Genomic DNA, 288358 nt, shown 5'->3' with positions numbered 1-288358 from the left:
GCTTACCCCCTCTCCAGCTGGTGGTGACTGGCTTCCGCACTTCCGATCTACGGTTGGCCTCATAGGCATCGGCAATCTGCGCTGCTTTCGTCACATCGTTGGGTTCTCTGTCCATCACGAACTGTCGCACTTCAGTTGGGCAAAGACGGAAGAACTGGTCTTTGATCATCAGGTCTCGCAGCTGTGTAAAGGTGGTCACTGACAGTCCTTGGGTCCACTGGTCAAAGTGGGTCCCCAGTCTATGCACCACATCACTGTAACTGTCGTGTGGGCCACGTAGGAGGGTCCGAAACTTTTTACGGTACACCTCGGGTGTAAGCTGGTACTTAGCTATGAGAGCCTGCTTGATGGCCTCATAGTCACCATCTTGTTCTTGAGGGAGGACAGCAAACGCCTCCAGAGCTTTTCCTCTCAGCCCTGGTGTCAGGTACCGTGCCCATTCTTGTGTAGGCAGCTGGTACTGTCTGCAGGCCTTCTCAAAGGCCCGCAGAAAAGTGTCCAAGTCCCCATCCTTTTCCATAACAGGAAAGTGGTCGGGCCGGGGCTTTGGTGTCTGAGCGCTGCTGGGCTCACGACTGGACTGGGACGACCCCTGCATTTGCAGTCGGGCCATCTGCAGCTGGTACTCCCGCTGCGCTTGGGCCTCTCGCTCGGCTCGCTGGGCCTCTCGCTCGGCTCTCTCTGCCTCTCGCTGGGCCTCTCGCTCAGCTCGGGCCTCAGCCTCCTGCCGGTATTGCTGAATCAGCTGCCGACGTCCCTCATGGTCATCAGTGGGGAATTCTTTCAAGGCCGCCTGCAGGTGGGGGTCCAATTCGCCCGGATTGCTAACAGGGCCAGCATTCAGTGGTTGGACCTCTGCTGCAGCACCATGTTCGCGGGTGCTGACATCTGCGGCTTCTGGGCCCTGTGAGTGGTCTAGAGCAGCTTCCCATTGCATCAGGGCTGCGACCAGTTCGCTTTTGTTTTTGCTTGCATAGTCAATGTGCTGTGACTTGCATAAGGCAACAAGGGTGTCTCTGGTCTGCTGTTCATAAAAGGCTTCTCCCAGCCCAACCATGGTTGCCAAATAAAAGATAGGATAGAAAAACGAAGAAAAAGGGAGGGGATAATTACCAGTACACAATTGTCTCACAACTAATAAACACTGAGTTCGTTCTCCAAACTTATTTGCGCAGAGTTCTCGCAAGAACTTTCTGCAAGTTTTTAGTGAAAGGAATGATTGCTCAAACCAAATCACTAATGCTCTAATATCCCACCGCCTTGCCACCAATATGTCACGATTCACACCGTGACTGTCAAGATCCCTTAGCCGCTGCCTACAATATGTCACGGATTGGGGTGACCTTAGACCAGCAGACGGCTATCACATGTGCAGGGGGGCTTATCCTAGTTATCCCTCCACTGCCACAATGTGATGAAAAAAAAACACACACGAGGCTATTGACCTCTTAGTTTACAGCAGGGGCTTATTTTAGGTATCCCACTGCTCTTCAGTATACCATGAACTGCAGGGATTTGTGTCTATCCCGCTTACAGTTCCACTTAACACTTGCAGCTCTCTGGCGCCCCCCTTACTCTCAGGTCAGATTAGGTACTGCACCTGGGGTAATTAGTCGCCAGAAAGGCTGCCTGCTATGTACTGGCTATTGGGCGCACTGCAGCAACGCGATAACTACTCCCACTCAGGCAGGAACAATAATTATCAAGCCGCAGTCGCTACAGGGACCCCCAAAAGCTGGCACACGGTCGCTGCCACCAGCTCCAATTGAACGGGTCTGGAGCAAACCCCCAAAAAAAACAGTAGCGTAATTCCCTTCAGAGACAGGGTACGGTTTAGGGCAGGAAGAACGAACTAGTATTAAATAATATACCCCATAAATGATTTTTAGGCAGTGTTTATAAAAATATTTTACAAAGATGTTACAAATGAGACAATTGCAAATATGTACAAGGTAATTATAAAAATAAAAGGATTAAATGAAGAAAAGGTAACACTCACATATTCTCAGATCATTGCATTGCAGGCTAGGCTAGGAGAGCTTTCCATCTATCCCAGTGCATTGGCACTCGCAGTCTGGTCGCTTCAGGTAAAAACTCACAACTCTGCTCTCTTGGATGCCTGCCAGCACTTAAAACCTACAGTCTGTGACCTCACAGAAAGAGCCTGGTTTTCCAACTCCTCCTACCTCTTCGGTTTCACTAACTGGGCATTAAATATATCTGATGCCCGTAACTTCGCTACAGAACATAAAATAATCGCACCATACCCATCGTTCATCTCATAGTATCGTGGGCATTCCGATGAGATCAAATATGTCCTATTTGTCACGCACACTGACAGAGAAATCCCTACCTCTGTACCAGATGGAGCTACAAGCCTGTGATTAGAGTGATGCGTAGATCCTCCGAGTGTGATTATGACGATATATTTAGGTGTTCGTAACTTAAACGGTTTGCATAATATCTTCCAAAAACAGAACAAAGACCTTCCATGCGTTCTAGAAGTTTCTCTAACAGTTCCTGCTAACACAAATTTCTCTTGCAGCTATGCTAGTCGTAAATACCTTTCGTCAATAAAACTCCCCCACAAGGCAAGCTCTTCTACACAGACAGATAGAAACACAGGGAAGGAAAGAGAACCAGAGAGAGGGGGGGGTTTTAGCCCCCGCATGCTAGCAAGAAAACTAACTTATGATATTTCATACCATATCGTGACACCTGGACTGTAGGTAGGAGAGCAGTGATGTCATTACCTGGACTGTATGTAGGAGAGCAGTGATGTCATTACCTGGACTGTAGGTAGGAGAGCAGTGATGTCTTTACATGGACTGTATGCAGGAGAGCAGTGATGTCATTACATGGATTGTATGTAGAAGAGCAGTGATGTCATTACATGGACTGTAGGTAGGAGAGCAGTGATATCATTACATGGACTGTATGTAGGAGAGCGGTGATGTCATTACCTGACTATGTAGGAGAGCAGTGATGTCATTACCTGGACTGTATGTAGGAGAGCAGTGATGTCATTACCTGACTGTATGTAGGAGAGCAGTGATGTCATTACCTGGACTGTATGTAGGAGAGCAGTGATGTCATTACATGGACTGTATGTAGGAGAGCGGTGATGTCATTACCTGGACTGTATGTAGGAGAGCAGTGATATCATTACATGGACTGTATGTAGGAGAGCGGTGATGTCATTACCTGACTATGTAGGAGAGCAGTGATGTCATTACCTGGACTGTATGTAGGAGAGCGGTGATGTCATTACATGGACTGTATGTAGGAGAGCAGTGATGTCATTACATGGACTGTAGGTAGGAGAGCAGTGATGTCATTACATGGACAGTAGGTAGGAGAGCAGTGATGTCAATACATGGACAGTAGGTAGGAGAGCAGTGATGTCATTACCTGGACTGTATGTAGGAGAGCGGTGATGTCATTACCTGGACTGTATATAGGAGAGCGGTGATGTCATTACCTGACTGTATGTAGGAGAGCAGTGATGTCATTACATGGACTGTAGGTAGGAGAGCAGTGATGTCATTACCTGGACTGTAGGTAGGAGATCAGTGATTTCATTACCTGGACTGTAGGTAGGAGAGCAGTGATGTCATTACCTGGACTGTAGGTAGGAGAGCAGTGATGTCATTACCTGGAATGCAGGTAGGAGAGCAGTGATGTCATTACCTGGACTGTATGTAGGAGAGCAGTGATGTCATTACATGGACTGTATGTAGGAGAGCAGTGATGTCATTACCTTACTGTATGTAGGAGAGCAGTGATGTCATTACCTGGACTGTATTTAGGAGAGCAGTGATGTCATTACCTGGACTGTAGGTAGGAGAGCAGTGATGTCATTACCTGGACTGTATGTAGGAGAGCAGTGATGTCATTACCTTACTGTAGGTAGGAGAGCAGTGATGTCATTACATGGACTGTATGTAGGAGAGCAGTAATGTCATTACCTGACTCTATGTAGGAGAGCAGTGATGTCATTACATGGACTGTATGTAGGAGAGCAGTGATGTCATTACCTGACTGTATGTAGGAGAGCAGTGATGTCATTACCTGGACTGTATGTAGGATAGCAGTGATCTCATTACCTGGACTGTAGGTAGGAGAGCAGTGATGTCATTACCTGGACTGTATGTAGGAGAGCAGTGATGTCATTACCTGGACTGTAGGTAGGAGAGCAGTGATGTCATTACATGGACTGTATGCAGGAGAGCAGTGATGTCATTACATGGATTGTATGTAGAAGAGCAGTGATGTCATTACATGGACTGTAGGTAGGAGAGCAGTGATATCATTACATGGACTGTATGTAGGAGAGCAGTGATGTCATTACCTGACTGTATGTAGGAGAGCAGTGATGTCATTACCTGGACTGTATGTAGGATAGCAGTGATCTCATTACCTGGACTGTAGGTAGGAGAGCAGTGATGTCATTACCTGGACTGTATGTAGGAGAGCAGTGATGTCATTACCTGGACTGTAGGTAGGAGAGCAGTGATGTCATTACATGGACTGTATGCAGGAGAGCAGTGATGTCATTACATGGATTGTATGTAGAAGAGCAGTGATGTCATTACATGGACTGTAGGTAGGAGAGCAGTGATATCATTACATGGACTGTATGTAGGAGAGCGGTGATGTCATTACCTGACTATGTAGGAGAGCAGTGATGTCATTACCTGGACTGTATGTAGGAGAGCAGTGATGTCATTACCTGACTGTATGTAGGAGAGCAGTGATGTCATTACCTGGACTGTATGTAGGAGAGCAGTGATGTCATTACATGGACTGTAAGTAGGAGAGCGGTGATGTCATTACCTGGACTGTATGTAGGAGAGCAGTGATATCATTACATGGATTGTATGTAGGAGAGCGGTGATGTCATTACCTGACTATGTAGGAGAGCAGTGATGTCATTACCTGGACTGTATGTAGGAGAGCGGTGATGTCATTACATGGACTGTATGTAGGAGAGCAGTGATATCATTACATGGACTGTATGTAGGAGAGCAGTGATGTCATTACATGGACTGTAGGTAGGAGAGCAGTGATGTCATTACATGGACAGTAGGTAGGAGAGCAGTGATGTCATTACATGGACAGTAGGTAGGAGAGCAGTGATGTCATTACATGGACTGTAGGTAGGAGAGCAGTGATGTCATTATCTGGACTGTAGGTAGGAGATCAGTGATTTCATTACCTGGACTGTAGGTAGGAGAGCAGTGATGTCATTACCTGGACTGTATGTAGGAGAGCGGTGATGTCATTACCTGGACTGTATATAGGAGAGCGGTGATGTCATTACCTGACTGTATGTAGTAGAGCAGTGATGTCATTACTTGGACTGTATGTAGGAGAGCAGTGATGTCATTACCTGGACTGTATGTAGGAGAGCAGTGATGTCATTACCTGGACTGTAGGTAGGAGATCAGTGATTTCATTACCTGGACTGTATGTAGGAGAGCAGTGATGTCATTACCTGGACTGTAGGTAGGAGAGCAGTGATGTCATTACCTGGAATGTAGGTAGGAGAGCAGTGATGTCATTACCTGGACTGTATGTAGGAGAGCAGTGATGTCATTACATGGACTGTATGTAGGAGAGCAGTGATGTCATTACCTTACTGTATGTAGGAGAGCAGTGATGTCATTACCTGGACTGTATTTAGGAGAGCAGTGATGTCATCACCTGGACTGTAGGTAGGAGAGCAGTGATGTCATTACCTGGACTGTAGGTAGGAGAGCAGTGATGTCATTACATGGACTGTATGTAGGAGAGCAGTAATGTCATTACCTGACTCTATGTAGGAGAGCAGTGATGTCATTACATGGACTGTATGTAGGAGAGCAGTGATGTAATTACCTGACTGTATGTAGGAGAGCAGTGATGTCATTACCTGGACTGTATGTAGGATAGCAGTGATCTCATTACCTGGACTGTAGGTAGGAGAGCAGTGATGTCATTACCTGGACTGTATGTAGGAGAGCAGTGATGTCATTACCTGGACTGTAGGTAGGAGAGCAGTGATGTCTTTACATGGACTGTATGCAGGAGAGCAGTGATGTCATTACATGGATTGTATGTAGAAGAGCAGTGATGTCATTACATGGACTGTAGGTAGGAGAGCAGTGATATCATTACATGGACTGTATGTAGGAGAGCGGTGATGTCATTACCTGACTATGTAGGAGAGCAGTGATGTCATTACCTGGACTGTATGTAGGAGAGCAGTGATGTCATTACCTGACTGTATGTAGGAGAGCAGTGATGTCATTACCTGGACTGTATGTAGGAGAGCAGTGATGTCATTACCTGGACTGTAGGTAGGAGAGCAGTGATGTCATTACCTGGAATGTAGGTAGGAGAGCAGTGATGTCATTACCTGGACTGTATGTAGGAGAGCAGTGATGTCATTACATGGACTGTATGTAGGAGAGCAGTGATGTCATTACCTTACTGTATGTAGGACAGCAGTGATGTCATTACCTGGACTGTATTTAGGAGAGCAGTGATGTCATCACCTGGACTGTAGGTAGGAGAGCAGTGATGTCATTACCTGGACTGTATGTAGGAGAGCAGTGATGTCATTACCTGACTGTAGGTAGGAGAGCAGTGATGTCATTACATGGACTGTATGTAGGAGAGCAGTAATGTCATTACCTGACTCTATGTAGGAGAGCAGTGATGTCATTACATGGACTGTATGTAGGAGAGCAGTGATGTAATTACCTGACTGTATGTAGGAGAGCAGTGATGTCATTACCTGGACTGTATGTAGGATAGCAGTGATCTCATTACCTGGACTGTAGGTAGGAGAGCAGTGATGTCATTACCTGGACTGTATGTAGGAGAGCAGTGATGTCATTACCTGGACTGTAGGTAGGAGAGCAGTGATGTCTTTACATGGACTGTATGCAGGAGAGCAGTGATGTCATTACATGGATTGTATGTAGAAGAGCAGTGATGTCATTACATGGACTGTAGGTAGGAGAGCAGTGATATCATTACATGGACTGTATGTAGGAGAGCGGTGATGTCATTACCTGGACTGTATGTAGGAGAGCAGTGATGTCATTACCTGACTGTATGTAGGAGAGCAGTGATATCATTACATGGACTGTATGTAGGAGAGCGGTGATGTCATTACCTGACTATGTAGGAGAGCAGTGATGTCATTACCTGGACTGTATGTAGGAAAGCGGTGATGTCATTACATGGACTGTATGTAGGAGAGCAGTGATGTCATTACATGGACTGTAGGTAGGAGAGCAGTGATGTCATTACATGGACAGTAGGTAGGAGAGCAGTGATGTCAATACATGGACAGTAGGTAGGAGAGCAGTGATGTCATTACCTGGACTGTATGTAGGAGAGCGGTGATGTCATTACCTGGACTGTATATAGGAGAGCGGTGATGTCATTACCTGACTGTATGTAGGAGAGCAGTGATGTCATTACATGGACTGTAGGTAGGAGAGCAGTGATGTCATTACCTGGACTGTAGGTAGGAGATCAGTGATTTCATTACCTGGACTGTAGGTAGGAGAGCAGTGATGTCATTACCTGGACTGTAGGTAGGAGAGCAGTGATGTCATTACCTGGAATGTAGGTAGGAGAGCAGTGATGTCATTAACTGGACTGTATGTAGGAGAGCAGTGATGTCATTACATGGACTGTATGTAGGAGAGCAGTGATGTCATTACCTTACTGTATGTAGGAGAGCAGTGATGTCATTACCTGGACTGTATTTAGGAGAGCAGTGATGTCATTACCTGGACTGTAGGTAGGAGAGCAGTGATGTCATTACCTGGACTGTATGTAGGAGAGCAGTGATGTCATTACCTGACTGTAGGTAGGAGAGCAGTGATGTCATTACATGGACTGTATGTAGGAGAGCAGTGATGTCATTACCTGACTGTATGTAGGAGAGCAGTGATGTCATTACCTGGACTGTATGTAGGATAGCAGTGATCTCATTACCTGGACTGTAGGTAGGAGAGCAGTGATGTCATTACCTGGACTGTATGTAGGAGAGCAGTGATGTCATTACCTGGACTGTAGGTAGGAGAGCAGTGATGTCATTACATGGACTGTATGCAGGAGAGCAGTGATGTCATTACATGGATTGTATGTAGAAGAGCAGTGATGTCATTACATGGACTGTCGGTAGGAGAGCAGTGATATCATTACATGGACTGTATGTAGGAGAGCAGTGATGTCATTACCTGACTGTATGTAGGAGAGCAGTGATGTCATTACCTGGACTGTATGTAGGATAGCAGTGATCTCATTACCTGGTCTGTAGGTAGGAGAGCAGTGATGTCATTACCTGGACTGTATGTAGGAGAGCAGTGATGTCATTACCTGACTATGTAGGAGAGCAGTGATGTCATTACCTGGACTGTATGTATTAGAGCAGTGATGTCATTACCTGACTGTATGTAGGAGAGCAGTGATGTCATTACCTGGACTGTATGTAGGAGAGCAGTGATGTCATTACATGGACTGTATGTAGGAGAGCGGTGATGTCATTACCTGGACTGTATGTAGGAGAGCAGTGATATCATTACATGGATTGTATGTAGGAGAGCGGTGATGTCATTACCTGACTATGTAGGAGAGCAGTGATGTCATTACCTGGACTGTATGTAGGAGAGCGGTGATGTCATTACATGGACTGTATGTAGGAGAGCAGTGATATCATTACATGGACTGTATGTAGGAGAGCAGTGATGTCATTACATGGACTGTAGGTAGGAGAGCAGTGATGTCATTACATGGACAGTAGGTAGGAGAGCAGTGATGTCATTACATGGACAGTAGGTAGGAGAGCAGTGATGTCATTACCTGGACTGTATGTAGGAGAGCGGTGATGTCATTACCTGGACTGTATATAGGAGAGCGGTGATGTCATTACCTGACTGTATGTAGGAGAGCAGTGATGTCATTACATGGACTGTAGGTAGGAGAGCAGTGATGTCATTATCTGGACTGTAGGTAGGAGATCAGTGATTTCATTACCTGGACTGTAGGTAGGAGAGCAGTGATGTCATTACCTGGACTGTAGGTAGGAGAGCAGTGATGTCATTACCTGGAATGTAGGTAGGAGAGCAGTGATGTCATTACCTGGACTGTATGTAGGAGAGCAGTGATGTCATTACATGGACTGTATGTAGGAGAGCAGTGATGTCATTACCTTACTGTATGTAGGAGAGCAGTGATGTCATTACCTGGACTGTATGTAGGAGAGCAGTGATGTCATTACATGGACTGTATGTAGGAGAGCAATGATGTCATTACCTGGACTGTATGTAGGAGAGCAGTGATGTCATTACATGGACTGTATGTAGGAGAGCAGTGATGTCATTACATGGACTGTATGTAGGAGAGCAGTGATGTCATTACCTGGACTGTATTTAGGAGAGCAGTGATGTCATTACCTGGACTGTAGGTAGGAGAGCAGTGATGTCATTACCTGGACTGTATGTAGGAGAGCAGTGATGTCATTACCTGACTGTAGGTAGGAGAGCAGTGATGTCATTACATGGACTGTATGTAGGAGAGCAGTAATGTCATTACCTGACTCTATGTAGGAGAGCAGTGATGTCATTACATGGACTGTATGTAGGAGAGCAGTGATGTCATTACCTGACTGTATGTAGGACAGCAGTGATGTCATTACCTGGACTGTATGTAGGATAGCAGTGATCTCATTACCTGGACTGTAGGTAGGAGAGCAGTGATGTCATTACCTGGACTGTATGTAGGAGAGCAGTGATGTCATTACCTGGACTGTAGGTAGGAGAGCAGTGATGTCATTACCTGGCCTGTATGTAGGAGAGCAGTGATGTAATTACCTGACTGTAGGTAGGAGAGCAGTGATGTCATTACATGGACTGTATGTAGGAGAGCGGTGATGTCATTACATGGACTGTATGTAGGAGAGCAGTGATGTCATTACATGGACTGTAGGTAGGAGAGCAGTAATGTCATTACATGGACTGTAGGTAGGAGAGCAGTGATGTCATTACATGGACTGTATGCAGGAGAGCAGTGATGTCATTACATGGACTGTATGTAGAAGAGCAGTGATGTCATTACATGGACTGTAGGTAGGAGAGCCGTGATGTCATTACCTGACTGTAGGTAGGAGAGCAGTGATGTCATTACCTGGACTGTATGTAGGAGAGCGGTGATGTCATTACATGGACTGTATGTAGGAGAGCAGTGATGTCATTACATAGACTGTAGGTAGGAGAGCAGTGATGTCATTACATGGACAGTAGGTAGGAGAGCAGTGATGTCATTACATGGACAGTAGGTAGGAGAGCAGTGATGTCATTACCTGGACTGTATGTAGGAGAGCGGTGATGTCATTACCTGGACTGTATATAGGAGAGCGGTGATGTCATTACCTGACTGTATGTAGGAGAGCAGTGATGTCATTACATGGACTGTATGTAGGAGAGCAGTGATGTCATTACCTGGACTGTATGTAGGAGAGCGGTGATGTCATTACCTGGACTGTATATAGGAGAGCGGTGATGTCATTACCTGACTGTATGTAGGAGAGCAGTGATGTCATTACATGGACTGTATGTAGGAGAGCAGTGATGTCATTACCTGGAATGTATGTAGGAGAGCAGTGATGTCATTACCTGGACTGTAGGTAGGAGATCAGTGATTTCATTACCTGGACTGTATGTAGGAGAGCAGTGATGTCATTACCTGGACTGTAGGTAGGAGAGCAGTGATGTCATTACCTGGAATGTAGGTAGGAGAGCAGTGATGTCATTACCTGGACTGTATGTAGGAGAGCAGTGATGTCATTACATGGACTGTATGTAGGAGAGCAGTGATGTCATTACCTTACTGTATGTAGGAGAGCAGTGATGTCATTACCTGGACTGTATTTAGGAGAGCAGTAATGTCATCACCTGGACTGTAGGTAGGAGAGCAGTGATGTCATTACCTGGACTGTATGTAGAAGAGCAGTGATGTCATTACCTGACTGTAGGTAGGAGAGCAGTGATGTCATTACATGGACTGTATGTAGGAGAGCAGTAATGTCATTACCTGACTCTATGTAGGAGAGCAGTGATGTCATTACATGGACTGTATGTAGGAGAGCAGTGATGTCATTACCTGACTGTATGTAGGAGAGCAGTGATGTCATTACCTGGACTGTATGTAGGATAGCAGTGATCTCATTACCTGGACTGTAGGTAGGAGAGCAGTGATGTCATTACCTGGACTGTAGGTAGGAGAGCAGTGATGTCATTACCTGGACTGTAGGTAGGAGAGCAGTGATGTCATTACATGGACTGTATGCAGGAGAGCAGTGATGTCATTACATGGATTGTATGTAGAAGAGCAGTGATGTCATTACATGGACTGTAGGTAGGAGAGCAGTGATATCATTACAAGGACTGTATGTAGGAGAGCGGTGATGTCATTACCTGACTATGTAGGAGAGCAGTGATGTCATTACCTGGACTGTATGTAGGAGAGCAGTGATGTCATTACCTGACTGTATGTAGGAGAGCAGTGATGTCATTACCTGGACTGTATGTAGGAGAGCAGTGATGTCATTACATGGACTGTATGTAGGAGAGCGGTGATGTCATTACCTGGACTGTAAGTAGGAGAGCAGTAATGTCATTACCTGACTCTATGTAGGAGAGCAGTGATGTCATTACCTGACTGTATGTAGGACAGCAGTGATGTCATTACCTGGACTGTATGTAGGATAGCAGTGATCTCATTACCTGGACTGTAGGTAGGAGAGCAGTGATGTCATTACCTGGACTGTATGTAGGAGAGCAGTGATGTCATTACCTGGACTGTAGGTAGGAGAGCAGTGATGTCATTACCTGGCCTGTATGTAGGAGAGCAGTGATGTAATTACCTGACTGTAGGTAGGAGAGCAGTGATGTCATTACATGGACTGTATGTAGGAGAGCGGTGATGTCATTACATGGACTGTATGTAGGAGAGCAGTGATGTCATTACATGGACTGTAGGTAGGAGAGCAGTAATGTCATTACATGGACTGTAGGTAGGAGAGCAGTGATGTCATTACATGGACTGTATGCAGGAGAGCAGTGATGTCATTACATGGACTGTATGTAGAAGAGCAGTGATGTCATTACATGGACTGTAGGTAGGAGAGCCGTGATGTCATTACCTGACTGTAGGTAGGAGAGCAGTGATGTCATTACCTGGACTGTATGTAGGAGAGCGGTGATGTCATTACATGGACTGTATGTAGGAGAGCAGTGATGTCATTACATAGACTGTAGGTAGGAGAGCAGTGATGTCATTACATGGACAGTAGGTAGGAGAGCAGTGATGTCATTACATGGACAGTAGGTAGGAGAGCAGTGATGTCATTACCTGGACTGTATGTAGGAGAGCGGTGATGTCATTACCTGGACTGTATATAGGAGAGCGGTGATGTCATTACCTGACTGTATGTAGGAGAGCAGTGATGTCATTACATGGACTGTATGTAGGAGAGCAGTGATGTCATTACCTGGACTGTATGTAGGAGAGCGGTGATGTCATTACCTGGACTGTATATAGGAGAGCGGTGATGTCATTACCTGACTGTATGTAGGAGAGCAGTGATGTCATTACATGGACTGTATGTAGGAGAGCAGTGATGTCATTACCTGGACTGTATGTAGGAGAGCAGTGATGTCATTACCTGGACTGTAGGTAGGAGATCAGTGATTTCATTACCTGGACTGTATGTAGGAGAGCAGTGATGTCATTACCTGGACTGTAGGTAGGAGAGCAGTGATGTCATTACCTGGAATGTAGGTAGGAGAGCAGTGATGTCATTACCTGGACTGTATGTAGGAGAGCAGTGATGTCATTACATGGACTGTATGTAGGAGAGCAGTGATGTCATTACCTTACTGTATGTAGGAGAGCAGTGATGTCATTACCTGGACTGTATTTAGGAGAGCAGTAATGTCATCACCTGGACTGTAGGTAGGAGAGCAGTGATGTCATTACCTGGACTGTATGTAGGAGAGCAGTGATGTCATTACCTGACTGTAGGTAGGAGAGCAGTGATGTCATTACATGGACTGTATGTAGGAGAGCAGTAATGTCATTACCTGACTCTATGTAGGAGAGCAGTGATGTCATTACATGGACTGTATGTAGGAGAGCAGTGATGTCATTACCTGACTGTATGTAGGAGAGCAGTGATGTCATTACCTGGACTGTATGTAGGATAGCAGTGATCTCATTACCTGGACTGTAGGTAGGAGAGCAGTGATGTCATTACCTGGACTGTATGTAGGAGAGCAGTGATGTCATTACCTGGACTGTAGGTAGGAGAGCAGTGATGTCATTACATGGACTGTATGCAGGAGAGCAGTGATGTCATTACATGGATTGTATGTAGAAGAGCAGTGATGTCATTACATGGACTGTAGGTAGGAGAGCAGTGATATCATTACAAGGACTGTATGTAGGAGAGCGGTGATGTCATTACCTGACTATGTAGGAGAGCAGTGATGTCATTACCTGGACTGTATGTAGGAGAGCAGTGATGTCATTACCTGACTGTATGTAGGAGAGCAGTGATGTCATTACCTGGACTGTATGTAGGAGAGCAGTGATGTCATTACATGGACTGTATGTAGGAGAGCGGTGATGTCATTACCTGGACTGTATGTAGGAGAGCAGTGATATCATTACATGGACTGTATGTAGGAGAGCAGTGATGTCATTACCTGACTATGTAGGAGAGCAGTGATGTCATTACCTGGACTGTATGTAGGAGAGCGGTGATGTCATTACATGGACTGTATGTAGGAGAGCAGTGATGTCATTACATGGACTGTAGGTAGGAGAGCAGTGATGTCATTACATGGACAGTAGGTAGGAGAGCAGTGATGTCATTACATGGACAGTAGGTAGGAGAGCAGTGATGTCATTACCTGGACTGTATGTAGGAGAGCGGTGATGTCATTACCTGGACTGTATATAGGAGAGCGGTGATGTCATTACCTGACTGTATGTAGGAGAGCAGTGATGTCATAACATGGACTGTAGGTAGGAGAGCAGTGATGTCATTACCTGGACTGTAGGTAGGAGATCAGTGATTTCATTACCTGGACTGTAGGTAGGAGAGCAGTGATGTCATTACCTGGACTGTAGGTAGGAGAGCAGTGATGTCATTACCTGGAATGTAGGTAGGAGAGCAGTGATGTCATTACCTGGACTGTATGTAGGAGAGCAGTGATGTCATTACATGGACTGTATGTAGGAGAGCAGTGATGTCATTACCTTACTGTATGTAGGAGAGCAGTGATGTCATTACCTGGACTGTATTTAGGAGAGCAGTGATGTCATTACCTGGACTGTAGGTAGGAGAGCAGTGATGTCATTACCTGGACTGTATGTAGGAGAGCAGTGATGTCATTACCTGACTGTAGGTAGGAGAGCAGTGATGTCATTACATGGACTGTATGTAGGAGAGTAGTAATGTCATTACCTGACTCTATGTAGGAGAGCAGTGATGTCATTACATGGACTGTATGTAGGAGAGCAGTGATGTCATTACCTGACTGTATGTAGGAGAGCAGTGATGTCATTACCTGGACTGTATGTAGGATAGCAGTGATCTCATTACCTGGACTGTAGGTAGGAGAGCAGTGATGTCATTACCTGGACTGTATGTAGGAGAGCAGTGATGTCATTACCTGGACTGTAGGTAGGAGAGCAGTGATGTCATTACATGGACTGTATGCAGGAGAGCAGTGATGTCATTACATGGATTGTATGTAGAAGAGCAGTGATGTCATTACATGGACTGTAGGTAGGAGAGCAGTGATATCATTACATGGACTGTATGTAGGAGAGCGGTGATGTCATTACCTGACTATGTAGGAGAGCAGTGATGTCATTACCTGGACTGTATGTAGGAGAGCAGTGATGTCATTACCTGACTGTATGTAGGAGAGCAGTGATGTCATTACCTGGACTGTATGTAGGAGAGCAGTGATGTCATTACATGGACTGTATGTAGGAGAGCGGTGATGTCATTACCTGGACTGTATGTAGGAGAGCAGTGATATCATTACATGGATTGTATGTAGGAGAGCGGTGATGTCATTACCTGACTATGTAGGAGAGCAGTGATGTCATTACCTGGACTGTATGTAGGAGAGCGGTGATGTCATTACATGGACTGTATGTAGGAGAGCAGTGATGTCATTACATGGACTGTAGGTAGGAGAGCAGTGATGTCATTACATGGACAGTAGGTAGGAGAGCAGTGATGTCATTACATGGACAGCAGGTAGGAGAGCAGTGATGTCATTACCTGGACTGTATGTAGGAGAGTGGTGATGTCATTACCTGGACTGTATATAGGAGAGCGGTGATGTCATTACCTGACTGTATGTAGGAGAGCAGTGATGTCATTACATGGACTGTAGGTAGGAGAGCAGTGATGTCATTATCTGGACTGTAGGTAGGAGATCAGTGATTTCATTACCTGGACTGTAGGTAGGAGAGCAGTGATGTCATTACCTGGACTGTAGGTAGGAGAGCAGTGATGTCATTACCTGGAATGTAGGTAGGAGAGCAGTGATGTCATTACCTGGACTGTATGTAGGAGAGCAGTGATGTCATTACATGGACTGTATGTAGGAGACCAGTGATGTCATTACCTTACTGTATTTAGGAGAGCAGTGATGTCATTACCTGGACTGTATGTAGGAGAGCAGTGATGTCATTACATGGACTGTATGTAGGAGAGCAATGATGTCATTACCTGGACTGTATGTAGGAGAGCAGTGATGTCATTACATGGACTGTATGTAGGAGAGCAGTGATGTCATTACATGGACTGTATGTAGGAGAGCAGTGATGTCATTACCTGGACTGTATTTAGGAGAGCAGTGATGTCATTACCTGGACTGTAGGTAGGAGAGCAGTGATGTCATTACCTGGACTGTATGTAGGAGAGCAGTGATGTCATTACCTGACTGTAGGTAGGAGAGCAGTGATGTCATTACATGGACTGTATGTAGTAGAGCAGTAATGTCATTACCTGACTCTATGTAGGAGAGCAGTGATGTCATTACATGGACTGTATGTAGGAGAGCAGTGATGTCATTACCTGACTGTATGTAGGAGAGCAGTGATGTCATTACCTGGACTGTATGTAGGATAGCAGTGATCTCATTACCTGGACTGTAGGTAGGAGAGCAGTGATGTCATTACCTGGACTGTATGTAGGAGAGCAGTGATGTCATTACATGGACTGTATGTAGGAGAGCGGTGATGTCATTACCTGGACTGTATGTAGGAGAGCAGTGATATCATTACATGGATTGTATGTAGGAGAGCGGTGATGTCATTACCTGACTATGTAGGAGAGCAGTGATGTCATTACCTGGACTGTATGTAGGAGAGCGGTGATGTCATTACATGGACTGTATGTAGGAGAGCAGTGATGTCATTACATGGACTGTAGGTAGGAGAGCAGTGATGTCATTACATGGACAGTAGGTAGGAGAGCAGTGATGTCATTACATGGACAGCAGGTAGGAGAGCAGTGATGTCATTACCTGGACTGTATGTAGGAGAGTGGTGATGTCATTACCTGGACTGTATATAGGAGAGCGGTGATGTCATTACCTGACTGTATGTAGGAGAGCAGTGATGTCATTACATGGACTGTAGGTAGGAGAGCAGTGATGTCATTATCTGGACTGTAGGTAGGAGATCAGTGATTTCATTACCTGGACTGTAGGTAGGAGAGCAGTGATGTCATTACCTGGACTGTAGGTAGGAGAGCAGTGATGTCATTACCTGGAATGTAGGTAGGAGAGCAGTGATGTCATTACCTGGACTGTATGTAGGAGAGCAGTGATGTCATTACATGGACTGTATGTAGGAGACCAGTGATGTCATTACCTTACTGTATGTAGGAGAGCAGTGATGTCATTACCTGGACTGTATGTAGGAGAGCAGTGATGTCATTACATGGACTGTATGTAGGAGAGCAATGATGTCATTACCTGGACTGTATGTAGGAGAGCAGTGATGTCATTACATGGACTGTATGTAGGAGAGCAGTGATGTCATTACATGGACTGTATGTAGGAGAGCAGTGATGTCATTACCTGGACTGTATTTAGGAGAGCAGTGATGTCATTACCTGGACTGTAGGTAGGAGAGCAGTGATGTCATTACCTGGACTGTATGTAGGAGAGCAGTGATGTCATTACCTGACTGTAGGTAGGAGAGCAGTGATGTCATTACATGGACTGTATGTAGGAGAGCAGTAATGTCATTACCTGACTCTATGTAGGAGAGCAGTGATGTCATTACATGGACTGTATGTAGGAGAGCAGTGATGTCATTACCTGACTGTATGTAGGAGAGCAGTGATGTCATTACCTGGACTGTATGTAGGATAGCAGTGATCTCATTACCTGGACTGTAGGTAGGAGAGCAGTGATGTCATTACCTGGACTGTATGTAGGAGAGCAGTGATGTCATTACCTGGACTGTAGGTAGGAGAGCAGTGATGTCATTACCTGGCCTGTATGTAGGAGAGCAGTGATGTCATTACCTGACTGTAGGTAGGAGAGCAGTCATGTCATTACATGGACTGTATGTAGGAGAGCGGTGATGTCATTACATGGACTGTATGTAGGAGAGCAGTGATGTCATTACATGGACTGTAGGTAGGAGAGCAGTGTCACGATTCACACCGTGACTGTCACCAATTGTCAAGATCCCTTAGCCGCTGCCCACCATATGTCACGGATTGGGGTGACTTTAGACCAGCAGACGGCTATCACATGTGCAGGGGGGCTTATCCTAGTTATCCCTCCACTGCCACAATGTGATGAAAAAAAAACACACACGAGGCTATTGACCTCTTAGTTTACAGCAGGAGCTTATTTTAGGTATCCCACTGCTCTTCAGTATACCATGAACTGCAGGGATTTGTGTCTATCCCGCTTACAGTTCCACTTAACACTTGCAGCTCTCTGGCGCCCCCCTTACTCTCAGGTCAGATTAGGTACTGCACCTGGGGTAATTAGTCGCCAGAAAGGCTGCCTGCTATGTACTGGCTATTGGGCGCACTGCAACAACGCGATAACTACTCCCACTCAGGCAGGAACAATAATTATCAAGCCGCAGTCGCTACAGTGACCCCCCCAAAAAGCCGGCACACGGTAAGCTGCCACCAGCTCCGATCAAACAGGTCCGGAGCTAACCCCCAAAATAGTAGCGTAATTCCCTTCAGAGACAGGGTACGGTTTAGGGCAGGAAGAACGAACTAGTATTAAATATTATACTCCATAATTGATTTTTAGGCAGTGTTTATAAAATATTTTACAAAGATGATACAAATGAGACAATTGCAAATATGTACAAGGTAATTATGAAAATAAAAGGATTAAAGGAAGAAAAGGTAACACTCACATATTCTCAGATCATTGCATTGCAGGCTAGGCTAGGAGAGCTTTCCATCTATCCCAGTGCATTGGCACTCGCAGTCTGGTCGCTTCAGGTAAAAACTCACAACTCCCCCCCTGGAAGCCTGCCAGCAACTTTATAACCTACAGCCTGTGACCTCACAGAAAGGGCTGGCTTTTCCAGATCCTCCTACCTTTCAGTCTGAGTACTTTGAATACAAATTGGTCTAATGCTTATAACTCCGTTCCAGTACATATCAGAATCATATCACACCCAGCATTCAGCTTGTATTAACATGAGCTTTCTTATGAGATCAAATATGTCCTATTATTTACAGAGCAATCCCTACTTCTTCCCCCGATGGAGTTAGACGACTGTGTTTAGAGTGATGGGTAGATGCTTCGATGGAGATCAAGAATATGTATTTATCATTCTACTATCCTAAATAGTTTGTCTAATATCTCACAATAACAGAACAAAGGACCGCATGGTTCTAGAAGTTTCTCTAACAGTTCCTGCTAGTACAAATTTCCCTTGCAGCTATGCCAGTCGTAAATACCTTTCATCAATAAAACTCCCCCACAAGGCAAGCTCTTCTACACAGACAGATCGAAACACAGGGAAGGAAAGAGAAAAAGAGAGAGGGGGGTTTTAGCCCCCGCATGCTAGCAAGAAACTAACTTATGATATTTCATACCATATCGTGACACCTCCCCCTTTTGGCGTGCGCTACGGCGGCAGAACCTCTCGGTATGCCTCCATGCGCACCTCCGTGGGTTCACCCTGGCGGGAGAGTCCATCTGCATTCCCATGCTCTCTGCCCGCTTTGTGTTTAATGGTGAAGTCAAATTGCTGAAGGGCAAGGCTCCAGCGCAGCAACCTGCCATTGGTTCCACACATGGTGCTTAGCCAGCGCAGAGGGTTGTGGTCGGTCACCACGGTGAAGGTGCGACCGTACAAGTAGGGCTGCAAGCGCTGCAGGGCCCAGACTATGGCCAGGCACTCCTTCTCAATGGTGGAGTAGGCCACTTCCCTCGGCAAAAGTTTCCGGCTCAGGTACAACACGGGGTGCTCTTGGTCCTCCGAGTCAACCTGGCTGAGCACAGCACCAAGGCCAAACTCGCTGGCGTCGGTCTGTACCAAGAACGGTCGACTGCTGTCGACTGCTTTCAACACAGGGGCGTTGCACAGTGCTGTTTTCAACGCCTGGAAGGCCCCCTCACAGCCATCTGTCCAGTTGATGATGTGGGGTAGCTTCTTCCTGGTGAGGTCCGTCAAAGGTTTTGCCAGGCTACTATAGTGCTGCACGAAGCGCCTATAGTACCCTGCAGTGCCCAGGAAGGACATCACATGTTTCTTGGTCCTGGGAGTGGGCCAGTTCACGATCACGCCCACTTTGTCAGGCTCTGGTTTTAGGGTGTTTCCGCCTACCCGGTGCCCCAGATAGTGAACCTCCCTCATGCCCATCTGGCACTTTCCCGGCTTGATAGTCAGTCCTGCTCGGTGAATTCGCCCGAGCACCTCCTCGAGATGCTGCAGGTGTTCATCCCAGGAGGGACTGAAGATGGCAATGTCATCTAAGTACGCCACGGCGTACTTCTCCAGTCCCTGAAGCAGGAGATTGACCATCCGCTGGAAAGTGGCAGGGGCATTCTTCATGCCGAAGGGCATGACCGTGGACTCGTACAGTCCAAAGGGCGTGATAAAGGCGGACTTCTCCTGCGCCTCGGGGCTCAGGGGAATCTGCCAGTATCCGCGACTCAGATCCATTATTGTCAGGTATTTTGCGCCCGCTAGCTTCTCAAGCAGCTCTTCGATGCGTGGCATTGGGTGCGCGTCAGAGGCTGTAATGGCGTTGAGCCCCCTGTAGTCCACGCAGAACCGGGTGGTCCGGTCCTTCTTTGGCACGAGAACTACAGGTGAGGCCCACGCGCTCTTTGACCGTCGAATCACCCCCAGCTGTAACATCTCATCGATCTCCTGGCGCATAATCTGCTGCACCTGGTCAGAGATTCGATAGGGTGTTCGCCGTAGTGGACGGCTAACTCAGTCCTTCCAGGCCGGTTGGAGAACACGACCCGGAAGGGTTCCAGCATGGTTTGCAACTGCAACCGCTGTGGTTCATCTAGCGAGGCGCTTACCTCCACGTCCTCAATGGACCCATGGGCCTTGGCTTGGGCCAGCATGTCCAGGAGGGTGTCTTCCTCCCCTTCTTCAGGTGCGCTGCAGACCGGTAGGACGAAAGGTTCACGTTCGTGATGAGCTTTCATCATGTTGACGTGAAAGGCCTTTCGCCTACCCCGAGTGTGGTCAAGCGTGACCACATAGGTGACCGGGTTGAGCTGTTGGTGGACGACGTACGGGCCCTCCCAGGCTGCCTGAAGCTTATCCGTTGGTACAGGAACCAGCACCCACACCGTTTGACCCACGTGGTAGGTCCGCTCCCGGGCGTTCTGGTCGTACCAGTGCTTCTGATCAGCCTGAGCCTGCGTCATGTTGTCATGCACCAACTGCGTCAAGGTCTGCATCTTGTCACGGAAGCGCATGACATACTCCACTATGGACACTTCAGAAGGGTTCGGCTCCTCTTCCTAGGATTCTCTTACCAACCCAAGGGGTCCCCGGACTCGCCTGCTGTACAGGAGCTCGAAGGGGGAGAACCCCGTCGAGGCCTGCGGAACCTCTCTGTAAGCGAATAGCAGGTGTGGGAGGTACCGCTCCCATTCGCGCCGTTGTGTCTCAACCAGCATGCGTAGCATCTGTTTGAGGGTACCATTGAAACGTTCACACAAGCCATTGGTCTGTGGGTGATACGCACTCGATACCAGGTGCTTCACCTGCATTTTCTTACAGAGAGCCTCCATTAGGTGAGACATAAATTGGGTCCCTCGATCAGTAAGCATTTCCCTGGGAAATCCTACCCGTGAAAAGATGGCCAACAGGGCATCCGCCACCTTATCTGCCCTAGTTGACGACAGAGCTACTGCCTCTGGGTACCGGGTAGCGTAGTCTACCGCAGTAAGAATAAATCGATTTCCAGAGCTGCTGGAGACGGCCAGCGGGCCCACAATGTCCACCGCAATCCTCTGGAAAGGCTCCTCTATCACTGGCAAAGGGATCAGGGGAGCCTTAAGAGCAGGCCCCGCCTTCCCCACTCTTTGACAGGTGACACAGGAGCGGCAGTAGTTTGACACATCTGTCCCCATCTTAGGCCAATAGAAGTGTTGAGACAGCCGGGCCTTAGTTTTGCTGATCCCCAAGTGTCCAGCTAGCGGGATCTCATGGGCAATCCGCAACAACTCACCCCGGAATTGCTGTGGGACGACCAGCTGTCTTTCCCTCAACCACTCCTTTTGTGATTCTCCGGGTACTGTCTCCCGGTACAACCTTCCTTCTTCCCAGAACACCTTCTCCTTATCAGTTTCAGAGAATGACGTCCCGGCGAGTTGTCTCAAACTCTCTAGGCTCGCATCTGTGTGCAGAGCGGCCTTAAACTCCTGGCTAGGGGAAGCCAGAAGTGACGTTAGGGTCCCTTCCCCACGGGAGCCCTCTGGGACCTGTTCTGGGTCCACCTCTGGTTCAATCATACTGATGACTGAGGAGGGTCCGGGAGGCAGACAGTTATCTGCGTTCCGGGCACTCTGACTGCGGGTGACAGCAGCTACGTAGGCTGTCTCCCCGGGGATTTCTACAGACCCAACAGCCGACGCTGCTATGGGCTCTACCTCCCCATCCACCCCCATTACCTCAGGAGCATTGCTACTTATGGGCCAGTTACCTTCCTCGGTGGCACTGGTCAATTGCATGGCATCACCTTCCTCACGGTTCCCATGTATTTCCCCGTTTCCGGTAGCACCGACACTTGCCCCTGCTAGGGGTTCCTCAGCCGTCTCACTCCGCAGAGCGACGTGGCTGAGCACTCCTGTACCTACGGACACATCAACTTTCATAGAAACAGCGTTATCAGGTACAGTTGGCACAGGTACAACATTTTCACCATCAATCCTAGGGAAAAAATGGTTAACAGATGCATCATTACAAGATAAAGCATGGTCAGGTAACACATGCGATTTCCCATCATCATCATCATCATCAGGGTTAACGTTACCCTTATTAGCAGATTGGGGAGGGGTGTCAGGGACGTAGTATGCAAACAACCTCCCCAAATCAGTCCCCAACAAAACATCAGTGGGCAAATTATCAGACAGCCCCACTTCTTTCACCCCGCTCCCGGCACCCCAATCAATAAAAACCCGGGCCATCGGTAAGGGACAGCTGATGCCCCCAATCCCAGTGACAGTTAGGGTTTTCCCCGGAATGATTTCTTCAGGGGCCGCCAGTTCGGGTCGGATGAGGGTTCGTTCAGCCCCGGTGTCCTTGAGGCCGGTAGCAACACGACCTCCCACAGTGACGGGCTGTACGTTGTCACACACCCTCCCAACCACACCACCCATCAAAAGAACAGCTGCATTAGGCCCTGGGGCCTGGGATGAGGGGTTCTTCTGCTTGGCTGGACATTGGTGACTGAGGTGTCCAGTCTGCCTGCAGTGGTAACACTGGCGAAGTTCGGTGGTAGGTCTGGTGCTGTTGGCCACGGGGACAGGACCTCTGGTGTGTTGGCTGGCAGGGGTACTGGCGTTGGATGCAGGCTTACCCCCTCTCCAGCTGGAGGTGACTGGCTTCCGCACTTCCGATCTACGGTTGGCCTCATAGGCATCGGCAATCTGCGCTGCTTTCGTCACGTCTTTGGGTTCTCTGTCCATCACGAACTGTCGCACCTCAGTTGGGCAAAGACGGAAGAACTGGTCTTTGATCATCAGGTCTCGCAGCTGTGCAAAGGTGGTCACTGACAGTCCTTGGGTCCACTGGTCAAAGTGGGTCCCCAGTCCATGCACCACATCACTGTAACTGTCGTGTGGGCCACGTTGGAGGGTCCGAAACTTTTTACGGTACACCTCAGGTGTAAGCTGGTACTTCGCTATCAGAGCCTGCTTGATGGCCTCATAGTCACCATCTTGTTCTTGAGGGAGTGCAGCAAACGCTTCCAGAGCTTTTCCTCTCAGCCCTGGTGTCAGATACCGTGCCCATTCTTGTGTAGGCAGCTGGTACTGCCTGCAGGCTTTCTCAAAGGCCCGCAGAAAAGTGTCCAAGTCCCCATCCTTTTCCATAACCGGAAAGTGGTCGGGCCGGGGCTTTGGTGTCTGAGCGCTGCTGGACTCACGGCTCTGAGGCGACCCCTGCATTTGCAGTTGGGCCATCTGCAGCTGGTACTCCCGCTGCGCTTGGGCCTCTCGCTCGGCTCGCTGGGCCTCTCGCTCTGCTCGGGCCTCTCGCTCGGCTCGCTGGGCCTCTCGCTCTGCTCGGGCCTCTCGCTCGGCTCGCTCTTGGTATTGCTGGATCAGCTGCAGACGTCTCTCTAGGTCATCTGCGGGGCATTGTTGCAGAGCCAGCTGCAGGAGGAGGTCTGCGCCCCCTTGGTTGCCAGTAGGGCCCGTATTCTGTGGTTGGACCTCTGCGGCAGCACCATGTTCGCTTGTGCCGGCTTCTGCGGCCTCTGGGCTCTGTGAGTGGTCTAGAGCGGCTTCCCATTGCATCAGGGCTGCGACCAGTTCGCTTTTGCTTTTGCTTGCATAGTCAATGTGCTGTGACTTGCATAAGGCAACAAGGGTGTCTCTGGTCTGCTGTTCATAGAAGGCTTCTCCTAGCCCAACCATGGTTGCCAAATAAAAGAGAGAATAGAAAAACAAAGAGAAAGGGAGGGGATAATTACCAGTACACAATTGTCTCGCAACTAATAAACACTGAGTTCGTTCTCCAAACTTATTTGCGCAGAGTTCTCGCAAGAACTTTCTGCAAGTTTTTAGTGAGAGGAATGATTGCTCAAACCAAATCACTAATGCTCTAATATCCCACCGCGCTGCCACCAATATGTCACGATTCACACCGTGACTGTCACCAATTGTCAAGATCCCTTAGCCGCTGCCCACCATATGTCACGGATTGGGGTGACTTTAGACCAGCAGACGGCTATCACATGTGCAGGGGGGCTTATCCTAGTTATCCCTCCACTGCCACAATGTGATGAAAAAAAACACACACGAGGCTATTGACCTCTTAGTTTACAGCAGGGGCTTATTTTAGGTATCCCACTGCTCTTCAGTATACCATGAACTGCAGGGATTTGTGTCTATCCCGCTTACAGTTCCACTTAACACTTGCAGCTCTCTGGCGCCCCCCTTACTCTCAGGTCAGATTAGGTACTGCACCTGGGGTAATTAGTCGCCAGAAAGGCTGCCTGCTATGTACTGGCTATTGGGCGCACTGCAGCAACGCGATAACTACTCCCACTCAGGCAGGAACAATAATTATCAAGCCGCAGTCGCTACAGTGACCCCCCCAAAAAGCCGGCACACGGTAAGCTGCCACCAGCTCCGATCAAACAGGTCCGGAGCTAACCCCCAAAATAGTAGCGTAATTCCCTTCAGAGACAGGGTACGGTTTAGGGCAGGAAGAACGAACTAGTATTAAATATTATACTCCATAAATGATTTTTAGGCAGTGTTTATAAAATATTTTACAAAGATGTTACAAATGAGACAATTGCAAATATGTACAAGGTAATTATGAAAATAAAAGGATTAAAGGAAGAAAAGGTAACACTCACATATTCTCAGATCATTGCATTGCAGGCTAGGCTAGGAGAGCTTTCCATCTATCCCAGTGCATTGGCACTCGCAGTCTGGTCGCTTCAGGTAAAAACTCACAACTCCCCCCCTGGAAGCCTGCCAGCAACTTTATAACCTACAGCCTGTGACCTCACAGAAAGGGCTGGCTTTTCCAGATCCTCCTACCTTTCAGTCTGAGTACTTTGAATACAAATTGGTCTAATGCTTATAACTCCGTTCCAGTACATATCAGAATCATATCACACCCAGCATTCAGCTTGTATTAACATGAGCTTTCTTATGAGATCAAATATGTCCTATTATTTACAGAGCAATCCCTACTTCTTCCCCCGATGGAGTTAGACGACTGTGTTTAGAGTGATGGGTAGATGCTTCGATGGAGATCAAGAATATGTATTTATCATTCTACTATCCTAAATAGTTTGTCTAATATCTCACAATAACAGAACAAAGGACCGCATGGTTCTAGAAGTTTCTCTAACAGTTCCTGCTAGTACAAATTTCCCTTGCAGCTATGCCAGTCGTAAATACCTTTCGTCAATAAAACTCCCCCACAAGGCAAGCTCTTCTACACAGACAGATCGAAACACAGGGAAGGAAAGAGAAAAAGAGAGAGGGGGGTTTTAGCCCCCGCATGCTAGCAAGAAACTAACTTATGATATTTCATACCATATCGTGACAAGCAGTAATGTCATTACATGGACTGTAGGTAGGAGAGCAGTGATGTCATTACATGGACTGTATGCAGGAGAGCAGTGATGTCATTACATGGACTGTATGTAGAAGAGCAGTGATGTCATTACATGGACTGTAGGTAGGAGAGCCGTGATGTCATTACCTGACTGTAGGTAGGAGAGCAGTGATGTCATTACATGGACTGTATGTAGGAGAGCGGTGATGTCATTACATGGACTGTATGTAGGAGAGCAGTGATGTCATTACATGGACTGTAGGTAGGAGAGCAGTAATGTCATTACATGGACTGTAGGTAGGAGAGCAGTGATGTCATTACATGGACTGTATGCAGGAGAGCAGTGATGTCATTACATGGACTGTATGTAGAAGAGCAGTGATGTCATTACATGGACTGTATGTAGGAGAGCGGTGATGTCATTACATGGACTGTATGTAGGAGAGCAGTGATGTCATTACATGGACTGTAGGTAGGAGAGCAGTAATGTCATTACATGGACTGTAGGTAGGAGAGCAGTGATGTCATTACATGGACTGTATGCAGGAGAGCAGTGATGTCATTACATGGACTGTATGTAGAAGAGCAGTGATGTCATTACATGGACTGTAGGTAGGAGAGCCATGATATCATTACATGTACTGTGTGTAGGAGAGCGGTGATGTCATTACCTGACTATGTAGGAGAGCAGTGATGTCATTACCTGGACTGTATGTAGGAGAGCAGTGATGTCATTACCTGACTGTATGTAGGAGAGCAGTGATGTCATTACCTGGACTGTATGTATGAGAGCAGTGATGTCATTACATGGACTGTATGTAGGAGAGCGGTGATGTCATTACATGGACTGTATGTAGGAGAGCAGTGATGTCATTACATGGACTGTAGGTAGGAGAGCAGTAATGTCATTACATGGACTGTAGGTAGGAGAGCAGTGATGTCATTACATGGACTGTATGTAGAAGAGCAGTGATGTCATTACATGGACTGTAGGTAGGAGTGCAGTGATATCATTACATGGACTGTATGTAGGAGAGCGGTGATGTCATTACCTGACTATGTAGGAGAGCAGTGATGTCATTACCTGGACTGTATGTAGGAGAGCGGTGATGTCATTACATGGACTGTATGTAGGAGAGCAGTGATGTCATTACATGGACTGTAGGTAGGAGAGCAGTGATGTCATTACATGGACAGTAGGTAGGAGAGCAGTGATGTCATTACATGGACTGTAGGTAGGAGAGCAGTGATGTCCTTACATGGACTGTAGGTAGGAGAGCGGTGATGTCATTACCTGACTATGTAGGAGAGCAGTGATGTCATTTCCCGGACTGTATGTAGGAGAGCGGTGATGTCATTACATGGACTGTAGGTAGGAGAGCAGTGTTGTGCTTACATGGACTGTATGTAGGAGAGCAGTGATGTCATTACCTGACTGTATGTAGGAGAGCAGTGATGTCATTACGTGGACTGTATATAGGAAAGCGGTGATGTCATTACATGGACTGTATATTGGAGAGCGGTGATGTCATTACCTGACTGTGTGTAGGAGAGCAGTGATGTCATTACATGGACTGTATGTAGGAGAGCAGTGATGTCATTACATGGACTGTATGCAGGAGAGCAGTGATGTCATTACCTGACTGTGTGTAGGAGAGCAGTGATGTCACTACCTGGACTGTATGTAGGAGAGCAGTGATGTCATTACCTGACTGTGTGTAGGAGAGCAGTGATGTCATTACCTGGACTGTATGTAGGAGAGCAGTGATGTCATTACCTGACTGTGTGTAGGAGAGCAGTGATGTCATTACCTGGACTGTGTGTAGGAGAGCGATGATGTCATTACCTGACTGTATGTAGAAGAGCGGTGATGTCCTTACCTGATTGTATGTAGGAGAGCGGTGATGTCATTACCTGACTATGTAGGAGAGCAGTGATGTCATTACCTGACTGTATGTAGGAGAGCAGTGATGTCATTACCTGGACTGTATGTAGGAGAGCGGTGATGTCATTACATGGACTGGAGGTAGGAGAGCGGTGATGTCCTTACATGGACTGTAGGTAGGAGAGCAGTGATGTCATTACCTGACTGTAGGTAGGAGAGCAGTGATGTCATTACATGGACTGTATGTAGGAGAGCGATGATGTCATTACTTGACTGTATGTAGAAGAGCGGTGATGTCATTACCTGATTGTATGTAGGAGAGCGGTCATGTCATTACCTGGACTGTATGTAGGAGAGCAGTGATGTCATTACCTGGACTGTATGTTGGAGATCTGTGATGTCATTACATGGAATGTAGGTAGGAGAGCAGTGATGCCATTACATGGACTGTATGTAGGAGAGCAGTGATGTCATTACATGGACTGTAGGTAGGAGAGCAGTGATGTCATTACATGGACTGTATGTAGGAGAGCAGTGATGTCATTACCTGGACTGTAGGTAGGAGAGCAGTGATGTAATTACATTGACTGTAGGTAGGAGAGCAGTGATGTCATTACATGGACTGTATGTAGGAGAGCAATGATGTCCTTATATGGACTGTAGGTAGGAGAGCAGTGATGTCATTACATGGACTGTAGGAAGTAGAGCAGTGATGTCATTACCTGGACTGTAGGTAGGAGAGCAGTGATGTCATTACCTGACTGTATGTAGGAGAGCAGTGATGTCATTACATGGACTGTATGTAGGAGAGCAGTGATGTCATTACATGGACTGTAGGTAGGAGAGCAGTAATGTCATTACATGGACTGTAGGTAGGAGCGCAGTGATGTCATTACCTCGACTGTAGGAAGGAGAGCAGTGATGTCATTACCTGGACTGTAGGCAGGAGAGCAGTGATGTCATTACATTGACTGTAGGTAGGAGAGCAGTGATGTCATTACCTGGACTGTATGTAGGAGAGCAGTGATGTCATTACCTGGACTGTAGGTAGGAGAGCTGTGATGTCATTACATTGACTGTAGGTAGGAGAGCAGTGATGTCATTACATCGACTGTAGGTAGGAGAGCAGTTATGTTATTACATGGACTGTATGTAGAACAGCAGTGATGTCATTACCTGGACTGTATGTAGGAGAGCAGTGATGTCATTACATTGACTGTATGTAGGACAGCAGTGATTTCATTACATTGACTGTATGTAAGAGAGCAGTGATGTTATTACTTGGACTGTATGTAGGAGAGCAGTTATGTTTCAGGCCACCAGGACTTTCGATCTTCCTCTAGTGTCCTTAACATCTGGATAAGTGTTCGATTGAACTGTTCACATGCTCCATTTCCCTGAGGGTGGTAAGGCATTGTTTGAGATTTTTCGATCCGGTGCAGGCGATGTAGTTCTTCCATCACTTGCCCTAGGAAACAGGCACCTTGATCGGAGTGGATTCTCTTTAGGCAGCCGTACACTTGAATGAAATTCCTGCAGATGGCATGTGCTGCGGATTCGGCAGTTTGGTCACATGTCGGAGTCACAACGACGAACTTAGTGAAGTGGTCCGTCATTACTAGACAATTCTCAAATCCCCGGTGGGCCGGACCTATCGTCAGAAAATCTATCATCAATACTTGGAGAGGTGCAGAAGTCACAATGGTCTGAGTAAGAGCTCATTGCTCCAGAGGCTTAGCTAATTTGCAGCTTCTACATTGCCATCAGGCCTCTTCCACCACGGCTTTCAGGCGAGGATGGTAAACTAGCTTTTGCAGCCACTGAAAGGTCTTCTCTTGACCGAAGTGTGCTCCTCTTTCGTGTGCTTCTGTAGCTATCTTGGGCAGCAGCACCTCGGGGATCACCATCTGCCAGGTGACACCCAGTTCCCGTTGTAACTGAATCTTCTGGTACAATAGCCCATTCTTTAGTTGGAGTCTCTCCCACTGCCGAAGGATCTGCAGAGTCTCTGGGGACAGGGCGTCTCTCTCTCTTTGGCTGGGTAGTTGTTTCAGAGTTACTGACTGTCTCATTTGAGCAAGATCCCCATCTTCTTGTTGTAACTGGACCCACTCATCACGGTATTGTCCCAGTATGCATTCCTGAGTCACTGCATGTACCTGGTCCTGCTTAGCTGCCAATATCCTGGCAGAATCTCGGAACTCAGGGACCTCTTCAGCCTCCAGCTCTTTGTCACTGTTGGGCTCAGGTCTTTCATGCGTCACTCTGGATAAAGCATCAGCGTATTTTCAGCTCCCCTCTTGTAGGTGATCTTATATCGAAACTTCACCATCCGAGCCACCCAACGCTGCTCCAGGGCCCCACGTTTTGCATTTTCCAGGTGGGCCAAAGAGTTATTATCTGTGCGTACCAGGACTTCAGAGCCAGGCAAATATTCTGCAAACTTCTCAGTCATGGCCCACACTAAGGTCATCAGCTCCAGTTTGAATGGACTGTAATTATCTGTATTTCGTTCGGAGTCGTGTAAGGACCGGCTTGCGTAGGCGATCACCCGCTCTTTTCCGTCTTGGATCTGAGACAGCACAGCTCCGAGTCCATGCAGGCTTCCATCAGTGTGGAGAATAAATTGCTGGGAGACGTCTGCATAGGCTAACACTTCAGTCAAAGCCACCTTCAGGGCTCAAAACGCTTTCTCCTGGCATTCACCCCATAGGATAGGCCTGTTCTTTGCACCAGATGGCACCCCTTTCAGCAGTTCTAGTAGCGGGTTCACAATGTGAGTAAAGTTCTTTACGTATCACCGATAATACCCAGTGAGCCCCAGGAAGGCTCGTACATCTTTCACAGTCTTCGGGGTGGGCCAATCTTGTACTGCGGCAATTTTCTCACGTGACGGTCTCACCCCTTCTGCAGAGACCACATGTCCCAAGTACTCAATCTGGGTGGGAAATAAATGACACTTTTGGGGCTTCACTTTCAAACCGTGTCTCTGAAGACGGCTCAGCACTTGTTCCAGTCTTTGCAGATGTTCCTCGAACGTGGTGGCATACATGATAATATCATCTAGATAGATGAGAGTAGCCTCAAAGTTCAAGTTGCCTAGACACCTCTCCATAAGTCGTTGGAACGTACCAGGAGCTTTAGCCAGACCAAACAACATCCGGTTGAATTTGTACAGGCCCAAGGACAATATAAAGGCCGTCTTTGCTCGGTCGTGCTCAGACATAGGTACTTGCCAATAGCCACTGGCTAGATCCAACGATGAGAAATATTTCGTCCTCCCCAATGCAGACAATGATTCCTCAATCCTGGGTATGGGATATGAATCTCGCACAGTGCAGGCATTAAGTTTGCGATAGTCCACACAGAAACGTAAAGTTCCATGTTTCTTTGCACCAGCACGATGGGAGCAGCCCACGGGCTCTGACTCTCTTGAATAACACCATTCTGCAGCATCTGTGTCAGCATTCTCTCCTGGTACATTTGTGGTGGGATTTGTCGGTAATGTTCTCTTATGGGGGTGGCATTTCCAGTCTGTGTCTCACGGGTGATTGCTGTAGTACAGCTGAAGTCATCCTCAAGATGTGCAAACACATCTTGGTATCGCCCTAATAGAGCTTCCACCTGTAGGACCTGCTGTAGCGTGAATTCTGTTAATTCAGCCCTCATTTTTTCAAGAATACGGCATCCCTCTCGCAGGTGCTAAGGTTCTGGTGCCAAAGACATGTCTACGGTCATGGTCCAAGTATCTCCCTGTTTCACTGTCAACTGTACGGCTTGAGGTGATATCAGCTCCTCTGGCATGCCCAGAATTTGTGGAACTTCACTCCGGGATTGGAGCGTGAGATTATCTTCTCCCAGATTAACACATCGCACTGGGACCATCCCGTCATGCATAGTAGATAACGTCCATGCAACAAGGAGCCCTGGAGGTAATTGCTCCAAACATGCGGTATAATGACTCCTTCCAGAGGGGTACACGCTCGGGCGGGCAGAGTGATCACGGTCTGCTCTGGCAGTAGAACCAGGTTGGCTGTGGCTGGAACGATCACTTTCCCCAACATCTTCCCATCACTAGAGGTTTCTTGAGCTTGAGCCGTATGGATTAGCTGTTGGAACACCCTCCTTTGTGGGGTGTGAGGGCTCCACTGTTTTAGGAACACATCTGGGGACTCACTGATTAGAAGACTTCCGAATTCCTTCAATATGTTCATCCCTAGAATGACAGCATGTCCGTTACCTGCGTTTCCGGTGGTCAGCACGACTCCCTTTCGGCCCAGGACTTTGCCACAGACAGAGATTTGCATTCAGACAACTCCTGCATCCGGGATGGGCAAGTGACTGACAGCCATCAACTTTATCACCGGGCCCCATTCAGGCTGCATAGCTTCAGGGAAATGTCTTCTATAGTATATTTCAGGCATCATGGTCACCTGTGAGCCGGTGTCAACCAAACATCAAGCGGCCTGACCATCCTTTTCGTCCCAAACGAGAGGGTACATGGAAACTAGACTAGTGGGCCTCTGATTCTCCTTCTTGACTGTTCAGGCTCCGGGCGGCGTCGCCCAGCCTCGGAGTCTACTAGTCTAACGGACGGCACTGTAGGGGGTGGCCTTGTGATATACAACCCTGATCCAAATGTCCAAGCTCACCACAGTTGTAGCAAGTAGGGAGCTCTTCTCTACGGGACGTTCTTACTTCACAATGAGGCTCAGGACCAGTTCTGCCCCCGGGCGAGTTTGATGGGGCTGCTTTCTTTTTGGATTCATTCAATTCTTCTCATATTCCCTGGATTTCTTTCCGCAACTCTTCCACCCAACTCGGTTCGGTGGCCATTGTCACGGATAACTCTCCACTCCGGACCTTCCTCACCGGGACTGTTCCTGCTCCATGTGTTTCTTCTAGTATCTGTAGTACCTTATTAAAAGAGTCCCTTTTTTTCAGGGGAACGCAGCATAACAGAATCCCTTGCCTCGCCATCTAAAGCCATCATGGCAACCTCCGCCTCTAATGCAGGAGTCATGGGTTGCATCTTCATCATCCCCAGATCTGCTCAGTCCAGCTCCATAATATAGTGTTATTCCCAGTAAACTTTGGGAGGTTACATAACATTGCACCTAGGGATATACTGGACCTTGGGCCCTCCCCCCACTGTTTGGTCTGCCACCTCCATGCTGTTGGACTGCATCCTGCCGACTACGCCAAGTCTGAGCATGTTGCAGGATGCTGTAATGGAAAGGAGGCAGAGCAAGGGTTAAAGTTAAACTTTTACTTGAACAGTGAATACTCCACGCAGGGATTGGGAAAGGAGAGGCAGTGGTATGGCAAGTGGTATGGGCACAAAAGGTATGCTGATGGAGAAAACGTGGGCAATGGTATAACAACTGTTCATTAAGACCAACTTATCAGTCTGACGGCTTCCTGACTTCAAAGTCTTAGGTTCGCACGGTGGTTACATAGTAACATAGTAACATAGTTAGTAAGGCCGAAAAAAGATATTTGTCCATCCAGTTCAGCCTATATTCCATCATAATAAATCCCCAGATCTACGTCCTTCTACAGAACCTAATAATTGTATGATACAATATTGTTCTGCTCCAGGAAGACATCCAGGCCTCTCTTGAACCCCTTGACTGAGTTCGCCATCACCACCTCCTCAGGCAAGCAATTCCAGATTCTCACTGCCCTAACAGTAAAGAATCCTCTTCTATGTTGGTTTAAAAACCTTCTCTCCTCCAGACGCAAAGAATGCCCCCTTGTGCCCGTCACCTTCCTTGGTATAAACAGATCCTCAGCGAGATATTTGTATTGTCCCCTTATATACTTATACATGGTTATTAGATCACCCCTCAGTCGTCTTTTTTCTAGACTAAATAATCCTAATTTTGCTAATCTATCTGGGTATTGTAGTTCTCCCATCCCCTTTATTAATTTTGTTGCCCTCCTTTGTACTCTCTCTAGTTCCATTATATCCTTCCTGAGCACCGGTGCCCAAAACTGGACACAGTACTCCATGTGCGGTCTAACTAGGGATTTGTACAGAGGCAGTATAATGCTCTCATCATGTGTATCCAGACCTCTTTTAATGCACCCCATGATCCTGTTTGCCTTGGCAGCTGCTGCCTGGCACTGGCTGCTCCAGGTAAGTTTATCATTAACTAGGATCCCCAAGTCCTTCTCCCTGTCAGATTTACCCAGTGGTTTCCCATTCAGTGTGTAATGGTGATATTGATTCCTTCTTCCCATGTGTATAACCTTACATTTATCATTGTTAAACCTCATCTGCCACCTTTCAGCCCAAGTTTCCAACTTATCCAGATCCATCTGTAGCAGAATACTATCTTCTCTTGTATTAACTGCTTTACATAGTTTTGTATCATCTGCAAATATCAATATTTTACTGTGTAAACCTTCTACCAGATCATTATTGAATATGTTGAAGAGAACAGGTCCCAATACCGACCCCTGCGGTCCCCACTGGTCACAGCGACCCAGTTAGAGACTATACCATTTATAACCACCCTCTGCTTTCTATCACTAAGCCAGTTACTAACCCATTTACACACATTTTCCCCCAGACCAAGCATTCTCATTTTGTGTACCAACCTCTTGTGCGGCACGGTATCAAACGCTTTGGAAAAATCGAGATATACCACGTCCAATGACTCACCGTGGTCCAGCCTATAGCTTACCTCTTCATAAAAACTGATTAGATTGGTTTGACAGGAGCGATTTCTCATAAACCCATGCTGATATGGAGTTAAACAGTTATTCTCATTGAGATAATCCAGAATAACATCCTTCAGAAACCCTTCACATATTCTACCAACAGTAGAGGTTAGACTTACTGGCCTATAATTTCCAGGTTCACTTTTAGAGCCCTTTTTGAATATTGGCACCACATTTGCTATGCGCCAGTCCTGCGGAACAGACCCCGTCGCTATAGAGTCCCTAAAAATAAGAAATAATGGTTTATCTATTACATTACTTAGTTCTCTTAGTACTCGTGGGTGTATGCCATCCGGACCCGGAGATTTATCTATTTTAATCTTATTTAGCCGGTTTCGCACCTCTTCTTGGGTTAGATTGGTGACCCTTAATATAGGGTTTTCATTGTTTCTTGGGATTTCACCTAGCATTTCATTTTCCACCGTGAATACCGTGGAGAAGAAGGTGTTTAATATGTTAGCCTTTTCCTCGTCATCTACAACCATTCTTTCCTCACTATTTTTTAAGGGGCCTACATTTTCAGTTTTTATTCTTTTACTATTGATATAGTTGAAGAACAGTTTGGGATTAGTTTTACTCTCCTTAGCAATGTGCTTCTCTGTTTCCTTTTTGGCAGCTTTAATTAGTTTTTTAGATAAAGTATTTTTCTCCCTATAGTTTTTTAGAGCTTCAATGGCGCCATCCTGCTTTAGTAGTGACAATGCTTTCTTTTTACTGTTAATTGCCTGTCTTACTTCTTTCTTTAGCCACATTGGGTTTTTCCTATTTCTAGTCCTTTTATTCCCACAAGGTATAAACCGCTTACAGTGCCTATTTAGGATGTTCTTAAACATTTTCCATTTATTATCTGTATTCTTATTTCTGAGGATATTGTCCCAGTCTACCAGATTTAGGGCATCTCTAAGCTGGTCAAACTTTGCCTTCCTAAAGTTCAGTGTTTTTGTGTCTCCTGTTATGACCCCAATGGCGAGGGTCTCAGAGGAACAAGTAAGTCTGCGAAGTACAAAAATCCAGCTCATAGGGCAGTGGTAACTGGGTTGACCATATATCTACTCCTAACGCCAACACTAGAAGTAGCCGGGGAACATGCCTACGTTGGTCGCTAGATGTCTCGCGCCAGCCGGAGGACTAACTACCCCTAGAAGAGGAAAACAAAGACCTCTCTTGCCTCCAGAGAATAGACCCCAAAAGTTGGATACAAGCCCCCCACAAATAATAACGGTGAGGTAAGAGGAAATGACAAACACAGAGATGAACTAGGTTTAGCAAAGAGAGGCCCACTTACTAATAGCAGAATGTAGTAAGATAACTTATATGGTCAACAAAAACCCTATCAAAAATCCACACTGGAAATTCAAGAACCCCCGAACCGTCTAACGGCCCGGGGGGAGAACTCCAGCCTCCCTAGAGCTTCCAGCAAGGTTAGGATACAGATTATGTACAAGCTGGACAAAAATGCAAACAAAAACAAATAGCAAAAAGCAAGAAAGCAGACTTAGCTTAATCTAGCAGGAACCAGGATCAGTAGACAAGAGCACAACAGATTAGCTCTGATTACAACGTTGCCAGGCATTGAACTGAAGGTCCAGGGAGCTTATATAGCAACACCCCTGACCTAACGACCCAGGTGAGCATACAAGGGATGGCAGACATTCCCAGAGTCAAATCACTAGTAACCACTAGAGGGAGCCAAAAAGGTAAATTCACAACAGTACCCCCCCCTTAGTGAGGGGTCACCGAACCCTCACCAAGACCACCAGGGCGATCAGAATGAGCGGTGTGAAAGGCACGAACCAAATCGGCCGCATGCACATCAGAGGCGACCACCCAGGAATTATCCTCCTGACCATAGCCCTTCCACTTGACCAGGTACTGAAGCCTCCGCCTGGAGAGACGAGAATCTAAGATCTTCTCCACCACGTACTCCAACTCGCCCTCAACCAACACCGGAGCAGGAGGCTCAGCAGAAGGGACCACAGGCACAACGTACCGCCGCAACAAGGACCTATGAAATACGTTGTGAATGGCAAACGACACCGGAAGATCCAGGCGAAAGGATACAGGATTAAGGATTTCCAATATCTTGTAAGGACCAATGAAGCGAGGCTTAAATTTGGGAGAGGAGACCTTCATAGGAACAAATCGAGAAGACAGCCATACCAAATCCCCAACGCGAAGTTGGGGACCCACACCGCGGCGGCGGTTGGCAAAACGCTGAGCCTTCTCCTGTGACAACTTCAAGTTGTCCACCACATGACTCCAGATCCGCTGCAACCTATCCACCACAGAATCCACCCCAGGACAGTCAGAAGGCTCCACATGTCCCGAGGAAAAACGAGGATGGAAACCAGAGTTGCAGAAAAATGGCGAAACCAAGGTGGCGGAACTAGCCCGATTATTAAGGGCAAATTCAGCCAACGGCAAGAAGGTCACCCAATCATCCTGATCAAAAGAGACAAAACACCTCAAATAAGCCTCCAGAGTCTGATTAGTTCGCTCCGTTTGTCCGTTAGTCTGGGGATGAAAAGCGGACGAAAACGACAAATCAATGCCCATCCTACCACAAAAGGATCGCCAGAACCTGGAAACAAACTGGGATCCTCTGTCCGACACAATATTCTCAGGAATGCCGTGCAAACGAACCACGTTGTGGAAGAACACAGGAACCAGATCAGAAGAGGAGGGCAGCTTAGGCAAAGGAACCAAATGGACCATCTTGGAGAAACGATCACATATCACCCAGATGACAGACATGCCCTGAGACACCGGAAGATCAGAAATGAAATCCATAGAGATGTGTGTCCAAGGTCTCTTCGGGACAGGCAAGGGCAAGAGCAACCCGCTGGCACGAGAACAGCAAGGCTTAGCTCGAGCACAAGTTCCACAGGACTGCACAAATGACCGCACATCCCTTGACAAGGAAGGCCACCAAAAGGACCTGGCCACCAGATCTCTGGTGCCAAAAATTCCCGGGTGCCCTGCCAACACTGAGGAATGAACCTCGGAAATGACCCTGCTGGTCCATTTAGCAGGCACAAACAATCTGTCAGATGGACAAGAGTCAGGCCTACCAGCCTGAAATCTCTGCAACACACGTCGCAGATCCGGAGAAATAGCTGACAAGATAACTCCTTCCTTAAGAATACCCACAGGTTCAGCGACTCCAGGAGCATCAGGCACAAAGCTCCTAGACAGAGCATCGGCCTTCACATTCTTAGAACCTGGTAAATACGAGACCACAAAGTCAAAACGGGAGAAAAACAATGACCAGCGGGCCTGTCTAGGATTCAGGCGTTTAGCAGACTCGAGATACATCAGATTTTTGTGATCAGTCAAGACCACCACACGATGCATAGCACCCTCGAGCCAATGACGCCACTCCTCAAATGCCCACTTCATGGCCAACAACTCCCGATTGCCCACATCATAATTTCGCTCTGCCGGCGAAAACTTCCTGGAGAAAAAGGCACAAGGTCTCATAGTAGAGCAACCAGGGCCTCTCTGCGACAAAACGGCCCCTGCCCCAATCTCCGAAGCATCCACCTCCACCTGAAAGGGAAGTGAGGTGTCAGGTTGGCACAAAACAGGCGCCGAAGTAAACCGGCGTTTCAACTCCTGGAAAGCCTCCACGGCAGCAGGAGCCCAGTTAGCTACATCAGAGCCTTTCTTGGTCATATCCGTCAATGGTTTAACAACGCTAGAAAAATTTGCGATAAAACGACGGTAGAAGTTAGCAAAACCCAAGAACTTCTGAAGACTCTTAACTGACGAGGGTTGAGTCCAATCATGAATAGCTCGGACCTTGACTGGGTCCATCTCCACAGCAGAAGGGGAAAAAATGAACCCCAAAAAGGGAACCCTCTGTACACCAAAGAGACACTTTGAGCCTTTAACAAACAAAGAATTTTCACGCAAAATCTTAAAAACCATCCTGACCTGCTCCACATGCGAGTCCCAATCATCAGAAAAAACCAGAATATCATCCAGATAAACAATCAAAAATTTATCCAGATACTTCCGGAAAATGTCATGCATGAAGGACTGAAAAACTGAAGGTGCATTAGAGAGCCCAAATGGCATCACCAAGTACTCAAAATGACCTTCGGGCGTATTGAATGCGGTTTTCCATTCATCGCCTTGCTTAATGCGCACAAGGTTGTACGCACCACGAAGGTCTATCTTGGTGAACCACTTGGCACCTTTAATCCGGGCAAACAAGTCTGACAACAGCGGCAAAGGATACTGAAATTTGACAGTGATCTTGTTTAAAAGCCGATAGTCAATACAAGGCCTCAAAGATCCGTCCTTTTTGGCCACAAAAAAGAATCCCGCACCAAGAGGGGAAGAAGAAGGACGGATATGCCCCTTCTCAAGAGACTCCTTGATATATGAACGCATCGCGGTATGTTCAGGTACCGACAAATTAAACAGTCTCCCCTTAGGAAACTTACTGCCAGGAATCAAATCTATTGCACAGTCACATTCCCTATGAGGAGGCAGTGCACTGGACTTAGACTCGCTGAAGACATCCTGATAATCAGACAAATACGCCGGAACTTCCGAAGGCATAGAAGAAGCAATAGACAAGGGCAGGGAATCTCCATGAATTCCATGGCAGCCCCAACTTGACACCGACATTGCCTTCCAGTCCAAGACTGGATTATGGGTCTGTAACCATGGCAAACCCAAAACAACCAAATCATGCATCTTATGCAGAACAAGAAAACGTATCACCTCCCGATGTTCGGGAGTCATGCACATGGTAACCTGTGTCCAAAACTGCGGTTTATTTTTTGCCAAAGGCGTAGCATCAATACCCCTAAGAGGGATAGGATTTTCCAATGGCTCCAGAACAAAACCGCAGCGCTTGGCAAATGACAGATCCATCAGACTCAGGGCAGCACCTGAGTCTACAAACGCCATGACAGGATACGATGACAGTGAACAAATCAAAGTTACAGATAGAATAAATTTAGGTTGCAAATTACCAATGGCGACAGGACTAACAACCCTAGTAAGACGTTTAGAGCATGCTGAGATAACATGTGTAGAATCACCACAGTAGTAACACAAGCCATTCTGGCGTCTATGAATTTTCCGCTCATTTCTAGTCAGGATTCTATCACATTGCATTAAATCAGGTGCCCGTTCAGACAACACCATGAGGGAATTTGCGGTTTTGCGCTCCCGCAACCGCCGGTCGATTTGAATTGCCAGGGCCATGGAATCATTCAGACCTGTGGGAATGGGAAAACCCACCATCACATTCTTAATGGCTTCAGAAAGGCCATTTCTGAAATTTGCAGCCAATGCACACTCGTTCCACTGGGTCAGCACGGACCATTTCCGAAATTTTTGGCAATACACTTCAGCCTCGTCCTGGCCCTGAGACATAGCCAGCAAGGCTTTTTCTGCCTGAATCTCAAGATTGGGTTCCTCATAAAGCAAACCGAGCGCCAGAAAAAACGCATCAATATCAGCCAATGCCGGATCTCCTGGCGCCAGCGAGAAGGCCCAATCCTGAGGGTCGCCCCGTAAAAAAGAAATAACAATTTTCACTTGCTGAGCGGAGTCTCCAGATGAACAGGGTCTCAGGGACAAAAACAATTTACAATTATTCCTGAAATTTCTAAATTTAAATCGGTCTCCGGAAAACAGTTCAGGAATCGGTATCTTAGGTTCTGACATAGGATTTCTGATAACATAATCTTGTATGCCCTGCACACGAGCAGTAAGCTGGTCCACACCTGTAATCAAGGTCTGGACATTCATGTCTGCAGCAAACACAAGCCACTCAAAGGTAAAGGGGAAAAGAAAAAAAAATGAGAAAGAGAAAAAAAAACTCAGAATTTTCTTTCTTATAATCCCGCTTCTGCAATGCATTTAACATTTAATACCGGCCTGGCAAACTGTTATGACCCCAATGGCGAGGGTCTCAGAGGAACAAGTAAGTCTGCGAAGTACAAAAATCCAGCTCATAGGGCAGTGGTAACTGGGTTGACCATATATCTACTCCTAACGCCAACACTAGAAGTAGCCGGGGAACATGCCTACGTTGGTCGCTAGATGTCTTGCGCCAGCCGGAGGACTAACTACCCCTAGAAGAGGAAAACAAAGACCTCTCTTGCCTCCAGAGAATAGACCCCAAAAGTTGGATACAAGCCCCCCACAAATAATAACGGTGAGGTAAGAGGAAATGACAAACACAGAGATGAACTAGGTTTAGCAAAGAGAGGCCCACTTACTAATAGCAGAATGTAGTAAGATAACTTATATGGTCAACAAAAACCCTATCAAAAATCCACACTGGAAATTCAAGAACCCCCGAACCGTCTAACGGCCCGGGGGGAGAACTCCAGCCTCCCTAGAGCTTCCAGCAAGGTTAGGATACAGATTATGTACAAGCTGGACAAAAATGCAAACAAAAACAAATAGCAAAAAGCAAGAAAGCAGACTTAGCTTAATCTAGCAGGAACCAGGATCAGTAGACAAGAGCACAACAGATTAGCTCTGATTACAACGTTGCCAGGCATTGAACTGAAGGTCCAGGGAGCTTATATAGCAACACCCCTGACCTAACGACCCAGGTGAGCATACAAGGGATGGCAGACATTCCCAGAGTCAAATCACTAGTAACCACTAGAGGGAGCCAAAAAGGTAAATTCACAACAGTCTCCCTGACAATTCCCCCTAGTGAAAGACAGGTGAAACTGTACAATATTGTGGTCGCTATTTCCTAGATGCCCGACCACCTGCAGATTTGTTATTCTGTCAGATCTATTAGATAGTATTAGGTCTAAAAGTGCTGCTCCTCTGGTTGGATTCTGCACCAATTGTGAAAGATAATTTTTCTTGGTTATTAGCAGAAACCTGTTGCCTTTATGGGTTTCACAGGTTTCTGTTTCCTAGTTAATATCCGGATAGTTAAAGTCCCCGATAACCAGGACCTCATTATGGGTTGCAGCTTCATCTATCTGCTTTAGAAGTAGACTTTCCATGATTTCTATTATATTTGGGGGTTTGTAACAGACCCCAATGAGAATTTTGTTACCATTTTTTCCTCCATGAATTTCGACCCATATGGACTCGACATCCTCATTCCCTTCACTAATATCCTCCCTTAAAATGGACTTTAGACAAGACTTTACATAGAGACAAACCCCTCCTCCTCTCCGATTTTTACAATCCTTTCTAAACAGACTGTAACCCTGTAAGGTAACTGCCCAGTCATAGCTTTCATCTAACCATGTCTCGGTTATTCCCATTATGTCAAAGTTACCTGTAGATATTTCTGCTTCTAGTTCCATCTTGTTTGTCAGGCTTCTGGCGTTTGCGAGCATGCAGTTTAGAGGATTTTGTTTCAATCTCCTCGCTGTGGATTGTTTTAGAAATGTTCTTACCTCCCTTCTGAGTATGTTTTCCTGGGTCTTCTTTGTTCGAGTCTAATGTTTTTCTTCCCGTCCCCTCTTCTTCTAGTTTAACGCCCTCCTGATGAGTGTAGCGAGTCTTCTGGCGAATGTGTGTTTCCCAGGTTTGTTGAGGTGTAGTCCGTCTCTGGCGAGGAGTCCATCGTACAAGTAATTCACACCGTGGTCCAGGAATCCGAATCCTTGTTGTCTGCACCATCGTCTTAGCCAGTTGTTCGCATCAAGGATCCTGTTCCATCTCCTGGTGCCATGCCCGTCTACTGGAAGGATAGAAGAAAAAACTACCTGTGCATCCAGTTCCTTTACTTTCTTCCCCAACTCTTCAAAGTCCTTGCAGATTGTCGGTAGGTCCTTCCTTGCCGTGTCATTGGTGCCAACATGTATCAGAAGAAATGGGTGGACGTCCTTGGAGCTGAAGAGCTTTGGTATCCTATCGGTCGTATCCTTGATCATCGCACCTGGAAGGCAGCATACTTCTCTTGTGGTTATGTCCGGTCTGCAGATGGCTGCTTCTGTGCCTCTCAGTAGTGAGTCTCCCACCACCACCACCACTCTTCGTTGCTTCTTGGCTGTACTTTTTGCTGTCACTTGTTGCTGTGTACCCTTTTCTTTTTTGCTTGCTGGTAGTGCTTCATCCTTAGGTGTGCCATCTTCATCCTCTGCAAAGATTTGATATCGGTTCTTCAGTTGTGTGGTTGGTGATTTCTCCATGGTCTTCTTGCTTCTTTTGGTCACATGCATCCACTCATCTGCTTTTGGAGGTTCTCTGACACTTTTTTCACCTTCTGTGACCAGTAGAGATGCTTCTGTTCTGTCTAGGAAGTCTTCAGTCTCTTTGATGAGTTTCAAAGTTGCTATTCTTTCTTCCAGACCCCGCACCTTTTCTTCTAAAAGGGCCACTAGTCTACACTTCTGACAGGTGAAATTGGATTCTTCGTCTGGTCGATCTGTGAACATGTAGCACATGCTGCAGCTCACCATGTAGGTTGTCACATCTGCCATGTTGCTCCTAGATCCTGCTGACTTGCTGTGTGTTTTCCTTCTTGCAATAATGTCCTACAGGCTAAATATGAATATACCTGGAATATGCAAATTATCCTCCTCAAGCTTGACTCCCTGGTTTCGTGATGCTTTCCAAGCAGCTGGTCCTGGCTGTACCCAACGATCTTCTTGCTGAGGGAGACTCTTCGCTTTTCCCAGAAGGCACCTGGAATATGCAAATTATCCTCCTCAAGCTTGAATCCCTGGTTTGGTGATACTTTCCAAGCAGCTGGTCCCGGCTGTACCCAACGATCTTCTTGCTGAGGGAAACTCTTCGCTTTTCCCAGAAGGCACCTGGACTATGCAAATTATCCTCCTCAAGCTTGAATCCCTGGTTTGGTGATGCTTTCCAAGCAGCTGGTCCCGGCTGTACCCAACGATCTTCTTGCTGAGGGAGACTCTTCGCTTTTCCCAGAAGGCACCTGGAATATGCAAATTATCCTCCTCAAGCTTGAATCCCTGGTTTGGTGATGCTTTCCAAGCAGCTGGTCCCGGCTGTACCCAACGATCTTCTTGCTGAGGGAGACTCTTCGCTTTTCCCAGAAGGCACCTGGAATATGCAAATCATCCTCCTCAAGCTTGAATCCCTGGTTTGGTGATGCTTTCCAAGCAGCTGGTCCCGGCTGTACCCAACGATCTTCTTGCTGAGGGAGACTCTTCGCTTTTCCCAGAAGGCACCTGGAATATGCAAATCATCCTCCTCAAGCTTGAATCCCTGGTTTGGTGACGCTTTCCAAGCAGCTGGTCCCGGCTGTACCCAACGATCTTCTTGCTGAGGGAGACTCTTCACTTTTCCCAGAAGGCACCTGGAATATGCAAATTATCCTCCTCAAGCTTGAATCCCTGGTTTGGTGATGCTTTCCAAGCAGCTGGTCCCGGCTGTACCCAACGATCTTCTTGCTGAGGGAGACTCTTCGCTTTTCCCAGAAGGCACCTGGAATATGCAAATTATCCTCCTCAAGCTTGAATCCCTGGTTTGGTGATGCTTTCCAAGCAGCTGGTCCCGGCTGTACCCAATGATCTTCTTGCTGAGGGAGACTCTTCGTTAGCATGTGTTGAATCCGGTGTTGTCCTGCAGGGGTTGATGATCCGGTTCCTGGTGGTGACGTAGAGTCCTCGTTGTCTTGCGCAGGGTCCTGGGTCCGGGATTCGGGTTGAAGAGGGAAGAGCAGGCTCCAATCATAGGATGTTAGAGTTGGAAGGGACCTCCTGGGTCATCTGGTCCAACCCCCTGCTCAAAGAAGGATTTATCAAATCATCCCATCAATACTGCCTGTGCTTAACGAAGCTCAGCTGACGTATGCGGGTGAGAAATGGTAGTGTTCTCGGTGAGTCACCCGATCCTTCTTAGGCAGCACGCGTGTGGTATTTACTGTCCAGTTGCGCTGGGTATCTTCAGCAGCAGGAGCCAATGGACAAAAGATAGTCCTCCGGTCACAGTCTCTATAAGTGGTAGCAGGGATACTATAGCGCGGGCCTGCGCTGTCACAGTGCTCAGAGGACGGAGCCCCAAACTTCCCCTGCTGCACGCTGCGTGCTGCTGCCAAGTCTGTCTGCTTTTCCATGCACTCTGCCCTTTTTAGCCTAGCTACACCCCCTGCTGTCAAGTGCAAAGGTCGGTTCGGGTTTTAAAGCTTTCCCTCAGACAACACAGGTGACAGTCCCAACTGTTCCGGATCCTGCACAAGAAAGGTACGGCCGGTCCGGTCCCTCTACTTACACTTGAACTTTCGATAACAGTTTGTCTGCTATCACCAGTCCCCCTCAATGGCAGTAATCCACCCTCCCCTGGCACCCGCCTGTGTGGCGACGGTCTAGAACAGTGATGGCGAACCTATGACACGCGTGTCAGTGCTGACACGCGTAGTCATTTTCAGTGACACGCCGGCCGCCGGCCGCGGCCCCATAGAAATTGCTTCTTTCCCAGGGTCTGAAGGAGAGGAAACTCTCCTTCAGGCCCTGGGAACCATATTAATGTGTAAAATAAAGAATTAAAATAAAAAATATAGCTATACTCACCTCTCCGACGCAGCCTTGACCTCACCGAGGGAACCGGCAGCGTTGTTTGCTTAAAAATCGCACTTTTCCTTCCTTACGTGAAGTCCCGGCTTGTGATTGGTCGCGTGCCGCCCATGTGGCCGCGACGCGACCAATCACAGCAAGCCGTAACGTAATTTTAGGTCCTTCAGGATTTTAAAATCACGTTTTGGCTTGTGATTGGTCGCGTCACGGTCACATGGGCGACGCGACCAATCACAAGCCGGGACTTCACGTAAGGAAGGAAAAGCGCGATTTTTAAGCAAACAACGCTGCCGGTTCCCTCGATGAGGTCCAGGCTGCGTCGGAGAGGTGAGTATAGCTATATTTTTTATTTTAATTCTTTATTTTACACATTAATGTTGTTTCGATACCGATACCCGATACCACAAAAGTATCGGATCTCGGTATCGGAATTCCGATACCCGCAAGTATCGGCCGATACCCGATACCACAAAAGTATCGGATCTCGGTATCGGAATTCCGATACAGCAAATATCGGCCAATACCCGATACTTGCGGTATCGGAATGCTAAACAATGGCATCCGATCCGATTTTTTATCGGATCGGATGCCATGCAGGAGGTTTGTGGGTCCAAACAACAGAGCTCCGGTGCAGAGCGTCTAGGCCTGGGACTTCCGGTAGGCCAGGCGCAGCTCCTGGAAGTCCCAGGCCTCTGCGTCGGATCTGTGTTGTTTGGGCGACATTGCGCTGCTCCCTGCTGCGCCGACCAGAAGTCCCAGGCTGCACTTCTGAGGCCTGAGGAGATAGCTGCCTGGAGGCCCTGTGATTGCTGTCTGCAGGCAGCAACCATCATCCAGTGAACTGTGGGGTGTCATTGGCCAATTAACTAAGATAAGTGAGGGGGAGGCTGGAAGAGGCCTGTGCTATGGGTGCCGTTTGCCGCCATTAGGAACGCTATCTTGCAGTACAGACTCAATTTCACCACCATTACTGTTTGTGGTGCATCCTTATTAACCCCTATTTCTGCTAATTGCAGGGCTAACTATAAATCTTCTCTCATGGAGAAGCCACAAAATAAGAAACCAAAGTTAAGTAAAGGGAGTGGTAGTAGCAGTAGCCGACCCTTTCAAGAGACATGGACTGAGATGTATGGCATTATAGAAAAAAATGGCAGATCATTTTGCGTTCTATGTAGTGAAACGGTAGTAAGCAGAACGTGGAATGTAAATAGACATTTTGAAACTAATCATTCCCAGCTCTTGAAAAAAAGTGAGGATGAAAGGAAGGAATACATTTCCAGGCAGCTACACCTTCATAAGAGCCAATCTAATTCCATCCTTAAATTTGTAAAAAGCTCTACAAATTTAACATCTGCAAGTCTGAGCATTGCTCACTCCATAGCTCAGCATGGAAAAGCACTCAGTGAGGGAGAATTTATTAAAGATACTCTCTTAAGATGTGCACCAGTTCTGTTTCATGATATGCAGAATAAAGATGCAATTATTAAGAGAATATCTGAGTTACCACTGAGTAGAAATATCATAAAAGACCGAATAATGAGACTGAACACAAACGTACAACATCAATTAAAGAGAGACATAAGTAATTGTAAATATTTTTCGATCTCTCTTGATGAAACTACTGATGTCACATCACATGCTCAGTTGGCCATTATTGGTCGATATTCTGATGGTCTCACAATGAGAGAAGAGTTGATACAGTTAGTATCAGTGCCAACAAGTACATCAGGAAGTGAAATATGTAAGGTTGTTATGCAAACATTCTGTGACCTAAGCACTGATATCTCTAAAGTTGTGTCAGTGACGACAGATGGGGCACCAAACATGGTGGGGAAAAAAGTCGGATTTGTTAAATTGTTTACGGAAGGTATTGGACATCCGATTGTGCCTTTTCATTGCATTATCCATCAGGAGGCTTTATGTGCCAAAGCAGGATTCACTGACTTAAACGACTTAATGTCAGTTGTTACAAAAATAGTTAATTTAATAGCTGCTCGCCCCCTTCGCAAGCGAGAATTTTCTGCACTTTTACTGGAGGTTGATTCCACCTACAGTGGACTGCTGATGTACAATAATGTAAGATGGCTGAGCCGAGGCAAAGTTCTTGAGCGCTTTGTGGAGTGTTTTGAAGAAATGAAGGTATTTCTTGAGGATAAGGATCTGGGAAACTTTCCTCAGCTCTATGATTCTACGTGGGTCAACAACCTGATGTTTTTTACAGATCTCTCTGTTCATATTAATGAACTGAACTTAAAGCTACAAGGTTTTGGCAAAAGTATTGACGTTATGTTTGGATACATAAAAGCTTTTGAAAGTAAACTTAAAATTTTCAAGCGAGATGTAGAAACTAAAACTTATAAGTATTTTCCTCGAGTAACAAAGTATTTTGAGAAGGCCAGTGCAGCTGTACAAAATGAAATGGAACCCTTGCATATCAAGTACCAGCATGTTTTAGACTTGTTACTTGACCAGTTCAGTGATAGATTTCATCCATTTAGAAGCCTAGAACAGACCATGAAAATAATTAAGTATCCTGATGTAGTAGTCTACAGTAGTTTGGAATTAAATGGTTTCCAGTGGATACAAATTGATGATTTGGAGATGCAACTTGCAGAATTTCAGGACAGCATCTGGGCTCAGGTGTTTGTTGACTTGAGGTCAAAGCTTGAGAATCTAGAAAGGTGCCGCTTGGAGAATCAAGAGGAGTGCCACTATGAACAGGAAATTTGGAGTGCCTGGAATAGGTTACCAGACACTTCTAGCACCCTGAAAAATATAGCAATGGCTTTACTCACTATTTTTCCCTCTACCTACTTTTGTGAGACCTTATTCTCAGCATTAAATAATATCAAAACCAACAAAAGAAACAGATTGACAGATGAACTTACTAGCGCTTGCTTGGGCTTGAAGTGTACAAAATACCAACCTTCAATTGAACATTTAGCTAGTGAAATTCAGCAACAAAAAAGTCACTAAATCAGTGATGGCGAACCTGTGGCAGTCCAGCTGTTGCAAAACTACAATTCCCATCATGCCTGGCCATTCCAAGCAAAAGCTTTGGCTGTGAAGACATGATGGGAATTGTAGTTTTGCAACAGCTGGAATGCCACAGATTCGCCATCGCAAGAATTCCCCCTCCCCCTCACTTATCTTAGTTCACGGCACCCCACACAAGTTAAATAATAGCAAGAGCAAGACCAACAAAAGAAAACAACTGACAGATGAACAAAGAAGTCACTAAGCAGGTAAGTTAAATAATTATAATTATACATATTTGTTATTTAAACTATACATGTCGCAAAATTATGTTTTTTTATCAAGGTGACACACCACCCAAGTTATGCTCGTTTTTTTGGCGAATTTTGACACACCAAGCTCAAAAGGTTGCCCATCACTGGTCTAGAACATAGAGACAATGTAATTCCTTCTGCATCCTCCTCTGCTTTCTCCTCTTCTTTTGGGACCACCATCTCCTCCCGCAGGCTATTCAAAGTCTGCTCCAGCATATAGATGACTGGAATAGTGATGCCGATGACAGCGGCGTCAGCGCTAACCATCTTAGTAGCTATTTTGAAACTGTGCAGAAGGGTGCCGAGGTCTTTAATCTGTGCCAACTCTGTAAACGTCAGGATTAGGCTACTTTCACACTAGCGTTAACTGTAAACCGTCTCAAAACGTCTTTTTTGCCGAAAAAACGGATGCGTCAAAAAAGTGAAAAACGGTGACAAACGTATGCCACGCATCCAGCATTTCGACGGATATGTCGCAAATCCGCTAAACGTTTCCGTCGAAAATACTGGATGCGTTGCATACGTTGCATCCGTTTTTACCATCCGTTGCATCCGTTTTTCCGACGGATCCGTTTTTAAAATGGGAGGCTCCCAAATTTGATTGGCTACTGGAAAATATGGAAAACTATATAGTGACTGTTTTTACAGCCCATACAAGTCCAAAAATGAGTTAAACCGCACCCTATATCCCTATGGCTTTCATAAGCCTAAAGGCGCAAGTCACTGCCAGGGGGTCAACCCAGCTTCAAAATCCAGTCCATAATGAAAAAGAGGACAGCGCCAAACCGGTCAGTGATGAAAAAACTTACAGCTTTAATCTGCCAACTGCGGCGACGTTTCGGTACAATGACCTTTATCAAGCACCACTTTTACAGCCCATCTTTGAGGGTTTTAGTTTTGTGGCAGCGATGGAAGGTGTTCTTGTGAGGATTGCTAGTTTGGTTACCGACGTTATCTTTGAGACGAATCGCCTGGATATCATAGTGCGGGAGAAGGAGGCGGCAGCGGAAAGGCGTAGGATGCTTCTGCAGCAACGGAGACGGAGACGACTGTGGATTCATCCGATTAATGAACTACGGATGACCCGGGGTGTCCAGTCCACTCTGTACCTGGAGTTGCGGCACAATCCACACAAATTCTACAACTACGTGCGGATGAGGATGGAAAATTTTGACTTTTTGCTTGCAAAAATGGAGGATGTCATCCGAAGACAGGACACAAGGATGAGGCTTGCCATCACACCGGCGGAGCGGCTGATGGTGACCCTGCGGTAAGCCTCTTTTTTTATTTCATTGCTGATATTGAATGTTATATTACATGCTGCAGACAATACTGCGCTGACATATTGCGCACTATTTTCTGCAGCATGTAATTTTGGTTTTCTTGGCGGCCATTCCACTGCTATTTTTTTTTTATTTAACAGTGCCATATTGAAACTTGTTGGTCTGTGCAATTTTTTCTAAATTTTTTTTTTTTTTTTTAAGTTTCCTAGCTACGGGTGAATCTATGACTTCGCTCCATTACCAATTCAGGCTGGGCATTTCCACTATTTCAGGAATAGTGAAGGACACATGTCGGGCTATTTGGACCACTTTGCAACCAGAGTATATCCCCCAACCATCCATGGAAATCTGGTTGAGAAGTGCCGAACAGTTTCAGCAATTTTGCAATTTCCCAAATTGTGTGGGTGCAGTTGACGGGAAACATATAAGGATTGCGAAACCGGCAGGAACAGGATCGGAGTACTATAATTATAAGAAGTATTTCTCCATCGTTCTTATGGCTACTGCAGACGCCAACTGCAAGTTCCTTGCCGTGGACATAGGAGCGTATGGATGGTCCAACGATTCGCAAGTTTTTAAAAACTCACCAATGGGTCGTTGCCTTTATGGAGAGAGCTACGATTTCCCGTCAGCCAGACCACTGCCAGGAACAAATGACCCGGCCATGGAATATGTCTGTGTAGGTGATGAAGCCTTTCAACTGTCGCCGCACCTACTGAAACCGTATAGTAGCCGGAACTTAACCCGTACCAAGCGGATCTTTAATTACCGGCTTACTAGGGCACGAAGAGTAGTGGAGTGTTCTTTTGGCATATTGACGGCGAAGTGGCGAGTTCTGCTGACGGCTATCAAACTGAAAAACACAACTATAGACGAGGTAGTTAAAGCCTGTGTGGTGCTCCACAACTTTGTCCTTTCAAAGGAGCCCGTTTCCTTGGATGACGAAGAGTTGGAGACCACCTTGTGGGACTACCGCAGCAGCTCTGCTCGCTCTACAGGTTCTGTTACAAGGACGAGGGACCAGTTTGCCGATTATTTTGTGTCACCGGTCGTGCGGATCCCATGGCAAGACATGATTGTGTAACCTGTTTTCCATGTGTTTGTTTATGTGAAAAATGTGTTTCTTCAGAAAAAAAAAAAAAGGAAAAAAAAAAACAACGTGGTTTTCTTGCTAGTAAAACCAATATTTTATACCTTTCACACGTCTGGTGTTTATTTTTATTTTACCTTTGTTATTAGTTACCATATGACCTTAATAAATCCACACACACACAGAGTAGAATTTTAATCAAACTGAATTTTATTTGAACTCTTTTTTCAAAAATTTTTTTTTTTTACCAAAAAACAGATATTTTTTATGTTCAAATTTTTTTTGAAAACATTTTCAAAGTTTTGGATTAAAAATAACTTTTTTTACATAGATTTACAAATCTTGAAAGTGGGGGGTGGAGATACGAGGGGAGGAGGGGCTGGAAGGTTGGACCACGTCGATAGGTGGGGAAACCCTACTTGTTTGGGGTGCAGTGGAAGGGGGGGTAAAACCAGGAGGCTGACCAGAGGGGGGTGGTGTTGGGGTAGGGGGAATACTTACTGGGGAAGGGAAGCTGGGCAAGGAAGAAAACAGTGGGGAAGGAATTTGGTTTTGGGGCCGGGATGGGTATGGGGACTGGGTTGGGTGTTGGGACTGGGTTGGGTATTGTGACTGGGTTGGGTAGTGGGACTGGGTTGGGTAATGGGGCTGGCGTGGGGTTTGTGGCTGGGTTTGGTAATGGTGCTGGTGTGGGGATTGGGGCTGGGTTTGGTAATGGGGCTGGTGTGGGGATTGGGGCTGGGTTTGGTAATGGGGCTGGTGTGGGTATTGGGGCTGGGTTTGGTAATGGGGGGTATGGTGTGGAAATGGGGCCTGGGGTTGGGCATGGTGTGGAAATGTAGTGGATGTGTGGGGAGGTGTGTGGGTCGATTGGGGCTCGTTAATGGCCTGCAGTAGAGCATTATGGCAGGTATTCATTACCCGCATCTGTTGCTCAAAAGAAAGCTTCTCCATGCTCCTGAGCATGGATTGAAAAAAAAGATTGGCCGGATCTGGACTTACAGCTGAATGCAGCCTATCCAAGCGACTGCTGGTTTCCTGGCTTGTTTCACTGATGCGTGATTGCACCATGTTGAAACCAGCAGTCACTTGCTCTCCCAAAATTTTGAAAGAGCTTTGGAAGGCTGCATTCAGGTGTAAGAACTCAGGAGCATAGCTCCTTTCCTGACCCCTCTGTCGCTGCCACCAAGAACCTAATGGTGGTCTAGAGGTGGCAGGATCAGAGGGGTGGGGTAAAGGAAACGCTAACTGTTCAGCATCAGATGCGAGCAATGAAGCCTGCAATAATGCTCCAGTGCTTGGGGCGGATGAAGTGGAGGGGACAGAGGGGTCAGAGGAGGGGACAGAGGGGTCAGAGGAGGGGACAGAGGTGTGGGGCCTACCGACGTGGCCCTCAGTGGCAGACTCAGGAGGGATCGCTCCAGAGGGCGCAGAGGAAAATGCAGGCGCACGGTGGCTGGAGAAGGTGCTGTGAAAGAAAAAACAAAAGAAATTAATACATTGATATGAAAAAGCCCTGACTGAAAGCAAACTAAGTAGACAGGTTAACATGGTTATTAGTGGACTGTAGAATACTTACACTCTGCTCAGCATGGTTCGCCTCAGGAAGGAGAGGGCCGGGCCGTGTTTATATTTGCTCCTCTTCCTTCCTGCAGAGCCACTCGGGGCCTGCATCTCCTCGTTAAATTCCCTCTTAAAGCGATCCCTCAGTGACCGCCACCGCTTCCTAACCTTTCCACCTGTGAAGACAAGAATCAAAAGAAAAAAAAAATAAATGGTAAATGCAATACATTACAGTCAGCTCAAAACATCACTGGAAAGTGAATACTTACCTAGTTTGCTCAGCTGCTGAGGATGAAGGCTCTCCCACCTTGGAAATAGGTTGTGACACACTTCGTCCCAGCGCCGGCGGGTGACACTAGTATCGGAATGCTTGCGGTCAGCCATGTTCCACAGCGGCTCCCGCTCGCAAACCTCCTCGATGAGATTATCAATGTCAATGTCATCATCATCATCCTCTTCTGCGGGAGCACGCTGTGAAGCCTGTGCCAAAAAAAAAGAAGAAAAACAAACAAATTAGTACACTGAAACACTAAAGTACCAATAGAATCCCCCTCCCAACAAAAAAAACTCACTGATGGCCGACCGCGGCGACGATTCCGCCGACTCTGGGAGCGTCTGGGAGAACCTTCAGCAGCAGCAGCAGGAGACTGAAATAAAGGAAACAAATTCTCAGTAGTGTAGGCATATATTTTCTGTGTTTAGTTATGTATGAAAATCTGTTTTGTGTATGGTGCAGTGTGATGTGCGAAGCAACCGTTTCACCACTACTTACACTTGGTTCCTCCTCCACTTGCATCTCTCCACCCGTCTCGCCCCCTTCTGACAGCTCCTCATCTGATTCAGCTTCCTGTTGAAACATAATTTATGCATGTAGTGATCCACAAAAATGTAAATTTAAAAAAACAAAAACTTTTTTTGTGTTAAGTTACCGATACACGCTGTTGCTGTGGAGGAGGGCTGTCAGAAGAGGACATTGTTGTTGTGTCTTGCTGTGGTCTTGGTCCTGGTGGGCAAGGCAGGCAGCGGCTGTGGTCTTGGTCCTGGTGGGCAAGGCAGGCAGCGGCTGTGGTCCTGGTGGGCTGTAAGTTAAAAAGACACTTGCAATCTGCTCTACACATTGAAGTAGCAGATTGGGGGTCTTCAAAACTTACTTTTAACAATTGTTGGTCCTGGTCCTGGTGGGCAAGGCAGGCAGCGGCTGTGGTCCTGGTGGGCAAGGCAGGCAGCGGCTGTGGTCCTGGTGGGCTGTAAGTTAAAAAGACACTTGCAATCTGCTCTACACATTGAAGTTGCAGATTGGGGGTCTTCAAAACTTACTTTTCAAGATTTGTGGCTGTGGTCCTGGTGGGATTACCTGGTGGGCTGGTCCTGGTATTGGAACACAGGCGGGTGCTATGGACCTGGTCCCTGGTGTATCTATAAGGCCGGCGTCATACTTGGCGTAAGACAATACGCCACGTATTATACGTCCGTACTACGGCCGTAATACGGAGAAATGTTCCCAAAATATTGATCCGTAGTTAGGGTGTGTCAGCGTATTTTGCGCATGGCATCCTCCGTATGTAATCCGTATGGCATCCGTACTGCGAGATTTTCGCGCAGGCTTGCAAAACCGACATCTAATGGATTTATGTGCTCAAATGTTCGGTAAAACATATATACAGTATATATATATATATATATATATATATATATATATATATATATATATGTCATTGAGACACATATATATATATTCTGTATTTAGATTTCATTCAGCGCGATATCTGTGAACAGCCGGTAATTCAATTGCCGGCTTTTCATTTCTCCTTCTCAAACCCGACATGATATGAGACATGATTACATACAGTAAACCATCTCATATCCCCTTTTTTTTGCATATTCCACACTACTAATGTTAGTAGTGTGTATGTGCAAAATTTCAGCGCTGTAGCTGCTAAAATAAAGGGTTAAATGGCGGAAAAAATTGGCGTGGGCTCCCGCGCAATTTTCTCCGCCAGAGTGGTAAAGCCAGTGACTGAGGGCAGATATTAATAGCCAGGAGAGGGTTCATGGTTATTGGCCCCCCCTGGCTACAAACATCTGCCCCCAGCCACCCCAGAAAAGGCACATCTGGAAGATGCGCCTATTCTGGCACTTGGCCACTCTCTTCCCACTCCCTGTAGCGGTGGGATATGGGGTAATGAAGGGTTAATGCCACCTTGCTAAGCCAGATTAATAATGGAGAGGCGTCAATTATGACACCTATCCATTATTAATCCAATTGTATGAAAGGGTTAAAAAACACACACACACATGATTCAAAATTATTTTAATGAAATAAACACAGCGGTTGTTTTAATAATTTATTGCTCTCTCAATCCATTTCCAGGCCCTCGCTTGGCAAAATAATAAACGCACAAGATACATACCTTCTGATGTCCTATCACGTCCAACGAGGTAATCCATCTGAAGGGGTTAACTAATATTACAGGCACGAGCTGCGATAAACCACTCGCTCGTGCCTGTAATCCCCGGGTGCTGAAAGGAAAGCTGGATCTGTACTTACATTGAGTCGCGGTGACGCGCCCCTAATGGATGTTCTCATGAACTGCAGCCTGGGAACTTTTTCCCACGCTCCAGGTCATATGAGGACATCCACCAGGGGGCGCATCACCGCAACTGAAGGAAATGTAAGTCAATGACCTACATTTCATTCATTCGCCGGGGAATTACAAGCACGAGCACACCGCTGCATTAGCAGGGCTCCTGCCTGTAAAATAATCAACCCCTTCAGATGGATTACTTCGTGGGACGTGACGGTTCAGCTGAGGATATGTATCTTGTGCGTTTATTATTTTGCCAAGCGAGGGCCTGCAAATGGATTGAGAGAGCAATAAATTATGACAACAACCGCTGTGTTTATTTCATTAAAATACTTTTAAATCATGTGTGTGTGTGTTTTTTAACCCTTTCGTACTATTGGATTAATAATGGATAGGTGACATAATTGACGCCTCTCCATTATTAATCTGGCTTAATGTCACCTTCCAATAGCAAGGTGGCATTAACCCTTCATTACCCCATATCCCACCGCTACAGGGAGTGGGAAGAGAGTGGCCAAGTGCCAGAATAGGCGCATCTTCCAGATGTGCCTTTTCTGGGGTGGCTGGGGGCAGATGTTTTTAGCCACGGGGGGGCCAATAACCATGGACCCTCTCCTGGCTATTAATATCTGCCCTCAGTCACTGGCTTTACCACTCTGGCGGAGAAAATTGCGCGGGAGCCCACGCCAATTTTTTCCGCCATTTAACCCTTTATTTTAGCAGCTACAGCGCTGAAATTTTGCACATACACACTCCTAACATTAGTAGTGTGGAATGTGCAAAAAAAAAGGGGATATGAGATGGTTTACTCTATGTAATCATGTCTCATATCCTGTCGGGTTTGTGCAGGAGAAATGAAAAGCCGGCAATTGAATTACCGACTTTTCACTAACACCGCTGCGTATTTCTCGCAAGTCACACTGCTGGTCCGTGTGGAATCCGTATTTTTCTCGCCCCCATAGACTTTCATTGGCGATTTTTTTGCGCAATACGCTGACAAACGCAGCATGCTGCCATTTTGTACGGCCGTAGAAAGCCGTATAATACTGAACCGTAATATACGGCTAATAGGAGCAGCCCCATTGAGAATAATTGTGCCGTATGTAATGCGAGTTTTACGGACGTAGTTTCTGCGCTCTTACATCCGTAAAACTCGCCAGTGTGACGCCGGCCTAATAAGTATAATGGATTTATAGTTAGACCACCCCCTAAACTAGGTAAACACCCTGCTAATGATGTGAGAAAAGTTCATTAAATGTGAAGACCAAAACCCAAAAACAGGTGCACGCAGGGGTGGGATTCAAATTTTTAACAACAGGTCCTCTAAGTCGCGGCGGCCGGAATTTTGGCCACGCCCATTTTCAATAACCCCGCCCATACTAATAAGCCACGCCCAGTGGCACGATTCATATTTTTGGAAGCAGTTTGTCTCCCTTAATGACAAGAATACGTTGTGACATACGGTATTAAAGTCATTCAAAGAAACAAACGACTAAAGCAAATGTACTGCACAGGACAATTGTCCGTGTACAAGGTGCTTTAGCTGATCAGTCCACAACATCCTTAGTTAAATTACTAAAGTAGAAGTATGAAACAGTAAACTATGTAGTACTCACTTGAAAGCAAAAACAGTATTCAAGGATTCTAACCAAAGAAAAGTTTAATACTGTAATATAATATAAAAAAGTTTAATTTTCTTTTATAAAAGTATTTAAAAGTTTTATAATAAACAGTATACAATATAAACCTTACAACAAGGTAAATCGAACTTTACAGCCCACGGATCGCAATATTAACAATATTAGCAAAAACAATGCCCTCTAAAGGGAACCTGCCACTCACTATAAGTCCTCTAATCTAGGTTATAGTACTCAATGGAGAATCCAGGGAGGTATCCCTTTGACTCAACTGAAGTGCTATCAGAATTATAGCAATGACCATATAGCTGTTGAATGATCATCATGCTGAATTTTGGGGGCTTTTCGCACTCTCTGGTCTGTGGCAGTATGGTGTTTCTTCCGTGACCAGGATTTGACATATTTAAGCGGCTCCCAATCCGTCACAGGTTTCCCAAGGATCTTCACAGTCATCAGATGCGATATATTAGATACAGTGAGTGCGCTTCTCTCATGTGTAGCTATATTGTTCATAATACTGAACCCTCTTTCTGCCTCTGCACTACTAACAGCGATGACTCGAACTATTTTTTTGGCCTGCTGAATGGAAGGCGGCATAGAGCGATTTGAAAGATATCGGTTATCAACAAAGTCACGGAAATCGTTTATTGGAATCTGATATTTGACTAGCTGACTTAATTGTTCCAATTTGTGTTCCCCTTCTCGCCACGGTGACAATGTAACATCAGCTGTCCACGATTCAGGCTCAAGCAAAGAGAATAGGGACAGTAAATGTTTGTAGTGGTCCGCATTGTGTTCACGTGTGTCACTGTCCATTAGTCGACTATTTGCAGTGGAAAACAAGCGGCTTTGCATATTGTCTATGACACACTGAATTAAGAGCGCTCTTGGAAGGGCAGTATTTTCTCACTGGATTCAAAAGGAATACTTTTAAATGGCTCGGTTTGGATAATAGTACCAGCCTGTACCTCATACTTTCCGGGACAATCTTTTAAGTTTTGAAGTGCCCTAATGCACCTGCAGAGAAGTCGGTCAGCTTTCACTACAGATACCTCCCTTTCTTGTAAAGCAAGTGATAAAAGTGCTAGTTCATCTAGAATATCAATCATTAAAGCTAGATCTTTTAAAAAAGAAATGTTAGCCATCTTTTTTGCCATTCCGATGAGAGACTTAGAGCTGGAAAAATGCTGGTACAAAGCTGGATATGCTCTCCACACTGCTTTGGCAGCACGGACACTACATGCCACCCACCGAGGTCCTAGAATTCGACCTATCTTAATAATCTCCAATTCTAAATCTGCTGCAATATTGTGGAGCTGAGAATATTGTTTGTTAGAAACATGGTAGATGCTGTAGATTTTTTCCAGAAACATTTTAAAGTGATTAACTTGAGAAACTGTTTTAACAGCATCATCAAGTGCAAGCTGTATTCTGTGGCTTAAGCAGTGCCATATGACTACATTTGGGAATGCTTTTTGAATTTTGGAAGCCACACCAGACTTACTCCCCAACATGGCACTAGCCCCATCAGAGCAAAATCCAATTAAATTTTCTTGCATATACTGCTGGTCAAAGCCATTCTCCTTCAAGCAGGCAAACAGGGCATTGGTTATTGAGTCAGCACTAGTACATTCAAGCTCCTTTAAATCTACAAAGATGTTAACAGGCTCTGGAGCATCGGGAAGCTCACAACGGATGTAGATCACAAGCACACTTTTCTGTGACACAGTTGACGATTCATCAGTTACAATGGAAAATTTAGACCTGAAACTAATTATTTTCGAAAACAAAGACTTCCTCATTTCGGAGGATATATGCTGGATTATTGTTATAGCAGTCTTCCTAGAATGAAGGCCTACTCCAAGGTCCACACCAATGGTTTGCAACAGTTCAACGTGCCCTTGTATGTCAGACATAGGCCGATTATGCAGCGCTAGGCTATAAACAACATGAAAAACATTTACAGTGGAAGCCAATGCCTTCTCATGGACCCGGTCAAGTGCCTTTACTAGTGCATCATTTTTAGCGGCATTAGCAATTTCCTCTGCTTTATTATGAGCTTTGGACATTGCATGTTCTCTAATTTTTTTGCGAAAAGAGGATTGCTGGGTTTTTTTCAGGGTTCCACATGGCTTCACTGAAAAAGTCTTCCACTCCTCAGAAAGATGACATGATTTGGCCCTTTCAGCTCCTAATGAGCTTCCAACTTTACTGCACACAGTACACCCCAGTTTTCCATCCTTTAGTTTGACCCATGGATGCAAGTTTGTGAAGTAGTCAATTTGTTTTTGTGACCAACATGGAACACTAAGCGGCTGGATCTCTAATGAAGCATCAGAAACTGAACTCTGACCATCCACGATGCTGCTATCATGTATAGCTGAAGCAGTGTCATCATCAGAATGATCACATAGAACGTCAGCAACACCATGTACATCACTGCTAATCTCACTTATGACATCCGATTCAGCTACTACATTTCCCATGTTCCTTCTAACATTATCATCTTGTACATCACTGTCCAGTTCATGTAAAGCGTTGGCACCACATGAATCAGTGTTCTGGCCAATGTTAACATTGGTACCATGAACAATATTGCCACAAGTTTCAGATGCTTTATTGGCATTTGAAGTACTAGCACCAATGTTCACTTCCTCAATTCTTCCCTTCTTGTTTCCAGTGTGGAAAAAAGACAAAAGTGTAGATTGTCTCTTCATTTTGTGTGTAAATGATTCAAAAGGTTTGGTCAAACCTTGAGGCGTCTTCTATAAAGTCAATGTGGCGTCCACTGTGTTTGGAGCCAGTAGCTTTACAGTTGGTCACTAAAAATAAACAACATTCTGGGATGTATCAAGACAACTATTGAATCTAGATCAGGGGAGGTGATTATCCCGCTATGCTTTGCCCTGGTCAGACCTCACCTGTATACTGTGTACAGTTCTGGGAGCCTCAATTTAAGAAATACATCAATATACTGGAGCAAGTCCAGAGAAGAGCAACCAAGATGGTAGAAGGTCTGCAAACCACGTCCTATGAGGAGCGGCTACAAGAACTAGGAATGTTTAGTTTGTAAAAGAGAATGAGAGGAGACTTAATAGCGGTCTACAGATATCTGACAGGTAGTCACAGTGCAGAGGGATCAGTCCTATTCTCATTAGCACAAGGAAGTACAAGAAGCAATAGGATGACACTAACAGGAAGGAGATACAGATTAGACATTAGGAGACACTTTCTGACAGTGGGGGTAGTTAGAGAGTGGAACAGGCTGCCATGAGAGGTGGTGAGCTCTCCATCAATGGGAGTCGTCAAGCGGAAGCTGGATAAACATATAGTTGGGATGATTTAGGGCAGGCGCTCACGGACGATTTTGCTGCGATTATACGGTGCGTATAATCGCAGCAAAGCAGCTGTCAAACCTGCCCTGCGAGCGGGTCTGAGAGTACTGGAGCGCATACCTGCGCTCCTGTTACAGAGCCCGCCCCGACCGCAGGTGTCCTAAACGGGACTCAGAGAGGCAGCGCGATGCTGCCTCTTTGAGTCCCGTTCAGGACACTTGCGGTCGACTCCGGGCTTTGAACAGGAGCGCAGGTATGCGCTCCCTCCAGCACTCTCAGACCCGCTCGCAGGGCAGGTTTGACAGCCGCTTTGCTGCGATTATACGCACCGTATAATCGCAGCAAAATCGTCCGTGTGCGCCTGCCCTTAGGTAAACCTGCATTCGCAGGGGGTTGGACCCGATGGCCCTTGAGGTCCCTTCCAACTCTACAATTTTATAATTCTAAGAATGCTAGCACCAAAGAACAGGGCGCTGATACTGTATATGGGAGAGGGGTGTTATACGGGTTGTGTACTACAGCTCTGCATTTCTCTATACATTATTCAAGGACCAAACAAACCTTGAGGAGTCTTCCATGATGTCAACGTGGCATCCACTGTGTTTCTAGCCAGCAGCTTCAGCTGGTAGCTAAAAATAAGAGAGAAAGTGTTAGGGGCACTGTAATGTCTATATGAACACGATCGTGTCATATACACATCAGCTTCTCCCTCCTATATAGTCCATGACTGGCTGCCACATCCAACAGGGCCCAGGGAAGGCTAGAGGGCTGCAGGGCAAAGGAGGAGGCTAGTGGGGACTGGGTGCTGCAGGGCCCAGGAGGGAGGCTACAGAGTCCAGCGGGAGGCTAGTGGGACTGGGGGCTGCAGGGCCCAGGGGGGAGGCTACAGAGTCCAGCGGGAGGCTAGTGGGACTGGGGGCTGCAGGGCCCAGGGGGAGGCTAGAGGGCTGCAGGGCCCAGGGGGAGGCTGGTGGGGACTTGGGGCTGCAGGGCCCAGGGGGAGGCTACAGGGCTGCAGGGCCCAGGGGGAGGCTAGTGGGGACTTGGGGCTGCAGGGCCCAGGGGGAGGCTAGAGGGCTGCAGGGCCCAGGGGGAGGCTGGTGGGGCCTTGGGGCTGCAGGGCCCAGGGGGGGGGCTGCAGGGCCCAGGGGGAGGCTAGTGGGGACTTGGGGCTGCAGGGCCCAGGGGGAGGCTAGAGGGCTGCAGGGCCCAGGGGGAGGCTGGTGGGGACTTGGGGCTGCAGGGCCCAGGGGGAGGCTACAGGGCGCCCCCCCCCTCTATAATACTATCTACAAGGCACAAATACCGCCACACCATGACCAGATGACATATTACCACCACAGTGATCGAATAATATCAAATACAAGGAACAAATACCAAAACATCATGACCAGACCACATATTACCACCACATAGTGACTGAATACTATAGTACTGATCAATAATAAAAAAAAACCCACAATACTATCACCATAAGTGCCATTATACACAGGAGATCTGTACTTAGTATGCAGTGTCTGTGTACAGGTAATCCAGTGATCACCAGTGACATTATACACAGGAGCTCTGTATATAGTGTATGGGTAATACAGTGATCACCAGTGACATAATACACAGGACCTCTGTATATAGTATACAGTGTATAGTGTCAGTGTATAGGTAACACACTGACTCACCAGTGACGTCTCTAGGTGAAGTCCTTCATCTTTCATCCCGCACAGACCGCCATCACTTCATCCAGCTAGGACTCGTCTCTGCAGGAAATAACACAGTTATCTCGAGTTCCACTTGCAGAACACATTACTTAATTTTCCCAACTTTTACATTACACCACACGAAGAAGGCGACATAGTGTCACTCTACACAGTAATAGGACCGCCCCTCCATTTAAAACAGTGTACTCAAAAAATAAAATAAATACATCACTGCAGTAATAATATCCCTTAATTAGCCCCCTATGGTAATAATATTCGCCATCCTAGCCCCTGTGTGTCTCATTCCTGGCGTCAGCCATATGTTCTCCCATCCTGACCTAATGAGTATCCATCCTGCCCCATATGACCTTCCCATCCTGCCCCATCTGTCTCCATCGTATCCATCCTGCCCCATGATCCTGCCCCATCTGTCTCCAATCCTGCCTCCAGTGTCTCCACTCATGCCCCGTTTCTCCATTCTGCCCCTGTGTCCAGCAATCTGCCCGTGTCCAGCTTTCTACCCCCGTGTCCAGCTTTCTGCCCCCCTGTGTCCAGCTTTCTGCCCCCCTGTGTCCAGCTTTCTGCCCCCCAGTGTCCAGCTTTCTGCCCCCCAGTGTCCAGCTTTCTGCCCCCCAGTGTCCAGCTTTCTGCCCCCCAGTGTCCAGCTTTCTGCCCCCCAGTGTCCAGCTTTCTGCCCCCCAGTGTCCAGCTTTCTGCCCCCCAGTGTCCAGCTTTCTGCCCCAGTGTCCAGCTTTCTGCCCCCGTGTCCAGCTTTCAGCCCCAGCGTCCAGCGTTCTGCCCCAGCGTCCATCGTTCTGCCCCAGCGTCCAGCTTTCTGACCCCCTGTGTCCAGCTTTCTGACCCTGTTTCCAGCTTTCTGACCCCCTGTGTCCAGCTTTCTGCCCGTGTCCAGCTTTCTGCCCCCGTGTCCAGCTTTCTGCCCCAGCGTCCAGCTTTCAGCCCCAGCGTCCAGCGTTCTGCCCCAGCGTCCATCGTTCTGCCCCAGCGTCCAGCTTTCTGACCCCAGTGTCCAGCTTTCTGCCCCTGTGTCCAGCTTTCTGCCCCCGTGTCCAGCTTTCTGCCCCATTGTCCAGCTTTCTGCCCCCGTGTCCAGCTTTCTGCCCCAGCGTCCAGCTTTCAGCCCCAGCGTCCAGCGTTCTGCCCCAGCGTCCATCGTTCTGCCCCAGCGTCCAGCTTTCTGACCCCCTGTGTCCAGCTTTCTGACCCCCTGTTTCCAGCTTTCTGACCCCGTTTCCAGCTTTCTGCCCCCGTGTCCAGCTTTCTGCCCCAGTGTCCAGCTTTCTGCCCCAGCGTCCAGCTTTCTGACCCCAGTGTCCAGCTTTATGCCCCCCTGTGTCCAGCTTTCTGCCCCAGTGTCCAGCTTTCTGCCCCCGTGTCCAGCTTTCTGCCCCAAAGTCCAGCTTTCAGCCCCAGCGTCCAGCGTTCTGCCCCAGCGTCCATCGTTCTGCCCCAGCGTCCAGCTTTCTGACCCCGTGTCCAGCTTTCTGACCCCCTGTTTCCAGCTTTCTGCCCCCCTGTGTCCAGCTTTCTGCCCTGGGCCCCCCCGATCGCCGCTCTCAATAAAAAAAAAAAAAAAAAAAAGTTCTGCTTACCTGACCGCAATCCTGCTCTCTCTGGTTATCGGTGGGGGCGGCCATCTTCCTGAGGCCGCGCGTGCGCAGGTGGAGTGCTCTGCTGACCGGGGCTTCAGGAAAATGGCCGCGGGATGCCGCGCATGTGCAGATGGAGATCGCGGCGGCCATTTTTCTGAAGCCGAGATGCGAACAGGTAAATTCTGCGCCGCCGGCGACCCGCCCCCCGCATTGTGCCGCCCGGGGCGGCCCGCCCCCCCCTTCCTACGCCACTGCCAGTGGTAACCAGGGCCGGACTGGCCATAGGGCACTTCTGGCAAATGCCAGAAGGGCCGGTGCCAGTGGTGGGCCGCTCAATCCGCCGCCCCCGCCGTCGCATTCAACTATACCGGCGTATAGACGCCGGTACAGTTGAATGCAATGATGGAGGAGAGAGCGTCTACAGACGCTCCTCTCCCATCATTCCCCGCTCTGCCTCTGACACTGCGGGTGCGCGATGACGTCATATCATCGCGCACCTGCTGTGTCCCGGGCAGACTGCAGCTGCTGAGACAGGAGCAGGAACCAGGAAGCAACGCTGGGCACGAGGAGAGGTGAGGAGAGTTTTTTTTTTTTCTGGACTGTGGGGCCATTCTCGGAGGAGGTGAGGGGAGGAAGAGAAGAGATGTGGGCTGTATATAGTTCTCTGTGGGCTGTGCTCTGTGCTGTATACTGCTGTGGGCTGTATATAGCTCTCTGTGGGCTGTGCTCTGTGCTGTATACTGCTGTGGGCTGTATATAGTTCTCTGTGGGCTGTGCTCTGTGCTGTATACTACTGTGGGCTGTATATAGTTCTCTGGGCTGTGCTCTGTGCTGTATACTGCTGTGGGCTGTATATAGTTCTCTGTGGGCTGTGCTCTGTGCTGTATACTGCTGTGGGCTGTATATAGTTCTCTGTGGGCTGTGCTCTGTGCTGTATACTGCTGTGGGCTGTATATAGTTCTCTGTGGGCTGTGCTCTGTGCTGTATATAGTTCTCTGTGGGCTGTGCTCTGTGCTGTATACTACTGTTGGCTGTATATAGTTCTCTGTGGGCTGTGCTCTGTGCTGTATACTGCTGTGGGCTGTATATAGTACTCTGTGGGCTGTGCTCTGTGCTGTATACTGCTGTGGGCTGTATATAGTTCTCTGTGGGCTGTGCTCTGTGCTGTATATAGTTCTCTGTGGGCTGTGCTCTGTGCTGTATACTACTGTGGGCTGTATATAGTTCTCTGTGGGCTGTGCTCTGTGCTGTATACTGCTGTGGGCTGTATATAGTTCTCTGTGGGCTGTGCTCTGTGCTGTATGCTACTGTGGGCTGTATATAGCTCTCTGTGGGCTGTGCTCTGTGCTGTATACTGCTGTGTGCTCTGTGCTATATATAGTACTCTGTGGGCTGTGCTCTGTGCTGTATACTACTGTGGGCTGTATATAGTTCTCTGTGGGCTGTGCTCTGTGCTGTATACTACTGTGTGCTATATATAGTTCTCTGGGCTGTGCTCTGTGCTGTATACTACTGTGTGCTCTGTGCTATATATAGTACTCTGTGGGCTGTGCTCTGTGCTGTATACTACTGTGTGCTGTATATAGTTCTCTGGGCTGTGCTCTGTGCTGTATACTACTGTGGGCTGTATATAGTTCTCTGGGCTGTGCTCTGTGCTGTATACTACTGTGGGCTGTATATAGTTCTCTGGGCTGTGCTCTGTGCTGTATACTACTGTGTGCTGTATATAGTACTCTGTGGGCTGTGCTCTGTGCTGTATACTACTGTGGGCTGTATATAGTACTCTGGGCTGTGCTCTGTGCTGTATACTACTGTGGGCTGTATATAGTTCTCTGTGGGCTGTGCTCTGTGCTGTATACTACTGTGGGCTGTATATAGTACTCTGTGGGCTGTGCTCTGTGCTGTATACTACTGTGGGCTGTATATAGCTCTCTGTGGGCTGTGCTCTGTGCTGTATACTACTTTGTGCTCTGTGCTATATATAGTACTCTGTGGGCTGTGCTCTGTGCTGTATACTACTGTGTGCTGTATATAGTTCTCTGTGGGCTGTGCTCTGTGCTGTATACTGCTGTGGGCTGTATATAGTTCTCTGGGCTGTGCTCTGTGCTGTATACTGCTGTGGGCTGTATATAGTACTCTGGGCTGTGCTCTGTGCTGTATACTGCTGTGGGCTGTATATAGTACTCTGTGGGCTGTGCTCTGTGCTGTATACTACTGTGGGCTGTATATAGTACTCTGTGGGCTGTGCTCTGTGCTGTATACTACTGTGGGCTGTATATAGTACTCTGTGGGCTGTGCTCTGTGCTGTATACTACTGTGGGCTGTATATAGTTATCTGTGGGCTGTGCTCTGTGCTGTATACTACTGTGGGCTGTATATAGTACTCTGGGCTGTGCTCTGTGCTGTATACTACTGTGGGCTGTATATAGTTCTCTGTGGGCTGTGCTCTGTGCTGTATACTACTGTGGGCTGTATATAGTACTCTGTGGGCTGTGCTCTGTGCTGTATACTACTGTGGGCTGTATATAGCTCTCTGTGGGCTGTGCTCTGTGCTGTATACTACTGTGGGCTGTATATAGCTCTCTGTGGGCTGTGCTCTGTGCTGTATACTACTTTGTGCTCTGTGCTATATATAGTACTCTGTGGGCTGTGCTCTGTGCTGTATACTACTGTGTGCTATATATAGTTCTCTGGGCTGTGCTCTGTGCTGTATACTACTGTGGGCTGTATATAGTACTCTGTGGGCTGTGCTCTGTGCTGTATACTACTGTGGGCTGTATATAGTACTCTGTGGGCTGTGCTCTGTGCTGTATACTACTGTGGGCTGTATATAGTTATCTGTGGGCTGTGCTCTGTGCTGTATACTACTGTGGGCTGTATATAGTACTCTGGGCTGTGCTCTGTGCTGTATACTACTGTGGGCTGTATATAGTTCTCTGTGGGCTGTGCTCTGTGCTGTATACTACTGTGGGCTGTATATAGTACTCTGTGGGCTGTGCTCTGTGCTGTATACTACTGTGGGCTGTATATAGCTCTCTGTGGGCTGTGCTCTGTGCTGTATACTACTGTGGGCTGTATATAGCTCTCTGTGGGCTGTGCTCTGTGCTGTATACTACTTTGTGCTCTGTGCTATATATAGTACTCTGTGGGCTGTGCTCTGTGCTGTATACTACTGTGTGCTATATATAGTTCTCTGGGCTGTGCTCTGTGCTGTATACTACTGTGGGCTGTATATAGTACTCTGTGGGCTGTGCTCTGTGCTGTATACTACTGTGGGCTGTATATAGTTATCTGTGGGCTGTGGTCTGTGCTGTATGCTACTGTGGGCTGTATATAGTTCTCTGTGGGCTGTGCTCTGTGCTGTATATAGTTCTCTGTGGGCTGTGCTCTGTGCTGTATACTACTGTGGGCTGTATATAGTTCTCTGTGGGCTGTGCTCTGTGCTGTATACTACTGTGGGCTGTATATAGTACTCTGTGGGCTGTGCTCTGTGCTGTATACTGCTGTGGGCTGTATATAGTACTCTGTGGGCTGTGCTCTGTGCTGTATACTACTGTGGGCTGTATATAGTACTCTGTGGGCTGTGCTCTGTGCTGTATATAGTTCTCTGTGGGCTGTGCTCTGTGCTGTATACTACTGTGGGCTGTATATAGTTATCTGTGGGCTGTGCTCTGTGCTGTATACTACTGTGGGCTGTATATAGTACTCTGGGCTGTGCTCTGTGCTGTATACTACTGTGGGCTGTATATAGTTCTCTGTGGGCTGTGCTCTGTGCTGTATACTACTGTGGGCTGTATATAGTACTCTGTGGGCTGTGCTCTGTGCTGTATACTACTGTGGGCTGTAAATAGCTCTCTGTGGGCTGTGCTCTGTGCTGTATACTACTGTGGGCTGTATATAGCTCTCTGTGGGCTGTGCTCTGTGCTGTATACTACTTTGTGCTCTGTGCTATATATAGTACTCTGTGGGCTGTGCTCTGTGCTGTATACTACTGTGTGCTATATATAGTTCTCTGGGCTGTGCTCTGTGCTGTATACTACTGTGGGCTGTATATAGTACTCTGTGGGCTGTGCTCTGTGCTGTATACTACTGTGGGCTGTATATAGTTATCTGTGGGCTGTGCTCTGTGCTGTATACTACTGTGGGCTGTATATAGTTCTCTGTGGGCTGTGCTCTGTGCTGTATACTACTGTGGGCTGTATATAGCTCTCTGTGGGCTGTGCTCTGTGCTGTATACTACTGTGGGCTGTATATAGCTCTCTGTGGGCTGTGCTCTGTGCTGTATACTACTTTGTGCTTTGTGCTATATATAGTACTCTGTGGGCTGTGCTCTGTGCTGTATACTACTGTGTGCTATATATAGTTCTCTGGGCTGTGCTCTGTGCTGTATACTACTGTGGGCTGTATATAGTACTCTGTGGGCTGTGCTCTGTGCTGTATACTGCTGTGGGCTGTATATAGTACTCTGTGGGCTGTGCTCTGTGCTGTATACTACTGTGGGCTGTATATAGTACTCTGTGGGCTGTGCTCTGTGCTGTATATAGTTCTCTGTGGGCTGTATATAGTTCTCTGTGGGCTGTGCTCTGTGCTGTATATAGTTCTCTGTGGGCTGTGCTCTGTGCTGTATACTACTGTGGGCTGTATATAGTACTCTGTGGGCTGTGCTCTGTGCTGTATACTGCTGTGGGCTGTATATAGTACTCTGTGGGCTGTGCTCTGTGCTGTATATAGTTCTCTGTGGGCTGTGCTCTGTGCTGTATACTACTGTGGGCTGTATATAGCTCTCTGTGGGCTGTGCTCTGTGCTGTATACTACTGTGGGCTGTATATAGCTCTCTGTGGGCTGTGCTCTGTGCTGTATACTACTGTGGGCTGTATATAGCTCTCTGTGGGCTGTGCTCTGTGCTGTATACTGCTGTGGGCTGTATATAGTACTCTGTGGGCTGTGCTCTGTGCTGTATACTACTGTGTGCTATATATAGTTCTCTGTGGGCTGTGCTCTGTGCTGTATACTACTGTGGGCTGTATATAGTACTCTGTGGGCTGTGCTCTGTGCTGTATACTGCTGTGGGCTGTATATAGTTCTCTGGGCTGTGCTCTGTGCTGTATACTACTGTGGGCTGTATATAGTACTCTGTGGGCTGTGCTCTGTGCTGTATACTACTGTGGGCTGTATATAGTTCTCTGTGGGCTGTGCTCTGTGCTGTATACTACTGTGGGCTGTATATAGTTCTCTGTGGGCTGTGCTCTGTGCTGTATATAGTTCTCTGTGGGCTGTGCTCTGTGCTGTATACTACTGTGGGCTGTATATAGTACTCTGTGGGCTGTGCTCTGTGCTGTATATAGTTCTCTGTGGGCTGTATATAGTTCTCTGTGGGCTGTGCTCTGTGCTGTATACTGCTCTGTGCTGTATATAGTTCTCTGTGGGCTGTGCTCTGTGCTGTATACTACTGTGGGCTGTATATAGTACTCTGTGGGCTGTGCTCTGTGCTGTATACTGCTGTGGGCTGTATATAGTACTCTGTGGGCTGTGCTCTGTGCTGTATATAGTTCTCTGTGGGCTGTGCTCTGTGCTGTATACTACTGTGGGCTGTATATAGCTCTCTGTGGGCTGTGCTCTGTGCTGTATACTACTGTGGGCTGTATATAGCTCTCTGTGGGCTGTGCTCTGTGCTGTATACTACTGTGGGCTGTATATAGCTCTCTGTGGGCTGTGCTCTGTGCTGTATACTGCTGTGGGCTGTATATAGTACTCTGTGGGCTGTGCTCTGTGCTGTATACTACTGTGTGCTATATATAGTTCTCTGTGGGCTGTGCTCTGTGCTGTATACTACTGTGGGCTGTATATAGTACTCTGTGGGCTGTGCTCTGTGCTGTATACTGCTGTGGGCTGTATATAGTTCTCTGGGCTGTGCTCTGTGCTGTATACTACTGTGGGCTGTATATAGTACTCTGTGGGCTGTGCTCTGTGCTGTATACTACTGTGGGCTGTATATAGTTCTCTGTGGGCTGTGCTCTGTGCTGTATACTACTGTGGGCTGTATATAGTACTCTGTGGGCTGTGCTCTGTGCTGTATACTACTGTGTGCTCTGTGCTATATATAGTACTCTGTGGGCTGTGCTCTGTGCTGTATACTACTGTGGGCTGTATATAGTACTCTGTGGGCTGTGCTCTGTGCTGTATACTACTGTGGGCTGTATATAGCTCTCTGTGGGCTGTGCTCTGTGCTGTATACTACTGTGGGCTGTATATAGTACTCTGTGGGCTGTGCTCTGTGCTGTATACTACTGTGGGCTGTATATAGTTCTCTGTGGGCTGTGCTCTGTGCTGTATATAGTTCTCTGTGGGCTGTGCTCTGTGCTGTATACTGCTGTGGGCTGTATATAGTTCTCTGTGGGCTGTGCTCTGTGCTGTATACTACTGTGGGCTGTATATAGTTATCTGTGGGCTGTGCTCTGTGCTGTATACTGCTCTGTGCTGTATATAGTTCTCTGTGGGCTGTGCTCTGTGCTGTATACTACTGTGGGCTGTATATAGTTCTCTGGGCTGTGCTCTGTGCTGTATACTACTGTGGGCTGTATATAGTTCTCTGTGGGCTGTGCTCTGTATTGCATGTGTAACCATTGGTACATACACCAGTTTTAAATTTACCTTTATGAAATGATACTACAGACAATTTAAAAAAAAAGATTTTATTACTTTTTTTTCTTTATTTTTTTTTTTTTTCTTATCACAATTAGGAGCTGAAATGCTCTTTATTTTAAATACAAGCACGGTACATCAACTGTGAATGGTTTCAACAGTAATAATAAAATCAACACTTTGAAATAGAAAAAAAAAAAAACGCACACACGTTCAAACCACAAGCTGCAGACCACTAGACTTTGCAAAAATACATCCGATTACAAAAAAAAAAAAACACATTTAAACCACAGGCTGCACAGACCACTATACTTAGTAAACACATCAGGATAAGGCAATTAACCAATTAAGGCATGGACAAATGCACATGCAATCAACAAGATGCGCACTAACATGCTTGGTATGTGTCCACGGTCAGGATTGCATCAGGATTTGGTCCGGATTTTCCAGCAGTTTTTGTAATCCAAAACCAGAAGTGTAACAATAAGGAAAAGTATAATAAAAAAAACCATGCACCACTTCGGCATTTTACACCCACTCCTGGTTTTGGCTTACAAATACTGATGACAAATCCGGACCAAATGGTGATGAAATCCTGAACGTGGACACATACCCTCCTACATGAACAGGCATAAGATTGGCAAAGGCATAATAAGGTGCAGGCACATGAAGACATACTTACAAAAGCACACAGCCGTACAAAAAAAAAAAAAAAACACACACGCACATAAGCTTTATGCAAATACACATACAGATCCTTCTCAAAAAATTAGCATATAGTGTTAAATTTCATTATTTACCATAATGTAATGATTACAATTAAACTTTCATATACTATAGATTCATTATCCACCAACTGAAATTTGTCAGGTCTTTTATTGTTTTAATACTGATGATTTTGGCATACAACTCCTGATAACCCAAAAAACCTGTCTCAATAAATTAGCATATCAAGAAAAGGTTCTCTAAACGACCTATTACCCTAATCTTCTGAATCAACTAATTAACTCTAAACACATGCAAAAGATACCTGAGGCTTTTAAAAACTCCCTGCCTGGTTCATTACTCAAAACCCCCATCATGGGTAAGACTAGCGACCTGACAGATGTCAAGAAGGCCATCATTGACACCCTCAAGCAAGAGGGTAAGACCCAGAAAGAAATTTCTCAACAAATAGGCTGTTCCCAGAGTGCTGTATCAAGGCACCTCAATGGTAAGTCTGTTGGAAGGAAACAATGTGGCAGAAAACGCTGTACAACGAGAAGAGGTGACCGGACCCTGAGGAAGATTGTGGAGAAGGACCGATTCCAGACCTTGGGGAACCTGAGGAAGCAGTGGACTGAGTCTGGTGTGGAAACATCCAGAGCCACCGTGCACAGGCGTGTGCAGGAAATGGGCTACAGGTGCCGCATTCCCCAGGTAAACAGCGGCAGAAGCGCCTGACCTAGGCTACAGAGAAGCAGCACTGGACTGTTGCTAAGTGGTCCCAAGTACTTTTTTCTGATGAAAGCAAATTTTGCATGTCATTCGGAAATCAAGGTGCCAGAGTCTGGAGGAAGACTGGGGAGAAGGAAATGCCAAAATGCCTGAAGTCCAGTGTCAAGTACCCACAGTCAGTGATGGTGTGGGGTGCCATGTCAGCTGCTGGTGTTGGTCCACTGTGTTTCATCAAGGGCAGGGTCAATGCAGCTAGCTATCAGGAGATTTTGGAGCACTTCATGCTTCCCTCAGCTGAAATGCTTTATGGAGATGAAGATTTCATTTTTCAGCACGACCTGGCACCTGCTCACAGTGCCAAAACCACTGGTAAATGGTTTACTGACCATGGTATTACTGTGCTCAATTGGCCTGCCCACTCTCCTGACCTGAACCCCATAGAGAATCTGTGGGATATTGTGAAGAGAAAGTTGAGAGACGCAAGACCCAACACTCTGGATGAGCTTAAGGCCGCTATTGAAGCATCCTGGGCCTCCATAACATCTCAGCAGTGTCACAGGCTGATTGCCTCCATGCCACGCCGCATTGAAGCAGTCATTTCTGCCAAAGGATTCCCGACCAAGTATTGAGTGCATAACTGAACATTATTATTTGATGGGTTTTTTGTTTGGTATTAAAAAACACTTTTATTTGATTGGTCGGGTGAAATATGCTAATTTATTGAGACAGGTTTTTTGGGTTATCAGGAGTTGTATGCCAAAATCATCAGTATTAAAACAATAAAAGACCTGACAAATTTCAGTTGGTGGATAATGAATCTATAATATATGAAAGTTTAATTGTAATCATTACATTATGGTAAATAATGAAATTTAACACTATATGCTAATTTTTTGAGAAGGACCTGTATGTACAACAAAGGCAGAAAGGTGAACCCAATCAGAAGACGCATACACACACACACATTACACACACACATACAAAAGGCTGACAATCCTTTGGCTGGAGCTGCAGGTCTTCACAGTGGCTGGCATCAGGGTGGATCTGGACTCTACCATGGCACTGGCTGGTGCAGGACGATGGCAGGCCTCAGGTTCTCTTCAGGTTTTAAGCTCTTGCTGTAGTCAGTAGTACCTCATACACACAGAAATGCACAGGCACACAGATGCACACAAAAATTGCAATACTCACACTGGCTCTATGGTGGCTGGAGTCTTGTGGCTGGAGTCCTGTGGCTGGCTCCTGTGGCTGACTCCTGTGGCTGACTCCTGTGGCAGGCTGGGGTCTTGTGGCTGGGGTCCTGTGGCTGGCTGGGGTCTTGTGGCTGGCTGGGGTCTTGCTGGCAGTCTTCTCCTCTCTGGGTCTTGCAGGCATATGTGGGGTTAAAGGCCCAGGCCAGGTTTATATAGATTTGGGGGTGTCTGGCCAATTGGCAACAAAATCCTTTTTCTGAGCATGCTCAGTTTAAAAAAAAACGTATTGCAGCGCTGTATTGCGTCGTACGACATGTCCCGACGCATCCGTCACTCATAGGCTTCCATTGCAGCCAACGACGTATGCCGCTGGATGCGTCGCGACACGTTTTTTAGGCGGAGACAAAAAACACGTTACAATCAACGTTTTTTGCCGACGACGTGTCGCCAAATTTCGACGCATACGTCGTAAGACGGACACGACGTATGCCAATACGTCGCAATACGTCGCCAATACAAGTCTATGGGGAAAAAACGCATCCAGCAAAAACTTTTGCTGGATGCGTTTTTTATGAAAAAAGACGTTTTGAGACGTAATGCAGTTAACGCTAGTGTGAAAGTAGCCTTAAACTGTAGGAGAGATCAGCACAATAGGGTCTTATCGAATGGACACAAATTTCATTCAATTCAAATTCCACTAACCTGATAGATCTATTGGTAAGGCATATAGATCTCAATGAGGATTCCAGCTGCAGCAGATCCATGGGTCTGCAAGAGACTGTATCTATCAGGGATCCTATTTCACGATCCCACCTTCAGTTCCTGTTTTGGAACTTGCAGCTCTCTGGTGCTCCCCTTACGCTCAGGTCAGTCAGGGAACTACACCTAGGATAAGTAGTCACCAGAAGGGCTGCCTTGCTGTGTATTGGTTATTGCGCACTCTGCAGGGAGGGCTGCATGTATGTCTCCAGTCTCAGGTGGGTAATACACACATAATAACCTCCATCCGTCACTGCCAGAGTCTTCCCAAATACCCCAGGACACACTTTGCTGCCACCAGCTCCTAGTTCTGATATTAAAATCAATATTGGGTAAGAAGCCAACCCAACAGTAGCGTAGTTTTAGCATGGAGGACGTGGCAATGAGATTATAGAGCAAGGAAAACAGAACTATTAAAGTTTTATAGTTTTATTCCAGAAAAGATAGGCAATGTTTACAAAAATATAAAAAGATGTTACAAATGAGACAATTACAGTATATACAGGTAATTACAAAATAATAGGGATTAAAACATAAAACTTACAGTTATCAGTCAATGGCCATGTGGAGGTTGGGGGAGGGGAACCATCCCCAAATCATCAGGTCAAAATTTCCTAATTGGGCTTCATTGTCTTATACCCTCTGTACCATGAACTCACTGAGTGGGTGGAGCTATGGCATGCACACCTCTTTTGAAAGTTATGAAAAAGCTTAAGAGAGCCATAACTCGAGCTGTGAGGTTTGAAGGGTGACAGCAGGACTGTCATTTTTTTAATTACGCAATTAGCTTTCATTTAAGTCTAAGCATGGTATGCCTAGGTATTACGGTGAGGCATATACCCTTTACTCAGTTCCTGGTGAACCAGGAGGTCGCAAAGTGCTGTGGTGAATAGCTTAAGGGATGTAGTTTCCAAATATATAAGTTTCCTGCCCTAAGCCAAATTGGCGTTACTATATTAGACCTGAAATACACAAAGGAATAGACAAAGCCATGTGCTCCTAACCTTTTACTTTCGGTTTCAAGTTACACAAGCTGTATAGCAGGAGGGAGGGGTGAGGGGCATCACACACAGGCACATGCAGGCAGAGGAAACTGCAGCCGAGAGCTCTGTATGTATAATTTGAACACTAATACATCATTTTTCTGACACCTCCCCTTTTGGATTGCGCTACGGAGGCAGTACCTCTCGGTACTCCTCCATGCACGTCCAGCAGGCTCGCCCTGCCAGGACAACCCATCTGCATTACCATGCTCGCTGCCCTTTTGTGTTTAACGGTAAAGTCATACTGCTGGAGGGCAAGGCTCGAGCGTAGCAACCTTCAGTTGGTACCAAACACAGTGTGCAGCCAGCTCAGGGGGTTGTGGTCGGTCACCACAGTGAAGGTGCATCTGTACAGGTAGGGCTGCAAACGTTGCAGGGCCCAAACCATGGTCAGGCACTCCTCTGTTGTGGAATAGGCCACTTCCCTAGGCAGAAGCTTCCGGCTCAGGTACAACACAGGGTGTTCTTGGTTCCCGGAGTCGACCTGGCTAAGCACAGCACCGAGGCTAAACTCGCTGGCATTGGTCTGTACTAAGAATGGCTGACTGCTGTCCATTGCCTTTAGCACAGGAGAGCTGCTCAGGGCTGTTTTCAAAACCCTAAAAGCCACCTCACAGCCATATGTCCAGTCAACTGTTTGGGGGTAGCTTTTTCCTAGTGAGGTCCATCAAGGGCTTTGCAAGGCTGCTATAGTTTTGTACAAAGCGCCTATAGTACCCTGCAATGCCCAAGAACCCCCCGCCTACCCGGCGCCCCAGATAGTGGACCTCTCATGCCCATCTGCCACTTTCCCAGCTTGATGGTCAGGCCTGCTTGGTGGATGCGCCCGAGCACCTCCTGGAGATGATGAAGAGGTTCCTCCCAGGTGAGACTAAAGATGGCAATGTCATCCAGGTGTTCCACCGCGTACCTCTCCAGTCCCTGAAGCAGGTGGTTGACCATCCGCTGAAATGTGGCAGGGGCATTTTTCATGCCGAAAGGCATGACCATGGACTCATATCCTGAAGGGAGTGATAAAGGCGGACTTCTCCTGCGCCTCGGGGCTCAGTGGAATTTGCCAATATCTCCGATTCAGATCCATAATGGATAGGTAGTGCATGCCAGCTAACTGCTCAACTACCTCTTCGATGCGTGGCATTGGGTGTGCATCGGAGGCTGTTATGGCATTGAGCCCCCTGTACACAGAACCAGATGGTCGGATCCTTCCATGGCACAAGGACTACAGGTGAGGCCCACGTGCTCTTGGACCTTTGAATCACCCCCAGATGCAACATCTCATCAATCTCCTGGCGCATGACATGCTGCACCTCGTCAGATATCCGATAGGATGTCCGCCGTATTGGGGCATGATTCCGCTATCTCAGTCCTTCCAGGTCTGTTGGTAAACACGGCGCGGAAGGCTACCAGCGTGGTCCGCAACTGCGACCGCTGATGAAGATAGCTCGGCACTTACCTCCACCTCGTCTATGGTCCTGCCAGCCTTAGCTTGGGCCAACATGTCCAAGAGGGGGTCTTACTCCCTGTCCTCGGGCAAGTTGCAGACTGGTAGGATGCAGGCTCCACGTTCTTGATGAGCCTTCATCATATTGACGTGGAAGGTCTTGTGCCTACCCCTAGCATGGTCAAGAGTGATCACGTAGGTGACTTGGTTGAGTTGTTGGTGTACGACATACAGGCCTTCCCAAGCCGCCTGAAGCTTATCCTTTGGTACGGGGACCAGCACCCACACCTTCTGACCCACCTGGTAGGTTTGCTCCCGGACGTTCTGGTCATACCAGTGCTTCTGGTCAGCCTGAGCCTGCGACATGTTGTCATGCACCAACTGTGTCAAGGTCTCCATCTTTTCACAGAAGCGCATGACATACTCCACGATGGACAATTCTGAAGGGTTCAGCTCTTCTTCCCAGGATTCACTTACCAACTCAAGGGTTCCCCAGACTCACCTGCCATACAGGAGCTCGAAGGGGGAAAACCCCGTAGAGGCCTGCGGAACCTCTCAGTAAGCAAATAGCAGATGTTGGAGGTACCGTTCCCAGTTGCATCCCTGGGTCTCAACCAGCATTCTTGGCATCTGAGTGTATCGTTAGAGCGCTTACACAAACCATTGGTTTGGGGGAGGAACACGCTCGATACCAGATGCTTCACCTGCATTTTCTTACAGAAAGCCTCCATTAGGTGATACATAAATTGAGTCTCCTGGTCGGCCAGCATCTCCCTGGGAAATCCTACTGGTGAAAAGATGGCCAACAGGGCATCTGCCACCTTACATGCTGCTAGGGATGGCCAGTGGTCCCACAATGTCCACAACGATCCTCTGGAAAGACTCTATCACTGGCAAAGAGATCAGGGGAGCCTTGGGAACAGGCCCTGACTTCCCCACTCTGACAGATGATACACGAGTGACAGTAGTTGGCTACATCTGTCCCCATCTTGGGTCAATAGAAGTGTTGAGACAGCCGGGCCTTAGTTTTGCTGATCCCCAAGTGTCCAACGAGTGGGATATCATGGGCATTCCGCAACAACTCACCCCTAAATTGGTACGGGATGACCAGATGTCTTTCCCTCAACCACTCCTTTTGGGACTTACCGGGAACTGTCTCCCGGTACAACTTCCCTCGTTCCCAGAACACCCTCTCCTTATCCGTCTCGGAGGTGGGTGTCTTAGTGAGGTGTCTCAAGGTCCCCAGGCTCGTATCTCTGTGCAGAGCAGCCTGAAACTCCTGGCTGGAGGCAGCCAGAAGTGACATCAGGATCCCTTCCTCACGGAAACCCTCTGGGACCTGCTCGGGGTCCGTCTCTGGTTCGGTCATCCCTCTGACCAATGAGAGTACAGAATGCAGGGTGTTACCTACATTCTGGGCACTCTAACTGTGGGTGACAGCAGCTACGTAGGCTGTTGTGAATTAGACTTTTTGGCTCCCTCTTGTGGTTACTAGTGATATGACTCTGGGATTGTCTTTCCTCAGTTTGGCACCCACCTGGGTCGTTAGTCCAGGGGTGTTGCTATATAAACTTCCTGGATCCTTAGTCCAGTGCCTGGCATCGTTGTAATCAGATCCTTTCTGTTTGCTCCTGTCTGCTGGTCCTGGTTCGTGCAAAATTAAGCTAAGTCCTGCTTCTTTGTTTTTTGGTTATTTGCTTTGCTCTTATTTTTGTCCAGCTTGTACTAAATGTGATTCCTGACTTTGCTGGAAGCTCTAGGGGGCTGGTGTTCTCCCCCCGGGCCGTTAGACGGTTCGGGGGTTCTTGAATATCCAGCGTGGATATTTTGATAGGGTTTTTGCTGACCATATAAGTCATCTTACTATATTCTGCTATTAGCTAGTGGGCCTCTCTTTGCTAAATACCTAGCTCATTCTTACGTTTGTCTTTTCCTCTCACCTCACCGTTATTATTTGTTGGGGGCTTGTATCCAACTTTTGGGGTCTTTTCTCTGGAGGCAAGAAAGGTCTTTCTTTTCCCTTCTAGGGTTAGTTAGTTCTCCGGCTGGCGCGAGACGTCTAGAACCAACGTAGGCACGTTCCCCGGCTGCTGCTATTTGTGGTGCTAGGAAAAGATATATGGTCAGCTCAGTTACCACTGCCCTATGAGCTGTTTTTTTGTGTTTGCAGACTTAGTAATTATTTCTGAGACCCTCTGCCATTGGGGTCATAACAGTATGCCAGGCCAACATTGAATGTTTAATGCATTGCAGAAGTGGGATAATAAGAAAGGAAATTCTGAGTTTTTTTTTTTTTTTTCCTCTCTTCCTCCCCTTTACCTCTGAGTGGCTTGTGCTTGCTGCAGACATGAATGTCCAGACCTTGATTACAAGTGTAGACCAGCTTGCTGCTCATGTGCAGGGCATACAAGATTTTGTTACCAGTAGTCCAATGTCTGAACCTAAAATACCTATTCCTGAACTGTTTTCTGGAGACCGATTTAAGTTTAGGAATTTCAGGAATAATTGTAAATTGTTTCTATCTCTGAGACCCCGTTCATCTGGAGATTCAGCTCAGCAAGTTAAAATTGTTATCTCTTTTTTACGGGGCGACCCTCAGGATTGGGCTTTCTCGCTAGCGCCAGGAGATCCGGCATTGGCAAATATTGATGCGTTTTTTCTGGTGCTCGGATTGCTTTACGAGGAACCCAATCTTGAAGTTCAGGCAGAAAAAGCCTTGCTGGCTATTTCTCAGGGCCAGGATGAAGCTGAAGTGTATTGCCAAAAATTTTGGAAATGGTCCGTGCTTACTCAGTGGAATGAGTGTGCTCTGGCCGCAAATTTCAGAAATGGCCTTTCTGAAGCCATTAAGAATGTGATGGTGGGTTTCCCCATTCCTACAAGTCTGAATGATTCCATGGCGCTGGCTATTCAAATTGACCGGCGTTTGCGGGAGCGCAAAACCGCTAATCCTCTGGTGGTGTTGTCTGAACAAACACCTGATTTAATGCAATGTGATAGAATTCAGACTAGAAATGAGCGGAAAAATCATAGACGTCAGAATGGGTTGTGTTTTTACTGTGGTGATTCTACACATGTTATATCAGCATGCTCTAAACGCCTAACAAGGGTTGTTAGTCCTGTCGCCATTGGTAATTTGCAACCTAAATTTATTTTGTCTGTGACTTTAATTTGCTCATTGTCTTCTTACCCTGTTATGGCGTTTGTGGATTCAGGTGCTGCCCTGAGTCTTATGGATCTGTCATTTGCCAAGCGCTGTGGTTTTGTTCTTGAACCGTTGGTAAATCCTATTCCTCTTAGAGGTATTGATGCTACGCCATTGGCGGAAAATAAACCGCAGTTTTGGACACAGGTAACCATGTGCATGACTCCTGAACATCGGGAGGTGATTCGTTTTCTTGTTCTGCATAAAATGCATGATTTGGTCGTTTTGGGTCTGCCATGGTTACAGACCCACAATCCAGTCTTGGATTGGAAGGCAATGTCTGTGTCAAGTTGGGGCTGTCAGGGAATTCATGCTGATTCCCCGCCGGTGTCTATTGCTTCCTCTACTCCTTCGGAAGTTCCTGAGTATTTGTCTGATTATCAGGATGTATTCAGCGAGTCCAGGTCCAGTGCTCTGCCTCCTCATAGGGACTGTGACTGCGCCATAGATTTGATTCCAGGTAGTAAATTTCCTAAGGGAAGACTATTTAATCTGTCTGTACCTGAGCATGCCGCAATGCGTTCGTATATCAAGGAGTCTCTGGAGAAGGGGCATATCCGTCCATCCTCTTCCCCTCTTGGTGCGGGATTCTTTTTTGTGGCCAAGAAGGACGGATCTTTGAGACCTTGTATTGACTATCGGCTTCTGAATAAAATCACTGTTAAATTTCAGTATCCTTTGCCTCTGTTGTCGGACTTGTTTGCCCGGATTAAAGGTGCCAAGTGGTTCACCAAGATAGATCTTCGTGGTGCGTACAACCTTGTGCGCATTAAGCAAGGAGATGAATGGAAGACAGCATTTAATACGCCCGAAGGTCATTTTGAGTACTTGGTGATGCCTTTTGGGCTCTCTAATGCTCCCTCAGTGTTTCAGTCCTTTATGCATGATATTTTCCGGAAGTATCTGGATAAATTTATGATTGTTTATCTGGATGATATTCTGGTTTTCTCTGAAGATCGGGACTCACATGTGGAGCAGGTCAGGATGGTGTTTCAGATTTTGCGTGAGAATGCTTTGTTTGTTAAGGGCTCAAAGTGTCTCTTTGGAGTACAGAAGGTTCCCTTTTTGGGGTTTATTTTTTCCCCTTCTGCTGTGGAGATGGACCCAGTCAAGGTCCGAGCTATTCATGATTGGACTCAACCCACGTCAGTTAAGAGTCTTCAGAAGTTCTTGGGTTTTGCTAACTTCTACCGTCGTTTTATCGCTAATTTTTCTAGCGTTGTTAAACCTTTGACGGATATGACCAAGAAAGGTTCTGATGTTGCTAACTGGGCTCCTGCAGCCGTGGAGGCGTTCCAAGAGTTGAAGCGCCGGTTTACTTCGGCGCCTGTTTTGTGCCAGCCTGATGTCTCACTTCCCTTTCAGGTCGAAGTGGATGCTTCTGAGATTGGGGCAGGGGCCGTTTTGTCGCAGAGAGGCCCTGGTTGCTCGGTAATGAGACCATGTGCTTTCTTCTCTAGGAAGTTTTCGCCTGCTGAGCGGAATTATGATGTTGGCAATCGGGAGTTGCTGGCCATGAAGTGGGCATTTGAGGAGTGGCGTCATTGGCTCGAGGGTGCTAAGCATCGTGTGGTGGTCTTGACTGATCACAAAAATTTGATGTATCTCGAGTCTGCTAAATGCCTGAATCCTAGACAGGCCCGCTGGTCATTGTTTTTCTCCCGTTTTGACTTTGTGGTCTCGTATTTACCAGGTTCAAAGAATGTGAAGGCTGATGCTCTTTCAAGGAGCTTTGTGCCTGACTCTCCTGGAGTCGCAGAACCAGTTGGTATTCTTAAAGAGGGAGTTATCTTGTCGGCCATTTCTCCTGATTTGCGACGTGTGTTGCAGAGATTTCAGGCTGGTAGACCTGATTCTTGTCCACCTGACAGACTGTTTGTTCCTGATAAGTGGACCAGCAGAGTCATTTCCGAGGTTCATTCCTCGGTGTTGGCAGGGCATCCGGGAATTTTTGGCACCAGAGATCTGGTGGCTAGGTCCTTTTGGTGGCCTTCCTTGTCACGGGATGTGCGGTCATTTGTGCAGTCCTGTGGGACTTGTGCTCTTGCTAAGCCTTGCTGTTCTCGTGCCAGCGGGTTGCTCTTGCCCTTGCCTGTCCCGAAGAGGCCTTGGACACACATTTCCATGGATTTCATTTCAGATCTCCCGGTGTCTCAGGGCATGTCTGTCATCTGGGTGGTATGTGATCGCTTTTCTAAAATGGTCCATTTGGTGCCTTTGCCTAAGCTGCCTTCCTCTTCCGATCTGGTTCCTGTGTTCTTTCAGAATGTGGTTCGTTTACACGGCATTCCTGAGAATATTGTGTCTGACAGAGGATCCCAGTTTGTTTCCAGGTTCTGGCGATCCTTTTGTGCTAGGATGGGCATTGATTTGTCGTTTTCGTCTGCCTTTCATCCTCAGACTAATGGACAAACGGAGCGAACTAATCAGACTCTGGAGGCTTATTTGAGGTGTTTTGTTTCGGCAGATCAGGATGATTGGGTGACCTTCTTGCCGTTGGCTGAGTTTGCCCTTAATAATCGGGCTAGTTCCGCTACTTTGGTTTCGCCATTTTTCTGCAACTCTGGTTTCCATCCTCGTTTTTCCTCGGGACATGTGGATCCTTCTGACTGTCCTGGGGTAGATTCTGTGGTGGATAGGTTGCAGCAGATCTGGAATCATGTGGTGGACAACTTAAAGTTGTCACAGGACAAGGCTCAGCGTTTTGCCAACCGCCGCCGCGGTGTGGGTCCCCGACTTCGTGTTGGGGATTTGGTATGGCTGTCTTCTCGATTTGTTCCTATGAAGGTCTCCTCTCCTAAATTTAAGCCTCGCTTCATCGGTCCTTACAAGATATTGGAAATCCTTAATCCTGTGTCCTTTCGCTTGGATCTTCCGGTGTCGTTTGCCATTCACAACGTGTTCCATAGGTCTTTGTTGCGGCGGTACGTTGTACCTGTGGTTCCTTCTGTTGAGCCTCCCGCTCCGGTGTTGGTTGAGGGCGAGTTGGAGTACGTGGTGGAGAAGATCTTGGATTCTCATCTCTCCAGACGGAGGCTTCAGTATCTGGTCAAGTGGAAGGGCTATGGTCAGGAGGATAATTCCTGGGTGGTTGCTTCTGATGTGCATGCGGCCGATTTAGTTCGTGCCTTTCACGCTGCTCATCCTGATCGCCCTGGTGGTCTTGGTGAGGGTTCGGTGACCCCTCCTTAAAGGGGGGGTACTGTTGTGAATTAGACTTTTTGGCTCCCTCTTGTGGTTACTAGTGATATGACTCTGGGATTGTCTTTCCTCAGTTTGGCACCCACCTGGGTCGTTAGTCCAGGGGTGTTGCTATATAAACTTCCTGGATCCTTAGTCCAGTGCTTGGCATCGTTGTAATCAAATCCTTTCTGTTTGCGCCTGTCTGCTGGTCCTGGTTCGTGCAAAATTAAGCTAAGTCCTGCTTCTTTGTTTTTTGGTTATTTGCTTTGCTCTTATTTTTGTCCAGCTTGTACTAAATGTGATTCCTGACTTTGCTGGAAGCTCTAGGGGGCTGGTGTTCTCCCCCCGGGCTGTTAGACGGTTCGGGGGTTCTTGAATATCCAGCGTGGATATTTTGATAGGGTTTTTGCTGACCATATAAGTCATCTTACTATATTCTGCTATTAGCTAGTGGGCCTCTCTTTGCTAAATACCTAGCTCATTCTTACGTTTGTCTTTTCCTCTTACCTCACCGTTATTATTTGTTGGGGGCTTGTATCCAACTTTTGGGGTCTTTTCTCTGGAGGCAAGAAAGGTCTTTATTTTCCCTTCTAGGGTTAGTTAGTTCTCCGGCTGGCGCGAGGCGTCTAGAACCAACGTAGGCACGTTCCCCGGCTGCTGCTATTTGTGGTGCTAGGATTAGATATATGGTCAGCTCAGTTACCACTGCCCTATGAGCTGTTTTTTTGTGTTTGCAGACTTAGTAATTATTTCTGAGACCCTCTGCCATTGGGGTCATAACAGTAGGCTGTCTCCCTGGGGATTTCCACAGACCCATCAGCCGGCGCTGCTATAGGTACTACCTCTCCATCCACCCCCATTACCTCAGGAGCAGTGCTATATATGGGGCAGTTACCTTCCTCTGTGGCACTGATCAGTTAGAAGACATCACCTTCATCATGGTTCCCGTGTCTCTCCCCATTTCCCTTAGCACTGTCGCTTGCTCCTGTTAGGTGTTGTGTCTGACAGGATATAAGTACTCTTCAGACCTACAGATAACTACCTATTCCTGCTAATACATGTGGGGACAAATGACACCAAAATAAAAAAGGGGAGAAGCCAGCGCTGCTTATGGTCAGGGCTGCTGTACACATATACAGCAGCCCTGCCCTGCCCTAGGCTCTGGTTGATTGTGCACCTGTGTCTGGGCCTGTCTCACCCTTCATCTGTGATGCTGGTTAGGCAGTGTGGAGGTTGCACCTGAAATGTCTATGTCCGGACCTGGTCCGCCTTTATCTGCGCCTATTCTTTCTGGCGCCATGGGAGTGATTCAGAAACGCTTCAGGTACAATTTGCATTTAATGCGGTCTTGCTTTTAATACATTTAGGAGGCCGTAATGGCACAGCGAATATAAAAAAACGTAGAGTAGGACTGCCCTATTTGAGAATCCCTTGACGTGGCGGGGTGGCTCAAAGAATTGATCAATTGTTTGCTAAATGTCTCATTTTGAAATACAGTTAGAAATCAATATGTGCATATGCACTTTATGTATTGCGTTCTGACCATAAGCAGCACTGGCTTCTCCCCTTTTTATTTTGACAAATGACACCGCAAGAGATGACCTGGAAATCATCTGCAGTGAATTTGAAAAAAAAGTGAAAGAACTGGGCGTAGGTAGTCTTCTCTTCCATCTTTCCAGTGGATGGCCATGGAACATGGAGGTGGAATAAGATTCTGCAGGTGAACAACAGGCTACATTGATGGTGCCGTCAGCAAGGATTTGGATTTCTGGATCACGGAGTGAATTACCTATACAATGGACTACTTGCTAGAGATGGGTGCACCTTACGAAGACTTGAAAACATGTATTTGGAAGTCGTCTTGCTACACTCATCAGGAGAGCTTTAAACTAGAACAATGTGGGAAGGGAAGCAAAAGGTCAGAAAAGCCATACACCTGACAAATACTATTGAGAACTCTGCTATTAGTAGTGGAAGGGAAGAACAAAGACAAAATAAGCTAAATAATAAAAATATTGGAGAAAGAGAAACCAATCACAAACTAAAATGTTTCTTTACGGATGCACAAAACATGAGCAACAAACAAGGAGAATTAGAACTACTAATGCAGGAAAAGAAATATGATGTCATTGGAATCACTGAAACTTGGTGAGACGATACACATGATTGGAATACAAGGCTAGAAGAATACAACTTATTTGCAAGAAACAAACTTGATAAACGAGGAGGAGGTGTCATACTGTATGCTAGAAAAGTGTATATCTGCACAGAGATTGAAGCTTCAGAGGCTGTGAGTTCAGTGGAAACTGTTTGGGTAAGAATACAAAGAGAGAACAACAGAAAGGACACCATTGTAGGTATTTACTACAGGCCACCTGTGCAAGCTGAAGATATGGATGATCTCTTTATGCATCAAATGGCCAAGTTCTCCACAAAATATGACATAGTGGTCATGGAAGATTTCAACTATCCAGATATTTGTTGGGAATCTCTCTCAGGCAAAATTAACAGGTCAAGCAAATTCTTATCCTCTGCTGACAATTTTATCTTCCAAAAGGTAGGAGCGAAAACAAGGGGATCTGCTACCTTGGATCTAATCCTTATAAACAGGGAGGAAATAATCGAGGAGGTAAGAGTGGCTGGGACCCTAGGAGGTAGCGACCATGCTAATTTAAAATTTTGGATAACTAGAGGAGGAAGACCTATGAAGACTCAGATATCAAGGTTAGAGTTCAGAAAGGCAGATTTTAAGGGAATCGGAAAGAGAATCGGAGGGATCCAATGGCTGGATATCCTTAAGGACAAAAATGTCTAGGAAGGATGGGAAATCTTGAAAAATGAGATTCTCAAAGTACAATAGTTAAGAATTCTGAAAAGAGGGAAGAATATGAAGCATTTAAGGAAACCAGGATGGATGAACACAGAACTTAAACACATGCTAAAAAGGGAGAAATGTTTATCAAATGGAAAGAGGGAAGAAGAATATAATACCGTCTGCAGAACCTACAGTTCAGGAATCAGATTATCTAAAGCTGACAATTAACCCCTTAGTGACAGAGCCAATTTGGTACTTAATGACCGAGCCAATTTTTACAATTCTGACCAGTGTCACTTTATGAGGTTATAACTCTGGAACGCTTTATCGGATCCCGCTGATTCTGAGATTGTTTTTTCGTGACATATTGTACTTCAAGTTAGTGGTAACATTTCTTCGATATTACTTGCGATTATTTATGAAAAAAATGGAAATATGGCGAAAATTTTTAAAATTTTGCAATTTTCAAACTTTGTATTTTTATGCCCTTAAATCAGAGAGATATGTCACAAAAAATAGTTAATAAATAACATTTCTCACATGTCTACTTTACATCAGCACAATTTTGGAAACAATTTTTTTTTTTGTTAGGGAGTTATAAGGGTTAAAAGTTGACCAGCAATTTCTCATTTTTACAACACCATGTTTTTTTTAGGGACCACATCACCTTTGAAGTGATTTTGAGGGGTCTATATGATAGAAAATAACCAAGTGTGACACCATTCTAAAAACTGCACCCCTCAAGCTGCTCAAAACCACATTCAAGAAGTTTATTAACCCTTTACGTACTTCACAGGAACTAAAACAATGTGGAAGAAAAAAATTAACATTTTACTTTTTTTTGCAAACATTTTACTTCAGAACCATTTTTTTTAATTTTCACAAGTGTAAAAACAGAAATTTAACCACAAATTTTGTTGTGCAATTTTTCCTGAGTACGCCGATACCCCATATGTGGAGGTAAACCACTGTTTGGGCGCACCGCAGAGCTTGGAAGTGAAGGAGCACCGTTTGACTGTTTCAATGCAGAATTGGCTGGAATTGAGATCGGACGCCATGTCGCGTTTGGAGAGCCCCTAATGTGCCTAAACAGTGGAAACCCCCCACAAGTGACACCATTTTGGAAACTAGACCCCCCAAGGAACTTATCTAGATGTGTGGTGAGCACTTTGAACCCCCAAGTGCTTCACAGAAGTTTATAACGTAGAGCCGTGAAAATAAAAAATCGCATTTGTTTTCACAAAAATGATTTTTTCGCCCACAAATTCTTATTTTCACAAGGGTAACAGGAGAAATTAGACCACAAAAGTTGTTGTGCAATTTCTCCTGAGTACGTCGATACCCCATATGTGGAGGTAAACCACTGTTTGGGCGCACCGCAGAGCTTGGAAGTGAAGGAGCACCGTTTGACTTTTTCAATGCAGAATTGGCTGGAATTGAGATCGGATGCCATGTCGCGTTTGGAGAGTCCCTGATGTGCCTAAACAGTGGAAACCCCCCACAAGTGATACCATTTTGGAAACTAGACCCCCCAAGGAACTTATCTAGATGTGTGGTGAGCACTTTGAACCCCCAAGTGCTTCACAGAAGTTTATAACGTAGAGCCGTGAAAATAAAAAATCTCATTTTTTCTACAAAAATGATCTTTTTGCCCCAAAATTTTTATTTTCACAAGGGTAACAGGAGAAATTAGACCACAAAAGTTGTTGTGCAATTTCTCCTGAGTACGTCGATACCCCATATGTGGAGGTAAACCACTGTTTGGGCGCACCGCAGAGCTTGGAAGTGAAGGAGCACCGTTTGACTTTTTCAATGCAGAATTGGCTGGAATTGAGATCGGATGCCATGTCGCGTTTGGAGAGTCCCTGATGTGCCTAAACAGTGGAAACCCCCCACAAGTGATACCATTTTGGAAACTAGACCCCCCAAGGAACTTATCTAGATGTGTGGTGAGCACTTTGAACCCCCAAGTGCTTCACAGAAGTTTATAACGTAGAGCCGTGAAAATAAAAAATCTCATTTTTTCTACAAAAATGATCTTTTTGCCCCAAAATTTTTATTTTCACAAGGGTAACAGGAGAAATTAGACCACAAAAGTTGTTGTGCAATTTCTCCTGAGTACGTCGATACCCCATATGTGGAGGTAAACCACTGTTTGGGCGCACCGCAGAGCTTGGAAGTGAAGGAGCACCATTTGACTTTTTCAATGCAGAATTGGCTGGAATTGAGATCGGATGCCATGTCGCGTTTGGAGAGTCCCTGATGTGCCTAAACAGTGGAAACCCCCCACAAGTGATACCATTTTGGAAACTAGACCCCCCAAGGAACTTATCTAGATGTGTGGTGAGCACTTTGAACCCCCAAGTGCTTCACAGAAGTTTATAACGTAGAGCCGTGAAAATAAAAAATCTCATTTTTTCTACAAAAATGATCTTTTTGCCCCCAAATTTTTATTTTCACAAGGGTAACAGGAGAAATTAGACCACAAAAGTTGTTGTGCAATTTCTCCTGAGTACGTCGATACCCCATATATGGGGGTAAACCACTGTTTGGGCGCACCGCAGAGCTTGGAAGAGAAGGAGTGTCGTTTTACTTTTTCAATGTAGAATTGGCTGGAATTGAGATCGGACGCCATGTCACGTTTGGAGAGCCGCTGATGTGCCTAAACAGTAGAGACCCCCCACATATGACACCATTTTGGAAACTAGACCCCTTAAGGAACTTATCTAGATGTGTGGTGAGCACTTTAAACCCCCAGGTGCTTCACAGAAGTTTATAACGTAGAGCCGTGAAAATAAAAAAATCGCATTTTTTCTACAAAAATGATCTTTTTGCCTCCAAATTTTTATTTTACCAAGGGTAACAGGAGAAAATGGACCCCAGAAGCTGTTGTACAATTTGTCTTGAGTACGCCGACACCCCATATGTGGGGGTAAACCACTGTTTGGGCGCATGGCTGAGCTCGGAAGCAAAGGAGCGCCATTTGACTTTTCAATGCAAAATTGACTGGAATTGAGATCGGACGCCATGTCGCGTTTGGAGAGCCCCTGATGTGCCTAAACAGCAGAAACCCCCCAAAAGTGACCCCATTTTGGAAACTAGACCCCCCATGGAACTTATCTAGATGTGTAGTGAGAACTTTGAATGCCCAAGTGCATCACAGAAGTTTATAATGCAGAGTCGTGAAAATAAAAAATATATATTTTTTAACAATAAAGATTTTTTAGCCCCCAAGTTTTTATTTTCACAAGGGTAACAAGAGAAATTGGACCCCAAAAGTTGTTGTCCAATTTGTCCTGAGTATGCTGGTACCCCATATGTGGGGGTAAACCACTGTTTGGGCGCATGGCAGAGCTCGGAAGGGAAGGAGTGCCATTTTGGAATGCAGACTTTGATAGAATTGTCTGCGGGCGTTATGTTGCCTTTGCAGACCCCTAATGTACCTAAACAGTAGAAACCCCCAACAAGTGACCCCATTTTGGAAAATAGACCCCCCAAGGAACTTATCTAGATATGTGGTGAGAACTTTGAATGCCCAAGTGCTTCACAGAAGTTTATAATGCAGAGTAGTGAAAATAAAAAATATTTTTTTTCCCACAAAAAAGATTTTTTTAGCCCCCAAATTTTTATTTTCACAAGGGTAACAAGAGAAATTGGACCCCAAAAGTTGTTGTCCAATTTGTCCTGAGTATGCTGGTACCCCATATGTGGGGGTAAACCACTGTTTGGGCGCACGGCAGAGCTCGGAAGGGAAGGAGCGCCATTTTGCAATGCAGACTTTGATAGAATTGTCTGCGGGCGTTATGTTGCGTTTGCAGACCCCTAATGTACCTAAACAGTAGAAACCCCCACAAGTGACCAAATTTTGGAAACTAGACCCCCTAAGGAACTTATCTAGATATGTGGTGAGAACTTTGAAAGCTCAAGTGCTTCACAGAAATTTATAATGCAGAGTAGTGAAAATAAAAAAATATATTTTTTTCCAACAAAAAAGATTTTTAGCCCCCAAGTTTTTATTTTCACAAGGGTAACAGGAGAAATTGGACCCCAAAAGTTGTTGTCCAATTTATCCCGAGTACGCTGATGCCCCATATGTGGGGGTAAACCACTGTTTGGGCGCACGGCAGAGCTCAGAAGGGAGGGAGTACCATTTGACTTTTTTAGCGCAAAATTGGCTGTCGTGTTTGGAGACCCCCTGATGTACCTAAACAGTGGAAACCCCCCAATTCTAACTCCAACCCTAACCCCAACACAGCCCTAACCCTAATCTCAACCCGATCCATAATCCTAATCACAACCCTAACGATAATCACAACCCTAACCCCAAAACAGCCCTAATCTCAACCCTAACCATAACCCTAATCAAAACCCTAAATCCAACACACCCCTAACCCTAATCCCAACCCTAACCCTAATCCCAACCCTAATCCCAAACGTAACACTAATCCCAACCCTAATCCAAACCCTAACCCTAATCCCAACTCTAACCCTAACTTTAGCCCCAACCCTAACTTTAGCCCCAACCCTAACCATAACTTTAGCCCCCGTCGTCACAAAAAAAGTTCAATGTAACCTTTTTTTTGTACGTCGCGTCCGCCATTTCCGCGGATGCGTGGCCGTAACTCTGCCCCCTCCTCCCCAGGACATAGACTGGGCAGCGGATGCGTTGAAAAACTGCATCCGCTGCCCACGTTGTGCACAATTTTCACAACGTGCGTCGGTACATCGGGCCGACGCATTGCGACCGCCCCGTACCGACGCAAGTGTGAAAGAAGCCTTAGGCTACTTTCAGACATAGCGCATTTTTGAGCGCTATTTTGCGGGCGCTTTTCAAAAATGCGCAATGTCATTTTCGTCTGCCGGCAAAGTGAATGAGGAATTCACTTTGCCGTTCAGACACACCGCAAAAAAACGCGGCGCTTTTGTCTGCAAACACGCCGGCGTAAAAAGAATTGACATGTCAATTCTTTACGCAGCGGCGTGTCTGCGTATCCCCCTAGGGCCCCATATTACCTTCCACACACAGCGCCTTTGTCCTGGGTGTCGGCGTCTTTGTACGGAGGGGTTGACACCCAGGACCGGACGTGACGTCGGACAGGAAGAGGGAAGCCCCCGCCCCCCAGTGAAGCAGCATGGAGTCCTTCTGTGTGTGTGTGTGTGTGCGTGTGTGTGTGTGTGTGTGTGCGTGTGTGTGTGCGTGTGTGTGTCCCCATGCGACGCTAGTGCCACCATTGTGCTAAGTCGCCGTATGGGACTACTACTCCCATCCGGTATTAGGATGGGAGAGTTGTCCCTGTGTCCGGCGACTTAGCACAATTGTAAAGTTACACAAAACACCTACACACAATACACATACATGACACACAGTACATACAACATATAACACAGAGTATATACTCACCAACAGCACACTTGTAGGCGAAGCCCTCGATCCTCCAGGAAAAAATCCAAAAATAATAAACCAAATTCATACTCCCTGTCCGCAGAATCCATAAAACGAGTGTCCCACGCCGATCGGCTGCTCTCCGGCGATACACTGCCAGGAGCGAAGCTCCTAGCAGTGTATCGCGTACTGTTCCGGAGTTCAATGACTCCGGCGTCTCGGTTAACAGCAGTACAGCTGCGTTGAACTTTCCCACGCAGCACTGCCGTTAAGCGAGAGTGCCGGGGTCAATGACCGCCGGTAAACTCGCTCGCGCATGCGCAGTGACACACCGACAGGAACTATGGCTCCTGTCAGTGTGTTGCTGCAGCCGTGGAGAGCAGACATATCTCTGGATGTGTCTGTTCTCCATGGAAAATCTTGATACGTGGCACTTAAATATGTGGCAATTAAATACGTGACACGTGGCACTTATACGTGATACGTGTCACTTAAATACGTGGCACTGAAATACGTGATACGTGGCACTTTGATACGTGGCACGTGTCACTTAAATACGTGGCACGTGGCACTGAAAGATGTGGCACGTGGCACTTTGATACGTGGCACGTGGCACTTTGATACGTGGCACTGAAATATGTGGCACGTGGCACTTTGATACGTGGCACGTGGCACTTTGATACGTGGCACGTGGCACTTTGATACGTGGCACGTGGCACTTTGATACGTGGCACGTGGCACTTTGATACGTGGCACTGAAATATGTGGCACTTTGATACGTGGCACGTGTCACTTAAATACGTGGCACGTGGCACTGAAATATGTGGCACGTGGCACTTTGATACGTGGCACGTGTCTCTTAAATACGTGGCACGTGGCACTGAAAGATGTGGCACGTGGCACTTTGATACGTGGCACTTTGATACGTGGCACGTGGCACTGAAATATGTGGCACGTGGCACTTTGATACGTGGCACGTGGCACTTTGATACGTGGCACGTGGCACTTTGATACGTGGCACGTGGCACTTTGATACGTGGCACTGAAATATGTGGCACGTGGCACTTTGATACGTGGCACGTGTCACTTAAATACGTGGCACGTGGCACTGAAATATGTGGGACACGTCGCACAAAAAAGTTACATGTAGTTTTTTTTGTGTCGACGGTCCGCCGAAGCACGACGCATCCGTCGCACGACGGATGCGACATGTGGCAATCCGTCGCAATGCGTCGCTAATGCAAGCCAATGGAGAAAAAACGCATCCTGCAAGCACTTTTGCAGGATGCGTTTTTTCTCCAACGACGCATTGCGACGGAAGCCAAAAAACGCTAGTGTGAAAGTAGCCTAACCCTAACCCTAGCCCTAACCCTAAATTTAGCCCCAACCCTAACCCTAACCCTAACCCTAACTCTAACCCTAACCCTAATTTTAGCCCCAACTTGTCTTCTCCTGCCGGCCGGCAGATGGCAGCAGATGGCGGGCGCACTGCGCATGCGCCCGCCATGATGAAAAAGCCGGCTGGCAGGAGAAGACAGAAGAGGACCCAGGGACCCCGGGTGAGTATGATAGGGTCCCCGAATCCCCCTATTTCTCTGTCCTCTGATGTGCGATCACATCAGAGGACAGAGAAATAACTGATCGCTTTTTTTTTTTTTTTTTTTTGCGGTCGCCGGTAAACTGTTAATTACCGGCGATCGCAAAGCAGGGGTCGGTGCAAATCGACCCCGATCATGTTCTTTGGGGTCTCGGCTACCCCCGGCAGCCGAGACCCCAAAGAACATCCGGGTGCCGGGCGGCGGGCGCACTGCGCGTGCGCCCGCCATTTTTTCCCGGAAAAAAGATGGCGGCGCCCATGGGGAGACACGAGGAGCACCGGGGGAGGTAGGTAAGTATTGGGGGGCTATTGGGGGCCATCGGGGACCACATTTCTCTGTCCTCCGATGTGCGATCACATCGGAGGACAGAGAAATTAAACGGCAAATCGCGTTTTTTTTTTTTTTGTTGCGACCGCCGGTAAACGGTTAATTACCGGCGATCGCAACTCGGGGGTCGGTAAAAAACCCCCGAATCATGTTCTCTGGGGTCTCGGCTACCCTCGGCAACCGAGACCCCAGAGAAAATCCGACTCTGGGGGGCGCTATTCACTTTTTCCACAGCGCCGTTAATTAACGGCGCTGTGGTTTAAGTACCCTTAGCGGCCGCCGTTAAAAGGCGTATCGGCGGTCGTTAAGGGGTTAAGGCTTGCAAGAGACGTCAAAAGCAATAAAAAAAGGATTTTTGGGATATGTCAAAAATAAAAGAAAAGTCAAAGATGCTATAGGATTTTTACAGGATGAAAATGATGAAATGGTAAGAAAGGATGTTGAGAAGGCCAAACTTTTAAAGTCCTATTTTGCATCTGTTTTTTCTCAGAAAGGAAATGTAACATCAACTGATTTTCACTGTCCTATTAAAGGAATAGAAGAATCCAGGATATCTATAAACAGAAAGATAGTGAGGAAACACTCAGCTAACATAAATGAATTCAAGTCTCCAGGTCCAGATGAATTACACCCCAGAGTACCGAAAAAGATAGCAGAAGAAATTTTGGAACCACTCTCCATAATCTTGGAAAATTCTTGGAGAACAGGAGAAGTCCCAGAAGACTGGAGAAGAGCAAATGTTTTTCCTATCTTCAAAAAGGCAAAGAAGGTGGACCCAGTGAACTATAGGCCGGTGAGTCTGACATCTATACAAAGAAAGATCTTTGAACAAATTATTGAACAACATGTATGTAAATACCTGGATAAGAATGAAGTGATTAAACAGAGTCAGCATGGGTTTGTAACTAATAAGTAATGTCAGACTAACTTAATTTCCTTCTATGACAGAATCACTGACTGGGTGGATCAGGGAAATGCTGTAGATATAGTATATTTTGACTTCAGCAAAGCATTTTACAAAGTATCTCACACAACCCTTATTGAAAAAAATGACTAAGTATGGAATGGACAAGACAACTGTTAGGTGGATTCATAACTGTCTTAGTGATCGGACCCAAAGAGTGGTCATAAATGGCTGCACATCCAGTTGGAAGAATGTCTCAAGTGGGGTACCACAGGGCTCTGTCTGGGGCCCAATATTGTTCAACATCTTTATCAATGATTTAAATGAAGGAATTGAGGGTAAACTGATTAAACTTGCTGATGATACACAGCTAGAAGTGATAGCTAATACTAGAGAAGAGAGAGAGAGAGAGGATTCAAAAAGATATAAATAAACTGGAGCAGTGGGCAACAACTAACAGAATGGTTTTTAACAGGGAAAAATGCTACATCTGGGCAATAAAAATGAAAAAAGCATATACAGAATGGGAGGAATAGAGCTTAGCAACAGCAAATGTGAAAAAGACTTTGGTATACTAATAGATCACAGACTGAACATGAGTCAACAGCGTGATGCAGCAGCAAAAAAGGCAAATACAATTCTGGGATGTATTAATAGAAGCATAAGTCTAGATCACATGAAGTCATTATTGCCCTCTACTCCTCTTTGGTCAGACCTCATCTGGAATACTGTGTCCAGTTTTGGGCACCACATTTTAAAAAAGACATCAACAAACTGGAGCAAGTTCAGAGAAGAGCGACCAGAATGGTGACTGGTCTGCAAACCACGTTCTATGAGTAACGTTTACAGGATTTGGGAATGTTTAGCTTGCAAAAAAGAAGACTGAAAGGAGACTTAAAGGGAACCTGTCACCTCCAAAATCAAAGATGAGCTAAGCCCACCGGCATCAGGGGCTTATCTACAGCATTCTGTAATGCTGTAGATAAGCCCCCGATGTATCTTGAAAGATGAGAAAAAGATGTTAGATTATACTCACCTGGGTGGGCGGTCCAATCCGATGGGCGTCGCAGCCATCACCTGCAGTATTCATCAGCTAGGTGAGAGTTCTCTACCATAGCCATCACCCACAGAATTCATCAGCCAGGAGAGAGTTCTCTACCATAGCCATCACCCACAGTATTCATCAGACAGGTGAGAGTTCTCTACCATAGCCATCACCCGCAGTATTCATCAGCCAGGTGAGTGTCCGCTACCATAGCCATCACCTGCAGTATTCATCAGCCAGGTGAGAGTTCTCTACCATAGCCATCACCCGCAGTATTCATCAGCCAGGTGAGAGTTCTCTACCATAGCCATCACCCGCAGTATTCATCAGCCAGGTGAGAGTTCTCTACCATAGCCATCACCCGCAGTATTCATCAGCCAGGTGAGAGTTCTCTACCATAGCCGTCACCCGCAGTATTCATCAGCCAGGTGAGAGTTCTCTACCATAGCCGTCACCCGCAGTATTCATCAGCCAGGTGAGAGTTCTCTACCATAGCCGTCACCCGCAGTATTCATCAGCCAGGTGAGAGTTCTCTACCATAGCCGTCACCCGCAGTATTCATCAGCCAGGTGAGAGTTCTCCACCATAGCCGTCACCCGCAGTATTCATCAGCCAGGTGAGAGTTCTCTACCATAGCCGTCACCTGCAGTATTCATCAGCCAGGTGAGTGTCCGCTACCATAGCCGTCACCCACAGTATTCATCAGCCAGGTGAGAGTTCTCTACCATAGCCATCACCCACAGTATTCATCAGCGAGAAGAGAGTTCTCTACCATAGCCGTCACCTGCAGTATTCATCAGCCAGGTGAGAGTTCTCTACCATAGCCATCACCTGCAGTATTCATCAGCCAGGTGAGTGTCCGCTACCATAGCCATCACCTGCAGTATTCATCAGCCAGGTGAGAGTTCCCTACCATAGCCGTCACCCGCAGTATTCATCAGCCAGGTGAGAGTTCTTTACCATAGCCGTCACCCGCAGTATTGATCAGCCAGGTGAGATTTCCCTACCATAGCCATCACCTGCAGTATTCATCAGCCAGGTGAGAGTTCTCTACCATAGCCGTCACCTGCAGTATTCATCAGCCAGGTGAGAGTTCTTTACCATAGCCATCACCTGCAGTATTCATCAGCAAGGTGAGAGTTCTCTACCATAGCCGTCACCTGCAGTATTCATCAGCCAGGTGAGAGTTCTTTACCATAGCCGTCACCCGCAGTATTGATCAGCCAGGTGAGATTTCCCTACCATAGCCATCACCTGCAGTATTCATCAGCCAGGTGAGAGTTCTCTACCATAGCCGTCACCCGCAGTATTCATCAGCCAGGTGAGAGTTCTCTACCATAGCCATCACCTGCAGTATTCATCAGCCAGGTGAGAGTTCTCTACCATAGCCGTCACCTGCAGTATTCATCAGCCAGGTGAGAGTTCTTTACCATAGCCATCACCTGCAGTATTCATCAGCCAGGTGAGAGTTCTCTACCATAGCCATCACCTGCAGTATTCATCAGCCAGGTGAGAGTTCTCTACCATAGCCGTCACCTGCAGTATTCATCAGCCAGGTGAGAGTTCTCTACCATAGCCATCACCCGCAGTATTCATCAGCCAGGTGAGAGTTCTCTACCATAGCCATCACCTGCAGTATTCATCAGCCAGGTGAGAGTTCCCTACCATAGCCATCACCCGCAGTATTCATCAGCCAGGTGAGCGTTCCCTACCATAGCCATCACCCGCAGTATTCATCAGCCAGGAGAGAGTTCCCTACCATAGCCATCACCCGCAGTATTCATCATCCAGGTGAGAGTTCTCTACCATAGCCATCACCCGCAGTATTCATCAGCCAGGTGAGATTTCCCTACCATAGCCATCACCCGCAGTATTCATCAGCCAGGTGAGAGTTCTCTACCATAGCCGTCACCCGCAGTATTCATCAGCCAGGTGAGATTTCCCTACCATAGCCGTCACCCACAGTATTCATCAGCCAGGTGAGAGGTCTCTACCATAGCCGTCACCCGCAGTATTCATCAGCCAGGTGAGAGTTCCCTACCATAGACATCACCCGCAGTATTCATCAGCCAGGTGAGAGTTCTCTACCATAGCCATCACCCACAGAATTCATCAGCCAGGAGAGAGTTCTCTACCATAGCCATCACCCACAGTATTCATCAGCCAGGTGAGAGTTCTCTACCATAGCCATCACCCGCAGTATTCATCAGCCATGTGAGAGTTCTCTACCATAGCCATCACTCGCAGTATTCATCAGCCAGGTGAGAGTTCTCTACCATAGCCGTCACCCGCAGTATTCATCAGCCAGGTGAGAGTTCTCTACCATAGCCATCACCTGCAGTATTCATCAGCCAGGTGAGAGTTCTCTACCATAGCCATCACCTGCAGTATTCATCAGCCAGGTGAGTGTCCGCTACCATAGCCATCACCTGCAGTATTCATCAGCCAGGTGAGAGTTCTCTACCATAGCCATCACCCGCAGTATTCATCAGCCAGGTGAGAGTTCTCTACCATAGCCATCACCCGCAGTATTCATCAGCCAGGTGAGAGTTCCCTACCATAGCCATCACCCGCAGTATTCATCAGCCAGGTGAGAGTTCTCTACCATAGCCATCACCCGCAGTATTCATCAGCCAGGTGAGAGTTCTCTACCATAGCCATCACCTGCAGTATTCATCAGCCAGGTGAGAGTTCTCTACCATAGCCGTCACCCGCAGTATTCATCATCCAGGTGAGAGTTCTCTATCATAGCCATCACCCGCAGTATTCATCATCCAGGTGAGATTTCCCTACCATAGCCGTCACCCGCAGTACTCATCAGCCAGGTGAGAGTTCTCTACCATAGCCATGACCCGCAGTATTCATCATCCAGATGAGAGTTCTCTACCATAGCCGTCACCCGCAGTATTCATCAGCCACGTGAGAGTTCCCTACCATAGCCATCACCCGCAGTATTCATCAGCCAGGTGAGAGTTCTCTACCATAGCCATCACCCGCAGTAATCATCAGCCAGGTGAGAGTTCTCTACCATAGCCATCACCTGCAGTATTCATCAGCCAGGTGAGAGTTCTCTACCATAGCCGTTAACTGCAGTATTCATCAGCCAGGTGAGAGTTCTCTACCATAGCCATCACCCGCAGTATTCATCAGCCAGGTGAGAGTTCTCTACCATAGCCGTCACCCGCAGTATTCATCAGCCAGGTGAGAGTTCTCTACCATAGCCATCACCTGCAGTAATCATCAGCCAGGTGAGAGTTCTCTACCATAGCCGTTAACTGCAGTATTCATCATCCAGGTGAGATTTCCCTACCATAGCCGTCACCCGCAGTACTCATCAGCCAGGTGAGAGTTCTCTACCATAGCCATCACCCGCAGTATTCATCATCCAGGTGAGAGTTCTCTACCATAGCCGTTAACTGCAGTATTCATCATCCAGGTGAGAGTTCCCTACCATAGCCGTCACCCGCAGTATTCATCAGCCAGGTGAGAGTTCTCTACCATAGCCATCACCCGCAGTATTCATCATCCAGGTGAGAGTTCTCTACCATAGCCGTCACCCGCAGTATTCATCAGCCAGGTGAGAGTTCTCTACCATAGCCATCACCCGCAGTATTCATCAGCCAGGTGAGAGTTCTCTACCATAGCCATCACCCGCAGTAATCATCAGCCAGGTGAGAGTTCTCTACCATAGACATCACCCGCAGTATTCCTCAGCCAGGTGAGAGTTCTCTACCATAGCCATCACCCGCAGTAATCATCAGCCAGGTGAGAGTTCTCTACCATAGACATCACCCGCAGTATTCATCAGCCAGGTGAGAGTTCTCTACCATAGCCGTTAACTGCAGTATTCATCAGCCAGGTGAGTGTTCTCTACCATAGCCATCACCCGCAGTATTCATCAGCCAGGTGAAAGTTCCCTACCATAGACATCACCCGCAGTATTCATCAGCCAGGTGAGAGTTCCCTACCATAGCCGTCACCCGCAGTATTCATCATCCAGGTGAGAGTTCCCTACCATAGCCGTCACCTGCAGTATTCAGCCACGTGAGAGTTCCCTACCATAGCCGTCACCCGCAGTATTCATCAGCCAGGTGAGAGTTCTCTACCATAGCCGTCACCTGCAGTATTCATCATCCAGGTGAGAGTTCCCTACCATAGCCATCACCCGCAGTATTCATCAGCCAGGTGAGAGTTCTCTACCATAGCCATCACCCGCAGTATTCATCAGCCAGGTGAGAGTTCTCTACCATAGCCGTCACCCGCAGTAATCATCAGCGAGGTGAGAGTTCTCTACCATAGCCATCACCCGCAGTATTCATCAGCCAGGTGAGATTTACCTACCATAGCCGTCACCCGCAGTATTCATCAGCCAGGTGAGAGTTCCCTACCATAGCCATCACCCGCAGTATTCATCAGCCAGGTGAGAGTTCTCTACCATAGCCGTCACCTGCAGTATTCATCATTCAGGTGAGAGTTCTCTACCATAGCCGTCACCCGCAGTATTCATCAGCGAGGTGAGAGTTCTCTACCATAGCCATCACCCGCAGTATTCATCAGCCAGGTGAGATTTACCTACCATAGCCGTCACCCGCAGTATTCATCAGCCAGGTGAGAGTTCCCTACCATAGCCATCACCCGCAGTATTCATCAGCCAGGTGAGAGTTCCCTACCATAGCCATCACCCACAGTATTCATCAGCCAGGTGAGATTTACCTACCATAGCCGTCACCCGCAGTATTCATCAGCCAGGTGAGAGTTCCCTACCATAGCCATCACCCGCAGTATTCATCAGCCAGGTGAGAGTTCTCTACCATAGCCATCACCTGCAGTATTCATCAGCCAGGTGAGAGTTCTCTACCATAGCCATCACCCGCAGTATTCATCAGCCAGGTGAGAGTTCTCTACCATAGCCGTCACCTGCAGTATTCATCAGCCAGGTGAGAGTTCTCTACCATAGCCGTCACCCGCAGTATTCATCAGCCAGGTGAGAGTTCTCTACCATAGCCGTCACCCGCAGTATTCATCAGCCAGGTGAGAGTTCCCTACCATAGCCATCACCTGCAGTATTCATCAGCCAGGTGAGAGTTCCCTACCATAGCCATCACCTGCAGTATTCCTCAGCCAGGTGAGAGTTCTCTACCATAGCCATCACCTGCAGTATTCATCAGCCAGGTGAGAGTTCTCTACCATAGCCATCACCTGCAGTATTCATCATTCAGGTGAGAGTTCTCTACCATAGCCATCACCCGCAGTATTCATCATCCAGGTGAGAGTTCTCTACCATAGCCATCACCCGCAGTATTCATCATCCAGGTGAGAGTTCCCTACCATAGCCATCACCCGCAGTATTCATCAGCCAGGTGAGAGTTCCCTACCATAGCCATCACCCGCAGTATTCATCAGCCAGGTGAGAGTTCTCTACCATAGCCATCACCCGCAGTATTCATCAGCCAGGTGAGTGTTCTCTACCATAGCCATCACCCGCAGTATTCATCAGCCAGGTGAGAGTTCTCTACCATAGCCATCACCCGCAGTATTCATCAGCCAGGTGAGAGTTCTCTACCATAGCCATCACCCGCAGTATTCATCAGCCAGGTGAGAGTTCTCTACCATAGCCATCACCCGCAGTATTCATCAGCCAGGTGAGAGTTCTCTACCATAGCCATCACCCGCAGTATTCATCAGCCAGGTGAGAGTTCTCTACCATAGCCATCACCCGCAGTATTCATCAGCCAGGTGAATGTTCTCTACCATAGCCATCACCCGCAGTATTCATCAGCCAGGAGAGAGTTCCCTACCATAGCCATCACCCGCAGTATTCATCAGCCAGGTGAGAGTTCTCTACCATAGCCATCACCCGCAGTATTCATCAGCCAGGTGAGAGTTCTCTACCATAGCCGTCACCCGCAGTATTCAGCCACGTGAGAGTTCCCTACCATAGCCGTCACCCGCAGTATTCATCAGCCAGGTGAGAGTTCTCTACCATAGCCGTCACCCGCAGTATTCATCAGCCAGGTGAATGTTCTCTACCATAGCCATCACCCGCAGTATTCATCAGCCAGGAGAGAGTTCCCTACCATAGCCATCACCCGCAGTATTCATCAGCCAGGTGAGAGTTCTCTACCATAGCCATCACCCGCAGTATTCATCAGCCAGGTGAGAGTTCTCTACCATAGCCATCACCCGCAGTATTCATCAGCCAGGTGAATGTTCTCTACCATAGCCATCACCCGCAGTATTCATCAGCCAGGAGAGAGTTCCCTACCATAGCCATCACCCGCAGTATTCATCAGCCAGGTGAGAGTTCTCTACCATAGCCATCACCCGCAGTATTCATCAGCCAGGTGAGAGTTCTCTACCATAGCCGTCACCCGCAGTATTCAGCCACGTGAGAGTTCCCTACCATAGCCGTCACCCGCAGTATTCATCAGCCAGGTGAGAGTTCTCTACCATAGCCGTCACCCGCAGTATTCATCAGCCAGGTGAATGTTCTCTACCATAGCCATCACCTGCAGTATTCATCAGCCAGGAGAGAGTTCCCTACCATAGCCATCACCCGCAGTATTCATCAGCCAGGAGAGAGTTCCCTACCATAGCCATCACCCGCAGTATTCATCAGCCAGGTGAGAGTTCCCTACCATAGCCATCACCTGCAGTATTCATCAGCCAGGTGAGAGTTCCCTACCATAGCCGTCACCCGCAGTATTCATCAGCCAGGAGAGAGTTCCCTACCATAGCCATCACCCGCAGTATTCATCAGCCAGGAGAGAGTTCCCTACCATAGCCATCACCCGCAGTATTCATCAGCCAGGTGAGAGTTCTCTACCATAGCCATCACCCGCAGTATTCATCAGCCAGGTGAATGTTCTCTACCATAGCCATCACCCGCAGTATTCATCAGCCAGGAGAGAGTTCCCTACCATAGCCATCACCCGCAGTATTCATCAGCCAGGTGAGAGTTCCCTACCATAGCCATCACCTGCAGTATTCATCAGCCAGGTGAGTGTCCGCTACCATAGCCATCACCTGCAGTATTCATCAGCAAGGTGAGAGTTCTCTACCATAGCCGTCACCCGCAGTATTGATCAGCCAGGTGAGAGTTCTCTACCATAGCCGTCACCCGCAGTATTCATCAGCGAGGTGAGAGTTCTCTACCATAGCCATCACCCGCAGTATTCATCAGCCAGGTGAGAGTTCTCTACCATAGCCGTCACCCGCAGTATTCATCATCCAGGTGAGAGTTCCCTACCATAGCCATCACCTGCAGTATTCATCAGCGAGGTGAGAGTTCTCTACCATAGCCATCACCCGCAGTATTCATCATCCAGGTGAGAGTTCCCTACCATAGCCATCACCTGCAGTATTCATCAGCCAGGTGAGAGTTCTCTACCATAGCCATCACCTGCAGTATTCATCAGCCAGGTGAGAGTTCTCTACCATAGCCATCACCCACAGTATTCATCATCCAGGTGAGAGTTCCCTACCATAGCCGTCACCCGCAGTATTCATCAGCCAGGTGAGAGTTCCCTACCATAGCCATCACCTGCAGTATTCCTCAGCCAGGTGAGAGTTCTCTACCATAGCCATCACACGCAGTATTCATCAGCCAGGTGAGTGTTCTCTACCATAGCCATCACCCGCAGTATTCATCAGCCAGGTGAGAGTTCTCTACCATAGCCATCACCCGCAGTATTCATCAGCCAGGTGAGAGTTCTCTACCATAGCCGTCACCCGCAGTATTCATCATCCAGGTGAGAGTTCTCTACCATAGCCGTCACCCGCAGTATTCATCAGCCAGGTGAGAGTTCCCTACCATAGCCATCACCTGCAGTATTCATCAGCCAGGTGAGAGTTCTCTACCATAGCCATCACCTGCAGTATTCATCAGCCAGGTGAGAGTTCTCTACCATAGCCATCACCCGCAGTATTCATCAGCCAGGAGAGAGTTCCCTATCATAGCCGTCACCCGCAGTATTCATCAGCCAGGTGAGAGTTCCCTACCATAGCCATCACCCGCAGTATTCATCATCCAGGTGAGAGTTCTCTACCATAGCCATCACCCGCAGTATTCATCAGCCAGGTGAGAGTTCTCTACCATAGCCATCACCCGCAGTATTCATCAGCCAGGTGAGAGTTCTCTACCATAGCCATCACCCGCAGTATTCATCATCCAGGTGAGAGTTCCCTACCATAGCCATCACCCGCAGTATTCATCATCCAGGTGAGAGTTCCCTACCATAGCCATCACCCGCAGTATTCATCAGCCAGGTGAGAGTTCTCTACCATAGCCATCACCCGCAGTATTCATCAGCCAGGTGAGAGTTCTCTACCATAGCCATCACCCGCAGTATTCATCAGCCAGGTGAGAGTTCCCTACCATAGCCATCACCCGCAGTATTCATCATCCAGGTGAGAGTTCTCTACCATAGCCATCACCTGCAGTATTCATCAGCCAGGTGAGAGTTCCCTACCATAGCCATCACCCGCAGTATTCATCATCCAGGTGAGAGTTCTCTACCATAGCCATCACCCGCAGTATTCATCAGCCAGGTGAGAGTTCTCTACCATAGCCATCACCCGCAGTATTCATCAGCCAGGTGAGAGTTCTCTACCATAGCCATCACCCGCAGTATTCATCAGCCAGGTGAGAGTTCTCTACCATAGCCATCACCTGCAGTATTCATCAGCCAGGTGAGAGTTCCCTACCATAGCCATCACCCGCAGTATTCATCATCCAGGTGAGAGTTCTCTACCATAGCCATCACCCACAGTATTCATCAGCCAGGTGAGAGTTCTCTACCATAGCCATCACCCGCAGTATTCATCAGCCAGGTGAGAGTTCTCTACCATAGCCGTCACCCGCAGTATTCATCATCCAGGTGAGAGTTCTCTACCATAGCCGTCACCCGCAGTATTCATCAGCCAGGTGAGAGTTCCCTACCATAGCCATCACCCGCAGTATTCATCAGCCAGGTGAGAGTTCCCTACCATAGCCATCACCCGCAGTATTCATCATCCAGGTGAGAGTTCTCTACCATAGCCATCACCTGCAGTATTCATCAGCCAGGTGAGAGTTCCCTACCATAGCCATCACCCGCAGTATTCATCATCCAGGTGAGAGTTCTCTACCATAGCCATCACCCGCAGTATTCATCAGCCAGGTGAGAGTTCCCTACCATAGACATCACCCGCAGTATTCATCAGCCAGGTGAGAGTTCTCTACCATAGCCATCACCCGCAGTATTCATCAGCCAAGTGAGAGTTCTCTACCATAGCCGTCACCTGCAGTATTCATCAGCCAGGTGAGAGTTCCCTACCATAGCCATCACCCGCAGTATTCATCAGCCAGGTGAGAGTTCTCTACCATAGCCATCACCTGCAGTATTCATCAGCCAGGTGAGAGTTCCCTACCATAGCCATCACCCGCAGTATTCATCAGCCAGGTGAGAGTTCTCTACCATAGCCATCACCCGCAGTATTCATCAGCCAGGTGAGAGTTCTCTACCATAGCCATCACCCGCAGTATTCATCAGCCAGGTGAGAGTTCCCTACCATAGCCATCACCCGCAGTATTCATCAGCCAGGTGAGAGTTCTCTACCATAGCCATCACCTGCAGTATTCATCAGCCAGGTGAGAGTTCCCTACCATAGCCATCACCCGCAGTATTCATCAGCCAGGTGAGAGTTCTCTACCATAGCCATCACCCGCAGTATTCATCAGCCAGGTGAGAGTTCTCTACCATAGCCATCACCCGCAGTATTCATCAGCCAGGTGAGAGTTCCCTACCATAGCCATCACCCGCAGTATTCATCAGCCAGGTGAGAGTTCCCTACCATAGCCATCACCCGCAGTAATCATCAGCCAGGTGAGAGTTCTCTACCATAGCCATCACCCGCAGTATTCATCAGCCAGGTGAGAGTTCCCTACCATAGCCATCACCCGCAGTATTCATCAGCCAGGTGAGAGTTCCCTACCATAGCCGTCACCTGCAGTATTCATCAGCCAGGTGAGAGTTCTCTACCATAGCCATCACCCGCAGTATTCATCAGCCAGGTGAGAGTTCTCTACCATAGCCATCACCTGCAGTATTCATCAGCCAGGTGAGAGTTCTCTACCATAGCCATCACCCGCAGTATTCATCAGCCAGGTGAGAGTTCCCTACCATAGCCATCACCCGCAGTATTCATCAGCCAGGTGAGAGTTCCCTACCATAGCCATCACCCGCAGTATTCATCATCCAGGTGAGAGTTCTCTACCATAGCCGTCACCTGCAGTATTCATCATCCAGGTGAGAGTTCCCTACCATAGCCGTCACCCGCAGTATTCATCAGCCAGGTGAGAGTTCCCTACCATAGCCATCACCCGCAGTATTCATCATCCAGGTGAGAGTTCCCTACCATAGCCATCACCCGCAGTATTCATCAGCCAGGTGAGAGTTCTCTACCATAGCCATCACCCGCAGTATTCATCAGCCAGGTGAGAGTTCTCTACCATAGCCGTCACCTGCAGTATTCATCAGCCAGGTGAGAGTTCTCTACCATAGCCATCACCTGCAGTATTCATCAGCCAGATGAGAGTTCTCTACCATAGCCATCACCCGCAGTATTCATCATCCAGGTGAGAGTTCCCTACCATAGCCGTCACCCGCAGTATTCATCAGCCAGGTGAGAGTTCCCTACCATAGCCATCACCCGCAGTATTCATCAGCCAGGTGAGAGTTCCCTACCATAGCTGTCACCCCCAGTATTCATCAGCCAGGTGAGAGTTCCCTACCATAGCCATCACCCGCAGTATTCATCATCCAGGTGAGAGTTCTCTACCATAGCCATCACCTGCAGTATTCATCAGCCAGGTGAGAGTTCCCTACCATAGCCATCACCCGCAGTATTCATCATCCAGGTGAGAGTTCTCTACCATAGCCATCACCCGCAGTATTCATCAGCCAGGTGAGAGTTCCCTACCATAGACATCACCCGCAGTATTCATCAGCCAGGTGAGAGTTCTCTACCATAGCCATCACCCGCAGTATTCATCAGCCAAGTGAGAGTTCTCTACCATAGCCGTCACCTGCAGTATTCATCAGCCAGGTGAGAGTTCCCTACCATAGCCATCACCCGCAGTATTCATCAGCCAGGTGAGAGTTCTCTACCATAGCCATCACCTGCAGTATTCATCAGCCAGGTGAGAGTTCCCTACCATAGCCATCACCCGCAGTATTCATCAGCCAGGTGAGAGTTCTCTACCATAGCCATCACCCGCAGTATTCATCAGCCAGGTGAGAGTTCTCTACCATAGCCATCACCCGCAGTATTCATCAGCCAGGTGAGAGTTCCCTACCATAGCCATCACCCGCAGTATTCATCAGCCAGGTGAGAGTTCTCTACCATAGCCATCACCCGCAGTATTCATCAGCCAGGTGAGAGTTCTCTACCATAGCCATCACCCGCAGTATTCATCAGCCAGGTGAGAGTTCCCTACCATAGCCATCACTCGCAGTATTCATCAGCCAGGTGAGAGTTCCCTACCATAGCCATCACCCGCAGTATTCATCAGCCAGGTGAGAGTTCCCTACCATAGCCATCACCCGCAGTAATCATCAGCCAGGTGAGAGTTCTCTACCATAGCCATCACCCGCAGTATTCATCAGCCAGGTGAGAGTTCCCTACCATAGCCATCACCCGCAGTATTCATCAGCCAGGTGAGAGTTCCCTACCATAGCCATCACCCGCAGTAATCATCAGCCAGGTGAGAGTTCTCTACCATAGCCATCACCCGCAGTAATCATCAGCCAGGTGAGAGTTCCCTACCATAGCCATCACCCACAGTATTCATCAGCCAGGTGAGAGTTCTCTACCATAGCCGTCACCTGCAGTATTCATCAGCCAGGTGAGAGTTCTCTACCATAGCCGTCACCCGCAGTATTCATCAGCCAGGTGAGAGTTCTTTACCATAGCCGTCACCCGCAGTATTCATCAGCCAGGTGAGAGTTCTCTACCATAGCCATCACCTGCAGTATTCATCAGCCAGGTGAGAGTTCCCTACCATAGCCATCACCCGCAGTATTCATCATCCAGGTGAGTGTTCTCTACCATAGCCGTCACCCGCAGTATTCATCAGCCAGGTGAGAGTTCCCTACCATAGCCATCACCCGCAGTATTCATCAGCCAGGTGAGAGTTCCCTACCATAGCCATCACCCGCAGTATTCATCATCCAGGTGAGTGTTCTCTACCATAGCCGTCACCCGCAGTATTCATCAGCCAGGTGAGAGTTCCCTACCATAGCCATCACCCGCAGTATTCATCAGCCAGGTGAGAGTTCCCTACCATAGCCATCACCCACAGTATTCATCAGCCAGGTGAGAGTTCTCTACCATAGCCATCACCCGCAGTATTCATCAGCCAGGTGAGTGTTCTCTACCATAGCCATCACCCGCAGTATTCATCAGCCAGGTGAGAGTTCTCTACCATAGCCATCACCCGCAGTATTCATCAGCCAGGTGAGAGTTCCCTACCATAGCCATCACCTGCAGTATTCATCAGCCAGGTGAGAGTTCTCTACCATAGCCATCACCCGCAGTATTCATCAGCCAGGTGAGTGTTCTCTACCATAGCCATCACCCGCAGTATTCATCAGCCAGGTGAGAGTTCTCTACCATAGCCATCACCCGCAGTATTCATCAGCCAGGTGAGAGTTCCCTACCATAGCCATCACCTGCAGTATTCATCAGCCAGGTGAGAGTTCTCTACCATAGCCGTCACCCGCAGTATTCATCAGCCAGGTGAGAGTTCTCTACCATAGCCATCACCTGCAGTATTCATCAGCCAGGTGAGAGTTCTCTACCATAGCCATCACCCACAGTATTCATCAGCCAGGTGAGAGTTCCCTACCATAGCCATCACCCGCAGTATTCATCAGCCAGGTGAGTGTTCTCTACCATAGCCATCACCCGCAGTATTCATCAGCCAGGTGAGAGTTCCCTACCATAGCCATCACCCACAGTATTCATCAGCCAGGTGAGAGTTCTTTACCATAGCCGTCACCCGCAGTATTCATCAGCCAGGTGAGAGTTCTCTACCATAGCCATCACCCGCAGTATTCATCAGCGGTACACGATCTTCGCGCCAAAGTCACGTTTCCTATGACGCTTAAAATTTCTCAGCCATTGAAGGTGCACGCAGAGTGTGGGTAGCGTGATGACATAGGTCCTGGTCCCCACCATCTTAGAGAAGGGCATGGCAGTGATTGGCTTGCTTTCTGCGGCATCACAGGGGCTATAAAGGGGCGTTCCCGCCGATCGCCATCTTACTGCTGCTGATCTGAGCATAGGGAGAGGTTGCTGCCACTTCGTCAGAAGCAGGGAGAGCGTTAGGCAGGGTACATTAACCCCCAGACCGCTTGTGCTGTAGCGATTTCCACTGTCCAACACCACCTTTTCTTTTTGGGACAGTGGAGGCTCGATTTCTGTGCAACAGCTCGGTAGGTTATAAGGCTCCCTGATAGCTGCGTTGCTGTGTGTACGCCGCTGTGCAAACCAACTGCTTTTTTCAAAGCACAAATCCTGTTGCTCCTTCCTTTCTGCACGGCTATCTTGTTTGTTTGTCCACACTTTTGACTTTTGTGTGCAGCAGTCCTTTTTATTGCTGCCTGACATACTTTTCTGAGATAACTGTAGGGAGATAGTAATTGTAGTACAGTCCCTTTTTTTTTTTTTTTTTTGTTATATCTCTTCAAGCCACTTTTTGCCACAGAAAATATACTCTAATACAGTGGCCCCGATTTCTTAACAATTCTCCCAGAAAAAAAAATAAAAGTGGGAGATTAAGATTGGCAAATCTGAATTAGTGCCAGTCCTGTGTGTGGCATCTTTTTTTTTTTATTATTATTTTGCCAAGCGAGGGTCTTCAAATGGATTGAGAGAGCAATAAAATATTAAAACAACCGCTGTGTTTATTTCATTAAAATACTTTTTAATCATGTGTGTGTGTGTGTTTTTTAACCCTTTCCTACAATTGGATTAATAATGGATAGGTGTCATAATTGACGCCTCTCCATTATTAACCTGCCTTAATGTCACCTTCCAATAGCAAGGTGGCATTAACCCTTCATTACCCCATAGCCCACCGCTACAGGGAGTGGGAAGAGAGTGGCCAAGTGCCAGAATAGGCGCATCTTCCAGATGTGCCTTTTCTGGGGGGGCTGGGGGCAGATGTTTGTAGCCAGGGGGGGCCAATAACCATGGACCCTCTCCTGGCTATTAATATCTGCCCTCAGTCACTGGCTTTACCACTCTGGCGGAGAAAATTGCGCGGCAGCCTACGCCAATTTTTTCCGCCATTTAACCCTTTATTTTAGCAGCTACAGCGGCCAAATTTTGCACATACACACTACTAACATTAGTAGTGTGGAATATGCAAAAAAAAAGGGGGATATGACATGGTATACTGTATGTAATCATGTCTCATATCCTGTCGGGTTTGTGCAGGAGAAATGAAAAGCCGGCAATTGAATTACCGGCTGTTCACAGATATCGCGCTGAATTAAATATAAATACAGAATATATATATGTGTCTCAATGACATATATATATATATATATACACTCACCGGCCACTTTATTAGGTACACCATGCTAGTAACGGGTTGGACCCCCTTTTGCCTTCAGAACTGCCTCAATTCTTCGTGGCATAGATTCAACAAGGTGCTGGAAGCATTCCTCAGAGATTTTGGTCCATATTGACATGATGGCATCACACAGTTGCCGCAGATTTGTCGGCTGCACATCCCAAAGATGCTCCATACAAGGCAGGATGGATCCATGCTTTCATGTTGTTTACGCCAAATTCTGACCCTACCATCCGAATGTCGCAGCAGAAATCGAGACTCATCAGACCAAGCAACGTTTTTCCAATCTTCTACTGTCCAATTTCGATGAGCTTGTACAAATTGTAGCCTCAGTTTCCTGTTCTTAGCTGAAAGGAGTGGTACCCGGTGTGGTCTTCTGCTGCTGTAGCCCATCTGCCTCAAAGTTCGACGCACTGTGCGTTCAGAGATGCTCTTAGGCCTACCTTGGTTGTAACGGGTGGCGATTTGAGTCACTGTTGCCTTTCTATCAGCTCGAACCAGTCTGCCCATTCTCCTCTGACCTCTGGCATCAACAAGGCATTTCCGCCCACAGAACTGCCGCTCACTGGATTTTTTTTCTTTTTCGGACCATTCTCTGTAAACCCTAGAGATGGTTGTGCGTGAAAATCCCAGTAGATCAGCAGTTTCTGAAATACTCAGACCAGCCCTTCTGGCACCAACAACCATGCCACGTTCAAAGGCACTCAAATCACCTTTCTTCCCCATACTGATGCTCGGTTTGAACTGCAGGAGATTGTCTTGACCATGTCTACATGCCTAAATGCACTGAGTTGCCGCCATGTGATTGGCTGATTAGAAATTAAGGGTTAACAAGAAGTTGGACAGGTGTACCTAATAAAGTGGCCGGTGAGTGTATATATATATATACTGTATATATGTTTTACCGAACATTTGAGCACATAAATCCATTAGATGTCGGTTTTGCAAGCCTGCGAGAAAATCTCGCAGTACGGATGCCATACGGATTACATACGGAGGATACCATGCGCAAAATACGCTGACACACCCTGACTACGCATGACATACGGACCACTATTTTGGGAACATTTCTCCGTATTACGGCCGTAAAAAACGGACCGTATTGTCTTACGCTGAATGTGACTCCAGCCTAATACAATGGGCCTGATTTTTCCCTGCATTCTCCCATCCAAAAAAAGGGACATTTCTATTGCCAGTGTGTTTATCTGCGTCACTCCTGTTAGTGCCATATCTGCCAGCCTCTTTCTGCTAATCAAACAGTGTAGTGTAATACAGTGGGCCTGATTTTTCCCTGCAGTCTCCCCCACATAAAGAGGGACATTTCTATTGCCAGTGTGTTTATCTGCGTCAGTCCGGTTAGTGCCATATCTGCCAGGCTCTTTCTGCCAATCAAACTGTCTACTGTAATATAGTGGGCCTGATTTTTCACTGCATTCTCCCACACATAAAGAGGGACATTTCTATTGCCAGTGTTTTTAGCTGCGTCACTCCTGTTAGTGCCATATCTGCCAGCCTCTTTCTGCCAAACAGTGTAGTGTAATACAGTGGGCCTGATTTTTCCCTGCATTCTCCCACACATAAAGAGGGACATTTCTATTGCCAGTGTTTTTATCTGCGTCACTCCTGTTAGTGCCATATCTGCCAGCCTCTTTCTGCCAATCAAACAGTGTATTGTAATACAATGGGCCTGATTTTTCCCTGCATTCTCCCACACATAAAGAGGGACATTTCTCTTGCCAGTGTTTTTATCTGCGTCACTCCTGTTAGTGCCATATCTGCCAGCCTCTTTCTGCCAATCAAACAGTGTAGTGTAATACAGTGGGCCTGATTTTTCCCTGCATTCTCCCACACATAAAGAGGGACATTTCTATTGCCAGTGTTTTTATCTGCGTCACTCCTGTTAGTGCCATATCTGCCAGCCTCTTTCTGCTAATCAAACTGTTGTGTAATACAGTGGGCCTGATTTTTCACTGCATTCTCCCACACATAAAGAGGGACATTTCTATTGCCAGTGTTTTTATCTGCGTCACTCCTGTTAGTGCCATATCTGCCAGCCTCTTTCTGCCAATCAAACAGTGTAGTGTAATACAGTGGGCCTGATTTTTCCCTGCATTCTCCCACACATAAAGAGGGACATTTCTATTGCCAGTGTTTTTATCTGCGTCACTCCTGTTAGTGCCATATCTGCCAGCCTCTTTCTGCCAATCAAACAGTGTAGTGTAATACAGTGGGCCTGATTTTTCCCTGCATTCTCCCACACATAAAGAGGGACATTTCTATTGCCAGTGTTTTTATCTGCGTCACTCCTGTTAGTGCCATATCTGCCAGCCTCTTTCTGCCAATCAAACAGTGTAGTGTAATACAGTGGGCCTGATTTTTCCCTGCATTCTCCCACACATAAAGAGGTACATTTCTATTGCCAGTGTTTTTATCTGCGTCAGTCCTGTCAGTGTCATATCTGCCAGCCTCTTTCTGCCAATCAAACTGTCTAGTGTAATACAGTGGGCCTGATTTTTCCCTGCATTCTCCCCCACATAAAGAGGGACATTTCTATTGCCAGTGTGTGCATCTGTGTCAGTCCTGTTAGTGCCATATCTGCCAGCCTCTTTCTGCCAATCAAACAGTGTAGTGTAATACAGTGGGCCTGATTTTTCCCTGCATTCTCCCACACATAAAGAGGTACATTTCTATTGCCAGTGTTTTTATCTGCGTCACTCCTGTTAGTGCCATATCTGCCAGCCTCTTTCTGCCAATCAAACTGTGTAGTGTAATACAGTGGGCCTGATTTTTTCCTGCATTCTCCCACATATAAAAAAGGGAGATTTACATTCACAACAAGTTCATGTACACCTTGTACCTGGTTTTACAGGACCACATAACGGTTGTTAGTTTGGTAACATTTTTCCAAGAATGAGGAAGTCTGGTGGAAGAGGTCGTGGCCATGGCCGGTCATTGCCAGCTGGTAATGATGGTAGTGGTGGTGGTCGTGGAGCATCAGGTGGTCGTGGGAAAAGCAATATAGCCCCTAAGTCTCGAGTTGTTGAGCCAGCGTCATCGTCTGGCTACACAAGGCCTCGAAGGCTCCCTTTTCTGGGAGTAGGAAAACCGCTTTTGAAGCCGGAGCAGGAGGAACAAGTATTGGCTTTCATTGCTGACTCTGCCTCTAGCTCTTTCGCCTCCTCCTCGGAAAGTGCCAAATGTCAGAGCAGTGCATCGTCAGTGGATGCTCCCGGTCAGGAACAAGTCGCTTCCTTGTGTCCTTCACCCAGAACAACAGTAAAGGATGCGTCAGGCGACACAACAGGTTACTCCATGGAGCTCTTTACACATACCGTGCCTGGGTTAGAAAGGGAAATTGTTAACAGGCCATGCCCATTACAAGATGAATCGGACATGGAGTGCACAGATGCACAGCCACAGCCAGATTATTATGCTGTTCCTTCGACTCAGATCAGAACATTGCCCTCGCAGTGTACTGATCCAGAATCTGACCCCGATGAGACTATGGAGCCCCGTCACGAACGCTATAGCACCGGCTTACACAGTGACCCAGAGGAAGGTGCACAGGACATAGAAGAGGAGGTCATAGATGACCCAGTTGTTGACCCCGATTGGCAGCCATTGGGGGAACAGGGTGCAGGCGGCAGTAGCTCTGAAGCGGAGGAGGAGGAGCCACAGCAGTCATCAACATCGCAACAGGTTCCATCTGGCAGGCCCGTATCTGGCCAAAAACGTGTAGCAAAACCAAAACCAGTTGTAGGACAGCGTGGCCGTCCGGTTAAAGTAGCTCAGTGTGCAATGCCTGAAAAGGTATCCGATAGTAGGAAGAGTGCAGTCTGGAAATTTTTTAACCAAGATCCGAATGATCAGTGCAAAGTCATCTGTAAGAAATGCTCAAGGACCTTCAGCAGAGGTCAGAATGTTAAAAATCTAAATACAAGTTGCATGCGTAGACATTTAACCACCATGCACTTGCAAGCCTGGACAAACTACCAAACGTCCCTTAACGTTGTAGCACCCTCTCACAATGAAGCTAGTCAGCAACGCGACATCCCTTCCCTCACTGTAAGCCCACCGTTTACCACACCACCTGCAGGTAATGTGGCGGTTTCGTCGCAAGGCCAAAGCAGTCATGGAATCACCAGGTTCGTGGTAGCAAAAACTGTATGTAGGGCAACAGCAAGAATACCATCACCAACCCTCTCTCAGTCACCCATGTCCACCGGCACCCCTGCTAGTTCCACCCTATGCAGCTCTCCAGTCCAGCTCACCCTACATGAGACTCTCGTTAGGAAAAGGAAGTACTCATCCTCGCATCCGCGTACACAGGGTTTGAACGCCCACATTGCTAGACTAATCTCATTACAGATGATGCCCTACCGGTTAGTTGAAAGCGAAGCTTTCAAAGCCCTGATGGACTACGCTGTACCACGCTATGAGCTACCCAGTCGACACTTTTTTTTCCAGAAAAGCCATCCCAGCCCTCCACCAGCATGTATAAGACCGCATTGTCCATGCGCTCAGGCAATCTGTCAGTAGAAAGGTGCACCTGACAACAGATGTATGGACCAGTAGGCATGGCCAGGGGCATTACGTCTCCATCACGGCACACTGGGTTAATGTGGTGGATGCAGGGTCCACAGGGGATAGTAATATTGGGACAGTTCTGCCTAGCCCACGGTCTAGGAAACAGTTGGCTGTAGGCGTTCGTCACCCCTCCTCCTCCTCGTCCTCCAGCAGAAGCGAGAGCTCGTCCACAGACCGCAGTCGCACGACCACTCCATCCGCAGTTGCCACTGTAGCACACGAGGTGTCGAATTATGGAACAGCTAGTGGCAAGCGTCAGCAGGCTGTATTGGCAATGTAGTGTTTGGGCGACAACAGACACACCGCGGAAGTTCTGTCCGAGTTCTTGCAGCAAGAAACTCAGTCATGGCTGGGCACTGTACATCTTGAGGCAGGCAAGGTAGTGAGTGATAACGGAAGGAATTTTATGGCTGCCATAGCCCTTTCACAACTGAAACACATTCCTTGCCTGGCTCACACCTTAAACCTGGTGGTGCAGTGCTTCCTGAAAAGTTATCCGGGGTTACCCGACCTGCTGCTGAAAGTGCGCAGACTTTGCTCTCACATCCGCCTTCTGCCCGTACACTCCAGCCGTATGCAGAACCATCAGCGGTCTTTGAACCTTCCCCAGCATCGCCTAATCATCGATGTTGCAACAAGGTGGAACTCCACACTGCACATGCTTCAGAGACTGTGCGAACAGAGGCGTGCTGTTATGTATTTGTGGGAGGATACACATACACGGGCAGGCAGTTGGATGGCAGACATGGAGTTGTCAGCTGTGCAGTGGTCGAAGCTCCAAGACCTGTGTCAAGTCCTTCAGTGTTTTGAGGAATGCACACGGCTGGTTAGTGCAGACAACGCTGTAATAAGCATGAGCATCCCCCTAATGCGTCTGCTGATGCAAAGTTTGACGCACATAAAGGAACAGGCGTCTGCAGCCGAGGACGAGGGAAGCCTTGATGACAGTCAGCCATTGTCTGCTCAGGAAAGTCTACAGGACGAGGTGGCGGGCAAAGAGGAGGAGGACGAGGAGGATGATGGGGATGAGTATTTTCGGGATGAAGAAGCTTCTCAGGGGGCAATAGAAACTGCTGGCGGTGCAAGGCCGGGTTCAGGGTTTTTGAGGGAGACAAGTGACATTGATTTGCCAGAAAGTGCTCCTCAACCCAGCATATGCACTGAGTTGACAACTGGAACATTGGCCCTGTAGCGCCCCCACTGCCGCAGGGCCGAGGGGTACCCGGTACCGGGCCTCTGAGTCTCTGCTCTGGGGTTGTCACGGTGGCTAGACCCGGTTCGTGACCCTGCTGAGGGGCGCACAATAATAGATGTGGATGGTGGTGGAGGTGCGGTGCAGTAAATAACAAAGACACCAAGTTGCAGTCTCTTTACCTCTTTACTGAAGGCTTCTGAGTCCTCAATCCGGAATACGGTTAACAGGGCTGCGCAAGTCCGGCCGGTCCGATGGCACCTCCAGAGTTCTCTTTGCAGGTGGAAATCTGTGCCTACCTTCCTGCGCTTGTGTTGTGGTCCTCCCCTGCTGTGCTTACGGGATAGTACCCCACAACTGTTGTGTCTGTTTCTCGTGTTCCCTCACAACTCGATTCTGATGTTCTCCCTCTACGTCCCCCTGATCTTACGGTTAGGACTCACCCATATGACGGGAGGCTCGGAGCTCTTCCGGGACTCTTGCGTCGCCCCACTCCTGTTGTTACCCCCCTGTGTCTTCCTGGGTCTGGGTGAGACAGCCCGCCTGTAACTGACTGTCCTGCCGTAGGTTTGAAGTTTGGTTTGGAGCTCTATACTTCCTCGGCGTTCCGGCCACCGGTTATGTGCCTCAATAGGATGTTGCCTCGTCTTACAGCACGACTCCTACTGGTATTCTCCTTGTTGTGTTGATCTCGTTTCTCACTCAGCACAATAAATCTTGCTTCTTATCCTTTCTTGGGGTACCGCCGCTATATCGTGCAGGCGCGGTCCCGTAACGTTCTCTCTGTTCGCTAGGCCTCTGTCAGGATCCCACCCCTGACAGGGACCCCTCTGAATCTTCCCCAACAACACCCTCTGCCACAAGGTGTTGCCTGGTTCCAACCCAGCCAGCTTTCTGTCTAACTTCCTGCCTAACCCCCAGTTTTACCAGACTGTGAGGAGTGGCCTAATAAATAGAACCCTTAGCTCCCCCTGGAGGCCAGACTGTGAAATGTATTGGTGTCTGTGATACCTGGTCAGATGAACTCCTTCAGTGCCATCAGACGTACCATAGCCCCCCTTAGTGGCGGAGCCACAGTACTGCAACGACCAGGACTCCGGGGCGCTGCAGCCCACATGGCGGATTATGCCTTGCGTATCCTCAAAAGGGACCCACGCATTATAAAAATGATGACCGATGACGATTACTGGTTGGCCTGCCTCCTTGATGCTCGCTATAAAGGCAAATTGCAAAATATGCCACATGAGAACCTCGAACAGATATTGGCAACCAAACAAGCTACTCTTGTAGACCGTTTGATTCAGGCATTCCCAGCACACAGCGCCAGTGATGGTTCTCACACTGAGCTGCAGGGGGCTACATGGCAGAGGTGTTAGAGGTGCACAAATCAGAAGTGGCGTTGGACAGAGGGGTTTTCTGACCAGGTTGTGGAGTGATTTTGCAATGACCGCAGACACGACAGGTACAGCAGCATCCATTCAAAGTGACAGGAGACAACATTTGTCCAGTATGGTTACTAACTATTTTTCCTCCATTACTGATGTTCTCCCTCAACCATCATTCCCCTTTGATTACTGGGCATCCAAAATAGACACCTGGCCTGAATTGGCCGAATATGCATTGCAGGAGCTTGCTTGCCCAGCAGCTAGTGTGCTATCAGAAAGAGTATTCAGTGCTGCTGGTTCAATCCTGACCGGAAAAAGGACTCGTCTGGCTACCCAAAATGTTGATGATCTAACCTTCATTAAAATGAACCACTCATGGATTTCAAATTATTTTGCCCCACCTTTCCTGGCTGACACCTAGCTTATCTGTAAAAAGGTCTTGCTTTGGGACTGGTGTTACTGAGTGTTCCAATCTCTTAATTTGCAGCAGCTGTTTGTCCAGCATACGACATGTTTACACCTCCCTAAATGGCCTAACTCCCCCCACGAGGCTGTGGTCTCGCCACTTGTCGCAAGCACCCGTCAGAGTGCCGTTTGTCTGAAGAGGTGGGTGTGCCCACTTTTGGTCGACGGCACTGGCACTGGGTCCCTCATAGTACAATGAAGTGTCTCTGGCGGTGGTGGCGCGCACCCAACGTCAGACACACCGTTGTAACATGAGGGGCCCTGGGCTTGTACCGCCAGCCAGGAGAGATTGTCCCTCCCCCAAGGTCAAACAGTGCTCTACCACTGGCAAAATTATCTGTCACTGCTCCACCACTGTTTAGTCTATGCGCTGAAATCCTTCAATCCCTGGCACTGACAATAACAATTTGTTGACATATATGATGCTAGTTAAAATAGTCAGGGGCCCTGTCCTACATTTACACCAGTAAATACTTTGAGCCCAATTACAATGTCTGAAAGTCAGCATAGAAGCACACCCCTGTACCTAAGTATGCCACCCTTTTTTTTTTGTTTTTGTTTTTTTGGGGATACATTAACATCAATTTAGGTTTTGGGACTCGGAGTACTTACTGTGTCAGACACTCCTTCCAATTGTCCTCCGCTGACCACACCAATGCTGCCTGAGTACCCCTGCCACCTAATGGAAGCTGCATAGAGCCTATTTTATTATTTTAGGCCTAGGAAGTCTGTCTGCGGTCCCTCCTTCCAATTGTCCTCCGCTGACCACACCAATGCTGCCTGTGTACCCCTGCCACCTAATGGAAGCTGCATAGAGCCTATTTTATTATTTTAGGCCTAGGAAGTCTGTCTGCGGTCCCTCCTTCCAATTGTCCTCCGCTGACCACACCAATGCTGCCTGTGTACTTCTGCCACCTAATGGAAGCTGCATAGAGCCTATTTTATTATTTTAGGCCTAGGAAGTCTGTCTGCGGTCCCTCCTTCCAATTGTCCTCCGCTGACCACACCAATGCTGCCTGTGTACCCCTGCCACCTAATGGAAGCTGCATAGAGCCTATTTTATTATTTTAGGCCTAGGAAGTCTGTCTGCAGTCCCTCCTTCCAATTGTCCTCCGCTGACCACACCAATGCTGCCTGTGTACCCCTGCCACCTAATGGAAGCTGCATAGAGCCTATTTTATTATTTTAGGCCTAGGAAGTCTGTCTGCGGTCCCTCCTTCCAATTGTCCTCCGCTGACCACACCAATGCTGCCTGTGTACTTCTGCCACCTAATGGAAGCTGCATAGAGCCTATTTTATTATTTTAGGCCTAGGAAGTCTGTCTGCGGTCCCTCCTTCCAATTGTCCTCCGCTGACCACACCAATGCTGCCTGTGTACCCCTGCCACCTAATGGAAGCTGCATAGAGCCTATTTTATTATTTTAGGCCTAGGAAGTCTGTCTGCGGTCCCTCCTTCCAATTGTCCTCCGCTGACCACGCCAATGCTGCCTGTGTACCCCTGCCACCTAATGGAAGCTGCATAGAGCCTATTTTATTATTTTAGGCCTAGGAAGTCTGTCTGCGGTCCCTCCTTCCAATTGTCCTCCGCTGACCACACCAATGCTGCCTGTGTACTTCTGCCACCTAATGGAAGCTGCATAGAGCCTATTTTATTATTTTAGGCCTAGGAAGTCTGTCTGCGGTCCCTCCTTCCAATTGTCCTCCGCTGACCACACCAATGCTGCCTGTGTACCCCTGCCACCTAATGGAAGCTGCATAGAGCCTATTTTATTATTTTAGGCCTAGGAAGTCTGTCTGCAGTCCCTCCTTCCAATTGTCCTCCGCTGACCACACCAATGCTGCCTGTGTACCCCTGCCACCTAATGGAAGCTGCATAGAGCCTATTTTATTATTTTAGGCCTAGGAAGTCTGTCTGCGGTCCCTCCTTCCAATTGTCCTCCGCTGACCACACCAATGCTGCCTGTGTACTTCTGCCACCTAATGGAAGCTGCATAGAGCCTATTTTATTATTTTAGGCCTAGGAAGTCTGTCTGCGGTCCCTCCTTCCAATTGTCCTCCGCTGACCACACCAATGCTGCCTGTGTACCCCTGCCACCTAATGGAAGCTGCATAGAGCCTATTTTATTATTTTAGGCCTAGGAAGTCTGTCTGCGGTCCCTCCTTCCAATTGTCCTCCGCTGACCACGCCAATGCTGCCTGTGTACCCCTGCCACCTAATGGAAGCTGCATAGAGCCTATTTTATTATTTTAGGCCTAGGAAGTCTGTCTGCGGTCCCTCCTTCCAATTGTCCTCCACTGACCACACCAATGCTGCCTGTGTACCCCTGCCACCTAATGGAAGCTGCATAGAGCCTATTTTATTATTTTAGGCCTAGGAAGTCTGTCTGCGGTCCCTCCTTCCAATTGTCCTCCACTGACCACACCAATGCTGCCTGTGTACCCCTGCCACCTAATGGAAGCTGCATAGAGCCTATTTTATTAATTTAGGCCTAGGAAGTCTGTCTGCGGTCCCTCCTTCCAATTGTCCTCCACGGACCACACCAATGCTGCCTGTGTACCCCTGCCACCTAATGGAAGCTGCATAGAGCCTATTTTATTATTTTAGGCCTAGGAAGTCTGTCTGCGGTCCCTCCTTCCAATTGTCCTCCGCTGACCACGCCAATGCTGCCTGTGTACCCCTGCCACCTAATGGAAGCTGCATAGAGCCTATTTTATTATTTTAGGCCTAGGAAGTCTGTCTGCGGTCCCTCCTTCCAATTGTCCTCCACTGACCACACCAATGCTGCCTGTGTACCCCTGCCACCTAATGGAAGCTGCATAGAGCCTATTTTATTATTTTAGGCCTAGGAAGTCTGTCTGCGGTCCCTCCTTCCAATTGTCCTCCACTGACCACACCAATGCTGCCTGTGTACCCCTGCCACCTAATGGAAGCTGCATAGAGCCTATTTTATTGATTTAGGCCTAGGAAGTCTGTCTGCGGTCCCTCCTTCCAATTGTCCTCCACGGACCACACCAATGCTGCCTGTGTACCCCTGCCACCTAATGGAAGCTGCATAGAGCCTATTTTATTATTTTAGGCCTAGGAAGTCTGTCTGCGGTCCCTCCTTCCAATTGTCCTCCGCTGACCACACCAATGCTGCCTGAGTACCCCTGCCACCTAATGGAAGCTGCATAGAGCCTATTTTATTATTTTAGGCCTAGGAAGTCTGTCTGCGGTCCCTCCTTCAAATTGTCCTCCACTGACCACACCAATGCTGCCTGTGTACCCCTGCCACCTAATGGAAGCTGCATAGAGCCTATTTTATTATTTTAGGCCTAGGAAGTCTGTCTGCGGTCCCTCCTTCAAATTGTCCTCCACTGACCACACCAATGCTGCCTGTGTACCCCTGTAACTAATTTAAAAATGCATAGAGCCAACTTTTTTAGTTAAGACATACTACCTTTGTCTGTCTGCGGCGCCACTCAATCACGCTGTCCTCCACTGAAAAAGCTGAACTTCAACCTTCAGGCTCTCATTAAGTAGTTGTTTATATAAGACAGCAGTTGCCCTACTACTTTGGTTGGGGCCTAGTAACGGTGTCTGCCACTCCTTGGTGTTCTCCTCCAGGTTTCCTTGTCTGAGCTTCAACCTTCAGGCTCTCATTAAGTATTTTTAAATGTCACACTGCAGTTGGCCTACTACTTTGGTTGGGGCATAGTAACGGTGTCTGCCGCTCCTTCGTGTTCTCCTCCAGGTTTCCTTGTCTGAGCTTCAACCTTCAGGCTGTCATTAAGTATTTTTTAATGTAACACTGCAGTTGCCCTACTACTTTGGTTGGGGCCTAGTAACGGTGTCTGCCGCTCCTTCGTGTTCTCCTCCAGGTTTCCTTGTCTGAGCTTCAACCTTCAGGCTGTCATTAAGTATTTTTTAATGTAACACTGCAGTTGCCCTACTACTTTGGTTGGGGCCTAGTAACGGTGTCTGCCGCTCCTTGGTGTTCTCCTCCAGGTTTCCTTGTCTGAGCTTCAACCTTCAGGCTCTCATTAAGTATTTTTAAATGTCACACTGCAGTTGGCCTACTACTTTGGTTGGGGCATAGTAACGGTGTCTGCCGCTCCTTCGTGTTCTCCTCCAGGTTTCCTTGTCTGAGCTTCAACCTTCAGGCTGTCATTAAGTATTTTTTAATGTAACACTGCAGTTGCCCTACTACTTTGGTTGGGGCCTAGTAACGGTGTCTGCCGCTCCTTCGTGTTCTCCTCCAGGTTTCCTTGTCTGAGCTTCAACCTTCAGGCTGTCATTAAGTATTTTTTAATGTAACACTGCAGTTGCCCTACTACTTTGGTTGGGGCCTAGTAACGGTGTCTGCCGCTCCTTGGTGTTCTCCTCCAGGTTTCCTTGTCTGAGCTTCAACCTTCAGGCTCTCATTAAGTATTTTTAAATGTCACACTGCAGTTGGCCTACTACTTTGGTTGGGGCATAGTAACGGTGTCTGCCGCTCCTTCGTGTTCTCCTCCAGGTTTCCTTGTCTGAGCTTCAACCTTCAGGCTGTCATTAAGTATTTTTTAATGTAACACTGCAGTTGCCCTACTACTTTGGTTGGGGCCTAGTAACGGTGTCTGCCGCTCCTTCGTGTTCTCCTCCAGGTTTCCTTGTCTGAGCTTCAACCTTCAGGCTGTCATTAAGTATTTTTTAATGTAACACTGCAGTTGCCCTACTACTTTGGTTGGGGCCTAGTAACGGTGTCTGCCGCTCCTTGGTGTTCTCCTCCAGGTTTCCTTGTCTGAGCTTCAACCTTCAGGCTCTCATTAAGTATTTTTTAATGTCACACTGCAGTTGCCCTATTACTTTGGTTGGGGTCTAGTAACGGTGTCTGCTGCTCCTTGGTGTTCTCCTCCTCCTTGGTGTTCTCCTCCAGGTTTCCTTGTCTGAGCTTTAACCTTCAGGCTCTCATTAAGTATTTTTTAATGTCACACTGCAGTTGCCCTATTACTTTGGTTGGGGCCTAGTAACGGTGTCTGTTATGATCCCTAGTGGCTGAGGATCACAAATAGATCAGCAAGTGATTAAACTAAGGACGAGCTCTAGGGAGATGGTAACTGGACTGATCGCAAATCTGAACCTATCCAAAACAACTAGAGGTAGCCGGTGAACGTGCCTAAAAAATTCCTAGACGTCTCGAGCCAGCCTGAGGAACTAGCTACCCCTAAAGAGAAAGAAAGACCTCGCTTGCCTCCAGAGAAATAATCCCCAAAGATACAGAAGCCCCCAACAAATATTAACGGTGAAGTAAGAAGAAGGCACATACACAGAGATGAAATCAGATTCAGCAAAAGAGGCCCACTAGTACTAGAAAGCAGAAAATAGAGCAGGGGTCCATGCGATCAATAAAAAACCCTTACAAAATATCCATCCTGAGATTTCAAGAACCCACACACCAACTAACGGTGTGTGGGGAGAAACTCAGCCCACTAGAGCAACCAGCAAGCGAGGGAATTACATTTTAGCAAGCTGGATCAGAAAACATGATAAACACTGCTGATCAAAAAATGAGCAAACAAAACTTAGCTTATCCTGGATGGACTGGGAGCAAGGTAGTCAGAAGGAATCTGAGTAGCACTGATTACATCGACAGCCGGCGACAAGTGGAAGTGAAGCCGAGCTAAATAAGAGCCTCCCTGGTGGATAACGAGGCAGCTGATCCAGCCAGACCCGCAGGATAACAAACCAAACCACCAGGGGGAGCCCAAAAACCAAAGTCACATAATACCATCTGTGACCACAAGAGGGAGCCTGAAAACGGAGTTCACAACAGGTGTCTGCCACTCCTTGGTGTTCTCCTCCAGGTTTCCTTGTCTGAGCTTCAACCTTCAGGCTCTCATTAAGTATTTTTTAATGTCACACTGCAGTTGCCCTACTACTTTGGTTGGGGCCTAATAACGGTGTCTGCCGCTCCTTGGTGTTCTCCTCCAGGTTTCCTTGTCTGAGCTTCAACCTTCAGGCTCTCATTAAGTATTTTTGAATGTCACACTGCAGTTAGCCTACTACTTTGGTTGGGGCCTAGTAACGGTGTCTGCCGCTCCTTGGTGTTCTCCTCCTCCTTGGTGTTCTCCTCCAGGTTTCCTTGTCTGAGCTTCAACCTTCAGGCTCTCATTAAGTATTTTTGAATGTCACACTGCAGTTGCCCTACTACTTTGGTTGGGGCCTAGTAACGGTGTCTGCCGCTCCTTGGTGTTCTCCACCACTGAACAAAGCAGTGCCGCCTGTTTACTCCTGTTACCAATTTTGAACTTCATTTGGCCCACTTTATTACTTGGGCCTACTAACTGTGTCAGCCTCTCATTACAGTTGTCCTCCACTGAACAAAGCAATACCGCCTGGTTAGTCCTGTTACCAATTTTGAACTGCATTTAGCCTACTTTATTCTTTGGCCCTATATCTGTGTTTCCTCCTCATCCTGCCCATTGCCCAGCCACTGCTAGATGAGTCTGCTGGTACATTGACCCAGACCACTACATTCCCCTTGCACTCTACACAGCCAGAATCTGACCCTGCTGAAAGTAAGGTTTCCCTTCCCGCATGCTATACCACCTTACACAGGGACAAAGAGGAAGGTGCAGATGAAAGTGCAGGTTCCTTCATCAGGTGGGGGGGGCATACTCATTGGCGACGTCACTGGCACAGGGCCCCTCAGAGTACGCAAAAGTGTTGCTGCCGGTGGGAGGCGCCCCTGCCGTGCAAACACACCGCTGTACTTTGAGGGGCCCTGTGCCAGTGCCAATGCCAACGAGTGGGCCCCCCTGCTTGCTCAGGATCACAGCACTTGCAAACTTGACATACTTACCTCTCACTGCTCCACCACCGTGACATAGTCCACGTTTCCTGGGCCCACTAAAAACTTGAACCAGCCCTACCCCCCACAACTTTAGCCAAATGACCCCCAATTTCCAATGCCTATCTATTATTATAAAGTAAATTAAGATTGACAAGCTTCAGTAACAAGAATGGATGTTTTTGCCATTAAAATGGGCACTGTAGGTGTTTTCCTGGCCTCCACTCACTGCCGACTATGCTTCCCCATTGACTTGCATTAGGTTTCATGTTTCGGTCGATCCCCGACTTTTCGCGATAATCGGCCGACTTCACTCGACTCGACTTTTGACAAAGTCGGGTTTCGCAGAACCCGACTCGACCCCAAAAAAGTAAAAGTCGCTCAACCCTAATGATGATCCCTCAACACTGTGACAGCCATTCAGATATTTGTAGACCGCTATTAGGTCTCCTCTTTTTCTTCTTTACAAGCTAAACATTCCCAGATCCTGTAACCGCTCCCCGTAGGACATGCTTTACAGTCCGCTCACCATCCTGGAAGCTCTTCTCCGAACTTTCTCCAGTTTGTTGATGTCTTTTTTAAAATGTGGTGCCCAGAACTGGACACAGTATCCAGATGAGGTCTGACCAAGGAGGAGTAGAGGGCAATAATGACTTTGCGTGATCTAGACTGTGTGCTTCTCTTTGTACATCCCAGAATTGTATTTGCCTTTTTTGCTGCTGTATCACACTGTTGACTCTGTGATCTATTAGTATACCCAAGTTTTTTTCACACGCTGTTGCTTAGTTCTATTCCTCCCATTCTATAGATGTAATTTTCGGTTTTCTTACCCAGATGTAGAATCTTGCATTTCTCCCTGTTAAATACCATGCTATTAGTCACTGTCCATTGTTCAAGCTTCTCTAGATCCTTCTGAATCCTTTCTCTGTCTTCTCTAGTGTTAGCTATCCCTCCTAGCTTTGCATCGTCTGCAAATGTGATCAGTTTACTTTCAGTTCCGTAATCTAGATCATTTTAAAGAAGATTAAACAATACTGGGGCCAGAACAGAGCCCTGTGAAACCCCACTTGAAACACTCTTCCAATTGGATGTGCAACTGTGGCGCCCCTGAGGGTCCAGTGGCCACAAAGTACTGCACCTCATCCAGAGGTGTATTATTCCGCTCTCAGATAAGGAGGGGGCACGGCACAGATCCCTACACCTGCATCCAACATTAGACAATTTAGTCAGGGCACCTGGATGTACCCTAAGGGAGGAAGGCCTCATCTCAGGCTGGATAGGAAAGGGTGTTGGAGGAGTGGGTGGGATAGGCAGAGTAGGGGAGGAGCTTAGTAAGCAAGAGTCAGGAAACATCTAGAAAGTTAGAGAGTGAGTGAGAGGAGTGGATCTGAGCAGACATAAGGGTCTGCAGCTCCTGACAGACAGAAGAGAGAAGTGAGGGAGAAGAAGAAAGAAGTTCCCAGAAGGACAAAAGGGGTCCTAAGGGCACGGGTAGTGAGAGATCCATCCGTGGGGCCCATATCCACCAGCATGGTCAGTGGAGGGACCAGATCGCAGTTAGGGAACCGGCCCCATTCTAGTGGAGAAACTAAGGACTCAGATAGCTAACCTGAGGCTGTAGTATCTGTATGTGCCACATCCACATCTGTACACATTCGCTAAAAAGGCAGCCATATAGGATCCAGGGGGATTCGGCGCACACCACCCAACAAGATCCATAGCTGCTGACTTTGGACACTGTGTGGCAGGTGCAGGGCAGGGGAGGTGAAGCCAGCGCAGAGAGACGACCAGGATAGGACATGAAAGAGGGTTCTGGAAAGTGCATCAAAATTACTTGAGAGGTGGCTGGACCACAAACCTGGAGGACACAGCACCCCAGCTGGGGCAACTAAGAACTGTGAGTAAAGCATTGGAAACTGCACCACGCTGTGTCCTCACATTTATTTATTGCACCATGCACCCTGCACCACATGCACCATCAGCATCACCATCTTTTACAACCAAAGTGCCCTGGGACTAAAGCTCTGCCTGTGGAGAGCTGTATCAGGTCTCCTGCATCACCATCAGCCCCAGCGGTCTCTTCAAGCAGCATTGGCAAATATCTCACATTTGCCGAATACTACAGATGGCGTCAAGAACATTTAATCCCATAAACTTAGTCCTTTATTCCCCTTTATTAGATGCCCATTGCCATGGACCGGGTCTCTGCTGCCGTGACCACATCCCTTTTAAGAACTGTCCGACCCGGCCCGAGCACACCACGGCCATAGCGGGCGCTCCACAACCATTTATCACCACTCTATGAGTGGTAATGTAGAGATTGTGGTAGATTTTAGGAGGTGGAGAGTGATAGGAGGGAAAATAGTGGGTTGTATAAGCTGTGGAAGTCCAAGAATCAGAGATATCACCAGCAGTGATGGGAATCAGCGAGAGCACAAGCAAGTGAAAAAAGGAGAATGTCCTTGTGTTTAGGAGAGTAATAATTAGGGGAGGAAAAACAAAAAAAGGATCGATGTAAGGCTGGTGAGAGAGTAGTTTGATATCTCCAAACTAATCTCCGGATATCTTCCAGCACCTAATCTAACATCTTTCCACGACCTTTCTCTCCTCCGCACCCATATGTTCCTCACTGAATCACATTCAAAACTTTTCCCTACCATCCTCTGGAATTCTGTGCCCCAACACGTCCAATTATCCACCACATTCAGAATTTTCAGATCAAACATGAAAACCCATATCTTCAAGAAATCTACAACCTGCACTGACCCCGCTGCCCCCTCAACACAGCCTGCACTGCCCCCTGAACACAGCCTGCACTGACCCCGCTGTCCCCTCACAGCCTGCAATGACCCCGCTGCCCCCTCACAGCCTGCAATGACCCCGCTGCCCCCTCACCACAGCCGGCAATGACCCCGCTGCCCCCTCACCACAGCCTGCAATGACCCCGCTGCCCCCTCTCCACAGCCTGCAATGACCCTGCTGCCCCCTCTCCACAGCCTGCAATGACCCCACTGCTCCCTCACCACAGCCTGCAATGACCCCGCTGCCCCCTCACCACAGCCTGCAATGACCCCGCTGCCCGCTCTCCACAGCCTGCAATGACTCTGCTGCCCCCTCTCCACAGCCTGCAATGACCCCGCTGCCCCCTCACCACAGCCTGCACTGACCCCGCTGCCCCCTCACCACAGCCTGCACTGACCCCGCTGCCCCCTCACCACAGCCTGCAATGACCCCGCTGCCCTATCACCACAGCCTGCAAGGACCCCGCTGCCCCCTCACCACAGCCTGCAGTGACCCCGCTGCCCCCTCACCACAGCCGGCAATGACCCCGCTGCCCCCTCACCACAGCCGGCAATGACCCCGCTGCCCCCTCACCACAGCCTGCAATGACCCCGCTGCCCCCTCACCACAGCCTGCAATGACTCCGCTGCCCCCTCACCACAGCCGGAAATGACCCCCCTGCCCCCTCACCACAGCCTGCACTGACTCCACTGCCCCCTCACCACAGCCTGCAATGACCCCGCTGCCCCCTCACCACAGCCTGCAATGACCCCGCTGCCCCCTCACCACAGCCTGCACTAACCCCGCTGCCCCCTCACCACAGCCTGCACTGACCCCGCTGCCCCCTCACCACAGCCGGCAATGACCCCACTGCCCCCTCACCACAGCCTGCAGTGACCCCGCTGCCCCCTCACCACAGCCGGCAATGACCCCGCTGCCCCCTCACCACAGCCGGCAATGACCCCGCTGCCCCCTCACCACAGCCTGCAATGACCCCGCTGCCCCCTCACCACAGCCTGCAATGACTCCGCTGCCCCCTCACCACAGCCGGAAATGACCCCCCTGCCCCCTCACCACAGCCTGCACTGACTCCACTGCCCCCTCACCACAGCCTGCAATGACCCCGCTGCCCCCTCACCACAGCCGGCAATGACCCCGCTGCCCCCTCACCACAGCTTGCAATGACCCCGCTGCCCCCTCACCACAGCCTGCAATGACCCCGCTGCCCCCTCACCACAGCCGGCAATGACCCCGCTGCCCCCTCACCACAGCCTGCAATGACCCCGCTGCCCCCTCACCACAGCCTGCAATGACTCCGCTGCCCTCTCACCACAGCCGGAAATGACCCCCCTGCCCCCTCACCACAGCCTGCACTGACTCCACTGCCCCCTCACCACAGCCTGCAATGACCCCGCTGCCCCCTCACCACAGCCGGCAATGACCCCGCTGCCCCCTCACCACAGCTTGCAATGACCCCGCTGCCCCCTCACCACAGCCTGCAATGACCCCGCTGCCCCCTCACCACAGCCGGCAATGACTCCACTGCCCCCTCACCACAGCCGGAAATGACCCCGCTGCCCCCTCACCACAGCCTGCAATGACCCCGCTGCCCCCTCACCACAGCCGGAAATGACCCCGCTGCCCCCTCACCACAGCCTGCAATGACCCCGCTGCCCCCTCACCACAGCCTGCAATGACTCCGCTGCCCCCTCACCACAGCCGGAAATGACCCCCCTGCCCCCTCACCACAGCCTGCAATGACCCCGCTGCCCCCTCACCACAGCCGGCAATGACCCCGCTGCCCCCTCACCACAGCCGGAAATGACCCCGCTGCCCCCTCACCACAGCCGGCAATGACCCCGCTGCCCCCTCACCACAGCCGGAAATGACCCCGCTGCCCCCTCACCACAGCCTGCAATGACCCCGCTGCCCCCTCACCACAGCCTGCAATGACTCCGCTGCCCCCTCACCACAGCCGGAAATGACCCCCCTGCCCCCTCACCACAGCCTGCACTGACTCCACTGCCCCCTCACCACAGCCTGCAATGACCCCGCTGCCCCCTCACCACAGCCTGCAATGACCCCGCTGCCCCCTCACCACAGCCGGCAATGACTCCACTGCCCCCTCACCAGAACAGGAGATGCTACAACCCCCAATCTACAGTCTTCTTCCCCATTATCCTGTAGAATGTGAGCCCGCGAGGGCCGGCCCCTCTCTCCTCTGTATCTGGCTGTCATTGTAATTTACGTTTGTATTTTGTTCACATATGCAGCACCCGGGAATCAATGGTGAAATAAAGAGAAATAATAAGAATGTCCATCATGTTTTTCAGTTCTCCGGATCGTGCACCAGAGGCTTCCAGGTCACCTCTGGTCCTTGGATTCTTGGAGACATCTTCATTCGCGAATATTTTGTGGCATTTGACCGCAGCAGGAACAGAGTTGGATTTGCCCAAGCTGTGAGATCATAAGTGAAATACCGCCAGACAGGGTGGCATCCTACAGATGTTGTCAGGTTGTCAGACTGGGTGGCGTCATACAGATTGTTGTCAGACTAGGTACTGCCGTACAGATGGGTGTATATGGAGCTCTGCAATAAATATCATATATCATGTCTGCTGATTGCTCTCCTGTCCTTGGCTCAATATCACTGGTGGCTGAGATTGTCCTAAATCTGGGACCTCACAGGACCAGAGAACAGACTTGCAATGTTTTTTATGGATTTAGTTGATGAAGACCCTGTGCCTCCTCTCAGGCCCCCTTTCAGTTCTTCACCATCTGTTTCTCCCTCCTTCTCTTTGGCTTCTATGAAATGTCAGGGTGTTTCTGGACCTCGGCCTGGATCCAGCCTGTGCTGCTTGTGACCTGGAGGACATTCCAATGTTATATCTGATCCATATGTGACGGATTGTGAGAATTCCCCAGGAGCCGGTGTGGAAACACTATTAATGTCTGCCACATGTCTGCTCAGATAGACAGATGGCTTACAGAAAAGAACAACGGCATAATACAGCCAGGGGGCGATATAGGGCGCCCACATAATACAGCCAGGGGGCGCCATACTGTGCCCACATCATACAGCCAGGGGGCACCACACAGTGCCCGAATCATACAGCCAGGGGGCACCATACAGTGCCCGAATCATACAGCCAGGGGGCGCCATACAGTGCCCGAATCATACAGCCAGGGGGCGCCACACAGTGCCCGAATCATACAGCCAGGGGGCGCCATACTGTGCCCACATCATACAGCCAGGGGGCGCCACACAGTGCCCGAATCATACAGCCAGGGGGCGCCATACAGTGCCCGAATCATACAGCCAGGGGGCGCCATACAGTGCCCGAATCATACAGCCAGGGGGCGCCATACAGTGCCCGAATCATACAGCCAGGGGGCGCCACACAGTGCCCGAATCATACAGCCAGGGGGCGCCATACAGTGCCCGAATCATACAGCCAGGGGGCGCCATTCAGTGTCCACATAATACAGCCAGGGGGCACCATACAGTGCCCACATCATACAGCCAGGGGGCGCCATACAGTGCCCACATCATACAGCCAGGGGGCGATATAGGGCGCCCACATAATACAGCCAGGGGGCGCCATACTGTGCCCACATCATACAGCCAGGGGGCACCACACAGTGCCCGAATCATACAGCCAGGGGGCGCCATACAGTGCCCGAATCATACAGCCAGGGGGCGCCATTCAGTGTCCACATAATACAGCCAGGGGGCACCATACAGTGCCCACATCATACAGCCAGGGGGCGCCATACAGTGCCCACATCATACAGCCAGGGGGCGATATAGGGCGCCCACATAATACAGCCAGGGGGCGCCATACTGTGCCCACATCATACAGCCAGGGGGCGCCACACAGTGCCCGAATCATACAGCCAGGGGGCGCCATACAGTGCCCGAATCATACAGCCAGGGGGCGCCATTCAGTGTCCACATAATACAGCCAGGGGGCACCATACAGTGCCCACATCATACAGCCAGGGGGCGCCATACTGTGCCCACATCATACAGCCAGGGGGCGATATAGGGCGCCCACATAATACAGCCAGGGGGCGCCATACTGTGCCCACATCATACAGCCAGGGGGCACCACACAGTGCCCGAATCATACAGCCAGGGGGCGCCATACAGTGCCCGAATCATACAGCCAGGGGGCGCCATACTGTGCCCACATCATACAGCCAGGGGGCGCCATACTGTGCCCACATAATACAGCCAGGGGGCGCCATACTGTGCCCACATCATACAGCCAGGGGGCGCCACACAGTGCCCGAATCATACAGCCAGGGGGCGCCATACAGTGCCTGAATCATACAGCCAGGGGGCGCCATACAGTGCCCGAATCATACAGCCAGGGGGCGCCATACAGTGCCCGAATCATACAGCCAGGGGGCGCCACACACTGCCCGAATCATACAGCCAGGGGGCGCCATACAGTGCCCGAATCATACAGCCAGGGGGCGCCATTCAGTGTCCACATAATACAGCCAGGGGGCACCATACAGTGCCCACATCATACAGCCAGGGGGCGCCATACTGTGCTAACATCATACAGCCAGGGGGCGCCACACAGTGCCCGAATCATACAGCCAGGGGGCGCCATACAGTGCCCGAATCATACAGCCAGGGGGCGCCATACAGTGCCCGAATCATACAGCCAGGGGGCGCCATACAGTGCCCGAATCATACAGCCAGGGGGCACCACACAGTGCCCGAATCATACAGCCAGGGGGCGCCATACAGTGCCCGAATCATACAGCCAGGGGGCGCCATACAGTGCCCGAATCATACAGCCAGGGGGCGCCATTCAGTGTCCACATAATACAGCCAGGGGGCGCCATACAGTGCCCACATCATACAGCCAGGGGGCGCCATACTGTGCCCACATCATACAGCCAGGGGGCGCCACACAGTGCCCGAATCATACAGCCAGGGGGCGCCATACAGTGCCCGAATCATACAGCCAGGGGGCGCCATACTGTGCCCACATCATACAGCCAGGGGGCGCCATACAGTGCCCACATCATACAGCCAGGGGGCGCCATCCTGTGCCCACATCATACAGCCAGGGGGCGCCACACAGTGCCCGAATCATACAGCCAGGGGGCGCCATACAGTGCCCGAATCATACAGCCAGGGGGCGCCATACTGTGCCCACATAATACAGCCAGGGGGCGCCATACTGTGCCCACATCATACAGCCAGGGGGCGCCACACAGTGCCCGAATCATACAGCCAGGGGGCGCCATACAGTGCCCGAATCATACAGCCAGGGGGCGCCATACAGTGCCCGAATCATACAGCCAGGGGGCGCCACACACTGCCCGAATCATACAGCCAGGGGGCGCCATACAGTGCCCGAATCATACAGCCAGGGGGCGCCATTCAGTGTCCACATAATACAGCCAGGGGGCACCATACAGTGCCCACATCATACAGCCAGGGGGCGCCATACTGTGCTAACATCATACAGCCAGGGGGCGCCATACTGTGCCCGAATCATACAGCCAGGGGGCGCCACACAGTGCCCGAATCATACAGCCAGGGGGCGCCATACAGTGCCCGAATCATACAGCCAGGGGGCGCCATACAGTGCCCGAATCATACAGCCAGGGGGCGCCATACAGTGCCCGAATCATACAGCCAGGGGGCGCCACACAGTGCCCGAATCATACAGCCAGGGGGCGCCATACAGTGCCCGAATCATACAGCCAGGGGGCGCCATACAGTGCCCGAATCATACAGCCAGGGGGCGCCATTCAGTGTCCACATAATACAGCCAGGGGGCGCCATACAGTGCCCACATCATACAGCCAGGGGGCGCCATACTGTGCCCACATCATACAGCCAGGGGGCGCCACACAGTGCCCGAATCATACAGCCAGGGGGCGCCATACAGTGCCCGAATCATACAGCCAGGGGGCGCCATACTGTGCCCACATCATACAGCCAGGGGGCGCCATACAGTGCCCGAATCATACAGTCAGGGGGCGCCATACAGTGCCTGAATCATACAGCCAGGGGGCGCCATACTGTGCCCACATCATACAGCCAGGGGGCGCCACACAGTGCCCGAATCATACAGCCAGGGGGCGCCATACAGTGCCCGAATCATACAGCCAGGGGGCGCCAAACAGTGCCCGAATCATACAGCCAGGGGGCGCCATTCAGTGTCCACATAATACAGCCAGGGGGCGCCATACAGTGCCCACATCATACAGCCAGGGGGCGCCATACAGTGCCCGAATCATACAGCCAGGGGGCGCCATACAGTGCCCGAATCATACAGCCAGGGGGCGCCACACAGTGCCCGAATCATACAGCCAGGGGGCGCCATACAGTGCCCGAATCATACAGCCAGGGGGCGCCATACAGTGCCCGAATCATACAGCCAGGGGGCGCCATACAGTGCCCGAATCATACAGCCAGGGGGCGCCATACAGTGCCCGAATCATACAGCCAGGGGGCGCCATTCAGTGTCCACATAATACAGCCAGGGGGCGCCATACAGTGCCCACATCATACAGCCAGGGGGCGCCATAAAGTGCCCACATAATACAGCCAGGGGGCGCCATACTGTGCCCACATCATACAGCCAGGGGGCGCCATACAGTGCCCGAATCATACAGCCAGAGGGCGCCATAGAGTGCCCACATAATAAAGCCAGGGGGCGCCATACTGTGCCCAAATAATACAGCCAGGGGGCGCCATACTGTGCCCACATCATACAGCCAGTGGGCGCCATACTGTGCCCACATCATACAGGCAGGGGGCGCCATACAGTGCCCACATCATACAGCCAGGGGGCGCCATACAGTGCCCGAATCATACAGCCAGGGGGCGCCATACAGTGCCCACATAATACAGCCAGGGGGCGCCATACAGTGCCCATATCATACAGCCAGGGGGCGCCATACAGTGCCCACATCATACAGGCAGGGGGCGCCATACAGTGCCCACATAATACAGCCAGGGGGCGCCATACAGTGCCCACATAATACAGCCAGGGGGCGCCATACTGTGCCCACATAATTTAGCCAGGGGGCGCCATACTGTGCCCAAATACAGCCAGGGGGCGCCATACTGTGCCCACATCATACAGCCAGGGGGCGCCATACAGTGCCAGAATCATACAGGCAGGGGGCGCCATACAGTGCCCACATCATACAGCCAGGGGGCGCCATACAGTGCCCACATAATACAGCCAGGGGGCGCCATACAGTGCCAGCATCATACAGCCAGGGGGCACCATACTGTGCCCACATAATACAGCCAGGGGGCGCCATACAGTGCCTGCATCATACAGCCAGGGGGTGCCATACTGTGCCCACATAATACAGCCAGGGGGCGCCATACAGTGCCCACATCATACAGCCAGGGGGCGCCATACAGTGCCCACATCATACAGCCAGGGGGCGCCATACAGTGCCAGCATCATACAGCCAGGGGGCACCATACTGTGCCCACATAATACAGCCAGGGGGCGCCATACAGTGCCTGCATCATACAGCCAGGGGGTGCCATACTGTGCCCACATAATACATCCAGGGGGCGCCATACAGTGCCCACATAATACAGCCAGGGGGCGCCATACAGTGCCCGAATCATACAGCCAGGGGGCGCCATACAGTGCCCACATAATACAGCCAGGGGGCGCCATACAGTGCCCACATAATACAGCCAGGGGGCGCCATACAGTGCCCACATAATACAGCCAGGGGGCGCCATATTGTGCCCACATAATACAGCCAGGGGGCGCCATACAGTGCCCACATCATACAGCCAGGGGGCGCCATACAGTGCCCACATCATACAGCCAGGGGGCGCCATACAGTGCCAGCATCATACAGCCAGGGGGCGCCATACTGTGCCCACATAATACAGCCAGGGGGCGCCATACAGTGCCTGCGTCATACAGCCAGGGGGTGCCATACTGTGCCCACATAATACAGCCAGGGGGCGCCATACAGTGCCCACATAATACAGCCAGGGGGCGCCATACAGTGCCCGAATCATACAGCCAGGGGGCGCCATACAGTGCCCACATAATACAGCCAGGGGGCGCCATACAGTGCCCACATAATACAGCCAGGGGGCGCCATACAGTGCCCACATAATACAGCCAGGGGGCGCCATATTGTGCCCACATAATACAGCCAGGGGGCGCCATACTATGCTTACATAATACAGCCAGGGGGCGCCATACAGTGCCCACATAATACAGCCAGGGGGCGATATAGGTTGCCCACATAATACAGCCAGGGGGCGATACACAGTGCCCACATAACACAGCCAGGGGGCGCCATACAGTGCCCACATAATACAGCCAGGAGGGCATCATAAAATGCCCACATAACACAGCCAGTTGGCGCCATATAGTGCACACATAATACAGTGAGGGGGCGCCATACAGTGCCCACATAACACAGTCAGGGGGTGTCATACAGTGCACACATAAAACAGTCAGGGGGCGCCATATAGTGCCCACATAATTCAGCCAGGGGGCGTCAAACAGTGCCCACATAATACAGCCAGGGGGCGCCATACAATGCCAACATAATACAGCCAGGGGGTGTCATACAGTACCCACATAATACAGCCAGGGGACGATATAGGGTGCTCACATAATACAGCTAGGCGGCACCATACAGTGCCTACATAATACAGCCAGGGGGAGCCATACTGTGCCCACATAATACAGCCAGGGGGCGCCATACAGTGCCCACATGATACAGTCACTGGGCGATATACAGTGCCCTCATAATACAGCCAGGGGGCACCATACAGTGCCCACATAATAAAGCCAGGGAGTGCCATACAGTGCCCACATCATACAGCCAGGGAGTGCCATACAGTGCCCACATCATACAGCCAGGGAGCGCCATACGGTGTCCACATAATAAAGCCAGGGGGCATCATACAGTGCCCACACAGTACAGTACAGGCAGGGGGCTCCATACAGTGCCCACATAATACAGCCAGGGGGCATCATACAGTGCCCACATGATAGTCAGGGGTGATATACAGTGCCCTCATAATACAGCCAGGGGGCGCCATAGAGCGCCCACATAATACAGCCAGGGGCACCATACAGTGCCCACATCATACAGCCAGTGGGCTCCATACAGTGCCCATATAATACAGCCGGGGGGCATCATGCAGTGCCCACATAATACAGCCAGGGGGCGCCATACAGTGCCCACATAATACAGCCAGGAGGTGCCATACAGTGCCCACATAATACAGCCAGGGGGCACCATACAGTGCCCACATAATAAAGCCAGGGAGCGCCATACAGTGTCCACATAATAAAGCCAGGGGGTATCATACAGTGCCCATACAGTACAGTACAGCCAGGGGGCTCCATACAGTGTCCACATGATACAGTCAGGGGTGATATACAGTGCCCTCATAATACAGGCAGGGGGCGCCATACAGTGCCCACATAATACAGCCAGGGGCGCCATACAGTGCCCACATCATACAGCCAGTGGGCTCCATACAGTGCCCATATAATACAGCCGGGGGGCATCATGCAGTGCCCACATAATACAGCCAGGGGGCGTCATATAGTGCCCACATAATACAGCAAGGGAGCAGCACACTGTGCCCACATAATATAGTAAGGGAGCATCACACAGTGCCCACATAATGCAGCCAGGGGGCATCATACAGTGTCCACATAATACAGCCGGGGGTTCCATACAGTGCCCACATAATACAACCAGGGGGTCATCACACAGTGCCCACATAATATAGCCAGGGGGCATCACACATTGCCCTCATAATACAGCCTGGGGACTTCATACAGTGCCCACATAATACAGCCGAGGGCTCCATACAGTGTCCACGTAATACAACCAGGAGACATCACACAGTGCCCACATAATACAGGTAGGGGCCATCACACAGCGCCCGCATAATACAACCAGGAGTCATCACACAGTGCCCACATAATATAGCCAAGTGGCCTCATGATACTGCAAAAGAGTGCCTCAGCGCACCATAAAATGTGCACGTATTACAGCTATGAAGTGCCAAGTGCCCCTTTGTTTGTTCTGTTCCCACATGAGGCGAAAGGAGGTGTGGTTGATATATAGGGGTTGTGAGAGATTCGTACCTTCAGTTTCCTCCATGCAGACAGGCCCAATGCTGTTCAGCGTCCAGAGAGATGATGCACACCAGGGATTGTGCAATCCAAACTTGTTTATTTGTAAATCTGGACATACAGCGTACGATGGTTATACAGTAACTTCTCCAGAGTTGAGCCAAGTACAGCAAGTGTATTTGTGACAGCGAGTAAGCAGCAAGAGGTCAAAAGACTGATGCCTTCCTAAGCCCGGTTCAAGCGTGTCCTCTCACAACAGCAAGCAGACTAAAAATGAAATGGCTGCCAAAGAAAGAAGAAGACGTGACCCCTGGACTGGAAGTGAAAGGTGTGCCCATAAAATTATTGAATTACAGGGTGTTATACAGAGAAGGCCACCAGGTGGCAGCAGAGCAGAATGCAAAAACAGATACCATACACAACATGGAAATGATACAATACATAGAATCTGAAGAGCATAACTTACACGGAACAGCACACTCCCCATCTGAAATTCCGTAAGGGATTTCACTAGTGATGGGCGAGCACTAAAATGCTCGGGTGCTCGTTGCTCGGGTTGAGCAAATTGGAATAGTCTGGTACTCGGCCACAACAACAAGCCCAAAGTAAGTCTATGGGAGACCCGAGTATTTTTACAGCGATCCCCCCCGGGAGTCCTTTTAAGGTCTAAAAACGTCTAAAAATGATGGAAACACTGCTCAAATGACAAAGGGACATCATGGGGATCGCCCATGGAAGCATTCTTGACTCCTAGTTCACAGCCTTAATCATTTTTTTCCAAGATTCATGCCATTTTTCCATACTACGTATAAGGATTAAATAAATATAGTGATTTCGTATATATGAAGATTAACTACATACAGTATAGTTAGATCATCACCAAGAGGCTTTTAAACATCATCCGTCTGGAATATCAGATAAGCAACACCAAGACAGAGAACACCTGGGAGATTACCTACACTGCATGGGTGTCCCCAATTATGCAGGTATCAGCACACTGTACATGTACAGATGTACAGGTACCCCAGTTTTGGCATCTGTCTTAGTCATGTTTCTCTGGTTTTATATAGTGATTTACACTATGTAGTAACTCTAGTTTCACCCACACCTTCAAGTGGCCACTTTTCAAGGTTGGATGAAACTGAGATATCATGGACTCATCAGACGAGGGGCCATAAACCCCTAGAAAATGAAAGCCACAAGGATTTAGATCAAACCACCACTGGCATAGTTTCAGTAAACCTTAATGTTTTACAATGACAATCAGCGAACATATAGAGGCTTAGAACTGTTTGTGAAGTGAATAAACAAACATTTATCAAGATTCTGTCACTATGAGCATTGTCTGTCACATCTGTAAATGTTTTACAAGAAATGCAGCTATGTGATTGTCTGAATGCATTCTGTATACAGTATTTCAATCTGGGTTACAAATCGCCATTTGTATATTTAACATTTGTACATTAAAGGCAGCCAAAGTTATGGCTCTCAAGGAGAGAAACTAATGTAGTCGACAAAGAAATATTTGTAATGAACAGAGCAAAACTAACAGCATTGCTTTATCAAATTTATATGAAGTGTATTGTGTCCAATGTGAGCAACCAGGCAACACAAAAAGGAGCTTTTTAAGTGAGCTCTTTAAAGTACACAAATGTTATGAAGTCTTTGCCAACAAGGATGTGGTTTCAACAATGTGGGGTACCTTTTTTAAAAATATACTAGTGCCATCACAGGCCTCTTGCCCAAAATTTACTGGCCTATAACAGTACAGAACACGTTCACCCTGATGATCTAGGACAGATCTAGGCAGTTAAAGGACAGATTGCAGGAGACAGAATGAAGAAGTAGGCCCAATGTAATGTCATGCCCAATTCCCCAATGTGGGATCCTTTTTTAAAAAAATAAAAGAGTGCAATCACAGCCCCCTTGCCCAAAATACAGAGCACGTTAACCCTGGTCATCTAGTGGCAGGTAAAGAACACATTGCAGGAGACAGAGTTAAGAAGTAGGCCCAATGTTGGGGTGTGGGTCTCTTAGACTCGTAATGGAGTGCCTGGCCTGACAAGCATTTGCTCATAGGTGTTTAATTTGTAAAAAATTGTTCATGTGGATCCTAGACACCATTTCCCAAAAATTGACTTTCTGTAGCAGCAGGGAACACGTGAACCATGGTGGTCTAGTGGTGGAATATGAGGAGACTTTGCTGAAGGCCTCATTAAAGCCTAGGCCCAATGTAAAGGATTGTGTCTCCTACACTTGTCATGCCCATACACTAAGTGCATGGGCTAACAAACATTTCCCCATGGGGGTGACAATTTTTAAAAAAAATTTGTATATGGCCATCATAAACACCTTGCAAAACTGTAAAGTGGTTTCGTACACAGTTGCGGCTGGGAAGGTGCAAGTTTGTAGTAAAAATATGGCTGCCGAATCGTTGGATGAAGTGATCAGGAAAAGGGCCATGGTGATGACAGGAATGGGAACGTACATGATTAATAACAGTGGTGGCTATGGGAGGTATGAGATCCAGGATACAGCCTACAATGATTAGTCGTTTAGCCACCACCAATTACCAGAATGTGTTTCATGCCCATCAGAAGATCGATGTAACAGATGCGAGTGTTTGACTCGGCCTAAAAAATGCCTGGCAAAAATATGTTGCCAAACAAAAGACTCACCTGTCTGTCTAAAGGGCAAAGTGCAACATGTTCGTGAGATGCTGAATTATAGAAAGCAGATCAGTGTTGGAGGAAAACCAAACAAACTGATGGATGCTTGTGAAAAACTAAGTTTAAAGATTAGTGCACGAAGAAGGGGACAAGGTGGGTCATTTCCATTCTAGAATACTGGTGGCACAGAGACTCTACACATATAGTTGCTTTGAAGTTAAAGGATGGGTCAGAGCTAGTGTTGAGCGATACCTTCCGATATGCATTGGTATCGGTATCGGATAGTATCGGCCGATACCGGCAAAATATCGGATCTCGCCGATACCTATACCCGATACCAATGCATTTCAATGGGACGCATAGTATCGGAATGGTTCCCAGGGTCTGAAGGAGAGGAAACTCTCCTTCAGGCCCTGGGATCCATATTCATGTGTAAAATAAAGAATTAAAATAAAAAATATGGATATACTCACCTCTCCGGCGGCCCCTGGATCTTACCGCTGTAACCGGGAGCCTCCGTTCCTAAGAATGAGCACGTGAAGGGCCTTCGATGACGTCGTGGCTTCTGATTGGTCGTGTGACCGCTCATGTGACCGCTCACGCGACCAATCACAAGCCGCGACGTCATCGCAGGTCCTTCACGGGCTCATTCTTAGGAACGGAGGCTCCCGGTTACAGCGGTAAGGTCCAGGGGCCGCCGGAGAGGTGAGTATATGGATATATATGGATATACTAGACTTTGTACGGTTGATCAAGGACTTCTTGAAGAACCATTTAATTTGGAGTAGCTTGATGCTGCACTGGCCTCTATGCCTAATTCTAAAGCCCCAGGGGTGGATAGTATCCCAGGGGAGGTGTAAATAAAATATAAAGAGTAGGTATTGTTTCACGTTTTGTTGGAGGTGTATGCTGCTGGTGTGGTGGAGGGTGAGTTGTCACGGTCCATGCCTGAGGCAATAATTGAAGTGTTGTCAAAACAGGGTAAGGATGGATCCAGCTTCTTCTCGCCCAATCTCATTATTAACCATAGATATAAAAATCTTGGCCAAAATGTTGGCTAATCGTCTTAACAAGGTGATAACGACACTAATAAACTGGGAACAGTCCGGTTTTCTGCCCAATATTTCTACAGCATGTAATCTTAGACGATCGTTTCTCAATATGCAGGTAAAGTTAGACGCTGTTAAGGCTTTTGATAGTGTGGAATGGCGTTATTTGTGGGCAGTTATGAAGGCTATGGGTTTTGGTGAGAGATTTATAATTTGGGTGCAATTGTTATATGCCTCTCCAAGAGCCAGGATACAGGTAAATGGGCTCTTGTTGGGGGATTTCCCTTTGTATAGGGTAACGCGGCAGGGGTGCCCCCTGTCTCCTCTCTTGTTTGCAATTGCTGTTGAGCCCTTGGTGGCGGTGATACGGAGGTATAGGGACATAAAGGGATTTAGATATAGAAACTGTGAAGAAAAGATTGCCCTGTACGAGGACAACGTGTTACTGTTCTTGGAAGATGCGCAGGAGTCTTTGGGTGCTGTTATGAACAGCATTAAAAAATTTGGGGCTCTTTCTGGATTATCTATTAATTGGGATAAGTCTGTGTTGTTGCCCATGGACGTGGCGGCTCCTCTGACACCCCTTAAGGGTGGTACATGAGTTTCAATATCTGGGCATCGTGGTTTAGGGCAAAATAGAGGACTATGTGCTCAACCTGACTCCTATGCGCGTCTCAACCTGAGTCCTATGCTTGTGAAGTTCCAGCTGAAGATTGGGGCCTGGAAGAAGCTATTTCTGTCGGTTGCAGGAAGAGTAAATTTGATCAAAATGATACTTATGCCTCAGCTCCTATACATATTGCATAATGCTCCAGTGTGGCTGCCTCAGAGCAAATTTAATTGGATGAATACTGTATGTAGGGACTTAATTTGGAAGGGTGGTCTGGTGTGCATCAAATTGGAACATCTGCTAAGGGCAAAGGATGAGGGTGGTCTGGCGGTCTCCAATCCATGGATTTACTATATAGCATCTCAATGCCAGCATATGGTAGGTTGGGGAGAACCAGAACAGAGCGTTTAAGCGGGGATAATCATTGAATACGCAGTAGGGAAAGGCCCATTGTTAGCCAGTCTGGAAGCAGGCAGATTCAGAATTAACCCCAAACAATTTCCAACAATAGCTATGATGGGGAAAGTCTGGCAGAAAATTAAGTATTGGAGGGGAGTAACGGAATTTACGAGACATACGCCGATTTGGTTTGATCCTAGGTTGGCAGAGCTCAGGAGATTGCGGGGTTTGGTAAGTGGAGGTGCATTGGCATTTGGTTCGTGTCTCAGTTGCTTGATGGGGATGTTATTAAAACATTCGAGACACTTAGGACTGAGTTTCCTTTGTCCCAGAAGATGTTCTTTTAATATTTGCAGTTGTGACACGCTCTAAATTGTCAAAAGGAGGTGTCGCGCGTGATTCTGCAGTCCGATAGCTTGTTGAATCTTATTGGGTCTCGGAGGAGTACGTGGGGGTTCATTACCTTGATGTACAGGGGTCTGATGGATACTTTTTTATTGAAACATCCGTTAAGGCTGAATGAAACGTGGACGTGGGTCCTTTGTCGGAGTCCCAGTGGCGTCCTTGAGTGTGGCTAAGATGGTGTCGGAGTTATACCTGGTGTATAGGGTGTACAGGACCACGGCATGGATGAGGAAGGCAGGACTGAGAGGTGACTCAAAATGCCCAAGGTGCGTTGAGGATGATGCAGATGTCATACGTATGATGTGGTCGTGCGCTCGCCTCCAGCCCTTTTGGGTAAAGGTGCTTAACTTGATTCAAGAGGTGACAGGGGTAAATGTGGTGCGTAACCCGCTGACTTGCCTTCTGGGTTGTATGGATGATATTGCTACGGATGAATGTGGAAGGCTGATTATTGCGAAATTGTTGTATGCTGCGAGAAAGCTTATTGCGATTTACTGGTTGGCTGAAAAACCGCCAGGGAAAAAGGAATTTATTACTAACATTAATTTTATTTTCCTTATGGAAAGAAATATCTACATCAAGAGAGGTCAGAATACAAAATTTGAAAATGTGTGGGGTGGATGGATGGATTACCCAGGCGTGGCATCTACTGAGTTATTGTAGAGTAGAATGGGGGTCGTTTAGTTGCTGCTGGAGGGACTTTTACATGTACTGTTGGACAATTTTCAAGAGGTGTTGTTGTCAGTAGGGTTGAGCGAAACGGATCGGTCATTTTCATAAGTCACCGACTTTTGGCAAAGTCGGGTTTCATGAAACCCGACCCGATCCCTGTGTGGGGTCGGCCATGCGGTACGCGACTTTCGCGACAAAGTCGCGTTTCACTGACGCTAAAAGCGCCATTTTTCAGCCAATGAAGGTGGACGCAGAGTGTGGGCAGCGTGATGACATAGATCTCAGTCCCCACCATCTTAGAGAAGGGCATTGCAGTGATTGGCTTGCTTTCTGCGGCGTCACAGGGGCTATAAAGGGGCGTTCCCGCCGACTGCCATCTTACTGCTGCTGATCTGAGCGTAGGGAGAGGTTGCTGCCGCTTCGTCAGAAGCAGGGATAGCGTTAGGCAGGGTACATTCACCCCCAAACCGCTTGTGCTGTAGCGATTTCCACTGTCCAACACCACCTTTTGTTTGCAGGGACAGTGGAAGCTACATTTTTTTTCCTCAGCGCTGTAGCTCATTGGGCTGCCCTAGAAGGCTCCCTGATAGCTGCGTTGTTGTGTGTGTATACGCCGCTGTGCAAACCAACTGCTTTTTTCAAAGCACAAGTCCTGCTGCTCCTTCCTTTCTGCACAGCTATCTTGTTTGTTTGTCCACACTTTTGTGTGCAGCAGTCCTTTTTATAGCTGCCTGCCATACTTTTCTGGGATTACTGCAGGGAGATAAAGATTGGCAAGTCTGCCTCTGTGCCAGTGCTGTGTGTAGCATCTGTCTCTCATTGTGTGCCACAGAAAACCTAGTGTGTAATACTGGGCCATTTTTTTTTTTTTTTTTTTTTTTAAATTCTCCCTGAAAAAAAAAAAAATTGTGGGAGATTAAGATTGGCATTTCTGCTAGAGTGCCGGTCCTGTGTGTGCCATCTGTCTCAAATTATTGGTGCACAGAAAACCTAGTGTGTCATACTGTTGATTTTTTAGTTTTTTTTTTAATTCTCCCTGAAAACAAAAAATAGTGGGAGATTAAGATTGGCATTTCTGCTTGAGTGCCGGTCCTGTGTGTGCCATCTGTCTCAAATTATTGGGGCACAGAAAACCTAGTGTGTAACATTGGGCGTGATTTTCCTTTCAGTGTCAGGCACCTATAAAGGTATATATAAATCCTACAGAAGTTTGAGTTCACCTTATAAGTTGTTTTACAGTAACAAATACCGTTACTTTGATTACGTTTTGCAAACAATGAGGAAGTCTAGTGGAAGAGGTCGTGGCCGTGGGCGGTCATTGTCAGCTGGTAATGATGGTAGTGGTGGTCGAGCATCAGGTGGTCGTGGTAAAAGCAGTACTGCACCTAAGTCTCGAGTTGTTGAGCCAGGTTCGTCGTCTGGCTACACAAGGCCTCAAACGCTCCCTTTTCTGGGAGTAGGAAAACCGCTTTTAAAGCCGGAGCAGCAAGAACAAGTTTTGGCTTTCCTTGCTGACTCAGCCTCTAGCTCTTTTGCCTCCTCTTCTGAAAGTGCTAAATGTAAAAGCAGCGTGTCGTTAGTGGATGTTCACGGTCAGGAACAAGTCGCTTCCTTGTCTTCTTCACCCAGAACAAGAGAGAAGGATGCGTCAGGCGACACAAAGGGTTACTCCATGGAGCTCTTTACACATACCGTTCCTGGGTTAGACAGTGAAACAGTTAACAGGCCATGCCCATTAGAAGTTGAATCGGACATGGAGTGCACAGATGCACAGCCACAGCCAGATTACTATGCTGTTCCTTTGACTCAGACCAGAACATTGCCCTCACAGTGTACTGAGCCAGAATCAAACCCAGCGGAGACTATGGTGCCCCGTCACGAACGCTATACCACTGGCTTACACGGTGACACAGACGAAGTTGCACACGACATAGAAGAGGAGGTCATAGATGACCCAGTTGTTGACCCCGATTGGCAGCCATTGGGGGAACAGGGTGCAGGTGGCAGTAGTTCTGAAGTGGAGGAGGAGAAGCCGCAGCAGGCATCAACATCACAACAGGTTCCATCTGCCGGGCCCGTATCTGGCCAAAAACGCTTGGCAAAACCAAAACCAGTTGGAGGACAGCGTGGCCATCCGGTTAAAGAAGCTCAGTCTGCAATGCCTGAAAATGTATCCGATAGTAGAAAGAGTGCAGTCTGGCATTTTTTTAAACAACATCCAAATGATCAGCGCAAAGTCAAAAATGTTCAACTACCTTAAGCAGAGGTCAGAATCTTAAAAGTCTAAATACAAGTTGCATGCATAGACAGTTAACCACCATGCATTTGCAAGCCTGGATTAACTACCACACGTCCCTAAAGGTTGCAGCACCCTCGGCCAATGAAGCTAGTCAGCAACGCTACATCCCTTCCCTCCCTGTAAGCCCACCATTTCCCGCACCACCTGCAGTATCTGTGCAGCTTTTGTCGCCAGGCCAAAGCAGTCAGGGTATCACCAGGTTAGTAGTAGGAAACACTGCATGTAGGGCACCGGCAAGAATACCATCTCCAACCCTCTCTCAGTCACCCATGTCCACCGGCACCACCGCTAGTTCCACCGTATGCAGCTCTCCAGTCCAGCTCACCCTTCATGAGACTCTCGTTAGGAAAAGGAAGTGCAGCGCCCCAGAGTCCTGGTCGTTGAAGTACTGTTGCTCCGCCACTAAGGGGAGCTATGGTACGTCTGATGGCACTGAAGGAGTTCATCTGACCAGGTATCACAGACACCAATACACTTCACAGTCTGGCCTCCAGGGGGAGCTAAGGGTACTATGTATTAGGCCACTCCTCACAATCTGGTAAAACTGGGGGTTAGGCAGGAAGTTAGATCAGAAAGCTGACTGGGTTGGAACCAGGCAACACCTTGTGGCAGAGGGTGTTGTAGGGGGAAGATTCAGAGGGGTCCCTGTCAGGGGTGGGATCCTGACAGAGGCCTAGCAACCAGAGAGAACGTTACGGGACCGCGCCTGCACGATATAGCGGCGGTACCCCAAGAAAGGACAAGAAGCGAGGTTTATTGTGCTGAGTGAGAAACGAGATCAACGCAACAAGGAGAATACCAGTAGGAGTCGTGCTGTAAGACGAGGCAACATCCTACTGAGGCGCGTAACCGGTGGCCGGAACGCCGAGGAAGTATAGAGCTCCAGGCCAAACTTCAAACCTACGGCAGGACAGTCAGTTATAGGCAGGCTGTCTCACCCAATTGACCTAGGAAGACACGGGGGGGTAACAACAGGAGTGGGGCGACGCTAGAGTCCCGGAAGAGCTCCGAGCCTCCCCGTCATACGGGTGCGTCCTATCCATAAGATCTGGGGGACGTGGAAGAACATCAGAATCGAGTTGTGAGGGAACACGAGAAACAGACACAACAGTTGTGGGGACTATCCCGTAAGCACGGCAGGGGAGGACCACAACACACAAGCGCTAGAAGGTAGGCACAGATTTCCACCTGCCAAGGGAGCTCTGGATGTGCCATCGGACCGGCCAGTCTTGCGCAGCCCGGTTAACCGTATTCCGGATTGGGGATCCTGAAGTCTTCAGTAAAGAGGTAAAGAGACTGCAACCTGGTGTCCTCGTTATTTACCGCGACCGGCACTTCACCGCACCATAACAACATCCCATACCTCCACCTTCATTGTACGCCCCTCAGCAGGGTCACGGACCGGGTCTAACCACCGTGACAACCCCAGAACAGAGGCTCAGAGGCCTGGTACCGGGTACCCCTCGGCCCTGCGGCAGTGGGGGCGCTACAGAAGTACTCATCCTCGCATCCGCGTACACAGGGTTTGAACGCCCACATTGCTAGACTAATCTCATTAGAGATGATGCCCTACCGGTTAGTTGAATGCGAAGCTTTCAAAGCGCTGATGGACTACGCTGTACCACGCTACGAGCTACTCAGTCGACACTTCTTTTCGAGAAAAGCCATCCCAGCCCTCTACCACCATGTTAAAGAGCGCATTGTCTATGCACTCAGGCAATCTGTGACTACAAAGGTGCACCTGACAACAGATGCATGGACCAGTAGGCATGGCCAGGGACGTTACGTGTCCATCACGGCACACTGGGTGAATGTGGTGGATGCAGGGTCCACAGGGGACAGCAATATTGGGACAGTTCTGCCTAGCCCACGGTCTAGGAAACAGTTGGCTGTAGGTGTTCGCCCCCCCTCCTCCTCCTCCTCGTCCTCCTGCAGAAGCGAGAGCTCGTCCACAGACCGCAGTTGCACATCCACTCCATCCGCAGCTGCCACTGTTGCACACCAGGTGTGCCATTATGGGACAGCTAGTGGCAAGCGTCAGCAGGCTGTATTGGCAATGAAGTGTTTGGGCGACAACAGACACACCGCGGAAGTTCTGTCTGAGTTCTTGCAGAAAGAAACTCAGTCATGGCTGGGCACTGTACATCTTGAGGCAGGCAAGGTAGTGAGTGATAACGGAAGGAATTTCATGGCTGCCATAGCCCTTTCCCAACTGAAACACATTCCTTGCCTGGCTCACACCTTAAACCTGGTGGTGCAGTGCTTCCTGAAAAGTTATCCGAGGTTACCCGACCTGCTCCTCAAAGTGCGCAGACTTTGCTCTCATATCCGCCATTCGCCTGTACACTCCAGCCGTATGCAGAACTATCAGCGGTCTTTGAACCTTCCCCAGCATCGCTTAATCATCGATGTTGCAACAAGGTGGAACTCAACACTGCACATGCTTCAGAGACTGTGTGAACAGAGGCGTGCTGTTATGTATTTGTGGGAGGATACACATACACGGGCAGGCAGTTGGATGGCAGACATGGAGTTGTCTGCTGTGCAGTGGTCAAAGCTCCAAGACCTCTGTCAAGTCCTTCAGTGTTTTGAGGAATGCACACGGCTGGTTAGTGCAGACAATGCCATAATAAGCATGAGCATCCCCCTAATGCGTCTGCTGATGCAAAGTTTGACGCACATAAAGGAGCAGGCGTCTGCAGCCGAGGAAGAGGAAAGCCTTGATGACAGTCAGCCATTGTCTGGTCAGGGCAGTCTACAGGATGAGGTAGCAGGCGAAGAGGAGGAGGACGAGGAGGATGATGGGGATGAGTATTTTTTAAATGAGGAAGCTTCTCCGGGTCCAATGGAAATTGCTGGTGTGGCAAGGCCGGGTTCAGGTTTTTTGAGGGAGACAAGTGACGTAGATTTGCCTGTAACTGCCCCTCAAACCAGCACAACCGCAGATTTGACTACTGGAACTTTGGCCCACATGGCGGATTATGCCTTACGTATCCTCAAAAGGGACCCACGCATTCTTAAAATGATGACCAATGATGATTACTGGTTGGCCTGCCTCCTTGATCCTCGCTATAAAGGCAAATTGCAAAATATTATGCCACATGAGAACCTCGAACAAATATTAGCAACCAAACAAGCAACTCTTGTAGACCGTTTGATTCAGGCATTCCCAGCACACATCGCCGGTGATGGTTCTCACACGAGCTGCAGGGGGCTACAGGGCAGAGGTGTTAGAGGTGCACAGATCAGAAGTGGCGTTGGACAGAGGGGTTTTCTGACCAGGTTGTGGAGTGATTTCGCAATGACCGCAGACAGGACAGGTACTGCAGCATCTATTCAAAGTGACAGGAGACAACATTTGTCCAGTATGGTTACTAACTATTTTTCAGGCCTTATCGATGTTCTCCCTCAAACGTCATTCCCATTTGATTACTGGGCATCCAAATTAGACACCTGGCCTGAATTGGCAGAATATGCATTGCAGGAGCTTGCTTGCCCAGCAGCTAGTGTGCTATCAGAAAGAGTATTCAGTGCTGCTGGTTCAATATTAACCGAAAAAAGGACTCGTCTGGCTACCCAAAATGTTGATGATCTAACCTTCATTAAAATGAACCACTCCTGGATTTCAAATTATTTTGCCCCACCTTTCCCGGCTGACTCCTAGCTTTCCTATAAAAAGGTCTTGCTTGTGGACTGGTCTTACTGAGTGTTCCAATCTCTTAATTTGCAGCAGCTGTTTGTCCAGCATACGACATGTTTACACGTCCCTAAATGGGAAAACTCCCCCCACGGGGCCGTGGTCTCGCCAGTTGGCGCAAGCACCCGTTAGAGTGCCGTTTGTCTGAAGAGGTGGGTGTGCCCGCTTTTGGTCGACGGCACTGCCACTGGGTCCCTCATAGTACAATAAAGTGTCTCTAGCGGTGGTGGCGCGCAACCAACGTCAGACACACTGTTGTAACATGAGGGGCCCTGGGCCTGTACCGCCGGCCACAAGAGAGTTCCCCCCTCCAGCTCAAACTGTGCTCTACCACGTGCAAAATTATCTCTCACAGCTCCACCAATGTTTAGTCTATGCGCTGACATCCTTCACTGCCTGGCACTGACAATACCAATTTGTTGACATGTATGATGCTAGTTAAAATAGTCAGGGTCAGTGTCCTATATTGACACCAGTAAATACGTATTGCCAAATTACTATGTCTGAAACTCAGTAGAGGCGCCCACCCCTGTACCTAAGTATGCCACACTTTTTTGTTTTGTTTTGTTGTTTTGCGAGACATTAACATCTATTTATTTTTTGGGAGTACTAACAGTGTCAGACACTCCTTGCAATCGTCCTCCGCTGACCACACCAATGCTGCCTGTGTACCCCTGCGAGATAACTCTAAGTGCCTTGAGCCTATTTTTATTTATTTTAGGCCTAGTAAGCCTGTCTGCGGTCCCTCCTTGCAATCCTCCTCCACTGACCACACCAATGCTGCCTGTGTACGAATGTAACCTATTTAAAACTGCATAGAGCCTATTTTTATTTATTTTAGGCCTAGTAAGCCTGTCTGCGGTCCCTCCTTGCAATCGTCCTTCGCTGACCACACCAATGCTGCCTGTGTACCCCTGCGAGATAACTCTAAGTGCCTTGAGCCTATTTTTATTTATTTTAGGCCTAGTAAGCCTGTCTGCGGTCCCTCCTTGCAATCATCCTCCGCTGACCACACCAATGCTGCCTGTGTACCCCTGCGAGATAACTCTAAGTGCCTTGAGCCTATTTTTATTTATTTTAGGCCTAGTAAGCCTGTTTGCGGTCCCTCCTTGCAATCCTCCTCCGCTGACCACACCAATGCTGCCTGTGTACCCCTGCGAGATAACTCTAAGTGCCTTGAGCCTATTTTTATTTATTTTAGGCCTAGTAAGCCTGTCTGCGGTCCCTCCTTGCAATCCTCCTCCACTGACCACACCAATGCTGCCTGTGTACCCATGTAACCTATTTAAAACTGCATAGAGCCTATTTTTATTTATTTTAGGCCTAGTAAGCCTGTCTGCGGTCCCTCCTTGCAATCGTCCTCCGCTGACCACACCAATGCTGCCTGTGTACCCCTGCGAGATAACTCTAAGTGCCTTGAGCCTATTTTTATTTATTTTAGGCCTACTAAGTCTGTCTGCGGTCCTTCCTTGCAATCGTCCTCCGCTGACCACAACAATGCTGCCCGTGTACCCCTGGAACATATTTTAAAGTGCATAGAGCCTATTTTTTTATTTTATTTAATATTAATAAAGCCATGATGGACTACGCTGTATCACGGTACGAGCTACCCAGTTGACACTTCTTTTGCGAGAAAAGCCATCCCAACCCTCCACCAGCATGTAAAAGACCGCATTGTCCATGCACTCTGGCAATCTGTGAGTACAAAGGAGCACCTGACAACAGACTCATGGACCTGTAGGCATGGACACGGAAGGTTACGTGTCCATTACGGCGCAATGGGTTAATGTGGTGGATGCATGGTCCACAGGGGACAGCCTACTAACTCTGTCTGCAGTCCCTAATTCAAATTGTCCTCAATTCAGGTTTTCGGGCTTTTTAAAAAAATAGGAAACTGCATTTGGGCTACTAGTTTGGTTGGGGCCTACTGTTTATGTCTGCCGCTCCTGGGTGTTCTCCTCCTCCTGGGTGTTCTCCTCCTGGGTGTTCTCCTCCTCCTTGGTGTTCTCCTCCAGGTTTCCTTGTCTGAGCTTCAACCTTCAGGCTCTCATAAAGTATTTTTAAATGTAACACTGCAGTTGCCCTGCTACCTGGGTTGGGGCCTAGTAACGGTGTCTGCCGCTCCTTGGTGTTCTCCTCCTCCTTGGTGTTCTCCTCCTGGTTTCCTTGTCTGAGCTTCAACCTTCAGGCTCTCATTAAGTATTTTTTAATGTCACACTGCAGTTGCCCTACTACTTTGGTTGGGGCCTAGTAACGGTGTGTGCCGCTCCCTGGTGTTGTCCTCCACTATATAAAGCTGAGCTTCAACCTTCAGACTCTCATTAAGTAGTTGTCTTTAAAAATTGGTGGTTGGGGCCTACTAACGGTGTCTGACGCTCCTGGGTGTTGTCCTCCACTGTATAAAGCTGAGCTTCAACCTTCAGGCTCTCATTAAGTAGTTGTTTTTAAAAATTGGTGGTTGGGGCCTACTAACGGTGTCTGACGCTCCTGGGTGTTGTCCTCCACTGTATAAAGCTGAGCTTCAACCTTCAGGCTCTCATTAAGTAGTTGTTTTTGAAAATTGGTGGTTGTGGCCTACTAACGGTGTCTGCCGCTCCTTGGTGTTCTCCTCCTCCTTGGTGTTCTCCTCCTGGTTTCCTTGTCTGAGCTTCAACCTTCAGGCTCTCATTAAGTATTTTTTTATGTCACACTGCAGTTGCCCTACTACTTTGGTTGGGGCCTAGTAACGGTGTGTGCCGCTCCCTGGTGTTGTCCTCCACTATATAAAGCTGAGCTTCAGTCTTTAGGCTTTCGGCCTATAGTATCAGATATTAATCTGCATTTGGCCTTCAACTTTGGTTGGGCCCTACTAACGGTGTGTGCCTCTCCCTGGTGTTGTCCTCCACTGTATAAAGCTGAGCTTCAACCTTCAGGCTCTTATTAAGTAGTTGTTTTTAAAAATTGGTGGTTGGGGCCTACTAACGGTGTCTTCCGCTCCTTGGTGTTCTCCTCCTCCTTGGTGTTCTCCTCCTGGTTTCCTTGTCTGAGCTTCAACCTTCAGGCTCTCATTAAGTATTTTTTAATGTCACACTGCAGTTGCCCTACTACTTTGGTTGGGGCCTAGTAACGGTGTGTGCCGCTCCCTGGTGTTGTCCTCCACTATATAAAGCTGAGCTTCAGTCTTTAGGCTTTCGGCCTATAGTATCAGATATTAATCTGCATTTGGCCTTCAACTTTGGTTGGGCCCTACTAACGGTGTGTGCCTCTCCCTGGTGTTGTCCTCCACTGTATAAAGCTGAGCTTCAACCTTCAGGCTCTCATTAAGTAGTTGTTTTTAATAATTGGTGGTTGGGGCCTACTAACGGTGTCTGCCGCTCCTTGGTGTTCTCCTCCTCCTTGGTGTTCTCCTCCTGGTTTCCTTGTCTGAGCTTCAACCTTCAGGCTCTCATTAAGTATTTTTTATTGTCACACTGCAGTTGCCCTACTACTTTGGTTGGGGCCTAGTAACGGTGTGTGCCGCTCCCTGGTGTTGTCCTCCACTGTATAAAGCTGAGCTGCAGTCTTTAGGCTTTCGGCCTATAGTAGCAGATATTAAACTGCATTTGGCCTTCAACTTTGGTTGGGCCCTACTAACGGTGTGTGCCGCTCCCTGGTGTTGTCCTCCACTGTATAAAGCTGAGCTTCAGTCTTTAGGCTTTCGGCCTATAGTAGCAGATATTAAACTGCATTTGGCCTTCAACTTTGGTTGGGCCCTACTAACGGTGTGTGCCGCTCCCTGGTGTTGTCCTCCACTGTATAAAGCTGAGCTTCAACCTTCAGGCTCTCATTAAGTAGTTGTTTTTAAAAATTGGTGGTTGGGGCCTACTAACGATGTGTGCCGCTCCCTGGTGTTGTCCTCCGCTGTATAAAGCTGAGCTTCAACCTTCAGGCTCTCATTAAGTAGTTGTTTTTAAAAATTGGTGGTTGGGGCCTACTAACGGTGTCTGACGCTCCTGGGTGTTCTTCTAATCCTGGGTGTTCTCCTCCTCCTGGGTGTTCTCCTCCTCCTGGGTGTTCTCCTCCAGGTTTCCTTGTCTGAGCTTCAACCTTCAGGCTCTCATTAAGTATTTGTTTTTAAAAATTGGTGGTTGGGGCCTACTAACGGTGTGTGCCGCTCCCTGGTGTTGTCCTCCACTGTATAAAGCTGAGCTTCAACCTTCAGGCTTTCATTAAGTAGTTGTTTTTAAAAATTGGTGGTTGGGGCCTGCTAACGGTGTCTGACGCTCCTGGGTGTTGTCCTCCACTGTATAAAGCTGAGCTTCAACCTTCAGGCTCTCATTAAGTAGTTGTTTTTAAAAATTGGTGGTTGGGGCCTACTAACGGTGTCTGACGCTCCTGGGTGTTCTCCTCCTGGGTGTTCTCCTCCTCCTGGGTGTTCTCCTCCTCCTGGATGTTCTCCTCCAGGTTTCCTTGTCTGAGCTTCAACCTTCAGGCTCTCATTAAGTATTTTTTATTGTCACACTGCAGTTGCCCTACTACTTTGGTTGGGGCCTAGTAACGGTGTGTGCTGCTCCCTGGTGTTGTCCTCCACTGTATAAAGCTGAGCTGCAGTCTTTAGGCTTTCGGCCTATAGTAGCAGATATTAAACTGCATTTGGCCTTCAACTTTGGTTTGGCCCTACTAACAGTGTGTGCCGCTCCCTGGTGTTGTCCTCCACTGTATAAAGCTGAGCTTCAACCTTCAGGCTCTTATTAAGTATTTGTTTTTAAAAATTGGTGGTTGGGGCCTACTAACGGTGTCTGACGCTCCTGGGTGTTCTCCTCCTCCTGGGTGTTCTCCTCCTCCTGGGTGTTCTCCTCCAGGTTTCCTTGTCTGAGCTTCAACCTTCAGGCTCTCATTAAGTATTTGTTTTTAAAAATTGGTGGTTGGGGCCTACTAACGGTGTGTGCCGCTCCCTGGTGTTGTCCTCCACTGTATAAAGCTGAGCTTCAACCTTCAGGCTCTCATTAAGTAGTTGTTTTTAAAAATTGGTGGTTGGGGCCTACTAACGGTGTCTGACGCTCCTGGGTGTTGTCCTCCACTGTATAAAGCTGAGCTTCAACCTTCAGGCTTTCATTAAGTAGTTGTTTTTAAAAATTGGTGGTTGGGGCCTACTAACGGTGTCTGACGCTCCTGGGTGTTGTCCTCCACTGTATAAAGCTGAGCTTCAACCTTCAGGCTCTCATTAAGTAGTTGTTTTTAAAAATTGGTGGTTGGGGCCTACTAATGGTGTCTGACGCTCCTGGGTGTTGTCCTCCACTGTATAAAGCTGAGCTTCAACCTTCAGGCTCTCATTAAGTAGTTGTTTTTAAAAATTGGTGGTTGGGGCCTACTAACGGTGTCTGACGCTCCTGGGTGTTCTCCTCCTGGGTGTTCTCCTCCTCCTGGGTGTTCTCCTCCTCCTGGGTGTTCTCCTCCAGGTTTCCTTGTCTGAGCTTCAACCTTCAGGCTCTCATTAAGTATTTGTTTTTAAAAATTGGTGGTTGGGGCCTAATAACGGTGTGTGCCGCTCCCTGGTGTTGTCCTCCACTGTATAAATCTGAGCTTCAACCTTAAGGCTCTCATTAAGTAGTTGTTTTTAAAAATTGGTGGTTGGGGCCTACTAACGGTGTGTGCCGCTCCATGGTGTTGTCCTCCACTGTATAAAACTGAGCTTCAATCTTAAGGCTCTTGTTAAGTAGTTGTTTTTAAAATGTGTGGTTGGGCCCTTAAAACGGTGTCTGACGCTACTGGGTTTTCTCCTGTTTTGTTGTCCGGACCTTCAATGTTCAGGCTTTCGGCTTACATTTTAAATAATTAAACTGCAGTTGGCCTACTACTTTGGTTGGGCCTAGTAACGGTGTGTGCCGCACCTTGGTGTTGTCCTGTGTTATTTTCCTGACCTTTAATCTTCAGGCTTTCTGCCTTCATTTGTAATATTAAACTGCATAGGGCCTACTAGTGTGGTTCGGCCCTACTAACGGTGTCTGCCGCTCCTGGGTTTTCTACTCCACTGAACTAAGCAATGCCACCTGGTTAGTCCTGTTAACAATTTTGAACTGCATTTTACCCACTTTATTATTTGGGCCTATATCAGTGTTTCGTCCTCATCCTGCCCATTGCCCAGCCGGTGCTAGATGAGTCTTGTGGTACTTTGACCCAGACCACTACATTCCCCTTGCACGCTACACAGCCACAATCTGACCCTGCTGAAAGTCAGGTTCCCCTTCCCGCATACTATACCACCTTACACAGGGACAAAGAGGAAGGTGCAGATGAAAGTGCAGGTTTCTTCAACAGGTAGGGGGGCATACTCGTTGGCGATGTCACAGGCACAGGGCCCCTCAGAGTACGCAAAAGTGTCGCTGCCGGTGGGAGGCACCCCCGCCGTGCAATCACACCGCCGTACTTTGAGGGGCCCTGTGCCAGTGCCAATGCGAACGAGTGGGCCTCCCTGCTTGCTCAGGATCACAGCACTTGCAAAGTTGAAATACTTACCTCTCACTGCTCCACCGCCGTGACGTAGTCCACGTTTCCTGGGCCCACTAAAACCTTGAACCAGCCCTACCCCCCACAACTTTTGCCAAATGACCCCCAATTTCCAATGCCCAACTATTATTATAAAGTTAATTAAGATTGACAAGCTTCAGAAACAAGAATGGATGTTTTTGGCATTAAAATGGGCACTGTAGGTGTTTTCCTGGCCTCCACTCTCTGCCGACTATGCTTCCCCATTGACTTGCATTGGGTTTCATGTTTCGGTCGATCCCCGACTTTTCGCAATAATCGGCCGACTTCACTCGACTCGACTTTGGACAAAGTCGGGTTTCGCAAAACCCGACTCGATCTTAAAAAAATGAAAGTCGCTCAACCCTAGTTGTCAGTTGGTTGTATTGGATAATGGGTAAGGGACTGGGGTGAGGGAGGGTTGGTTATGGGGTAAGGGTCCTGTTTTCGTAAAATTAAAATGTATTAATCAATTTTGTATTAGTGGTACCTGTCTGGCTTTAATGCAAAATAAGATTTAAAAATAGAGGAGTGCACCGTCCGTAACTATCAACACACACGTGGCACAAGCTTCTTCATCTAAACCTGCAGCGCCCCAGGGTCTTGGTCGTTGCAGTAATGTCATTCTTCCACCAGGGGGAGTGATGTTACATCTGAAGGCAATAAAGGAGATCGCTTTACCAGGTATCACAAACAACACACACACACTTCACACTCCAGTCCACCAGGGGGAGCTATGCTCCTATTTATTAGGGCACTCTTCACAAGTAGGTAAAACTGGTGGCCTGGAGAGGAAGTCAGGCAGAAGCTGACTGGGCTTCACCCAGGCAGCATCCTGTCGGGCAGCAAGAGGGGAAGGAGGAACATCTAAGAGCTGCAGACAGAGGGGTCCCTGACAGGGGTGGGATCCTGTCAGAGGCCTAGACAGAAGGCCACGGAGCTGCGCCTGCCCCATGTGCGGCAGCATCCTAAGAAAGAGACACGAACAGCAAATTGTATTGTGGAGGGTGAGAAACGAAGTCATAGCAAAAGGAGAGGAAACCAGAAGGAGTTCTGCCCTGCAAAAGGCTGCCTCCTTCTGAGGCGCAGGATCCGGTAGCCGGAACACCGAGGGAGCAACCGTCTCCAAGCCTGGCTCCAAAGAGCGGCAGGACAGATAATTCCACTTTATCTGCCCGACCTATACCCAGGAGGCACGGTGGCAACTTGTGGGGGCTGGGGCATGCTAGATTCCCTGTAAAAAGCCTCAGGCCACCAGTCATACGGGTTTGTCCTATCCTTACCATCAGGGGGACAGAGAAAGAGACATAACATCTAGAACACCATTTTCATTTGGGAGACCTTACCGAGACGCTCAGCAGGGAGGTATAACAACATCCAGGCGCTAGAGGAAGGCTACTGATTTCCACCTAGATAAGGGGACTCTGGATTTGCCTTCAGACCGACCGGACTCTGCCTACTCTGTGATCCGGTGCTCAGGACTGGGGACGCTGAAGCCTTCAGTAAAAGGTAAAGAGACTGCAACCTTGTGTCCTCGTTCTTCACTGCGCCTCTCACCATCCACCATCTACACACTGGGAAGCCCTGGGGATACACTTCACCTGTGGGAAGATATACCATCTAGCTGCCATAACATCACCCCAGCGGACCCCTCACAGCAGCGTCGGTCACTCTGACCGAATACCACAGGTGGTGTCACGAAAATTATCCCTTTAAAGACCTTTCCGCGTTTACAATGGACGTCCCTAGGGCCACGGACCGGGTCAGCCACCGTGACATCCCCCTTGAGAACCGAAGGGCCCGGCTCCGAGTACCCCTAGCCCTACTGGGGGCACTCCAAACCCATACATATTACCAATAATATCCAAATGTCACAGTCGCAAATTATTTGTTCTATTGTAACGCACACTGTTAAAGGAATGGCACTAAACGTAGATAACCACGACCCTGGGAAACACCAGATTTCCTCTTTACAAGATATGGACGATGATGGTGTTGATGACGACTTAGAAATTAATTTACCACATACACACAAAGAAGATGAAGATCACAGCTGCAAAAAAAGGCCGTGAATGTCTGGAAAATCATTTTATCTTGGGCAAACTTTTCCTCTTACTAAAGTGGTACCGAATGATGCATACACAGCTCTCATCAGGGCCGGATTTGCCAATAGGCACTTGAGGGCACGCGCCTAGGGCGGGACGATGCGGGGGGCGGCACCTCCCGACCGACCGCCCCCCAGCCCCCCCTCCCCGGCCGCCTGCCTGAAAGCCCGCTCGCCCACGCCCGCCTCCCACCCACCCTCCTTGAAGACGTCATACTCACCCTGCTCCAGCGATGCCTGGTCTCAGCGTCCTGAGTGAGCGGTCACGTGGTACCGCTCATTAAGGTCATGAATATGGGCATATTCAGGAGTCAGGACAGAGCTAAAGGGATGTTCGGTGCGGCCGCGCTGTGTGGGAAAGGTAAGCATGAGGGACTGGGGGGACAGGGGACGGGGGGGGGGATGAAGGACGGTAAGCCGAGCCATGCAAGATGGGAGCAGGAGCATTGAGAGATGAGCCATGCATACAGGAGGGGGGGAATATGACCCATGCATAAAGGAGGAGGGGGGAATATGAGCCATGCATAGAGGAGGAGGGGGAATATGAGCCATGCATACAAGAGGAGGGGGGGAATATGAGCCATGCATAAAGGAGGAGGGGGGAATATGAGCCATGCATACAGGGGGGGAATATGAGCCATGCATACAGGAGGAGGGGGGAATATGAGCCATGCATACAGGAGGAGGGGGGAATATGAGCCATGCATAAAGGAGGAGGGGCAATATGAGCCATGCATACAGGAGGAGGGGGGGAATATGAGCCATGCATACAGGAGGAGGAGGGGGGAATATGAGCCATGCATAAAGGAGGAGGGGGGAATATGAGCCATGCATAAAGGGGGGGAATATGAGCCATGCATACAGGAGGAGGGGGGAATATGAGCCATGCATACAGGAGGAGGGGGGAATATGGGCCATGCATACAGAGGGGGGGGGAATATGAGCCATGCATACAGGAGGAGGAGGGGGGAGGAATATGAGCCATGCATACAGGAGGAGGGGGGGAATATCAGCCATGCATACAGGAGGGGGGGATATGAGCCATGCATACAGGAGGAGGGGGGAATATGAGCCATGCATACAGGAGGAGGGGGGTAATATGAACCATGCATACAGGAGGAAGGGGGGAATATGAGCCATGCATACAGGAGGAGGGGGGAATATGAGACATGCATACAGGAGGAGGGGGAGGGGAATATGAGCCATGCATACAGGAGGAGGGGGGGAATATGAGCCATGCATACAGGAGGAGGGGGAGGGGAATATGAGCCATGCATACAGGAGGAGGGGGGAATATGAGCCATGCATACAGGAGGAAGGGGGGGATATGAGCCATGCATACAGGAGGAGGGGGGGATATGAGCCATGCATACAGGAGGAGGGGGGGATATGAGCCATGCATACAGGAGGAGGGGGGGATATGAACCATGCATACAGGAGGGGGGGGGAATATGAGCCATGCATACAGGAGGAGGGGGAAATATGAGCCATGCATACAGGAGGAGGGGGGGTGTTGTGAACTCTGTTTTTGGGCTCCCTCTTGTGGTCACAAGTGGTACTGTGTGAGTGTTGTCTTTGGGCTCCCTCTGGTGGCTCTTTGTGTCATTCTGCAGGTCTGAGGTTGGATCAGCTGTCTCGTTATCTGTTAGCTGGTTCCTATTTAGTTCAGCTGGACTCTCAGTGGTTGCCTGCTGTCGTTGTATTCAGTGCTATTCTGATTGCTCCTGTCTACATCCGTTATCAGTCTCTCCAAGAGAAGCTAAGTTTTGTTTGCTTATTTTTGCTCATCTGTGTTCAAGATGTGTCCTAGTATATGATGTGTTTTGTTCCAGCTTGCTAATATGTGATTTCCCTGCTTGCTAGTGCTCTGGGGTGCTGAGTTGCTCCCCCCACATCGTTAGTTGGTGTGGGGGTTCTCGCATTCTCTGCGTGGATATTTTTGCATAGGGTTTTTTACTGACCACACAGATCCCTTGCTATTTTCTGCTATCTAGCGTTAGCGGGCCTCATTTGCTTAACCTGTTTCATCTCTGCGTTTGTCTTTTCCTCTTAACTCACCGTTATTATTTGTGGGGGGCTTCTATATCTTTGGGGTATTTCTCTGAGGCAAGTGAGGTCTTACTTTCTCTTTAGGGGTAGTCAGTTTCTCAGGCCGTGAAGAGACGTCTAGGATTTCAGGAAACGTTCCACGGCTACCTTTAGTGTGTTTGGTTAGAATCAGGTTTGCGGTCAGTCCAGTTACCACATCCCCAGAGCTTGTCCTATTATCTCTGACTTAGCTGGTTAGATTTGTGATCCTAAGCCACTGGGATCATAACAGTACAGCAGGCCCCAAAAGTGTTTAATGCATCGCAGAAGTGGGATAAGAGAAGTCCTGAGTACAATTTTTTTTTTTTTCCTCTCCCTTTGCTGCAGTCTGTCCAGCTTCTCTCATCCCCTTAATCTCTGGGTGGCTTTGAGTTCAGCTGCAGACATGGATATTCAGAGTCTGACTTCTAGTGTGGATCATCTTGCTGCAAGGGTGCAAAGCATTCAGGATTTTGTTGTTCACAGTCCTATGTCTGAGCCAAAAGTACCTATTCCTGAGTTGTTTTCTGGAGATAGATCTAGGTTTCTGAATTTTAAGAATAATTGTAAATTATTTCTTTTTTTGAGACCTCGTTCCTCTGGTGATTCCGCTCAGCAAGTTAGAATTGTTATCTCCCTGTTACGTGGCGACCCTCAAGATTGGGCCTTCTCCCTGGCGCCTGGAGATCCTGCATTGCTGAATGTGGATGCGTTTTTTCTGGCGCTTGGATTGCTTTATGAGGAACCTAATCTTGAGAACCAGGCAGAAAGAGCCTTGCTGGCTCTCTCTCAGGGCCAGGATGAAGCTGAGGTGTATTGTCAAAAATTTCGGAAATGGTCGGTGCTTACTCAATGGAATGAGTGTGCCCTGGCTGCAAATTTCAGAGAAGGTCTTTCTGAAGCCATTAGGAATGTTATGGTGGGGTTCCCCATGCCTGCAAGTCTGAATGACTTTGGCTTTGGCCATTCAGATTGATCGGCGTTTGCGGGAGCGCAAGTCTGCGCACTGTTGTGAATTTGGATTCTGGGCTCCCCCGGTGGCTACTGGTGGAATTGAACTGGTGTTTTCATCTTCTCTGTTCACCTGTTCCCATCAAGATTTGGGAGTCGCTATATAACCTTGCTGCTCTGTTAGTTGCTTGCCGGTCAACAATGTTATCAGAAGCCTCTCTGTGCTTGTTCCTGCTCCTAGACAACTACTAGATAAGTTGGACTCTTGTCCATGTTTGTTTTTGCATTTTTGTTCCAGTTCACAGCTGTAGTTTCGTTACTGTGTCTGGAAAGCTCTTGTGAACAGGAATTGCCACTCTGGTGTTATGAGTTAATGCCAGAGTTTTAAAGTAATTCCTGGATAGTATTTTGATAGGGTTTTCAGCTGACCATGAAAGTGTCCTTTCTGTCTTCTGCTATGTAGTAAGTGGACCTCAAATTTGCTAAACCTATTTTCATCCTACATTTGTTATTTCATCTTAATTCACCGCCAATACATGTGGGGGGCCTCTGTCTCCTTTTGGGGTATTTCTCTAGAGGTGAGCTAGGACTAATATTTTCCTCTGCTAGCATTATTTAGTCCTCCGGCTGGTGCTGGGCATCTAGAATCAACGTAGGCATGCTACCCGGCCACTGCTAGTTGTGCGTTAGGTTTAGTTCATGGTCAGCTCAGTTCCCATCTTCCAAGAGCTAGTTCCTATATATGCTGATGCTATGTTCTCTTGCCATTGAGAACATGACAGTTTGACCGGCCAACAAAATGTTAATTGTTTGGGCTGAAGCAGGAGAAAAAGAAGTGTTTAAGGGAATTTTTTTTTTTTTTTTTTTTTCCCCTCAGAGTTTTGCTGCCTAGCCCTTAATTGCTGTCTAGCTGCTTCTTACCTCCTCTTAACCCTTGAATGGCTCTGTGTCCACCTGTTTGTAATGGATCTTCAGAGTGTAACTGCAGGTTTGAATAATCTCGCCACGAAGGTACAAAATTTGCAAGACTTTGTTTGTCATGCACCTGTATCTGAGCCGAGAATTCCTTGGCCGGAATTTTTCTCGGGGAATAGATCTGGGTTTCAGAATTTTCGAAATAATTGCAAATTATTTTTGTCCCTGAAATTTCGCTCTGCCGGAGACCCTGCACAGCAGGTCAGGATTGTGATTTCCTTGCTCCGGGGCGACCCTCAAGACTGGGCTTTTTCATTGACACCAGGGGATCCTGCGTTGCTCAATGTGGATGCGTTTTTTCTGGCCTTGGGGTTGCTTTATGACGAACCTCATTTGGAGCTTCAGGCAGAAAAAACTTTGATGTCCCTATCTCAGGGGCAAGATGAAGCGGAAATTTACTGTCAAAGATTCCGTAAATGGTCTGTGCTTACTCAGTGGAATGAGTGCGCCCTGGCGGCGACTTTCAGAGAGGGTCTCTCTGATGCCATTAAGGATGTTATGGTGGGGTTCCCTGTGCCTGCGGGTCTGAATGAGTCCATGACAATGGCTATTCAGATCGATAGGCGTTTGCGGGAGCACAAACCAGTGCACCATCTGGCGGTGTCCACTGAGAAGTCGCCAGAGAGTATGCAGTGTGATAGAATTCTGTCCCGAAGCGAGCGGCAGAATTTTAGACGGAAAAATGGGTTGTGTTTCTATTGTGGTGATTCTACTCATGTTATATCAGCATGCTCTAAGCGCACTAAAAAGCTTGATAAATCTGTTTCCATTTGCACCTTACCGTCTAAGTTTATTCTATCTGTGACCTTGATTTGCTCTTTGTCATCTATTACCACGGACGCCTTGTCGACTCTGGCGCCGCTTTGAGTCTTATGGATTGGTCCTTTGCCAAACGCTGTGGGTATGATTTAGAGCCTTTGGAGACTCTTATTCCTCTGAAGGGGATTGACTCCACCCCATTCGCTAATAATAAACCACAATACTGGACACAAGTAACTATGCGTATTAATCCGGATCACCAGGAGATTATTCGCTTTCTGGTGCTGTATAATCTACATGATGATTTGGTGCTAGGATTGCCTTGGCTGCAATCTCACAACCCAGTCCTCGACTGGAGAGCTATGTCTGTGTTGAGCTGGGGATGTAAGGGGGCTCATGGGGATGTACCTGTGGTTTCCATTTCATCATCTATTCCCTCTGAAATTCCTGAGTTCCTGTCTGACTATCGTGACGTCTTTGAAGAATCCAAGCTTGGTTCATTACCTCCGCACCGAGAGTGCGATTGTGCCATAGATTTAATCCCGGGTAGTAAATACCCAAAGGGTCGTTTATTTAATCTGTCTGTGCCTGAACATGCTGCTATGCGAGAATATATAAAGGAGTCCTTGGAAAAGGGACATATTCGTCCATCGTCATCTCCCTTAGGAGCCGGTTTTTTCTTTGTGTCAAAAAAAGACGGCTCTTTGAGACCATGTATCGATTATCGGCTTTTGAATAAAATCACTGTAAAATATCAATACCCATTGCCGTTGCTGACTGATTTGTTTGCTCGCATAAAGGGGGCCAAGTGGTTCTCTAAGATTGACCTTCGTGGGGCGTATAATTTGGTGCGAATCAGACAGGGGGATGAGTGGAAAACCGCATTTAATACGCCCGAGGGCCACTTTGAGTATTTAGTGATGCCTTTTGGTCTTTCAAATGCTCCGTCAGTTTTCCAGTCCTTTATGCATGATATTTTTCGCGATTATTTGGATAAATTTATGATTGTGTATCTGGATGATATTCTGATTTTTTCGGATGACTGGGACTCTCATGTCCAGCAAGTCAGGAGGGTTTTCCAGGTTTTGCGGTCTAATTCTTTGTGTGTGAAGGGTTCTAAGTGTGTTTTTGGGGTACAGAGGATTTCCTTTTTGGGATATATTTTTTCTCCCTCTTCCATTGAAATGGATCCTGTCAAGGTTCAAGCTATTTGTGATTGGACGCAGCCCTCTTCTCTTAAGAGTCTTCAGAAATTTTTGGGCTTTGCTAACTTTTATCGTCGATTTATTGCTGGTTTTTCGGATATTGCTAAGCCATTGACCGATTTGACTAAGAAGGGTGCTGATGTTGCTGATTGGTCCCCTGACGCTGTGGAGGCCTTTCGGGAGCTTAAGCGCCGTTTTTCCTCTGCCCCTGTGTTGCGTCAGCCTGATGTTGCTCTACCTTTTCAGGTTGAGGTCGACGCTTCTGAGATCGGAGCTGGGGCAGTGTTGTCGCAGAAAAGTTCTGACTGCTCCGTGATGAGGCCTTGTGCCTTCTTTTCCCGTAAATTTTCGCCCGCTGAGCGGAATTATGATGTTGGGAATCGGGAGCTTTTGGCCATGAAGTGGGCTTTTGAGGAGTGGCGCCATTGGCTTGAGGGGGCCAGACATCAGGTGGTGGTATTGACTGACCACAAAAACTTGATTTATCTTGAGACCGCCAGGCGCCTGAATCCTAGACAGGCGCGCTGGTCATTATTTTTCTCTCGGTTTAATTTTGTGGTGTCATACCTACCGGGTTCTAAGAATGTTAAGGCGGATGCCCTTTCTAGGAGTTTTGAGCCTGACTCGCCTGGTAACTCTGAGCCCACAGGTATCCTTAAGGATGGAGTGGTATTGTCAGCCGTTTCTCCAGACCTGCGGCGGGCCTTGCAGGAGTTTCAGGCGGATAGACCGGATCGTTGCCCACCTGATAAACTGTTTGTTCCTGATGATTGGACCAGTAGAGTCATCTCTGAGGTTCATTCTTCTGCGTTGGCAGGTCATCCTGGCATTTTTGGTACCAGGGATTTGGTGGCAAGGTCCTTCTGGTGGCCTTCCCTGTCACGAGATGTGCGAGGCTTTGTGCAGTCTTGTGACGTTTGTGCTCGGGCCAAGCCTTGTTGCTCTCGGGCTAGTGGATTATTGTTGCCCTTGCCCATTCCTAAGAGGCCTTGGACGCACATCTCGATGGATTTTATTTCAGATCTGCCTGTTTCTCAGAAGATGTCTGTCATCTGGGTGGTGTGTGACCGTTTCTCTAAGATGGTCCATTTGGTTCCTCTGCCCAAGTTGCCTTCTTCTTCCGAGTTGGTTCCTCTGTTTTTTCAAAATGTTGTTCGTTTGCATGGTATTCCTGAGAATATCATTTCTGACAGAGGGACCCAATTCGTGTCTAGATTTTGGCGGGCATTCTGTGCTAGGATGGGCATAGATTTATCTTTTTCGTCCGCTTTCCATCCTCAGACGAATGGCCAGACCGAGCGGACTAATCAGACCCTGGAGACATATCTGAGGTGTTTTGTGTCTGCTGACCAGGATGATTGGGTTGCTTTTTTGCCATTGGCAGAGTTCGCTCTCAATAATCGGGCCAGCTCTGCCACTTTGGTGTCCCCGTTTTTCTGTAATTCGGGGTTTCATCCTCGATTTTCCTCTGGTCAGGTGGAATCTTCGGATTGTCCTGGAGTGGATGCTGTGGTGGAGAGATTGCATCAGATCTGGGGGCAGGTGGTGGACAATTTGAGGTTGTCCCAGGAGAAGACTCAGTTTTTTGCCAACCGCCACCGTCGTGTTGGTCCTCGGCTTTGTGTTGGGGATTTGGTGTGGTTGTCTTCTCGTTTTGTCCCTATGAGGGTCTCTTCTCCTAAGTTTAAGCCTCGGTTCATCGGCCCGTATAAGATATTGGAGATTCTTAACCCTGTTTCCTTCCGTTTGGACCTCCCTGCATCCTTCTCTATTCATAACGTTTTTCATCGGTCATTATTGCGCAGGTATGAGGTACCGGTTGTGCCTTCCGTTGAGCCTCCTGCTCCGGTGTTGGTTGAGGGTGAGTTGGAGTACGTTGTGGAGAAAATCTTAGACTCTCGTGTTTCCAGACGGAGACTCCAGTATCTGGTCAAGTGGAAGGGATACGGCCAGGAGGATAATTCTTGGGTGAATGCATCTGATGTTCATGCCTCTGATCTGGTTCGTGCCTTTCATAGGGCCCATCCTGATCGCCCTGGTGGTTCTGGTGAGGGTTCGGTGCCCCCTCCTTGAGGGGGGGGTACTGTTGTGAATTTGGATTCTGGGCTCCCCCGGTGGCTACTGGTGGAATTGAACTGGTGTTTTCATCTTCTCTGTTCACCTGTTCCCATCAAGATTTGGGAGTCGCTATATAACCTTGCTGCTCTGTTAGTTGCTTGCCGGTCAACAATGTTATCAGAAGCCTCTCTGTGCTTGTTCCTGCTCCTAGACAACTACTAGATAAGTTGGACTCTTGTCCATGTTTGTTTTTGCATTTTTGTTCCAGTTCACAGCTGTAGTTTCGTTACTGTGTCTGGAAAGCTCTTGTGAACAGGAATTGCCACTCTGGTGTTATGAGTTAATGCCAGAGTTTTAAAGTAATTCCTGGATGGTATTTTGATAGGGTTTTCAGCTGACCATGAAAGTGTCCTTTCTGTCTTCTGCTATGTAGTAAGTGGACCTCAAATTTGCTAAACCTATTTTCATACTACGTTTGTTATTTCATCTTAATTCACCGCCAATACATGTGGGGGGCCTCTGTCTCCTTTCGGGGTATTTCTCTAGAGGTGAGCTAGGACTAATATTTTCCTCTGCTAGCATTATTTAGTCCTCCGGCTGGTGCTGGGCATCTAGAATCAACGTAGGCATGCTACCCGGCCACTGCTAGTTGTGCGTTAGGTTTAGTTCATGGTCAGCTCAGTTCCCATCTTCCAAGAGCTAGTTCCTATATATGCTGATGCTATGTTCTCTTGCCATTGAGAACATGACAGCGCACCATCTGGCGGTGTTTTCTGAACAGAGACCTGAGTCTATGCAATGTGACCGAATTCTGACCAGAATTGAGCGGCAAAATCATAGACGTCAAAATGGGTTGTGCTTTTACTGTGGTGATTCAACTCATGTTATCTCAGCATGCTCTAAGCGCGTAAAAAAAATTGCTAAATCTGTCACCGTTGGTACTATACAGCCTAAATTCATTTTGTCCGTTACTTTAATTTGTTCTTTGTCATCCTACTCAGTTATGGCTTTTGTGGATTCAGGTGCTGCCCTGAACCTGATGGATTTGTCCTTTGCCAGGCGCTGTGCTTTTGTCCTAGAGCCTTTGGAATTCCCTATTCCACTGAGGGGTATTGATGCTACACCATTGGCTGAGAATAAGCCTCAGTATTGGACTCAAGTGACCATGTGCATGACTCCTGTACATCAGGAGGTGATTCGCTTTCTTGTGCTGCATAATCTGCATGATGTGGTCGTTTTGGGTCTGCCATGGCTGCAGGCCCATAATCCAGTTCTGGATTGGAAAGCTATGTCTGTTTCAAGTTGGGGTTGCCAGGGGATTCATGGCGATGCTCCTTTGGTGTCAATTGCTTCTTCCACTCCTTTTGAGGTCCCTGAGTTTTTGTCGGACTACCAGGATGTATTTGATGAGCCCAGATCCGGTGCCCTGCCTCCTCACAGGGATTGTGATTGTGCTATAAATTTGATTTCTGGTAGTAAGTTCCCTAAGGGACGACTTTTTAATTTGTCTGTACCAGAACATGCCGCAATGCGGAGTTATATAAAGGAGTCTTTAGAGAAGGGACATATTCGCCCGTCCTCCTCCCCTCTTGGTGCAGGATTCTTTTTTGTGGCCAAGAAGGATGGTTCTCTGAGACCTTGTATAGATTATCGTCTTCTAAATAAAATCACGGTCAAATTTCAGTATCCTTTGCCATTATTATCTGATCTGTTTGCTCGGATTAAGGGGTCCAGTTGGTTCACCAAGATAGATCTTCGTGGTGCGTATAACCTTGTGCGTATTAAGCAGGGGGATGAATGGAAAACAGCATTTAATACGCCCGAAGGCCATTTTGAGTACTTGGTGATGCCTTTTGGACTCTCTAATGCTCCTTCTGTGTTCCAGTCCTTCATGCATGACATCTTCCGAGAATATCTGGATAAATTTATGATTGTGTATCTGGATGACATTTTGGTCTTTTCTGAGGACTGGGAGTCCCATGTGAAGCAGGTCAGGATGGTATTTCAGGTCCTGCGTGCTAATGCCTTATTTGTGAAGGGCTCAAAATGTCTCTTCGGAGTACAGAAGGTTTCCTTTTTGGGTTTTATTTTTTCTCCTTCTACTATTGAGATGGACCCAGTCAAGGTCCAGGCTATTCATGACTGGACTCAGCCTACATCTGTTAAGAGTCTTCAGAAGTTCTTGGGTTTTGCTAATTTTTACCGTCGCTTCATTGCTAATTTTTCTGGCGTGGTTAAACCCTTGACGGATTTGACCAAGAAGGGTTCTGATGTGACTAATTGGTCTCCTGCGGCCGTGGAAGCCTTTCGGGAGCTGAAGCGCCGGTTTTCTTCGGCTCCAGTTTTGTGTCAGCCTGATGTCTCTCTTCCTTTTCAGGTCGAGGTTGATGCTTCTGAGATTGGAGCAGGGGCTGTTTTGTCGCAGAGAAGCTCTGATTGCTATGTGATGAAGCCTTGTGCTTTCTTTTCAAGAAAGTTTTCGCCTGCCGAGCGGAATTATGATGTTGGTAATCGGGAGTTGTTGGCTATGAAGTGGGCATTTGAGGAGTGGCGACATTGGCTCGAGGGAGCTAAGCATCGTGTGGTGGTCTTGACTGATCACAAAAATCTGATTTATCTCGAGTCTGCCAAGCGGCTGAATCCTAGACAGGCTCGTTGGTCGTTGTTTTTCTCCCGTTTCGATTTCGTGGTCTCGTACCTGCCTGGTTCGAAGAACGTGAAGGCTGATGCTGTTTCTAGGAGTTTTGTGCCTGACTCTCTGGGAGTTTCAGAGCCGGCTGGTATCCTCAGAGAGGGAGTGATATTGTCTGCCATTTCCCCAGATTTGCGACAAGTGCTGCAGAAATTTCAGGCGGATAGACCTGACCGTTGCCCACCAGAGAGACTGTTTGTCCCAGATAGATGGACCAGCAGAGTTATTTCCGAGGTTCATTCTTCGGTGTTGGCAGGCCATCCTAGGATTTTTGGTACCAGGGATTTGGTGGCTAGGTCCTTCTGGTGGCCTTCCTTGTCACGGGATGTGCGTTCCTTTGTGCAGTCCTGTGGGATTTGTGCTCGGGCTAAGCCTTGCTGTTCTCGTGCCAGCGGTTTGCTTTTGCCTTTGACTGTCCCAAAGAGGCCTTGGACGCACATTTCCATGGATTTTATTTCGGATCTTCCAGTCTCTCAGAGAATGTCTGTCATCTGGGTGGTGTGTGATCGTTTTTCCAAAATGGTCCATTTGGTGCCCTTGCCTAAGTTGCCTTCCTCCTCCGATTTGGTTCCTCTATTTTTTCAGAATGTGGTTCGCTTGCACGGCATCCCTGAAAATATTGTGTCTGACAGAGGATCCCAGTTTGTGTCCAGATTTTGGCGGATCTTTTGTGCTAAGATGAGCATTGATTTGTCTTTTTCGTCGGCCTTCCATCCTCAGACGAATGGCCAAACCGAGCGAACTAATCAGACCTTGGAAACTTATTTAAGATGTTTTGTTTCTGCTGATCAGGATGATTGGGTGACTTTTTTGCCATTGGCCGAGTTTGCCCTTAATAATCGGGCTAGTTCTGCTACTTTGGTTTCGCCTTTTTTCTGCAATTCTGGTTTTCATCCTCGTTTCTCCTCGGGTCGGGTTGAGCCTTCTGACTGTCCTGGGGTGGATTCTGTGGTGGATAGGTTGCAGCAGATTTGGAACCATGTGGTGGACAATTTGAAGTTGTCACAGGAGAAGGCTCAGCGCTTTGCCAACCGCCGTCGCGGTGTGGGTCCCCGACTTCGTGTTGGGGATTTGGTATGGCTGTCTTCTCGGTATGTTCCTATGAAGGTTTCCTCTCCTAAATTCAAGCCTCGCTTCATCGGTCCTTATAAGATTTTGGAAATCCTTAACCCGGTGTCATTTCGTTTGGACCTCCCAGCGTCGTTTGCCATTCGTAACGTGTTCCATAGGTCTTTGTTGCGGAGGTATGTGGTGCCTGTGGTTCCTTCTGTTGAGCCCCCTGCCCCGGTGCTGGTTGAGGGCGAATTGGAGTACGTGGTGGAGAAGATCTTGGATTCTCGTATTTCGAGACGGAGGCTTCAGTATTTGGTTAAGTGGAAGGGTTATGGTCAGGAGGATAATTCCTGGGTTGTCGCCTCTGATGTTCATGCGGCCGATTTGGTTCATGCCTTCCATGTGGCTCATCCTGATCGCCCTGGGGGTTTTGATGAGGGTTCGGTGACCCCTCCTCAAGGGGGGGTACTGTTGTGAACTCTGTTTTTGGGCTCCCTCTTGTGGTCACAAGTGGTACTGTGTGAGTGTTGTCTTTGGGCTCCCTCTGGTGGCTCTTTGTGTCATTCTGCAGGTCTGAGGTTGGATCAGCTGTCTCGTTATCTGTTAGCTGGTTCCTATTTAGTTCAGCTGGACTCTCAGTGGTTGCCTGCTGTCGTTGTATTCAGTGCTATTCTGATTGCTCCTGTCTACATCCGTTATCAGTCTCTCCAAGAGAAGCTAAGTTTTGTTTGCTTATTTTTGCTCATCTGTGTTCAAGATGTGTCCTAGTATATGATGTGTTTTTGTCCAGCTTGCTAATATGTGATTTCCCTGCTTGCTGGTGCTCTGGGGTGCTGAGTTGCTCCCCCCACATCGTTAGTTGGTGTGGGGGTTCTCGCATTCTCTGCGTGGATATTTTTGCATAGGGTTTTTTACTGACCGCACAGATCCCTTGCTATTTTCTGCTATCTAGCGTTAGCGGGCCTCATTTGCTTAACCTGTTTCATCTCTGCGTTTGTCTTTTCCTCTTAACTCACCGTTATTATTTGTGGGGGGCTTCTATATCTTTGGGGTATTTCTCTGAGGCAAGTGAGGTCTTACTTTCTCTTTAGGGGTAGTCAGTTTCTCAGGCCATGAAGAGACGTCTAGGATTTCAGGAAACGTTCCACGGCTACCTTTAGTGTGTTTGGTTAGAATCAGGTTTGCGGTCAGTCCAGTTACCACATCCCCAGAGCTTGTCCTATTATCTCTGACTTAGCTGGTTAGATTTGTGATCCTAAGCCACTGGGATCATAACAGGGGGGGATATGAGCCATGCATACAGTAGGAGGGGGGGGGGAATATGAGCCATGCATACAGGAGGAGGGGGGGAATATGAGCCATGCATACAGGAGGAGGGGGGGAATATGAGCCATGCATACAGGAGGAGGGGGGGAATATGAGCCATGCATACAGGAGGGGGGGAATATGAGCCATGCATACAGGAGGAGGGGGGAATATGAGCCATGCATACAGGGGGGAATATGAGCTATGCATACAGGAGGAGGAGGGGGGAATATGAGCCATGCATACAGGAGGAGGGGGAATATGAGCCATGCATACAGGAGGAGGGGGGAATATGAGCCATGCATACAGGAGGAGGGGGGGGAATATGAGCCGTGCATACAGGAGGAGGGGGGGATAGGAGCCATGCATACAGGGGGGAAATATGAGCCATGCATACAGGGGGGGAATATGAGCCATGCATACAGGAGGAGGGGGGGAATATGAGCCATGCATACAGGGGTGGAATATGAGCCATGCATACAGGAGGAGGGGGGAATATGAGCCGTGGGAGGTATGGTATCGCATTTGACAGATCACGGCAAGTGCCGCAAATCCCATAGGGAATGAATGAGGCCGAACGCAGTGTTGCCGTAAGTGATCCGTTACGCGGCAGATGCAGAAAAACTGCCCGATCTGCTGAAAAAGGCGACTTTCACATCAGCGATTCTTGCCAAAGTCACTGGCGATAGTGTCATACTCACAAAAGGGGGAGGCAGCACTAAAAGTGCCTAGGGCAGCAGAAACTCTAAATACGGCCCTGACTCTCATGACTATTTAGCGTGAGATGGTTGAAAGATGATGTATTCTATTTGATCCATGTCCACTTTTTGAAAGCAAGCATAAAAGAAGGATAAAATAGCGGCAAGACGTGTGTTAGGAGTCGAGTTCCCACCGCTGCACAGGGGGAATCTCAAACCTTGTGTGCTGCAGTTTCTCATTCTGCATCAGCCGCAGGGGAGCCTGCTCAGCAGAGACGTCGGTCCCAGCGTCTCGCTCAGTCTGGTTCTGTGCAAAGGGTTACTGCTGCCTTTCCAGGCTCTGCCATTGTAGCCTGTACTGATCAGCGGCGAGCAAACGTTTCTGGGACTAAGTCCTGCTTTTCCCCTTCTGAGCATGCCCAAAGGAAGACCTCTCAGTGGAGGTCTGGGGTCACATGCTCAGGTACTGCAGTAGCTCCTATTGGTCCTCCAGGAAGGTCATGTACCTGATCAACTTCTGTGGCAGTCTTCCATTGGTCCTTCTGGGAAGGTCCTGAACTTGCTGCAGCTATAAAAGGTTCGCATGGCTGCATGGCCATGCGCTAGTATACACTTGTTTATGTGTGTGTGTTGTGAGTGAAAGCCGCTCTTTAATCATCCCCTCCCTGGTGTTTGAATGCTCGCGTAAGGAGGATGACTGTAATCTAGCGCCCGACTTTACCAACATACTACACAAACAGCGTCTATTGCTGTGACCGCCAGTGCGGCGCCGTGCTTTATCACTGCGCTTTCCAAACCCAAGTCTGGGTGGTTAGTGGCGTCCGTCAGTGTGGCACCACATGCACTCTCGTGCTACTTTATTATTATTTCTGTAACGTGCGGTACCGCAGCCCTGTGACGCAACAGGGTTTGCTTCTTTCACCCAGGGTGAAGCTAACCCATGTGTATCCTCATTGTACCGCCATATAGTCCGTCATTGCTTAGCAGCAGGTTCCATCTCTGCACGGTGGACCCCGGGCTGCGAACCTTTTTTTTATTCCTTTTCACTAATTATTTGGTGTGTTCCGCTAGCCCTAACAAAGTGTGATTTGGATCAGTAAGGAGGTAATGTCAGGTACAGATAGGTAGATCTGCGAGTCATCAGCGTACTGATGATATTGCAAACCGTGCCATTACATCAGCTGTCCCAGGCCGAGGGTTAGATGGAGAAGAGTAGGGGTCCTAGAACTGAGCCTTGGGGAACACCGAAAGACTGTGGTTGAGGTGAGGAGGTGGTGTGGGAGAGGGAGACACTGAATGTCCCTGTAACACCCTGGTTGTTTTTTAAAGACTCTGTCGATAACCCCCAGAAGGCCATTTGCACCAACAGCCAGGCCCGCATCAGCAGGGGTAGCAAAACTCCCATCCTAACCACCACAAGCACGATCAGGCACATTGCAGCAAAGCACCCAACTTTGTTGGTTGAACACAAGGCTCCATGACCATGAACAGTGTCTGCGGGTGATACCACTGCTTCTTCCAATCTTGTGTGTGCAAGCAAATCCTCTGTCCATGGTGCTTGCCAAGATAGTAACATAGATGCTTCATGCCCTGTATCTGCAGTTGCACACAAACTCAACTAGCACCATCAACAAGCACGTCAACGTCCTTGTCCCAGCGCAGCGTTCAGTTGTCCATACCCCAGTCTTTGGAATGCAAGCGGAAATAAGCAGCCAATGCCACAGTACTAAATTCACACATTTCTCATCTGCTTGCGCTCGAAATGTTGCATTTTATGCCCATGTAAGACCTGAGCTCTCAGCAACCTGATGGTGGTCACCATCACAAGGTACTCATTACCCAGCTGCCACAATTTTCCCTGTCTGCCGTCATGACATTTGACAAGCAAGCACATATCCCACAACATTACTCGGGCCCTCTACAATGCTGTCCAAGTGTACCTAAACACGGACACTTGGACAAGTGCATGTGGGCAGGGATGGTACATCTCACTGACGGCACACTGGTTAGCGGAGACAAAGCCATGAACCAGTCGGACATTGGGAGACCATGTTGCAGATGTATGGAGACAGGTTGTGTGGAAGGCTTTGTCTGTCATAGTTAGGGTTTTGAACTGTAGCCTCTGGGCATTTGGAAGGCAGTGAAGGGCCTAGCAGAGAGTAGAGGCTGGGGAATAACAGAGGGACAGTTGGATTACTCGGGCATCAGACTTTAGTATAGATTGGAGTGGTGCAAGAGTGCTAGAGGGAAGGCCAGAGAGTAGAAGGTTGCAATAGTGTAGGCAGGAGATCATGAGGGCGTGCGCAAACATTTTTGCAGTTTCTTGGAATGTACGGATCCTGGAAATGTTTTTGAGTTGTAGTGGCTAAGGGCTTGGATATGTATCTTGAAAGAGAGGGCAGAGTCAAGGATCACCCCAAGGCCCCGAACATGTGGGACTATTAGTACCGGTGTGCCATCCCGGCATTACACAGGCACGTGTCCCACAACATTACCCGTGCCCTCCACAATGCTGTTATTGGGAAAGTCCACCTAACCACAGATACATGGACAAGTGTTTGTGGTCAGGGACGGTAAATCTCACTAAAGTAACACTTGGTTAACATAGTGGAAGCCGGGACACAGTCCGACCTTGGGATGGTGCACGTCCTCCCAACCCCGAGTATTGCTGGCCTACATCAATCTGGGTTGCCACCACAGTCGACAGCTCCTGCACCTCCTCCTCCTTCGCATCCTCTTCGGCCTCCGTCTCTGAAAGTAACACATCAGTCACAAGCTGGAAACACTGCAGCACTGCCTCAGGCAATCAGCAACAGGCTGTGCTGAAGCTAATATGATTTGTCATGATTCTCAATGGCGAGAGAACATAGCCCAGCATATATGAGAACTAGCTCTTGGAAGATGGAAACTATACTGACCATGAACTAAACCTGCCGCACAACTAGAAGTGGCCGGGTAGCATGCCTACGTTTTTTAACCCTAGATGCCCAGCGCCAGCCAGAGAACTACCTAATCCTAGCAGAGGAAAAGACAGTCCTGGCTCACCTCTAGAGAAATTTTCCCAAAAGGCAGACAGAGGCCCCCACATATATTGGCGGTGATTTTAGATGAAATGACAAACGTAGTATGAAAATAGGTTTAGCAAAATCGAGGTCCGCTTTCTAGATAGCAGGAAGACAGAAAGGACACTTTCATGGTCAGCAGAAAACCCTATCAAAACACCATCCAGAAATTCCTTTAAGACTCTAGCATTAACTCATAACACCAGAGTGGCAATTTCCGATCACAAGAGCTTTCCAGACACAGTAACGAAACAGCAGCTGTGAACAGGAACAAAATGCAAAAACACACAAGGACAAAAGTCCAACTTAGCTGGGAGTTGTCTAGTAGCAGGAACAAGCACAGAAGGCTTCTGATTACATTGTTGACCGGCAAGAAACTGACAGAGGAGCAAGGTTATATAGCGACTCCCACATCCTGATAGGAGCAGGTGAACAGAGGGGATGATGCACACAAGTTCAATTCCACAAGTGGCCACCGGGGGAGCCCAAAATCCAATTTCACAACAGTACCCCCCCCTCAAGGAGGGGGCACCGAACCCTCACCAGAACCACCAGGGCGATCAGGATGAGCCCTATGAAAGGCACGGACAAGATCGGAGGCATGAACATCAGAGGCAGTGACCCAAGAATTATCCTCCTGACCGTATCCCTTCCATTTGACCAGATACTGGAGTCTCCGTCTGGAAACACGAGAGTCTAAGATCTTTTCCACAACGTACTCCAACTCACCCTCAACCAACACCGGAGCAGGAGGCTCAACGGAAGGCACAACCGGTACCTCATACCTGCGCAACAATGACCGATGAAAAACATTATGAATCGAAAAGGATGCAGGGAGGTCCAAACGGAAGGACACAGGGTTAAGAATCTCCAATATCTTGTACGGGCCGATGAACCGAGGCTTAAACTTAGGAGAAGAAACCCTCATAGGGACAAAACGAGAAGACAACCACACCAAGTCCAACACAAAGCCGAGGACCAACACGACGACGGCGGTTGGCAAAAAGCTGAGTCTTCTCCTGGGACAACTTCAAATTGTCCACCACCTGCCCCCAAATCTGATGCAACCTCTCCACCACAGCATCCACTCCAGGACAATCCGAAGATTCCACTTGACCGGAGGAAAATCGAGGATGAAACCCCAAATTACAGAAAAACGGGGACACCAAGGTGGCAGAGCTGGCCCGATTATTGAGGGCGAACTCCGCCAAAGGCAAAAAAGCAACCCAATCATCCTGATCCGCAGACACAAAACACCTCAAATATGTCTCCAAGGTCTGATTAGTCCGCTCGGTCTAGCCATTAGTCTGAGGATGGAAAGCAGACGAAAAAGACAAATCTATGCCCATCCTAGCACAGAATGCCCGCCAAAATCTAGACACGAATTGGGTCCCTCTGTCAGAAACGATATTCTCAGGAATACCATGCAAACGAACAACATTTTGAAAAAACAGAGGAACCAACTCGGAAGAAGAAGGCAACTTAGGCAAGGGAACCAGATGGACCATCTTAGAGAAACGGTCACACACCACCCAGATGACAGACATCTTCTGAGAAACAGGCAGATCCGAAATAAAATCCATCGAGATGTGCGTCCAAGGCCTCTTCGGGATAGGCAAGGGCAACAACAATCCACTAGCCCGAGAACAACAAGGCTTGGCCCGAGCACAAACGTCACAAGACTGCACAAAGCCTCGCACATCTCGTGACAGGGAAGGCCACCAGAAGGACCTTGCCACCAAATCCCTGGTACCAAAGATTCCAGGATGACCTGCCAACGCAGAAGAATGAACCTCAGAGATGACTCTACTGGTCCAATCATCAGGAACAAACAGTCTACCAGGTGGGCAACGATCAGGTCTATCCGCCTGAAACTCCTGCAAGGCCCGCCGCAGGTCTGGAGAAACGGCAGACAATATCACTCCATCTTTAAGGATACCTGTGGGCTCAGAATTACCAGGGGAGTCAGGCTCAAAACTCCTAGAAAGGGCATCCGCCTTAACATTCTTAGAACCCGGTAGGTACGACACCACAAAATTAAACCGAGAGAAAAACAACGACCAGCGCGCCTGTCTAGGATTCAGGCGCCTGGCAGACTCAAGGTAAATTAAATTTTTGTGGTCAGTCAATACCACCACCTGATGTCTGGCCCCCTCAAGCCAGTGACGCCACTCCTCAAAAGCCCACTTCATGGCCAAAAGCTCCCGATTCCCAATATCATAATTCCGCTCGGCGGGCGAAAATTTACGGGAAAAAAAAGCACAAGGTCTCATCACGGAGCAGTCGGAACTTCTCTGCGACAACACCGCCCCAGCTCCGATTTCAGAAGCGTCGACCTCAACCTGAAAAGGAAGAGCAACATCAGGCTGACGCAACACTGGGGCGGAAGAAAAGCGGCGCTTGAGCTCCCGAAAGGCCTCCACAGCATCAGGGGACCAATCAGCAACATCAGCACCCTTCTTAGTCAAATCAGTCAATGGTTTTACAACATCAGAAAAACCAGCAATAAATCGACGATAAAAGTTAGCAAAGCCCAAAAATTTCTGAAGACTCTTAAGAGAAGAGGGTTGCGTCCAATCACCAATAGCCTGAACCTTGACAGGATCCATCTCGATGGAAGAGGGGGAAAAAATGTATCCCAAGAAAGAAATCTTTTGAACCCCAAAAACACACTTAGAACCCTTCACACACAAGGAATTAGACCGCAAAACCTGAAAAACCCTCCTGACCTGCTGGACATGAGAGTCCCAGTCATCCGAAAAAATCAGAATATCATCCAGATAAACAATCATAAATTTATCCAAATAATCGCGGAAAATGTCATGCATAAAGGACTGGAAGACTGAAGGGGCATTTGAAAGACCAAAAGGCATCACCAAATACTCAAAATGGCCCTCGGGTGTATTAAATGCGGTTTTCCTCTCATCCCCCTGCTTGATTCGCACCAAATTATACGCCCCACGGAGATCAATCTTAGAGAACCACTTGGCCCCCTTTATACGAGCAAACAAATCAGTAAGCAGTGGTAACGGATATTGATATTTAACCGTGATTTTATTCAAAAGCCGATAATCAATACACGGCCTCAAAGAGCCGTCTTTCTTAGACACAAAGAAAAAACCGGCTCCTAAGGGAGATGACGAAGGACGAATATGTCCCTTTTCCAAGGACTCCTTTATATATTCTCGCATAGCAGCGTGTTCAGGCACAGACAGATTAAATAAACGACCCTTAGGGTATTTACTACCCGGAATCAAGTCTATGGCACAATCGCACTCCCGGTGCGGAGGTAGTGAACCAACCTTGGGTTCTTCAAAAACGTCACGAAAGTCAGACAAGAATTCAGGAATCTCAGAGGGAATAGATGATGAAATGGAAACCAAAGGTACGTCCCCATGAGTTCCTTTACATCCCCAGCTTAACACAGACATAGCTCTCCAGTCGAGGACTGGGTTATGAGATTGCAGCCATGGCAATCCCAGCACCAAAACATCATGTAGATTATACAGCACCAGAAAGCGAATAACCTCCTGGTGATCCGGATTAACACGCATAGTCACTTGTGTCCAGTATTGTGGTTTATTACTAGCCAATGGGGTGGAGTCAATCCCTTTCAGAGGTATCGGAGCCTCCAGTGGCTCCAAATCATACCCACAGCGTTTGGCAAAGGACCAATCCATAAGACTCAAAGCAGCGCCAGAGTCGACATAGGCGTCCGCGGTAATAGATGACAAAGAACAAATCAGGGTCACAGATAGAATAAACTTAGACTGTAAAGTGCTAATTGAAACAGACTTGTCAGGCTTCTTAGTACGCTTAAAGCATGCTGATATAACATGAGTTGAATCACCACAATAGAAGCACAACCCATTTTTTCGTCTAAAATTCTGCCGCTCGCTTCTGGACAGAATTCTATCACATTGCATATTTTCTGGCGTTTTCTCAGTAGACACCGCCAAATGGTGCACAGGTTTGCGCTCCCGCAGACGCCTATCGATCTGAATAGCCATCGTCATGGACTCATTCAGACTCGCAGGCACAGGGAACCCCACCATAACATCCTTAATGGCATCAGAGAGACCTTCTCTGAAAATCGCCGCCAGGGCGCACTCATTCCACTGAGTAAGCACAGACCATTTGCGGAATTTTTGGCAGTATATTTCAGCTTCATCTTGCCCCTGAGACAAGGACATCAAGGCCTTTTCCGCCTGAAGCTCTAAATGAGGTTCCTCATAAAGCAACCCCAAGGCCAGAAAAAACGCATCCACATTGAGCAACGCAGGATCCCCTGGTGCCAATGCAAAAGCCCAGTCCTGAGGGTCGCCCCGGAGCAAGGAAATTACAATCCTGACCTGCTGTGCAGGGTCTCCGGCAGAGCGAGACTTCAGGGACAAAAACAATTTGCAATTATTTTTAAAATTTTGAAAGTGAGATCTATTCCCCGAGAAGAATTCAGGCAAAGGAATTCTAGGCTCAGACATAGGTGCATGAACAACAAAATCTTGCAAATTTTGTACCTTTGTGGCGAGATTATTCAAACCTGTAGCTACACTCTGAAGATCCATTTGAAACAGGTGAACACAGAGCCATTCAAGGATTAGAAGGAGAGAAAGAGAGGAAGGCTGCAGTATAGGCAGACTAGCAAGTGATTCAATTAAGAGCACACTCAGAACTAGAGGAAAAAAAAAAAAAAAAAATTGTAGCAGACTTCTTTTTTCTCTCCTTTCTCAGCCAGTAATTTAACCCTTTTTTGGGCCGGTCAAACTGTCATGATTCTCAATGGCGAGAGAACATAGCCCAGCATATATGAGAACTAGCTCTTGGAAGATGGAAACTATACTGACCATGAACTAAACCTGCCGCACAACTAGAAGTGGCCGGGTAGCATGCCTACGTTTTTTAACCCTAGATGCCCAGCGCCAGCCGGAGAACTACCTAATCCTAGCAGAGGAAAAGACAGTCCTGGCTCACCTCTAGAGAAATTTTCCCAAAAGGCAGACAGAGGCCCCCACATATATTGGCGGTGATTTTAGATGAAATGACAAACGTAGTATGAAAATAGGTTTAGCAAAATCGAGGTCCGCTTTCTAGATAGCAGGAAGACAGAAAGGACACTTTCATGGTCAGCAGAAAACCCTATCAAAACACCATCCAGAAATTCCTTTAAGACTCTAGCATTAACTCATAACACCAGAGTGGCAATTTCCGATCACAAGAGCTTTCCAGACACAGTAACGAAACAGCAGCTGTGAACAGGAACAAAATGCAAAAACACACAAGGACAAAAGTCCAACTTAGCTGGGAGTTGTCTAGTAGCAGGAACAAGCACAGAAGGCTTCTGATTACATTGTTGACCGGCAAGAAACTGACAGAGGAGCAAGGTTATATAGCGACTCCCACATCCTGATAGGAGCAGGTGAACAGAGGGGATGATGCACACAAGTTCAATTCCACAAGTGGCCACCGGGGGAGCCCAAAATCCAATTTCACAACAATGATTAGGTGACAAACCGCACAATGATGAAGAGTTGTGGACAGCTCTGAAAGAGCAGGCAGATCTGTGGCTGACATCACTGAACCTAAAGCCAGGCATGGTTGTGTGTGACAATGGCTGGAACCTGGTGGCTGCTCTGTGTCGAGGCAAGCTTACACACTTGCCATGCCTGGCAAGTAGTACAGGTGAGAGAGTCACAACTCCAATCCAGTAGAGGCAGTGGAACACTGGCAAAGTTCAGGGAGAGTTTTCTCACACCCTCTTATCGCCCTGGCCCTGAGGCGTGGAGGACTCTCACAAGGAGTGCTTTGTTTTGGAAAATGCTGAGGGAATACCTTGCTGACCGTACCAACGTCCTCTGTCATTCCTCTGTGGCCTCTAATTATTGTTTTGCAAAGGTGAACACGGAACATGAACTGTCTCTCTACTTCAAACGTGCGCTGTACTCACGGTCATAGAGTACGCGGTGCCTCAATGTTAGGTGTTGAGTTCCCACCTCTGCATAGGGTGAATCTCGAACCATCTCCGCTGCGGTCTCCCATTCCTCTCCATCTGCAGTGGAGCCTGCTCAGTGGAGATGTCGGTCCAAGCGTGTGACTCAGGCTGATACTGGGCGACTGGTTACTACTGTTCTTCCAGGCTCTGCCTTTGTAGCCGGCGCTGATCAGCAGCGAGCGGATCTTTCTGGGACTAAGTCCTGCTTTTCCCATACTGGGCATGCCCACAGGATGACCTACCATTGGAGGTCGGGGGTCACATGCGCAGGTCCTCAAGCGGTTCCTGTTGGACCACTAGGAAGGTCCTTGAGTGCTAAAATTATAAAAGGTTCGCATGGCCACACGGCCATGTGCTAGTATCAAACCTATGTTATGGGCTCAGCGCCAGTGTGGTCATGGTTGTATGTGGTCAGCGTTTGGCTGAAATAAGCCCCTAGAATACCAGAACCTCTGGTGAGGAGTTTTGTGTATGTGTATTCAGGGCTGGCGTATAGCCATTAGAATTCCGGCTCCACCGGAGAGGAGTTGCTTGTGTGCTATTCTGACTGCATGACCACTGTTGGCTCTATTAGGTAGCTGTGATCTCCTGTGAGGTTAACAGGGCACGGCGTTCTCTTTTCGTAGTGAATCTATGAAGTAACAGAGTTCCCTTATACTGCCATATAGTGCCGCCTGTTACTAGCAGCAGGTTTCTCTCCTGCACGGTGGACCCCGGGTTGCGAACGCACCTACTGTCTCATATATATATTCGGTGCATTCCGCCAACCCTAACACTCGCTTTCTGGCAGTCACTGTGAACATGGCTCCTCGCTTTCTGGCAGTAACGCTTTTATTGGCGGGAGCACACGCCTTCGTAATACATGAGACAGAGTACAGCACCGCAGAAGCGTTCACACTCTGCTCCTCAGACTTTCTATGTGTGCAGTGACTGCCTCTAGGCAGAAGATGATGATGGTGGTAGTTGAAGTTGGAGCATTTAACACAGTCACGAAGCAGCCATAACAACTTGAAAGAGAAGTATTTTTACCAAGATACCACACTGTTCGATATGTGGCCTGTATTTGTTAATTTTGTAAACTAAAATAGTGTACCAAACTAGGGTAACAGACAGCAAATAAAGCTGAATGTAGGCCTGAATTCCACATTTTGTAGGCCACAAATGCATCAGACGTCTGACAGCTGTAACACACTGCCAAATATGTGTATTTTTTTATTTTGGAAGCTAAATAGTGCTGTAGAGAATTAGATTATCAAACAGCAAAAAAAGGGAGTATATCGGCCTCCAATGCCAAAACTTGGAGCAGAGATATATGAGGGCTGTAACAGAAATACCACACTGGCAAATCTGTGGCCTTTCAATTTTTTGGGGGGGCGAAATAGTGCTGTATAGAATTTGAGTATCACACAGCCAAAAAAAAAAATACACCGGCCTACAATGACCAAACTTGGAGCACGCAGATATATGAGGCCTTTTTCGATGAATTTAAAACACCAAAAAAAAAAAGGGGCACAAGGGTAACACACACAACTATGCTACGTATGCCTGACAAACTATAATTTTTCAACAGGCCTCAGTCTGTATATTTTTTTTGGGGGGGGGGGAATTTTTGGGGAAAAAAAAGGTTTATAGACAGTAAATAAGCTGCAGCAGCAGGCAGTAATGGCGCTTTGGGGGCAATGGACGCACATACAGTGCCTGCAGGCCTTGCACTGATGTAGATATGCTGTGCCCTGCCTGCCTCGCGCTGCAATATCGGGACCCACGAATTAGCCCTAAAAAGGACTGTTGGTTTCTCAGGAGTTGCAGACCTACACTACCTCTAAAAACCACGATTCTGACCCGATCTCAGCAGCAGCTCTCCCCACTCTCGCTGAATCCGGAGCTGAATGTGGCGAGCAGGGCGGCGCCAGGTCTCTTATACTCGGGATGATGCTGTGCGGCCCAGCCAATCACTGCACGACCACAACAAAGATGGCTGCGGCGTTTCATGGCCTGGCAGACAATCCCTGCACCGTGATTGGGTCTCTAAAGTCCGCCAAAACTGCTGGGTGGAGCCTGCAGTTACCGCCGAATAATCCCGGAAATGCTCGCTGCTCGCCAAGTACACCGAGCATAGTGATACTCGGGCGAGTAACAAGTAGTAGCGAGCACGTTTGCTCATCACTAGATTTCACTATATTAAGTCCTTGAAATAAAGTCCAACAACCTAGAAATGAAAGCAAAAACATGGATACAATGCAATAATAACAACTTAAAATGAGATAGATGAATGTCTTTGAATCAGTTCCTGAGATAATCAAAGGAAACCCCTCTTCGGATCGGAGAAGCTGCACTAGGCCAAACTATCTCTGACCCAACTGTAATCCAATGGGCAAGTACTAGTGCAGTGTTCTGTTCATCTTTATCCTTCCGGAATGTCCTCGATCGGTAGTACCAATACGAGCTCATGAATTGGCCTCTGAAATGTTAGGCTTCTTTCACACTAGCGTCGGGCCGAGGTTCCCGACGCTAGCGTTGTCCCCGCCGCACAACGGGGGCAGCGGATGCATTTTTCCAGCGCATCCGCTGCCCCATTGTGAGGTGCGGGGAAGTGCGGGGAGGTGGGGGCGGAGTTCCGGCGGAGTTCCGGCCGCGCATGCGCGGTCGGAAAAAGCGGACCGTCGGGAGCAAAAAACGTTACATGTAACGTTTTTTGCTCCCGACGGTCCGCCACAGCACGGCGCAACCGTCGCAGGACGGTTGCGACGTGTGTCATTGCGTCGCAAATGCGTCGCTAATGTTAGTCAATGCAGAAAAAACGCATCCTGCAAGCACTTTTGCAGGATGCGTTTTTTCGGCAAAACGACGCATTTGCGACGTATTGCAGTTAACGCTAGTGTGAAAGTAGCCTTAGGCTCGCCTTTCCTAAGGACCTTCAGCAAACCGAAGCTGTCCATTACTGGTTTCAATTGGGCAATGGAGCTTTTCAGAGGGATCTGCTGTTTATGGTATAAGCATTTCCATTCAGTACTGAATACGCTCAGCTGGACATTATGTATTATAAAGGACTCACAGTGAGAAATGTCCTCAGCAGAGAGTGGTTTATGGCAGACATGCCAACCGTGACATTTTACCTATCGCCACATAGTCCCAGATTTGCCACAACATAATAATGTTGCTTAGTGCATCCCGGGCTATATAGATTGTAGAGGAGACCAAATAATAGTCTGTACATATGAAATAAAGCAAATTTTATTATATATATATCAAAATAATACGTAAAATCACATGGACAAGTCAAATACTGTGAGCAAGTACAAAGAAGGCAATCCAAGACAAAACAACAACATCCACCATAGTGGGACTAGCCGGGGGTGCCAATAAGCCAAAGGTACTAGAGATGGAACACATGAAAAACCCATAAATATATCTATGGTGAAGTATATAGATAGCTGAGACCAGGGATATCAAATTATATCTACACAAGTGGAGAAACTATACCAACATATCATCATTAATATAGCATAAGTCCCTAACACAATACACAAATAGTGGAACTTGTATAAGCCTATACCTAAGTATAGTCACCAACTTGTGAAAGAGTCACAACTGGTCATAGCATGAACAAATATTCATGTAGTACCTGTGGCCATAGCTAAAGCTGGTGTATCTCCCCTGCTGTCACACTGGTGGGCACCTCAACGCGCGTTTCACCACTAAGGCTTCGTCAGGAGGCATGGCTAACATGAGGGAAGTGAGTTCCCTATATAGTGCTGTCTATTAGAGTGTATATGGAACTGGTGTGTAATTAGGGCGTTAGTATGGCTATTGGCCATAGGGTATTCAAAGCCATACATTTCGTTAGGATTTACTGGTTACAAGGACCTTTTTAGGTCTCCACCAATAGGAGATCTCAAAATGATCACATGATCAGGTCACATGTACCGGATAATAGTAGGTGAGTGCATGAAGGACCTTTGAAGGCTGAACCAATGGCCGTTCTGGATATGATCACATGTTGGCTATTTACAAAAAAAAAAAAAAAAGTAGTATAGTAATGCACCAATCGGCGCGCCTCCTCGTGATACCCCGCTCCCAAAACGGCCGACCCCGATAACCAGCACCCCGCAGGATTGGAGAGAGGAAAAATATAATCTCCCCAATCCCCAGGGCAGCCGATCACCAGGCCCGGACGCCGGACCGGGGCAGCGCACACGCACGGCGCGTCTGGGAGCAATAAAGTAATTAAAACAGCCCTAACAATGCAAAGAACGACATTAGATAGACCAATAACATCATAATAATGATTAGCAAATCTGAGGGAATAGTAATGCTCAATACTGAACTATACATAGTTAAAAGAGACGTAAATGTGTTTTCTTTTTCTTTCTTCGTCATCCTTGTCCATATCCCTCTCGTTGGATTATTCATAGTATATCGCCAAACAGTACACCGAAAGAATCCACACCACGGAACTCCAAAATAGACACCACACAGGTAAGGAAATTATTGAAGGTGATAACTAGAAAACTAAATAAACAATACAACAATTAAATATGGATAATAAAAACAAACATACAAGGGAACACATTTAAAATAGCGCAGTAAGATGTTTATAAGAAAGACTTGAAGCTAACGTATTCGTTAAGACCAGAAGGGGTTACTACTGCAACCTCCTGCTCCAATCTATTCTAAACTCTGCTGCCCGACTAATCCACCTGCCCCCCGCTATTCCCCGGCCTCTCCACTCTGTCAATCCCTGCACTGGCTCCCCATTGCCCAGAGACTCCAGTACAAAACCCTAACCATGACGTACAAAGCCATCCACAACCTGTCTCCTCCATACATCTGTGACCTCTTCTCCTGGTACTTTCCTGCACGCAACCTCCGAACCTCACAAGATCTCCTTCTCTACTCTCCTCTTATCTCCTCTTCCCACAATCGTATACAAGATTTCTCTCGCGTATCACCCCTACTCTGGAACCCTCTACCACAACACATCAGACTCTCGCCCACCATCGAAACCTTCAAAAAGAACCTGAAGACCCACCTCTTCCGACAAGCCTACAACCTGCAGTAACCACCGATCAACCAAACCGCTGCATGACCAGCTCTATCCTCACCTACTGTATTCTCACCCATCCCTTGTAGATTGTGAGCCTTCGCGGGCAGGGTCCTCACTCCTCCTGTACCAGTTATGACTTGTATTGTTTAAGATTATTGTACTTGTTTTTATTATGTATACCCCTCCTCACATGTAAAGCGCCATGGAATAAATGGCGCTATAACAATAAATAATAATAATAATAATAATAATACTGTGTTAAGAATCACTGTCCATTTTGCTTCCAATTGCAGAAGTTTACATTTAACATCTCCGCCCCAGCTACCCATATAGGCTAGATCAATTCCACAGACTCGTATAAAGCTCTATAAAGCATGACCACGAGATGAGGTGATTGTGACCTGGTGTGTCAAGGACCGCTTCTCTCTCCCACAGCCCCAGGAACAGATTTGCATATGAGGGTGCACACGTGGCCCCTATTGCAGTGCCCTGGAGCTGTAGGAAGGGGCGGTCCTTGAACACAAAAATTGTGTCAAAACAAATTGTAACAGTGTTAAAATAAATTCTACCAAGTCAGAGTCTAGATTGGTCATAGTCAGAAAAAACTCCGTTGCCCTCATCCCGTGGTCATGCCCTATTGAGGTATACAGGGACTCCACATCGCAGGTAACCAATAACATGTCCTCCAGATGTACCCCCTCCAGTTTCCTCAGAAATGTCGGTTGTGTCCTTTGTATAGAAAGGTAGAGTTTCCACACATCCTTGTAAGTAGAAGTCAATATATTTACAGAGGGGTTCACAAAGACCCCCAATCCCTGAGACGATAGGTCTCCCAGGTGGGTTTTGGAGGTCTTTGTGAATTTTTGGGAGGAGGTAGAATGTTGGTGTAACTGGACAATCTTGTGTTAGAGAATCTTTTAATTTATTAGTAATTACACCTCTTCTCACACCATTTTCCAAAATATCAGCCAGTTCATTTTTGAATTGGAGTACAGGGTTCTGATCAAGGCGCCTATAGCAAGCCGGAGAATTCAGCTGTTCAAATGCCTCTTTTTCATAAGCAGTTGTCGGCCACAAAACTATATTTCCACCCTTATCTGTCCTTTTGATCACTATGTCTGTAAGAGAGGAAAGTTCTTTAATGGCTTTTCTTTGAACATTTGTGAGGTTGTCTTTTTTAATTGTATTGTCAAGACGTTCAAATTCCTTTTTCACAATCTTGACAAAAATTTCAACCTGTGGACAGGCAGATAGTGGGGGAAAGGTACGAGAAATGCGGAATAAATGTGACGGTATTGGAAAACCGTGCCAGTCTTGCCAACCGTGACAGCCTTTCTCCATGCTCGTAGTGGTAAGATCTCACAATGTGGACTAACCTTGCAATAGTCTTGACGAGTTTCATCCAATTAGAGAAGCATTCAAAGTGCTGGCAGCCGAGGCTGGAGGTTGGTTTAGTGCAGCGCCCCAGAGTCCTGGTCGTTGCAGTACTGTGGCTCCGCCACTATGGGGAGCTACGGTGCGTCCGATGGCACTGAAGGAGTTCATCTGATCAGGTATCACAGACACCAATAGATTTCACAGCTGGGCCTCCGGGGGGAGCTAAGGGTTCTATTCATTAGGCCACTCCCCACCATAGTGGGTAAACTGGGGGTCAGGCAGGAAGTTAGGAGAGAAAGCTGACTGGATTGAACGAAGCAACACCTGGTGGCAGAGGGTGTTGTGGAGGAAGAGACAGTAGGGTCTCTGTCAGGGGTGGGATCCTGACAGAGGCTTGGCATTGAAAAAGAACGTAACGGGTCCGCGCCAGCTCCGGGAAGCGGCGGGACCCAAGAAAGGACTAGAAGCGAGATAGATTGTGCTGAGTGAGAAACGAGATCAAGCAATAGGAGAATACCAGTAGGGGTCATGCTGTAAGACCGGAGCAACACCCTACTGAGGCGCATTACCGGTGGCCGGAACGCCGAGGGAGTATTTCATTAGAGAGCTTCAAGCAATACTCTAAACAGCGGCAGGACAGTCAGTCTCAGGCGGGCTGTCTCACCTAAATCACCTATGAAGTCTTGGGAGGCAATTGCGGGAGAGGGGCGTCTCTAGGGTCCCGGAAGAACTCCAGGCCTACCCGACAAACGGGTGCCGTTCTAACTGTAACATCAGGAAGGGACGGAAGATTAGCAGAAGATCAGTTAATCGAGTTGTGAGGGAACACGAGAAACAGACACAACGGTTGTGGGGTACTTTCCGTAAGCATAGCAGGGAAGGACTACAACACATAGCGCTAAGAAGGAAGGCACCGATTTCCACCTGTGAAGTGAACTCTGTAGGTGCCATTGGACCGGACGGACTTGCGCAGCCTGGTGAACCATATTCTGGACTGAGGACTCAGAGATCTCCAGTAAAGAGGTAAAGAGACTGCAACCTGGTGTCCTCGTTATTTACCGCGACCTGCACCCCCACAACTGCACCACCCCACACCTATCATTCACTGTGCGCCCCACGGCAGGGTCACGGACCGGGGCCTAGCCGCCGTGACAACCCCAGAAGCAGAGACTCAGAGGCCCGGTACCGGGTACCCCTCGGCCCTGCGGCAGTGGGGGCGCTACATTAGCGTTCGTGGCCAGAGCACTGACCTCGGAGCGGACTTCTGGATCATCATCCAGATCCTGGATGCTAAAGACTTCCTGGACACATTCACTTCCCTTCTGTTCCAGCAGAAACTTTGGACCTGAAAGCCAAGAAGAGTTAGCAAAAGAATTTATAGACATAGGAACAGTGGCATGGTCGGCTGGATGAAGTTTAGATGGGACATAGTGCCACTGTTCAGGCTTGGAAGACCTTCTTATTCTCTCGATGCGGTTACTGACATACACATAGAAGCGCCTTATTTGGTTGTAGATGTAACCTAAGACGACTTTACTGTCACTGTAGTATTGTATGTCATCTATGTCAGTGTCCGTCTCATGCTGTATAAAGTCTGCAGGTTGTACTGCAAGCACGGTCTCACATACAGTAGGTTCAAGCCTGGGAATAGTGTGTTCAGGCTTGGGAGCCAACTTAGCCTTGCCGAAATGAAATCAATGTGATCTTGATTGTCGGATCCCGTCACCTTCAGGTAGGCAACAGCTGCAATGGCCTCCGTGGATGCATCCGAGAACACATGGAGTTCCCTCCTAGTGCTAGCAGCAATTGAGATTCCGGCGTAGCATCTCGGTATAAGGATTTTATACAAGGCACACAAGGACTGCTTCCAGGTTTCCCATTTTGGTTTCTTATCAGGAGGGAATGGGGCATCCCAGTCCTTGATGGTTTCGGAAAGCTGTCTCAGAAGGGATTTACCTTGTATGGTAATTGGTGCTACGAATCCCAGTAGGTCATATAAGCTATTTACCACTGACAGGACACCACGTTTAGTGAATGGTTTGTCTGCACAGTTGATTTGGAAACTGAAGGCCTCGACTGACAGGTTCCACCTCAGGCCTAAGCTTCTCTGCACAGGCGGTCAGCCTGGTCCCAGGTCTATATCCTTGAATCCTGGTGTGTGGTCACTTGACTGAAAGGCTCTCATGACAGCCAGGCTGTTTGAAGCAATTTTTGTGCAGTATAAGCTTAGCTCGGTACAACATGCCTTGGGTCCTCTTAAGTAGGCCGATCGCTGCTTCTTCTGTTGGTAGAGCTTTTAGTCCATCATCTACGTAGAAGTCTTTCTCTACAAAGTCTCTGGCATCTGTTCCATATTCGGACTCTCCTTCTTGTGCGGTTCTTTGCAGGCCATAGGTTGTTACTGCGGGCAAAGGACTGTTCCCGAATACGTGCACCCTCATGCGATACTCCACCATCTCTTTGCTGGGGTCATTGTCCTTGTACCACAGGAACCTGAGGAAATTCCTGTGGTCCTCTCTGACTATGAAACAGTGGAACATCTGTTCAATGTCGGCGGTGATGGCAATGGGCTCTTTCCTGAACCTCATTAACACTACTACTAGGTTGTTTGTCAGATTAGGACCCGCGAGGAGGACATCGTTGAGAGATACGCCTTGATATTTGGCGCTTGAATCAAAGACAACTCTAATTTACTTAGGTTTCCTCGGGTGATATACTCCGAATGAGGGTAGGTACCAGCACTCCTCAATTTCCTTTAAGGGAGGCGCTGGCTCCGCATGGTTGTTATGGAATATTTTGCCCATAAAGGTGACAATGTGTTCTTTCATCTCTGGTTTGTTGCTTAGTGTACGCTGGAGAGAGTTGAATCTGGACAAGGCTTGTTCACGATTGTTCGGGAGTCTTACCCTGGTAGCTCGGAAGGGTAGGGGAAAAACCCAGTGATTAGTCTCGTCCTTAAGGAACTCATTGTCCATTATCCTTACAAATTCCTTGTCTTCCATTGACGGGGCTACTTTGTTGTCATCCTTAGTTGTACGAAACACCAATCTTCCCAAGTCATCTGCATAAGGAGAAGGAATGACATCAGGCAGCTGTATGGAATCTAGAGGCTTCTCTTTCACCTCGTAGTGAAGATGGCATGGTTTGCAGTACGTAGTCCTGGCGTACGTAGGTCATAAAGGAATCGACTCCCATTCGGCCCAAGCATACTTTTTCTATGACTACCCACCCAAAGTCGAGTTTCTGGGTATAGGAGGCATAGTCAGGACCATTACACTGTTGGCAGACCTTATGTATCCTTAAATTGTCTCTGCCGAGCAGAAGTAGGATTTCTAGGTGCCTTAAGTGTGGTTGGTGGAACACAGCTTCTGGAGTAGGAATCTTGTTCCTTTCTTTGAGTATTTGATCATATTCAATTAGAGTAGGCAGGGGTATTTCTACACCTCCATTGATAGGGGAAGCAATAAAACCTTGTGCCCTTCTACCGCTAGTCTCTATGCGAGACCCGAGCAGGTGTTCAGAGTGTAGGTCGTTGCTGGTCCGTTGATTCCAAAGCCTTCAAAGAACTTAGGTCCAGCTAGATACAGGAAAGATATATATCTTTGTACTGTGTTAGCCAGTAGATAGAATAATATTTGGAATTGAGAGTCCTCAGTGGTTGATACCTTTAATGGCTAACTGATAAGGTGGTAACAAATTGCAAGCTTTCGAGACTACTCAGGCCTCTTCATCAGGCATAGACTAATACAATATCTGAAGAATCGCATATTTATACACAATACAGCACAGAACTGTCATTATGGGAGAGTGATAAACAGTTGTGTCCATAAATATTGGAACAATTCGTAGATAAGGAGTGAATGTTTTATTGTCCTCTGAATGGGGTCTGGTTCTGTGTTATGATGCCCCATAAGGTCTGAAGTGAAACTTCCTTAATTGATGTAAAAAGACATAAATCCATGTGACACATTCATTCATGCACTAAGTGTGTCAAACGTTGTCATAAATTTATACTCCCAGATTCTCCAGTCTCTCTGAGATTTGAAGTTACCTTTCAATACAAGTAATTTCAGGTCCATGGTGCTATGATCAGGCACACAAAAATGTTTGGCCACAGGTAGATCCATTCCTTTTTCTCTTATTGCGTGGCGGTGAGAATTTATCCTTGTTCTCAGTTTTGCCCTGTCTCCCCAACATACAGACCCCCAGCTGGACATTTGGTACATATACAGTAATTAGGTACACTGCATTAGATGTGATGCAGCTGAAAGTACCCGGGATCTTTATCTTGTACGTTGTCATTATAAACGGACAGGTTTTAAATTTTTTCTGGTTGCAAGGAAAGGTACCTGCTGTGAGGACACTAGAGGAACCTAAAAGGTGGACCCACTGGACCACGACAGCGAACCTTCCCAGAGCGAAGTAGACCCGGTGGACCACCCCCTATACAGGGAGAATTAGGGGCAGGCCCAAGGGAGACTACTGCCGCGGCAGCTGGTACCTAAGGGAGATGTACAGAAGTAGGAGTAACACGACTGGAGTACAGGTCACTAGGACGGGATAGAAAGCAGACTGACCGATTAGGAAAAACACAGAAGCAAGGATAATAAGACGACCCAGGGAGACTGGCACTATAAGACACTGGGAGACTGGCAGGAGGGGAATGAGACACAGAGTAACTGAGAAGATGAAGGCACGGTAGCGAGTACTTCCAGGAGACACTGGTAGACTGGCAGGAGATGGTGGAGACACAGAGTAACTGGAATGTAGAAGGCACGACAACGAGGACAATCAGGAGACACTGGAAGACCGGAACCATAAGGCAAACAAAGGAGAGAGGACAGGTGAGGCACAACTAGAGGTAACAGGCTACTAGGGCAGGATGGAAAACGGAGTGACCGAAGGTAGTAGGGCCAGAATCAAATGCAATACACAAATGACAATCAGGCACCGCCAGAAGGAAGAGGCGGCCTGATAAGGAGAGCGGCGGAATACCTTCCGGGTGGGAGTCATCCAGGGCACAGAGTGTAACAGACAGAGTGGCCAGAATCAGCGAGATAAGTGTGTGCGTGCGCCGCAGAACCCAGTGCATGCATGCACCCGAGGAGGACCAGGAGCTGGGTGCGTGAGAGGAGCAGCAGCCTGGGAACGAGCAGGGATGTGCCAGAACACCGCAGAGTGGTAAGTATGGTGGAATCTAGGCGGCGAGGCAAGCGGGAGCGTAACACCTGCTGCAGCTGTTGGAGAGGACAGGGAGCTTCTGACAATGATGCTTCTTAGATGTTGGGGCTGCCTAAAACACAGTAGTGGGGGGGTCTGGAAAAATGGATTGTAATCAGGCATCTGTTTGTAGTAAAGGTTGTAATTTCCGTGCAGCTCCCCTTAGCACCTCCAGATCTGGATTGTAGGTAACTACTAGAGGCACCCGGTTGTTTTCTTCTTTAGCTTTGTAATGTAGCAGGTGATTCCTTGATATTCTGGTGGCTCTTGTGATCTGGTTTTCAATTGTTCTTGGATGGTAGCCCTGATTCAAAAAGGTCTTTCTGAGGCGATCAAGGTGTTCATCCCTGTCCATTGGGTTGGAACATATACGATTGTATCTGATGGCTTGGCTGTAGACAATGGAGTCTTTTATATGCTTTGGATGGAAACTGTCCCATTTAAGGCATGTTGGACGGTCGATTGGCTTCTGATACAGGGATGTCTTTATTTCATTGTTCTGCACCTTAATGATGGTGTCCAAAAAGTTAATTTCAGTACAGGAGTAGTTGAGTGTTAAGCTGATGGTGGGATGAAATTGATTAAACTGTTCATGGAACGTCTTTAGCTATGGCCCATACTCTGTCCAGATGATTAAAATATCATGATGGGAATGATGGGAAATGAGGACAAAAAGTCACTTTCAAGCATGGCCACAAAAAGATTTGCATAATGTGGAGCCATTTTACTTCCCATTGCTGTGCCAGTCTTCTGTAGATATATCTTGTTGTCAAATTCAAAGTACCGTATATACTCGAGTATAAGCCGACCCGAGTATAAGCCGACCCCCCTAATTTTGCCACAAAAAACTGGGAAAACGTATTGACTCGAGTATAAGCCTAGGGTGGGAAATCCAGCAGCTGCCGGTTAATGTCAAAAATAAAAATAGATACCAATAAAAGTAAAATTAATTGAGACATCAGTAGGTTAAGTGTTTTTGAATATCCATATTGAATCAGGAGCCCCATATAATGCTCCATACAGTTCATGATGGCCCCATAAGATGCTCCATATTAAAATATACCCCATATAATGCTGCACAAAGGTTAATAATGGCCCCATAAAATGCTCCATAGAAACATTTGCCCCATACAATGCTGCATAAAGGTTGATGGCCCCATAAGATTCTCCACACATTATGGCCCCATAAGATGCTCCACACATTATGGCCCCATGAGATGCTCCACACATTATGGCCCCATGAGATGCTCCACACATTATGGCCCCATACGATGCTCCATACATTGTGGCCCCATGAGATGCTCCATACATTGTGGCCCCATGCGATGCTCCATACATTATGGCTCCATGAGATGCTCCACACATTGTGGCCCCATGAGATGCTCCATACATTGTGGCCCCATGAGATGCTCCATACATTGTGGCCCCATGAGATGCTCCACACATTGTGGCCCCATGAGATGCTCCATACATTGTGGCCCCATGAGATGCTCCATACATTGTGGCCCCATGAGATGCTCCACACATTGTGGCCCCATGCGATGCTCCATACATTATGGCTCCATGAGATGCTCCATACATTGTGGCCCCATGCGATGCTCCATACATTATGGCTCCATGAGATGCTCCACACATTGTGGCCCCATGAGATGCTCCACACATTGTGGCCCCATGAGATGCTCCACACATTATGGCCCCATGAGATGCTCCACACATTGTGGCCCCATGCGATGCTCCATACATTATGGCTCCATGAGATGCTCCATACATTATGGCTCCATGAGATGCTCCACACATTGTGGCCCCATGAGATGCTCCACACATTGTGGCCCCATGAGATGCTCCATACATTGTGGCCCCATGAGATGCTCCATACATTGTGGCCCCATGAGATGCTCCACACATTGTGGCCCCATGAGATGCTCCACACATTATGGCCCCATGAGATGCTCCACACATTGTGGCCCCATGCGATGCTCCATACATTATGGCTCCATGAGATGCTCCATACATTATGGCTCCATGAGATGCTCCACACATTGTGGCCCCATGAGATGCTCCACACATTGTGGCCCCATGAGATGCTCCATACATTGTGGCCCCATGAGATGCTCCATACATTGTGGCCCCATGAGATGCTCCACACATTGTGGCCCCATGAGATGCTCCATACATTGTGGCCCCATGAGATGCTCCATACATTGTGGCCCCATGAGATGCTCCACACATTGTGGCCCCATACGATGCTCCATACATTTGCCCCATTTGCTGTTGCTGCGATTAAAATAAAAAAATCACATACTCACCTCTCTTCGCTCAGGCCCCCAGCACTTGCGATAGTCACCTTCCACGTTCCATCGCTGCGCGCTGCTCTGTCTTCCATCCTCTGCACTGACTGTTCAGGCAGAGGGCGGCGCGCACACTAATCGGGTCATCGCGCCCTCTGACCTGTACAGTCACAGCCAGAGGACGGAAGACAGAGCAGCGCGCAGCGGTGGAACGAGGAAGGTAACTATCGCGCAATGCTCCCCCTCCCCTGATATACTCACCTGATCCCGGCGTGGTCCCTGGCAGCGTCTCACTGTCAGATGGTCTCCGGGAGCCGGCGGCATCTTCCTGTGTTCAGCGGTCACATACCACTCATTAGAGTAATGAATATGCGTGCATATTCTTTACTTTAATGAGCGATACCACGTGACCGCTGAACACAGGAAGCGCTGCCCGGAGACCATGGGACATGCAGGGACAGCACCAGGAGCAGGTAAGTATATCACAGCCGCCGCTCCCCCTCACCCGCCGGCCCCCCCGCCGACACTGACTCGAGTATAAGCTGAGAGGGTCACTTTCAGCCCAAAAAAGTGGGTTGAAAATCTCGGCTTATACTCGAGTATATACGGTAATTGTGGGTGAGGATGAATTTTATAATTTTCACCTCAGAAACCGCATCAGTCCCTGTGTTTTCCATTAAGAATTTGCAGGCATTTAATCCATCCTGGTGTGGGATATTAGAGTACAAAGATTCCACATCCATGGTGGCCAGGATGGTTCCTTCTGGTAGAGGACCTATTGCTGATAGTTTATTCAATAGGTCAGTTGTGTCCGGAATGTAGCTGGGTGTATTCTTTAACTTTGGTTTAAGAATTCCTTCTACACATCCAGATACTGTACCTGCTCAGTAAGGGTACCCACACATGAAATAATTGGTCTTCCTGGATTTCCAGATTTGTGGATTTTGGGAAGCATGTAGAATGTCCCTGTTCTTGGAGTTTCTGGCATCAGGTGATCGGCTCTTGTGGATTTGTCAGGCAGACAAGATACTAACTTGTTTAGTTCCTTGTAATAGTCCTGTGTAGGATCCGACTTCAATTTTTTGTAGTAGTGTGTGTCCATAAGTTGTCTGTTTGCTTCCTTCATATAATCTGATGTGTTCATCATGACTATTGCATCTCCCTTGTAAGCAGGTATGATGATGATTTCTTTGTTGGTTTTCAGAGACTGCATGGCCTTTCTCTCCTGGCACTGATGTTGGATGCTTGTCTCCTGTTAGTGTCTACAGTGGTGGATTTTATCAAATGTCTGAAGGAGTCTATATAGTTATCCAACTGAGGGTTGCATCCAGGTGGAGGTGTCCAGTCTGACCTCTTCTTGGTTGTCAGGATCCCTCTTCCTTCAGTCCAGGTGGGTTCCGAATCTTCTGTATCATTGAAATATTCCCTCAGGCTCAGTCTCCAGAAAAAGTGTTCCATATCACTGCAGAGTTCAGTTTTATCTAGGGCCTTAGTAGGACAAAATGAGAGTCCTCTGGAAAGCACGGCCAGCTCCACTTTGTTGGGTTTATAATCTGAGAGATTAATGACACAGTTTAATGCTTTTGTGTCTGGAATGGAAGGGTTGTCCAAGTTGTCAGGTTTTGGCTTTGTTTTGTATCTGTTTGTATAGAGTCCTGAATTGAGGCGCAATCTGTGTAGTTTCTTTTCCTTGCTATGAAACAGAAAGGTCCGTAGTTTGATGTAGTATTGTTTTAATTTTTGCTCTGTGTTTTCTGTGTTTTCCTCAGAGTTTCAAATTGCCCTTTGACTTTACTCTTTATGCTGTAGCAGACATGCAGAAGGTGATTCCTTAAATCTCTCAGAAGTCCTGTGACACAGGTTTTGTACATAATGGTGTCAAGCTGCTGCAGTGCAGTATAGTGCAACCTCCACCAGGGGGAGCTTGAGAGGAAAGTGAGACTGCACACACAGGGCAGCAGAACAGAAGCCACCAAGTGGCGAGAGAGTGGTCAGACAAACTGAGTCAAGAGCACGAGATAGCAAGACAGTAGAAAAGGATTAGACAGATGGATAGTCAGGACGTAGCAAGAGATCAGTAAACCAGAACGGGCAATGTACGGTACAATAGGGATAAATAGTAACAGAGTCAATAGCCAAGCCAGGAGGTCAGAACCGGAGAATTAAGCAGATAAACAGACAAACGCTGGGAATAGGGTAAACAGAGGGAGTTAACAGACACAGGACAAGTCAGGGTTCACAGCAGGACAAATCAAGAGCTACCAGCATGGTTAGGTTCACATGTCGAAGGCAGAGCTATAGCTGACACTGCCAGCAAGATTCATGGGAGCTAAATAGCAAACCTGAACCCAGAATGAGGCAGAGCAAAGTTAACCCTTGACATGATCTGTCCAAAAAAGGGCAGACAGTAATAAACCCTGGAACGGATTATGACAATTCCCTCCTCTCAAGGGGGTTCACCAGACCCCCAGGTTTCCCAGGATAACGTGCATGAAATGCCTGGACCAATTGATCGGCATGGACAGATCGCGCCAGGACCCAAGATCGATCCTCAGGACCATAACTCCTCCAATGGACCAAACACTGAAGTGAACTACGGATCATGCGAAAATCCACGATCCGTCTTACTTCAAACTCGGTCTGACCATCCACACTAAAGAGACAGGAGGCGGAGGGGATGGAGACCCAGCGGAAGATGGTACAAATTACTTAAGAAGGGATTTATGGAACACATTGGGGATCCGAAGCGACTGAGGAAGGCGTAAGCGAAAGGCAACTGTATTGATATCATGATATCATAAGGACCAATAAACCTGGGACCTAGCTTAGCAGAAGCAATCTTTAGACGAAAGTTCTTGGTAGACAACCACAGTTTATCTCCTACCAGGAAGATAGGTCCTACAGACCGTCGCTTATCAGCAAAAGGTTTATGTTTGCCCTGAGCCTACGCAATGTTTTTCTGGACCTCCTTCCACACCTCCCCCAACCGTTGCACTGCCGTATCAGCCCCTGGACATCCTGAATCCAGCCTAGAAAATTTGCCAAAATTGGGATGAAAACCCAAGTTACAGAAGAATGGAGAGGTGCCCGTGGACTGGTTAATCTGATTATTAAATGCAAATTCAGCCACGGGCAATGAAGAACACCAATCATCCTGCTGTGACATAGCAAGACACCTCAAAATCTGTTCAAGTGACTGATTGGTCCTCTCCATCTGCCCGTTGGTCTCAGGATGGCAAGCAGAGGAGAAGGTCAAACAAATACCCAATCTTTTACAAAATGCCCTCCAAAATTTGGACACAAATTGTACCCATCTATCAGAAACCACACTCAAAGGCACGCCATGCAGCCGTAAACGTGCTCAACAAACAATCTAGATAGTGAGAATTTCCCCATAACCTGTGATGAACAGCACGTAAATGACCAACGTGGGATTCCTTGTCAGGCGAGAAGGGCCAAGGATATCATCCAGGTATACAAAAGCGCCCGATAAAATCAGAAAAAACATCATTCATGAAGTTCTGAATGTAACGAATGAAAACGGAGGCACAGATGTAGAAGTTCATATTCGTATTTATTGAGGTTAAATGTGGAACCACTAGACCATTGTCCGGGGGGCTCTGAAGGGGGCGTTACTGCGTGATCCCCAGACACCCGTAGTAAGTCCCCTCGAACAGGGACAGAATGGAATGCCTGGAGGACACGGGTGCTACCTTCAGTTGAACACATACTCGTGGCGGCTGTCCCAGCGGAACAGACGGACCAGCAGGGTTAGCGGATGCTGCAGAGCTGACCAGAAGATACCGGGTGTTCGAGTAGAAGCTGGTATTGAGAGTACTGGCATAGTCCGGAAGAGTGGCAGGCAGTCTGGCGGGACGAGACGGGTCCAGCATAGATAGTGCGGATGCAGTCCAGAATAACCGGGTAACAGGTAGCAGGGGATCTGTGGAGACAGACAGTGTAAGCGGAGTACTTGGCAGATACTTCAGAAACAGAAGCGCATGTAAACAGGAACCAGAAGTTAGCAACAGTGGATACTTGTTGCTCCGGCGCCCTCCCTATGGTAGAGGGGCTCACAGCAGGACAAATCAAGAGCTACCAGCATGGTTAGGTTCACATGTCGAAGGCATGACCAAATTTTCAAACAGACCCTCAGAGGTGAGAAATGCCATTTTCCAATCATCCCCTTCCTGAATGCGGATAAGGTTATATGCTCCCCTAAGATCGAGTTTGGAAAACCACTTAGCCCCAGACAATTGGTTATAGAGATCAGGAATGAGTGGGAGAGGGTAGGTATTTCTCACCGTAATTTTATTTAGTTCCCGGAAATAGAGGCATGGGCGTAAACCACCATCTTTTTTCTTGACAAAAAAAATCCCACGGCCACAGGTGAGATAGAGGGACGGATGTGACCTTTGCATAGACTATCAGAGATATAGTTTTTCATAGCATACGTTCCGGGCCAGAAAGATTGTACAAACAGGCTTTGGGCAATTTAGAACCCGGAATGAGATTGATTGTACAATCATAAGAACGATGGGGTGGTAAGAGCTCAGCCTCTTTTTTGGAGAAACACGTCCCCAAAGTCCTTTAGGTACTCCGGAATACCCTCCGGACTAATAGCGGACACAAACACAGCAGAAAGACAACCATTGGAACAATTAGGACTCCATTTAACAATATCACGAGATCCCCAGTCTATAACAGGATTATGCCTCTGCAACCAGGGGAACCCCAACACCAGTCTTGCAGGAAGATTATTCATAACATGAAATTTGTTCCTGGTGCAAGGAACCCATCTTGAGAAACTCTTCAGAGACAAATTTAAGGACATTTTGAGCCAACGGTGTCTTATCAATGGCAACGATATGGATGGGAGTCTCTAGCCTAACTGTCCCTAACTTTAACTACATCTACATTTGTTCAGTGAGAGTGTTTTTTTTGTGAATGGGACACTCACAATTGAAAGACTTATTTCTCAACAGAATAGTGTACTGTTTATCGGCAGGTACTGCAGGTGGTGGCAAGTTAGTTGTTCTGACGCTTACACTGTTCCTCAAGTCCTTGCATCTATGTGTAACGCTTTCATACCTTGATGATGGTGTTACTGGAGTTGCAGTGTTAGACTCCAGGAAGTCAAGGCTAGGATCGTTCCTCATTTGGGCCTGTTTGTTGATGAACTTGCATAACTGAATGAACGGAGGAAAGGTGACCTCATGTGACCTTTTATACCTGGAGACGCACACTGCCCACTTCTCTTGCAGACTATGTGGCAGCCTTGAGACGATTGGGTTTACCCCATGGGCAGTGTCCAGGTAGCACAGTCCAGACAGTTGAGAGTCTCGTTTATCAAGTTCCAGCTCCATTAGCAGATCACTTAAGTCCAGAAGCTTGTGGGCTTCCTTAAGGTTGATCCTTGGAACATTCTGCTGTCTCCTGAATAGGGACTTTTCTATGGCTTCAGCGCTGCTGTAGGTTCTTTTGAGTCTCTGCCAGGCAGCAGCCAGACCGGCTTCAGCTTGCCCCATATAGACGGTCCTAAGACTCTTGATAGGGTTTGTGGATTTAGGACCCAACCATTTGACCATGAGGTCAAGCTCCTGCTCTGTAGATAGGTTGAGGTCAGCAATGGCGGCTTTGAAGGTTGCTTTCCAGGCTCTGTAGTTCTCTGCATGGTCGTCAAATTTCGAGAGACTAGTGTTGATTAGCTCTTTGCTCACCATGAACCTGGCAAATTTGGACATGTCTGAATCTTCACTCCTTGTTACCGTATTAGCTTGTGGTGCCCCTCGGGCGTATAAGCTGTGTGGCGAGAAAGGATGAATTGTTCCTGGGTAAAATGATGTTGCTGCAGGATTGAGCTGTGGTTTAACCTCTGGAGATTCTGATGACTGCTGCTTGAACTGTGGAGGCGGGCTTTCTTTTCTGTGTAGGAACATCTTAGTTTGGATCGCTCTGCGTTTAAACGGGCCTCTAGGATTCTGTCGCTGAGAGCTGAAGTTCTTGAGCAGGATGATTTGTATGACCGAACAGAGTGTTTAGACGAGGCTGACCTGTGCGATCTAGTTTCTTACAGATGGGCGATACGACGCTCCGCTTTATCTTTGGCATCTTGCACGGCGGCATCCCTTTCTCTGTCTGTTTTGCTTAACTCTGATAGGGCTTTGTCAATTTTTGTCTTTTAGGAAGGCGGCGTACCTTGCGGACAGTATCTTGTATCTTCTGTGGGCTGTGTCTAGCCGTCTAATAGTGTCCTGTAAACTCGCTGCATCATCTTTGTGGTGTTGGATGCTTGACATGAGGGATGCGACTCATTTAACATAGGTTGTCCAGGTTGTCATTGAACTGATCCCTTGTGGAACGGTAGTTCTCGAAGACCTTTAACGTTGAGGGATCGTACTGGTCATGCGTCTTGGTTTGTTTTGGGAGCGGGGTCTGCTTCCTGGTCTTCAAAATGGACAGTATCGGGTTGCATTTGCTCTGTTTCAGCATTGGGGAACTACATAAGGTCCTTTTCAGCCATTTTGATTTAAGGTGTGCTGTCTCTTTAAGAAACTGATCTTTTGAATTGGGGGAAGGAAATTGCGGTGCAGCTTTGTTGAGATCCCCTAAGATTCCCAAGGTGTTTTTGGAGAATTGTGGGGTTCTGCAGTCTGACTGCAGCGATGTGGTATAATGTACAAAGAGTCTTTATGCACAATGCGGTCTGAGGTGATGCTGCAGGAGATTTCTTAGCAGAGCAGGGCTGCAGTATGTGAGCAGGCAGAGCGTGGGCAAATGGATAGGGATATAAGGATGATTCTGGCCGGGTTTCAAGGCAGTCTTTCGACTGTTCTGTCCCCACATGAGGCGAATGGAGGTGAGTTTGATTAATAGGGGTTGTGACGAGAGATGCATACCTTCCATTCCCTTCATGCAGAGCAGACAGGACCAATGCTGTTCAGCATCCAGAGAGATGATGCACACCAGGGATTGTGAAATCCAGACTTGTTTATTTGTAAATCTGGACATACAGCATACGATGATTATACAGCAAGTGTATTTGTGACAGTGAGTGGTAGAAAGACTGATGCTTTCCTAAGCCCGATTCAAGCGTGTCCTCTCACAACAGCAAGCAGAGTAAAAATGAAATGGCTGCCAGCAGGAAGAAGAAGACGTGACCCCTGAACTGGAAGTGGAAGGCGTGCCCACAAAATTAATGAATTACAGGGTGCTATACAGAGAAGGCCAACAGATGGTAGCAGAGCAGAATGCAAAAACAGATACCATACACAACATGGAAATGATTCAATACATAAAAACTGAAGAGCATAACTTACACGGAACAGCACATTGTTACTGCGTTACCCTCATATGTGTGGGATACTTCATATTTATTGCTCAAAATTGATGGCATAACTGTGGATTGCAAGCCCACAGGAGTGGTATACATAGCTACATGCTCATGCCCTAAGAATTATATTGGTAAGACTAAGAGGGAATTTAGAAAAAGGATCAGTGAGTATCTGGGTGATGTCAGGATTGAGAGGGAGACGCCCGTGGCCCGCCCTGTGTGGGAAGTGCATCAGGGAAATCATATAATCTGCATATGCAAACACATGCCAAAACGCATGCAAACGCATGTTTACGCAGCGTTTTTTATCCGCATCAGCTTACGCATGACGGCAAAATCTGCGTGTGCATGCGTTTGTATGCGTTTTTTGCCTGCGTTTGCTTTTTTTATGTGCATGCATTCGATATTTCCAGGAGGGTGTTGCCTCAATCGGTTCCTGGACATGCGCAGTCCTAAGTATGCAAGTGCATCGAACGCATGCGTACGCAAGGACATGTTAAATATACGTAAGTATGACACATGCGGAAGTATGCGGATCAAACGCTGCGCGAGCAGACGCAAATGTGAAACCCGCCTAAGGATGACTGTTAAGTTTTCATATTGATGCTCCATTGCACTTTAATTGTAATTGCATTGTGCCTTTTGCACCAAAGAAATTCTCTATAGTGGTTATGTTATAAGTTGGGGGTCATCAATGAGCAGTCCATCAAATTAAGTTATATCCTGCATACATCATCCTGAACCTTAATCCCGCTCTCTCCCTCCCCCACCTTTGTTTTCTGGGTTGTCTTTTGGCACAAATTGAAGGGAGAGATTTAGGGTCCTAAAGGGACAGTCTTCGTTGAGCGGAGGCACCACTTCGCTTATTATCTAGGGTGCCAACCTCTGCAGGTAGGAAGGAATCAGTAATAGGGACTATTGAGGGTCATAATAGGTATGTTTCCTTCCCCCCTCCCCCTCTGGTACAACCAGGGCCGGACTGAGCATCGGGCACTTCGGGCAAATGCCAGAAGGGCCGATGCGTGTAGTGGGCCGCTCGATCGGCGCATGCTGGCTGAGTGGCAAGTACCAGCGTCAGAGAACAGTGGCAGAGAACAGCAGCATGCGAGCTGAAAGGTAATAACTGCGTCTGCCTGCGAAACTGCTTCCCTAGCTCTCACTGGAAGCACACAGTCAGCACAGTGACATTATCTCCTGCTCTGATCTCTCTGCTTTCATTCCCGGCAGAGAAGGAGAGACCCGGGGAGGTGCCGGGACAGAGCTGCTGTGAGCGGGAGAACCTGAAGAGCTGCGCATGGACATCAGCCTGCTCTGCACCACAGAAGTGTGTGTGTAGTCTGTGAGTGTGTGTGTAGTCTGTGAGTGTGTGTGTAGTCTGTGAGTGTGTAAAACATGAGTGTATGGTATCTGTAGTGTGTGTAATGTGTGCGGTATCTGTAGTGTAATGCTTTTGTGTGCAGTATCTGTAGTGTGTGTGTGTAATGTGTGCGGTATCTGTAGTGTGTGTAGTGTGTGTGAGTTATCTGTAGTGTGTTAGTGTGTAATGTGTGTGTGGTATCTGTAGTGTGTGTGTGTGTAATGTGTGCGGTATCTGTAGTGTGTGTAATGTGTGTGAGTTATCTGTAGTGTGTTAGTGTGTAATGTGTGTGTGGTATCTGTAGTGTGTGTGTGTGTAATGTGTGCGGTATCTGTAGTGTAATGCTTGTGTGTGCAGTATCTGTAGTGTGTGTGTAATGTGTGCGGTATCTGTAGTGTGTGTAATGTGTGTGAGTTATCTGTAGTGTGTTAGTGTGTAATGTGTGTGTGGTATCTGTAGTGTGTGTAATGTGTGTGAGTTATCTGTAGTGTGTTAGTGTGTAATGTGTGTGTGGTATCTGTAGTGTGTGTGTGTAATGTGTGCGGTATCTGTAGTGTGTGTAATGTGTGTGTGGTATCTGTAGTGTGTGTGTGTGTGTGTGTGTGCGGTATCTAGTGTGTGTGTGAGTGTGTAATGTGTGTGCGGTATCTGTAGTGTAATACTTGTGTGTGCAGTATCTGTTGTTTGTGTGTAATGTGTGCGGTATCTGTAGTGTGTGTGTGTAATGTGTGCGGTATCTGTAGTGTGTGTGTGTAATGTGTGCGGTATCTGTAGTGTGTGTAATGTGTGTGTGGTATCTGTAGCGTGTGTGTGTGTGTGTGTGTGCGGTATCTAGTGTGTGTGTGAGTGTGTAATGTGTGTGCGGTATCTGTAGTGTAATACTTGTGTGTGCAGTATCTGTTGTTTGTGTGTAATGTGTGCGGTATCTGTAGTGTGTGTGTGTAATGTGTGCGGTATCTGTAGTGTGTGTGTGTAATGTGTGCGGTATCTGTAGTGTGTGTAATGTGTGTGAGTTATCTGTAGTGTGTGTGTGTGTAATGTGCATGCAGTATCTGTAGTGTGTGTGAGTGTGTAATGTGTGTGCGGTGTCTGTAGTGTAATACTTGTGTGTGCAGTATCTGTAGTGTGTGTGTGAGTGTGTAATGTGTGCGGTATCTGTAGTGTGTGTAATGTGTGTGAGTTATCTGTAGTGTGTAATGTGTGTGTGCGTGTGGTATCTGTAGTGTATGTGTGTGAGTGTGTAATGTGTGTGCGGTATCTGTAGTGTAATACTTGTGTGTGCAGTATCTGTAGTGTGTGTGTGTGTGTGTAATGCGTGCGGTATCTGTAGTGTGTATGTGTAATGTGTGCGGTATCTGTAATGTGTGTAATGTGTGTGAGTTATCTGTAGTGTTAGTGTGTAATGTGTGTGCAGTATCTAGTGTGTGTGTGAGTGTGTGTGTGTGTGGTATCTGTAGTGTGTGTGTGAGTGTAATATGTGTGCGGCATCTGTAGTGTGTGTAATGTGTGTGCGGTATCTGTAGTGTAATACTTGTGTGTGTGGTATCTGTAGTGTGTGTGTGTGTGTGTAATGTGTGTGCGTTATCTGTAGTGTGTGCAGTATCTGTAGTGTGTGTAATGTGTGTGCGTTATCTGTAGTGTGTGCGGTATCTAGTGTGTGTAATGTGTGTGCGGTATCTGTAGTGAAATACTTGTGTGTGTGGTTTCTGTAGTGTGTGTGTGTGTAATGTGTGTACGGTAACTAGTGTGTGTAATGTGTGTGGTATCTGTAGTGTTTGCGTGTGTGTAATACTTGTGTTTGTGTGTAATACTTGTGTGTGTGTGTAATAATGAGTAATGTGTATGTAATGAGCCTGTGTTGTCCATCATGTGTGCTGTGTACATGTATGTGTGTGTCTGTGTGACTATTTGATGTGTATGTAATGAGGTTGTGTTGTCCCCCATGTGTGCGGTGTACATCATATATGAAGTGTATGTAATCCATTGTATGTGGGCTGGTGAATTTTTTTTGTGCCAGGGCTGCTTTTTGGTCCCAGTCCGGCCCTGGGTACAACTATTAACTAACCAACTATATATCAATGATGAGGATCTTTATTTAGTTTTGTGGTTATTGTTGACACCGTGGAAAGTGTTTGAGTAGTTACCTCTTGCTCAAGTTTCACACCCTTGGACTGCTCATTGGTAGTATGCATAGCTCCCAACCGTCCCTCATACTGTGGGACTGTCCTGATTTTGAGGCTGTGCCCCGCAGTCCCGCACGGGACTCTGCTTCTCCCGCACAGCCAGCCCTTGTATTAGGCCATGCCCCCTCCATATCTTCTCCGGTGGTTCAGAGGGGGAGAGATGACATTCTGAGGTACGTATGTGCGTCTGTGTGTGTGCAGCTGGCCCTGCTCTGCTTACAGTACAAGGCATTATAACCAGGAGTAGTGGCAGCAGTTAGAGCAATCCGGAGCAGCCTGTTAGTCATAGGCACAGTATATATGTATGTATCATTTATATATTACAGCAGTTTTGGAGTGGAGCCAGTAGATAGTGGTGTTGTCTGAGTGTTTGGAGTTCGCAGAGCTGGACTACATTGCAATGTGCAGGATCTGTGAGGCAGCAGTGTGGACAGTGACCGGTGGTGAAATCTTTGCCTGCATTGTAAGCAGAGCATCTACAGCCCCGACTGTACACTGGCATCATCATGTGTGGCCATTATACAGTATGGAGCACTGTGTGGCCATTATACTGTATGCAACATCATGTGGGGCCATTATACAGTATGGAGCACTGTGTGGCCATTATACAGCATTGAGCATCATATGGTGTTAGGGTTGGCGGAACGCACCGAATATATCTATTTATTAGAAGTTGGTGCGTTCGCAACCCGGGATCCACTGTGCAGGAAAGCACCTGCAGTTAGATATGGCGGTACAATTTAGTAATATAAACAGACTCTGTTACTTCACAGAGTCTGTTAGCAAGGATAACGCTGTGCCCTGTTTGGCTCACAGAGGAACACAGCTACTTAGTAGAGCAGATGGTGGTCATGCAGTCAAATGCAAACACGCAGCTTCTCGCCGGAGGTGCCAGCATTCTAGGGGCTTATTTCAGCTGGGTCCCTGAATACACACACACCAAACTCCTCGCTGGAGGTGCCAGCATTCTAGGGGCTTATTTCAGCCAGGTCCCTGAATACACACACAAACAAGACCACACTGGCGCTGAGCTCCTACATAAATTGACACTATCGCATGGCCGTGAGGTCATGCGCACCTCTTATAGCTGCATCAAGTACAGGACCTTCCTAGAAGGACCAATGAGAGACTGCCACAGACGTTGAACACCTTCAGGACCTTCCTAGAGGACCAATAGGATTTGCTGCAGTACCTGAGCATGTGACCCTTGATCTCCAATGAGAGATCTTACCCTGGGCATGCTCAGAAGAGGAAAAGTAGGATTTAGTCCCAAAGAAGTCTGCTCGCTGCTGACCAGTACTGGCCACAATGGCAGAAGCTGGAAGGACAGCAGTAACCCTTCGCACAGTGTCAGACTGAGCATGATGCTGGGACCGACGCCTCCACTGAGCAGGCTCCACTGCGGCAGGAGAAGAATGGGAGACTGCAGCGGAGATGGCTCGAGATTCCCCCTGTGCAGAGGTGGGAACTCGACCCCTAACATATGGGGCCATTATACAGTATGGAGCATCATGTGTGGCCATTATACAGTATGGAGCATCATGTGTGGCCATTATACAGTATTGAGCATCATGTGGGGCCATACTACAGTATGGAGCACTGTGGGGCCATTATACAGTATTGAGCATCATATGGGGCCATTATACAGTATGGAGCATCATGTGTGGCCATAAGGGGGTTTATTTACTATTTTTTTTATTTTTATCACTGTGATAGGTTCTATCACAGTTATTAAAATGTACCTGGAATGAATCTGCCGGCCAAAGATGGTGGCGCCCATAGGAGAAGATGGAGGGACACCAGGACTTGTAAGTATGGTGGGGTGGGATTGGACAGTGGGGGGGGGAGGCAGAGGGGAGGACGGGGGGGGGGCAGAGGAGAGAGGAGGGCAGCGGAGGACAGGACGAAGGGGAGGAAAGACTGATGGCAGCTGAAGATCGACGCCGTCAGTCGGTGGCGGGGGCAGATCAGGGTCTCCAGCCTTGGCCGATGATATTGCAGCATCGGCTATGGCTGGATTGCAATATTTCACTGTCATGATTCTCAATGGCGAGAGAACATAGCCCAGCATATATGAGAACTAGCTCTTGGAAGATGGAAACTATACTGACCATGAACTAAACCTGCCGCACAACTAGAAGTGGCCGGGTAGCATGCCTACGTTTTTTAACCCTAGATGCCCAGCGCCAGCCGGAGAACTACCTAATCCTAGCAGAGGAAAAGACAGTCCTGGCTCACCTCTAGAGAAATTTTCCCAAAAGGCAGACAGAGGCCCCCACATATATTGGCGGTGATTTTAGATGAAATGACAAACGTAGTATGAAAATAGGTTTAGCAAAATCGAGGTCCGCTTTCTAGATAGCAGGAAGACAGAAAGGACACTTTCATGGTCAGCAGAAAACCCTATCAAAACACCATCCAGAAATTCCTTTAAGACTCTAGCATTAACTCATAACACCAGAGTGGCAATTTCCGATCACAAGAGCTTTCCAGACACAGTAACGAAACAGCAGCTGTGAACAGGAACAAAAAGCAAAAACACACAAGGACAAAAGTCCAACTTAGCTGGGAGTTGTCTAGTAGCAGGAACAAGCACAGAAGGCTTCTGATTACATTGTTGACCGGCAAGAAACTGACAGAGGAGCAAGGTTATATAGCGACTCCCACATCCTGATAGGAGCAGGTGAACAGAGGGGATGATGCACACAAGTTCAATTCCACAAGTGGCCACCGGGGGAGCCCAGAATCCAATTTCACAACAGTACCCCCCCCTCAAGGAGGGGGCACCGAACCCTCACCAGAACCACCAGGGCGATCAGGATGAGCCCTATGAAAGGCACGGACAAGATCGGAGGCATGAACATCAGAGGCAGTGACCCAAGAATTATCCTCCTGACCGTATCCCTTCCATTTGACCAGATACTGGAGTCTCCGTCTGGAAACACGAGAGTCTAAGATCTTTTCCACAACGTACTCCAACTCACCCTCAACCAACACCGGAGCAGGAGGCTCAACGGAAGGCACAACCGGTACCTCATACCTGCGCAACAATGACCGATGAAAAACATTATGAATCGAAAAGGATGCAGGGAGGTCCAAACGGAAGGACACAGGGTTAAGAATCTCCAATATCTTGTACGGGCCGATGAACCGAGGCTTAAACTTAGGAGAAGAAACCCTCATAGGGACAAAACGAGAAGACAACCACACCAAGTCCCCAACACAAAGCCGAGGACCAACACGACGACGGCGGTTGGCAAAAAGCTGAGTCTTCTCCTGGGACAACTTCAAATTGTCCACCACCTGCCCCCAAATCTGATGCAACCTCTCCACCACAGCATCCACTCCAGGACAATCCGAAGATTCCACTTGACCGGAGGAAAATCGAGGATGAAACCCCAAATTACAGAAAAACGGGGACACCAAGGTGGCAGAGCTGGCCCGATTATTGAGGGCGAACTCCGCCAAAGGCAAAAAAGCAACCCAATCATCCTGATCCGCAGACACAAAACACCTCAAATATGTCTCCAAGGTCTGATTAGTCCGCTCGGTCTGGCCATTAGTCTGAGGATGGAAAGCAGACGAAAAAGACAAATCTATGCCCATCCTAGCACAGAATGCCCGCCAAAATCTAGACACGAATTGGGTCCCTCTGTCAGAAACGATATTCTCAGGAATACCATGCAAACGAACAACATTTTGAAAAAACAGAGGAACCAACTCGGAAGAAGAAGGCAACTTAGGCAAGGGAACCAGATGGACCATCTTAGAGAAACGGTCACACACCACCCAGATGACAGACATCTTCTGAGAAACAGGCAGATCCGAAATAAAATCCATCGAGATGTGCGTCCAAGGCCTCTTCGGGATAGGCAAGGGCAACAACAATCCACTAGCCCGAGAACAACAAGGCTTGGCCCGAGCACAAACGTCACAAGACTGCACAAAGCCTCGCACATCTCGTGACAGGGAAGGCCACCAGAAGGACCTTGCCACCAAATCCCTGGTACCAAAGATTCCAGGATGACCTGCCAACGCAGAGGAATGAACCTCAGAGATGACTCTACTGGTCCAATCATCAGGAACAAACAGTCTACCAGGTGGGCAACGATCAGGTCTATCCGCCTGAAACTCCTGCAAGGCCCGCCGCAGGTCTGGAGAAACGGCAGACAATATCACTCCATCTTTAAGGATACCTGTGGGCTCAGAATTACCAGGGGAGTCAGGCTCAAAACTCCTAGAAAGGGCATCCGCCTTAACATTCTTAGAACCCGGTAGGTACGACACCACAAAATTAAACCGAGAGAAAAACAACGACCAGCGCGCCTGTCTAGGATTCAGGCGCCTGGCAGACTCAAGGTAAATTAAATTTTTGTGGTCAGTCAATACCACCACCTGATGTCTGGCCCCCTCAAGCCAGTGACGCCACTCCTCAAAAGCCCACTTCATGGCCAAAAGCTCCCGATTCCCAATATCATAATTCCGCTCGGCGGGCGAAAATTTACGGGAAAAAAAAGCACAAGGTCTCATCACGGAGCAGTCGGAACTTCTCTGCGACAACACCGCCCCAGCTCCGATTTCAGAAGCGTCGACCTCAACCTGAAAAGGAAGAGCAACATCAGGCTGACGCAACACTGGGGCGGAAGAAAAGCGGCGCTTGAGCTCCCGAAAGGCCTCCACAGCATCAGGGGACCAATCAGCAACATCAGCACCCTTCTTAGTCAAATCAGTCAATGGTTTTACAACATCAGAAAAACCAGCAATAAATCGACGATAAAAGTTAGCAAAGCCCAAAAATTTCTGAAGACTCTTAAGAGAAGAGGGTTGCGTCCAATCACCAATAGCCTGAACCTTGACAGGATCCATCTCGATGGAAGAGGGGGGAAAAAATGTATCCCAAGAAAGAAATCTTTTGAACCCCAAAAACACACTTAGAACCCTTCACACACAAGGAATTAGACCGCAAAACCTGAAAAACCCTCCTGACCTGCTGGACATGAGAGTCCCAGTCATCCGAAAAAATCAGAATATCATCCAGATACACAATCATAAATGTATCCAAATAATCGCGGAAAATGTCATGCATAAAGGACTGGAAGACTGAAGGGGCATTTGAAAGACCAAAAGGCATCACCAAATACTCAAAATGGCCCTCGGGCGTATTAAATGCGGTTTTCCACTCATCCCCCTGCTTGATTCGCACCAAATTATACGCCCCACGGAGATCAATCTTAGAGAACCACTTGGCCCCCTTTATACGAGCAAACAAATCAGTAAGCAGTGGTAACGGATATTGATATTTAACAGTGATTTTATTCAAAAGTCGATAATCAATACACGGCCTCAAAGAGCCGTCTTTCTTAGACACAAAGAAAAAACCGGCTCCTAAGGGAGATGACGAAGGACGAATATGTCCCTTTTCCAAGGACTCCTTTATATATTCTCGCATAGCAGCGTGTTCAGGCACAGACAGATTAAATAAACGACCCTTAGGGTATTTACTACCCGGAATCAAGTCTATGGCACAATCGCACTCCCGGTGCGGAGGTAGTGAACCAACCTTGGGTTCTTCAAAAACGTCACGAAAGTCAGACAAGAATTCAGGAATCTCAGAGGGAATAGATGATGAAATGGAAACCAAAGGTACGTCCCCATGAGTTCCTTTACATCCCCAGCTTAACACAGACATAGCTCTCCAGTCGAGGACTGGGTTATGAGATTGCAGCCATGGCAATCCCAGCACCAAAACATCATGTAGATTATACAGCACCAGAAAGCGAATAACCTCCTGGTGATCCGGATTAACACGCATAGTCACTTGTGTCCAGTATTGTGGTTTATTACTAGCCAATGGGGTGGAGTCAATCCCTTTCAGAGGTATCGGAGCCTCCAGTGGCTCCAAATCATACCCACAGCGTTTGGCAAAGGACCAATCCATAAGACTCAAAGCAGCGCCAGAGTCGACATAGGCGTCCGCGGTAATAGATGACAAAGAACAAATCAGGGTCACAGATAGAATAAACTTAGACTGTAAAGTGCTAATTGAAACAGACTTGTCAGGCTTCTTAGTACGCTTAAAGCATGCTGATATAACATGAGTTGAATCACCACAATAGAAGCACAACCCATTTTTTCGCCTAAAATTCTGCCGCTCACTTCTGGACAGAATTCTATCACATTGCATATTTTCTGGCGTTTTCTCAGTAGACACCGCCAAATGGTGCACAGGTTTGCGCTCCCGCAAACGCCTATCGATCTGAATAGCCATCGTCATGGACTCATTCAGACTCGCAGGCACAGGGAACCCCACCATAACATCCTTAATGGCATCAGAGAGACCTTCTCTGAAAATCGCCGCCAGGGCACACTCATTCCACTGAGTAAGCACAGACCATTTGCGGAATTTTTGGCAGTATATTTCAGCTTCATCTTGCCCCTGAGACAAGGACATCAAGGCCTTTTCCGCCTGAAGCTCTAAATGAGGTTCCTCATAAAGCAACCCCAAGGCCAGAAAAAACGCATCCACATTGAGCAACGCAGGATCCCCTGGTGCCAATGCAAAAGCCCAGTCTTGAGGGTCGCCCCGGAGCAAGGAAATTACAATCCTGACCTGCTGTGCAGGGTCTCCGGCAGAGCGAGACTTCAGGGACAAAAACAATTTGCAATTATTTTTAAAATTTTGAAAGTGAGATCTATTCCCCGAGAAGAATTCAGGCAAAGGAATTCTAGGCTCAGACATAGGTGCATGAACAACAAAATCTTGCAAATTTTGTACCTTTGTGGCGAGATTATTCAAACCTGTAGCTACACTCTGAAGATCCATTTGAAACAGGTGAACACAGAGCCATTCAAGGATTAGAAGGAGAGAAAGAGAGGAAGGCAGACTAGCAAGTGATTCAATTAAGAGCACACTCAGAACTAGAGGAAAAAAAAAAAAAATTGTAGCAGACTTCTTTTTTCTCTCCTTTCTCAGCCAGTAATTTAACCCTTTTTTGGGCCGGTCAAACTGTCATGATTCTCAATGGCGAGAGAACATAGCCCAGCATATATGAGAACTAGCTCTTGGAAGATGGAAACTATACTGACCATGAACTAAACCTGCCGCACAACTAGAAGTGGCCGGGTAGCATGCCTACGTTTTTTAACCCTAGATGCCCAGCGCCAGCCGGAGAACTACCTAATCCTAGCAGAGGAAAAGACAGTCCTGGCTCACCTCTAGAGAAATTTTCCCAAAAGGCAGACAGAGGCCCCCACATATATTGGCGGTGATTTTAGATGAAATGACAAACGTAGTATGAAAATAGGTTTAGCAAAATCGAGGTCCGCTTTCTAGATAGCAGGAAGACAGAAAGGACACTTTCATGGTCAGCAGAAAACCCTATCAAAACACCATCCAGAAATTCCTTTAAGACTCTAGCATTAACTCATAACACCAGAGTGGCAATTTCCGATCACAAGAGCTTTCCAGACACAGTAACGAAACAGCAGCTGTGAACAGGAACAAAAAGCAAAAACACACAAGGACAAAAGTCCAACTTAGCTGGGAGTTGTCTAGTAGCAGGAACAAGCACAGAAGGCTTCTGATTACATTGTTGACCGGCAAGAAACTGACAGAGGAGCAAGGTTATATAGCGACTCCCACATCCTGATAGGAGCAGGTGAACAGAGGGGATGATGCACACAAGTTCAATTCCACAAGTGGCCACCGGGGGAGCCCAGAATCCAATTTCACAACATTTCACCAAGTTTCATAGGTGAAATATTACAAATTGCTCTGATTGGCTGTTTCACTTTCAACAGCCAATCAGAGCAATCGTAGCCATGTGGGGGCAAAGCCACCCCCCCTGGGCTGAAGTACCACACCCCCTGTCCCTGCAGGTCAGGTGAAATTAACCCTCTCAACCGATCTGCAGGAAAGGGATCATTCTGTAACGCAGCATATGCGTCACAGATCGGAGATTGGCACCGACTTTCATGACGCATACGCTGTGTCACAGGTCGGGAAGAGGTTAAGGTGATCTCTGGATACCGCAGTTGAAGTTTCTCCTCCATCTTTGCTTATTAGACAGACTTTAGTATTGTCAAAGTTTAATGGTAAGATGGTATATGGTTCTGCTTCCCACTGGTCATCGAGTTTGTGCATTCTCCTTTTACGCGTTAGCACTTGTTCACCTGGTGACAAGGGAATTGCAGGGGCACGTTGATTGTAGTTTCTCTCTCGTTTTTGTCTTGCATGGGACAAGCTTCTTTCTGCACACTCTTGTACTTGGCGGTATATCTGTTGTCGCTCATCCCAATCCGCATCTAGTGAAGTTGTTTCAGGTGTGAGGACTCCCATGTCTACATCAACAGGTAATTTCCTAGATCTTCCTCTCATCAGTTATGCTGGAGTGCAGTTGGTGGAATTCACTGGGATGTGATTGTACAAATCTACCAAGTCTGGCAACCTCTCTTGCCATAAGTTTATTTCGTGCAAAGGCAAGGTCTTTAGTAAGTCAATTACTATTTGATTCATCTTTTCACACATACCATTGGTTTGTGGGTGACGGGCTTGTCCTAATCTTCATGCATCCGTACAGGTTGCAGAACTCTTGAAACACTTCTGCTTGAAAGGCTGGGCCTTGATCAGTGAGTACCCTGTCAGGGTATCCGTGTGGTCGACAAAAGTGTTGTTGGAAGGCTTTGACTGCCGCCTTAGCTGTCTGGTCCTTGACATGTACTACTACCAGGAATCTGGAGTAATGGTCCACAATGGTGAGAGCATAGACATAGCCTGACCGGCTTGGAGTTAGCTTCACGTGGTCTAAGGCCACCAGTTCCAGTGGCTGTTTGGTGACTATGGGCTGTAGGGGAGCCTTCTGGCTGTCACGGTCCTTTCTGCGCAGGTTGCATGGGCAACACTCTCGGCAGGGCCGTATTTGCCACTAGGCACTTGAGGGCATGTGCCTAGGGCGGCAGGATGTGGGGGGGCACACTTGAGCTAGTTTTTTTTAAATAAAACTCCGTGGTCAATTGCCCGCCCCCCCCTTCCCTCCCTCCCTCCTTCCCGCCCCCCTCCCTGAAGACGTAATACTCACCTTCCTCCAGCGGTGGCTGCAACTGCGTCTCAGCAGCGGCAGCGCGTCCTGTCTTCAGCGGTCACATGGTACCGCTCATTAAGGTGATGAAAATGCGCATATTCATCACCTTAATGAGCGCTACCACGTGACCGCTCATACAGGAAGGAAGACGCTGCAGAGATGCCAGGAAGTTCTGCGCCGCGTGGTGAGAGGTGAGTATGACAGGGAAAAAGGATGGGGGAGCCATGAACGCAGGGTGGGAGGATAGGGGAGACATGCACGCAGGGGAGAAGGATGAGGGAGCCATGCACGCAGGGGAGAAGCATAGGGGAGCCATGCACAAAGGGGAGAAGGATGGGGGAGCCATGCACGCAGGGGAGAAGGATGGGGGTGCTATGCACGCAGGGGAGAAGGATGGGGGAGCCATGCACACAGAGGAGAAGGATGGGGGAGCCATGCACGCAGAGGAGAAGGATGGGGGAGCCATGCACGCAGCGGAGAAGGATAGGGGAGCCATGCACGCAGGGGAGAAGGATGGGGGAGCCATGCACACAGGGGAGAAGGATGGGGGAGCTATGCACGCAGGGTGGGAGGATAGGGGAGCCATGCACGCAGGGGAGAAGGATGGGGGAGCCATGCACGCAGGGGAGAAGGATGGGGGAGCCATGCACTCAGGGTGGGAGGATGGGGGAGCCATGCACGCAGGGGTGAAGGATGGCGGAGCCATGCACGCAGGGGAGAAGGATGGTGGAGCCATGCATGAAGGGGAGAAGGATGGGGGAGCCATGCACGCAGGGGAGGAGGATGGGGGAGCCATGCACTCAGGGTGGGAGGATGGTGGAGCCATGCACACAGGGGAGAAGGATGGGGGAGCCATGCACGCAGGGGAGAAGGATGGGGGAGCCATGCACTCAGGGTGGGAGGATGGGGGAGCCATGCACGCAGGGGAGAAGGATGGCGGAGCCATGCATGCAGGGGAGAAGGATGGCGGAGCCATGCACGCAGGGGAGAAGGATGGGGGAGCCATGCCACGCAGGGTGGGTGGATAGGGGAGCCATGCACACAGGGGAGGAGGATGGGGGAGCCATGCACGCAGGGTGAGAGGATAGGGGAGCCATGCACGCAGGGGAGAAGGATGGGGGAGCAATGCACGCAGAGTGGGAGGATGGGGGAGCCATGCACGCAGGGTGGGAAGATGGGGGAGCCATGCAGACAGGGTGGGAAGATGGGGGAGCCATGCACACAGGGTGGGAGGATGGAGTATAAATATGGAGTATAAATACTGGGCCCTATAGGGGGGACACAGTGTGAGAGGACAGTGTGAAGAGGGGTCCAGTATGGAAAGGAGAGGTCAGTGTGAAGAGCATGTACCATAAGAGGGACAGTGCGGGGGTCATGTTTTGTGCAGACAATATAGTGAGGGGCAATTTTTTATTCAGGAGCATTATAATGACACTTGTATCTTTAAGGGCGTCATTTGGAGATTTTCTGCAAAAGAGCAGAGAAGATGGAAGTCTGCAGAGATGGCTGTGGATGAGAAAACTCATGATGGGGTCTGGACAAGATGAAGAAAAGAAGAACAGCTGCAGAGACGACGTCATCTATAAGGTACCTGGATGTAAATGTTATTTGTGATACTGACTAATTCTCATGTTTTTATTTATGTTAGGAGCATTAAAGGGGATGTCCAGGTTTGTAATGAGTCTCCAGTTATTCTTTGTGACTGCAGACTTCTGAGTTCTCACAGTGCGCACTGCACGCTGTCAGGATTCTCTCATGCTGGTGATTTACATACATGCGGTCACATGCTGACTAGACATGTGTGGCCTCCGTCAATGAAAATGAACTGAGCGAGGCCGGGCACGTCTAGTCGGAATGTGGTCAGAAGTATCCAAATCACATGCTTGTGCTGACATGACTGTCCACCGGCCAGGGAGAATCCTAAAAGTGTGCAGTGCATTAGCTGTGAGAATTCAGAAGCTGCGATGTCAGGATTCAGCTCTGCAGGTTCCAGTAGTCGTCACATGGACACTTCACTCATATGTGACTTTTACACTTATGGTCCTGTGACATCGAGCTTCTCTTCCCGCTTCTCTCAGTTTTTCACTGAACATTGAGACAATTAGGGAGAGGAGCTCGTGGGCACATGACTAAGTGTGCAAATCGCATATGTCCTTGGCGAAGGTGGGGCACCAAAATGAATTCTTGCCCCTGGTGCCAGAAACCCTAGATACACCTCTGCTGGTATGCCACTGCGAGTGGTGATTACCGGGTCCGGTGGAGGGAGGTATGTGCACAGCGCAGCACAGGCAGTGAGGCAGGGACTGAGGGTGTGCACAGAGAGAATGGAGACCCAGAGACTGCCCGTCCCAGTCTACGCCGTAGCCTGGAGCCCTCATTATATGTCAATGGAATATGTCAGTTAATAAATTGTTTTTCTAAAGCTTTATAGTGTAGTTTTAGGTCAGGGAGGGATGTATAGGGATGAGCCAGCAAGGTGCAGGGACAGGTAGTGATGGCTACTTGCGGACATGTGCGGCAATTGCAGTTTTGCACTTACGGTGATACAAAAAACACTGCTAGCAGTGTTTTTTTCCATTGCTGCAAGTACCGCATTTGCCGGATCGCGGCAAAACCGCAAGTGCCGCACAGGCGTCAGTATTGGGCCCTCTTCTTTTTAACATATTTATTAATGAGCAGCACGGTGGCGTAGTGGATAGCACAGCAGCCTTGCAGCGCTGGAGTCCTGGGTTCTAATCCCACCTTGGACAACATCTGCAAAGAGTTTGTATGTTCTCTCCGTGTTTGCGTGGGTTTCCTCCGGGTTCTCTGGTTTCCTCCCACATTCCAAAGACATACTGATAGGGAATTTAGATTGTGAGTCCCATCAGGGACAGCGATGATAATGTGTGCAAACTGTAAAGCGCTGCGTAATATGTTAGCGCTATATAAAAATAAAGATTATTATTATTATTTATTATGACCTTGTAGGGGGCATTCAGAGTAGAATTTCAATATTTGCAGATGACACTAAACTCTGCAGGGTATTCAATACAGGGGAGGACAATTTTATATTACAGGATGATTTATGTAAACTAGAAGCTTGGGCTGATAAATGGCAAATGAGCTTTAATGGGGATAAATGTAAGGTCATGCACTTGGGTAGAAGTAATAAGATGTATAACTATGTGCTTAATTCTAAAACTCTGGGCAAAACCGTCAATGAAAAAGACCTGGGTATATGGGTGGATGACAAACTCATATTCAGTGGCCAGTGTCAGGCAGCTGCTACAAAGGCAAATAAAATAATGGGATGCAGTAAAAGAGGCATAGATGCTCATGAGGAGAACATAATTTTACCTCTATACAAGTCACTAGTGCGACCACACTTAGAATACTGTGCACAGTTCTGGTCTCCGGTGTATAAGAAAGACATAGCTGAACTGGAGCGGGTGCAGAGAAGAGCGACCAAGGTTATTAGAGGACTGGGGGGTCTGCATTACCAAGATAGGTTATTACACTTGGGGCTATTTAGTTTGGAAAAACGAAGACTAAGGGGTGATCTTATTTTAATGTATAAATATATGAGGGGACAGTACAGAGACCTTTCTGATGATCTTTTTAATCATAGACCTGAGACAGGGACAAGGGGGCATCCTCTACGTCTGGAGGAAAGAAGGTTTAAGCATAATAACAGACGCGGATTCTTTACTGTAAGAGCAGTGAGACTATGGAACTCTCTGCCGTATGATGTTGTAATGAGTGATTCATTACTTAGATTTAAGAGGGGACTGGATGCCTTTCTGGAAAAGTATAATGTTACAGGGTATATATACTAGATTCCTTGATAGGGCGTTGATCCAGGGAACTAGTCTGATTGCCGTATGTGGAGTCGGGAAGGAATTTTTTTCCCCATGGTGGAGTTACTCTTTGCCACATGGTTTTTTTTTGCCTTCCTCTGGATCAACATGTTAGGGCATGTTAGGTTAGGCTATGGGTTGAACTAGATGGACTTAAAGTCTTCCTTCAACCTTAATAACTATGTAACTATGTCTGCAAGTCCCATAGGGAATGAATGAGGCCGAACGCAGTGTTGCCGTAAGTGATCCTTTATGCGGCAGATGCGGAAAAACTGCCGGATCTGCTGCAAAAGGCGACTTTCACATCAGCGATTTTTGCCAAAGTCACTGCCGATAGTGTCATACTCACCAATGGGGGAGGCAGCACTAAAAGTGCCTAGGGCAACAGAAACTCTAAATACGGCCCTGACTCTCGGCACCACTTTTCAAAGGCTTTTCACATGCCAATCCAGTAGAATCTTCCTCAGAGTATGATCTCTAACTTCTTCCATCTGAAGTGTCCTGCTCCATCGTGGTGTGCTTCCAGAACCATTGGCGCATCTTGTCTCGGGACCACTATCTGGCAGACCAACTCGTGAGTGCATGGATCGATATTCCTCCGGCACAGCTTACCGTCGTAGATAAACAATTTACCCTTCTACTTCCACAGCTGTTGAGTCGCTTGTGGAGCATCTGGACCAGGGAGTGAATTTGCTTCTGTTAGCAATTTTTTAACAGATGGACTGCTGGGTCACTATCCTGCTTCTCTGCCCATCCATGGTGGGGCAATGGGTTCAGCATGGCTTCTTGCTTGTTATTGCACTTGTTTCTCACATAATGAGAATACTGAGTTGCCCCGGGGCGATGGAAATCTGGTGGTAACTCTATCTCTTCAAGTGCTTCTGGATCTTCTTCCACCTCTGGTAAGTTGGGCATCCTGGACAGCACATCTGCATTTGCATTCTTGTGCCCTGCATGGTACTTGATGGTGAATTCATAGTTGGACAACCGGGCCATCCATCGCTGCTCCAAGGCACCTAGTTTTGCCATCTCCTGGTGTGTCAGCAGGTTGTTGTCCGTGAAAACTGTGAATCTTGCTGAGGCCAGGTAATGTTTGAAGCGCTCTGTTACCACCCAGACTATGGTGAGAAACTCCAGCTTGAAGGAACTGTAATTTTTGGGGTTCCTTTCAGTGGGACGAAGCTTTGTGCTGGCGTAGGCAATTACTCTTTCTTTGCCTTTCTGCACCTGACACAACACTGCTCCCAGTCCCACGTTGCTGGTGTCCATGTAGAGCACAAAAGGTTGGTCATATTCAGGGTAGGCCAGTACATCATCTCCTGTGAGAGCCAACATCAACAGAGTGAAGGATCCCTCCAGTCTGTCATTCCAGTCAAACGGGGTATTCTTACCCTTGCTTTTCTTGGATTTGCCCACTAACAGGTCTTGCAGTGGTGTGGCTATCTTAGTGAAGTCTTTGATAAACCTTCCATAGTAGCCTACCAACCCGAGGAACTGCCGGACTTCATGGATGTTGTTGGGCTTTGGCCAGTCCCTGATCACAGTGACCTTGTCAGGGTCTGGTGCCACTCCTTTGGCATCTACCACATGGCCCAGGTACTGCACTTTGGGCTTTAACAAGTGACATTTGGATGGTTTTACCTTCAGGCCAAAGTTGGACAGAGCTTCGAACACCTCGGCCAGGTGCTTCAGGTGGTCTTCATATGTCTTAGAGAAGACGATGACATCATCCAGGTACATCAAGACGGTTTCCAAATTCTTGTGCCCGAGACAGCACTCCATCATTCTCTGAAATGTTCCTGGGGCGTTGCACAGTCCAAATGGCATGTAGTTGAATTCAGAGAGACCCATCGGTGTTGTGAAGGCAGTCTCTTCTTTATCTACCTCAGCCATGAGAACCTGCCTGTACCCACTGGTGAGATCCAAGGTGGAAAAGTAGTTAGCAGATTTTAAAGCAGCTAATGACTCTTCTATTCTAGGCAACCGGTATACATCCTTATGTGTAATGCGGTTTATCTGCCTACAATCAACACACATCTTCATTGTGCCATCCTTTTTCCTGATGAGGACTAGTGGAGCGGCCTAGGGGCTACAACTATCTCTGATTACCCCAGCCTCCTTCATCTCTCGTAACATACTTTTGGCACACTGGTAATGAGCTGGAGTTGCAGGCCAGTACCTCTTCTTAATGTGTGGATGACTTCCTGTGGGGATATGATGTTGAACCCCTTTTACCTGCCCAAAATCTAGCAGGTGCTTGCTGATTACCCGCTCATACTCATGGACCACCCGGTAAGCCCCTTGTTTTTGGTGCGATGGGGTAGAGTCAGTGCCCAAGTGTAATTTCTGACACCAATCCTCCATTTGTCTTGCAGAGCCATTGTCTTCCGCCCGGTTGGACCGGACCAAGGGTTCTATTGCCTGTATTGCATTATTATGAACAGTAAACAGTTTGGCAAGTGTGGCATATCTGGTTAGGTGGACCTCTTTGTCTCCACAGTTAAGGACATGTACTGGTACTCTCCCCTTGCGGATTTCAACCACCCCTCTGGCTGTCAGGATTGTTGTGAATTCTGCTCTTGGGTTCCCTCTGGTGGTTGTTGGTAGTAATGCAGTTGTCCCTGGGTTGCAATCCTGGGCAGGTGTCCCTGCTGATTGCAGCTCTGACTGGGATATTTAGGGGTGCAGGATTCATTAGCCCTTGCCAGTTGTCCATTGTTCTTGGAGGTTTTGCATCTCTGTCTGGTTCCCCCTGCCCTCCTGCCAAATCAGCTTGTGGTTTTTTTTTCCCCTAAGTCTTTACACTATGCACCTTTATTCTTACCCATGGTCCAGAATCCATTTCCATCATTGTTTACATATTTAGGATTTTTTGGTTCCTAACACTGGGGTATATATTTATACTTATTTATATTTATCTCTGGTAACTATTTTATACTAACCCTTTGTGTACGATCCCTTTTTTCCTATTCATCCCATTGTGGTCTTGCTATGTGTTTATTTATTTATTTTTGTTAATATCTTGCCCTCCTGTTGGTGACGCCTTTTGTTGCTATTTTTGGCTCATTAAGCACTATTGGCTACAATATTTTACTGACTTTTTATATGTATTAATAAAGTTTTCTATCATTGTTCTTGCATACGTGTCTTTTTGTATGTTTAAATATCTGCTTTCACGTTGAACCTGTTTCCCATTAGTACTAATTTAGATACCATTATAGCACCTTCTGATTAGTGTACTTGACTATAGTATTATTATCCGAGGTATCTTTTTGCTGGAAATATCAATATGATGTCACATCTATGAAGAGCCTTCAGAAATTTTTGGGCTTTGCTAATTTTTATCGCCGTTTCATTGCTAACTTCTCCAGTGTGGATAAACCCTTGACCGATTTGACGAAGAAAGGCGCTGATGTGACGAATTGGTCCTCTGTGGCTGTCTCTGCCTTTCAGGAGCTTAAACGCCGATTTACTTCTGCCACGGAGTTGCGTCAACCTGATGTTTCTCTTCCGTTTCAGGTTGAGGTTGACGCTTCTGAGATTGGGGCAGGGGCCGTTTTGTCTCAGAGGGATCCTGTTGGTTCCTTGATGAAACCGTGTGCCTTCTTTTCTCGTAAGTTTTCACCCGCTGAACGCAATTATGATGTCGGCAATCGGGAGTTGTTGGCTATGAAGTGGGCGTTTGAGGAGTGGCGACATTGGCTCGAGGGAGCTAAGCACCGTATTGTGGTCTTGACCGATCATAAAAATCTGATTTACCTCGAGTCTGCCAAGCGGCTGAATCCTAGACAGGCTCGATGGTCTTTGTTTTTTTCCCGTTTTGATTTTGTGGTCTCATGTCTTCCGGGTTCTTAGAATATTAAGGCTGATGCCCTCTCTAGGAGTTTTTTGCCTGATTCTCCTGAGGTCCTTGAACCGGTCGGCATTCTGAAAGAAGGGGTGGTCCTTTCTGCCATTTCCCCTGATTTACGACGGGTTCTTCAGGAATTTCAGGCTGACAAACCTGACCGCTGTCCAGTGGGGAAACTGTTTGTTCCTGATAGATAGACTAGTAGAGTGATTTCTGAGGTTCATTGTTCTGTGTTGGCTGGCCATCCTGGAATTTTTTGTACCAGAGATTTGGTTGGTAGGTGTTAAATATGCTTATTCTGCACATTCATTTAAATCAGGACTTAACCAGGTGCGTTATTCTTAAAAGAAAAATGTCGTCATATTCACATAAAAAGTATAGTGGTTTATTGATTGTCCATAGGAAAATCACTTTGCAGCAAAAACATAAAACAGATGAAAATAGTTACGAACGGATTGTCCATGTGTAGAGATCAGCATTAGTTACTCATCTTTCCCAAGTCCTGAATGGAAGCCGTCTCTTTGTGTGAAGTTTGAAGGTCATGATGGCTGCCAACAGCTGTTGTTCCTTCCTTCTCGGACATCCATGGAGAGAATGAGGGTGAAGATGGGAGATGACAGTCCCACGTGAAAAAAAAGCCCCCACCCTCCTAAGAGACGCTTATATATCTTCTCTACGGATCACGTGTTCCCTGTATACATACACAAAAATAGCTCTTTGTACTGTCAGCAAGAAGCAATATGTTCGGTACAGGATAATTCAATAATTAATATTTAACAGTAGGTCCTTTTGGTGGCCTTCTTTGTCACGTGATGTGCGTTCTTTTGTGCAGTCCTGTGGGACTTGTGCGCGGGCCAAGCCTTGTTGTTCCCGTGCTAGTGGGTTGCTTTTGCCTTTGCCGGTTCCTGAGAGGCCTGGACTCATATTTCTATGGATTTTATTTCTGATCTTCCGGTTTCCCAGAAGATGTCTGTCATCTGGGTTGTTTGTGACCGGTTCCCTAAGATGGTCCATTTGGTGCCTTTGCCTAAATTGCCTTCCTCTTCTGATTTGGCTCCTTTGTTTTTTCAGCATGTGGTTCGTTTGCATGGTATTCCGGAGAATATTGTGTCTGACAGAGGTTCTCAGTTTGTTTCTCGGTTTTGGCGGGCCTTTTGTGCTAAGCTGGGCATTGATTTGTCTTTTTCTTCCGCATTTCATCCTCAGACAAATGGCCAGACCTAGCGAACTAATCAGACTTTAGAAACTTATCTGAGATGCTTTGTGTCTGCTGATCAGGATGATTGGGTGGCTTTCTTGCCATTGGCCGAGTTTGCCCTTAATAATCGGGCTAGTTCGGCTACCTTGGTTTCACCCTTCTTTTGTAATTTTGGTTTTCATCCTCGTTTTTCTTCGGGGCAGGTTGAGCCTTCTGACTGTCCTGGTGTGGATTCTGTGGTTGACAGGTTGCAGCAGATTTGGGCTCATGTGGTGGACAATTTGGTATTGTCTCAGGAGGAGGCTCAACGTTTTGGGTTTTTGCTTCTGATGTCCATGCTGCTGATTTGGTCCGTGCCTTTCATCTGGCTCGTCCTGATCGGCCTGGCGGCGCTGGTGAGGGTTTGGTGACCCCTCCTCAAGGGGGGGGTACTGTTGTGAATTCTGCTTTTGGGCTCCCTCCGGTGGTTGTAGGTGGTAATGCAGTTGCCCCTGAGTTGCAGCCCTGGTCAGGTGTATCTGCTGATTGCAGTTCTGACTGGGGTATTTAGGTGTGCAGGATTCATTTGTCCTTGCCAGTTGTCAATTGTTCTTGGGAGGTTATGGACCTCTGCCTGGTTCCTCCTGCCTTTCTGCCAAATCAGCAAAGATAAGTGTCTGGGTTTTTTTTCTGTGGCACACATGCTGTGTGCTTCACAATTCAGTGCTATTCTTTGTGTTTTCTTGTCCAGCTTCGATTGTGTCAGTATTTTCTTAGTCTTGTTGGATTCTCTGGAGTGGCAGATATACATTCCATGTCTTTAGTTAGATTGTGGAACTTTTTGTATTATCCTGTTTCTACCTGCGTGTGTCTATTCTTCTCCTACTCACAGTCATTATTCGTGGGGGGCTGCCTATCCTTTGGGGGTCTGCTCTGAGGCAAGGTAGCATTCCTATTTCCATCTATAGGGGTATTTAGTCCTCCGGCTGTGTCGAGGTGTCTAGGTTCGTGTTAGGCACACCCCACGGCTACTTCTAGTTGCGGTGTTAGTTCAGGATTGCGGTCAGTACAGGTTCCACCGACTCCAGAGAAAGTTTCATGCGGCTCCAAGGTCACCGGATCATAATAGTGTCCTGCTTGGTTGCAGCTGCACACAGATGGGTCGTCCGTCCTGATGATAGCGGTCATCGTCTCTTCCTCTGGTCAGCGGGATCCTCTTCTGTTATCGCCAGGGGACGTCTTCCGGTCTGGAAGCCAGCTTGATCTTCTCCTTTGGGGATTCCTGTAGGGACTGCACGGTCCGGGCTAGTGCAGCTACACTTTTAGTCAGTTCCTGGACCTGGAGGCGCAGTCCTGTAGAGGGGTCATCATCCAGGATCAGTGCGTCGGCCTCAACGGGGACCTGAGGATATAATGCCACCACCTGGTGGTACAGTAGGGCTGGACGCCTAGAGGGCACTGTGCGGCTGGGCTGAGGTTCATGCAGCACTCGGATGGCCCTGTCTTTAATTTGTGCAAAGTCCAGGTCAGGGTTTTGCAATGCCAGGATTCACAGCTGTGTCCTATTGGTGCTGGACAGGAGTCCCTCAATGAACTGTTCCTTTAAGAGCTTATCCCCGTCCTGTACACTGTTAGGATCAACCTGTTTGATGGCCCGCAGTGCCTCTTGCAGATTAAGGGAATAGTCCGTATGCTATCCTGTGTTCTTTGCTTGCACCCAAAAAACTTCATTTTGATTTCTGCAGCGGTGCGGTTGTCATAGGTGATTTTAAGTTTGGTAAATATCTGCTGCACAGTCCCTTTTTCCACATCTGGCCAGGTTTTTACCTCTCTTAGGGCTGAGCCAAGTTGGCAAGTTAAGATGCTGAGCTTTTGATGCTCGGTCAGGGGATATACCTAAAATAGGCTGCAGAACCTTTCCTTAAAGTCACTTAATGTATGGGACTCCCCGGAATACTGTGGAAGCCAGGCCGCTCCAGGAATATATGGCATGGACAGCGGCATTATGGGTGCTGTAGCTGCTGCAGGGTCCGGCCGGCTTGCAGGAGCTGCGGGCACTGCGAGGCCTGGTGGTAGTATACACCTCCCTGTCTTGCAGTGGATACTGCGACACAGACTGTGGAGACCTGGGTGTCGTAACCAGTGCCTTCCCCCCTCCCATCAATCCCGTAATGAAACACACACAGTCCTAGGTGGGTTGAACAGGTCGGTCACAGTTTATTAATTAAATAAGCAGAGAAAGGCAATTACATATCGTAACGGGCGGCTCGCGCCGAGCTCCTGTCCGTGATCGACAGGGGAATTGGCCCAACGAGCGGTTACGACCTTTGCTCTCCTGCCCTTCTTCCGCTGTGACTTAATAAAGGTTACTAGGGTTAGCTATATCACATACCTATATATATATATTTTTTATATATATATATGTATTACAATAGCATTTACAAATTTACATTATCCCGCAGGTTAGTATCATCATTAGCCTTTAAAAGGGAGGGAGGGTGGGACAAAAGCTTCCAGGTGTCCGCGGAGAAGAAAAGAGGAAGTTCCCGGCCGGACACCTGGATTTAACCCCTGTAGGAGTGGCCGTAGGACCCCTCCCCTCTAGTGACCACTGGCCGGCTGGGGGTCTCCTAATTAGTGCATCACACTAAGGGGGCGTGATGCTAGGGGGGAACTGGCACGGACATTATTTTAATGCTGCTCTATCTGCGTGCTCCCCAGTCAGAGACGCGCACCTTATTCAGTACCGCGTCTGCCAGACTGTGGAGACCTGAGTGTCGTAACCAGTGCCTTCCCCCCCTCTCATCAATCCCGTAATGAAACACACACAGTCCTAGGTGGGTTGAACAGGTCGGTCACAGTTTATTAATTAAATAAGCAGAGAAAGGCAATTACATATCGTAACGGGCGGCTCGCGCCGAGCTCCTGTCCGTGATCGACAGGGGAATTGGCCCAACGAGCGGTTACGACCTTTGCTCTCCTGCCCTTCTTCCGCTGTGACTTAATAAAGGTTACTAGGGTTAGCTATATCACATACCTATATATATATATTTTTTATATATATATATGTATTACAATAGCATTTACAAATTTACATTATCCCGCAGGTTAGTATCATCATTAGCCTTTAAAAGGGAGGGAGGGTGGGACAAAAGCTTCCAGGTGTCCGCGGAGAAGAAAAGAGGAAGTTCCCGGCCGGACACCTGGATTTAACCCCTGTAGGAGTGGCCGTAGGACCCCTCCCCTCTAGTGACCACTGGCCGGCTGGGGGTCTCCTAATTAGTGCATCACACTAAGGGGGCGTGATGCTAGGGGGGAACTGGCACGGACATTATTTTAATGCTGCTCTATCTGCGTGCTCCCCAGTCAGAGACGCGCACCTTATTCAGTACCGCGTCTGCCAGACTGTGGAGACCTGAGTGTCGTAACCAGTGCCTTCCCCCCCTCTCATCAATCCCGTAATGAAACACACACAGTCCTAGGTGGGTTGAACAGGTCGGTCACAGTTTATTAATTAAATAAGCAGAGAAAGGCAATTACATATCGTAACGGGCGGCTCGCGCCGAGCTCCTGTCCGTGATCGACAGGGGAATTGGCCCAACAAGTGGTTACGACCTTTGCCCTCCTCCGCTTCTTCCGCCACGGAGGATCCCATGTATTACCAGTGCAGCGCCCCAGAGTCCTGGTCGTTGCAGTACTGATGCTCCGCCGCTAAGGGGAGTGATGGTACGTCTGATGGCACTTAATGAGTTCACCTGACCAGGTATCACAGTCACACTTTACACTTCACATTCTGGCCACCAGGGGGAGCAAAGGGTTCTATGCATTAGGCCACTCCTCACAATCTGGTAAAACTGGGGGCTGGATAGGAAGTTAGTCAGAAGCTGACTGGGTTGGAACCAGGCAACATCCTGTGGCAGAGGGTGTTGCAGGGGAAGATTCAGGGGGGTCTCTGTCAGGGGTGGGATCCTGACAGTGGACTAGCGAACAGAACAGAACGTTACGGAGCCGCGCCTGCGCTCGAATGCGGTGGCATCCTAAGAAAGGAAAAGAAGCGAGGTTTACTGTGGAGAAGTGAGAAACGAGATCGCAGCAAAAAGGAGATAAAGCCAGTAGGAGTCGTGCCGTAAGATCGAGGCAACATCCTACTGAGGCGCGTAGCCGGTGGCCGGAACGCCGAGGAAGTATTAGGCTCCAAGCAATACTTTAAACAGCTGCAGGATAGTTGATTTTAGGTTGGCTGTCTCACCTAAATCACCTAAGCTGACATAGGGGGCAATTGAGGGAGAGGGGCGACGCTAGGGTCCCGGAAGAACTCCAGGCCTACCCGTCATACGGGTGCGTCCTATCCATATCATCTGGGGGACGGAGAAGAACATCAGAATAGATACGAGTTGTGAGAAAGAAGAACATCAGAAACAGACACAACAGTTGTGAGGACTATCCCGTGGTGCTCAGCAGGGAGGTACTACAACACACAGGCGCTAGAAGGTAGGCACTAATTTCCACCTGCAAAGGGAACTCTGGATGTGCCTTCGGACCGGCCGGTCTCAGACAGCCCTGTTAGCAAGCCTTCAGTAAAGAGGTAAAGAGACTGCAACCCTGTGTCCTCATTATTCATCGCGACCTGCACCACGCCCCATCATCACATCTTTCATTGGACGCCCCTTAGCAGGGTCACGGACCTAGCCACGGTGACAACCCCAGAACTGAGACAGAGAGGCCCGGTACCGAGTACCCCGCGGCCCTGCGTCTGCGGGCGCTCCACCTACGTGGGACTCCGACCCCACCCATCAATGTTAGGGCCTGTTCAACCCCATCCTGTAAACCCGACAAAAAAATATCGAGGCCAATGTCTGTTAGGTGAACTCCATCCGGTCTTAATTGTGGCGTGTTATCCCCTTGTAGCGGGCGGTGACGAATCACGACACCGCTTCTTCCTCTCACATATTTTCCGATCCTCGCGTTGACTTTACCCCTTGTCCGCTCTATGGCTTTTTTATCTCTTGCTCCTCGCCATACGGCCCGTGGTGTTATATCCGACCACACCAGTATTATGTTCCTGAATAGACAGCTGAACCGTTCCATATCCGTTGTCACCCATTTGTACAATTCGGCCACCTTTTGTTTGCCAAGGTCATTGCCACCCGCGTGTACCATCATTATCACAGGGCGTTCCGCCATCCTTGCTATGCCAACCATCTCCTTGAACACCTGTTTCCACTGGAGGCCTCTGAGACCCCTCCAGTTAACTTTTATGCCCGGGAGGTAAAGATTTGTTCCTCCTGGCCGCAGTTTGGCTCTCTCTTCGGCCCAGTATACGTAGGAATCTCCTACAACCCAAACTTCAACCCCTGTAAGAGACAACACATGTTAATTCAGCAAATCAGGTCTTATGTATCTGGTGAAGCATGCGGACTTCCAGTGACCCATTCTCTGCACTTCGGCCTCTGACACTCCTGCCCTAGCTGCCTCTGTGGTCGCCCCTATCTGGAATGAATGTGTTCCGTACTCCTTTGGATTTGTGCCGGTTTTTTCCAAGCATAGCCTAAACATTGCCTGGAATTGGTACTTGGTCAGAGGGGACCCGTCTGGATGAGTGAAGAAAAATCTACCAGCGTGTCTTATTACGGCGGATCTTTTAACAATTTTTAGCGGGCAAGCTGGGCCCTCTGTAGAGTTAACCAGGACCCATGTGCCCCTACCGGTGGGATCGCATTTGGATTTTCTAACCCTGATGGGCAGGGCGTCGCTGCATATAACTATGTCCTCATTAATTAGGCCTCCTTCCGATGCGTTTTTTGACCGCGGTAGCAATTCGCTGATACGCAGTGCTCCGAAAAAGACGGTCGCAAAAGCTGCCGATATGAGGGCCGCCTCATATTGCGATGAGCAGACTGACGGGGGTATCGCAATCAGGTCCTGCAGTAGTCTCGGAGAAATGGGGCGGCGACATTCTTGGCTTGGCTGAAGCCTTTTCCAACCTTTTATGGCTTGTCGTATGCAGAAGGACTTAGTTACGTCTACCCATCCCAATAATTGAAAGAAAAATGCTAGCCCCGATAATTTCCGTTGTGCCGAGGTACCCGACGCCCCGCCTTCCCTCATCCGTAATAGGAAATCAGTTGTCACCACGCTTCGCACTCCGTCACTTTCGTCGACTAGCCTACCCTGAATTAGTGAGCACCACTCCTCCCAAGCCTTACCATACACCTGCCAGGTAGCTGGCGAAACGGAGGCCTGGATTAAGGGCATCAATGATTGGCCACTGTGTCCCACAGGGACAGTGGACACAGAATACCCTGGGGTTGCGCGTTGGGCTGCTGGATTCTGAAAGCCTGCCAAATGGAAAATAACAGTGGGTTAATGATATTATCGTCAACTTCCGCCACCACGGTGGCTCTACACCAGATATTGTTTTCAAGGCATATCAGTGCTATCCGGCGCAAGAGAGCGAGTATGGGCAAGGATGAAGAAGACATGTGATTTAAACTCTTCGCTGTTTTCGCATTTTTTGTTTGGAAACGAATGTTCATGTTTCTCAACTGATCGGCCCATAACTCCAATGCCGTTACAACCGCAAACAATTCCCATAGGGCTGGATCTTGCCCCACTTTGTTGTCATCCATTGCTCTGGCCAATCAGATTTGCACCATTGGTTTTTATAAATTGCTGCAAAACCCTCTGTTTTGTTCCACCCTATTGTCAGCCCTAATTCCTTGCTTGTGATCTCTCTAGCCATGACGCACGTGTGACCGTTGTACGATTGCAGGAACGTCTGCCATACTAGCAGATCTGTTTTTAGCGAACGAGTGAGCCTAATTCTATGGCCGGGCTGCGAAGCACCTTTTGTTGCCAAAGAAAGTCTGCGCGAGAATGCTCTGCCAGCCGGCATTACGCGGCAGGCGAACGTCAGTAGGCCCAATAATGCCTGCATTTGCTGTAGGGTTACCTTGTTCACTTCGCGGAAGCCTTGCAACATTTGCTGTTTTTTTTGTATTTTATCCTTTGGTAAGCGGAAAACCATCGAATTGGTATCTATTTCGATGCCCAAAAAGGGCAATACATTACATGGTCCCTCCGTTTTTTCCGGTGACAATGGCACGCCGAATTTGTGGGAGATAGCTTTGAATGTTTCTAGTAGATCGGAGCAGAGTTTATAATTTATGGTGCCGACGAACAGGAAATCGTCTAGGTAGTGAATTAGGGATTTGCTGCCCATCTCGTACCGAACTACCCAATCTAGGAAGGTGCTGAATAGCTCGAAATAGTGACATGAGATGGAACATCCCATCGGGAGGCACATGTCGAAGTAATAGTGTTGATCCACTTTGCAGCCCAGAAGGTGGAAGCATTTGGGGTGCACGGGTAGTAAACGGAATGCCGATTCTATGTCGCATTTGGCTAGCAGGGCGCCGGGTCCAGCTGCCCGAACTAATTCTACCGCCTTATCGAAAGACGCGTATGAGACAGAAGCTTCTTCTGGGGAAATTGCGTCGTTAACCGAATCGCCCTTTGGGTGAGATAAATGATGGATTAGGCGGTATTTACCGGGTTCCTTTTTTGGAATAATACCTAAAGGTGATATTTTGATGTTTTTGAAGGGGAGCGACTTAAAGGGGCTACCCAATTCTACCTCCTTTTCAATTTTTTGTCTAAGAATTTGGGGAAATTCGCGAGCCGATTTTAGGTTATCGGATAGGGTTGGCGTTCTTGTTAGCCTAAATGGAATAAAAAACCCGTCGGAGAATCCTGCCCGCAGCTGCTGAGCCGCTTTCTTATTGGGGTAGAGCTTTGGGGTTCTGCCTTGTAGCCGCTTTGTATGGCTGACGAGTGCACCTTGACGCTGGGTGTCCCCCCCGCAAGCGGAGCAATCATGTCTGAATTTGCATAACGCGTGGAAACGGCAGTTTCCCTCGTTGAATAGCCAGCAGGCCCCGGGTTTTCGCATGACCACTGAGTTCTGACCTGCGGCTGTGGAGTAATTAGTGGTCGTGGCTGAAAAGGGGGGCTATTTTTGGGACAGCATCAGTCGCAACCACACGTCTGTTGCTTTAACCCCCCAGCCTAGATCAGGCTGTAGGGCCAGACGCCTGCGGAACTCCTCGTCATACCTCCACCAGACTGAACCGCCATGCGACTTCTATGAACTATATATCATGTCCTAATATATAAACCATTCGGAGCAGCATTCCGGATGTTTCTGGCCCATAATACAGCCCAATACTGCAAAGGCCTGGAGCCAATTATTCATGGTTAATCCGAATTTCGATCTCCCCCTATCGAAACCCCTATCGTTAGCTTTATCCACCGTCTGTTGGTCCGCTGATAACAGCGACCATATATCAATATAATCGTTGCTCCAGATTTTCTGTCTAGTTTCCTGATCTATATGAGCGCCTAGCGGGCTGATCCCGCAGAAGAAGGCGTCTCTGTGTAGATTAGCGGACTGTGGTGTTGTATTGTTCACCACTTTTCCGCTCAAATGTGATAGTTGTAGGATTATCTCCTTTAACGCTGAAGTTAGCTCCATTTCTTTTAAATTAACCCCATAGCTTAACATTTGCTCGCTACCCTTGGAACACTCACCGCTGTGTGACTCTGGACGAGTGTACTCTGATCCTGGAGGAACCCCCGCAGATGTTGACGGGGTGATGTCGCAGGACGGGGAAACTCTGGCTCCCGCTACAGCGAGGGACTGGCCGATGTGCTGGCCGATGCACTGAGTATCGTGCCTTGGAGCCCGATTACAACCACGTAGTGGCGGATTAATGGCTCTATTTTCAGCGACTGTGTGGTTGTTGTTGTGGCTGGAAGCCGTGGGGGATTTTTCTCCCCGGCTGAAAGCCCTAGAGGGTGCCTGTAATTTAGAGGATTTGCCACGTGCGCGATGACTCCTATCCGGGCTCTGCGATACTTCAGACCCCTCGGATGTTGCTGATGACAGCCATCCAGAGGCCCGGGATCTGCGGCGTCTCCTATGGGGGCTGTGTCTGCGACGGTGACGGGAGGGGCGTTTAGAGGGGTAGCGCGAATGGCGATGGGAGTTATCCGAGGAGGATTGGGATGACGTTTGGCGTCTACGCCTTCGTCCGCCGTTACTTAGCGGTGTAATGGGGGGGATTCTAACATTATTACGAGGGGGATTAATGGCAGTATACGGTCCCGTAGTGCTACTTAGAAGGGGGGGCGTAAGGAGGTAACTGTATTCACTCGCATTGCTGGGATTTGACGGGGCAGCTGTTAACGGATAATTTTTATTAGGAATTTGGGCAGTGGGGGGAGGTGTGAATGTGTCCGTGTTTGGTGCGTTTACTGATATCTCGCAGTGATTCCCGCTGTGCGGCTGTTGAGCGCCTTGCTCGGTCCTATGGAACAGCACTGTCACCTGTCCGGCCTGACCCCTGATACCCCCGTGCAGGCATCAGTGCTGCGTCTGCCAGGGGTAGGCTGGAGGTCAGGCCTGGTGGGAAATCAGCGCGCTGATCGGTCGGGTTTGACCGATCAGCGCACTCTGGGGACCATGTGGGGTTAATGCTAGCCTCCAAGTTACCCCCTATATATGCCATATATGCCCGCAGGGAAGGTAATGGAGGACTGGCCAGCGCTATGTTCAGCGCTGATATGCGGTGACCGGAAGTGAGTGGGCGGGGACCGGAAGTGGCTGGGCGGAGCCTTCCCAGAGCTTCGAGCGGTGCCAGAAGGAGCTGGAAGACGCTTGCAGCTGCTAGGCGGCGAGGCCGCCCCCTCCCCGACCTGGAGCCACTCTGGGGCGTGGGGTAAGCGGGCGGACCGCCTTTCCCCCTGAACCGACCACAGCGTCCCTGGAGCGGCCGGGGAATGGGTGGATGCCTCTAGCCACCCGGCGCTGCTCGCCGACACACCGCCTGCTGCTGGGGCTGCAGAAGGGGAAAGTGGCGGCGCCGTGCGCGGTCTGGCGCGACCCTCTGGCCCCTCCGAAGGGGGACCGCAAACATTTTTACGGCGGGTGCGTCGCCCAGCCCTACCCCGCCGCCTTCGGGAAGACGCCTGCACGCCCGCAGCTGGGAGGGCTTCGGACAGCTGTGATGCACAGAGGGGCTCCGGCGTGGGCATCCGGGCAGCTCCATCCTCCGGACCCCCGGCACGCAGCGCAGAGCGACCTGCAGATGGTCAGCGGCAGAGGAGAGCCGGACACACGGGGACCTGGGGGCGCAGGGGAGATGGACCTAGCCGGACCAGGTGAGAGGATTGTGAGCAGGGGGGTAGGAGAGGGGACAGGAAGCTGAGCCCTGATGCCGGTAAAAATGGCCTGAAGCCAGTGCTCACCTTCCTGTGCCGCTCTCTTCAGCAGGGCCTCAACCAGGGGATCCGACATTACTGCAGGGATACAGACAAAAGCTTCCAGGTTTCCGCTGAGAAGAAAAGAGGAAGTTCCCGGCCGGACACCTGGATTTAACCCCTGTAGGAGTGGCCGTAGGACCCCTCCCCTCTAGTGACCACCGGCCCGCTGGGGGTCTAATTAGTGCATCACTAAGGGGGAGTGATGCTAATGGGGAACTGGCACGGACATTATTTTAATGCTGCTCTATCTGTGTGCTCCCCAGTCAGAGACGCGCACCTTATTCAGTACTGCGTCTGCCAGACATATGATACTCCGCACAGACCTAGTTTGGGTCACAGTATACCTGATTGCAGGTCACTGGCCACCTACGCTCTGGGCTACACTCTTTAGCTGATCTTTGGCTACTGTTTGTGTTCTACTCACACTAGCATCTAAAAATTAACCCTAGTACACTGATGAACTTCTATCACGACCGAAACTTTGTAACTAGAGGCTACTGTATGTATGAAATTTTGATTTTTGCACCAAAAATCCCTGAGTGAGAAATCCTGGTACATATTATGAGTCATGAACGAGAACCTCCGGGCTGGTCCTGGCAGGAGGAAAGGACGGCATTCCTCTCACTCCATCTTCCCAACCTCATCAGGATCACTTCTACATTCACTTTGAGGGTGTGGACATAATCTATCAAGATAATTTAGATCTCTGCTCAGGGCCTGACACAGATCTCGAGCTTACAGGCCTAATGTATAGCAGATTTGAGGTGTGAGTAATCTGAGAGGTCATCAATAATAAAGTATGGTTATGAGGATAATTATAAGGGCGGCAGAAGTGACCTCCCCATCTCTGCAGAGATCAAAGAATTGCTCAAATAATTTTGCTGTATGATGCAATGTCATATACTGTAAGTATCAGACCAATAACATGATCGATGTGGAAAGTTCCAGTGTGATTAGGACAATGCAAGCAGCTATTGCTCACATAATTCATGTAATTTCCTAATTATAGAGCTATTAAAAGCTGAGAATAGTTTCAGACGATAAAAAACATCAAAAAGAAAGACTACCAAAAAAAGATCAAAAGAAATGACTACCAAACGTGCTGCTATTCATTCTTGTTAATAGTAATTTTCTCCTGTAGCCGTCCCCTTATCTCTCCAAAGTGTCCTTCTCTGCAGAATTAAAGTAGTAACATAGTAACTAGTGATGAGGGAACGTGCTCGCCACTAATCGGTACTCACCCGAGTATCACTATGCTCGGTGTACTCGGCGAGCAGCGACCATTTCCGGGATTATTCGGCAGTAACTGGTGTCTCCACCCAGCAGTTTTGGCGGACTTTAGAGACCCAATCACGATGCAGGGATTGTCTGCCAGGCCATGAAACGCTGCAGCCATCTTTGTTGTGGTCGTGCAGTGATTGGCTTGGCCGCACAGCATCATCCCGAGTATAAGAGACCTTGCGCCACCCTGCTCGCCGTATTCCGCCCCTGCTCGCCGTATTCCGCTCCTGTTTCAGAGTAGGGAGAGCTGGTGCCAAGATAGGGTCAGAATCGTGGTTTTTAGAGGTAGTGTAGGTCTGCAACTCTTACATCCACAACTCCTGAGAAACCAACAGTCCTTTTTAGGGCTAATTTGTGGGTCCCGATATTGCAGCGCTAGGTAGGCAGGGCACAGCATATCCACATCAGTGCAAGGCCTGCAGGCACTGTATGTGTGTTCATTGCTCCTACTGCATCCCTCCCAAAGCTCCATAACTGTCTGCTGCAGCTTATTTACTATACTGATACACAGATCTACATCTCTGGACCAGATATCACCACCCTACTAACTAGAATCCCTCAATGTCTATCCGCTATTTCATCCTTCTTCTCCGCTAGATTTCTAAAACTTAACATGGACAAAACAGAATTCACTGTATTTCCCCCATCTCACGCGACCCCCCCAACGAACCTATCCATTACAGTAAATGGCTGCCCACTCTCCCCAGTCCCGCAAGCTCGCTGCCTCGGGGTAATCCTCCTTCAAACCGCACATCCAAGCCCTTTCCACATCCTGCCGCCTTCAACTCAAAAATATTTCACGGATCCGTACATTCATAAACCAAGAATCGGCAAAAACCCTAGTCCATGCCCTCATCATCTCCCGCCTCCACTACTGTAACCTCCTGCTCTGTGGCCTCCCCTCTAACACTCTCGCACCCCTCCAATCTATTCTAAACTCTGCGGACCAACTAATCCACCTCTCCCTGCTATTCCCCGGCCTCTCCCCTCTGTCAATCCCTTCACTGGCTCCCCATTACCCTGAGACTTCAGTACAAAAGCCTAACCATGACATACAAAGCCATCCACAACCTGTCTCCTCCATACATCTGTGACCTCGTCTCCCGGTACTTTCCTGCACACAACCTCCGATCCTCACAAGATCTCCTTCTCTACTCCACTCTTATCTCCTCTTCCCACAATCGCATATGCAGCGCCCCAGAGTCCTGGTCATTGCAGTACTGGTGCTCCGCCGCTAAGGGGCGCTATGGTACGTCTGATGGCACTGAAGGAGCTCATCTGACCAGGTATCACAGACACCAATACACTTCACAGTCTGGCCTCCAGGGGGAGCTAAGGGTACTATGTATTAGGCCACTCCTCACAATCTGGTAAAACTGGGGGTTAGGCAGGAAGTTAGATCAGAAAGCTGACTGGGTTGGAACCAGGCAACACCTTGTGGCAGAGGGTGTTGTAGGGGGAAGATTCAGAGGGGTCCCTGTCAGGGGTGGGAACCTGACAGAGGCCTAGCAACCAGAGAGAACGTTACGGGACCGCGCCTGCACGATATAGCGGCGGTACCCCAAGAAAGGACAAGAAGCGAGGTTTATTGTGCTGAGTGAGAAACGAGATCAACGCAACAAGGAGAATACCAGTAGGAGTCGTGCTGTAAGACGAGGCAACATCCTACTGAGGCACGTAACCGGTGGCCGGAACGCCGAGGAAGTATAGAGCTCCAGGCCAAACTTCAAACCTATGTGTCATGATCTCAATGGCAAGAGATCATAGCATAAGCATATATAGGAACTAGCTCTTGGAAGATGGGAACTGAGCTGACCATGAACTAAACCTAACACACAACTAGCAGTGGCCGGGTAGCATGCCTACGTTGATTCTAGATGCCCAGCACCAGCCGGAGGACTAAATAATGCTAGCAGAGGAAAATATTAGTCCTAGCTCACCTCTAGAGAAATACCCCAAAAGGAGACAGAGGCCCCCCACATGTATTGGCGGTGAATTAAGATGAAATAACAAACGTAGGATGAAAATAGGTTTAGCAAATTTGAGGTCCACTTACTACATAGCAGAAGACAGAAAGGACACTTTCATGGTCAGCTGAAAACCCTATCAAAACACCATCCAGAAATTACTTTAAAACTCTGGCATTAACTCATAACACCAGAGTGGCAATTCCTGTTCACAAGAGCTTTCCAGACACAGTAACGAAACTACAGCTGTGAACTGGAACCAAAATGCAAAAACAAACATGGACAAAAGTCCAACTTATCTAGTAGTTGTCTAGGAGCAGGAACAAGCACAGAGAGGCTTCTGATAACATTGTTGACCGGCAAGCAACTAACAGAGCAGCAAGGTTATATAGCGACTCCCACATCTTGATGGGAACAGGTGAACAGAGAAGATGAAGACACCAGTTCAATTCCACCAGTAGCCACCGGGGGAGCCCAGAATCCAAATTCACAACAGTACCCCCCCCTCAAGGAGGGGGCACCGAACCCTCACCAGAACCACCAGGGCGATCAGGATGGGCCCTATGAAAGGCACGAACCAGATCAGAGGCATGAACATCAGATGCATTCACCCAAGAATTATCCTCCTGGCCGTATCCCTTCCACTTGACCAGATACTGGAGTCTCCGTCTGGAAACACGAGAGTCTAAGATTTTCTCCACAACGTACTCCAACTCACCCTCAACCAACACCGGAGCAGGAGGCTCAACGGAAGGCACAACCGGTACCTCATACCTGCGCAACAATGACCGATGAAAAACGTTATGAATAGAAAAGGATGCAGGGAGGTCCAAACGGAAGGAAACAGGGTTAAGAATCTCCAATATCTTATACGGGCCAATGAACCGAGGCTTAAACTTAGGAGAAGAGACCCTCATAGGGACAAAACGAGAAGACAACCACACCAAATCCCCAACACAAAGCCGAGGACCAACACGACGGTGGCGGTTGGCAAAAAGCTGAGTCTTCTCCTGGGACAACCTCAAATTGTCCACCACCTGCCCCCAGATCTGATGCAATCTCTCCACCACAGCATCCACTCCAGGACAATCCGAAGATTCCACCTGACCAGAGGAAAATCGAGGATGAAACCCCGAATTACAGAAAAACGGGGACACCAAAGTGGCAGAGCTGGCCCGATTATTGAGAGCGAACTCCGCCAATGGCAAAAAAGCAACCCAATCATCCTGGTCAGCAGACACAAAACACCTCAGATATGTCTCCAGGGTCTGATTAATCCGCTCGGTCTGGCCATTCGTCTGAGGATGGAAAGCGGACGAAAAAGATAAATCTATGCCCATCCTAGCACAGAATGCCCGCCAAAATCTAGACACGAATTGGGTCCCTCTGTCAGAAACGATATTCTCAGGAATACCATGCAAACGAACAACATTTTGAAAAAACAGAGGAACCAACTCGGAAGAAGAAGGCAACTTGGGCAGAGGAACCAAATGGACCATCTTAGAGAAACGGTCACACACCACCCAGATGACAGACATCTTCTGAGAAACAGGCAGATCTGAAATAAAATCCATCGAGATGTGCGTCCAAGGCCTCTTAGGAATAGGCAAGGGCAACAACAATCCACTAGCCCGAGAACAACAAGGCTTGGCCCGAGCACAAACGTCACAAGACTGCACAAAGCCTCGCACATCTCGTGACAGGGAAGGCCACCAGAAGGACCTTGCCACCAAATCCCTGGTACCAAAAATGCCAGGATGACCTGCCAACGCAGAAGAATGAACCTCAGAGATGACTCTACTGGTCCAATCATCAGGAACAAACAGTTTATCAGGTGGGCAACGATCAGGTCTATCCGCCTGAAACTCCTGCAAGGCCCGCCGCAGGTCTGGAGAAACGGCTGACAATACCACTCCATCCTTAAGGATACCGGTGGGCTCAGAGTTACCAGGTGAGTCAGGCTCAAAACTCCTAGAAAGGGCATCCGCCTTAACATTCTTAGAACCCGGTAGGTATGACACCACAAAATTAAACCGAGAAAAAAATAATGACCAGCGCGCCTGTCTAGGATTCAGGCGCCTGGCGGTCTCAAGATAAATCAAATTTTTGTGGTCAGTCAATACCACCACCTGATGTCTGGCCCCCTCAAGCCAATGGCGCCACTCCTCAAAAGCCCACTTCATGGCCAAAAGCTCCCGATTCCCAACATCATAATTCCGCTCAGCGGGCGAAAATTTACGGGAAAAGAAGGCACAAGGTCTCATCACGGAGCAGTCAGAACTTTTCTGCGACAACACTGCCCCAGCTCCGATCTCAGAAGCGTCGACCTCAACCTGAAAAGGTAGAGCAACATCAGGCTGACGCAACACAGGGGCAGAGGAAAAACGGCGCTTAAGCTCCCGAAAGGCCTCCACAGCATCAGGGGACCAATCAGCAACATCAGCACCCTTCTTAGTCAAATCGGTCAATGGCTTAGCAATATCCGAAAAACCAGCAATAAATCGACGATAAAAGTTAGCAAAGCCCAAAAATTTCTGAAGACTCTTAAGAGAAGAGGGCTGCGTCCAATCACAAATAGCTTGAACCTTGACAGGATCCATTTCAATGGAAGAGGGGGAAAAAATATATCCCAAAAAGGAAATCCTCTGTACCCCAAAAACACACTTAGAACCCTTCACACACAAAGAATTAGACCGCAAAACCTGAAAAACCCTCCTGACTTGCTGGACATGAGAGTCCCAGTCATCCGAAAAAATCAGAATATCATCCAGATACACAATCATAAATTTATCCAAATAATCGCGAAAAATATCATGCATAAAGGACTGGAAAACTGACGGAGCATTAGAAAGACCAAAAGGCATCACTAAATACTCAAAGTGGCCCTCAGGCGTATTAAATGCGGTTTTCCACTCATCCCCCTGCCTGATTCGCACCAAATTATACGCCCCACGAAGGTCAATCTTAGAGAACCACTTGGCCCCCTTTATGCGAGCAAACAAATCAGTCAGCAACGGCAATGGGTATTGATATTTAACAGTGATTTTATTCAAAAGCCGATAATCAATACATGGTCTCAAAGAGCCGTCTTTTTTTGACACAAAGAAAAAACCGGCTCCTAAGGGAGATGACGATGGACGAATATGTCCCTTTTCCAAGGACTCCTTTATATATTCTCGCATAGCAGCATGTTCAGGCACAGACAGATTAAATAAACGACCCTTTGGGTATTTACTACCCGGGATTAAATCTATGGCACAATCGCACTCTCGGTGCGGAGGTAACGAACCAAGCTTGGATTCTTCAAAGACGTCACGATAGTCAGACAGGAACTCAGGAATTTCAGAGGGAATAGATGATGAAATGGAAACCACAGGTACATCCCCATGAGCCCCCTTACATCCCCAGCTCAACACAGACATAGCTCTCCAGTCGAGGACTGGGTTGTGAGATTGCAGCCAAGGCAATCCTAGCACCAAATCATCATGTAGATTATACAGCACCAGAAAGCGAATAATCTCCTGGTGACCCGGATTAATACGCATAGTTACTTGTGTCCAGTATTGTGGTTTATTATTAGCCAATGGGGTGGAGTCAATCCCCTTCAGAGGAATAGGAGTCTCCAAAGGCTCTAAATCATACCCACAGCGTTTGGCAAAGGACCAATCCATAAGACTCAAAGCGGCGCCAGAGTCGACATAGGCGTCCGTGGTAATAGCTGACAAAGAGCAAATCAGGGTCACAGATAGAATAAACTTAGACGGTAAGGTGCAAATGGAAACAGATTTACCAAGTTTTTTAGTGCGCTTAGAGCATGCTGATATAACATGAGTAGAATCACCACAATAGAAACACAACCCATTTTTCCGTCTAAAATTCTGCCGCTCGCTTCGGGACAGAATTCTATCACACTGCATACTCTCTGGCGATTTCTCAGTGGACACCGCCAGATGGTGAACTGGTTTGCGCTCCCGCAAACGCCTATCGATCTGAATAGCCATTGTCATGGACTCATTCAGACCCGCAGGCACAGGGAACCCCACCATAACATCCTTAATGGCATCAGAGAGACCCTCTCTGAAAGTCGCCGCCAGGGCGCACTCATTCCACTGAGTAAGCACAGACCATTTACGGAATCTTTGGCAGTAAATTTCCGCTTCATCTTGCCCCTGAGATAGGGACATCAAAGTTTTTTCTGCCTGAAGCTCCAAATGAGGTTCGTCATAAAGCAACCCCAAGGCCAGAAAAAACGCATCCACATTGAGCAACGCAGGATCCCCTGGTGTCAATGAAAAAGCCCAGTCTTGAGGGTCGCCCCGGAGCAAGGAAATCACAATCCTGACCTGCTGTGCAGGGTCTCCGGCAGAGCGAGATTTCAGGGACAAAAATAATTTGCAATTATTTCGAAAATTCTGAAACCCAGATCTATTCCCCGAGAAAAATTCCGGCAAAGGAATTCTCGGCTCAGATACAGGTGCATGACAAACAAAATCTTGCAAATTTTGTACCTTCGTGGCGAGATTATTCAAACCTGCAGTTACACTCTGAAGATCCATTACAAACAGGTGGACACAGAGCCATTCAAAGGAGAGAAAAAAAAAAAAAAAAAAAAAAAAATTTCAGCAGACTACTTATTTCTCTCCTTTCTCAGCCAAGGATTTTAACCCTTTAGTGGGCCGGTCAAACTGTCATGATCTCAATGGCAAGAGATCATAGCATAAGCATATATAGGAACTAGCTCTTGGAAGATGGGAACTGAGCTGACCATGAACTAAACCTAACACACAACTAGCAGTGGCCGGGTAGCATGCCTACGTTGATTCTAGATGCCCAGCACCAGCCGGAGGACTAAATAATGCTAGCAGAGGAAAATATTAGTCCTAGCTCACCTCTAGAGAAATACCCCAAAAGGAGACAGAGGCCCCCCACATGTATTGGCGGTGAATTAAGATGAAATAACAAACGTAGGATGAAAATAGGTTTAGCAAATTTGAGGTCCACTTACTACATAGCAGAAGACAGAAAGGACACTTTCATGGTCAGCTGAAAACCCTAATCAAAAACACCATCCAGAAATTACTTTAAAACTCTGGCATTAACTCATAACACCAGAGTGGCAATTCCTGTTCACAAGAGCTTTCCAGACACAGTAACGAAACTACAGCTGTGAACTGGAACCAAAATGCAAAAACAAACATGGACAAAAGTCCAACTTATCTAGTAGTTGTCTAGGAGCAGGAACAAGCACAGAGAGGCTTCTGATAACATTGTTGACCGGCAAGCAACTAACAGAGCAGCAAGGTTATATAGCGACTCCCACATCTTGATGGGAACAGGTGAACAGAGAAGATGAAGACACCAGTTCAATTCCACCAGTAGCCACCGGGGGAGCCCAGAATCCAAATTCACAACACCTATGGCAGGACAGTCAGTTATAGGCGGGCTGTCTCACCCAATTGACCTAGGAAGACACAGGGGGGGTAACAACAGGAGTGGGGCGACGCTAGAGTCCCGGAAGAGCTCCGAGCCTCCCCGTCATACGGGTGCGTCCTAACCATAAGATCTGGGGGACGTGGAAGAACATCAGAATCGATTTGTGAGGGAACACGAGAAACAGACACAACAGTTGTGAGGACTATCCCGTGGTGCTTAGCTGGGAAGGACTACAACACACAAGCGCTAGAAGGTAGGCACAGATTTCCACCTGCAAAGGGAGCTCTGGAGGTGCCATCGGACCGGCCAGGCTTGCGCAGCCCGGTTAATTGTATTCCGGATTGAGGATCCTGAAGCCTTCAGTAAAGAGGTAAAGAGACTGCAACCTGGTGTCCTCGTTATTTACTGCAACCTGCACCGCACCCCCACAACATCATCACCATCACGCACTCCTATCGTTGTACGCCCCTCAGCAGGGTCACGGACCGGGCCTAGCCACCGTGACAACCCCAGAACAGAGACTCAGAGGCCCGGTACCAGGTACCCCTCGGCCCTGCGACAGTGGGGGCGCTACAACTTGGCGTCACGAACAGGATCTACTTAAGCCTGAAGAATCAGGTCATGTGCGCCTTGGAACTGTGATTTATTATACTTGGACTGTGACTTATTGCAAAGACTGTGTATTGCCACTTGCCGCCAAAAGTTCCCGCCAAAACCGCCGCCATTACAGCGCTAAGGAGAGCGCAGGAGAAGAAGAAGGGCGTGGAAGTGGGCGTAAACATGCTGAAGAGCGCGAAAGACAATGGCCGCCCAGTCTAAGTATTTCTGTCCCTTGAGGACGTGTCCGTCAGCAGCCGAGATCCGCCTACTGATCCTCAATGTGGGGCGGAGACAACGAAAGCGAAACCGCCCACGAAAGAGAGAGCGGGAAAAGGACAAAGAGGAAGAAGAAGCGAACCACGTGGAGGACGCCATGGCGAGCTACCCGGAGCGTGGGGTAGGAGCAGAGGACTCCCCCAGCTACCCGGAGAGGCACCGCAACCAGGCCTCCACCGCTGATATTGACTTCCTGCAGGCCGAACTGGATGAGCTCGGTGACCAACTCCGGCGGACGCAGCTGAGCACGGAGGCCGGGTGGAAGAAGACCTTCATCGGGAGCCTCATCAGATGTCTGTCGGCAGCCTCGTCTGGTCCGGAGCAAGAAAGAAGTTCCAGCGCTTCGAAGCCAGAAAGCAAGGTCCTGCCGGAAAGCGAGGTGCTGCAAACGGGGATGACAATGCCGCAGCGCGAGGCCCTGCAACTAGCGTTCCAGACCCCAGCGGAGACGGAGCAGATCGGCACCGGAGGGACCGCATCTGAAGCAGGTATGAAGAACGACCCTGCCTCGCCAGCAGAGGACTTGCTGGTAGGCCCCGTCGCGGTACCCCCTCTCCCTGGGACCTATAGACTCCAGCGCCTTACACCCTGGGATCGGGCCACAGGTATGGAGCACTTCTTCAAGGCCCCGATCTCGCCGATCACCTTGCCGAGCGAGGTCTATGCGGAGCTATGGCCGCCAGAGCTAGAGTAAACCTCGATGCCATGGATATGTAAATAGTTAACTGTTTGTTTTCCTGCTCTTTGCTGCTACAACCCGATCAGGGTTAACTCTTAAAGGGATCCCTTTGTTTACCCGGGATCCCTTCTTTTGCTTTTTGTTTTTGTTTCCTGATTATTCATCATTGAAAGAACTGCTGAATCATGAACAATGCATGATTACAAACTTTTTGTACATAGTTTGCACCTTCTTAAAGATGCTCTCTACTGGTTTTACACAAGGAAAGGACTCTTTGCGAAGACACTGGTCTGGGAACCAGCACCGGAGTCCTTGCTGCAAACGGACTTGCAGCTTGAGAAGTTGCACTACCTCGTAGAGACTTGGTCCCCTCTTAAAGGGGATGTTCACATATTGCACTTATGAACAGTGTTGCCTTAAGATGGTCAAATGGCAATAATGTCTTGAAAGAAGAAGTTAAATGTAGCTAACTAGTTGATTGTGAGAAATGTTTAATGATGTTGATAAAAGAATGAGGACAGAAAGTGAACCCGTACGGGGTTAGTTAGTGAGTCCTCCTAGGAGCCATACAGAGATGGCTCAGTAATCCTGAACTGAAAGATGGATGATAAGTTCTATACCGTGTATAGTAGTGGAAAGGCAGTAGGCCCGGGCAGAAAGGGGCGGTCCTGTAACAGAAAGGAGAGGCAGTAGGCTTGGAGCGGATAGGACAGGCGGTCCTGCAGATGTAAAGAAGGAGAATGCAGAAAAGTTGATTAGCCTTATAATGTTTTATAAGAAGGTCTTTAGTGGATTCAGCGAGTACGTCCTTAAAGGCAATGTTAAATTATTGTTCAAAAATTTTGCACTTAGTAGAATACCCGGTTGGGTAAGAAAAGTTATTTATAGTATGTTATTTAAAGTATTTAACCATGTTTGTAACGTTCAAGTGTCCTCACCTCCCATAAAGGGAAGCTCTGTTAAAAAGTTTACTTGTACTTGCATTTTCAAAATTGTATGTCTTTTTGCTGACATGTATTGTTGTTTTCTTCCCAGTCCAGGAGTACTGGATTTAGCCGGGGGGGAGTGTAGCGCCCCAGAGTCCTGGTCGTTGCAGTACTGGTGCTCCGCCGCTAAGGGGGGCTATGGTACGTCTGATGGCACTGAAGGAGCTCATCTGACCAGGTATCACAGACACCAATACACTTCACAGTCTGGCCTCCAGGGGGAGCTAAGGGTACTATGTATTAGGCCACTCCTCACAATCTGGTAAAACTGGGGGTTAGGCAGGAAGTTAGATCAGAAAGCTGACTGGGTTGGAACCAGGCAACACCTTGTGGCAGAGGGTGTTGTAGGGGAAGATTCAGAGGGGTCCCTGTCAGGGGTGGGATCCTGACAGAGGCCTAGCAACCAGAGAGAACGTTACGGGACCGCGCCTGCACGATATAGCGGCGGTACCCCAAGAAAGGACAAGAAGTGAGGTTTATTGTGCTGAGTGAGAAACGAGATCAACGCAACAAGGAGAATACCAGTAGGAGTCGTGCTGTAAGACGAGGCAACATCCTACTGAGGCGCGTAACCGGTGGCCGGAACGCCGAGGAAGTATAGAGCTCCAGGCCAAACTTCAAACCTACGGCAGGACAGTCAGTTATAGGCGGGCTGTCTCACCCAATTCACCTAGGAAGACACAGGGGGGTAACAACAGGAGTGGGGCGACGCTAGAGTCCCGGAAGAGCTCCGAGCCTCCCCGTCATATGGGTGCGTCCTAACCATAAGATCTGGGGGACGTGGAAGAACATCAGAATCGAGTTGTGAGGGAACACGAGAAACAGACACAACAGTTGTGAGGACTATCCCCTGGTGCTTAGCAGGGAAGGACTACAACACACAAGCGCTAGAAGGTAGGCACAGATTTCCACCTGCAAAGGGAGCTCTGGAGGTGCCATCGGACCGGCCAGGCTTGCGCAGCCCGGTTAATCGTATTCCGGATTGAGGATCCTGAAGCCTTCAGTAAAGAGGTAAAGAGACTGCAACCTGGTGTCCTCGTTATTTACTGCAACCTGCACCGCACCCCCACAACATCATCACCATCACGCACTCCTATCATTGTACGCCCCTCAGCAGGGTCACGGACCGGGCCTAGCCACCGTGTCAACCCCAGAACAGAGACTCAGAGGCCCGGTACCGGGTACCCCTCGGCCCTGCGACAGTGGGGGCGCTACACATACAAGATTTCTCTCGCGTATCACCCCTACTCTGGAACTCTACCACAACATATTAGACTCTCGCCTACCATCGAAACCTTCAAAGAGAACCTGAAGACCCACCTCTTCCGACAAGCCTACAACCTGCAGTAACCACCGATTGACCAAACCACTGCACGACCAGCTCTATCCTCACCTACTGTATCCTCACCCATCCCTTGTAGATTGTGAGCCCTTGTGGGCAGGGTCCTCTCTCCTCCTGTACCAGTTGAGACTTGTATTGTTCAAAATTACAGTATTGTACCTGTTTTTATTATGTATACCCCTCCTCACATGTAAAACGCCATGGAATAAATGGCGCTATAATAATGAATAATAATAATAATAATAATAATATATACCAATTTTTTTTTTCCCCAAAATTCACCCCCCCAAAAAAAAATATACAGTCTGTTCTGTCAGACTGAGGCCTGTTGAAAAATCATAGTTTGTCAGGCATACGTAGCATAGTTGTGTGTGCTACTCTTGTGCCACTTTTCTTTGGTGTTTTAAATTCACCGAAAAAGGCCTCATATTTCTGCGCGCTCCAACTTTGGGCATTGTAGGCCGGTGTACTTATTTTTGGCTGTCTGATACTCAAATTCTATACAGAACTATTTTGCATAAATTAACTTCACAAAAAAAAACAAAAAAATTGAATAGACTGTAAGGTCAGGCTGAGGCCTGCCTGGTGTTTGAGTTTGAAAAATTGTAGATTTGCAGGCATACTGATCAGATATTATTTTGCTATTAATAAAGACATTTGTGTTGAGCATTTGAAATAGTGCAGTAGTCCATTTAAAATGGTTAAGGCAAGGGGCAAGGGACGGGGAAGTGGTCGTGATGCTGATGGTGCAACCAGAGGACGAGACAGTGGCCACGGTGAAAGTGGGCAACAACAAAGACCCACATCTTGCTCGATCTTCCTGTCCCAGTTTCTAAGGGACCGCAGCACACCACTATTGAAGCCAGAGCAGTGTGAAACGGTTGTTGGTTGGATAGCGGATAATGCTTCCAGTCACTTCACTTAGCCACCACCACCACCTTGTCTTCCACACGGTCGAGTCTAAGTAGCCGTGAGTGTGGCCAGGATATTTCTCACCGTGATCCTCCTTCCTCCCACCATGCCAAGTGCCCTGAGACAACTGATCCTACACTTGGACACTCTGAAGAGCTGTTCAGTTTTCCATTTCAAGATTCAGAAATCTCTGCCGGTCAACTTGAAGTGGGGAAAGATGAGATCGCATGTAGAGCTGCCAAAGCTTTGACCAGCCCCGGTCACATGAAGGCGATGGTGGGAAAGTCACAAGAGGTGGATGATGATGAGACACAATTGCCAGAAAGTCAGGAGGAGGAGCAGGGTGCGGATGTGGAAGACGAGGTGATGGATGACATAGTGACTGACCCAACCTGGCAGGAGGACATGCATAGCGTGGACAGCAGCACAACTGGGGAAGGAGGCATATCCCACCAACAGGCAGGAAGAAGCAGTGTGGTGGCCACAGACAGAAGGCGTGCATCCGTTCCCAGTAACACCAACATGAGGGAAGTTGCCATTCCAACTGTTAGATCTTCCCGAGTCTGGTTATTTTTTAAAGACTCTGCCAATAACCCCAAACAGGCCATTTGCAGCACCTGCCATGCCCGCATCAGCAGGGGTAGCAAAACAACCAGTCTGACCACCTCCAGCATGATCAGGCACATGCAAGCAAAGCACCCGACTTTGTGGGCCGAATCCCAGGCTCCAGGACCACTGCATGCTGGTCACACCACTGCTTCTTCCACTTTTTTGTGTAGAAGCCAATCCCCAGTACACAGTGCATGTGAAGTTGCCTCTAGCCCTGCACCTGTTGTGGCCCACAGTCAAGCAGCACCATCAGCAAGCCCGTCCACGTCCTTGTCCCAGCACGGCATTCAGTTGTCTATAACCCAGTTTTTGGAACGCAAGCGGAAATACCCAGCCAATGCCCCACAGGCCACAGTCCTCAATTCTAATATTTCTCTTCTGTTTGCGCTAGAAATGCTGCCTTTTAGGCTTGTTGAGATGGAAGCTTTCCGTAACCTGATGGCGGTGGCCGTCCCAAGGCAATCGGTCCCCAGTCACCACTATTTCTCCCAGTGTGCCGTACAGGCATTACACCAGCATGAGTCCCACAACATTACCCGTGCCCTTAACAATGCTGTTACAGGGAAAGTCCACCTAACAACGGACACGTGGACAACTGCTTGTGGGCAGGGATGGTACATCTTTAATTAAACTTTCAGATGGGGTCTCTTGCCCACCCACACTCTGCCTCTTCAGGGTTCCACCTGTTTCTGCACCCACATCTATGGTCTCTGCAGGGCTCTCTGTCTGTTTACTCTTAGATACCTCTTGACTCTTGGTAACTTCAGAGTTCTCCATCTGTTCAGCATCAGGTACTCTGGAGCCTTCATCATACTGAGCCACTTCACTCTTTCCGGGCATTGCAGATGTGGGTCTACTACAGGTCTGTTCTAACCCCAGCCCGTCACCAACTACCTCAGTGCTAGGGTTTGTCAGAGATAAAGTAACCCCCTCATCAGGGACGATAACGTGATCTACACATGACCCCGTCTTTCCACGGCCCCCATGACGAGATGAAGATGTGTCATTTTTACTTGGCTCCCCCTTACTGCACTCTTTTCCCCTTGCGTTTGAGTCAAAGTTTGAATAGGAGTCACCCCCTCTCACCCTGTCATCCTGGAACAACAAGTCCCCACTTAAACAGGTGTCAGACCCACACTTTCTTCCGGTCACCCGTAACTCTGGACTATTGACATTAGGTGGCGCTTCTTCCTCTTTACACATCCCATTAACAGGAATCCCCACAGCCTGCTGCTGTAGTGGGGCTTCGATATGACCATTCCGTCTCTCCTCTGAACAACCCCACACTGCGTCAACTTCCCATATGTCTTCAGAGATCACAAAGTCCCGGCCCCTCTCAAAGGGGTAGAACAAGTCTGGTGTTATACCGCCATCTTGGCACTTTACATTTTTGGACATATCAATGATCACTCTGTCTACAGTATAGTCAACAGTGACCCCATGAATGCAGCGAACCTTGACCTTTTTCTCGGTTAGACAGAAGACGAGAGGAGTTCCTGTCAGTCACCTGACTCTTTGAGTCCAGCAGTCCAGATACTCCTTCACGGTGTAACATAACAGTACACACCTGCGGCCTGTCATCAAACGGGAAGTCTATGCCACACTCGGAATACGCAAAACACAAACATTGCTGTTCCCCAGACATGTCTACTGAGGTAACCAGTGCCTCCCCTTTTGAACGCTCTACCCCTTTTTGGGTCACGATCCCCTTTTGGGACTCCACCCCTTTTTGGGACACCACCCCCTTGTGGGCCATTTTCTCCTTTAGGGCCACCACCCCCTTTAGGGACTCCACCCCCTTTTGGGCAACTACCCCCTTTTGGGACACCACCCCTTTTTTGGGATGCCCGGCCCCTTTTTTGCCAACCATAATTATTTAGGTCACTGCTCTATTTTTGCGACTCCACCTCCTTTAGGAACACCACCCCACTCTGGGGTACACCCTGTGGACTTCCCCACAGTACTCTCAGGCCCCAACAGTTCCACAGTATATGTCTCTTTAGGTTGGCACTGGCCCTTTAAGAGTCTGCATGACCTAGTCCAGCAATGTCTTTTCCGACACCTCACCAGTTCCTACTGGTGCTACCACAGCTCCCGCTGCAGACACAAACCACCGGCACCTCCAGCTGCCAATCACAAGCTGCTGCTGATGCCACCGCAACTCCGGCTGCTGCAGAACCTCTTGCTGCAACTGCACTGCACGTAACCACGGCAGACTTCGTGGACCCGCCGATCCACAGCAAACTTCGTAACCCCGCCGAGTTACCGCCAGACGCCTTCAGTCTTCGTGGCCCCGCCGAGCCACAGCAAGTTGATCAGAGAAGAAAAAAAAAAAAAAGAAATACATGGACTCGCCGGTCCACAGCACAGACTCCTGTCTGTTACACACCCGGCTTTACAGCCCAAACACAGTTTCTCACTGACCTCGGTCAGTATCACACGGACTCCTGTCCGTTACCTGTTGGTGCCGGCCACACAGGTTCCTGGATCCCTCTTCTTCTCGAAGGTATCCCACAAACAACAATTCTCACTGACCCCGGTCAGAATAACACAGACTCCTGTCTGTTACCTGCCGGCCACACAGGTTCCCGGATCCCTCTTCTCCTCAGAGGTATCCCATAAACAGCAGTTCTCACTGACCCCGGTCAGTATTTACTCATGGTTGTCAAGACTGGCCACTCTTCTGGCTCAGACCAGCCAGCGCTGCAACATGTACTCCTTGGATCATTGCCAGCATTCGAAACACCAATTGTAGGGGTTGTACTCGCTCAGGTGCGATGGGTGACACTCAGGAGACACATTCCATTAAAAGTTCACAGGGTTTATTGCTCCATAAACTACATAGCAACATGAACAACAGGTAAACAGTCTTACATCATACAGATGAATCCTCAATGTCCATAGTAGAGCTCCGCTCTCTCAGGTCTGTGGGCACACAGACTGTGCTATGTCCAGCACGTAGGCTCTCCAGCCTAGATATGGTCTCTGTGTGCTGTTCGGGATGTCTGTCCCCACTTGGAACCGTCCAACACACAGGCCACTCTGCAGTGTCCAGCCAGGACACATGGAAGTCTGTCCACACTTGCAGACTCCCAAACACTCACTCCACTTTACATAGGTGTAACCACACCCAGGTACCTGTCACATGGCCAGTCAGGTGAGCGTGACATCACCACAGGTCCTTAAACACAAAACCATCTTAGGTGTTCAGACACGCCTTTTTGGGTGGGTTTGTAGGTGACTGGACACACCCATCTCTCCAATCACCTGGAAGCCTTCCCAATGTAAACAAATCCCTCAGCAGTAGAACTGCATGAGCAAAACATACCCAGGCTTCCATCATAGGGCCACCCACCTCTGCGATACATTCATTAATCACATGACCAGTCGCTATGCCACACACCCCTAACCCGAACATGCCCCTAACCCTCATACCAATCATACCCCTAATCCCAACCACACCCCTAACCCCAACACACCCCTAACCCTAATCCCAACCCTAACCACACCCCTAACTCCAACACACCCCTAACCCTAATCCCAACCATAACCCTAACCACACCCCTAACCCTGACACACCCCTAACCCTAATCCCAATCGTAAATGTATATTAATAAGTTAAAATATAACTTTTAATATGTTGTCTAAAAAGAAGTACTCAAAAGAAACACCCTAGGGTTGGGAAGCAAACGTTTTCTTTGGGGTTACGGTATGGGTCATAGCTGGTAGATTTTGATTGTGGGGTATTTGTGTGGATGAAAGAGTGCCTCCTCCCCAGACACAATGCCAGCATTGATGGTCACAGTCTCACCTGAGGAATCAGAAATATAAGTTGAGACCAATCCTTTTATATATACACTAGCTGTTTCCAGCCAGCTAACGCTCGGCCTGCTCATTGCTATCTAATTAACGCTGCTAGTGATTAAACTAAAGTAAATAATGACAACATTCAATAGCGCTTACGCAGGTGGTAAATTAACTTAAAATGAAGTTAATAACAATAATAATAACTAAAAATCAGAATAATGCTAATACATTTTATTCACAGTGTAAAATCAAAAGCAAACTGGATTTGTGTGGTAATGTGTGGGGACAGAGCCTCGTGTGGTAATGTGTAGGGACCCAGCCTCATGTGGTAATGTGTGAGGACAGAGCCTCCTGTGGCAATGTGTGGGGACGGAACCTCATGTGGTAATGTGGAGGGACAGAGCCTCGTATGGTAATATGGGGGGACGGAGCCTCATATGGTAATGTGTGGGGACAAAGCCTCGTGTGGTAATGTGTGGGGACAGAGCCTCGTGTGGTAATGTGTGGGGGCGGAGCCTCGTGTGGTAATGTGTGGGGACGGAGCCTCGTGTGGTAATGTGTGGGGACAGAGCCTCGTGTGGTAATGTGTGGGGACAGAGCCTCGTGGTAATGTGTGGGGAAGGAGCCTCGTGTGGTAATGTGTGAGGACGGAGCCTCGTATGGTAATGCATGGGGACAGAGCCTCGTGTGGTAATGTGGAGGGACAGAGCCTCTTATGGTAATGTGTGGGGACAGAGCCTCATGTGGTAATGTGTGGGGACGCAGCCTCATGTGGTAATGTGTGAGGACGGAGCCTCTTATGGTAATGTGTGGGGACAGAGCCTCGTGTGGTAATGTGTGGGGACGCAGCCTCATGTGGTAATGTGTGAGGACGGAGCCTCGTGTGGCAATGTGTGGGGATGGAACCTCATGTGGTAATGTGGAGGGACAGAGCCTCTTTGTTGTGAATTCCGTTCTGGAGCTCCCTCCTGTGGTTGCTAATGGTATTTTTGTGAGTTCTGCCCTTGGGCTATCTCTGGTGGTTTCGAGTGGAACTGCTGCTCCTTTAGGTAGCTGTAGCAGCTGCCTCCACTGATCGCCTTGCCTGGGTTTGTTATTTAAACCTGCTCTGGGCTTTAGTTCATGCCAGCTGTCAATGTTCTTGGTTGGATTTGTGTTGTGAATTCTGTTCTCGAGCTCCCTCCTGTGGTTATGAATGGTACTTCGGCGAGTTCTGTTCATGGACTCCCTCTGGCGGCTGTGAGTGGAGCTGCTGGTTCTGAGATTCCTTCTCCAGCTGATCTCGTTCAGGTCTTGGCTGGCTGCTCTATTTAACTCCACTCAGATCGTTACTTGATGCCAGCTGTCAATGTCCTAGTACTGGTTCAGTTCACTTGGATCTTTCAGATGACCTGTCTACTTCAGCAAAAGCTAAGTCCCTGCTAGCTTATTTGTTACCACTGTGTTTTTGTCCAGCTTGCTATAATGAATTTATCTTGTTAGCTGGAAGCTCTGGGATGCAGAGTGGCACCACCGTGCCGTGAGTCGGTGCGGTGGTTTCTTTTGCACACTCTGCGTGTTTTTTTGTTAGTTTTTTATGCTGACCGCAAAGATACCTTTTCTATCCTCAGTCTGTTTAGTCAAGTCTGGCCTCCTATGCTGAAACCTATTTCATTCCTGTGTTTGTGACTTCCATCTTAACTCACAGTCAATATATGTGGGGGCTGCCTATTTCTTTGGGGAATTTCTCTGAGGCAAGGTAGGCTGTATTTTCTATCTTTAGGGGTAGTTAGCTCTTAGGCTGTGAAGAGGCGTCTAGGCAGAGTCAGGAACGCTCCATGGCTATTTCTAGTTGTTGTGATAGGATTAGGGGTTGCGGTCAGCAGAGCTCCCACTTCCCAGAGCTCGTCCTGTATCGCTAGTTTGCTCATCTGGTCATTTCTAGTGTTCCTAACCACCAGCCCAACATAACAGTACAGCTGGCCCACAAAGTGTTAATGCATCTCAATAGAGGGATAAGAGAAGTTCTGAGACCATTTTTTTTTCTTTGCAGTGTGTTTTGTATTTCTTTTCCCCTTAACCTCTGGGTGGTTCAGGACACAGGTGTAGATATGGACATTCAAGGTCTGTCCTCTTGTGTGGATCAACTCACTGCAAGGGTACAAAGCATTCAAGATTATGTAGTTCAGAACCCGATGTTAGAACCCAGAATTCCAATTCCTGATTTGTTTTCTGGGGATAGATCTAAGTTCCTGAATTTCAAAAATAATTGTAGACTGTTTTTTGCTTTGAAACCCTGCTCCTCTGGTGACCCCATTCAGCAAGTAAAAATCATTATTTCTCTGCTACGTGGTGACCCTCAAGATTGGGCATTTTCCCTTGCGCCAGAAGATCCTGCATTGCGTAATGTAGATGCGTTTTTTCTGGCGCTTGGATTGCTTTATGATGAACCAGATTCAGTGGATCAGGCAGAGAAAATTTTGCTGGCTTTGTGTCAGGGTCAGGATGAAGCGGAGGTATATTGTCAGAAGTTCAGAAAGTGGTCTGTGCTTACTCAGTGGAATGAGTGTGCCCTGGCGGCAATTTTCAGAAAGGGTCTTTCTGAAGCCCTTAAGGATGTTATGGTGGGATTCCCCACGCCTGCTGATCTGAATGGCCATTCAGATCGATCGATGCTTACGTGAGCGCAAAAATGTGCACCATTTGGCGGTGTTTCCTGAGCAGAAGCCTGAGCCTATGCAATGTGATAGGACCTTGACCAGAGCTGAACGGCAAGAATACAGACGTCAGAATGGGCTGTGTTTTTACTGTGGTGACTCCACTCATGCTATCTCTGATTGTCCTAAGCGCACTAAACGGTTCGCTAGGTCTGCCACCATTGGTACGGTACAGCCAAAATTTCTTTTGTCCATTACTCTGATTTGCTCTTCGTCGTCCTATTCTGTTATGGCATTTGTGGATTCAGGCGCTGCCCTGAATTTGATGGACTTGGAGTTTGCCAGGCGCTGTGGTTTTTTCTTGGAGCCCTTGCAGTATCCTATTCCATTGAGAGGAATTGATGCCACACCTTTGGCCAAGAATAAGCCTCAGTACTGGACTCAATTGACCATGTGCATGGCTCCTGCACATCAGGAGGATATTCGCTTTTTGGTGTTGCATAATCTGCATGATGTGGTCGTTTTGGGTTTGCCATGGCTACAGGTCCATAATCCTGTATTGGATTGGAAATCAATGTCTGTATCCAGTTGGGGTTGTCAAGGGGTACATGGGGATGTCCCATTGTTGTCTATTTCGTCCTCCCATCCTTCTGAAGTCCCTGAGTTCTTGTCAGATTACCGGGATGTATTTGATGAGCCCAAATCCAGTGCCCTACATAGGGATTGCGATTGTGCTATTAATTTGATTCCTGGTAGTAAGTTTCCGAAGGGCCGACTGTTCAATTTATCTGTGCCAGAACACGCTGCAATGCGGAGTTATATAAAGGAGTCCTTGGAGAAAGGGCATATTCGCCCGTCGTCGTCACCGTTGGGAGCAGGGTTCTTTTTTGTGGCCAAGAAGGATGGTTCTCTGAGACCTTGTATAGATTACTGCCTTCTTAATAAAATCACCGTCAATTTTCAGTACCCTTTGCCGCTACTGTCTGATTTGTTTGCTCGGATTAAGGGAGCTAGCTGGTTCACCAAGATAGATCTTCGAGGGGCGTATAATCTTGTGTGTATTAAATGGGTCGACGAATGGAAAACAGCATTTAATACGCCCGAGGGCCATTTTGAGTACTTGGTGATGCCATTCGGGCTTTCTAATGCTCCATCTGTGTTTCAGTCCTTTATGCATGACATCTTCCGAAAGTACCTGGATAGATTCATGATTGTATATTTGGATGATATTTTGGTTTTTTTGGACGATTGGGAGTCTCATGTGAAGCAGGTCAGAATGGTGTTCCAGGTCCTTCGTGCTCATTCCTTGTTTGTGAAGGGGTCTAAATGTCTCTTTGGAGTTCAGAAGGTTTCATTTTTGGGCTTCATTTTTTCCCCTTCTACTATCGAGATGGACCCTGTTAAAGTTCAGGCCATTTATGATTGGACTCAGCCTACTTCTGTGAAGAGCCTTCAGAAATTTCTGGGCTTTGCTAATTTTTACCGTCGCTTCATCGCTAATTTTTCTAGTGTTGTTAAACCATTGACTGATTTAACCAAGAAAGGTGCTGATGTGGTCAATTGGTCCTCTGCGGCCGTTGAGGCTTTTCAGGAGCTGAAGCGTCGTTTTTCTTCTGCCCCTGTGTTGTGTCAGCCAGATGTTTCGCTCCCGTTTCAGGTCGAGGTGGATGCTTCTGAGATTGGAGCAGGGGCTGTTTTGTCTCAAAGAGGTTCTGATGGCTCTGTAATGAAACCATGTGCTTTCTTTTCTAGAAAGTTTTCGCCTGCTGAGCGCAATTATGATGTGGGTAATCGAGAGTTGTTGGCTATGAAGTGGGCGTTTGAGGAGTGGCGACATTGGCTTGAAGGAGCCAAACATCGCGTGGTGGTCTTGACGGATCATAAGAATCTGACTTATCTCGAGTCTGCCAAGCGTTTGAATCCTAGACAGGCTCGATGGTTGCTGTTTTTCTCCCGCTTCAATTTTGTGGTTTCGTACCTTCCGGGTTCTAAGAATATGAAGGCTGATGCCCTTTCTAGGAGTTTTGTGCCTGATTCTCCGGGAGTTACTGAGCCGGCTGGTATTCTCAAAGAGGGGGTAATTTTGTCTGCCATCTCCCCTGATTTGCGGCGGGTGCTGCAGGAGTTTCAGGCTGATAGACCTGACCGTTGCCCAGCGGAGAAGCTGTTTGTCCCTGATAGATGGACTAGTAGAGTTATCTCTGAGGTTCATTGTTCGGTGTTGGCTGGTCATCCTGGAATCTTTGGTACCAGAGATTTGGTGGCTGGATCCTTTTGGTGGCCTTCCTTGTGCGTTCTTTTGTGCAGTCCTGTGGGACTTGTGCTCGGGCTAAGCCCTGCTGTTCTCATGCCAGTGGGTTGCTTTTGCCCTTGCCGGTCCCGAAAAGGCCCTGGACGCATATTTCCATGGATTTTATTTCAGATCTCCCTGTCTCTCAGAGGATGCCAGTTATCTGGGTGGTTTGTGATCGCTTCTCTAAGATGGTCCATTTGGTGCCTTTGCCTAAATTGCCTTCCTCCTCTGATTTGGTTCCATTGTTTTTCCAGCATGTGGTTCGTTTACATGGCATTCCGGAGAACATCGTGTTGGACAGAGGTTCCCAGTTTGTTTCAAGATTTTGGCGGTCCTTTTGTGCTAAGATGGCCATTGATTTGTCTTTTTCTTCAGCTTTCCATCCTCAGACAAATGGCCAAACCGAATGAACCAATCAGACTTTGGAAACATATCTGAGATGCTTTGTATCTGCTGATCAGGATGATTGGGTGTCCTTCTTGCCTTTGGCTGAGTTCGCCCTTAATAATCGGGCCAGCTCGGCTACTTTGGTTTCGCCTTTATTCTGTAATTCTGGTTTCCACCCTCGTTTTTCTTCAGGGCAGGTTGAGCCTTCGGACTGTCCTGGTGTGGATTCTGTGGTGGACAGGTTGCAGCAAATTTGGACTCACGTAGTGGACAATTTGACATTGTCCCAGGAGAAGGCTCAACGTTTCGCTAACCGCCGTCGCTGTGTTGGTCCCCAACTTCGTGTTGGGGATTTGGTTTGGTTGTCGTCTCGTTTTGTTCCTATGAAGGTTTCGTCTCCTAAGTTTAAGCCTCGTTTCATTGGTCCTTATAAGATTTCTGAAATTATTAATCCTGTGTCATTTCGTTTGGACCTTCCAGCTTCTTTCGCCATCCATAATGTATTCCATAGGTCGTTGTTGCGGAGATATGTGGCTCCTATGGTTCCCTCCGTTGATCCTCCTGCCCCGGTGTTGGTTGAGGGGGAGTTGGAGTATGTGGTGGAGAAGATTTTGGATTCTCGTATTTCGAGACAGAAACTTCAGTATCTAGTCAAGTGGAAAGGTTATGGTCAGGAGGATAATTCCTGGGTGGTTGCCTCTGATGTTCATGCTGCCGATCTTGTTCGTGCCTTTCATTTGGCTCGCCCGGAGCACCCTGGGGGCTCTGGTGAGGGTTCGGTGACCCCTCCTCAAGTGGGGGGTACTGTTGTGAATTCTGTTCTCGAGCTCCCTCCTGTGGTTATGAATGGTACTTCGGCGAGTTCTGTTCATGGACTCCCTCTGGTGGCTGTGAGTGGAGCTGCTGGTTCTGAGATTCCTTCTCCAGCTGATCTCGTTCAGGTCTTGGCTGGCTGCTCTATTTAACTCCACTCAGATCGTTACTTGATGCCAGCTGTCAATGTCCTAGTACTGGTTCAGTTCACTTGGATCTTTCAGATGACCCGTCTATTTCAGCAAAATCTAAGTCCCTGCTAGCTTATTTGTTACCACTGTGTTTTTGTCCAGCTTGCTATAATGAATTTATCTTGTTATCTGGAAGCTCTGGGATGCAGAGTGGCACCACCGCATCGTGAGTCGGTGCGGTGGTTTCTTTTGCACACTCTGCGTGTTTTTTTGTTAGTTTTTTATGCTGACCGCAAAGATACCTTTTCTATCCTCAGTCTGTTTAGTCAAGTCTGGCCTCCTATGCTGAAACCTATTTCATTCCTGTGTTTGTGACTTCCATCTTAACTCACAGTCAATATATGTGGGGGCTGCCTATTTCTTTGGGGAATTTCTCTGAGGCAAGGTAGGCTGTATTTTCTATCTTTAGGGGTAGTTAGCTCTTAGGCTGTGAAGAGGCGTCTAGGCAGAGTCAGGAACGCTCCACGGCTATTTCTAGTTGTTGTGATAGGATTAGGGGTTGCGGTCAGCAGAGCTCCCACTTCCCAGAGCTCGTCCTGTATCGCTAGTTTGCTCATCTGGTCATTTCTAGTGTTCCTAACCACCAGCCCAACATAACAGATTTGGTTCTCTCCTTGGATTTCTCATATGGCCTGTCCTTGTCAGCAAAAGATAAGTTTTTGCTAGTTCTTGTTTGTCCATTTGTTTGGACTCTATTGCTCTGCAAATATGTCTCTTTTTGTCCAGCTTGTCACTATGTCATATTCAGGCTAGCTGGAAGCTCTGGGGAAGCAGATTTGCTCCTCCACACCGTGAGTCGGTGTGGAGTTCATTTTTGTAAACTCTGCGTGGATTTTGTCGTTTTTAATACTGACCGCACAGTATCCTTTTCTCTCTGTCTATCAAGTTTAGTATTGGCCTCCTTTGCTGCAATCTGATTTCATTTCTATGTACGTCATTTCCCTCTCCACTCGCAGTCAATATTTGTGGGGGGCTGTCTTTCCTTTGGGGGTTTTCTCTGAGGCAAGATAGCTTTCTATTTCCTACTTTAGGGGTAGTTAGCTCTTAAATTATCACCGAAAAGAATCAGATACCAGCGTCTTATATTAACTTAATTCACCGAAAAGAGACACTATATTTTCAGATAATCAATAACCAATAATAAAACTTAACTTTTAATTAATTTTGATAAGATACAACAAACAACAATCACGACCTAAAAACATGTATGGCTGCAAAACAAAGATACAGGGTGCTCAATCTCCCTGGAGGGCTTGTCTAACTAGTCCCTACCTTACAGCAGAGGTTGGCACCCTAATAATCCTTCGCAATGGCGCCCCTGCTCAACGTAGGCTGCCCTATCTGTCCCTAATAGGCCCTATCGTGCAGAAGATAGTACAACAGCATGCAGCAGTCCATACACTACAGACAGCACAACAAAAAATTTTTGAGCAAAATATATATATATAGTATGGTGTACCTATGAGTATCTAATACAATACATCAGTCACTTACTTATATATGCACACCATACAATAACAGGACCTGTGCTATTCGTGTTTATAACACTTCAATATTGCACATTAGAACCGGCCCGTTCTGCAACTAGATGACCTGCACTGTACCTTCAGGATAAACAGCCTATTTGCGGGGGTTGGCGCCCTAAATACCTGCGCAGATGGCGCCCCCGCTCCAGTCGACTGTCCCTAAACAAAAACCTATAACATATATCAAATTCCAAAGCTAATTAATTAGCTCAAATAATACCAGGTAAAGTGCACAGCAGAATAAAGTGCAGAAAATAGTGCAATAATGAAATATAAATACATAGAAAATGCTCAGTACCAACTCACAAAATAATTTACATTAGCAAGCATGTTCATCCCATAAGTATGTTTTAGCTCGACGCGTTTCCCCATATAGGTTCATCAGGAGACACACTCGTATTATTTTAGGGTCTAAGAACTTATCTATATGCTATCAGAGGATGATCTGTAGGGGCAATCCTCCCTCAGGCGCAGTGGGGAACAATGTCTATCCAAAATCTGCGGGACTGTATCAGCTGGTATTTAGGGCGCCAACCCCCGCAAATAGGCTGTTTATCCTGAAGGTACAGTGCAGGTCATCTAGTTGCAGAACGGGCCGGTTCTAATGTGCAATATTGAAGTGTTATAAACACGAATAGCACAGGTCCTGTTATTGTATGGTGTGCATATATAAGTAAGTGACTGATGTATTGTATTAGATACTCATAGGTACACCATACTATATATATATATTTTGCTCAAAATTTTTTTGTTGTGCTGTCTGTAGTGTATGGACTGCTGCATGCTGTTGTACTATCTTCTGCACGATAGGGCCTATTAGGGACAGATAGGGCAGCCTACGTTGAGCAGGGGCGCCATTGCGAAGGATTATTAGGGTGCCAACCTCTGCTGTAAGGTAGGGACTAGTTAGACAAGCCCTCCAGGGAGATTGAGCACCCTGTATCTTTGTTTTGCAGCCATACATATTTTTAGGTCGTGATTGTTGTTTGTTGTATCTTATCAAAATTAATTAAAAGTTAAGTTTTATTATTGGTTATTGATTATCTGAAAATATAGTGTAGTTAGCTCTTAGGCTGTGACGAGGTGTCTAGGGAGAGTCAGGAACATCCCACGGCTATTACTAGTGTTGTTGTTAGGATTAGGAACTGCGGTCAGTAGAGATACCACCTCCTCAGAGCTCGTCCCATGTTGCGTTTTAGCCACCAGGTTATATTAGTGTGGCCTCTTAACCACCAGGTCATAACAGTACAGCTGGCCCACAATGTGTTAAATGCATCTCAAAAGAGGGAAAAGAAAGTTCTGAGTCATTTTTTTTTTCCTTTGTAGCTTGTTTTGTCTTTTTTTTCCCCTTAATCTCTGGGTTGTTCAGGATTTTGGTGCTGATATGGAGGTTCAAGGTCTGTCCTTGCGTGTGGATCAACTCGCTGCAAGGGTACAGAGTATCCAAGATTATGTTGTCCAGACTCCGGTATTAGAGCCTAGAATTCCTATTCCTGATTTGTTTTCTGGGGATAGATCTAAATTTTTGAACTTCAAAAATAATTGCAGATTGTTTTTTGCTCTGAGACCCCGTTCCTCTGGTGACCCCATTCAGCAGGTGAAGATTGTTATTTCTTTGCTGCGTGGTGACCCGCAGGACTGGGCATTCTCCCTTGAGCCAGGAAATCCTGCATTGCTCAATATTGACACATTTTTTCAAGCGCTCGGATTGCTGTATGACGAGCCTAATTCTGTGGATCAGGCAGAAAAGACTTTGCTGGCTCTGTGTCAGGGTCAGGAAGCAGCAGAAGTATACTGCCAGAAATTTAGAAAGTGGTCTGTGCTCACAAAATGGAATGAGTATGCTCTGGCAGCGATTTTCAGAAAGGGTCTTTCTGAAGCCCTTAAAGATGTTATGGTGGGTCTGAATGAGTCAATGTCTTTGGCCATTCAGATCGATCGGCGTCTGACTGAGCGCAAGGTGGTGCACCATATGGCAGTGTCCTCTGAGCAGAGTCCTGAGCCTATGCAATGTGATAGGATTTTGACTAGAGCAGAAAGGCAGAAATTCAGACGTCAGAATGGCCTGTGTTTTTACTGTGGTGATTCTGCTCATGCTATTTCTGATTGCCCTAAGCGTACTAAGAGGGCCCCTAGGTCTGTTACCATTAGTACTGTACAGTCTAAATTTCTCTTGTCTGTTATCCTGATTTGCTCATTGTCGTCCTTTTCTGTTATGGCATTTGTGGATTCTGGCGCTGCCCTGAACTTAATGGACTTAGAATTTGCCAAGCGCTGTGGTTTTTCCTTGGAGCCTTTGCAGAGCCCTATTCCCTTAAGGGGGATTGATGCTACGCCATTGGCCAAGAATAAACCTCAGTACTGGACACAGTTAACCATGTACATGGCTCCAGCACATCAGGAAAATATTCGCTTTTTGGTGTTGCATAATTTGCATGATGTTGTTGTGCTGGGTTTTCCATGGTTACAGGTACATAATCCAGTGCTGGATTGGAGATCTATGTCTGTAACTGGTTGGGGTTGTCAGGGGATACATAGTGATATTCCTTTGATGTCAATTTCCTCGCCCCCTTCTTCTGAAGTTCCTGAGTTTTTGTCGGATTTCCAGGATATATTTGATGAGCCCAAGTCCAGTTCCCTGCCTCCTCATAGGGACTGCGATTGTGCCATTAATTTGATTCCTGGCTGTAAGTTCCCTAAGGGCCGACTTTTCAATCTGTCTGTGCCAGAGCATGCCGCTATGCGGAGTTATGTAAAGGAGTCCTTGGAGAAGGGGCATATTCGCCCGTCTTCGTCACCGTTGGGGGCTGGATTCTTCTTTGTTGCCAAGAAGGATGGCTCCTTGAGACCCTGTATAGATTATCGCCTTCTCAATAAGATCACGGTCAAATTCCAGTACCCTTTACCTTTACTTTCTGATTTGTTTGCTCGGATTAAGGGTGCCAGTTGGTTTACTAAAATCGACCTTCGAGGGGCGTATAATCTCGTGCGTATTAAACAAGGTGATGAATGGAAAACAGCATTTAATACGCCCAAAGGCCATTTTGAATATCTTGTGATGCCATTCGGGCTCTCTAATGCTCCATCGGTATTTCATTCCTTTATGCATGATATCTTCCGGAATTATCTGGATAAATTCATGATTGTGTATTTGGATGATATTTTGTTTTTTTCCGATGATTGGGAGTCTCATGTGAAGCAGGTTAGGATGGTGTTTCAGGTCCTTCGTGCTAATGCGTTGTTTGTGAAGGGGACTAAGTGCCTCTTTGGAGTTCAGAAGGTTTCTTTTTTGGGTTTAATTTTTTCTCCCTCGGCTATTGAAATGGACCCTGTTAAAGTCCAGGCCATTCATGATTGGACTCAACCCACATCTGTAAAGAGTCTTCAGAAATTTTTGGGCTTTGATCATTTTTATCGCCGCTTTATTGCTAATTTTTCTAGTGTGGTGAAGCCTCTGACCGATTTGACGAAGAAAGGCGCTGATGTGATGAATTGGTCCTCTGCGGCTGTTGAGGCCTTTTGGGAGCTTAAACGTCGTTTTACTTCTGCCCCTGTGTTGCGTCAGCCAGATGTTTCGCTCCCTTTTCAGGTTGAGGTTGATGCTTCTGAGATTGGGGCAGGGGCCGTTTTGTCTCAGAGAAATTCTGATGGCTCTTTGATGAAACCATGTGCTTTCTTCTCCAGAAAGTTTTCGCCTGCTGAGCGTAATTATGATGTCGGCAATCGGGAGTTGTTGGCTATGAAGTGGGCATTTGAGGAGTGGCGACATTGGCTTGAGGGAGCCAAGCATCGTGTGGTGGTTTTGACTGATCACAAAAATCTGATGTATCTCGAGTCTGCTAAACGCCTGAATCCTAGACAGGCCCGCTGGTCATTGTTTTTCTCCCGTTTTGACTTTGTGGTCTCGTATTTACCAGGTTCGAAGAATGTGAAGGCCGATGCTCTGTCTAGGAGCTTTGTGCCTGATGCTCCTGGAGTCGCTGAACCTGTGGGTATTCTTAAGGAAGGAGTGTGTGGTGGTCTTGACTGATCATAAGAATCTGATTTACCTCGAGTCTGCTAAGCGGTTGAATCCTAGACAAGCTCGGTGGTCTCTGTTTTTCTCCCGTTTTGATTTTGTGGTCTCGTATATTCCAGGATCTAAGAATGTGAAGGCTGATGCCCTTTCTAGGAGTTTTTTGCCTGACTCTCCGGGAATTCTTGAGCCGGCTGGGATCCTCAAGGAGGGGGTGATTCTTTCTGCCATCTCCCCTGATTTGCGGCGGGTACTTCAGGAGTTTCAGGCTGATAAACCTGACCGCTGTCCAGTGGGGAGACTGTTTGCTCCTGATAGATGGACTAGCAGGGTAATTTCTGAGGTTCATTGTTCGGTGTTGGCTGGTCACCCTGGGATTTTCGGTACCAGAGATTTGGTGGCTAGGTCCTTTTGGTGGCCTTCCTTGTCGCGGGATGTGCGTTCGTTTGTGCAGTCCTGTGGGACCTGTGCTCGGGCTAAGCCTTGCTGTTCCCGTGCCAGTGGGTTGCTTTTGCCTTTGCCTATTCCTGAGAGGCCCTGGACGCATATTTCCATGGATTTTATTTCTGATCTTCCTGTTTCTCAGAAGATGTCTGTCATCTGGGTGGTTTGTGACCGTTTTTCTAAGATGGTCCATTTGGTACCGTTGCCTAAGTTGCCTTCCTCCTCTGATTTGGTTCCATTATTTTTTCAGCATGTGGTTCGTTTACATGGTATTCCAGAGAATACTGTGTCTGACAGAGGTTCCCAGTTCGTTTCTAGGTTTTGGCGGTCCTTTTGTGCTAGAATGGGCATTGATTTGTCTTTTTCTTCAGCATTCCATCCTCAGACAAATGGCCAAACGGAGCGAACCAATCAGACCTTGGAAACCTATTTGAGATGCTTCGTGTCTGCTGATCAGGATGATTGGGTGACCTTTTTGCCGTTGGCCGAGTTTGCCCTTAATAATCGGGCTAGTTCAGCTACCTTGGTTTCGCCTTTTTTTTGTAACTTTGGTTTTCATCCTCGTTTTTCTTCGGGGCAGTTTGAGCCTTCTGACTGTCCTGGTGTGGATTCTGTGGTGGACAGGTTGCAGCAAATTTGGACTCATGTGGTGGACAATTTGACGTTGTCTCAGGAAAAGGCTCAACGTTTTGCTAACCGTCGTCGGTGTGTTGGTCCCCGGCTTCGTGTTGGGGATTTGGTCTGGTTGTCTTCTCGTCATGTTCCTATGAAGGTTTCTTCCCGTAAGTTCAAGCCTCGCTTTATTGGGCCTTATAAGATTTCTGAAATTATCAATCCGGTGTCTTTTCGTTTGGCCCTTCCAGCTTCTTTTTCCATTCATAATGTGTTCCATAGATCCTTGTTGCGGAGATATGTGGTACCTATGGTTCCCTCCGTTGATCCTCCTGCTCCGGTGTTGGTTGAGGGGGAATTGGAATATGTGGTGGAGAAGATTTTGGATTCTCGTTTTTCGAGGCGGAAGCTCTAATATCTGGTCAAGTGGAAGGGTTATGGCCAGGAGGATAATTCTTGGGTTGTTGCCTCCGATGTTCATGCTGCCGATTTGGTTCTTGCTTTCCATTTGGCTCGTCCTGATCGGCCTGGGAGCTCTGGTGAGGGTTCGGTGACCCCTCCTCAAGGGGTGGGGGTACTGTTGTGAATTCCGTTCTGGAGCTCCCTCCTGTGGTTGCTAATGGTATTTTTGTGAGTTCTGCCCTTGGGCTCCCTCTGGTGGTTTCGAGTTTAACTGCTGCTCCTTTAGGTAGCTGTAGCAGCTGCCTCCACTGATCACCTTGCCTGGGTTTGTTATTTAAACCTGCTCTGGGCTTTAGTTCATGCCAGCTGTCAATGTTCTTGGTTGGATTTGGTTCTCTCCTTGGATTTCTCTTATGGCCTGTCCTTGTCAGCAAAAGATAAGTTTTTGCTAGTTCTTGTTTGTCCATTTGTTTGGACTCTATTGCTCTGCAAATATGTCTCTTTTTGTCCAGCTTGTCACTATGTCATATTCAGGCTAGCTGGAAGCTCTGGGGAAGCAGATTTGCTCCTCCACACCGTGAGTCGGTGTGGAGTTCATTTTTGTAAACTCTGCGTGGATTTTGTAGTTTTTAATACTGACCGCACAGTATCCTTTTCTCTCTGTCTATCAAGTTTAGTATTGGCCTCCTTTGCTGAAATCTGATTTCATTTCTGTGTACGTCATTTCCCTCTCCACTCGCAGTCAATATTTGTGGGGGGCTGTCTTTCCTTTGGGGGTTTTCTCTGAGGCAAGATAGCTTTCTATTTCCTACTTTAGGGGTAGTTAGCTCTTAGGCTGTGACGAGGTGTCTAGGGAGAGTCAGGAACATCCCACGGCTATTACTAGTGTTGTTGTTAGGATTAGGAACTGCGGTCAGTAGAGATACCACCTCCTCAGAGCTCGTCCCATGTTGCGTTTTAGCCACCAGGTCATATCAGTGTGGCCTCTTAACCACCAGGTCATAACACTCTTATGGTAATGTGTGGGGACAGAGCCTCATGTGGTAATGTGTGGGGACGCAGCCTCATGTGGTAATGTGTGAGGACGGAGCCTCATGTGGTAATGTGTGGGGACGGAGCCTCATGTGGTAATGTGAAGGGACGGAGCCTCGTATGGTAATGTGTGGGGACAGAGCCTCGTGTGGTAATGTGTGGGGAAGGAGCCTCATGCGGTAATGTGTGAGGATGGAGCCTCATATGGTAATGTGTGGGGACAGAGCCTCGTGTGGTAATGTGTGAGGATGGAGCCTCATGTGGTAATGTGTGAGGACGGAGCCTCGTGTGGTAATGTGAGGACGGAGCCTCGTATGGTAATGTGTGAGGATGGAGCCTCGTGTGGTAATGTGTGAGGATGGAGCCTCGTGTGGTAATGTGAGGACGGAGCCTCGTATGGTAATGTGTGGGGACAGAGCCTCGTGTGGTAATGTGTGAGGACGGAGCCTCGTGTGGTAATGTGTGAGGATGGAGCCTCGTGTGGTAATGTGAGGACGGAGCCTCATATGGTAATGTGTGGGGACAGAGCCTCGTGTGGTAATGTGTGAGGACGGAGCCTCATGTGGTAATGTGTGAGGATGGAGCCTCGTGTGGTAATGTGTGAGGACGGAGCCTCGTGTGGTAATGTGTGGGTACAAAAAAATTACAGAGAAAAAAGCAGAGATGGTTACCTGCTGAAGCCTCCAAACAAATGCACCAGCAGGGCGCATCGGACCCGATTAATGATGGCAACAACACAGGTGCAAAAAATACCGATGAAACAACCACTTTCAATCCAGTATTGGTTGTTTGGCATTAGTGCACAAAAAGATAAGCGATAATAGTCTGTATGTGGCATTGTTCACACAGGCAATGCAGAGCATCTGGTCTACAGCCTATTACTAATGCACATACAGGCGGGCTGCCCAGTGCTACAAAATGCATGCTGTGAGAATAGAGGCCTACAGTTTACAGAGCCATCTTGGTCAGACTGCGCCCTGCAAGATAAAGTGCAAAAAAAACACATATCAATGTATGTAAGGTATTAGTTTATATTGGGGCCTCAATACATAAGCCGGCAACCCACGTCAAGGGTCCTTACATTTTTGCCGGTCCTAACGCTAAACACTGAGTAAAAGCTCACAGACGCACAAAGAGGACTTAAAAATCCTCCAGAAAATTGACAAAAAAATCACAGAGAAAAAAGCAGAGATGGTTACCTGCTGAAGCCTCCAAACAAATGCACCAGCAGGGCGCATCGGACCCGATTAATGATGGCATGATTAATGTGTGGGTACGGAGCCTCATGTGGTAATGTGGGGGGATGGAGCCTCATGTGGTAATGTGTGGGGATAGAGCCTCGTGTGGTAATGTGGTGGGGGCGGGATTATGTGTGGTAATGTGGTGGGGGCGGGATTATGTGTGGTAATGTGGTGGGCGGGTGGTATTATGTGTGGTAATGTGGTGGGCGGGTGGGATTATGTGTGGTAATGTGTTGGGCAGGTGGGATTATGTGTGGCAATGAGGTGGGGGGGCGCAATTATGTGTGGTAATGTGGTGGGGGGCGGGATTATGTGTGGTAATGTGGTGGGGGGGCGGGATTATGTGTGGTAATGTGGTGGGCGGGTGGGATTATGTGTGGCAATGAGGTGGGGGGGCGCAATTATGTGTGGTAATGTGGTGGGGGGCGGGATTATGTGTGGTAATGTGGGGGGGGGCGGGATTATGTGTGGTAATGTGGTGGGGGGCGGGATCATGTGTGGTAATTTGGTGGGGGGCGGGATTATGTGTGGTAATGTGGGGGGTGGGATTATGTGTGGTAATGTGGTGGGGGGGCAGGATTATGTGTGGTAATGTGGTGGGGGGGCGGGATTATGTGTGGTAATGTGGTGGGGGGGCGGTATTATGTGTGGTAATGTGGTGGGGCGGCGGTATTATTTGTGATAATGTGGTGGGGGCGGGATTATCTGTGGTAATGTGGTGGGGGGCGGGATTATGTGTGGTAATGTGGTGGGGGGTGGGATTATGTGTGGTAATGTGGTGAGGGGTGGGATTATGTGTGGTAATGTGGGGGGGGGGCGGGATTATGTGTGGTAATGTGGTGGGGGGATTGTGTGTGGTAATGTGGTGGGGGCGGGATTGTGTGTGGTAATGTGGTGGGGGTGGGATTATGTGTGGTAATGTGGTGGGGGGCGGAATTATGTGTGGTAATGTGGTGTGTGGTGGGATTGTGTATGGTAATGTGGTGGGGGGCGGGATTATTTGTGGTAATGTGGTGGGTGGTGGGATTGTGTGTGGTAATGTGGTGGGGGGCTGGATTGTGTGTGGTAATGTGGTGGGGGGCGGGATTGTGTGTGGTAATGTGGTGGGGGGGCGGGATTGTGTGTGGTAATGTGGTGGGGGCGGGATTGTGTTTGGTGATGTGTTGGGGGGGCAGGATTGTGTGTAGTAATGTGGTGGGGGGAGGGATTATGTGTGGTAATGTGGTGGGGGGCGGGATTATGTGTGGTAATGTGGGGGGGGGGTGGGATTATGTGTGGTAATGTGGTGAGGGGTGGGATTATGTGTGGTAATGTGGTGGGGGGGCGGGATTATGTGTGGTAATGTGGTGGGGGGATTGTGTGTGGTAATGTGGTGGGGGCGGGATTGTGTGTGGTAATGTGGTGGGGGTGGGATTATGTGTGGTAATGTGGTGGGGGGCGGAATTATGTGTGGTAATGTGGTGTGTGGTGGGATTGTGTATGGTAATGTGGTGGGGGGCGGGATTATTTGTGGTAATGTGGTGGGTGGTGGGATTGTGTGTGGTAATGTGGTGGGGGGCTGGATTGTGTGTGGTAATGTGGTGGGGGCGGGATTGTGTGTGGTAATGTGGTGGGGGGGCGGGATTGTGTGTGGTAATGTGGTGGGGGCGGGATTGTGTTTGGTGATGTGTTGGGGGGGCAGGATTGTGTGTAGTAATGTGGTGGGGGGAGGGATTATGTGTGGTAATGTGGTGGAGGGGCGGGATTATGTGTGGCAATGTGGTGGGGGGCGGGATTATGTGTGGTAATGTGGTGGGGGGCAGGATTATGCGTGGTAATGTGGTGGGGGGTGGGATTATGTGTGGTAATGTGGTGGGGGCACGGGATTATGTGTGGTAATGTGGGGGCAGGATTGTGTGTGGTAATGTGGTGGGGGGCGGGATTACATGTGGTAATGTGGTGGGGGGGCAGGATTATGTGTGGTAATGTGGTGGGGGGCAGGATTGTGTGTGGTGATGTGGGGGGCAGATTTGTGTGTGGTAATGTGGTGGGGGCAGGATTGTGTGTGGTAATGTGGTGGGGGCGCGGGATTATGTGTGGTAATGTGGTGGGGGGCGGGATTATGTGTGGTAATGTGGTGGGGGGCAGGATTATGCGTGGTAATGTGGTGGGGGGTGGGATTATGTGTGGTAATGTGGTGGGGGCACGGGATTATGTGTGGTAATGTGGGGGCAGGATTGTGTGTGGTAATGTGGTGGGGGGCGGGATTACATGTGGTAATGTGGTGGGGGGGCAGGATTATGTGTGGTAATGTGGTGGGGGGCAGGATTGTGTGTGGTGATGTGGGGGGCAGATTTGTGTGTGGTAATGTGGTGGGGGCAGGATTGTGTGTGGTAATGTGGTGGGGGGCGGGATTATGTGTGGTAATGTGGTGGGGGGCGGGATTATGTGTGGTAATGTGGTGGGGGCGGGATTGTGTGTGGTGATGTGTGGGGGGCAGAGCTACTGTGCAGGGGGCGGGATTAGTGAGTAATCACGATGCCTCTTATATATAGATTTCAATTATTAATGAAGCTTTTGCATTTGATCTTATGCTGGTGACCTATCATGTTCTAAATGTGGTTTTCAACCTGAGTATAGATATTGAATGAAGCAAGTAGCTTCTTAGATCCTTGGAGGGATATAAGGTTACAATTGCTGGTCCCTCGGATCCGCTAAATGACATTTTGAACTATTGTGGTATATTCAGCATGTAGCTGACTGTGATTTTTGTGAGTCTTATTGTTGTTTGTAAGTTGTGTTTCTTTTGAGTACTTCATTTTACACAACATATTAAAAGTTATATTTTAGCTTATTAGTCACACCCTGCTTATCATATCGTTTTTTGATTGGTGGTCATAGCTTCTAGATCAACCTTAAATGTAATCCAAACCCAAACCCTAACTTTAGCCCCAACCCTAACCCTAACTTTAGACCCAACCCTAACCCTAACTGTAGCCCCAACCCTAACTGTAGCCCCAACCCTAACTGTAGCCCTAACCCTAACTTTAGCCCCAACCCTAACTTTAGCCCCAACCCTAACCCTAACCCTAATGGGAAAATGGAAATAAATACATTTTTTTTTGTTTTAGCATTTTTCTCTAACTAAGGGGGTGATGAAGGGGGGTTTGATTTACTATTTATAGCATTTTTTTTAGCTGTTTTTTTATGATTGGCAGCCGTCATACACTAAAAGACGCTTTTTATTGCAAAAAATAGTTTTTGCGCCTCCACATTTTGAGAGCTATAATTTTTCCATATTTTGGTACACATGTGAGATTTTTTTTTTGCAGGACAAGTTGACGTTTTTATTGGTACCATTTTCGGTCACGTCACATTTTTTGTCGCTTTTTATTCCGATTTTTGTGAGGCAGAATGACCAAAAACAGCTATTCATGAATTTCTCTTGGGGGGAATGGTGCGTTTATACCGTTCTACGTTTGGTAAAATTGATAAAGCAGTTTTATTCTTCGGGTCAGTACGATTACAGCGATACCTCATCTATATCATTTTTTTATGTTTTGGCGCTTTTATACGATAAAAACTATTTTATATAAAAAATAATTATTTTTGCATCTCTTTATTAGTGTTGAGCAATACCGTCCGATACTTGAAAGTATCGGTATTGGAAAGTATCGGCCGATACCGGCAAAGTATCGGATCTCGCCGATACCGATACCCGATACCAATACAAGTCAATGGGACTCAAGTATTGGAAGGTATCCCTGATGGTTCCCAGGGTCTGAAGGAGAGGAAACTCTCCTTCAGGCCCTGGGATCCATATGAATGTGTAAAATAAAGAGTTAAAATAAAAAATATTGCTATACTCACCTCTCCGACGCAGCCTGGACCTTACCGCTGTGAACCGGCAGCCTTCTTTGCTTAAAATGAGCGCGTTCAGTACCTTCCATGATGTCACGGCTTCTGATTGGTCGCGTGCCGCTCATGTGACCGCCACGTGACCAATCAGAAGCCGTGACGTCATCCCTCAGGTCCTAAATTCCTTGAAGGGAATTTAGGACCTGAGGGATGACGTCGCGGCTTGTGATTGGTCGCGTGGTGGTCACATGAGCGGCACGCGACCAATCAGAAGCCGTGACGTCATGGAAGGTGCTGAACGCGCTCATTTTAAGCAAAGCAGGCTGCCGGTTACTACCAGGGCGCGTCAGAGGGTGAGTATATCCCTATTTTTTATTTTAATTCTTTATTTTTTTACATGGATATGGATCCCAGGGCCTGAAGGAGAGTTTCCTCTCCTTCAGACCCTGGGAACTTCCGATTCCGATTCCCGATACCACAAAAGTATCGGATCTCGGTATCGGAATTCCGATACCGCAAGTATCGGCCGATACCCGATACTTGCGGTATCGGAATGCTCAACATTACTCTTTATTCTGAGGACTATAACTTTTTTATTTTTTCGCTGATGATGCTGTATGGTGGCTCGCAATTTGCAGGACAAGATGACGTTTTCAGTGGTACCATGGTTATTTATATCCATCTTTTTGATCGTGTGTTATTCCACTTTTTGTTTGGAAGTATGATAATAAAGTGTTGTTCTTTGCCTCGTTTTTTTTTTTTTTTTTTTTTTACAGTGATCACTGAAGGGGTTAACTAGTGGGACAGTTTTATAGGTTGGGTAGTTACGGACGCGGCGATACTAAATATGTGTACTTTTATTATTTTGTTATTGGAACAATTTTTTTTCTTCATTTAGGAATTTTTAAAATTATTTATCTTTACATATGTAATTTTTTTTTTTTACGTCATAACATTGCCCCGGGGGGGGACGACACATCATGTTATAGTGTCAGATCGATCTGATACTTTGCACAGCAAAGCCACCTCCCTACAGGACCCGGAAGGAGCCCCGTGGCCATTTTGGATCCGGGGCCTGCAGGGAGGAGACGCTCGGCACAAAGCAAGCACATCGCGTTGTACCGAGGGTCTCAGAGAAGCATGCAGGGAGCCCCCTCCCTGAGCAATGCTTCCCTGTGCCACCGGAATGCTGCAATTATGTTTAATCGCAGTGTTCCGGGGTGTTAATGTGCCGGATGTCAGCTGTAATAATCAGTAAGCGCGGCTGATCGCCCATGACGTACTATCCCGTCACTGGGAATTAAGTCCCAGGTCACCTCGATGGAATAGTAAATCAAATGGGATTAAGGGGTGTGATATATGTGGTGGTGTAGTGACCCCTGTGGCAGTTAGGGGGCGCTCTGTGCGCTCTGCGGGATATGCATGGAGGCGTATCTGTTGTGGTGATATTCGTGGTGAACCTGTGATCGGCAGTGTTGTGAATGGCCGATATGTGTCGCAGAGGGAGTCTGCGTAGTAAGTCTGATGTTTTGTGTTTATGCTGGGACCTGTAGTCCCTCAAGAGTTTCTGTAATGTGTATAGTTAAGTTTGGGTGACTTACTAGGCTAGTCATGAGAGACGGGAGGGTCAGACTAGCCACACATCCACACACACATCCAGGGGTGTGGTTTCAGGTATATAATGTAACCGGGATGTGGGTCACATGGGAGGTGTGTCCGGCAGGTCCTGTGTGGTACCTGTGTATGGACCTGACCGGTGAAGGTGCTGGATTGGCCTGGGAATGACCAGGGTCCTGCAAGCACCTGGGAACGGTGCGGGATTGTCCTAGGAATGACTAGGGTCCCGGGGACTGTCCTAGGAATGACTAGGGTCCCGAATGGTGCTGGATTGGCCTAGGAATGACTAGGGTCCGGAGAGCACCTGAGAACGTGGACTAGGCCACTGGCGTGATCCTGGTAACCTGAGGTAACGGGTGGAGGACGGGGTCCAGGACCTAAGCTGATAGGTGGAGGACGGGGTCCAGGACCTGTTGTGACAGGTGGAGGACGGGGTCCAGGACCTGTTGTGACAGGTGGAGGACGGGGTCCAGGACCTAAGCTGATAGGTGGAGGACGGGGTCCAGGACCTAAGCTGATAGGTGGAGGACGGGGTCCAGGACCTGTGGTAACGAGGTGACGACCAGGATCTGCGGAGCCAGTGTCCGTTACGGTGTGGGGAAGCTGCAGTCCTTCGGTGAGGTCCGGACTGACTACTGTGTGCCGGACAGGCAAGTTGGGGATCCCCGTTAGGCAGCTTACCCAGAAGAGTGTGAACAGAGTGTGGGGAAGCTGGAGTCCTTCGGTGAGATCTGGACTGACTACTGTGTATGGACCAGGCGAGTTGGTGATCCCCGTTAGGCAGCTTACCCAGAAGAGTGTGAACAGAGTGTGGGGAAGCTGGAGTCCTTCGGTGAGATCTGGACTGACTACTGTGTATGGACCAGGCGAGTTGGTGATCCCCGTTAGGCAGCTTACCCAAAGGCTGTTGGAAGAGTCGGCAAGGTGGAGCAGGAGCTCCAGTCAGGTACCAAAGAGACTGTTGGTGCCTGTTGTATTCTATGTAATGAACTGTGCTTAACCCGGTTTATGTGGCTTAATAAACCGTATGGACTGCTTTCTTTTATAAACCCGTGCTGTGTGCTTAAATATCGCGGTCAAGCGAGTGTCCCCCAACACTCTCAGTAAGAGAAACCTTACAAATTGGTGGAGAATTTTGGCAACGATCCCGCTAGCACGTGGAGTTAATTGCTGTGGCAGAGCCACGAAGGTGACAAGCGTCTAGCTGTAACTCGGCGGGGTTACGAAGGTGACAAGCGTCTGCTGTGACTTGGCGGGGTCACGAAGGTGACAAGCGGCAGCAGTGGAGCCGTGTGGAGAGTAGCCGCGGTTGCAGCGAGAGGTTCCGTAGCAGCCAGAGCTGCAGTGGCAGCAGCGGTGACTTGTGGTTGCTGCCGGTTATGTGTGACTGCAGCGTGAGCTGTGGCAGTGCCAGCAGGTGCTGGTGAAGAGTCGAGAAAAAAAAAAAAAAGGGACATTTTTTTTTCTCTGTTTGCAGACTCTTAAAGGGCCAGTACAAGCCCAGAGACGTTGGGGTGTACTGTGTGAACTGGGGCCTGAGTGCCGTGGGGAAGTTCACGGGGTGTATCCCAGGGAGGGGAGTATCCCTAATAGTGAGCAGGAACCCAAATGGAGATAGTTGCCCAAAAAGGGGCGGTAACCCGAATAGGGGTAATGGCCCAAAAAGGGGTGGAATCCCAAAGGGGGGGCTGAATCCCGAAACGGGGTGGTGGTAAAAAGCGGAGCACTTGCCCAAAAAGGGGGTGGAGACAAAAAAGGGGTGGCAATCAGTGAGGAGCCACGTCTGTGTACTTTTTGGCTGAATGGAAAGTGTGTGCGGGGGTTGATAGACCCAGGGAGAGAAGCGTCTGTGCTGGGAACCCGTCCAGGGGATTTTGTGTCACCTGAGGACACTGAATATCTCCAGGTAGCCACTATCTACATTGTCGCACCGGAGGTTTCCACATACCGCGAGGTGGCTGTAGACCCAACCTTGCCGTATCCTATGGTAATAGGACAAGATTTGGTAGCACTATGGGAAAAGGGTGACGTGTTTGTGGGTGTAATTTGGATGTCAGTTAGTAATGTAGAGAATGCGCCCCCTAGAGGTGACAGTCCTAATGTAGGCCTGACCAAGGGAAAAGATGCGATTGCCCAACTAACTGACCTGACGTCACTTGAAGTATGCCACAATATGACTGGTAGTGGTCTGTTGGATAAAACAAGTGGAACTGACACCCAGACAGAGAGTGACTTGTGGGGTCAACGTACTGTGGAGTGTGACACAGACTCTGGGGGTGACTGTGACAAGTCAGGGCCAGTAACAAGGGCATGTGCCGTGCTGACGATTGGTGGTGACTCCCATTCAGACGGTGATGCCAGTGAGAAAGAAAGGCTCCTTAGACAAGAGGCTGAGCACAGGCTGAATGAGCTGGAGAAGGAAGTCTCGGAGCTCAGAGGTCACCCGTTATCCAGGGAAGATGTGAACAAAGCCTTAAGGGAAGATGTGAAAGGGCTCAGAGAAGCATTAAGTGGTCTTCTACAAGAGAAGAAGATGCTGGTTGAAGACTCACGTCTGCTAATGCCTATCGTGACCAGGGGTCTGGAAGAGGGTAAAGCTGAAGAAGAGTGGGCATTAAGAGCCGAACAAGATAATCACCCGGTTGTGGCAGAGGTCTTGTTGGAAAGGTCGATGGCAAAACAGGGGCCGTCCGTTCCTGAAGAAAGTGAGGATCCACTCTTCAAGTGTGTGATAGAAGTACCCGAAGAGGCGCAAGAGGCATGTACCAGTGAGAGTGTGCATGAAGCCTTTGAAAAGACAGTAAAAGCGTATGGTGTGCATTGGGCACTAGAGATGAAACAGTTGGTGGTACTGTCGACTAAGGAAGTCACAGTGAAGCGAGGACCTGTCCTGAAGATTATGCGTCTACGGTGCTTCCGCATGAAACAGATGATCCTGTTGTGGAATAATGAAGTAACTCGACGTTTGGAGCAAGCCAGGGAAGCTCAAAGTCGCCTGGGCTTGGTGGAATGGCTGATCGCCAAGGAAGAGTTAGAGGCAGTAACTCCTCAGTTAACTCAGTGTTGAGTGACCTAGGTGGGAGACCTGGTAGAGAAAATGTAGTGACTAAAGGTTTGGTGACACAGACAGACTGTGACTTAAGGGCCAAAGCTTAAGGCCTACGTGTTGACCGCTGGGGGCGGGGTAACCCAATAAGGGTATGAGTATGATTATGAGTGTTGCTCAAAACCGTTTGAGACAGTCTTCTCGTCTGGTGGGACAAGAGAGTGTGTGTGACCTGTCTCGAGATTTCAGGTGTTTGTCAAGTGTTCAACCCTACGGGTGTGAACAGAGGGGGAGGATATGTGATGGTGTAGTGACCCCTGTGGCAGTTAGGGGGCGCTCTGTGCGCTCTGCGGGATATGCATGGAGGCGTATCTGTTGTGGTGATATTCGTGGTGAACCTGTGATCGGCAGTGTTGTGAATGGCCGATATGTGTCGCAGAGGGAGTCTGCGTAGTAAGTCTGATGTTTTGTGTTTATGCTGGGACCTGTAGTCCCTCAAGAGTTTCTGTAATGTGTATAGTTAAGTTTGGGTGACTTACTAGGCTAGTCATGAGAGACGGGAGGGTCAGACTAACCACACATCCACACACACATCCAGGGGTGTGGTTTCAGGTATATAATGTGACCAGGATGTGGGTCACATGGGAGGTGTGTCCGGCAGGTCCTGTGTGGTTCCTGTGTGGAACCTGTGTATGGACCTGACCGGTGAAGGTGCTGGATTGGCCTGGGAATGACCAGGGTCCTGCAAGCACCTGGGAACGGTGCGGGATTGTCCTAGGAATGACTAGGGTCCCGGGGACTGTCCTAGGAATGACTAGGGTCCCGAATGGTGCTGGATTGGCCTAGGAATGACTAGGGTCCGGAGAGCACCTGAGAACGTGGACTAGGCCACTGGCGTGATCCTGGTAACCTGAGGTAACGGGTGGAGGACGGGGTCCAGGACCTAAGCTGATAGGTGGAGGACGGGGTCCAGGACCTGTTGTGACAGGTGGAGGACGGGGTCCAGGACCTGTTGTGACAGGTGGAGGACGGGGTCCAGGACCTGTTGTGACAGGTGGAGGACGGGGTCCAGGACCTGTTGTGACAGGTGGAGGACGGGGTCCAGGACCTGTTGTGACAGGTGGAGGACGGGGTCCAGGACCTAAGCTGATAGGTGGAGGACGGGGTCCAGGACCTGTGGTAACGAGGTGACGACCAGGATCTGCGGAGCCAGTGTCCATTACGGTGTGGAGAAGCTGCAGTCCTTCGGTGAGGTCCGGACTGACTACTGTGTGCCGGACAGGCAAGTTGGGGATCCCCGTTAGGCAGCTTACCCAGAAGAGTGTGAACAGAGTGTGGGGAAGCTGGAGTCCTTCGGTGAGATCTGGACTGACTACTGTGTATGGACCAGGCGAGTTGGTGATCCCCGTTAGGCAGCTTACCCAAAGGCTGTTGGAAGAGTCGGCAAGGTGGAGCAGGAGCTCCAGTCAGGTACCAAAGAGACTGTTGGTGCCTGTTGTATTCTGTGTAATGAACTGTGCTTAACCCGGTTTATGTGGCTTAATAAACCGTATGGACTGCTTTCTTTTATAAACCCGTGCTGTGTGCTTAAATATCGCGGTCAAGCGAGTGTCCCCCAACACTCTCAGTAAGAGAAACCTTACAGGGGTTATAGGAGTTTTCCCAGGAACGAATATTCATTTTAAAAATTGTCTGTGTCTGACCGTGTACGGAGCATACCACATCTCCTGGGCAGGGGAGGAAGCAAAAGACAATACTGACATTACAGCAGGAGATCGCAGAAGATACATTTTGTGAGGTAAAATATTTTGGTGACTGTATCCTCTGCAATCTCCTGCTGTAATGTCAGTATTGTCTTTTGCTTCCTCCCCTGTCCAGGAGCTGTGGTATGTTCCGTACACGGTCAGACACTGACAATTTTTAAAATGATAAATCAAAAAATAGACGGGAAGCTATTTGCCATAAAATTACACTAAAATTGTATTGATACAACATTAAAAGATTAAAAGTAAAATAGTATGGGGACAACAATATGCAAAAAACAGCCAAAAAGGTACACAAATTACAGGTGAATCATCACCTTTAAGAATGGAGCCGTTACTAGACTTAAAGTGAAGATTCTATGAATTTGTGGAGCAATGAAGCTTCCAAAAAATGTTTTTTTAAATATCATACATAGTGAGGCAGTAAAAACATAACAAGCCCCATTACAGTGTTTGTAACATCCTTATTAGTGATGAGCAAATATACTCCCAGAGTACTCGTTACTCGAGATTTCTTGAGCATGCTCGGGGGTCCTCCGTGTTGCAGAGTGTGTCTTCTTGCAGTCACGCTGTAGTTACGAGAGCTTCAATCAGCAAGATATCTTGAGTAAACAGTATTTACTTCATACTGGATAAACATGAGATACAATTCAGTGTCACACAATCCGTGCACTGAGGCATATACATTCATGAAGAAGTAGAAATAATCAGGAAGTAAGAAAACAACCAACAACTGAGAGTTTCCCTCCCCACATTACAGCAAGTATATAACTTTACACACTATCGCCATCTGCTGTCTGGTTAGTGTAAAGTCCTCCTTTCACTTATAATAAGTCCTAATCTGTTGCATATGCCAACACTCCGAGTATTTTTTAGTGCTTGGACTTTTAGTTATTCTTGCTGCAGCTGAATGATTTACATCTGTTAGCCAGCATAAGTACATGTGGGGGTTGCCTGGTTGCTAGGGAATCCCCACATGTACTTATGCTGGCTAACAGATGTAAATCATTCAGCTGCGGCAAAAAAACTAAATCTCCAAGCACTAAAAAAATACTCGGAGGTCACCCGAGCGTGCTCGGGAAATCTCGAGTAACGAGTATATTCACTCATCACTAGTCCTTATATATATTCCATTGTCAATCTATATAACAGTAACTGCCTCCACATGATTCAGCCGCAAAAAAAGTATGAAAAAGTTTTCAATTAGTGCCTAATTGTGACATATGCAGCAAAAAAATCCATAAGAAGGGGGCATGATAGTCAGGAACAGGGATAGGAAACCTTGGTGATGGCAATAAAGATAAATAAGTTCTGTACCTTTAAATGACTGTGGCACCCCTGACGCGCGTTTCGCGTTTAAGCTTTTTCCCAAAAAAAAAATGAAAACTTAAAGTTAAAATGAACTTTTGTTTGTGGGAAAAGCCCTTTATAAAGCAAATATCAATGCCAGCATGGCTCCTCCTAAAAGTATGCCAATGACAATGAAAGGAAAGCAGCAAAGGCACAACGTCGAAGACAACAAAGGGCAGATGAGACTCTTGAAGAGCAACAGCATTGCTGGGACAAAATCAATGCATATAAGCATAGGCGTCAAGCACATGAGTCCCCTGATGCAAAAGTCATTAGATTATTACAGGATGCCATTAGGCAACAACAGAGCCGCAAACAGAAAGCTGCAGTCATATCAGCAATACCATGCTCACAAGATGACCCTTTGGAAGCAGCACACCCCACCGCCGAGTTTACAACTCAAGGTGTATGAGGTTAACTAAGAAGGCATTCTCCCAACGCAAGCTACTTCAGGAACAATGTCCATTGGCCACAGCAAGAAGACGGTCACACGATGCAGGACCCCACCGCCTACAGCGACAAGCTGAAATAGAAAGCCAGAGAGAAGTGCGACTACAACAGCTACGACAAATCAACATCCGCCGGCAAATAAGTCACATACAAAAAGAAAGACATGAACTTCAACTACAAACAAAAATGTAATCCATGATGAAAACACAATTCACGGACACAGCTGCAGTCCCATGAACCATTTATGTCAAAGTTGTCAATCTTTGAATTCTGGAGCTGAGACGTCTTCCGATGGAACGTTTACTCAGTGCTGTCAGAAGGGGAAAGTGCATCTACCCATACTCCAGTATAAGCCAAAAAACCACTAAAAAATGGTGCACAAAATCCATATAATGAAAAGTATAAATTTTATTAAATATAAGACAAAATTGACAAGGAAAACAGACAATGGTGGGTAAAAATAACCTACAACCAACATGGAGCGCATGGAGACCTGACAAAGCTCCTCATATACATCGTCATAGATAAACAAATATCAAACAGCGGCATTTTCACCCTGCATGCCAAGTCTATGCATGATGGCAGTATCTGCTAAGGCATACAGGTGCAGCAGTGCTTCCATAAATCTACATGTACAGAGATTCCTGAAGAAGGATACTCCGAAACGCGCGTCGGGGTGGGCCGGAGCCGACTCTTCTCCTCTATTACATCGCCGGTATGTTCCCTTTATGGGTGGTGTTTTAATCATACTCTGTACATGTAGATTTATGGAAGCACTGCTGCACCTGTATGCCTTAGCAGATACTGCCATCATGCATAGACTTGGCATGCAGGGTGAAAATGCCGCTGTTTGATATTTGTTTATCTATGACGATGTATATGAGGAGCTTTGTCAGGTCTCCATGCGCTCCATGTTGGTTGTAGGTTATTTTTACCCACCATTGTCTGTTTTCCTTGTCAATTTTGTCTTATATTTAATAAAATTTATACTTTTCATTATATGGATTTTGTGCACCATTTTTTAGTGGTTTTTTGCTTATTCAGCATAGGTGTTTTTCCGTATCATCCATATTAACAGGTCTTTGTTAACTGTTTTTTGATAAATTTTCTGTTATCATGACTATATGGTTACAGTTATTTTGCCTGTTTTGTATTTCTTGCTTCCATACTCCAGTATCCAGAAGAATTCAAAAAGTTGATGACAGGAGAAAGTGAATTCAGCAAAAATTGCATGGACAATATTCACAGTATCAACAGTTCTTTTGCTTTTGCCTCCATGGCAGCAAGTATTTCACCACCACCGGGATATGGCCCATACTATTTCGCATACATGGACAGATCTATCATCGAACAGGCACTACATCCAACAGGCGAAGACCAACCAAAATTTGCTCAACTTTATATACTGGATACCGCTAATGCAAATTAACTCAGACTCAAAAAAAAAAGAAAATGAAAAATGTCATCCTACATTGATAAACATTATCGCTGAGCAACTAAATGCTATCAATCCATTCACTGCTGCCTATCAAATGCCGCGTGACGTTAAACAACAAGAACAGATCAAAGCTCATCAAAATAGAACTGTCATGCCAACCATCACAATTATTATTATTATTATTATTATTATTATTATTATTATTTATATAGCACCATTAATTCCATGGTGCTGTACATGAGAAAGGGTTACATACAGAATTATAGCTATCATTTACAGTAAACAGGTTTACAGTAACACACTGGTACAGAGGGGAGAGGACCCTGTCCTTGCGGACTTACATTCTATGGGATAGTGGGGAAGAGACAGAAGGTAGGGGTGAGGCGGCGGCGGCTCTGGCGGTGGTGAGGCGGCGGCTCGGTTATTGTAGGCTGTAGGCTTTCCTGAAGAGATGGGTTTTCAGGTTCCGTCTGAAGAATCTGAGGGTGGTGGATAATCGGATGTGTTGAGGCGTAGAATTCCAGAGGATGGGGGATATTCGGGAAAAATCTTGGAGGCGATTGTGTGAGGAATGAATAAGTGTGGAGGAGAGAAGGAGGTCTTGGGAGGATCGGAGATTACGTGAGGGAAGATATTGGGAGATTAGTTCAGAGATATAGGGAGGGGACAGGTTGTGGATGGCTTTGTAGATCAGTGTTAGTAGTTTGAACTGGATTTGTTGGGGGATTGGGAGCCAGTGGAGGGATTTGCAGAGGGGAGAAGCAGGGGAGTAGCGAGGAGAGAGGTGGATTAGACGGGCAGCAGAGTTGAGGACAGACTGGAGTGGTGCAAGAGAGTTAGCGGGGAGGCCACAGAGGAGGGTGTTGCAGTAATCGAGGCGGGAGATGATGAGAGCATGCACAAGAGTTTTGGTAGATTGTGGACTGAGGAAGGAACGGATTCTGGCAATATTTTTGAGTTGGAGGCGACAGGAGGTGGCAAGAGCTTGGACGTGAGGTTTGAAGGACAGGGTCAAGAGTTACTCCGAGGCAGCGGATTTCAGGAGCGGGAGAGAGCGTGATGCCGTTCACCATAATAGATAGATTGGGTAGGGGGGATACGTGAGGTGGGGGAAAGATGATGAATTCGGTTTTGTCTACATTGAGTTTTAGGAAGCGAGAGGATATGGCTGACAGACACTTCGGGATTCTGGAGAGCAGAGAGGTGACATCTGGGCCAGAGAGGTAGATCTGAGTGTCGTCTGCATACAGGTGGTACTGGAAGCCATGGGACTTTATGAGTTGTCCTAGGCCAAGGGTATAGATGGAAAAAAGTAGGGGTCCTAGGACAGAGCCTTGAGGGACTCAACAGAGAGAGGGCGGGATGAGGAGGTAGTGTGGGAGTGGGAAACGCTAAATGTGCGGTTGGATAGGTATGAGGCAATCCAGGACAGGGCGAGGTCTTTGATGCCAAGGGAAGAAAGAATCTGTAGCAGTAGGCAGTGATCGACTGTGTCGAAAGCAGAGGACAGGTCAAGAAGGAGGAGGATGGAGAACTGTCTGTTAGCTTTGGCTGTGACTAGGTCATTAGTAATTTTTGTCAGGGCAGTTTCGGGGGAGTGGTGGGGGCGGAAGCCAGATTGGAGGTTGTCATGGAGAGAGTTAGATGAGAGGTGGGAGGAAAGTTGACCATGGACATGCTGCTCAAGGATTTTTGAAGCAAACGGGAGCAGTGATATGGGGCGATAGCTGGGCATAGCAGTTGGGTCAAGGTTAGTTTTTTTTGAGGATGGGTGTGATGGTGGCATGTTTGAAGGCAGAGGGGAAGGTACCAGAAGAGAGCGATAGGTTGAAGAGATGGGTTAGGGCTGGAATAAGCGTGTTAGTGAGGTTGTGGAGCAGGTGGGAAGGCATGGGGTCAAGTGCACAGGTGGTGAGGTGTGATTTGGAAAAGAGGCGAGTAAGCTCTCCTTCAGTGATGTTGGAGAGGGAGGTTACTAGGGAAGGGCAGAGGTCTGGTATATGGAGTGGTTGGGGTGGTGGACAAGTAAAGGTTTGCCTTGTTTGGTCGATCTTGTTTTTGAAGTAGGTGGCAAAGTCCTCGGAAGAGATGAAGGGAGATGGAGGTGGCAGTGGTGGGCGGAGGAGAGAGTTAAATGTGCTGAACAGTTGTTTTGGGTTGTAGGATAGTGAAGATACAAGGTTAGTGAAATAGGTCTGTTTAGCAGAGGTGAGGGCTGATTTGAAGTCAAATGTAGCTTGTTTGAAGGCAGTGAAGTCGTCTGGCAGGCGTGTTTTCTTCCAACGCTGCTCCGCAACCCTGGATGCTTGTTGAAGTTTTTTTGTGACATTGTTATGCCAAGGTTGCCTATTGGTTTGTCGCACTGTGCCATGTGTGAGAGGGGCGACTGAGTCTATGGCTGATGTGAGGGTCGAGTTATAGAAAGCTGTGGCGCTGTCCATGTCGTGCAGTGAAGATATGGAGGACATAGGTAGAAGAGAGTCTGAGAGCCTGTGAATGTCTAGATGTGCGAGGTTTCTGCGAGGATGTGGTAATGGCTGGACATGGGGGGCAGGTGAGGAGGACAAGGATGAGAAGGTGAGTAGATGGTGGTCAGATAGGGGGAAGGGAGAGTTTGTGAGATTAGATAAGGAACAAAGGCGGGTGAAGATGAGGTCCATCACAATGGCTATTAAGCAAGATAGATCACAAGATCCATGTCGCTACAACAACCCAACACATTCTTTCACAATGTAGATGGTGAGCCTCCCTTCAATAAAGACAAATTAATTCATTTAAAACCTGATCCACGCAACCCTCTGGCTCCAAAACACAAAGCATCAGCATTCTCCATAGCAATTTGAATGCTCTGCTGTATCCTATCTTTTTCCCTTATGGAGACCAAGGTTGGTATGATGGTCTAAAACAACAAGGAAATAGTGCCTGAAGAATAACTCAACTTCAGTACTATAGCTTTGTATTATCGGTCAGGAAGGGATGTCATCCACTATTCAATGGTGGCAAACTCACACAGCAATATTTGGTTGATGCATACGTCAAAATCGAGGCAAATCATCTACATTACATCACAATGCACCAGAAAGATTTAAAAGTGGAAGATTACTGCCTCCTCCAAGAACATTTACTAAAAAAATCTATTGAAAAGAGTATCCCAATTGGAAAGACAGTAATTTTGCCATCAACTTTTGAAAGCAGTCCAAGAAACATGCAACAGCGCTACCAGGATGCTATATGTATAGTAACAAAGTATGGTCGGCCAGATCTGTTTGTCACCATGACATGCAATCCTAAGTGCACTGAGATTACACAAAATTTAGAACCGTGGCAACGTGTGGAACATAGGCCAGACTTGGTACCATGTGTTTTTAAAATGAAACTTCATTCCCTATTAGCAGACATCAACAATGGCTTATTTGGAGAGGTCACTGTGTAACACCCCAGGTTCTTGGTTGTTGCAATGACATTGCTTTCCTCACGGGAGAGTGATGTCATGCTTGCAAGCAAAGAAGGATTCCCTTTATCAGGTATCACAAACATGCAACATGTTCTTACTCCTGGCCAGAAGGGGAGCTCTGATCCAGGTTATGGGTGGCTCCCCTATATATATTCTGGCAGGAGAGAAAGCAGTCAGTCTATGAGAGAGACAGAGGAGAGGGGCCGTGCAGACGAGAAGACCTGCAGCTCCTGTGAGGAAAGTGTGGGGCCGTGCAGCGACCGGAGGTGCTATAGCTCCTAGAAAGGAGAGAAAAGCATGGAACAAGCTGTGGAGAGTGTGAAGGAGGAAAAGGAGCAAAGGAGAGTGAAGAACTGGGGCTTAACTGCGACTGAGCTACATCCACGCTGAAGCGCAGATACCGGTAAGCCGGAAGACTTAGGTTGTGGGGGGTAACTCTATGCACCATGGCAGAAACCGGCAGAAAGCAGATTGTAAGTCACCTGTTGTCAGGATTCTGAACATTTTTTACCTTTTGTGCATTACTGCCCTTTTCCAACATGGCGTCTTTGGTCTCATGTGCACTTGTCTTCCTGCTATAAAACTCCACCCCAGCCTTCAGTCTGTGCTAGATTATTCTGCTTTGCATCCAGCTCCTGATTACTCCCTGGCCTTGCACCTGCACCTGCTCCAGTGAACCTGTGTGGTGATCCTGCTACTCTGCTCTGAGTTCCTGCTGCATACACCAGTGTTCAGTAATCCTCCTTCATCTGCTGCTCGTGTTACTTCCATCTGCATTTGTTGGACATGTAAGCTGTGCTGCTCTGCAATAACCTGAGACTATTAACCAGGCCTCCCTGGTTGAGCTAAGATATGATTTGAACTGCCTATAAGCATATCTATCTGTGTCTGGACTAAGTCAAGGATCTATTCGTGTCAAGTTTCCTCAAGAATAACTGTGCTTCATAGACTCTCTGTTTGTTTGCATCTACCTCTGAAGTTTCCTATAGACTGCTGAGCTGCATTTGATATTTGCACCAAGTGTTGTGGACTTGAGTTTCTCTCTGCACCTGCTTGAATCACCGTGTGATAATATAGACTTTACCACTTATAAAACTGTGTCCTGTAGTTGTCTTGTTCCACGCAGAGTCTCCTGAGTTATCCCCTATAATTATTACAGGATAATCTAGCCATAAAAAAAAGGAGACTGCTGGAACAATGACTGCAGAGAGCAGATTAGAACAGGTGTTTTCCATAATTAGGTCACTGCAGAAAGATGTGGAAGGTCTGCAAAAGAAGTTTGGAAGCTTTGAACACTATCAACAAGTGTTTGGACAAACTTTGCAGGACTTAAGCAACCGCATGGCAGCCCAGGAAAACAAACTTGCTGGCATAGAGTCCCAGTATGGATGGGCTTTTCAGGACATAAGCACGCAAATAGCTGCACAAGTGACTTTACCCTCTGGGCAACCGCCACCAGCTAGCCCACCTAAGTTGCCCCCATTCAGATTTAATGGTGATCGCGACAAATTTCGTGGCTTTGTGAATCAATGTATGCTATATTTTGATGTGCATGCTGACCGTTTTCCTACTGATAGATCCAAAGTATTGTGTGTAATAATGCTACTGACCTCACGAGCGCTCGCCTGGGCGAATCCGATGATTGAGTCTCGTGACCCACGGTTAAATGACTTGGATGATTTCTTGGCCGCTATGGCATTAATGTTTGATGACCCTAATCGCCGTGCAACCGCTGAATCTGCTTTGATGTCTTTACGCCAGGCTAAACGTTCTGTTATTGAGTATGCCACTGAATTCAGGAGATTGGCGGTAGATACCAATTGGGACAGTTATGCACAATTGCCTATTTTTAAAAGGGGGCTGTCTAGTATTATAAAAGATGAACTAGCTCGCTCTGAGTCACCACAAGAGCTAGAGACATTTATACAGCATTGTGTGCGCATAGACACTCGCCATACTGAGCGTTGGCAGGAGAAGTTTGCTGCATATAACCGTATTTCTAACTTTTCCCTTCCTTCCAAAGAGCCTGCAGGTAAAACATCTTGGGAGGTGGAGGAGGTGCCCATGCAAATTGATTCCATTCAGAGACGCGAGATCAATGAGCGCCGGGAGCATCGCCTTCGTGAAAGTCTATGTTTCTACTGCGGCCAGTCTGACCACTTCTTGATCAATTGTCCTAAGTGTCCTAGACGGCCTAACAAGGTGCTAGCAGCAATAGGGGAGTATGACAACTGTGATGATGAATCTGACTTCTCTGAATGTAGCCTGCCTTTAAACGCTGTATTCCATTCACTTTCTATGACTTGACCCCCCAAGGAGCTGAAGGAAAAGAACTCTCACTGTTCTCTCCCTATTAAGATCCTGTGTTCAGGACAGTGGATTTCCAGTTCAGCTATGATTGACTCTGGTGCAGGTGGCAATTTCATGGATATCGCATTTGCCAAGGAACATGGTATTAAAATTCAGCAAAGAGCCTCTCCAATTACCATGGAAACAGTGGATGGGTCACCTTTAATCTCTGGGCCTGTGGATCAGGAGACCGTACCCCTTGAAATTTTGTTGGAGCCTAATCATCAGGAGCAACTTTCTTTCTTGCTAATTTCTTCTCCTCATTTTCCTGTGATTTTAGGCATTCCTTGGTTGTGTTCTCAGAACCCAATTATCAACTGGGAGACAAAGGAGATTATCTTTCCAACAAGGAGCAACTCAGCGTTAACAGAAGCTGTCCCTGAGTCAACGGCTACAGAACCACATGTAGAGGTATTTTCTTTACCTCCAGCATATAAAGAGTTCTCTGACCTCTGTGACAAGAAGAATGCAGATCAGCTTCCTCCACACAGGCATTATGACTGTTCCATTGAGTTGCTTCCTGGGGCAGATATTCCTTTTGGTCACGTATACCCTTTGGCGGCACCTGAGCTTCAAGCCTTAAAGGAGTATAGTGATGAAAATCTGGCCAAAGGCTTCATACGTCCTTCTTCCTCACCAGCAGGGGCACCTATTTTTTTTGTAAAGAAGAAGGATGGGACCCTGAGACCCTGTGTTGACTATCGGGAACTCAATAAGGTAACCGTACGAAACCGTTACCCTTTGCCTCTGATTCCCGAATTACTGGAAAGAGTCCGCCATGCTAAGGTGTTCTCTAAGCTGGATCTTCGTGGGGCTTATAATTTGGTGCGTATTCGTCCAGGGGATGAGTGGAAGACAGCATTCAGATTCCGGTATGGACACTTTGAATCTCTTGTGATTCCCTTCGGGCTTTGTAACGCCCCTGCAGCATTTCAACACCTTGTTAATGACATCTTCAGAGATTTGTTGGACCAGTTTGTGGTGATCTATTTGGACGATATACTAATCTTTTCTGACTCTCTACAGGAACATGAAGAAAATGTCAAAACTGTTTTAAGACGTCTGAAAGAGAACCAACTGTATATCAAGCCGGAGAAATGCGAGTTCCATTGTTCTGAGATACAGTTCTTGGGTTATATCATCTCTCCCCAGGGGCTGAACATGGAATCTGGTAAGATTCAGGCTATCCTTGACTGGCCGGCACCCAAGAACGTTAAGGAGGTCCAACGTTTTATTGGTTTTGCAAATTTCTACAGACGCTTCATTCAAAATTTTTCTGATATTGTCCGTCCCATTACTTCCTTGACAAAGAAGGAAAAGCCCTTTAAGTGGTCATCACAGGCTCAAGAAGCTTTTGATCGGCTGAAGATCTGTTTCACATCAGCACCGCTGTTGATACACCCAGATCCAACACATCCTTTCATTGTGGAGGTGGACGCTTCTGATAATGCTTTCGGGGCTATTCTCTCCCAAAGAACTGGAGAGAAGGGTCTGCTACATCCTTGTGCTTTCTTTTCCCATAGACTAACCTCAGCAGAGAAGAATTACGACGTGGGAGACAAGGAATTGCTGGCTATTATTGCGGCTTTCAAAGAATGGAGGCATCATCTGCAAGGAGCTGCACAACAGATCATAGTGCTAACTGACCATCGCAATCTAGAGTTCCTTACATCCGCTAGATGTCTTTCTCCTCGTCAGGCTCGTTGGAACTTATTCTTAAATCAATTTAACTTTGTTATCTCGTACCATCCAGGTTCTCGTAATGGGAAGGCTGATGCTTTATTCCGAATCCATGCTGCGGATTCCGTACCTGGAGCCCCGTCCAAGACCATTCTATCTGATGCCAATTTCATCAGAGTTGTCCACGATCAGGACTTGTGGAAGGAGTGCAGGGAGGCCTATGAAGGTGATGTATTTCTGACCAACCCACCTGTGGATATTAATCTTGTCTTTAAGGGTGGCATGTGGTTCAGAGATCGACGTATCTACGTCCCGGAGGTCGTCCGTCTGCAGATCCTCAAGTTGGTACATGACTCCAAGTTGGCTGGTCACAGGGGGGTACAGAAGACACAAGAGTTCCTGAGCCAATTCTTCTGGTGGCCAACTTGCCTGAAGGATACCAAGGACTATGTTCTCTCTTGCGAGGTATGTGCCCATTACAAGACTCCTCATGTGGCACCTACGGGTCTTCTACAACCATTACCTGTTCCATCCCACCCTTGGGGGTCTATATCAATGGACTTTATTGTGGAGCTGCCTACATCAGGGGGCATGAATACAATCATGGTGGTAGTTGATCGCCTGACTAAAGCTGCTCATTTTGTTCCGTGCACCGGCCTCCCCTCAGCTAAAGATACAGTGAACTTGGTTATACAGAATGTCTTTCGGTTGCATGGGGTTCCGGATGAGATCATCTCTGACCGTGGAGTACAGTTCACTTCAAGATTCTGGAAGGGGTTTTGCTCTGCACTCAATATTAATGTCTGTCTCTCTTCTGCTTACCATCCCCAGACAAATGGTCAGACTGAGCGTACCAACCAGACGCTGGAACAATATCTAAGATGCTATGTAAGCCATCTCCAGGATGATTGGTTGGAGTTGTTGCTGTTAGCCGAATTTTCATATAATAATTCTCAGAACGCCTCCACTAAATTTACACCTTTCTTTGCCAATCTGGGTTATCATCCATGTATTTTACCTAGGTCTCCAATTAATTCTCCAGTTCCAGCAGTGGAGGAAAGGCTGACTGCGATGAGTCAAAATCTGGAGGTTCTGAAGGAATCCCTGACCACGGCTCAAGAACGTTATAAGAGATCGGCTGATAGATTCCGTAAACCTGCACCCATGTTCAAGGTAGGAGATTCCGTGTGGTTAGCAACTAAGAATCTGAAGTTAAACGTTCCTTCACAAAAACTTGGACAGAAATTCATTGGCCCTTTCAAGATCAACGGTATTGTGAGCTCTGTGGCCTGCCGGCTGAAGCTACCTAGGACAATGAAGGTACACCCAGTTTTTCATGTATCTTTACTAAAGCCTGTATCTCCTAATACATTCCAGGGACGTGTTGTGCCACCTCCGCAACCTGTGGTGATTGATGGGCAAGAACAATTTGTGGTGGAAATTATTGATTCCAGGATTCACAGGAATTGGCTCCAATATCTGATAAGATGGCAGGGATATCCCCCTGAGGAAGACTCTTGGGAACCTGTGGAAAACATCAATGCCCAACAGAAGATTTCTCGTTTTCATCAGAGATTGAACCTAGCCTCTCTGCTGCCTGAGGCGAACTGCAAA

This window comes from Ranitomeya variabilis, chromosome 1 (genome assembly GCF_051348905.1).
Source record: "Ranitomeya variabilis isolate aRanVar5 chromosome 1, aRanVar5.hap1, whole genome shotgun sequence".
Classification (NCBI taxonomy): domain Eukaryota; kingdom Metazoa; phylum Chordata; class Amphibia; order Anura; family Dendrobatidae; genus Ranitomeya; species Ranitomeya variabilis.
The sequence above is the reverse complement of the archived record's forward strand: the minus strand, read 5'-3'. Positions refer to the sequence as shown.